The 288358-nt window shown below is 38.3% G+C and overlaps 6 protein-coding genes and 1 pseudogene across 6 annotated transcripts; 3 read left to right on the top strand and 4 right to left on the bottom strand.

Moving 5' to 3' along the window:
* Window positions 1-2306: 2306 nt before the first annotated feature.
* On the bottom strand, window positions 2307-47819 carry LOC139740456 (spatacsin-like). Its single transcript, XM_071651053.1, has 44 exons — window positions 47617-47819; window positions 45767-45957; window positions 44953-45186; window positions 43253-44093; window positions 42814-42934; window positions 40656-40806; window positions 37948-38541; window positions 37496-37584; window positions 36491-36691; window positions 35997-36068; window positions 35462-35598; window positions 34697-34914; window positions 33526-33775; window positions 31800-32009; window positions 31397-31503; window positions 30127-30272; window positions 29124-29288; window positions 28361-28430; window positions 27907-28075; window positions 27279-27556; window positions 26628-26736; window positions 25914-26073; window positions 24406-24619; window positions 24045-24155; window positions 23039-23181; window positions 21584-21784; window positions 20722-20829; window positions 19590-19788; window positions 18638-18858; window positions 17495-17632; window positions 14286-14470; window positions 13491-13647; window positions 12650-12950; window positions 12084-12223; window positions 11552-11689; window positions 10839-10902; window positions 9454-9630; window positions 8703-8845; window positions 7466-7570; window positions 6727-6895; window positions 5956-6032; window positions 5309-5458; window positions 4416-4567; window positions 2307-2481 (listed from the first exon to the last, which is right to left on the bottom strand). The coding sequence occupies exons 1-44, from the start codon at window positions 47817-47819 to the stop codon at window positions 2307-2309; spliced, it is 8184 nt and encodes a 2727-aa protein (XP_071507154.1).
* A 10344-nt stretch (window positions 47820-58163) lies between these two features.
* On the bottom strand, window positions 58164-59548 carry LOC139740433 (glutaredoxin-like protein C5orf63 homolog). The gene is made up of 3 exons (XM_071651027.1): window positions 59418-59548; window positions 58749-58805; window positions 58164-58389 (listed from the first exon to the last, which is right to left on the bottom strand). Exons 1-3 carry the CDS (start codon window positions 59520-59522, stop codon window positions 58225-58227), a joined length of 327 nt encoding a protein of 108 aa, XP_071507128.1. The 5' UTR covers window positions 59523-59548; the 3' UTR covers window positions 58164-58224.
* An 11396-nt stretch (window positions 59549-70944) lies between these two features.
* On the top strand, window positions 70945-77758 carry LOC139740455 (uncharacterized; annotated as a pseudogene).
* A 9617-nt stretch (window positions 77759-87375) lies between these two features.
* On the top strand, window positions 87376-95589 carry LOC139740454 (cytochrome P450 2U1-like). The gene is made up of 6 exons (XM_071651052.1): window positions 87376-87616; window positions 88622-88798; window positions 90000-90367; window positions 90756-91019; window positions 91790-92111; window positions 95402-95589. Exons 1-6 carry the CDS (start codon window positions 87376-87378, stop codon window positions 95587-95589), a joined length of 1560 nt encoding a protein of 519 aa, XP_071507153.1.
* Window positions 95590-111623: 16034 nt separating this feature from the next.
* LOC139740418 (dmX-like protein 2) lies at window positions 111624-261912 on the top strand. The gene is made up of 37 exons (XM_071651009.1): window positions 111624-111780; window positions 147735-147860; window positions 162095-162166; window positions 179778-179859; window positions 185616-185766; window positions 202407-202473; window positions 203490-203668; window positions 206016-206198; window positions 214047-214201; window positions 221584-221817; window positions 222263-222307; window positions 225651-226969; window positions 227566-227727; window positions 229520-229760; window positions 230490-232694; window positions 233403-233468; window positions 233967-234055; window positions 235064-235252; window positions 236029-236126; window positions 236599-236869; window positions 237430-239122; window positions 240713-240856; window positions 241384-241617; window positions 242574-242755; window positions 243659-243929; window positions 244988-245192; window positions 246603-246723; window positions 247469-247582; window positions 250987-251025; window positions 253027-253148; window positions 253996-254173; window positions 254753-254813; window positions 255496-255626; window positions 256811-256891; window positions 257631-257775; window positions 259807-260024; window positions 261139-261912. Exons 1-37 carry the CDS (start codon window positions 111694-111696, stop codon window positions 261361-261363), a joined length of 10185 nt encoding a protein of 3394 aa, XP_071507110.1. The 5' UTR covers window positions 111624-111693; the 3' UTR covers window positions 261364-261912.
* LOC139740432 (uncharacterized) lies at window positions 166031-174335 on the bottom strand. Its single transcript, XM_071651026.1, has 2 exons — window positions 174290-174335; window positions 166031-166662 (listed from the first exon to the last, which is right to left on the bottom strand). Exons 1-2 carry the CDS (start codon window positions 174333-174335, stop codon window positions 166031-166033), a joined length of 678 nt encoding a protein of 225 aa, XP_071507127.1.
* Window positions 261913-273678: 11766 nt separating the features above from the next.
* On the bottom strand, window positions 273679-277209 carry LOC139740431 (uncharacterized). Its single transcript, XM_071651025.1, has 3 exons — window positions 276643-277209; window positions 275913-276222; window positions 273679-275054 (listed from the first exon to the last, which is right to left on the bottom strand). The coding sequence occupies exons 1-3, from the start codon at window positions 277207-277209 to the stop codon at window positions 273679-273681; spliced, it is 2253 nt and encodes a 750-aa protein (XP_071507126.1).
* Between the last annotated feature and the right edge of the window lie 11149 nt (window positions 277210-288358).

Raw genomic sequence — 288358 nt, 5'->3', positions numbered from 1 at the left:
CCCAGATAGGGCATCGGTGTAATTTTGTACAAAGGAATGCCAGCACCCTTTTTGGGAAAACCAACAGTGGATCAGAGAGAGCGAGTACTTTTTGTTTCATTTTCAATGTATTTGTGTCCACTAGTTCCGAGTTCTCAATTTCTATCATATGGAAATGAAAGAAAGCTAAATTCTCGTTCTTGTACATGTATAAATGTCTTATCACTTCCCAGGTACAAGTAAGGAAAAACACATGCAGGGAGAGGGTGGCAGCAGAGCAGGCAGCACTCAATGTCCCAGCTGCAGTGGCGGGGAAATCTGAGTGCTTTGGAACAAACTATGATCCAAAGCAAAGAAATACAGAGACCAAAGAAACAGGACAGGCTATTGATATATCATTTTTTTCCTGTCAAATATAAGTTTTTTCGAGAGAATCAAATAATGCTGAAATATCTTTCACAATGCATATCTTCATTTTGAATTCTCCTTATTGTATCTATCTCATAAATATTCAAAGTTATTGACTAGCTTTGCTCTGTATTTCAAGCAGAGAATCTCATAACCTACTTTCACATGTTTTTTTTTTAATTCTTTAAATCTTGCACAGTCATCACCTGGCATCATGCATAAACTTTTATGCTTTCATCTTCTTAAAAACACACTGATTGCCTTCTCAAAATTAGGCAGGTAACCTCACTATGTGACTTGATGTTTCTAAGTATAACAATTATTTTTTTAATAATTAATTGCTTGTGTTTGAATTTTCAAGGTGGAGGACCTTGTGGCTATGTGTCACCAAAATTAGAACAAGTGCTTGAAGTTATGGCAAGTCAAGCGATAGCAGGGATCCTCCCACAGGACTCCGAAACAGGAGACTCTGGAAAATCTCAGGTTAGTTGAAATAGGAAAGAGGTAATATTTGACCATGCATCAGAAGACCAATGAATGCCACAAGACAATATTATTTGGTAGTCAATAGCAAATTCTGAAAGAGCAGACTTAAAGTTTTAAGATGATATGCATCTCAATAAAACTGGACTGTCCTTATGTATGTCTATATCGAGAAGAAGGCACACACTGTCTGGAAAAATGTGTATGGAGAAAAGAGGCTTCAGAGTGTAGTGTCAATAATATATTACAAAGAAATAAGAAGGGGAATGCAAGACACATACCTCATAATTCTTTACGTGCCACTACAGATTTTTTTTCTTCAAACTGCTGAAAATGCAGTCTCCCATTAGTTTCATGATCCAAAACTTGAGAATAATGTAGCAGAAAATTGCTACATTAGATAATAATATATGACAAACTGAAGATTGTCTCGGTTTTCCCATTTCACCTATCTTGAAACCTCAAGTTAGGTCAAAGCATCATACATTTTGTTATTTCTATGGTGCATGCTCTACTTTGACTACAGCTTTGATGTTGATCTTTTTGGCATAATATCTACAGAAAAACTTGTAATTCTACCTGCCGACCTCTTGTTTCAGCCAAACCAAGTGTAGAAAACACACAGGTAGGTTTACTACACGCAGTTATAGTACTGGAGCAGTGCATAAGATGGAGTGCTTAACCCATTCCTTCTGCAAATCTCTGAGAAACTTCAATGCCCATAAACAAGATTCTTTTTTGCCTGTCAAGAAAGAATGGACAGGTTGGTAATCCCAATGTGTGAGAGCAGTCAAGTGATACATGTATCTCCTTTCCATGGTCAACTGCATGTACCGTCCAACATATGCAAACTATTGATCGGACATGAGGTATGAATACCGCTAGATGAATAGAGCGTGCACTGGGCTTACAAAATGCTCTGTTATACACTACAAAGGGCACCCAAGTGGGCTCAGCAAAAGTCAAAATATAGTGAGTTCAGTCTCGATTGCTAAGCACATCTTTATACGAGTTTAGCAGCACCACAAGCCCACTACTATGTTGGAAAAGGTAAATCACGCAAAAACACACAATTGTGACACAGAAGAAGAACAGACATTGGTAGCAGAAACTTTACACTTTCTGGTAAAGTAAATTTTCAAATCAGTTTAGGACTCATAAACATGAATTTAAGCCACGAATGCAGACACGCTGGTGTTCATTTTGGGAACCTGGTATACCAGGTTACCGTCTATGAGTTGATGCCACGGGAACCCAGTATACCAGGTTCGTAGAAGGAATGCATGAACAATATAGTACATCTCCTCTCACCGCATTTACTGTGGAGAATCTTTCCAGCTCCACAAACAGAGATGTTTCACATTTCACAATGCAACAGAATGTTAAAAAACCCGGGGGGGTTTCATGTTCTGAACCTGAGCTTCTTGTCTCCTGCTTTACGCTACATCAGTCAGGTACGCTCCAGCGTCTCCCTTCAGCAGACTGAGGGCTATGTCCTTGAACTCCAGCTGGTTTGCGATGCGATAGGTTGTCAGGACATCCGGACAGTGGCCCAGGAAGCGTTGCATGTGGGACACCACCAGGCTAGTCTTGTTCGATTGCTGTCGGTACCTGGAGAGAGATGGGACTGCTTTGCTAATGGCAACATTCATTTCACGTTCAGTACATTACATAGAGAGCAAACAAGCAAGAGCCACAGAATTGCATGTACAAGTGTGTGTGCACATGTTATTATAAGTAAATTCAAAAGTGGATAGTGTTTGTTGATTGTTCCATGTTGAGCTTGCTGCAGGGTTATCAAAGATAACTTTGTCAAAACTGCCTTCTTGGATGCCCTCTGTGAGTAAAACACATTTGAAGTTTTCAAAAAGCAATGATAAGGTCATTTATTAGAAAGTGAGGGTACCTGCATGTAGTACTCTGGCACTATCAGAATCAACTCACTGAAGCAGTAAAGAAGAGATTAACCTATTACAAGGGTAATTCCAGTGGCTTTCACAGAAAAAAAAAAATTGATCTTGCTCCACAGGTTTTGCATCTCATTAGACTTTAAGGATGCAGGACCCCAAAAACAAACAAGAAGTGTAAGTAGTGACTGCTGCATTTCTGTACAATAAATAGCTTTTGCTGCTAGATTAAATGATCAAAAGTGGAAAAAAATTCATATGTAGCCCCTATTTATGGACCATTGAACTCCAGAAGTGTTGTAGATAAACTCTGATCAAAAGTACTGAATTCTAATCAAGGTTGATTGTCACTGGTACACATACTTGTGAACTGCAAAGCCCTTGATTTGCTGGCTCAGTGAATCATTTCACATGGGGATGAACTGTAATATATATCATATTGGATGGCCCTAGCAAGTACAATATTCCCTGGTATTCCATGAATTAAAGCCATTCAATATGCATCTAATTATTATCATTATAGTTAATATCTAGAGAAGGCATTAACTGTAGAAAAAGTAGGATACTTCTATTAGACTTTGAAGTTGACTCTGCATTGAAAAAGAAGTGACTGCACTTGCACATGTCGCAAGATGTGTGCATGCTTGTGAATTGTAATGAGAGTTAGCTCATTTTGTATAGTAACAAACGTTTACACACTCAGCAAGCGCTTGTACAACAGATGAGACAAAATATGGTGCATTGTTTCACTACCACTAAACAACGGTAGCCTATGGGGAATTATACAACATTGGCCTACCATGTGTTTCATTCAATACGCTCTAATATTGCACAGTGAAAATTACTTGGGCAAGAATACGTTTTTAATGCGCCGCTAAAATGTCCTACATAGATGATAATAATAGATAATACTGTGTTCTAACAGAGAAACAAGTTTGATAAAAGCAAGTTAAAGTTACTATGTTTTCATCACGATGTACAGTAGTATTTGAAATGTCTTAGGCACAGATAAACTGAAGGTCAATTCGTTATTGTCACTAATTCTAAACCTTAAATTTTGACAACTTTTCTCTCCCCTTTGTCTGATTTAAGTGAACATCTTGATCACTGTATTGGTGTGATCGTCTTGTTTTTTCCAATCAAAGTTAATTAAAATATTCACTGGAGTTCTCCTTTAAATGCTTGACATATTTTTTGAGCTGCACAGTTTAATGGAATACCAGTATCACTAACTCTGCAAGTTGAATGACCGCAAATTATGGAACACACAATTTTATGTCACAAAAACCACAACTTTGATTACTGTACTTATGGGCCTCTACTCCAGGGACCTGTTGCATAAAAGTTACAATTATGGTAACTTTGCCATCCAATGGTTACTGCCATGGCAACAACACTCAGCAGCCAATCAATATCAAGAATTCCATGGAAGTTACCATGGGATGGTATAGAATAATTGTAAGTGTTATGCAACGGGCCCCTGGAGTGTGTTTATCACAAAACAAATAATAATGAAACAAACAAACAAACAAACAAACAAGGACCCACAGCTTTCTTATCCCACCTAACTTGGTGGAGGCCTCTCCATCTAAAAAATTCATTTGCAACAGATGTACACTCAAATGGCTAGGGCCATACCTGGAAGCGACCTCTGTAAAGTGGTTGGCAGTTAGCTGAATGCTCGCCCGGAAGTCTTCCAGGTACCTGAAGTTTCCCTGGAGGACAACGTTGTGGTAGAGGGCAGCAGACCACTCACTCTGCTGGGGGTACGCATCTTGAATGATAAGAGCCTGCAGGGGATCACAAGTCAATTGACGCAGATAATGCACAGTGACAAGTTCCTTAAATAGTTGTTGTATTTTCAGTATACTGGTTATACATATTGATAAACAAATTCAATGGGGAAAATATAGTGAATATAAAAATTATTATAGGCACAGGACTATTACTGGTGCCTGTTGATAGTCACAAAACACACAGAGATATACATGGACATATACAATGTACAGACACAAGAAGTTTACAGACATATGTTAATACCCTATAAACACACTTAGAGAAAACAATTTCCAGAAATACTTACTTTAATGGCTCCCCTTTTCTAACTAGAAGTAATAAAGTGGTGGGGTTACGGTAGAGTTCATCCTATTCGATTACCAAGTGCAGACTGATGACAGAAATTTACAATGCTTGGAGAGGAGGATGCTCTCCAATTAAGAAACTTAAAGGAAAAAAAAACAAACTGGACACTGGAAGGAAATGATATCACAAAGAGACAAAGCCCGAATTGGTGAAATCAAACAAAAGACTAATGATATCACAAGGCCAGACAGATGTGTGGATATACACTTCACAGGCAAAATAAACTTACTAATGAGCAAATTCTTGAAAATTAGCAACTGAACCAGAAATAATAGTTCACGTTTCTTTTCTTTTCCTTTTTTTTTTGGGGGGGGGGGGGTGGTGTCTATAAACCCCTCCTTGCATAACTGATACCACCAACAATAGCAACAACAAAAACAGTCTAATACCTCATGAAATTTGGGGTGTTGGGAGACGAATTTGGGAACATCTTTGGGGTCGATGTTGATAACCTTTGACCTCAAGGGAAGGAGATGGATCTGAAGAGCTATCAGCCTGGCCTTCTTGACACAGCGCTCTGCATGACGCAGACAGTTATCCTGACGGAAGAGGGAGGAAACCAAAGGAAGGAACACTTCCTTGAAATACAAACTTCACTCAATGACTGCATAAACTTTATAAATATATCAGTCAATATGTAAAATAACCCAGAATAGTAAATGCTTCATTTAAATCGGATCACAAAATAACAAACTTACATGATAATTAAGAGTTTAAAAATTAATATGTACTAATTTGAGACTTTTCTGATTTTTTTTTAACCACAATTGCAAAGGAATGCAAAAAATCTGCAATATAAATATTGAATGGACAGTGAATGGATTGATGTGAATAGAGTTATACGATGGCATGCAGTAATAACATGTATCACATGGTCAAATGCACTTTTTACCAAAATGCTGGTTGAAGAAAGCATTTCCTAATGACATGATTTTTACCTTGTTTTCAGCACCTCATAGCACCTACTGTCAACAAAAACTTAATACTGATAGCACCATCCGTGATCTGCGGCTCTAAGAGTGGCTGAATTACTTACCTGTGCAAAGTTCTTGGCAGCGTTTGTCAAGTCTTGCAGGATGTTCTCAAGAATATTCTGAATCTCAATGTTGCTGTCTGGAAACAAGAAATCAAATGGATGAATGGAAGTGAGAAAGTAAATCAATTTTTTCTTCTTTTTTACCCCCTTTTTTTAGTTCAGTAGCATTTTAGAGTGTGTGTGTCACTGATTTAGAATTAAGTTTGCATGTCCACTCATACCATGCAAGATTATAGTATATGAACTTCGCAATAGAAAAATTTGTTTGTACCGTATGTGTAAGCATACTCAAAATGAATCATCATATTTACCAACATATAAGATAATGTACAGGTTGTATGTGTATTCAGAAAAAAAAAATCACAGACAAAAGGATTATCTCAATCATAATGATACAACAAGTATTCAACTACATTATGGTTAAGACGTATTGTAAAGCTGCAAGCTGACTGCATGCTACAGTAATAGTTCAGTTTTCTTTAAAAAAATATCATGTTCATAATTTGAAAACTCTTTATAGTCTTATAATGACAAATTACATTCTGGGAGTATTCTGTATTGAAGCAACACTAATAATATCACTTAGCAGAGGAGATGCTGCACATCTATTATCATGATTTTTTCTTTTCTTCAAATGCACCTCCCTATGTCTACACTTTTAGCATCTGGCCAATGCACTTTATAATGCGTGAAACATGGGGAAAAGGAACTGACGGATTGCAGAGAAGAGTGCTTGCAGTGGGGGCTTAAGTAAAGGCACCTGCTCCTTACCCATACTCCTTGATTCTAGTGACTTGATCCTCTGTATAGCATCCTGCTCCAGCAGACTGGCCACCTCACGGTACATGCCACATTTGAGGGCCACAAGGCCGTAAGTCTCTGTGTCCGGAGGGTCACATCTCTTCAGGTAGTCCAGCAGTGCCACTTTCAGCTTGTCGTCCTGCAAATAAAAGGAAAAGAAATAGAAATACTGGTACTAACAGAAGATGGCAATGCCAGGGTGGCATCCAAAACGTAGATGAGATGCAGTCATGGTTACAGTTCTTATTGGATGAGAATGTTTAGTCCTCTCAATCACAGAATTCAGGGAGCAAATATCACAGCGAGTAGAAAAGGGGACAGTAACTTCATGATACCAAGCTGATATCACTCAAAAAAGTCTAGGCAGATATGTAAGACTACTTTTTTACTCAGTCTCTTTTTGAGAATTATGATAAAGAATACAAAAAAACAAACAAACCAACAGGTAGTTGTGACATTATAATGTAATATAAAGGGAGAGCAATGCCAGAAAACTTGTGAAATAGTAAAATGATGCAATAGAGAGAGAGATAGATTGCCACGCAAAACACAGAGATAAAGAGAAATATAAAATCACAGATCGAGCAATAAAGGTGGAAATGAAATCAACAAATTCCTACTTCATGAAAAGTGATAGACTATCCACTGTTCTACAGATCACAAATCATCGACAGATCTCAAAGTCCTTAATGTGATCACACTGGCTTACACCGGCTCCTTTCTTGAGAAGTGCCTCAATTTGATGATTTGCCCTCAGGATCTCAAACAAATATGTCATCTCGTTGTATCGTCTCACTCCCATCACAAGCCGAACCTGTCAGACAAAATGTAAAGAGGGAGAATAAACAACAACAATGAGTTATCACAATGCTTACATTATTTGGCATCATGTGCTTCATATGTTCTGGACCTCTGGACTCTACAAAACCCTGGCATTTACTCACAGTTACAGTAATTTTAACACAAAAAAATTTTAGTATACCAGTAGTTTAGGTTTGCCATGTACTGTACGAGCTGAAATTTTCACGTACAGATATTTTCACGAATTGCTACTTGGAGGACATTTTCTCGTGTTGTTAACTTCGCAGTTGTGAGGGTCTAACTGAACTTACTTGAACTCTCACGCGCGTTTTTGTTTCGCGCGTTGTTATTTTCGCAGTTCAAAGGCGATTCGCGTAAGTCGCAAAAATAAAACCACCGCGAAAATTTCAGCTCGTACAGTAACCTTTGACATACACTGTAATGAACAAAATCAGCTGGAAGCCAACAGCTACCGTCGTATCTTCCCGTCGTAGCCCCTTCCCAAATATCTCACCATAGAACAATGCAGCAACCACCATGGACCATTCTACATTTTCATAAATTAGGTCAGATTTCAGAAGTATCAAAAAGATGCTAATATAGTTTGTTACACTTTCTTAGTAACTAAGGAAGTCTACAAGTAGCCTTTATCCATTGTTAACTGTTGTGTATTTCTGGAATGGTGTAGATATGAAGGAATACACACACATATGTATATTGTACATCTACTTTTTTTCAAATTTTTTATAATTTCGATTTCATTTATTGCTATACAAACTTTACATTCCTCATGAATGTTTATTAATATCCAAAATGTTTAAACAAAATCTGTATCTCCTGTCAAGGAGTACATGTGAATCACTGTACCTGAATGTTCAGGTAAACAAATTTAGAGATATTCACATATACAAAATAAAGATACACAGCTAATATCTCTTGTCTAGGTATACACTTGAAGCAGTCTACTTGAAGGTTCAGGTAAACAAACACATACACTCACACAACACAGATATGCACACACACAAAAAGTAACACACAAACTCTTCCTTCATCCATCTTAGCTGCACAACACACACTTTACACACACCAACACGCAAACACGTGGGCATGTACACTTGAAAACACTTCATAAACAGAATACATACCATGAGACTGTACTCTTCTGTCTGCGTGAGGGCAGCAACACAGTCACTACAAGCCCTCAGTACGGAGCTTATGCCCTCCATGTTACAGCTGAGGGTGAAGCAGTCATGGGCCCGAATGATGAGCTCAACTTCCAGACTCAAGGCTGTAAACCACAAAATAATAGTTCATGATTATCATGATGTTGATGATACTATTCTCACTACTACTACTACTACTACTACTACTACAACTACTACAGACTACTACAGACTACTACCACTACCACTACCACTACTACTACTACTACTACTACTACTACTACTACTACTGCTACTACTACTACTACTACTACTACTACTACTACTACTACTACCACTACCACTACTACTACAGACTACTACCACTACCACTACAATCACTACCACTACTACTACTACTACCACTACTACTATTACTACAGACTACTACCACTACCACCACTACTACTACTACAACTACTACTACTACCACTACCACTACTACTGCTACCACCAGTACTTCTATACTACGACTACTACCACTACCACTACTATTTTAAATGTGATGTGCAGGCATACTTTTCTCTGTGCGTTTAACAACTCTCAAAATTATCAGAAATTCCTGTTTCGCACAAAAATTAGACTTCCTAAATATATGACATATACAATAATCTACTTCTTAGATCTGAGATACACACAAGAAAAAAAGAATAAAAAAGGTAGATGAAGGGCAAAGTATGATAACTAGACTGACCTGGCCGAGACGTGCTGAGATCCGAGCGTGATATCTGCGTGGCCTCGTCAAGGAGCCTGGAGCCCAAGTTGGCCGGGTCCTTACACAGCTTGGCCAAGTTCATAAAGGTCACCTTGTCGACCCGCTCTGGGGAAGGGGCATCGCTGGAGGCACCAGGGGCTGTACGTATCAGGTTACCTGTCAGACAAAGAATGTCCAGTGTACTACAGCAATATTTTGATAATGCATGACTACATACTGCAAGCATGGTAAATTTCAGTCTTTTCATTTTCACAATTTTTGTGAGGGGACTGATATTCCCTAGAATATTGCATTTCATACCACAAATGTGCTGTACATCATCTCCACAGTGGTTATCACTAACTTTTCTCTTGAAAAGGGAAAATACTCATTTCTCATTTTGTCTCTGTGGCTCTTGAGCAAGAATTCAACCACTCATGAAATTGTGCCTCCAGTCTTGATTCACAACAACATATGGCAAATACACAATGAAAAAAATGTTAAAGCACACAAATACACACCAACACAAGCATACAAGAAAGTTGTAACAAACTGGTCGCGAATATCTACCACCAGCATTAGTCATTAACACTAGAACTCATCCAATAACATCACAAACTGCTACTTTGAACAATCATCACTTAAAGTCCCTCTTCTCACTTTCTTTGTTTGATGGAGGAGAATGCATTCAACACTGTGCAAATGAAAAAGGCATAGGCTCTACCATTATTTTGAAGGACCCTTCATCCATTGTGAAATAATTACATAATGCATCCTTTGTCGCTGAATTAATCACATCACACACACAATGATGCATTGCAACAAATGAAGTAGATCCACAGGCTGAGCTTATTACATTCCACATACTATATAATTCACAAAGGGTACATGTATGACATGAACACTAACTTAAATGTTTGAATTACAGGGCATTTAGAGCACTCCTAAAGTGCTCTAAACTGTGCATGAGCAGAGAAGCAAGCCCTGGAGTGCTCAAAAGTGACACCCCTCTCAACATTTTAATAGTTCAGGAGCGCTCCTAGAAGTGCTCTCAACTCTGTATAAATAGTCAACTTTTAGCTTTTAGAGCGCTCTGGAAATGGTATACCGCAAACACTGTGCATACAATTTATATGTTCAAATTTCCCACACTCGTGACATTTACCATCACAGATACGCAACACCTCTCTCAGCCACTTCGTGCGTGGTTTTGGTGGGTGGTGACTTTCTGCACGAACGGACTCAAGTGCTTCAGGAGAGCTCCTGTGACCTACTCTGTGTATAAAAAGGGGTATCATATTTCCAAGCCTCCTGTTAAATGACTTTATTATTTGTTCACTTGGGAAGAAACACAAAGATCAATTTCAGAGAAGCTAGAATCTTACTATTTCTTCTCTTTAGTTTCTGCTGCAGGGTTGTCATCACAACATCCACCAGAAAATTTGCGACCTGAGAGAGAGAGAGAGAGAGAATGTAATTGCAAATAATTATGCACTGAAAATTACAATGTTAACCCCCCACTCTTCTGCCTTGACCAACTCTTTACAGGAACCAGGTGTGCTGATTACAAACTCTATGGGGACTTGCAGCAAATCAAAGAAAGAGAGAAAGAAAAGAGACCAATCAAGTGAACAACTGTGACTAATGTTTCATACAATGTCAGTCTGCTTATAACTGACTAAGGTTTATTAATCTCACAGAGAATTTAAGAAAAAAATCATGAATAAAATAAAATACCATAATTATATATTTGTGGATTATCAAGAAGTCATCCCTGGCACTTTATACATTACTAGGTGAAATTGCTTTGTTCAAAGTTCCGACAGTGGCAATCCCAAAAAACAACAACAACACAACAAAACAATAAACAAGATGGCGTCAAAGACAAGTATGTACAGTGGACTCCCGTTGTAACGAAATCCTTGGGATGACTGTTTTCTTTCGATATATCAAAATTTTGTTATAACCAAACAAATTAACAATAACAAACATAGAATGGATAATGTTGAGGCCTGAATTTTGATTTCGTTGTAATCAGAATTTTGTTATAATCATGTTCGTAACAGGAATGCACTGTAATAAGACATGCATTGAATACCTCACTGTCTGCCAGCTGATTGGCTCTAATGAAATCTTTGGTCAGCAGGTAGCAGTCTGGATGGCTGGACTGCAGCAGAGACTTGACCGTAGTGAAAGGCACCTGTCTGATCAGTGAATCATATGGTTTGCCCAGCACCTACACAATCAGAGACAGAACAGAACCACATAACCATGATACCATCGCAAGTAGTACCTACATGGAGTGTCACTTCGGTATTTGTTGTTTGTGTTCTCCGTAATAATAATGTTTTATTTGTACAATGTTTAACATCATCTCACTATGGAAATTAAATTTCTAGGTCGTTGAGCATGGACGAGTTAGTCTGAATTATCAAGGCCAACAGGAATATATGCGAACTGTCTTGCTATTGATCCACTAAACATAGTAGCATGGAGAGCAGATGTTAGACATCCCAGAACCTGGGACACCCTCAGCAGATATAAACTAAAATCAAGATCAAGCAAGCACGCACTGAATATTACATAGAGAATCTAAATCTGAATCAGAATTTTGAGATCCTCCAATCCACCTGTGAGATTCTGTAGATGTTGGTGATGCGGTCACAGCAGGATCTTGCTGCCAGGGTGTGGTCAGCAAGAGCCTCCATGGTAGCCAGTCTCTCATCCGGCCCTGGGGCGCTCAGCTCCTGGTTTATACCCAGACTTGCAACTGTGGGTGAGACAGCACAACACGATGAAAAGAACTAGTTTGTTACAGTGGCCCTTGCTCTCTATGATTCAGTTTTTACCCTTTTTAAGTGGGAGAGCAAAGCAAAACAAAAACACTAGCAAATAAAATGCTTGTTACATTGACATTCAGTGTACTCAAGCAGTGTTCCCAATAAAAAAAAAAAAAGTTTCCAGTTATTGGGCGAGTGTGGGAGCACAGCCTTTCATGCTGGGTCCATTCAGTCAACAGTGATGAAGATATCAAAGTCCTGATTTTTAGGAAGATGTTGATGATGATCACAAAGATGATAATGATGTCAATGATGATGAATGCTGTTAAAATAAATAAACTTCAATACAGCTACAATCAGGTAAGGCTTCCCAAACAGAGGACGTTGTTAAAACATGGCAGATGGCCCATTCTTACCACTAGGGGTTCTCTTGAGTCCCTTCCGGCGTCCACCGTACACTCCCGTTGGGGGGCCTAAGAGGGCCAGATTGCTTGGCCTCCGGGCCAACTTGGGCTGGCTGGTCCTTCTCTTGACCAGCGGCTGCAGGCTGGGGTCAATCCCCTCTGGTGTGACCGTACCCTGCATCAACTGTAGACAGGTCAGGGCGATCGTGAGGTCACGGTAGGTGTGGCCAAACTGAGCGGCCAATCGGTGAGCCTGGGCAAGGCAGCACTGCTGCAGCAGACTGTCAATCATCCCATTGAGGGCACTCTCCTCCTAGTAAATATTGTGAGGGACGGACAGAACACAAGAGTTTTTGGGATGATTAATGGCATATAGCATATGCATACTGTAAAAGCAGAAATTTCTACAATGTGGAAATTTTAACACATTTCACACGGCCAGAAGCAAGTGCGAAAACAAAAGGACGCAAACATTTTTGCTTTTTATATTTACCACTATGATTCTTGTGAAATTGAAAACATGCAAAATTCATCTTACTCGGGAGAGTGTGAAAAACTACTCACGTGAAAATATCCACTTTTACAGTGAATGGAATAGTGGGTTTAAAAAAATGCACAGTAACTATACTCTTTCCAGATATGTAAATATCAAAACATGCTCAATTTATTGCACAATAAATATTCCCTAATTTTGTTTTTCATTGTTCTGAAAGACAAACAAAGAATGAATGCTACTGAAACAGATCAAAATAATCTGCCTCCATGCAAACAGACCGACTGATTGATTTGATTGATTAAAGTCCTCCTGTGTATCCAAGGTGAATCTGTGATATGATTGCTGGCAGGTTTTTACCTCTTGGGTCTGGAGGCTACAGGTGGCCTGGGTCCCTGGGGGCAGAGATTCAACACTGTAGAGGAGCTCTGTTGCACCCCTTGACTTGGGTATCCAGTCTGAAGCACCGCTGTGTCCACCAGACAGATCCAGGCTGGTACACCTCTCCCCTTGCTGTCTGGCCTGTTCACACATTCATATAGAACTCCGTGAAATTCGAGTCAAAATTAGACAAATTCCATTATTCGTGACCAGCAAATCAACATACAAGGTGTCTCCCATACATTTTAATGAAGCTGTCGCGGTCAAAAGCTTGAGAAGACACTCTTTCTCTTCATTATGTTTTCAGCCCAAAATATAACGTTTCCACATTTAAAGATGATTTTGTCTTTCCATAACATAAGGATAACATCTTCTCACAAATCTCATAAAACTTACAATAGAAAATCTTAAATGGTACATGACTTAATACAGAGCTGCTTACCTCTGCAGATCATAAAACATACCACAGTACTACAGCACCACAGTAGTTTGATAACAAACATAATTTTTTGGCGTAAAAAACAGTCAAAACTGCACATACTAACCACGCTAGGCCAACTCATAACAAAACAAAGCATCCAAATATACATGTTTCAATTCAAAAGCATATGTTCATACTATTCATGAAGAAAAAAACAAACTATGTAAAGATATATGGCTGGCAACTCTGCTATGACATCACAAAAATGTACAATGTCTACAAGTAACATGAACAATGTATTGGAATCTCGAAAGCACAGCCCAGGATGAACATGTAGACTACATGATGGCTACCCTGTCATTACCTTGTCCACCTCTGCATGCAGCCTCCATTGCCACACCTCCTGTTCCACTGACTGCTTCATACCCTGGCTAGCACCAGACTTGTGGTGAGATAACCAATGGTGTGCGAGGCCCAGGAGAAACGCCTTCTCCCTGGCTGGTTTATCTCCCGTCAGCTTGGTTTCACAGACTTGTGTCTGTTTGGAGGAGGTTTGGTAAAGAGACATTTAAAATAGGAGTACACACACACATAGATATGTAGCTATATACAGGCACAGAGATGTAACAATGAATTTATAGATGAAGCAAGACCGGCATGAATACCATACTTTAATACACGTCAGTATATAAATTCACATGTCAGAGTTGATAGACAGAGGGATATTATAAACACTAAACAAAAAGTAAGTTCCCCCTAAAACAAACTTCTGTAATTTATGAATCAAGAACCTTTGAGGAAATCTGAATACAGGATCATGAAGCTGTATTTCTCGGCTACCTTTCATGTGAAATTCAGTGGATATCACTTGGTCACGCTTGAGTGAGCATGACTTAAAGTCAAAATAGTCACTTTTTGAAGTTCACAAGCCCAATTTTGCAACTTTGATTTGGTGATATCAGAACAAATTTCAATTTTCCAGGAAAAAAGGCATGTAACGTATAATTTATGTGCTTCTTATTGTACCATGTGACTTGTGCACAAAATTTCACGGTTGAGTGAACACGGGGTGAAAATTACCAAAATGGCCGATTTGACATGTTTCTCGTGGTAATTTCTATCAATTGAGATTGAATTCGTGTGTTGAATAGTTTTTACACACAATTCAAGTAATTTCACGGTTAAATGAGCACATTAAAAACAAAGAAAAATAACAATTTAAATTGTGCAGTAAGAATTGCTTTAATTTTGTGCACTGAAATCAACTGTATGATACTTTTTTTATGTTGAGCTAACACCCACACGCATATCAGTGACCACCTGACATTTCAGTCACGCTTCAATAAGCATGTGAGGCTGGAAACCCTTTTTTTACCCTACATAATGAAAAATTGGCAGTTTGGCCATAATCCCCATGGTAAGTTCATGTGAAGAGGAGGATTTTATGATTTTGAAAGCTAGCAATGGCTTTTGCATGCAATGTGGTTTATTTTACGGTTGAATGACCACATTATGAAACAATGATTTATCTTATTGAAATCATCCAGCAGGTGTTGCTTTGATATTCTGCATTTGAAATCAACTGAAAAACATTTCATCATTGCGTTTTAGGACCAATATAAATGTCTCAGTGATCCTAGGCATTCCTTCAAAATTGTACACTTCAAAGGGCACATGGGGCCGGAAACCCCGTTAAATCTGTGGCTACTTTTGATTAAATATTGAAGTATTCCTGGGAAATTGGTCTGCCTGTAGTTTGATGAAATCCCCTTGTTGGGGCAGAGATGAGAAATTATGCAAATCAAATCTCCGGGCCTTTGTTCTCGCTACTGAATACTAATTTTGGCATTAACTTCTTGATGTCTTTGTGACGTCATGAAGTCATGCATTAACTCGAGGGAAAATAAATGCAATTAATCATTGACATGGTACCAAATTTCACGTTTGTTAAACATCAATATCCTCCCGTGCTGCAAATATGCACTGAGTCTGGAGACAGATATTGATTGTGGTGAGATAGTGGCCTTTGTTGTTCATGTGGTGTTGATGATTGTGATGGTGATGATTGTTGATTAAAATGTTGGTTGACTATTATGTGATCGTTATGTCAATATAACACAGATCATGGGTAGCATCTGCACTCACTTTTTAGACTCTATCCGCTAACACCGCTGAACACGTCTTCATAACCAAAACAAATGTGAATCGTACGGGAATTTCAACCACGAGAATGGTTTTGACCTGCACACGTTGCTCGTCTTATGTGCTCACTGAAGCATGTCACAATGTCATTTTTTATTGAAATGTTATTTTTTTTCATTGAAATCAGAGTAATTTCCCAACATTTCAACTAAAACATTAAAAAAAATGAATATTTTTGTATTATATAGGGTAAAAAGGGTTTTCCAGCCCCACATGCTCGTTGAAGCGTGATCACTGTATGCACAGTGGTATTAAACACAATACAAAAAGCATTAAACAGTCGATTTCAGTGCGCAAAATTATCGCAATTCTTACTGCACAATTTAAATTGTTATTTTTCTTTGTTTTAATGTGCTCATTCAACCGTGAAATTACGTGAATTGTGTGTAAAAACTGTTCAACACAGGAATTCAATCTCAATTGATAGAAATTACCACGAGAAACATGTCAAATCGGCCATTTTGGTAATTTTCACCCCGTGTTCACTCAACCGTGAAATTTTGTGCACAAGTCACATGGTACAATAAGAAGCACATAAATTAAACGTTGCATGCCTTTTTATCCTGGAAAATTGAAATTTGTTCCGTTATCACCAAATCAAAGTTGCAAAATTGGGCTTGTGAACTTCAAAAAGTGGCCATTTTGACTTTAAGTCATGCTCACTCAAGCGTGACCAAGTGATATCCACTAAATTTCGAATGAAAGGTAGCCAAGAAATACAGCTTCATGATCCTGTATTCAGATTTCCTCAAAGGTTCCTGATTCATAAATTACAGAGGTTTGTTTTAGGGGGAACTTACTTTTTGTTTAGTGTTTAGATAGGTGGACAGATAGATATATAGATAAATAGACAGATAGGTAGGTAGATTGATAAAAATACATTAATTAAAGAAACAAATAAGTAGGAGGGTATATGTGTATGTAGAGAGAGAGAGACAGATAGACAGACCGACTTATGAAATATATTCACTTGAAGGAGATACTGTTTATAGTGTAATTCATGAAAAATAACATTTATCATTATTTTATCATTCTCTCAAAGAGAAATGTTAAACAGCTTAGTCTAGATCAAGGAAAGAAAAGCACTGCATTCTCTTGAAAGTTTGATTGACATTGACAAAACATTGTTTATTACATTTTGAAATCATGCATTTCCATGTCCAAAACCATATGTAGGGGGCCAGTATTAAAAGAACATTCAAAATAGCTGCATACTTGTGTATCACTTTGGTTTGCTTTGGACTGCATATCTCAATTGCATCCATTGCAATAGTCTCTTCTTAAAAATCAAAGCTCAGGTTCTGTTCGAAAAAGCTTTGCAAAGGGCAGTGCAATCTTGTAGCCCAGATGTCCAACACACCTTGTAGAACTCTGCAGCGGTCTGTGGGTCCAACTTGACCTTCATCAATGTCTCGTTGCTCTTGATCCAAAAAGCAATTCTGCCTGCATCGGTGGATCCCGCCTCAGAGCTCATAAACTGGGAGAGATCGCTCAAAACCTGCACAGAATTCATTGGAGGAACAATGCACAGAATAACATATCATTAAATTTAGATTTACAATTACATTCTAAGTTACATGTTTCATACTTGAGGCAAATTTATTACCATAACCTGTGCACTGAAGTAAACATAAGCAGGAAGCACATCTAGTGGAGCGCTTGTTCAGCATGCAGATGATTGATTAAATGATTGATTGATTAAAAGGTCTTTATTCAAATAAAATCTGAGTCGGCGACTAAAAGTCGAATTACACAGATATACAGAGATTATACAGCAAAACAGATGAAATAATAACAATCATAATACATAAAAAAATACATTACATTCAAACATTCTGTATACACAACTAATACATTTTTAACGCTACAGATTGTTATATAAATAGATGATGCAAGCACTGTCATATTTTCTAAACCCTTACTGTGCTTTGGGCATCTCTCGGCATACACACTGCAGTGCTATGTTTGCTGATTGGCACTGATGTCTACAAACTTAACTGTCTTACTGAATAGAGATTATCTAATCCCCCTAATCCCTATTGTGTCACTTTGGCCTTCCTGTTGGACTGAGACACATTGCTACACCTGAGGTAATCTGATAATCTCTTCATTGTGGCTGCTATGGAGTATCATATCCTGTTTCTCCTCCCATTCATTGCACAGAGCAAAGCCTTATGAGAGTAGCTTTTGAATAGACCCTTAACTTCAAAGCCTCTTTCAGTAAAGACTTTTCTGTAGTGTGCATTTCCTTCACAGTATTTAGATAGGATAGGAAAGTCAATTAAAACTGAGTTATGCATCATTTTGAAGTTTGGACTCTGGTTTTTTGTTTTTTTTTTGTTTTTTTCACCATTGCCCTCAACTAAAATTCCATGTCTGGCAATTTTTTGGGTGGTTTTGTGATGCATGGTCACAAATGATCTAAAATTAAATTTACAACAATCTCTCGGCTTTCTGATCAATATCTGGTGATTTTCTAAAAAATTTAGCTCATGGAACTCACATGTTGAATGACCACACTGTCCGTGGACAGGCCAGCCACCAGGGCAAACTCCCTCGCCTGGTCAAACTTCTTCACTTCCTCCAGTTTGGCCAGGAGTGAGCGGCACTCTTCCCCAAAGGCATCACCGTTTCCATTTGATGCCAACATCTTCTTCAGGTTGAGCTCAAGCCCAGTTCCTGAAAGAGCCTTTTTCAAGCCATGCAGTCTGTTGTAATCTGGAACTATTGACCGTAGAAAAGACAAACACAAAGGTGCATTAATGACCGACACACTGTCAGGGACGAACATGCAACTCTTCACCACATTCAACAGTTAACAATGGAGACACTAGAGAAAAAAAAACAAAACTTTAAAAATTTGGTAATTTGGCTAAAAAATGTGAAATTTTACATTTGAGCAAAAAAAAAAAAATGATGGCATATTTTATCTAATTCCTCTGTTATATGGTCCAAGTATATTTTGAAATGTGAACATTTTCATATTTATACAAAACATGTTTGACACTGATGTATTGTGTTTACTAGTAAAAACCTTCCTTCTGTGCACTTGACTGTATCTAACATCATAGATGATTTTTCTAAAAACTACCTGGGCCCCATTTTACCAAAAGATAAAATCAATTTTAAATTTCCTTACCACACAGGCTGCCATACACTTAGAGTTGAAATCAACTAGGTAATCAATTTTAAGTCTTCATGAAACATGGCCATGTACTCATCTGTTACTGCTGAACATCAAAGTGGAACAAATTTTATGTAATTGGAAAGCACGATGTCATGGAAATTCTAAGGTACAGAAATTAGGCAAACAATGCTCAATGACTCTATCAAGCTTTCATCGTAATGGATCACTTTCAATCTTGAAAGATATACACACGCACGTATTAAGCCTGACAACCTCACACATTACTATAAATACATGCACACACAAAACTCAAACGGAGCCAACTCACCATCCATTCCCACAGTTCTAGAAAAGTTGGCCTCTGCCAGGATCTCCAGAAGGAAGCCGATTTCCCATTGGCTGCCGCAAGAGAGGAGTATGTTACGGGCCATGTGATTGGCTGACTCCTGGAACCACTCCAAGTGGCCAAGCCGTGGCCTATGCGTGCCTACATCTGGCTGGTTTCTCATGCTGCTGCGTCGCCGACACTATCATTATAAAGGTGAAGCGGTAACAAATCTGGATACAACAACTCATGTAGTACTTCTCTTTGGTTGTTTTCACTTTTTGCATTTGTATTCACTTCTTTGTATGTTTTCAGGTGTTTAATATTCAAAACTAGAGAAGCACTCTGAGAGCGCAGACCTCCGCCAAGCATGCAAATCATTTTCACCACTGATTTTGTTCTTCCATAGAGAAATCAGTGATTTCCACCCATACGTACTTATAGCATTGTGTGCTGAAAGTTGCCTGATTTCCCAATATAGAAGCCTCTGTTACGTCATAAACCCTCAGCTGCACGGCACGCCTCGCCCCAGCAGAAACTAGAGCACGCACTTTAGTGCGCGCAGGCAAACCTCATATATGCGCAGCCTGAACTCACAAGTTCATTGACCCTACCTGCCAAAATATCAAAAATCCTTCATAAATTCCTCCCAAATTCTCGGATCACTACCAAAAGTTAATCGTTTGTTACCTGTGTCATTCTCAACCTTTCCTGCAAGTTTCATCCCAATCCGTGCACTACTTTTTGAGTTATTTTGCACATGGACAAACTAACTAACTAACAAACTAACTACCTAATGAACGAACGAACAAACAAACAAACGGTAATGAAAACATAACCTCCTCCCTTGGCGGAGGTAAATATGGAGGAAAACAGTTTCTATTAACTATAGAAACATTGGCATACAAACAAATAAACACAAACTGCTTTCACTGACTGAAATGCTTCTGAGCTTTTACTTGAGATTGAAGAGGAACTAAAGTCATTCAGAAATAGCAACAGTTGGAAATCAATGATTTTAACCTCAAACAGGTCTAATGAGATAGAGACCTGTGTGATTTTTTTTTTTATCTTTGTAGGTTTGTGATGCAAGAAAACATTCTTCTTAACGGCTTTAGTAAAGGAAAGAACATACTGCAAGGATCGCCTCATGGAAGAACTCCAGATCAATCTTGCACTGGTTTCTGTCACGGTGCACCAGGAAATTCTCACAGAAATCCAGAAAAGGGTTCAGGGTACCCTTCTGAAAAGATACAAAAAGGTGGGATGAAATGAGACTCAACAAACAAACATCACCATGTCAATAAATCAGTTACACCATCAGCACAATCTGCATATATATGCCACCATCTGCGACTGGTATGTTTCAGACATTTACAAACCGATCAAAACATCACTTAAATTTGAGCAGAGAAGGGACCTCATCCTCTGAAATCTCATCTGTCATGTCAATTGTACCAAATGATAAATTTTAGCCCTTTTTTCTTCAGCGACTATAAGACATAGACTAATGGAAACAATTAGATGGAAGCGCAGTCAATCTCCCCACTGCCGACAGCTGTCAATCACCACGACGTCAATGAAAGGAAACTTTTTGTGTATAGACAGCATTACAATGATATTTCCTTATAAAACCAACAAGAACTTTAATGCCAACAGCATTTAAGTGGGGCCAAAAAGCAGTAACAAATCTGAGATGGTTGTAGACGTTTTTGATATAAAAATAGAGAATCTGATATTTTTTCATGTAATCAATAAATGTACATGTGACCATCATCATTTTTTTTTTTGGTACAATTTTTTTGTCAGTACGCTGCTCACACTCTTTCTTTCTTTCTTTCTTTCTTTCTTTCTGCCAGTGAAAGGCAAATTTCTGCATTCAAACACACAATAAAAAATCTTGAATCTTGAATCTTAAAATGTGAATATCTATTATGAACTACTGCTATATCATACTGGTATCAGGAATAAAGATGTGAAAGTGATGAGATGCACACCTTGTCAAATATGTGAAAAGCCTTGGTCAGAAGAGTGATTCTCCCTGATTCCATGGCAGTGTCTGCCAGAGACTGTAGCTCATCCAGGCTCCAGCTATGACTTTTGACAGAGGATGCTGACCCCACGACCTTCTCCACACTGGGGTCGTCAGCGAGGGCAGCATACAGCCATGAGCACAGACAGTCCAGGATGTTAGCTCCCTGAGGTTAAACAAATGAGACAGTTAATTTGGCGATAGACCTTATGCATGTGACATCACACAGCCTTAGAAACCAAAGCACGCCCTCACTCTGAGGGCAAGCGAGCGTGCATGAGCACTGGAGGCCTAGGCTATTCATCATTCACAAGGTAAACAAAGACCCTTGTGGGTGGCATTGTCTGCAGTTTCGACTTTATTACTTCGATAAAGCTTTCCAAAATGGTGAATTTTTGCTGTGTTGTGGGATGCTCAAACAGCAGTAACCGAGAGAAGGACTTGTCTTTCTACAGCATACCGGCAGTTTTGCAGCATCAAGGTGAATACTCGCAGAAACTCTCAAAACAGCGGCGGGAGAAGTGGATTTCTAACATCAAACGCAGCGGATGGGAACCCACACAAAATTCGCGTGTATGCTCCGCACATTTCATTCATGGTACATTGTATGTACTGCATTTTGGTGTCTTACTCTATACCGTAACTCTTGCAAACAACAGCTTCTTGCACATGTAAAAATTTAAGATAATCTTCTGAGGTAAGCAATTTGTTACTTTCAATACTGAAAAGATTGACATCTTGTGCAAGAAGCTTTTGCAATGCATAGGGTCTATATAGACACATATAATTCAAGATGCAGAATCATACTATACAGGGGCCGTGGAATGTTTTTTCTATCTTTTTTTTTTTTCTTCTTTTTTTTTTTTTTGGAGGGGGGGGGGGGGTCAAGGGCATAATGTAGTTCATGTGGTTTGGTCAAGGGTCAATGGTACCCCTTGCTTCACTGCAAGGATCTCCAGACAGAACCCTTGGAAAGTTCTGGGTGTTTGTGATTTTGTGAGGGTTTTTCATTTTCTTTTTCTTTTTTTTAAAGACAAATGTGTGTGTGGGGGGGGGGGGGGGTGGCTGCAGCGTAAAAATACTACTAACAAATGATTTATATTGGTGCTCTGAACATCACTTAGATGTCAGCTACATCTAAGATGCACCATTATCAGAGCTGCCAACTTTTGTAAAAGTCTTTCAGTACTTTGATGGCTGAAAATCAGTAATTTGCTTGTAACCTTCAGTATTCTTCTCCAACTTCAGTAGAAATTACTGAAAATCAGTACTAGTTGGCAGCTCTGAATAATGAAGGCACACGCATAAAGAGTTTGTAGATTCCTTTTCAACCAAGTTAAAGTAAAAAAAAAAAAATAAAAGTACACAAAAAATCTTTATGACATATTCAAATCTTGTTGCTGTGGCAACGTAGTCATACCTGATGACAGGCAGCAATGACAGCCAGCACAGGCTGCTCCAAGAGTACAGCATGGATGAGGAATGCTCGCCAAGGTTTGGGAAGTTTGCCACACTGGAAGACAATCTCAAATAGCTCTTGGGAGAGATCACTGATCAATAGGTCTGTGACATTGAAAGCAGAAAAGCAGAAAATCTTTATCCACATCATGCAATTTTCTTTTTATTAACAGTCAAAGGCAAGTTGTACTTCACTTCCTCTTTCATACTTCTTTTAAAGTGAATTTTGGTCATCTATATGGAGCCAAAGGAATTGTAATGAAATTATTGCATGATTTCAGTCCTTACTAATTCACCTTCTTGCTAATAAAAAAAAAATCTTTAAGACCTAAAAAACATGATCTAGAATCTGACTGTTTCATGGCTGTGTGCCACTTTTAATAGGGATGTGAAAAAGTTTGCTACTAATTGCCATAGTATGCACGATGATAATTGAGAAGTTCAAATTAGACCCTGGTTCTTTCTCTATCACTTGGTTTATCATAATATCAATCAAAAGAGCAGTCTTACTTTCAAAGAGCTAGAGCATAACATCTATCATTAGCACTCTTTCTTCTAAAACATGGTCCTTGTGAGCCCATAGTGCATACATTTTCTGTTTAAGCTGTGAGAGGAGGCACTTAATGACCTGACCATCTCTCAACCAGGGTTCAAACATTCACTCTCACCATCCTTCAACCAGGGTCAAAAGACCTTCACACTCACCATTGTAAAATCGTGCAATTCAGTCTCTGACTACAATGCGATTGAAATAAAACCATTATTGAATTGAATTGAATCCCTCAACCAGGGTCCAGACATTCACACTCACCATCCCTCAACCAGAGTCAAGACATTCACACTGTAAAGACATTCACACACACCATCCTTCAACCTGGGTTCAGACATCAACACTCACCATCCCTAAATTGGGGTCAAGGCATTCACAATCACCATCCTTCAACCAGGGTCATGATATTAACACTCACCATCTAAGGCATCATCCTCCGTGGCTGTCTGCTCCTCCACAGATGCTGGTTTCCTCCGGTCTGGATCACCACTTGACTCATCAGCATCATCACTTGTCTCAGTTGCTGCACCTACACAGTGTAATAGGATTTGTAGCATTTATATATTTTGTCCTTTTTTTGCACATGTTCACAGAACAAGGTAGTTTGTCAGACTGTTATCTTCAATATAGACGAAAACACAGTACATCAAAACAACTTATATCAAAGAATAATGCAAATACCTCTTTATCTTTCTACCTATATTTCTATCTATCAAACTATCTATGGAGATGCAATGTAATATGTGACTTATGGCAAACACTGGAACTCAAGGAAGCACCTGACATGTTTTGGAGGAAGCCCATCTTGGTGTAGTAGGCTGACCGGTAGTCTTTGACCGGCATCTTGGACTTAGCGCCACCTGGACCACCTGGGCTGCTTGCCGAAGCCTCTCCATCTTGAAAGGGGGCAGGACCATAAATGAGGTGAGAGAGGGCGTGGCTCAAGTGTTCCCGGATGGTGTCACTCTGGAATGACTTCACCAAGTCAAGGACCTGTGGTAAAACATGGAATTTTATCAGCAAATCAGGCAGGTAACAATGATGATGATTCACAACATTTGTATAGTGACATGCATCTGTTGTAGAAACATTCAAAGGTACAGACTCCTACAAGAGAGTTAGTAATTGAATGTCTGGTGAAAAATGTGAGTCTTGAGTGAAACTTTGAAGTGCTTCAAATTGGCAGTTTCAAAGAGAAATGATGGGAAAAGAAGCAATAGAGGAAAATGTCCAGTCTCAATACCCCTTGAGAAGTGTAATGGGCATCTGGAGAGTAGGGCCAGATGAAGGAAGGGCCTGGGGCTTGACCAGGTGCCAGAAGACTGAATTTCAAGTCAGAGCAGATAGGAAAAGTGTATTTAACAATGCAGGATGGTAGAGTTCTCTCAGTCCACTACTCTGCCTCCCTGACAATTCTGGTGCTCACAGTTGCATTTCTACTATGTCTTTGAGCAGAAGGGTTCATTTCATTTTTCATTTCATTTCATTTATTTCATTTCCAACAACATTTTCATACACAAAATAACACAACATCAATGCAATGTAGTAACAAAGAAAAATATGTGAAGTTGACAATACTACGCATCACAAAAGCAAAGTAAACAATGAAAATTGAATTGAAACTAAAGTTGCAGGAAATGGAGGAGACATGCTAAAAAGCTAAGCTTGTATTTTGCAGTCTCCTCGTGGACAAAAAGACTAAATAACATCAAAAAGCAATTAGCTAGACATAATATATCGGTGTACAACACTTACAGACCTATACATATGAACAAACAAACAAACAAACAGACGGACAAACAAACACAAGCAACCTCTCTTGTAAAGAGAAAGATAGAGAAAAAAAACGTAAGGGTTAACGTAATCTCAGAAGTCCTGATCACAGCCATTTCATTTTATTTCTAATGACACATAACATAATACATACATGTACACACTGTATCGCATATCAGTACAATATTGTAACACGGGAGAATAACACGATATTTTTGCGGCATGAAATTTTTGTGAATTGGAGCCGACGGCCTTTATCGCAGCATTAAATTTTTCGCGAGTTGCCTCCAACATTCAATGCATATAGTGTAGACAAGAACTTTTGTGTGCATTTCAATATCCTGAATCTTGGCTCTCGCGAAATTTGCGAAATTAAAGTGCACATGAACATTCCTCATTTTACAGTACTGTGAACTGAAGTACAATAAATACTGCAACTTTTCTGATCACTTTTAGAGTCATGCAAAAAGAAAAAAGGAGGAAAAAAAAGCCATGGCAAAGGAAGAATAGATACCTGGTGCTTGGGGTACTGATGTGTCTGAACAAAGCAAATGAAGTGGAGCCAGCTGTTAGCCCTGGTGCACTCCCTGAGGAATGCAGTTGTCATGGCAACACCATGCAGACGACAAAACATCACAGCCAGGTTCCACTCCTCAGCAGCACTCCAGCTCACCCTGAAAAAAAGAAGAAGAATTTCATTGCCCTTTAGTTGAGGAGTAATCATGTATATTTTCATGAATCTTGGCATTTTTAAGTTCCAAGTTCACAGATAAACAATTACTGATGGAGAGGTTAATCAAAGGTGAAAATACCATGAAAATAGATATGAAGAAATTTACATTATTTGTTTTTCAGTTTCACATGCACAGAATGAATCACAGAATTTAAGATGAAATAAGGCAAAAAATACCACAAATTTCAAGAATTACATGCAGTCATACAGATTTTGATGAATTTAAATAACAATTCAACTCCTTTGTTTTAAGGTCCAAGGTGCTTCCATGATGAAACATCACACTATGTCCCTTTGGTATGATTTCAAACTTGTGATGAATATATACCTGAATCCAAGAGTTACTCAAAGCCTCAAAGCAAAACACTGATATAATCTTTTGAAGAGTTTTCCACATTAACAATGGTCAACTTCATTCACTTGAATGCATTCTACATTCTACATCTTTGCTTGCATCTATGTATGCATTCTGAGCTTAACTAAATTAAACTTTACCTCTCAACCTTGAGCTGATCCACCCTACTGGAAATGGCATCTTCCAGTTTGTGCAGCACAGACTGGGTGCACAGCTCACTGCCTTTCACACAGGACATCATCAGGTTAACTGCATGGCAGATCAAAAGTCAGGCATGCACAAAACATGGCAAAGAAATAGTTTGAATAAGCACATACCACTCTTGCTCTGCTCAACAAACTAGACTTTCACATTAATAACAGCCACATAAAGACACCTTTACAACTGTCACTAGTCATTTCTTGACAAATTCCCAATGCTATTTTCAGTGCCTGCAAAGACACTGTGTACATGAGATGGCCTCCTCTTTATTAAATGAATTATTTTGCATTCCATCCTGTCTTCCTTTTTATCCATGCATTCCATCTTGTCTCTCCGTGTTGCATTAAGCTTCTGCAATATTGCGGCTTTGATCATTCATCTGCTACTTATACACTGTAGTTTTTGTGTTAGAACTACATCTTACCCTTTTAGATGTTCTTATTGTTACAGGTTATAGTCACCAACGTAAACGTCAAGAAAGCAAATTTTTCCTAGATTAGGAGTAGAGGTGATATATAGTTCTCTACATGTATATGAAAACTGCATTACACCAGCTCCAAACTTAAAACTCTATCACCCTATCCACACACCAACATATCTGTCCGAAGCGTCCCTCTTCTCCTTCAAACTCCTCTCCGCATAGCTTGCGCCCAGCTGACCAACTGGCCCGGAGCTCATGTCACCGCCAGAGTCTGCAGATTGACTCCACAGGTGGTCAGCAATGGTCTTGGCCGTCTGGACATCAGTCCTGAGTGACAGGCTGTCCCTCCCAAGCATCTCAATGAAGGCGACGCACGCAGCACAGATGCCGTCATTGGCAAAGTTGTGAAGGGCAGTGATGTAAGCCTTGACGTAGACGCGGAACAACCTGTTGCGAATCGAGGACGCAGGAGGAAATAGCGTCTTGTAAAGTCTTCAGTTCAAGAGAAAAACTTGCAGCTTTTAGCTTGTTGCTCTCCATCAACATTGTGCGTAATTATAGACCAGTGCTCATATGACATCACAATCATATGACTAAAATGGTCAATAGTCAAAATCTGATAAGCTGCTGATTTCGTTAGAAACTGTTCAATATTTCTGAATTGCTTTCCACTACTCCATGTGCATTAAAAACCATGTAAATCATAATAGGCAACTTTCATTTAAATGTTTTCAAGATCCCACTATTAAAAGAAGTGTACGCTGTATGATGCCAGCCACAATTCCAGATGAACTCACGTTGTCTTGGTAACCTCTTCTCCTGCTTGTAGCAGGCTGGTGATGAAGGTGATGTAAGCAAAGGATGGTCGGCCCTGCTTCAGGTAGTAGGTGAAGCTGAAGGCTTCTGTGTAGGCGTACCGCTGGATCAGCCGCGGGTCGGAAAAGTATGGCATCTCACTTGAAGTATCTGCATCATGTTACACACAAAAATTCAATGCGTCTTCAAGCAGCATTGGTTTCACAAGCCTCAACAGATTGAAATGAAGAGTAATGTTTAATATCAAGGATGATTTCTACCATTACAATACAATAACAGATTGAGCGAGCTGCCCCATGGAAGAGTTGTAAAACTTTTTTCCACAGTTTTCTCTCCTCCTTTTTCTAACTTTTTTTTTTTCACTGGCTGCATTTGTGTACTCCTTCACATACAAATTGCTTGCATCAGCCGTGAGATGGCACCACGTATACATACCTTCAATGCTGGCCACATTGTTGGTGGACCGCCACAGAAACAGTTTCCTTGGGTCAAGAGGAGCATTGCCCTAGTGAGAAAACATTATATGACATACATGAGACCACATGATACAGCATGAAATGTTGGATCACAATTATCATTATCATCATCATCATCATCATCATCACCATCATTATGCAATCTACTGGTATGCATATCAAGTCTCCTGTCTAATCTATAGAGCTGAAAGTATAGGCCAGACTCCAGGGGCATCAGCAGCTTTTCTCAAGGGTGGGGGAGTGGGGGTGGGGGTGCATGTATATATTTCTGGTTCCACTTCCAAGTTTCTTCAGCTGACAAGCAAGCCAAAAAAAAAAAGAAGGCGGCCTCTTATCCGCGCATGCAAGGGAGCGAGGTGACCGAGCCCGTATGAGCGAGCGGGGAGAGTCTGGGAGGGGGGTATCCCACCTCCGAGACCATGGAGATTTAAATTGTGTGTGCATTCTTGATAAGTAAAACTATTTTTTCAAGGGTCTGAAGGGGGGTGCATTCACACCAAAGCACCCCCCCCCCCACCATGACGCCCATGGATTCTATGGTTCACCTGTGCATCTATCAAGAAAAATACTTTCAGATATCATGTATGCTGTGGTATTAAAACAAACAAAAATACAGTGAGGGTGTGCAGATGGGTGTGTTTAGTTCACAGATAAGCGCATCAGTGTGCGTTTGACTTTTCACACACAGACAGAATATGTTAAAGGGATTCCATTATAGATACCTGTAAAAGTTGGTACACTGAAATATCTTGTGGTTTTACCCCACCCACACGGGGTGGGGGGAAGATGGCTGCCAGCAGCTTTGGGTAGGGACGGAGTACCAGCTTCAGTCTCTCTGCAGACACCTTCCAGAGCTGTTGCTCCTCACTAGTGGCTGGAGTCAATGCCTAGATGATAGCATGACAAAGTTTTACTTAAACAAAGAACGCTCACATATCACATCACAACATATCATATCAGTTATCTTGAAATTCCTTTTTTAGGACTTTAACATATAAAAAAAAACCAGAAATTTTCACTTGCATGAAACTATCGCAAATTTTGTGAGGAACCAAGATTTGCAAAAAATGAAATGCACACAAAGTTTTTGCCTACACAATGCAATGAATGCCGGGGCACTTTGTGAAAGTTTCATGTTGCGAATGCATGTGCTTTTACAGTAGTGCATGCAAACATAAAAATAGCAACTCTAGCTTATCCTATCAAAGAATGATCAGGAAGTTCATATCAACGATTATAATTTTTCTATTGTGTGGGGATCGTATCAGGCCCCCCCCCCCCCCAAGCTAAATACTGGTTAGTGGTAAGGTTAGAGTAAAGATTAGGGTTAGGTTTAGGGTTAGAGTTTGAGTTAGGGTTAGGATCAGGTCCAGGATTAGGATTAGGGTTAGTGTCAGGGGAAGGGTCCGGGGTAATTGCTCAGGGGGTAATTGCCCTAGACCCATGGGGATATGTGTGTGCAAATACAATGCATAAATGATAAGAAAAAACAAAATCTGTATGTATTGTACTTACATTATGTTCCAAATGTTGCACCAGATGACAAATAAATGTAGTTTAGAAGCTTTCATGGACAACAACAAAAATACATACCCAATCATCTATGTATCTGCTTGTTAAAGAATGTATCTCACTTTAATACTGACAATGACAGCAGGATAAAACTGTAACTGAAGTACACAAACATCTGCCTTTATACATTTGCTCGTATTTTTTTCACCTCACCTGTGGGATAGATCCTGGGGCATACAGGAGGGTTGCCATGGCAACAATGGGATGGCCTCCCTCCATGAGAGCTGACACAGTTGGTTGTGTGACTTTCAGGAAGAGTCTGGCATTTGAGAGGCTTGCCTGGAATACCAGTGATGGGTCTACACCAGATAAAGATGGGATAGACAATCAACCTTTCATCAAGCAACTTCTATCAAGTCAACTTTTTATCTTTCTTGGGTCTCCTTAATTTAAGAAGAATATTGTTGATTAGGAGTTACTGAAATATTACAAATATTCTTGAAATAAGACTAGCTTTTGGATAGGCTGACTGCTTTTGACCTAATTTCCAATACGGCCTTAGGATATGACGTAGTACAATGTACTCCTAGAGTTTATCTCAGAGTTGATGTGTATGCTTGGCCTTATAATCATCGTAAACACTGTGTTGTGATCAATAGCTTGAAGTGAAATGTCATTTCATCTTCATATTGATTTTCATAAATAAAAGCAAAACCCCACAACAAACATTGGAGAAGTAGTTTCATTGCAATTGCGCATTGAAAAACAAAACAATGGAATAACTTGACACAACAACCATTAATTTGAATACCACAATATTTGTTGTTAAAGTGAAAAATTTGGTAGCAATTATATATGCAAATTAGATGAGGTGATGATGTCACTGTCACACATGTCTCAAACTCATCGTCATACAACTAACTCTCACTATCTTCATCATTTCAAGTGAAATTGAAACAATAACTCATATCCATCTCAGCATATGAAACTTTAAAAGCAATGCTGGGAGAGCACCGTATTTATAAAATTATCAATCAAACAAATTTTGTCTTATGGCATAGTTTAGCCAGCTAAAGTCTTCTGAGTCACAGTGGGAGTGTCTGGTCTGTCTTCGTCCAGTGGATTGTACACTGAGGTTTAGATAGTGAGGTTCAGGTTTAGGTTTGAGCCATGCCAGGGTACTTTGACCTGAAGCAGAATACATCTCAACAATGCTCTGCTATATCCAGGGGTATATACCGATTTCCAGTATTCAGACAATGTTGTTAAGATTTATGGTATTGAATTGTACACCAGAAAGGGGCAGCCTGGCTAGAATGCTCCATAGGAAATGGAATTAGTGCACTGTATTAGTGCAGCTCAGATTCGAAAGCGTCAAGACATTGCAGAAAATCATGAAATTACAGGGGAAAAAAATAATCATCATGATCGATATCTTCACAGTTTGTAGAGAGTACTCTCTTGGAGCACAGATCGCACTGACCTGTGACCTGTCTTCCAATCCATCTAAAATGGAGGAGGATCTCAAGCCAAGGACAGGAGGCCAGAGGTAGCTGCAGACTCATCACTTCATTCTCAGACAAACACAGGCTGCAAGAAAAGAAAAAAAAAAGGGGGGGAGGAATCAGAGAGCAGAAAGAAAGAGCGAGAAAGTAACTGAGAAGGCATTTACATACAGGTATTGATTGGGATTACTTAATCATAATTACAGGCCTAATATACGAGAGAGGTGTCTTCAAGGAGTGTTTACTAGGACTCGGTTCTAAGGGATTCTGATTTATAGGGGAGGTGTTTCTCTGTAAAGTCTGTACGGTTTATCAAAGTGGACTCAGAGGTAGTGCAGGAAATTTCTAGATCTGTCTTTCGCTTCATCAAGACTGTAGTACCTGTAGAAGTCCAGGAAAGCATGCAACATTCCGGGCAACTTTTTCCTGATGCACATGTCAAGGAACCACTGCTTGAAGGCAGGTATAACGGAGGCAGTGTCTGCCCGCTGACCCAGTGGGTGGGGGCGCTGGAACAGCTGCTGGGTGCTGCTTAGGCGTCTTGTCAGCAGGTCAAAGGATGCCAGTTCAGCAGAGGAGAAAATGCCGTTCCTAGAAGATGAGGCAACAGTAAAAAGCAGTGGCGCATTTTCTGATCCTGACAAGTCTGCATGAAATGAGTTTTTGATCTTGAAGAATAAATTTATCGGTGTCAAAAAACGTGTATACATTGAGACATTCAACAGAATGATAGTAGACATACAATAGCCATTAAAATCGTTTTAGTTTAACTGAATAAGCTTTGTCAATATGCCAAGCAGCAATGATAGACACAGTGGACAAAGAAAAATTTAATATCTTGATCTTGTCTTTACTAACCCTATGTTTTTGAAATTTTAGGTGCTTATGGTAAAAACTAAATTAGCCCAAGAACCTAGTACATCATAGATATTGCCCTCACACAGATACATGTACATGGACACTACGAAGTTAAACAATTTCTTCGTGCTTGTGTGTGTTTCTTTCATCTGAATCTATTTCTATCTTCTATTGCCAAAAATTTGATACATATTGTCATATTTCACCATTGAATCCTTTCTTTTTCTTCCTCCTGTCAAATTAAATGATATCCTTCATCCCCCCCCATCTCACATGTAAAATCCAAGCCACATTTGCAATTACAAATGTATAGCAGCACTTGAATTTGTTACAGCAAGGCTCTATCATAGAATTAAGCCTCTAATTCAAATGACACCAACTGTTTTTCTACTGTGTCATGATTGCAAAATGTTACAGTAGGATGCCTCTGAAGTCCTCATAAGCTCTACACCATTAAAGCCTTGGAATGGAAGTGCTGATTACACAAGATTAATGACAAGATAACATTTAATGTCAATGTTCAATATACTCTCTATGTCACCTAGCACATACCCTCAAAATGCATCAAAGTTACCCATTGAGGTAATCCACCAAATCCCTACTGTATCATAATAACCTTTAGGTGGGACTGTGGCACTGTTACAACTCAGTGTGTTTGTCTACCTTGCAATTACGGTCAGTGTTTGTATTATTTTGCTATGTTTCTTGCAGGGGATGGGGAATTCACAGAACGCCTGACAATTCTCGGTATCGCCAATACCTAGGTACCATGCACAGAGCAGCATTTTAGATGCATTATGGGACGGTTCAGTGGACAAACTTGCCCCGGTTTTGGCTGCATATGCACTCAGGTCATGTTCCATCTTTATCCAGGGGTATTTTTTGTCAAAGATTTCTTCGCTTTAAATCATGTGACCCGCACATTGAAGCCTTGCAGTAGTGAACCCTGACTCTAGTGACAGCAAATCAGTAAAATTTTGCAATTTTAAACTCTTATTTAGTTGAATTCTACATGAAGAAAAAAGCAGCAACGAAAAAAAAGCAGACAAAAATTGCATTGAATTGCATGGGAACTAAAGACACACGCAAGACAACCAGAAGCGACAACGGCACCGAGGAATCCCACAGTGCATCCGTGTTAGGGCCTTTTAGCGTGTGCAGGAGATTTCTGCACATTGGCGATGCCCAGAATTAACAGTAACGTAAACAGGCCCACAAAGGACTGTGAGACTTGGCAGGGATCCCATACCTTGACAGCTGGTCCAGAATCTTCTCCTGCAGGTACTGAGAACAGGAGTCCATCTTGTGGGCCACACCCGGCAACAGGCTCAGCAGCTGCAGCCACGGGCTGAGATCCTTGGAAGAGGAGGAGGAGGAACCATCTGGACTGGGACCAAAGCTGGACCTAATCCAGAGCTGGAGCTGATCCCACTGGTGATGGGCAGTGAGGTAGGACCAGGCTGAGTCTGCACTGAGACTACTGTAACTGATGGAGGTATCTGTAGGTACCAAGGGGAGAGAGAAGGAGGAGGAGGGGAAGAAAGTCGAAGAGAACACAACCGGCAAAGGAGAAGAAAGAATAGGAGGATGAGAAGAGTAGGAGAAGCAGAAGAAGAATGAGAGGAGAAGAAAAATGTCAAGAGGAAGAATGAGAAGAAATAGCAGATAGAATAGAAGAAGAGGAAGACATATTAAGCACGTTGTGAAAACAGTACTGAAAAGATACGTGACATAGCATAAAAATGATGCATTTTGCCTCTTGTTGTTTCGCGCTAAAAGATATGATGGTAGGTTGTACAGGCACAGCCACTAACCTCTCAGTCCTGCACTTCTTCCATCCCGATGTAAAGCAAAAGTTCCCTTAACAGTATACTATTAATACTTCCAAGTTCAAAATAGGGAAAGAGATTCCAGATTGAAAACACAAGACAAAACATGAGAATTGGTACAATTTGTTTGATGTGTTCTGTGATATTGTTAGATATCACTACAGTGTACTTGTATTTGATTTATTTTGATATCAATGACTAATTTTTGTACGTTGTGAATAGTGTAGGTCTACTGGCATAATAAAAAATCCTTCCCAATGATGTAGAAAAATCAGCAGTAAACACCAGACAATAAAAGTTGCATGGCTCCAACTTGGCTGTGTGACTTAGGCCCCCCCCCAAAAAAAAAAAAGATTATATATGTATATATGTACAGTCAAACCTATCTTTAAAGGCCACCAAAGGAAGATGAAAAAAGAAGTGGTTACAAACAGGTGGCCACTACAGATAGGCTTGTTGATATCACTTTTCACTGGGGGGGGGGGGGGGGGGGGATTTTTTTAGTGGCCATATACGACACGTGACTCTTAAAGACGAGTGGCCACTTCAGCAAGTTTGACTGTACATACATATATGCAACATAGGTCAAACCTTTGCTCCTAGAGGCCAGGAGTCTCTCTAGTAGAATCCTGTCCCTGGTCTCTGGACTCCAGTTCCTGACCCAGTCCAGGACTACGTGGCTGTAGTGGAAATTCTCACAGTTTGTGGGCTCACTGGACACCAGGATGTCTCCTCTTCTCATGACTTCGTCCAGGAATGCCTTGGCCTCGGCATTGGGTGGAGGGAGCCAGGATTCGGAGGAAGAGAAGCTTTTTTTTTTTCACGACAAACAAAAAGAAAACTGATAGATAAAAGGCATCAAAGCATCAAAGCATCAAAAAATGACAAGCAACTTAATATAAATGCTCAGATAAGCGAGTGCAGTACTGATAATGTGTGATATTGACCAACATTGTGATGTATTGAAGTGTGTAGGCAATAGCTTCTAACTTTAGAAAACAAATTAATTCAATGATTCTCTCTAAAAAAACAAATAAACAGACAAACATACAAACATATGCATCTGTCTGCCAAAGAGGTTTTGTCATGCAAGAAAATGGTCCTTTGGTCCTTCAGACAAGCTCTACAGTGATAACAGTATGCATCAAAATTTAGAATATGAAATAAGTTGATAGTGGAATTATTTCTATAGTTGAAAGCTACTTTAAAATCTGCATTGTGCTGGAGAGCTCTTTATAGATTTCACATAGGTGATACCACTCAAATCAAATAAAGTAAGTTGGTGTGGGATGGAAGGCAAATTAAAGCTGAGCATTGAGTGTCCAAGCCTGCCGATATCATCAAACATCTACATACCTGCGGCTTTTTTCAATGGCCAGAGATTTAGCCTTCTCAAAGGACTGGCAGGTGTAGAGGTGCTCTAGTTGGTGAGTGAAGTGGAACATCTCTGCTTCCTCCTCTGAAAAGTCATGTGACTCTCTCAGTTCCCCAATCTGTGATGGGGGAAAAATGAATACATGCTATCATCGGCTTAAAGTGTAACTAACATTACACATGCCCAGGGATGTCAACTTTGTAAACAACATTGCAGTATTCTGAAATTCGGAAAAAAAAACAAGAAAAAAAAACATACTCTCTGTGGAAGAAACAGTCCCTGATGTTTTTTACCTTTCTTGCATTGGCATGTGTTGTAACACAATATGGGAAAAACATTACTTTCCATGAAAACTGCAGTATTTTTGGCCAAAAAAACCCAACCCAGAATAAAATACTGCAAAAAAGTAACAGCTGGCATCTCTGCATGCCTACAGCAATATCAAAATAACAAGGAAAAGTGAATATGATTTTGCCAGACCAGGCTTCCTGAGAGAAAAATGGAACAGATACATACCAAGAAGTCTCGTAAACCAGTGTTGGCTGTAAACAGGCAGATCTTCTTCACTTCTTCTGATACATTGTATCCCTGGGAAAACAAAACAAAAACATACAACAACAAAGCCATATGGAAAACACTTTAACTCTGCAAACAAAGAACAAATTACAAACTACGTATAATATTGATTTTATTGCTGCTGACATAATTATGCATAATCTTGGGCTTGGATCTGGACAGTTTCACTCTTCGTCTTTCTCTGTACCAATAAAAAGAGCAAGGCTGGATAGTATCCTAGAAATCACATAAGTAACCCACAACAATCTAAATATCCTGACAACAATGTACAACTTAAGCAAGTGATTTTTAGAACACACCAGTGACCTCTTATCTCAAGCACTTTGTTGTTGTTGTAGAAAATGGTTTCAAAAGTTGACTAAGACCTACAAAGTAATAATGCACAGCTATAGACACTGCAATGGACACATGACCCAGCCACATCTAATACACACCATGTTCTGTAGCATTGTACATGCTTTCACCATCTCCCCAAACAACAGGAAACTGTACGCTTGCATTAGGCCCGTCTCAATCAATAGAGGGAGCCCTGTTGCCTGCAAAGAGCCAACCAATCCCGGAACTCCCTGCTGCTCCCGCAAGTAGGCCTGAGCTAGAGGGATCTGTCTTGTAGCAATCGCAGACTGGATGATCTCCTGTGAAAGCAGACAAGAATCAAGGGAATCGGTCATGTCATTCCACATAACAGGCTGCGTCTTTGACTTTAGAGCAATTAACAAGGCAGTAATGGACATATACACTGTACACGCCATATATCTAACGTGTCTAATTTTTTGCAAATCAGGACTTTCAAACAATTCTGCAAGTGGTTGAATGCACAATCGTGGAGTACAGTGTACGGTGAATAAGGAAATGTACATGTGCACATTCCATTCATATCGTAATAAGAGTAAATAATTTCATGTTGTTAATTTTGCAAATAGCACACAACTTGAGAAATTCACAAAAATCAAAACCTAAAAAAATACATGGCATCTAAAGTATGTGGTGATGATGATGATGATGATGATTAACAGCATTTACATAGTGCCATTTATCTGTAAAGAACATTCAAAGGTGTCCAACCTCCACACAATATGTCACATATTATTCATAATCTGCTTGAAAAGAAAGGTCTCAGTTGAGATTTGAAGGTACCAAGATTTTTGCAATTCCAAAGTAGGATTGGCAGAGTTCAACAGGCATGGAACAACTGAAGAGAAGACTCTTCTACATATGACAAAATTTTGATAGACAGTAACGGCTTAAACATCCTAACAATACAGACAAATGGACAGACAAACAGATTGACAGATATCTAAAGAACCGATAACCAGGTATATCTTCTTTTCTGAGGGCATTAGACACTTGTTGATTTCTGGGATGAATGGACCGATCCACATTCAACTTTAAAATACTACTTAGGAAGTTTTGGCTGTGACTTGTCAATTTTGTCTCACCTGTGGTGACAGAGATTCCCATGCATGCAGATCGGTGAGAGTGGTCCTCTCTTTCCTCCCATACATCATCTTGGGGGCAGGGTGTCTGGCTGCACATACAAAGGTTGAACACATGACAGCACAAGAATGGAGAAAGATTAGAAAGATAGACAGATAGAATGAGAAAGAGCGAGAAGGCCATGAGAATGATCATATGTCACCTCATGACATAATTTGGCATTGGAATATGATCAAGTGATTACATAACTTCCCTTGAATTTCAATAACCGGTAAGAAAAAAATTGTAATGGTTATCTATGTTGTTTAAAAATGAATACATCAGTGGCACAGCTACAAGTATACATGCAAGATTTTACTCCCTTTCTGTAAAAGAAGATATGTCTTTCTGTCTATACATCATGCCAAATGACATAAAAAAAGACAGTGTGTTGGTTGCAAAACCACAAACTTACCTGTGTCATCTCCTCCATCAGGAGAGTCATGAGAGGTTAACATCCAATCAGGAGATCCCTTCAGGTAACCTCGCAGCTGAAATGTGTACTCCAGCAATTTCTTCACTGTCTTCTCCAGATCAGCTCGGCTCCCTTCGAATCCCTCTGCAACCACCGTCTGCACGGCTGTCGCGGCCCTGTCGGCACCAGTAGAGGAAGTGGAGGAAGAGGGAGATGTTCCACTGGGTGACAGCACTGGGGATGATGCACCTGCTACAGATGCTTGGGCCGAAGCCGAGGGGGAGGAAGAGGAGGCGGAGGAGGCAGCCTGGTGGGCCTCTGAGGATGACAGGAGTTTAAGGGCATCGGTCGCATTATGGATGAGCTTGTTCAGGTGCTTCAGAGTGAGATGCAGGAGCTGGAGGGCGTACTGCTTGGATTTGGTCTCCCGGATGTTGGAAGCAATCGCCTGGGACAACAGGTCCATGGCCAGCCAGAGCTGCATCTCCTCATTTGAGGATGACACTGGAGATGTAGGAGTTGTTGTCAGGGTCGAACCACCAAGTGGCATCAATGACGCCACATCCTTGGCATCAACCTGCTTTGATCTAAACACTGGAATTGAGAGGCACATGGCATGAAAAGGAGAATAGTCAGCGCAGAGGTATTCATTATAGGTATTATGCATATTTGACTTTCACACACTACCTACATTCTCCTCTGGAGTGTAAATCTTTTTCACACAAAAATTACAACAGAAATAAGTAGTACACAGACATCCATTATGGGTATCAGAGGCATATCTGAGTTTCTCACATATAATGCCTAAATTCATCTAAAATTTCTCAAAGGAATATACTACTTCACATTTCCTTTTCACACAGAAATGACAAAAGAATGTCCAGTACACAGATATTCATTTTGTGTAAAGCACTTTTGAGCTTCACAGATACATGTATCTCCTTTAAAGTCAGGGAAGTCCTGAACTGTACCCTCACTGAACTTGTTGCCACCATAATGTATTATACAGATATTGACTTATCAGAGGTGGAATATAACAATTGAGATCCTCGCGGGAAGTTATATTTTTGTCGAGGATTATTATATTTTTCCGAAGCGCGTAGCGCTGAGGAAAAATATAGTATTTCGAGACAAAAATATAACTTCCCAAGGGAAATGAAATGTTATATTCCTACCGAAGGAAAAAAGTCAATATCTGTTATATTATATGACCTACAGTACAAGAAATAAACTGCTGTATAAAGCAATACGACTTCTCCGTTTTCAAACCCACAGTCAAATTCATGAACGCGCGTTACAACGCTCGGCACTGTTAGTGTTAGTGGTATGCAATCGAGCCAAACCGAGCCATAACTATGATGGCTTTCGCGTAGGCCCTACTATCGGTAATTCGTTCTTCCGTGGCATATAGCCGTGCAGGAGCATTCCTAGAACAGTCGCTATTCAATCATACGTATAGGCCTGTAGCGAGGGCCTATTTACGTAGCGGTAAACGTTAGAGCTAGATTTTGTAATGACAGTTGTAAAATTATTTTTTGAAAAATTGTAGAAGACTACCGTAACTGCCACTGTTGGTCTAAAGCAAGCTTGTTGAGGTAGGCCTAAGTGTTCGTGGTGATGTATGAGAATGTGAACTTTCTAACAATGTTGTAGGGCCTAATCTCTTCTGTCTGCAGTCACTGGTACATGAACTGTAGACTACGGACCTGGCCCTGGTCCAGGTCCAGCGCTAGTAGCATAGAACTACCGGTGTCAAAGAAACTTACTCAGTTCAGGCGGTGGTATTAATACGGAATGGGAAATCCTTTGCCTTCTGGCCCTGTCACGACTGTCTAACATTAACGGGAGTAGTAGGCTCTATAGCTTCCAGCACATTCACCAGTTTGTTTCTCTCTCAAGCTGCCATACCAGTTACAACACTGCTAACAGTTTGACAAAAACAAATCTGTTGCAATTTCGCAATTCTCGCTTGTAGCGCGTGTATGCTGTGCATGAAGTGTTGTCTACCGCTAACGCTTTACAGTTGTGTGCTTGCTGCTAGCTAGCTGTGTACTGTGGTCACGGCGATTGCATTCGTGTGTGTGCAAAGCGTCTCTGTGTATGTTGCGCGCATCATAACAATTGGTTTTTGATGACGTCACCCCTCCTGATATAACGCATTTGTTTAACGTGGTCGCTGTTATATTCCATGGTTGTACGTAATTTACGTCATGTTATGAAAATATAACGCTTCTCATCCTTGTGACAATGGTCACGTGACTGCATTTTGACCAATCACACATTGATATCTATATAGGTCATATAATATAACAGCATGTCCATGCCTTTAACTAGAACCTAATAATAAGAGCATCAAGATATCAAGGAGGGTGGATGCTCTAAATTGATCAAAAAAAATACAGTTTGTATATATGATAACATGAAATGAAGTCACAGAACTTCACTCCAATCAATGGCATTGGTGACACAAATATAAGGGGCATGAAATAATTACTGCACAGAACAAGCACATTGACTAGTTTCGCATTGAGTTACAAGGATTAAGTGGTATAATACCACCCTAGGAGGTACCATGCCAGTCTGATGGTTGCTTGAATGATCATCCACAAGACAAAAATCACCACACTTTTCCTCCTCTTAAGTACAAAATGTATTTTTTCTTTCCTGGCAACCTCTCACAAAGTTCCATGCTATCATATATGACTCACAATTCTCCCCACTCTTGAGGAAGAAGGCAATTGTGTCGAGCTGCCTGTGTTTTAGCCCTATCTCCAGAGCGTGGATTGGTATAGCACAGTGGTCCCAATTGTTCAGGTGGCACAGAGCTTCGGTCACTGTCGCTGATTTATACACCATCATCTGTGGAAAAACAATTTGATGACCTAAAATGCTTCTATCTTGAACCTTTTTTTTTTTCTCATCTACATCAAAGCACTTTACAGTGTTATGGCATTAGCACTCCTTCCATTGATCATTTGATGTACTGGAAATTTAGTGGCAGCTTTGTACATGCATGCAGCGCACAGTCTAAACTCTGCAGTAGCTTGCATTTACCTGCCATAATCACGACACTACATACACAAGTACTGCCATGCACAATGCAATGCCCAATTCTTACTCTTGCACAGTGTGTAGCAATGTGGCTTATTAAAGTGCCCTGCTGAAGGACAGACAAATACATGTATACATGCATTTGGCTGATGCAAAATGGGTGTCTTTCAAGCTCCATTGTGGAAACTTATTTATGAGCTCTACTATTAGGAGACATTAACTCATTCTATGAGCTCCTATGTGGAGAGGTTAAATACTAATATAGATTAAACTAGAAATGTCGCTTTGGCGACTGGTATGCCTCCGCCATAATGCATGATTTTCCCAATAGGTCTAGATAGTACATGTGGACAATGTGTGATTACATTTTCACAAAATTGGCAAAATATTGAAATGACAAGTTTGTCACAAATGTGTTGAATGTTCACCTTCCTTGACCTAGGTTTAATTGGATGAATAGGAGAGCATGTAACTAGGGATTTAAGGACTTTAACTCGACTTTGACCCATTCATACATTTAGGCATTGAGTAATTTTCAAGGTACAGGTGTGGAGAAAAAGTGCAATTTCTGAATTGAATAGTAAATTGTTACCATTTTCATCTGGCCCTTGACCCTAAAATTCATAAGATAATCACTTTCAGGTAGAACATGCATAATATGTACTAAGTTTCAAGATAACTTGAGCCACTTCCGAGATATGGAGGAAAAAGTTAGTTCAGCACTTTCACTTGATCTTTGACCTTTTGACCTTTGAGGCAAAAAAAGAAGAAAAAAAAAACTTTCCAGAGAATTTCTATTAGGTTACACATGTATGCATGTATACACCAAGTGTAAAAAAAAAAAAATAACCCTGCTGGCATTGCATGATAGGAGGGAAATAGTAAAATTTTGAAATGTTGCACTTGACCTTTGACCCCTGACCTTTGACCTCATGAACCCTACATTCTCTAGATAATCACTTCCAGTCAGTATATGTATATACTATGTTCCATGAAGATACCTTGAACAATTTTCCAAGGTATGGAGAAAAAAAAAAAGTTTTAATATTTTTACTTGACCTTTTGACCTTTGACCTCATGACCCAAACTTTTACCAGAGAATCTTAATTGGGTAATACATGTATACACTAAGTTTCAAGAGAATATCTTCAGGCATTCAATAGATATGGTGGAAATAGTGAAATTTTATGTATTTGACCCTGACCTTTTGACCTTTGACCTTTGACCTCATGACCCAAACTTTCACCAGAGAATCTTAATTGGGTAATACATGTATACACTAAGTTTCAAGAAAATATCTTCAGGCATTCAATAGATGTGGTGGAAATAGTGACATTTTATGTATTTGACCTTGACCTTTTGACCTTTGACCTTGAGCATGTGCACCCAAAAGTTGATAGGCACAACTTCACCCCCTAATACACATACATGCCAAGTTTCATTAGGATACCTCAACAGGTTTTGATAGTTACCTTGTCCACAAAATTCATTACGGACGGACGGAAGGACGGACGGACGGACGGACGGACAACCCGAAAACATAATGCCTCCGGCACCACTTCGTGGTGGAGGCATAAAAATAGTATGGTTTGATTTGTCAATAACATCATTTGATCATGTTGATATCAGTACTGGCTGGTCAAATTATTTCTGAGAGGGCCCCATCCTTTTTTTCTAAACAACAACAACAACGACAGAGGTGATGCAGACTTGATCAAGTCTCAAACATAACTACACTTTCATCAAAATAAACAGTTGTGTCCTCTACCAACAGAGGGCTCTTCAATAAGTACAAGGAAGCTAGGCACATCATACCCTGTTGACAAGGGATTCTTGCTCCATACCCATGGACAACAGTCTGACCTCTGACCTGGTCAGCAGTACGTGTGGCTGGGTGAGGTCACCTGACAGGGACACCAGGGTTGGCTCAAGGAAGCTGAATTTAATGTCATACAAGAAGGAAAGAATATCTGTCAATCTCTGGGAGCATTTGTTTTATCAGACCATCTATTACAAGAGTGTGCCAAGGTTCATAGATTCACTAACTTTTAAAACATTAGAAGGCTAAGAGTTAGGAGAATGCAAGGATTTCAAAGTCAGAATAGTGATGTTTAGCAACTGATATCATGCTTTAATGGTGACAGGTCACACATGATATGGGTACATTTGTGTGCCACTCTTTTTAAGAACAGAATTCATAGCTTTTTTTGCTTCATAACATAGATTTACAATGATCTATCAATCTGCAGCTTACCTGTGGAAAAGCGAGGCATTGCTATCAAGATCCAGGTAGCATAGTCCACCGTAGCAGCTGCTCTCTGGGCCTTGTGGTGGACTGCCATAACACACCACAATCGACGACTGACTGGCATGAACTTCCCTTACCGGTAGCCTCTTGCTCACCTTGGGTGCACGAATGGCAGTAGACAGTGGCTGATCTGACCCCCTGCCGGCTGTCTCTCTTCTTTGGCTCATTGCCTTCACCGAAGTTGCGTCTGATGCTGGACGTCCGTGTTTCCTCTGGAATCCGGTCACGTCACGAGTCTGAGCGACTTTCCCCCTGCGTACCATTTTGCCTTCCCTCTGGTTCCCTGCACGACAATGCCCTTCTACTATCTGGTGCCAATTTTGCCAACGTCCCGCATCACTACACCACTCTTGCCGAGGGGCTTTCAATGTCTGGCTATCTCTTGAAGACAGCTCTTTCGTCAAGCTGTCCACATAGTTCCACCAACTCCTGTTACCTGACGCACCCTTCTTGCTGACCGGGGACGCACCTCGAGAGAAATCAAGCTCGTCTTCATCCTTGTCTGGTCTTTGAGTTCTCCTTCCAGGACCGACACCAGTCCCTGAACCTCCTGACAGGACATGCCTTGGGTTGTGACTAAAATATTCCGCAAGGTTGATCCGATACAACCCGTACTTGGCGTCTGTATATGCGACGATAACATCCTGTAGATCCTGGCTGACGTCAAAGTGGGATGGCTTGCCAACGTCCTGTGACTCCAGGATTCCAGCATTGGAGAACATGCTGTGGATGAAGTCACTGTGATTGATGTGGGCGACAAGTTTCTGACTGGTCACAGAAAAGATGGCTGCATTCAATGATCAGTTAAGTCAAACACGTGCCTGCATGGAAATACACATTTCTCTAGTTTGTATCATGTCAAGATGAAATATATCAAAGAAAATACTAAGAAAATTTCATTAATGCATAAAATAACACACACCAGTTCATTCACATTAATTTGTCAGAAGAGAATTTCAAATGAAGGTATATTGAAATCAGATTCATCTTGTATATATAATCTCTAAAATATTTCTACAGTACGAAATGTGAGGTATAATGTAAAAAAGATGACATGAAAGGGAGAAAAATCAAATATGCAAACAACTGTTTGCAACAATAAACAATACTTATTAAATTTAAGATCTTCTCATAAATCACAGTGAAAACACACATTTGTTGTTGTTTTTCCCTCTTCTTTTTCGTACTGGACAAAGTTAGTAGATATTTGATGTTAGGGACATGACTTTCTTGTACAAAAAAAAGCACATTAATTGCTGATTGAAAGGTTTATAAACATCTATAATACAATAATGATATTGGTAAAAACATTGACACACTGTTTCAATGTATACAAAAATCCCTAAGTTGACAAACACTGCATAGATGATGTAGAGTGTAGTTGTGCAGCTGTTACTGTCACAGTACACTCCTTGCATCTTGGTCCTGCTAGTAACCTTTTCTGGTAGAATAGGTGTCTGGAATATGCTAAAATCTTCTAATACTGTTAGACATCAAAAAAAGATACTGTACCATGTCTCTTACAGCAAACATGCTGCACTTATTCTAGTTATAGTAAAGTGAGGGACTCATCCAATAGAATGCATTGTACACTTTGAGGTAAAACTTGTAGTTACAAGATTAGGATGTGATGATTGAAAGGATACAAAAGTTGCCACTGGGATGCAGAACAAATAGCAGTCTGCCCTGAAGTCGAGCCTGTTGGACAACCTCCTCAGTTACTCCGCTGTCCACCCATGACAAGGTGAACCTCCTTGAGACACTACATGAGGCTGGTTTGGCACTGTCAAACTCCAACTGGCAAAAGTGAGTCCCTACCAAGAGGGAGGCAGATGTCTGTTCCACAACAAGGATGTGGACCTTTGGGAGGGAACTGCCACCTGTCAAAGGGAAAAATCATTTTAAACCCTGTACAAATCATCGCTAGATAGAAGCAGACTTACTGTTTCTGTCAATTCTAGCAAGCAGTGACCAGATTTTACCAAATGTCACATATATGACTTGATATTTACAGTATTGCTGGTGGTTAATTCCTTAATACCAAATGACACCAGAAAGGCATATCTCAGATATTGGCACTGCTGGTAAAGTTGCCATGTGAGATAACCCTATACTAGGCAAAAACTGGGCTATGTAGAGTTTAGTACAGTCTGAAGTTGAGGGCACTTTGGAGAATGAAATTCTGGCAGGATGTCTGTAAACAAACAATCAAACAAACACACAAGAATGAGAATGATATCAGTTTACCAACTTACACCACCACCATGTCGTCACATCCTGGCTGCCTCAACATTTCTGTATGTTTGTCTCAGATACATATCAGAAATGTCACATTTATATTGAGTAGGAGAAATGTACACTGTGCATGCACATCATTCCCTTGGTTGGCCTGAAGCACACATGTACAATGAACATGATTCATTTGGCTCGCCACTACACAAATAATGAAAAGGTGCTTACCAACTGCTTTCAAGAGCCTCTCCTTGGTACACACACATAATGTCTCTACTTTGGCATAGTCGTTACGAACTGCTCCTTTGTCATGGGTGTGCTTGAAATGCAGATTGACGACAGTCAACGATTGGTCACTCCCAGTCACGAGGATGATATCCTTCTGAGTTTCAGAGATTGATGGCTGGCAGTGATGTAAACTGAATAGAAGAAATTTTGAAAAAAATGCGAATGACACTTAGTCTAGTCTATGCCATAATTTGTGTCGTTTTCCTTTTCCTATATTTACTTGCTACAATCATACTGTGGTTATGAAACTGCAACTTTAACCATGTAGAGACAAAATCTTCCATGAGCTTCCTACCCCCTCCCCCCCCCCCCTTCCCCAGCCAAGATGGACCAGCTTCAATCTGGCTGCATTTACACAGTGAATTTTACCAGAGTCAAAGCCAGTGGGATGGAGAAATTCTTTCACCCTGCTCACAGTGCCAAACATGTAGAGGAACATCTGACAACATACAGAATGACTGATATTGACACCAAGATTACATAAAGCATTCTTCTTTCACTTCTCCTAACTTGGCACACAACCTTATCTTTTCATAAGGCCAAGTAAAAAAAGAAACCAGTTTCTCGTCCTCGCGCGCATCGATTTTGGCCGCCGCATCGATTTTTTTACTATTTACTATTTTCAAAATGGCGCTGAAAATACCAAGAAATTCATAATTCTCGTCCCATTTCAAGTATGGTACATATTTATATCTATTTGTTTGAAAATGCACAGAGTGCTGGCAAGACATGTGACATACACTTGGGACCTGGTCTCTCATAACACAGCTACCGCATACCAGAGTGATATTTCATTTCATAAATTGGATATAGAAAATAGTAAAGCCCTCTCTCGTTACCTTTCTCAGAATTACCGGACGAGAAACATATGTTACTTTCATTTTGACAATCCTCGAAAAAATAGTAAGATATCAAATAGTAAGAACCTCCCTCATCGCCTTGCTCAAAAAACCCGGACGAGAAACTACTTTCTTTTTTTACTTGGCCTAATAGTTACATTTCCATATGCCTATTGATCCTTACACATCATAATCGATCCTAGATATCAATCTGCTATTTTCCTTACACCCCACACTGTCCAGCAATGGAACAGCCTAACCCAAAAAGGCTGTAATGCCAGCCACCAATAAATCCACCACAAGGAAGGCTGGCCAAAATTGGACCACCTGCTAAATCCGACATGTACAGTAGAAACCAATATATGCTTCTGTCCACAGTGAAACCTTGGCATGGGAGGTCGAACCCTGGTGCGGGTGCTGCTACTTCTACCCACTGAACCACTGTACGGAAGCCTTACATTGGCATCTTCATGACAGGATCTGAAACCCTGAGAGGAAATTAAGAGCGCGAGATTCAGCTTTTTCTTTCTTTCTTTTTTTAACTTGTAGTTGTACCATGTATATCTAGACTATAGGATCTAGAAGTAGAAAGCACCCTACATCCAGGCACTTGTACACATACACAAGAGTGTCCCTGAAACTTACAGGTATGCACACACGCATTATCGCAATAATCTTCAGGACTGAGTGAGTGCAGAATGAATGAAGGAAGGAATGAAGATTTAGATTTCTGCTTCCTATTGGATGTTCTTTAGACCCTCTTTGTCATTTAAGTCTCCCAATTTACTTTTTGTGCGAGCAAGACTGCCCAGTAATTACAGCCAGTTAGGTAATTCAAGAGGGTGAGAGAGAGACAGCTAGTACATTATAGGATTAAACTCTACTACAGAGAGTTCGCCTGTAACTGATAAATTTACAGCACAAATAACAACACGCGGGACTGTTCTTTACCTTGTCGCATTTGGTACAACTTCGTCAAGAGCAATTACTCCGTCAGACTTATGTTTCTGCCAAGAAGAAGGAGATTCACCATTGTTGCATATAATGATGGAGCCGGATTTGGCATGAAAGCTAAATTCTGCACATGAACTGAGGTGAAATCCCGTTCTCAATTTCCGCACACAGACGGAGTTCCGTATGTGCGAAGCGGCCATGTCGCAAAACAAACTTTCACTCATGTACAGTACTGTACGTACATGTACATGTTGTACGTGTATAGTACACACAATACCTGTGAAGTGTGTGGGCTAGCGCTGGGATAAGTCTTTCGGGAAGGACTGTCTCTGTCTTGGTACTAGGTTTTATGGTAATTAGGTTGCGTGGAATCAGCTGATCGTTGTACACAAAATCACGTGGGAGGATTCTGACATATCTGTCAAATGCCATCCTTGCTTGTACAATATACATAATTTCTCATTCTACTTTTCAAAACTGATCAAGATTGAATTCATAAGATATTAATTATGCCACAATTTCATCTGCAATTGACCTTGTATTCTGTGATAAATTTTCTATTTTTGTATTCACAGAGTTGCATAATTGATGGATGGGCTCAAACTAAAAAAGAAAGGAAAGTGAATCCTAAGGCAGTTTCCTAGACCGTGTAATAGTACTTATTTTCTTAACATATGCAGCAGCAGCTAGATGACATTATTTTGACTTTAAAATGTTTTTGTTGTTGTTTCTTTTATTCTCGATTGGCCAATTCAATAAGGCCAAGAACCATCAAAAGTGGAAGTTGTCCTTTGTGCTGGTATCAAACTCATTCCAAAGTCCAGTTAACTGCAATGGAAATGTACTGGTATTAATTTTTTTTTTTTTTTTTAGCATTATTTAAAAAATTACCGAGCATATTGATTGATTCCATCCTTGTGACATTTACCATTAAAAAAAAACAACAACAACTTAAAATCGAAAATTTGAGTTATGTATGAATTATGTAGTGACTAAAATATTTTCTTCTGCTTGTTGTTTGTATTTATTCTTTCTATAAGTTCTCTTATTGGTGGTTGCTGTAGAATTATCACTTGACAGGCATATACAGGTCTAGAGTTTTGTATAAAAAGATTACTGGTATATGTTTTAGAGGAATTATCAGTTCATTGTTTTGTTGATCCATTCTCCCTTTTTTTTTTTTAATTCATCTGTTTGTTAGGATTATTTGAAAGTTGCACCTGTAGTAAAGTCTAAACAAACTGGACAGGGTGATTTTGTTGTTTTCCTTTCATATCAAGTACGGTTGTGTATTCAAAGATGGGAATGTATGTTTTGCCAAGGAAGTTGCATATTTACTCGGGACAAGATATCAATTCTTGATAGGCTTGCCATGTTTTACATCAGGTCAATGACCTTTGCTTCTTCCATACTGCTTTGAATTTGATGTCACCATTTTGTTTATATTAAACATGTGCATTGAAAAGTTACAGTGTTGTAAAATTGTCTTTGATTTTTATAGTGTGGATGGTTTGTTTACACTTTTAATTCAAGTTTTGGGAATGGATCTAGGGAAATAAAAATGAAATTATAATGTAGCTGTAGCTTGTATGACTGTTTGTAAAAACATCTGAATCTTTGAACCTTGCAAAGTTTTATTTAAGGCCCATTCTCAGTAAAAGCGTTCAAATACGGAATTTTGGTGTCGCCGACATTCCATGACAGTTTGCGGTTCCCTGAAACCTATGAGATACTATCTAAATGTTTATAATATATCACGAGGACTTTATTTGTTAAAAATAAACACGATCAAATGCGGTTGTCTGCCTTTTTGTATAAAATTTTGCTGTTAAACTTCGTTAAGACCCCCAAAACGCAGTGTCGCCGGCTATTTCAGAATTATGTTTTATTGCTCCTCTCCGTCCACAAACACACTTTCCAAATATCATTTTCATGGACGATGAGCATATCATATGTGCTAATCACAATACTCAAAAAGTTCCAAAATTTTTATTGACTTCTTTTTTTATAGCCTTTTGAAACCTGTCGCCAAATTCACCGCCAGATACGTTGCCAGTTTCTTTAGTGTTACAGCATTGCGAAAATAACAAGACTATACAATGACCCTGTGTATATGAAACCCTGAGGATATACTTCATACACTGCAAGTACTTAGATTTTTTTTTGTGTGCAACAGCTCTTTATTGAGAATACGGTACAATGTTTGAAATATCGGTTTTCTACACTTTTACTTGGACAGATACGTTACATACTTTTCACGCCACCCACTGCGACAGATATTGCAATGTCAGACAAATTGTATATTATACATTACTCCTCGGAATGACGCATCGATTCAACATTAAAGTTTAGTACAAGTGAGAAATATTTGGTAGATATCGCTCTCATAATAATATGATCGACCATATACGTTACCACAGATATGTTACCCCAGATACGTGACCGAATTTTGCTCATTGGTCTTGTGCTTTCTGGGGATCAAATCTGGTCAAAATTCATCCCTACACATTACATGCTTCGTTTTGTTGGACCTCAGGATTATATTCTTACACCAAAAGGACAGAGAGGTGAAAAAGAGCAACACTTCCACATGATTTTTCTTTGTGCGTCAGTGTCTCACAATTCAATGTCAAGTTTTCCGACAGATACGTTACCATATAATCAAAATGCTGAAAAGAAATTGTAAATGTTTTTACAAACAAATCGTTGTGTGCTCATAAACTCCAAAGTTCTATTCTATAAAACCCAGCCACTTTCATATTCTATGCAACAACTTTGAACGTTTATTTTACAAGACGAAGCTAAGATTCAGCATATCAGTTTTTTGCTTTTCAGATTTAGCAGATACGTTACGTATAATTCAGGGCACCCGCGGTGACAAATAATGTTATGTAAAACAAGGTGTTCATAAAACAATTCTGCATAGAATGACGCTTCCATAAAAAATTAAAGTTATGTTCAAATGAAGAATATTCAGTAGAAATTGCTCTGTAACTTCACCTACAGATTCATTTACGGTACGCCAGATACGTTACCAAACTTTGAAAGAGTACAAAGTAGTTTATGAAACGCTTCCGAGAAAAGTTTCAGTGTTCTGTTGCATATTTATTCTAGTGTTTTTCAACATATGAAGAACTACTCAAGATTCATTGATAAGTTGAGCAATTATTTATTCATTTTCATTAAAAGGGATGAGCCAAATACGTTACCATAGGTCAAACAACTGTTTAGCATATCGAGTTCATAGAGACTGTACCTACTTCTTTCTAAGTGCCTGCAAAAAATATATATTTTTAAACCTTGTTTGCATTATCCATCAAAACTTAATGAATATTTATAGTCAGATGGATAAATACATTCAGACGTAAGATGAGAATATTCTGTGAATGAAGAACTCAGCTTTCACATTTAGGGCTCTTTTCCATTACATTTCATAGTTTAAATATTACGTACAATGTTTAAAATTTTTAATTTGGGCTTACATCATTCATTTTTACATCAATTCATGAGGTCAATAATTAAACAGGTGATATTTATTAATTCATACACAACTAAAATTATTACTCATATTTTTACCAGATACGTTACCAAAGGTGATTCGATGTTTTTCAATAGTTATTTCCCCAGGAAAGCAATTCATATTTGTTTCCAGTGGAAATTCCAGATCGGATCGTTCCCTTTGCATGATTTGTGGGATTCGAAACTTTATTTGTAAGCGAAATTTGCTAAAAATACAAAGTGAATCTTAAGGTTACATTTCCTTTCAGCAAAAAGCATATTTCAAACTACCACACAGAAATAATTTCTACCAATTAGCAAGGGATGACAACATCTTTACCTCTTGAAAAACTGCAATATCTTTAGGGGGGACAGATGTCTTTTCCTGAACAGAAATTGGATCAAAACAATAAATTTACTTCAGAGTTAGGAGTCCATTACAACATGTAAATTTGTGGTAACGCATCTGATTGGTGATCAAAAATCAAAAATGATGCTCTATTTCCATTCATTTTTACTCAATGAATGGCCATCATTTAGAATGTTCCACTTTTTGTTTCGTATTTGACCGGTTTTGAAGTTTCCAAAAACACGTCTTTGAATGTATTACTTTGTGGTTGATTTTTCGGTTTTACTCACATGGAATTGAACACTTAATCTGAGAATGGCCCTTAAAGGGTGTGTACAGTTCTGGTCAAGGTGAGGATTTAGCTTTTAGCGTTTCGTGAGATATTCAGAAACCAGTCTATGAGATGTCAAAGAGCATGCAATTCTAGGGATATCAAAAGTGTATTTGATGAAAATCGGTTTTGAAATGGCTGAGATATCCAAAAACAAGGTGAAACAGAGATATCCTAATAAAAGGCGTGGCCTGTCGCCTTTCATTATTATCACTTTTGGGGCTATCTCAGCCATTTGAAAACCAATTTTCATCAAATAAATGTTGAATCCTTCTTAAAATTACAGGCTCTTTCATATTTCATCAGAGGTTTCTCATTATCTCACTTAGGAATGTTCAAAACATGAATCCCCACCTCAACCAGTACTGTACAGTCCCTTTAAGGCCCAATTCTTTGGAAACTTCTACTGTATTACTGTTTGTTTGATTGTATTTTACTCACTAATGCAAATATGAACTGGGGTGGAATTGCATTTCAAAAGGAATTCTCATTCATTTTTCCGAGGTGGTTGTAACCCAATAGAGTGAAATTCAGCTAGACAGTACATGTAAGCTGAAACTTAAGGCTACCCCAATTAGTAATTAGACCTACAATGATGGCATAACTGCTACTATATTGGATGAAATGCTCACTGAGAGACACCAGAAATAAAATGCAGTATGCAGCATCAATAAATCATAGGATAGAAACATATGGCAGACACACACATTTCAAATGAAATGAACAGTAGTGTCATAGTGGAGGAAAGATATCAAAAAAATATATATAAAGAGAATATTATAATCTTTTTTTTAAATGAAAGCAGCAGTCATTTTACTCATTGACCAACACTTCCTTTTTAACAGAATTTTTCCCCCTTGCCTTCTGAGGAAAAAAGTCAAAAGCTCTTTAATTTTGCTTGAAAAGTGAAAATATGTGGAACTCTCTTTTTATTGTAGTTCTGTTGCTTCACAATTATGCCATCATGAACTGTTGTCATCTCCTTAGCCGTGACATAACTTGAACAATTCATGAACTATTGAATGGATTATATAAATATAATAATCATACATGTGACCGTGCATCACAAAACCAATAAAAAGTTGCACCCCTTGATTTTACGGAAAATAGGTGAAATGGGTCAACCACGTAAATCTTGAGTTTTTCATATTTTCTAAAAGAGCTATTCTTCTTCTACATTATTCCTAAGTCTGGGATCATAAAATGAATGGGAGATGTGTTCCCAGCCGTTATTCTGCAACCCTTTTTTTCTGTTAAGTACAGTAGTGAGATCAGGTATATCTTAGAGGCCCCTTTTCATTTCTTGAAAATCCTTTGCACACTCTTCACTTTCAACTCTCAACTTTTGAAAAGATAATGCTACTGCTTTGAAAGTTGGCATTAATCATCGACAGAATGTGTTAATAGAGCATACTCAATTTCAGCTTAATCTGATAATCTCTTCATTGTTTTTCCTCCAGTGTTTTACATCCTGTTTTTGTCCTATTCATCGCACAACTAGCACGGTTTGGTAAAGACTAAGCACTTGAATAGACTCTGCACTTCAGAGCCCCTTTTTCTCAGTTCACACTTTTCCAGAGTGTGTGCTTTCTTCCCAAAATTTTGATAGTAGGAAAGTCCACTTGAATTTAGTCATACATCTACATCATTTTAAAGTTTAGAGTCTGCTCTTTTAGAATCAGTCCTTAACTAAAAATCCATGTCTAAAGACTTTTTTGTTGGTTTTGTGATGCAGGGTCACATACATAAAGATACATAGAAATACATGCAGGTATATAATACACACAGTGCTTAACCCTATTCTAACTGGGGGGGGGGGTCAAATTGAGCCCCCCCCCCCTCGACGTTTCGCGCCACGATTTCGCAACGCGCAAAGATTTTGCCGCGTAGTTTCATGACTTTTTTCATTGAAGTCTCCCGCATATTTTGAGACCAAATTTGCGACGTCCGGGTACACCGTTTTGAAGTTATGTAATGTTTTGCATATGCATGTCAACCAAAAAACAGCTCAAATTCATGATATCGTGTGCAAATCCAATGCAAATTGTGTTTTTTGGTTAAATTGATATAAATTAGATTATTTCAACTTTTAACCACTGAAATTAATCAATTCTAGTGTAGATAAGCCTGAAAAAGTGCCTGCATCAAATTTTGGCAAAAAATAATAGAAAACAAAAGGTCGAAAAAACAATAAAATACATAAGAAATTAACAAAACAATAAAAAACAAAAGAAAGTGATTTCGATTGTGCTATTTTTTTACATGAAAATTGTTTGATGTGTCTTGAGGAATTCTGACACAAAAATTTAGCAATCCTCCAGTCTTTTTAATGGAGTTATAGGTGAAAATATGATTTCATGCACAAATTTGCATAATTAATTTATTAAAAATGGAAAGGCAATATTTTTCTATTGTATACTAGTAACCATGTAATCTTGTAGTTGACATCCAGCTCTATCTTCAGGCAAAATTTCACGGCGATCGCGCTATCGGCGGCCGAGATCTGAAGGGGGGGTCGAATTGACCCCCCCCCCCCTCAGTAAAAACTTGGTCTCAAATAGCCCAGTTAGAATAGGGTTAAGGAGCATCACACACACACACACACACACAGCTATATGCATTTACATAACCATAGCATCACACACACACACACACACACACACACACACACACAGCTATATGCATTTACATAACCATAGCATCACACACACACACACACACATGTGTGTATACACGTACTTCAAGCATAGCTGCATGCATCACATTGACTTGTGGGCATATGACAAAGCTGCAGAGAACTGAACTATAGTTGTACACTGCAAATCTTGGCCTGTCTTTTGTTGTGAAAAAAAAAGAACCTACATGAGGCAATCAATACAGGATTCCCCAGTTGGGCTTCAGAAATCATGTCAACATAGGTATTTTTTTAATTTGTAAATGTAAACTTACAAAAAAAAACGAGGAGACTACTACAGCTTGTGATGTCATATGAGTACAACAGTATAAAGAAAATGTAAAGAAAATTCAACATATTTTCACTTTTTTCGCATAATAAGAGCATTTGACTTGCCTCTTTCTAAAGGCAGGTTTACCTATAACATATGTCAGTAACGAGTCAAGGGAATGTGTACTTTTTTCAAAAGATGAAATTTTGTGAAATTCTCTTTATATTTTCCTTATATTGTTGTACGCATGTGACATCGTACACTGCAGTAGTCTTCTCATTCAGCGGTTACTGCACCAAAAATTCAAAAATTCATAACTTTTGAACGGATTGTCTGATTTTCCTCAAACTTTCAATGATGTGTTCTACTAATATTGCTACATATTCTCAATCCTTGTTTATGAAGGTGAACTTGTCCTTTAAATATTGGGACTTTTATATTGGGTCAACTTACGTGATTTGTCGACTTGTGCAATGTTTACTTATGCAAGGTTTACAGTATATCTATATTTATATATGAAGAGTTCAAATGTAAAAACTGATTTATTCAATTGTATCAAATGAAGATATTTCACATTGAAGCTGCTGAAAAACAAAAACTATCAAACTATATGTTATGTGTTAATAATATCATAACATCAGAACTATTTCTTGTTATGTAATGATCTAATTTTTCTCTATTTTGATGACCTTATTTAGACAACTTTGAGAGTAGCATTTATCTATTTTTGCATTCAGACACTTCATATAGATCTACATAGATATAAAGATATCATATTCTCCATAGGAAAAGGTAACTGATACAAATATTCAGGCATGCTTGAACACATAAATAGGACATCTTTGTACATTTGTATTTTGCAACTTCAACTTACATGAAAATCTCTCATAATTTTTTTTAAATCATTAATTTGGGTAAAATCTGGCAAAAAACAACACACAAACAAAAAGAAACATCACAAGAGTCATATCAATAAGGTAAGGTCACTTTTGAAAATGTTGCCCATACTTCTTGCCCATACTTCTGGATAGACTATGACGTAAAGTGTTTCAATTTGCTCACTTAATAAAAAAAAAATACTGAAAAAATCCTTTGGACGGCAAGAAACTACAACAGTCTTTGTTATATCTAGATTTGAAAGTAATGAAATACAAGAAATTAGTAACTTTAGGGCCACAAAGAAGATTAATCATATGATTTACTTTTTAATACAAGAGTTCTTAAAGGACAAGTTCACCTTCATAAACATAAGGATTGAGAGAATGCAGCAATATTAGTAGAACACATCAGTGAAAGTTTGAGGAAAATCAGACAATCCGTTCAAAAGTTATGAATTTTTAAAATTTTTGTGTTGGAACCGCTGGATGAGGAGACTACTACAGCTTGTGAGTCATATGCGTACAACAGTATAAAGAAAATGTAAAGAAAATTCAACATATTTTCACTTTTTTCGCATAAAAAAGAGCACTTGACTTGCCTCTTTCTAAAGGCAGGGGGAATAATATTACCCATAACATTTGTCGGTAACGAGTCGGGGGAATGTGTACTTTTTTCAAAAGATGAAATTTTGTGAAATTCTCTTTATATTTTCCTTACATTGTTGTACGCATGTGACATCTAAGTTATTCACACACTGCAGTAGTCTTCTCATCCAGCGGTTACTGCACAAAAACTTCAAAAATTCATAACTTTTGAACGGATTGTCCGATTTTCGTCAAACTTTCAATGATATGTTCTACTAATATTGCTACATTCTCTCAATCCTTATGTTAATGAAGGTGAACTTGTCCTTTAATAAAGAGAATCCACAGTATGGTATGATTATTACCTTACTGGGCTGTTTTTTTTTTTTCATGTTTTGTTCTGCTTTTGCTGTTGTTTTAATATCAGAGTTCTTAATAAAGAGAATCCACCATATGATATGATCATTATCTTGCTGGACTGGTTTGTTCTTTTTTTTTTGTACTTTTGTTGTTTTTTCATGTGTGTGGGAATTCGAAGAGCTGCTGACAAACTGCCCTGCATGTTTAGCAAACTACTGCATTCCAGTTGGTTTATTTGTCTCTTATGCAGAAGAAGTATTGGAACTACATCATTGTATATTCAAGGGATGACATTTATGAGCACCACCATTTGTTCATTAAACATATCATACTTGATATCATCTCATCACATCCCTATGACTAACAGTTCTCAGCTTTGCAGACACACACGCATGTTCCCAGAATTCAGGTGACAGAAACGACAGATCCTTTGGCGGCAAATCCGGGATGGCATTCATGCAGGGCATGAGTTTGTTGAACCTGGCAAAATCGAAACGTGACAGGCTGTCCGAAGCCTGGAACTGGACCCAACTCTTGTTGGCCTGTTCCAGCACCAAGTCAAAGTCATAATTTGCTGCACAGAGAGCTATCCTTTCATACAAACTCTGCACCTTCTGCTGCGGTCTCTTGCACTTCCTGAAATAGTTCACCACCATGTTGTTGTCACAGTGAAAGCGAACATGTGACCCCCTCCAAAGGTGACCCCATGTCATAATAGCGACAAGTACGGCCTTCATCTCGAGCAGCTCCATGTTGAAATTGTGGTGGGAGAGCCACCCTTGTTCCCACTGACTCACAATCCATTTCTTGTCCCAGATGCACCCCAGGCCATGACGTCCTGATGCATCTGTATAGACATTGATCACTCGTGATCTCCCTGCTTGCCCGGAGGATTTACCCTGGCAAACCGAGATCAGGTGTAAGGGATACACAGAATATGACTCCATAGTATCAGCATCAGTAGCACTGCAGGTAGCATCTAACCCTTGTGACTGAACACATACAGCTATATCTGTAGGACTACCACTGATATTACTGCCACTTGTAGCAGTAGGCGATGCCAAAGGTGCAAATGGTTGAAAATTTGAAGAGGAACCATTATCATCAGTAGATGCTTCATTCCCTCCTTGCTCTCTGCTGTAATATGAATCTATGCATTCATGCTTAGAACATTGCAGTACACGGAAAACTGCATGGGAGAAGTGCTTCAACACACCTGTGTGAAACTCCAGAGGGACTAGGCATATACTCATGCAGGCAGCAATGTTCTTTGATGACGGGTGTCCAAGTTGCTGGGTAGGAATAGTGCATGTGGCCTGAAAGTTACAGAGTCTGTGGTACAACCTCGACTGAAGACAAAGCTGATGAGTGGAGGCTATTGCACCCACGCTGATTGCACCTTTAAGGATCGTCATATTCTTGGGCAGAATTACTTGTAGAATTAGAATTCCTGCATCTAGGGAAAACCATCACATGAACTTTTTTAAATAAGTTCAGGAAAATTTCTGCACATCTGCAGTGCAGTATTCAATACAACATTATCCAAAGTTGAAAATGAAATGGCAAATTTGTGTAATCATATGCTGAAGCCCCCGAGATCATTCTTGGAGAGACAAGTCTGAGCAGATACATAGAGCTAGACTGAATGCTACTACAGTGCTAAATGATGGATTTCTCAGCAAGTCTCTTCATTAGCAGCTCTTCATCAACCCGGTGCCTCATCAGATACTTTCCATTGAAGTGAAAGACAGGGATGTCGTACTGGTACAGGCGTTTCCACTCTTCATTACCTGAAGCTGTAATGTCCACCTCCTCCAAGATAAACTGTAGGGTATGTTAGTGAAGAAAAAAATATATTGTGACAGCCAACCCGTGTTGTACCTTCTTTGGAAAAGTTGAAATGGTACTTGATCACATGAAAAATGAATAGAAATTACATTTAGAGGAAGAATTAGAGAATTGCTGTCAAGCCTGAAAAATGAGGTCTGCATGAAGATACAATTCACATATGCTTTCACTTTGTAAAATGCTTCATGAACTGAAATAAAGTGACTTTTAAATTTACTCTGTCACAACAAAAACACTACAACTAATGGATGATGGCTAGGACTCATCATCAGAGCACATACTTTTGCTGTTTTTCTTACAGATCTGCAAGGTGGCATTTACAATCTTATTCTTACCTTGTCGGAAAATTTTTGCAGCACTCCTTTTGCATCATCACACAGGGAACATGGATCCTACAAAGGGAAATATTAAAATTTTACCCAACAGAACAGCAAGGCCAGGGAGGCACTGTCAACACTGTTAAACTAGACTATACCTATTTGTGGGCAATCCACACTAAATGACTAACGAAAATAAAATTAAACCCCTGTAAGACACATCCCCAACATCATTCATCTCTTCTCTCATCCTTCTCTGATATTTTCTGTCTTTATTTTTTAATTTATTTCCTTATCTCTGCACTGCACACTGACTGGCACTGGTCCGATGGCCCCTATACAAATATTGACTGCTCATGCATAAAGTTTTAAGGATGATGGTCGAAATTATCATTCCCAACAAAGACAAAGTGCTTTTCATACCAACCCTTCTATCACCTCGTGGAGTTAGCCGATTTCTTATTCTCTTCATTTTCACTGGTGTTCACTTGGTCACACAGTTAAAAACATGAATAACATGCATCATCATTGTCTCTTTCGTGCATTCTTGCTCATTCACTCCTAAAATCGTATTGTGTATCGTTAGGTAATAAAACACCAAACCGTACAACAAATTATTACGTTTGTGGGGCTACGCAAAAACTGTTTGGCCGCTTACTTGCGTCTTACATAACTAAATGACTTTACCTTAGTATACAGTGTAAGCACTGGGAGTTGCGATGAAAACTTCCTTGTGTAAGTTAATCGAAAGTACAGCCCAGGTTTCAATAAGTGTCTGAACAGGAAATACATAATTTTGCTGTCTTTTTATATCTTGGCGCGTCCTGAATGTCCTCAACAAAGCGCAGCTTAGTAGATGTTCTGGAAGTGATTCAAACGTGAGGGCGCCAGTTAAGTCTGCAGTACACGCACAGAGCCTTCTTACTTTACACGCACTGTAATAGAAGGCTCTCCTTCGTTTCCTCGTGGAGAGGAGAAAAATCAGAGTTGGCATAGAATGTATCTAGATGCCTTCTAGCACAGTTTTTGACGCTTCAGCATCTAGCATTATGCTAGACATAATTTCTCTTTGTCTGTTTTTAGCATGATTCTAAAATTTCTAGCATAATTGCTTACAGAAAGGAAATCACTATGCGTTTTGCGAACTGTGGTACCCATTTTTGTTTGTTTCGTCGTTTGTTTGTTTGTCAGCTAATTTTGTTGATGAATTGACAGAAAATTTTGTGAAGATATTCAGGGCCGGCGGAACGTTTTCAAAAGTGTGGGGGCCCACTTTCGGGTTTCAAGAGCTAACAAGCAAAAAAAAAAAAAAAAAAAAAAAAAAAAAAAAAGGTCCTCAGGTCCCCTCTCCCCTTCCATTTCCGGGTTTCTTCACCTGACAAGCAAAAACAAAAACAAAAAAAAAACAAAACAAAAAACAAAACAAAAACAAAAAACAAAAACAAAAAACAAAACAAAAACAAAAAAACTCTCCCCTCTCCCCTCTCCCCTTCCATTTCCGAGTTTCTTCAGCTGACAAGCCAAAAAAAAAAAAAAAAGGAGAGGAAAAACATAACCTTACCGTGCTCACTTTTCAAGATCTCTATCTATTTCTATTTAGTGCCACTTACCTACTTCCGGGTTAAAATAGTGTGGGGGCCCAAAGTGATGACACCTTATGTATTCCTTTGTATGGTGCACAAAAAGTGTGGGGGCCCCACGGCCCCCACGGTTCCGTCAATGCAAAACAAAAAACAAAACAAAACAAAAACAACACAAATATTGTGTTGTTTTTGTTTTGTTCTGTTTTGCATTCTAGCTGAATCAGCAGTGTAATTGGAAGCACAGAATTGAAGCGCCTTTCGGCTTGGCAGGCTACAAGCGAGGAAAAGGTTTTTTTTTTGTTGTTGTTGTTGTTTTTATCAGCTTGTCAGCTGATTGGGAACCGCAATAGATTGACTGGGCACCATGAATTGGGCACCAAAATTTGTCGCTGAAAATTTGTTGTTCTGTTGTTGTTTTCTTATTTTGCTTGTCAGGCTATTGCGCACCACAATTCGTAGCAAGAAATATATATATATATATATATATATATATATATATATATATATATATATATATATACTGTACATACATTTTTGTTATGTTTGTTTGTTACCCGATTGGGAACCTTTATTGATTGATATGATGTAATATAATTTCAAAGCAATTTCAGCATAATTTTAGGCCGCCTCAATTAAGCACATTGCAGTTTTTCACGACACAATGGTGAGCTGGCTATAGTTAGTAGCTCCTAAATAGGCCTGCTAAAGAGCGTAGTAGCTTTAACGCTCAATGGCTCCTACCTCCTGACCTTGCCTGCTTCAATTCCAACCAGCGTCGATTGGAAAGCTGGCATGCATGTAGAGCAAGGATGGGTTTTTAGATGGATGAGAGTGGGTCACACCCAAAGAGGTTCTTTTTAGGATCAAGAAAGAACAGGCCCCGAGGATACCAAATCCTTATCGAAGAGCAGGCTCTGACCTACACCTCACCATCGTTCCGGAAAAGTAAAAGTTAAGTGTACAGTGTAGTGTTACACCTGTATAGTTTCTCTACATTATGGCCACACCCAAGATATCGTATTATAAGTCTTGTAGCCCTACTATATACCATCTCTTTGGTCATTCCTGTAAACTGTGTTATTGAAACAAAATGTAGCGCTAGTTAATTATGGTACATTACAATCCCGTAAGATGCCCCCTTAAAAATAATAATAATAATAATAATGTATACAAATATGTTGTTTTGTTGTGCTGTGTATTGTTAGTTTGTTTCTTTCTTTTTTTTGGGGGGGGGGGGTTGTTCTATTGCTTTTCCAGCGTCAGAGTGGTCATTCCACTCGAGAATAATAGAGTTTAAATTCATACAGACCTTTCATTGACCTCTTTGGACATTGACATTCACGGCGTTATATCGGAGCCCGAGTGAGTGGAGCGAGCGAGTTGTAAATGGATGCAATTTGATGTTTTTGCGTGTTTTATCAACTTGAAACAGTCTCATTGGTTTAAGTAAGGTAGCAGTGTTTTGATATTGATGATAAAAAGTCGTAGATTTTCCCTCTCCCTGATTTCAGGAGCTATAACGCCAGCAATTCGTGTTTTTGTTTGTTAATTTGTTTGTTTGCTTGCTTGTTTTTGCTTGATTTAGTTTCATTCCTTTTCCTATGAAAATACGCGATGGCACATTATCAACATGGTTCCTACAGTCAAGCTTGTTTTCAGTACAATACACCTAAGAATCCAATTAAGGAAAACTCCTTCTAGGGGAGTATAAAAAAACCCCCATAATACAATGTATTGCCTGGAAGTATATCCAAAGAGTTGCCAAAAACATATATTTTGTCTTTTCAATATTGAATGGCAATTTGTTTGCGTATACCATTTCGATTTTTTGTTTAATTCACCATTTACTATTCTTATGAAATTGATTGGGGTTAGGGTGAGAGTAAAAACCGTTGGAGTCATACGCAAATAACATAGATGAAAGCTTGTATGAGGAGCCATAACAATCATTGATGAAGATCATGAACGACGATGTGCCGAACAAACTTCGTGAAGGACCACCACATTCTTTATTTCTTTCAGTTGGGAATCAAAAGCGTTGACGTGTACATCTTATATTGGATTCTGTTGGACAGGTATGAACTCGCGAACCACTCCATGGTTTTAGAGAAAAGTATATCTTGGCTAACAGTATCAAAAACCTTTGGTAAGTCAAGGAATATGCCTATTGTTATATGTTAAAAATTATCAAGTGCTGGTGTAACTTTGTCAATAATTGTAATCATATAGCAAGTGCGCTGAGCTGTGATTTCTGTAAATCCAATTTGGAAGTTAGAAAAAGCATTATACCGATGATTTATAAAGCATTGCAAAAGCTCCCCCCCCCCCCCAAAAAAAAAAAAAAAATCCGTCTAAAAACATTTTCTAGAAGAATCTTAACTTGGTCACTTAGTTCGAATCAGACTCTAAATCCACCCAAGCCAGATTCGAATAATTCCAAAAGTTTTTCTTTTATACATATTAGGGAATATCAACGTATAATTATCCACTGAAATCTGGAATGCACCAACTTTAAAATCTTGTCCAACTTTTTTTTTAATCTAATCATTCAATTTGAATATTGTAGTGATAATTCATACAAAATCATGTATCAAAAGTAGCATCCAACGTTTTTTCTTCCCGTTTTCTGGGTTTATTTTTTTTCTTTCTTTCTTCTTTTTTCTGTCTTTCATCCTTGTTGAATTTCTCATATTGTATTTGTAGATGTTTTTAGTGTTTTGATTTCATGCTTAATCTCTATAAATGTGGGACCCTGGAAAAGAACAGCGTATTTCCTATATTATTATGGGCTGAATGGGCTATCCTCTGTTTTGTAACATTGTTTATGTGTTTTCTTGTATATTATATATTTTGTCTGAATTCGGAAAAAAATAAAACATGCACGTCGAAAGAAATAGATTATCAATTGAGAGGGGTGTAGAAATGCTTTGACAGATTTTTTTTTTCTTTTTTAATCAACTGTCACCCTCTGTACAAATGTAATTGCAAGATCTCAACTGCTCATCTACATTTTAACAAACATGTCGGAAAAAGGAACCAGGAGGATTCGAACCTGTCATCTGCTGCTTTCCGGGCAACGACACTACCACCAGGCTATCCCTAGTTGCCGGCAATGACACGATCAACTTTTAACAAATATTCAGGCTCCGAATTTTTGACATGAGTCTCAAAATGCAGATCGGCAGTTGCGATCTTACTTAATGCAATTGTACGAAGGCGACAATTGACCCCCCCCCCCCCAAAAAAAAAAAAAAATGTCATTACACAGCATGTATATTGTTTGGAAATTTAAATTTAGAAAAGAAGAAATGTTGATTGGTTTCATGACACATGTATTAGAAAACAAGCTTATAACATCATTAGAGTAACAGAATTATTCAAATATTTGAATAATTCTGTAACACCCCTCTTCTTTCATACATGTTATCAGAACTATACATGCACCATCGCAGTAGATTCACTTCACTTTCTTATGTCCAGTCATGGCATCACAAGTTAGATACAGGCGTATCTCTCAAGAAGACAGGGAAAGAATCATAGAAGCATTTTAGGGTAATAACCTTGACAAATTGATGGCTGGAGCTGATCCAAGAACTTTATTCCTAATGACGATTAACGCAATATAGCACCCACCAAATGAAAATAATGAAACATGCAGATGAAAGAAATAATCACGATGTAAATTGAAACTTCCTTCTCCCAATCAATGTCAAGATAAACTTAAGATTAATGTATCTGTGCATGAAATAATGCTATCGAACATTATAAACACGTACACAGATTTTGAAAGTACTATTGCAAAGATGATATCAGAATAAAGAATGAATACGAAAATATGAAATGTCATGATGCTTGCAAACAATACCTATGATGAATGAAAATGAAGAAAGGAATAGAAGCATAAACGCGCCTGCTAAATTGACTGCAGTAAATGCGAAATTGGATGCTCAAGAATGAATTCGAATGAACGAGCGCAGCGTATACGTGATCACGTGATTGTATCATGCTAAATTGAATGAACGATTTGCGAAATGATGCTTGTCTTACGAATTTGAACTGAAAAAGTGCTGATTCGAATGATGTTAAAGGTAATTTGAATGCTCCAAAATGAATTTGAATGAAAAGATTATAAAATTGAAATACCGAACATGCCATCTAAGCTAAATTGTGCTAAACTGAATGCAGCAATTAGAAATTGGACTGAAAAAAAGTGCGAAATTGGCCGGGAAAACCTAGACATGTATTACAATAATTTTTCTCATTGCATATATTTCAGTTCACTTTCAGAATGTCTTATTTCTCCACTACCGGTATATAATCAAATCATTTGCTCGTATACGTTTTACCAGGATACAAATTTGATTACTTAAAGGAATGAATATAATTGCGTTTATACAATTGTAAAATTCCCGAGCTGCATTTCAATTTACGCAAGTGCATGGAGGAGACCTTCGTCGAAAAGCAGGTTGCTTGACAGACATAAGGGCCTTGGGCCGTATTGTATCTTGTTATTTTTTTTTTAATAATTGATACCTCTATATGCCTTGCATATTTTTGCTTAATAACTGACCTCATCATGTTGGATACCACATCTCACTTCTTTTAATATTCACCCTTAAATTATGGTGAATCGGATTTTCATTGCATTTCTCTGATGAAGAACAAAAGTGAGAATATCCCGTTGTCCATGGCAAGTCTTTCATTCGGATTCGCTTCGTTACGCATATCACGGTTTGCTGCTACAAGGTATTATCACCTGATGGGTGAGACATGACGCCATCAACGATTGAAGTTCTTTCTGTGGCGCTGCAGAAGCTATAAAGCCCATTTGGGGATAGGTTTTGCGCCTGGCAGGACTGACAAAACTTTCTTTGCTTCGCATCTCTGCCCTACTCTGTTGCAAGGAATGCTGCCCATGGGTTCACACACCGGCCATACGAACACTCAGGTATGTAAGACAATATTTCAATATCAATACATCTATTACTCAAATTGTGTTCTTCTTGTCTCTTCCTTCTTTCAAACTTTCTCAAGTGTTGTTAACATTATAAAGCGAGAGAGAACCCCCACCCCATAATCATAAAATGAAAAGGGGCGTGGCAAATTGATGACAGGTAAATCTGAATAAAGCGATACTTAGGTATCGGCACATTTGAAGAACTGAAAAGGAATATAATACGTATAAAAAATAATGTGAATTCAGTTAATGCATGATCATTGTAATAGATATCGGAGAAATTTGAGAAAAATTAACCATTAAAAAGAAAGGATTTTTGTAATCTTCAGTGATGATACTGTGACATCAAGAACTGCTGTAGTTTCTTATTTAGACGCTGCTAGAGAGGAAGCGTTTGAACCGATTGCCCGATTTTCATTTTAGCAGAATGTGATAAGTATAGTAATAACATTTCGAAATGAATATGATTTCGTTGAAAAACTCGTGGAAATTATATTGCGCATAAGTCCAGTGCTTTTCTAAGGATGTGCTATGAGATTACTTCCGGGGATTTCTGAAAGCACTGTACATTAAGTATTTCAAATGTCCTAACCTGTTCCCTGTTCAAAATAATAGACGCCAAATGGTGACCAATACCAGAAACTGGATTTATCACTAATTTTTGGCGTCATGTCAGTCTGACAGAATCAAATCTTCTCAGATCAACGTTTCACTCTGGTGGGGCCCCACGAGTATTCTACAAAAACGAACCGTGATTGGGTCATTCTCAAAATGAAGAGAACCATGAAATCATGCAAAGAGAGCAGTATTATAATAATGATAGAAAGGCGTGTTTCACAAACTAGGTCAAAGTATTGCGGGGGTAAGAGTCGTGTGCATGTGTGCATTCAATAATGCACGTTCCAATTGCTGATATATTGTCCAACATTTTGCGACTCAGTGATTATTAACACAGAATTGAAATGTAACAGTCAGGCAAATTCAAGGTTGAAAGCAAAGATTTGAGCAGAAACTTCCAATGTAGTTTCTAAAGTAAGTCACTCCACAGACAACCACTATGATAATTTTACATGACACAGTACGCATAATGTTGTCGACAGGGAGAATGGAAAGATTTCTTTTTTCTTATGGGGGAGGGGGATTACAACCCCAAGGACCCCTAACCCTCCACTCGTTCCACTTCTTCCTGATATATATATATATATATATATATATATATATATATATATGTATATATATATATATATATATGTATATATATATGTATATATATATACACACACACATATATATATATATATATATATATATATATATATATCGCTATTTCCAGTCATAAGGGGAGAAATAAATGATAACTGGGGGAATTTTCATGAAAAGCATGATAATATTTTTAAGAATGCAAATAATGCCCTTTTTTGAAAAATTATGAATTGATATGGGCTCAATGAAGCATTGGGCTTACAAGAGCACAAAACGTATCTTACACCACTAAATTCTGTATGTTAGTGAGAAAATGCAACTTGTTTTTCGAGAAAAAGCAGATATAGCCTACCTATACATTCCCCCAATGACCCGTTTTCTTTGCACATCCAATATCATATACACCCATTTTTTTTATCGCTGACAATCTCCCCTAAATTGTATTGATGGTTCAGTCCTCAATCTACACACACTATGCCTGCTTTACCCTACCAACTTAACTCTGAAATAGTCCTGGGGCCCCAGATCAATGATAAGGCTTTGAAAAACATTGTCAAAACCTTAAGGGGAATCAAAAAAATTGAAATGGCCGAGATATCCAAAAACAAAGTAAAACAAAACAATCCTAATTAAAGCTGGGTCCCAACTTTTATTGGGATCGCTTTGTTTTGGATAGTTAAGTCATTTTAAAACCAATTTTCATCAAATGAACTTTTAATTCCTCTTGGAATTATGCTCTTTCATATTTCATATAGGAGTTTCTCATTATCTCAAAAATCATCAGCAAAAAACGTTGGAAACGTGAGCCCATCTCAACCGAAACTGTACTATCCCTTTGATGTGGAGCTCGTGGGCCTATTTTGATTCGCGGGCTGTATGACTCGTGGGTTGTATGACTCTTGGCTGTCGATATCGTGACGTGCAACCAAAAAAAAAAAAGTATTTTAGTCAGCAAAAGATCGCAAAACCGGCGCGGGGTTCGGAAGAGTCGTCAATTGTTTGTGGATGTCATTTTTAGTTCGGCGGGAATTTCACAAAATTTTAAAAGTTCTTTCAAACTTTTCAGCATCGTCGGTTGTGATTTGCTCTTAATTTGCAGCGAAAGCTTCGTCATGTGGGCATAACCTACTCAAGACATGCGAGATGTTCTTCGTGAAGCTTCCCAATACCCAGGGGGCAAGACAGGTTTACTAGACATGGGTTGTTGTAAAAGGTTGTTTGATATCAACATGTTCAGGAGACTCTCCTGAACAACATCTAGGTGGACTACTTTGCCAGTACAAGCAGATCCCAACAGTTTGGGGAATAATAAACAATATTGTGAATTATTACCTATACGAGGGAGTTTTGCGAGGCAATTCCGGTTGTTATTTTGCAGGGTTAAAGGTCAGCAGTCAATATGCTTTTCGCCACGTCGCTGTAACAGTATGTGCAAACAGTGCAATCTTCCGGTTTGGGGAGGTGGGAAAAGAAAGAGTGGAATCTCTCTCCCCACCTCCCTGCTTTAAACGTAAACATTCCGATCGACCACGAAAAGAAAACATTCCGGGACGTCCAGGGTGTCAGTTACACGCACCGCAGAAAAACGCTGATAAATCAACTCATACAAGGTCGACCACTTACAGCAGCACTAGGCAATAACTAGTCCATTTGTGATCAGTAATTGCACAGTGACCATCAGTTTTACAACTCTCAAACTTTAAACAGAGAAGTAAAAATAAAGTGTAAGAACGTTCAGAAGTTTGAAGTTTGAAGTTTACAACTACATGTATCTTTGAAGTTGGAGTTGAATGATATACAATGATGAGCACTTTTGCAATTATTCAACATGTTGATGGTCTACAGGTAGTCAAATGTGGCTTGATCTGTATCATATATAGTGTATAGCCGTATTTACATATTTTCTTAATCTACCTAGTGGGATAGGTAATAATTATGATATTGACTGGCCTTTCTTTCGGGAGGTACCTGATAAATATTGTCCGCACTGAAAACATATTGCCCTCGTTTTCGACTCGGGCAATATGCTTTCAGTTTGGGCAATATTTTCTGGTACCTCCCTCAGGGCCAGTCAATATTATATAAATATTTCCTTGTAAACATCATTTAACAATTGCACAGATTACGCAGATTTTTTTGTTTCGCTTTGCTGAAAGCAAGAATATCTAAAAAGGTCAAGGAGTTAAATCACAAACGAGGGGGTTTAAATCTTTGGAATTGAAGTGTAAAGACATGGTGCACGTTTTTAGTGAGTTCTATTAACTCTTGCACAAACACTAACACACGCACAAAAAAAATAAAAGTCTTGAAAATTCCAGGGGATGAGGGAGGGCAACTGACGCGGTAATGCCCTGATATTTTCCCTTTTCCCATCACTCATTTTTCCTCATGTCACAATCAGGACGTACGATTACGAACTCTAATTGGTTTATAGACGACTCTGTTTACTGTTGGTCTCGTTGGTCTTCTTTGCCTAGTGTCGGTCTCGTGAGCGGTGAGCCTCTTTTGCGTAGTGTCGGTCTGGTGGGCTTTGTTTGCCTAGTGTCGGTCTCGTGAGCCTTTTTTTGAGCCTCTTCGGCGTAATGTCGAACTGATGGGCTTTATTTGCCTAAGTGCCGAACTCATGGGCTGTATAACTCGTGGGCCTACTTCACTTGATGTCCAATTCGTGGGCTTTGTTCACGTAGTGTCGAACACGATGGCTGTATGAATTGTTATAAATTGTTAATGCTGGTGATTTCCCACTATATATATTGGAATTTATATGTACGTAATGTATCAACCTTATCTAGATTACAAGTTATGAAGAAAAATTTGGTAATAACATGTTCCTATTTTTGCGCTTTCAGGAAAGTTCGTCCTTGGGCGAATTTTAGCATGATTAAATGTGGCGGCCTTAACCCTCTGCAAAACACCTTTATATGCGGTTACTAAATGTCAAGTATAATCGTTAAGCAAAGATTCCCGTAATTTTGGCACCGATCGTTCAAAAAAAAAGTCCTATCTACCCAGACTGACTGATGACTTCTATCCTTTTTAAATCTCATTTTCAATGGTTAGCGTTGCTTTGTCATTGTCATTTCTGTCTAACCTTCTTTCATGTTTTCCATAACCCCTTCCTCTTTGTCTTTCATTTTGGCAACTCTCCTCCACAGGTATATTTCGACAGTACAGAGCTCACGCCGGTCAATCGATGTACAGCTCAGAGCGGGTCTAAATGGTTATATAAACGGTTTCCGTTTCCAACAAACCGATAAACATTACCCAGCTATGCTTCTGATAGCTATCAACAACCAAACTTAACAGTGATAACCAGGGAATCATCTGTTCCAGGCTCGTGTATACAAAAATTGTTTTAGTTTCTGTGGCACTTTCAATGAATAAGGACAACAACAGAGATTTGACAGTTTACCAAGACAAATATCAGTGTAAGTTGATTTTAAAAACACAAAAGCTGACGACATAGAAATAACAAGTGTACCCACGCATGCGCAGTACGTCAAGTCCTCGGCAAGCAAGTTTAGGCGTAGTGTGTCACGCACATACGCACACAAGCGAACAAACAAACGAAACTACCATTGACGCAGAGATAGAGGCTCAGAGACATGTGAAACGATATTACAACTTTATCATATCTTTATTCTTTTCTTCAATCTATACCGTTATCTGCGCATTCCTACAAACTGCTTGACACTTGCTTCCATAACCTTACTATAGGCATACCACGTGAGTAATGGCATACATTCATCAAGAATGCTGACACCTGTTACATAAACTGGAACTGTAAGTAATTCAATGCAGAAATTGTTTTCGTACTCTTTACATAAACACACACAAAGATATAGAACAAGATAAAAACGTTGACTTCCCATCGGCTCAACTTGAAATACAGGTATCAATACCGACCGGATTAAATCATGGCCCGAATCAAACATTTGATGTCGATTTTGATATTTGGTTTTTATTCTCGTCAATATCCTGCTGTCTCAGCATTTGCTATACAGCAGTCAAGTCAAACACAGATCGAAGCGTCTTTATCTATGGACAGACATGAATACTACCTTACAGTTAACAAGCTCAGAGACGGTCGCCACAAAAAATGTAGTATGCGAGATGCCACGTTTAGTGCCATTTGACCCAAGTATTATGAAATTTGTTCGGAAATCTGACCTAACGATTTGTCAGGGTCTAAAAATTAGCGTACATAAGAAATAAAGAGGTGCACTTCAATTTGAGTCAACTCAACAAACCGCCAGAGTTCTGCAAAGTAACTTATCCCGTCAGGCTAGATGATGATTCCCAGATATCGGAGGAAGCAGGTGTGTACACATTTTCGGGGAATCGTGTCAGCTTCGTCCCAGTCAGGCAGCTCCAGGAAAATAAGACACTGACTGACTTTCTTACCGTCACATGCGCTATACAAAGTGAAAACGAACAAAAAACACTTCATGTCGATACGTTGGCAAGGGTGATGGAAGATCCCAAGAGAGCAAAAGATGCGAAGACCAAGCAAAAGAGGGCAGGCTTGAATGGGCTCGACTTGAACGTCATGATGTTGGCTATCGACTCCACGTCGAAGATGAACTTCATCCGTCATATGCCGAAGTCTCTCTCATTTCTTGAGGAAGACCCACAGACCGTTGTCTTCAACAGCTACAACATCGTGGGACAAGCAACTGCTGGGAACATGATACCGATGTTGACCGGAAAATACGAAGACGAACTGCCCCTGATTCGCAAAAATCTCTATGCAAATGCCTCGTTTGTTGATGATTATCCGTTGGTATGGAAGGAATTCGAGAACGCTGGTTACGTTACCATGTTTGCAGAAGATCGTCCGGATATATCTATGTTTAACAATAAATTTACTGGTTTCAAGAAGCAACCCACGGACCACTATATGCGGACGTTCTGGAGAGCTGTTGATGTCCACAGGCGAGGACTGTGCGTTGGATCAGATTTTCAGCACAAGATCATGTTGGATTATATGAAAGACTATGTAACATCTTATCCAGATAATCTAAAGTTTGGCTTGTTTTTTCTCTCTGAGCCGGCGCATGATGACATGAATGCATTGGGTGTTATGGATGAAGACCTACTTTCGTTTCTGGAGTCAATGAAGCAATCAGGAAATCTGAATAAAACTCTTCTCATCTTATTCGGCGATCACGGTGCTGGTTACCTTGGATTTCGCCATCTTTTACAAGGTAGACTGGAAGAACGCCTGCCGTTTATGGCTTTCATTCTTCCCCCAGAGCTTCACCGTTTCACGTCCCGATATAGAGCGGAACGTGATGACCAACGCAGACCGCTTGACCACTCCTTTCGACATCCACGCGACTCTCAGGTCCGTCATCGATTTCAGCTGGGAAGGGCAGGCGAAGAGGGGTATCAGCCTCTTATCGACACCCGTATCTACTGAGAGGAGGTGCAGCGATGCAGACATACCGGACCACTATTGTGCTTGCTTTGAATATGAAGAAATCAACCAAGCAGAGTTTAATCAGGTACTGTATCACTAATTATTTCATTCTAATCTCTGCTCACAATGATAGCAATACTACTGTAAGTGACTTGTTGTTGTGGAGCGTGAGATGAGAAGTTTGATGAAAATCATCAGTACAACAACAGATCGTTGAAAGCTCGTTTCAAATCAGGCACATAATAGGCCTGTTGACCACTGGGATCAAAGAAAATGTTGTGGCAAATGGCGTCCCATTTCATGTGTTGATGGTTTGGAGAAAAACTCAACATTCGTTACATCATCAAAACGAATTGATATATGCTCAGGGTTCATGAGGAACACTATTTTTAATCTGGTGATGTTCCTTATTACGAAGATTCTTTATTCCGGAAATTGCAAATTATCTATACCCAAATGTTCGTTAATCCAACAACAAGAGCAGGGTTCGTTAATCCGAACATTTGTTTTATTATGTTATTTCGAGGACTCGTTAATCCGAAAGTGAAATAAGCTTGATCTGAAAGTACGTTAATTCGTAAATGACATAAGGTTCGTTAATCTGAAAATGAAAAGAAGGTGCGTACTTACATCGAACCATCAGAATTACAAACCTTATTTCATTATTGGATTAACGAATCTGAGGAATAACGGACCCTTTTCCATTTTCGGGTTAACAAATTTAAACCTTCCAAAGTTCCAACCTTATCTTATTTTATTTTTTAACGAATCTTCGGAATTATTTTGTTTTCGGATTCGTGATCCTTCGAAATTTCAAACACTTCCGAATGACGGACCCTTTTCCAGTTTTGGGTCAACGAACCTTCCAAAGTACCAATCCTATTTAATTTCTCTTTTTTTATCAACGAATCTTCGGAATAGTGACCATATTTTATTTTCGGATTCGTGAACCTTCAAAATTTCAGACACTTCGGAAAAGGAACCGTCAGAGTAATCTACGGAAAAGAGAAGTTTGTTTTTTTATTTCCGAATTAACGAATATTTGGAATAACGGACTTTGTGAATAACGAACTGTACAATGCTCAAATCATGGCTTTGAGAACCACATATTCCAAGTTTGGATCTTCCACGAACACAACTTAGACAGTCTCTTCGCCCCACTTTTCAATAAACGCCCACTGATCGGCTTTGATTTATTCATTTTTTGTTTTCACATAGCAAGACTTTATTCAAACAAATGTTTCTGGATGTTGTTGCCTATAGCCTTGTCTACACGGTATTCCAGTGAATAACAATAGAATAATATTAATTATCATCATTATTATATAAAGTATAATAATAGTATAATTAGATTGCAAAAAAAAAAGCTATTTGCATAATCATGTGCAAATGCTGGTTATTAGTTGTTGTTGTTGTTGTTTTGATTGTTTGTTTTTTTGCCGTTCACGATCGATGGAAAATTGTGACATCAGCAGGCCATTAATTTTCATATTCATATCAACAGTTCGACAGTGTCTTTGCAGAAATTAGCAAAACGGTCCAAATTTCTACTCAACTTTGATCGCATTTTCACAGTGTTGCTCGTAATATTGTGCTGTTTCATTTAAGTCTCAACTTTTAAGTGGTTTGAATTCCCTTACACCAATGATAATATGTACATTTCTACAGTAACCCCCCCCCCCGAACTTGATGGAATAAACATTGTGTAAACTTGTGTTCCAGGTGGAGGGTGCGGTACATTTCACGATGAAATCATTAAATGCCATCACCAGTCATGCACGAGACAAGTGCTCCTTGCTCCGTCTCTCGGCCATAGCGTCCCACTACCGTCTGGTTTCTCGTCAAAGGGTAAGAGTTACTCTAGCTATTAAAACGTGTCGTTTGTAGGTATTACATGATCAGACTTTTCCTTAAACCACTTCTTTGGCTTACTTTTTTGGTTAGTAGATAGGTTTCCCCTAAATTCACTTAATATGCTTGACGGTCGTGTGCGACGTTGTTGTTGTTGTTGTTGTTGTTGTTGTTGTTGTTATTGTTGTTTTTATTGCCGTCTTCAGCTAAAATATACACAATCTGAAAGAAAGAAAAAATACAGTATGAAGATACGGGTTACTGCCCGTTCAGCCATATTTGCAAAATAAGGCTGTTCTTCCTCAGAGTTCCATATTTACAATACATATAATAATACACTGTATACACAAAACATGAAAAAGAAATGCTTAATGAAAAATCATTTACAGGTACAGCAACAGTCTACAATAATCAGAGATAAGTATACAAAGAAAAGAAGAGTAAGGAAAATAAAAGAAAAAGAGAAAATAAATTGATGTAAGTTCTGAGTCATCCAGGTAACGCTCAAAAAAGGTACAAAAAATGACTCGATTAATCTGGACTTAATTCCGAGAACGGTTTCACACGCGATCCTGAACGCTTCATCAGTTCGTCGCAAGACGAGCTGATAAAGCGCCCAGGATCGAACGCGAAACCGTCCAGATGAATTAGTTTATTTGTAGTACTTTTAAAGAAAAAAATAAACCTTTATAAAGAAGCATGACCAAAAAAAGCAAAACAAAAAAGCAAAACAAAACAAGAACAGAACAGGTGCCATGTTTGGTACTTCATTGTTTCTGTTTTTTCTATCTTACTACAATGATCTATCTAGATAATCAGATAATAACGTTTGGAAAAAATCTTAAAGGTACCTGTTTACCATTGGGAGCAGTGGTAATTTTTTTTTTCGAGATATCACATTTGATGTATACGTGTAGATCAGTTGTATCACAAAACATCCTACTATATAGATTGTGCAATAAAGCCTAAAATATAACGAGATATCCCTATTTTTCTCAATAAACCATAACTGGAGACGGTTTAGTCTGGAAACAGTTTCATCACAACTATTGTTCACATCATTTTTTTTTTGTATTTAACAATACTTACATTGATTATACTGATTCAAATTTTTACATTGGTTGTTTCTATTCCTAGCTCACATATTTGTTTTGTTTGATAGATACTTTATTTTCTGCAAATCAATATACATAATTTACAGTATCATGAACATGTAGGAAATATACAAAGTTAATTCAACACAGAGTCGTTTGACTTGCATAAACAACGATATACATAAGTTACATGAACATGTAGGAAATATACAAAGTGCATTTAACACAGAGTCGTTTGACTTTCATAAACAACGATCTAAAAGGAAATTAATGATAATAGATAATATACAATATGCATGTCTATGCAGCAGGGATTACAATAACAATTGTAGTTAAAAAACGATTATGCAGAGGGCCGCCATTATAAGCATCGCTTGAAAAGAAGAACTATTTTGAAGCACTAAAGCAGGGTATTTGTTTCATCTGCAAATGGTAAATAAATTGTACTATCTTTAAGGTTAATGCATTACGAATTTCTTTGGGCAATTGATTATACATTGGTATTCCCTATTGGCTTAGGTTGGTTCAAATTCTAATTTGACGAAGTAAATAATTCAAAATTCTTCTAGAGCTGTTATCAGACATATAGTTTGGAAAAATTCAAACAAAAATACAATCATCATACTCATAACTATGTTTAATATATATACATATATATATATATATCTGCAGTAAAATGATTCCCAGTCCAAAATATCATGAATATGTTGAGAAGAACATGGATTTACTCTTATAATCGTACGGTTCGCCCTATTCTGTAGTTTTTGAAGGGTTGACAGGGATCCTTGTGGACCGGAGTATACCAGATTACGTTCCCGTAATCAAAACGGATTTATTGTATATCTAATTCAAACTTTATTTATTTACAATATGTCTTAATGATTTGTTCTGTGACACCCATTGATCCAAAACTTGCATTTCCTTGTTTGAAATGGACTTTCTACGTCTTTATTGGAGTATAGTAAATAAGTGTATCATCCGCATGACTGAAGAATGCGAGGTAGGTCGTTAACGAAAACACAAAACAGCGGAGGGCCAAGGAGAGAGCCCTGAGGTACACCATGGGTTAAGTACAATCAGACTGTGCATTGTTGACCGTAGTCACTATCATCCAGCCATTTAGATAACTCTTCATGTGTAACACCATATACCAATACTATGAAGACAATTAAATTTGTTTAGCATTACTTTGTGATCGACAGTGTCAAACGCTTTCCGAAGGTCGACGAAAATTACCCCGGTGTATTCAACTTCATCCATGGCCAAAAACCACTCACCATAGTTACCTTTACAAGGGCAGTCACAGTGCAATGATTTGCCCTGAATCCGGACTGAAAGGGTGTTTAGTCACTGTTAGATGGTGTGATAAGCTGATAACAAATAAAACTATGCGCTCGAGTAATGTCGAAATACAAGGAAGTAGAGAAATATGCCTGTAATTATCAGGGTTCGACTTATCTCTTTTTTTTTTAAATATGTGAAGGCGTGAAAGACAAACAGCTGAAAGGCAAACAGTCAGGAGAAACGATGCTTTTATGCAGCCTTGGGCAAAGTAAAAGATATAAAGTTCTAACAGCTCGACCACTCCGAGTGCTACCATTTCTCGAATCTTCGCAATGTCAATATATACCGGGTGTGCCAAAAAAAGCGGAACGGTGGATTTTCAGTACCTTGCGTTCTAAAAGTGATATATTTTCTTAAATCATTAGAAAGAGCATCTTCCGCAGAAGTAAATGATACAGATTGTACCAAAATCATTAAATTTGTTTCAGCACTATTTATTCTACGCTAATTTCGGTAAATATAGTCATTTTCAAATTTCGCTGGATTTTTGCGAGGTATGAGATAATAATTTGGGTACGGCGAATTGTGTAAGCTCGTTGATCCATGTCAAGAAAAGATACAGCTTTCACATTGGGCGCGGGGCAGGAAAGACAGTGTGTGTGTGTGTGTGTGTGTGTGTGTGTGTGTATGTGAAAGCTCTATACTGAGTATCTTTTGTTGACATGGATCAACGAGCTTACACACAATTTACGGTATGGAACGCGCCCAAATTATCATCTCATACGTCGCAAAAATCCAGCGAATTTTAATGATTTTGGTATCATTGTCTTCTGCGGAAGATGTTCTCTCTTATGATGTCAAAAAATATATCACTTTAAGAACGTAAAGTACTGAAAATTCACGCCGTTCCGTGTTTTTTTTTTTTTTTTTTTTTTGACGCCCGGTATAGATTTAGGTCTATGTAGTTCATAATATGTTAAATACCAATTTTGAGTATGTATATATGTGTATATTCTTATTGTAAATATCAAATGAATATATGAAAACAGATGTACAATGCACATGGCGCATGTAATATCATTCAAAAAGCGCTTTCTTTGGAGAAAAAGAGGCTAGAGTGTATCTTCGGGTTTATCGGTATATGAACTGTGGCTTGTATTCCTTAAACATGTGAATCTGAGTGGAGTGAAGGTAGAGCATTAATTTAGACATGGAACAGTGTCTAAATGCGTCTTCCATGACGGAAGCAAAGTACAAAGTTATTTTTACTCGTTAAGATTTTTTTTTTTCGCTTTTCAGAATTTTCCTTTTGTGCCTTTTCTCACGCTGTCAAACAGGAGAAAACGTTCCCGAATGTCAGGAGAGGCTCGGAAGATAACAATACAGTGCGTTCTCCCGATGAACCATCTTCAGACCAGGCAAACACATGGACGTCTTACTTGGTTACTATAGAAACGAGTCCGGGAGGTGGTCTCTTTGAGGCAACGGTGCAAGTTCGTCGGCGGAGAGACGGAAACTCTTTCGACTTTCAGCTGGGTGGAGACATAAGTCGTATCAATAGATATGGTCACCAAGCGGACTGCATCAGGGACATTGACTCTCTTCTTACCCAATACTGTTTCTGCCGAACATAACCTACTGGCAAATTGGATTTTAAGTTAAAAATTTTGTCGTATATAAAATTATGATAGACCTATACTAGTTTGGTTGGTTGGTTGAATGGTTTATTCATCATCAAACTTCGCAGCCGAATGGCTGGATTGCGTCTGATTTACATCGATAAAAATACAGCGAGACAAAATAAATTACATATACAAAACACGAACAAAATACAATCATTACGACGACAACAACAATTCATCAGTACATCAATAGTGACATTACATTCAGTATATAAATCATATTACAACAAAGGCAGAGTTGAATGAAAAGGAAGATTAAACCCGGTTTACATATTATGTAACTTATATCCTCCATTATTGACATATCACAACCCTTTCAGCTAATAAAGGGGGTATAGAAGAAGAGAGGAGGCGTGGAATGAGGAATGTTGAGAGATAGAGAGTGCTACATGTATATAGTGTGAGGCTGAGACAGGAACAGAGTGAAGGGGGAGAGGAGAAAGAAGAAAGAAAGGCTTGGGGAGGAGAAAAGTGGGGCACAGAGGGAGAGCAGGAGAAATGTAAGTATAAAGAAGAAGAAGAAGAGGAATGAGTAGATTGGAAACGGAAGGAAAGAAATGGAAAGAAGCTGTATGCATCTGGATAAATATAAAAACAGACAATTCAAACATAATGAACATACAGATGTAAGCACATAATTGCACTTCACTTGAAATAAGGACAAATACTTACAAAAACATATATATCTATGTAAACTTCTGCATATAAATACTTCAAATTATTTTTCTTTTGCGGGACAATCCATGAATCAAAACCATTTCATTTTCAATTTCAATTTCAATTTCAATTTATTTTCATACTTCTCAATGAAGGAATGTACATCAAATATAATAAAAACATAGTGAATCATAATATCCGGCTTGGATGTACAGTAAATTAATGTAAGAATATAAAACATATAGTGGTCAATCATCGTACGTTTGGTTCTATGTATAACGCTAAAGAAATATGACGGAACCAGCTTAAAAGCGAGCTTGTTAAGCGTAGGTCCCAAATTCTGAACAGAGTGTAAAGATGAGGAGCACGGATGCAACGTAGGACCAAAATAAAGAGAAACAAAAATGAAAGGCAAAAATACCTGGTGCACTAACAGAATCTTCTCAATACATTAATAGTGCATGATATACAGACAACCACATTCTGCAGATGTAAGAACAGTTGATTTAACAATTTTGACAATAGTGTTTTAGTATGATTTGAATAATGGTGAAAAGAGAACAACTCGACATGCGAGTCCTCGGAGGAGATACGGAAACCTAAAGAGTGACTAAGTACTAACATTCAAAGAAAATTTGGAATTAATTAGAATTACCAGCCAGTATAGCACTGAGGGGAATACAACAAGCCAGCTGTTCACGCGTTCCGAAGTCTTAGGGTACCAAAAGGGGTACTGGTGTGAAAGAATTTAAGAGGGCAAGCAGAGAGGCTTAACTGATTTGAATAACAACAACCAACACAGCAGGAAAAGGCACATAAACAAGAAAGAAGGAAATTTCAATGGACTTACGCAATGTAATTATTCAATAAATTATGTCTTAATTTGTATTTGAAGGTCGACAAAGACAAACAACCTGCGAGTTCTATGGGGAGATCGTTCCAGTACTTCGGCCCTGTATACATAATTGTTTTTTTTTTTTCGCAAAAATGGTTCGGGTACGTGGTAGGTGATAATCGTCACGTTGGCGGGTGGGATAGTTATGAATAGAGTAATTTCTTTTAAACATATGCAAAAAAAATATCAGGAAGATCATTTTTGGATAATTTGTACATGAATATCCCTAAATTGTAATAAAAAAAATCTGACAATTTCAAAATTTTGTTCTTATGGAAAAATTCATCTGTATGAGATAGATACCCAGTCTTATTAATTATTCTAATAGCTCGCTTTTGTAAGAGAAAGAGCGAGTCAAGCAAAGACTGGGTCGTGTTACCCCATGCCAGTATTCCGTAGTTGAGGTAAGGGGAAATCAAAGTCGAGTATATAATTTGCAATATATTGGTGGGGAAGTAATATTTCAGTTTATTTAGAATTCCTGCATTCCTAGATAAAACTTTGGTTAAAAAGTTGATGTGAGACTTCCAAGATAAATCGCTATCAATATACAGTCCTAGAAACTTAACACTATCAACCTTCGTTAAATTAATGCCATTAATTTGGACATGACCAGGAATAAATTGCAAAGAGTTACTGAACAGCATATAATATGTTTTATCAATGTTTAGTGATAACTTGTTGGCATGAATCCAGGATTGAACAAGTTTCAATTCGCTGTTTAACATATGAGTAAGCGTATTAGAATTACGATGTGAAAGAAATAAATTTGTGTCATCTGCAAAGCATATAAAAGAAAGAATCTCTGATTTTGGAGGTCATTTATGTACAAGATGAATAGTAGCGGCCCGAGTAGGGAACCCTGGGGGGACACCACATGTAATTGATTTCATTGAGGACTCATGACCATTAAGATAAACATACTGCTTTCTATCAGTAAGATAATCTCTAAACCATTCTAAAGCCGTCCCGCGGCTGTTCTTGATTCAAAATCACATTCTTGATTCAAAATCACATTCAAAATCACATTCAAAATCACATTCAAAATCACATTCGTCCTAGCACAAATGCAGTTGAAATTATGCTGGTATATGCATGGCTCTTTGTATCTTAGTTCTTTAATTTGTGTGTGTGTGTGTGTGTGTATGTGTGTGTGTGTGTGTGTGTGTGTATGTATGTATCTAATGTAAGTGTGTGTGTGTAGGGTGTGTCATTTTCTTTTGCGGGAAATGTTAGAATTGCCTTTGTATTTCCTAAAGATGGATTATAAAACAGATTCTATTATTCCAACCACCTGTGTCTCTTATCCAATAAATGTGTGAATGAATCCCGTGTTTAATGAGGTAAACAATAAAATAGACTCGAGTGAAGAAATCAGCTCATGTCAAGAAACTTTGATAAGGTATCCTGGAATTCCATTTTCATATTATAGTTACCAGCATTCAACCAGGCATTGCCATAATATAAAGTTCACGTTTATAGATTATCGCTATCCTGGATCTGTTGCTTTAGTCGATTGTGTTAATGTTCTGTGAAACATGCAAGGTGCAATCAAAATCCAGAGACAGTGTTAAAACGATCATGTGCCATATAGATAATGTGAAAATGATATTTCCTCAGACACTACGGTTTTTTACCCTTTGCCTTCATAAAAAAGGAAAAATAAATATTAGAAACATTTTTTTTTTTCTAAAGATAGAGCCATTTTGCATTTTTGCTCTTGTCAATTGTGCTTACATTAATCTGACATTTTTCATAGCTCATGAAATGTTCACTTTGTGTTCTGCAAGCTTATGCAGGAATGTACATTCAATTATTTTTATCTTCAAATATCAAACATAAGTTTTTATGTTTGTATGAAAAAATGCAATATTCAAATCGAATCAGAATCTGCGCATCTACAAGTTGACGATTGAACACCAAATTTGCTGATATTATTCATGTGATTATATATTTCATCGTTGAGAGACTTTCTTTACATGCATTCCTCGTCCACTATTCTTGTCATGCATGTAATGATTTGGGTGCTGTTCGTTATTCCGAAGGCACGCTATTCCGAAGGGTCGTTATTCCGAAGGGTCGTTAATCCGAAACACGCAATTTCCTATACCTAGAGGTTCGTTAATCCGAAAATGAAAAAGGGTTCGTTAATCCGAAAATTTGTTTCGTTATTCCGAAGGTTCGTTATTCCGAAGATTGGTTAATCCGAAAATGAAATTCTGAACAATGAACCTTCGGAATAACGAATCTTAGGAATAAAGAGCCTTCGGAATAACGAAGCTTCGGAATAACGAGCTGTAACCGATGATTTTAGCATGCGTAGAGGTTTTGATGCAATTGCATCAACTCAACATCTAAGAACGCTCATGGACATTGATTTTCGTGCTGAGATTTTGGGTCACACTTAATTATATCAGTCCATGATATAGCGTTGTACTCTGTGTAGCTTGTTCTACCCTTTGCATTTGGTTGCACATTGTGAGTTTATTCGATTACGCATTGTACGTGTTGTATATTGTATTGATGTATTTTCATTCAAAGCACTATATTCATCAAGTTTTCCAGAGGAAAGTTACATTCGGAAAAGATGGATTCGATGTCATGTGATTTATCTGTTGCTTGAATTGAGGTTATCCTATTTGTCATGCAGATTTCATGGTCTGTTATCACTGCCTCGATATAGTGAAAAGAGATGAGAGGGCGTAAGGGCCTACCTAAGGGGGCGCTAATTACAGCTTATATACCCGTGAATTAATTCATCTCCATAATCATTCGGACTGATACAAACTCTGTTTCATTTACCCTTATGTCATACAATGTTCAGTCAGTTAGTTACGTTCAGTTATCTTTTTTTCCAACTATATTTAGTACAGTAACATATGCTCTGCACTAAAACACGCCACCTAAAGACATTTACGGATGAACTGTTTCCACGCAAAGCTGTAATATGATATTCGCTTATGACATGAATATACTAGTAACACTCATGCTGCTTGGGCACAATAACATTGTACTCACACAATGGTAAGAATGCGGTCACACCATCTGAATGAGAGCATTGCATTTCAACTCTTTTATGATTCTTGAAGGGATAGTATAGTTTTGGTTGAGATTGGGGCTTCAGGTTTCCAATCTTTTTGAAAGATAATGATAAACCTCATATGAATTATGAAAGAGCACGTAATTCCAAGATGGATTCAAAGTTCATTTGATGAAAATTGGTTTTTGAAATGGCTACGATATCAAAAACAAAGGGATCTTAATACTAGTACCAGGTGGGATCAACTTTTTATTAAGATCGATTTGTTTTACTTTGTTTTCGGATATCTCTGCCATTTCAAAACCGATTTTCATCAAATAAACTTTTAACTCCTCTTTTAATCTTTCAGAATTGTATGCTATAACGTTTTATAAGTGTTTTCTTAATATCGCACAAAAAGTATGAAGCTCAATCTTCATGTCAATTTAAGCAAAAGGCCTACTATACTATACCTTTAAGTATCATTCTCCCATTTGATATGCATGCACGGTACACATCTGGGCCATTGAAATAAACTATGCAGAAAAGGCATCCATCCGTGTCCAATGCACCATAGCATCGCAGCATATATAGTACATGTATTATTTCAATGGCGAATAATATCGCATATGGAGGTATGAACTACATTCTCTTCGGAAAACTGCATTGGAATGATATGCAGCCATACTTCCAACAACATAGACAGACGCAAATCTAATTGGTTTGAACGAGGTAAGTTTTTTAGACTGTGAACTTGGTACTTTGCTGCTGTTTCGACATCCTTAAGCACGGCGAAGTGCATGTCCCTGCATTCAATTCCTATACTAATTTTGTTTTTAGCTACGAGAAAAGGCTCTTTCTATATTTTGCGCAGCACGGCGTTGTAACCCATTCGTAAAAGCATAACGTAACCAGTAGAGTATATAGCGATTGACTGTATTCAAGTTTATCTTAACTGTAAAATAAATTACGTATAACAGGGTTTCATTCAGGTTTATATGGCACTGTTGAAAATCGGATGACTTGAAGACTTCGCAAGAGTGTTATTGATCAAGTAATCTTTCCAGACAGGGACAAAGGGAGGGAGAGAGAGAGAGCAGTATGAACTATCGACTTAAACTTACAAGTGCCCGATCAGTGATTGTATAGTGTGAATCATAATAGCTAAACTCCACTTACAGGTATTACATGCACGCTCACTTACCCCTCCACCCCCGTTAATTAAAAGATGACGGGCCAAAATCTGCTACGTATACATTTCTGACCAGATTTCTACATCATAATGTTAAATAATCATGTCTAATCAGGTTTTTGTTCATTTCGTATTGTAAAAAACATGCCAATAACAAGAAAATTGTACATGACATGTATTCTTGATATACATTGTATTCTGGTTTGCACCATACAGAGGGCATTATCAAAAGACTTGTTTTGTCGAAATACATACGAACGAACTCACATCCTAAACACACACACCCTTTTTATAATATGACATCTAAGTATACATAGAAAGACTTTTCAGTCTTCGCTGAATAATGCCTCTCCCTAAATTGTGTCACTGAGGTTGATTTATTGATAATAGGTTGATATTCACTCTATTGTAAACCTGCATGCATACACAACCACTGATGCTTGAAGTTCCATTCAGGACGGTATTTGAGTGGGCTTTAATCAAAGAAATTGTTCTTATATACGATTTTTTTTTTTGGCTTTATTATACATAAAGTAATCATTATGTATCAGACAAAGAAAATTGTATAGGCAGCATCAAACTTAAAAAGAATTTCAACATTTCACGAGTTTTACTGTAACGTTAGCCAACACTATTGATGGCATGATGAAGAAATGACAATGGCATCGCCTCACATGGCTCCAATAGGCCTTGATATGAAATGAATTTCGGTTTCTTACATGAAATCAAACAGTGATTTTTATCCAATTGTAGTTTTAGGGAAAGGGGTTACAGTTTCTAATTCATCAACAACTGTATATAATGCCTTTGTGCACGAACAAAATAATGGAAGATTATTGTCAAGTGATGGCATACCTCTCACTATTTGCTTGTGTGGCTTTTAAGAATATGATGCTTAAAGAAAACGTGACGAATGCTAAGACGTTCATAACTTTCTTTTTTGTACGGCAGAATTTACTGTTATTAAAATCATTTTTCAGTTCATTTCAGTTTAATTGAGATTTATTTCCATTTGTTCACGAAAATCGTCACAAAACACAAAGTACACGTGACGTTACACAATTATTATTCCATCATTTTCTAGAAAATACATTTTGAAAGTATCATTAAGTATAATAAATTAATCACACAATTTCATTAAATAACCAAAAATCAGTGTACACTTGGAAGTCTGAACTACAGGTGGAATCGATTCTCAAGATATTATCTTTGCAGGATGAGTTCGGCAGTTTGCTAGACAGACAGAGTTGTATTTTTGGAACTTTATTACCCTTTGAATGATTTCAGTGAGTACTGATTTTTTTAATCTTTCCTCTAAAAGTGCAAATATACATCATTTTCCATTTTTCATTATTAAAGAACTACTCAAGCGAAATCAAAAGTATAGATGGTAAAGATTACAGAATAACAACATGTATGACTTCTGTGACTGTGGGAGTAGTTATGTGTTTGCCTATATATATACATTTTTGCTATAATCTATTGAATGATTTTGTTTATTCAGTTATGTATCATTATGTTTCATCTTTAGCTCATTTATGATGGAAATCTTCGAATGAATCTGCTCCGTAAAATAACCTAAGGATCGATACTAGCATGATACACCTGTATACACACGGCATAATGACCACTGATCTCTGTGTAAACTATTATAGAGATCAGTGCATAACGACCCACCTTCAATCACGCGCACACATGATGACAACGTGAACACACTACCAAATACAGGCAGAGGTCAGGAGACCTATACAATAATGACTGAGCGCCACCATGACCTTGTTTACACTTATCACGGACGAATTGCGCATGATTATCATCTGCCTCCCCCGCTCTTTCAATGAGTTCACATGTGATTGCACACACACTCCCACACAATTTTTAGATTCACCTTTTGATAACTTAAAAAAAACTTTATCCATATTGTCAACATAAAGAATAACACACACACGAATATGTATATTAATACACACACACACACACACACACACACACACACACACACACACACACACAAAGAAACTGTGCAGCACCGTAATTTGCTGATGTTTGTATGCGATGTTCTATCAGGGAGGTGAGATATCACCTCCCTGGTTCTATAGATCTCTTTCGAGTTGCTAGCGCATTGACTGAGGGAGAAAGAGAAGAGAAGATGTGACTGGCCCGTTGTTCGTCAAGGTTATACCCATTGCAACTTTCTCGGTAATACATATAGTGCGGGTTCTTTATTTCGCCAAGGTTAAGTGTATAACCATGCATAGCAGTTCGTTGATGTGCGCAGGTGCGGGAAACCGCAGATACCTCAAGGATTTTTGTAGTTGCAATGCCACTCAACTTGATCTATGAACAAAGTTCTAACTCTTACGTAACTTTCCTGTTTTGAGTCCAAATTTGTTGAAACTTCTTGCATTCTGTTTGTTTGATTTGACTCTCATCAAAATCAACTGGCGCGTAGAGTGGAATTGTACGTTAAAGGACAAATTCACCCAACTACAAGAGATGTGGATTGAGATAATGCTGCAATAGTATAGCAGAAAACGTCAGTCAAAGTTTGAGGAAAATTGGACAATCCGATCAAAAGTTATGGATATTTAAAGTTTCAGTGCTGCCATCACTGGATGAGAAGACTGCAAAGGTTTATGACGTCACTGCGGGACAACGATATAAGGAAATATAAACAGAATTAAATGTATTTTCATATTTCTAAAAAAAGGGGCCATGAATCCGACCCTATGGGCAAACAAGACTCACGAGTCTAACACTACACCGCGAGGCTTAATGACGAAATGACCTATAAATCAATGTCACGTTTGATAAATGAAAATTAATATTATGCAGCTACTCCATCGCCCTCCCCTAGAGATGATTATTGAAAGGACGAAAGCTTCTGAGCACATAACTTATTAGGAGTTTATCAGTTACCATTTTATGTCAGAGATATTGTTCAAGAAATTAGTTTCTCTCTGCAAGATTAATTATGATGCTTCTTCGCTTTCTGTGTCATTATATACCATGTAAAATGTTGATCTGTCAAAAGCATCTTCAAGTTGTTATTGCAGTAAGCTTAAATTGAAAACATGACATTCCACTGCAGTATGATATTTTGCTATTTGCTTTCTTATGCTCCTGCATCGACTAACTCAAGGACTAAGTACTGGAATGCCTAACCCTGAATTGAGCACAGACAGCTTTTATTTAATCCCATCCACCTTGTTGTACCCAGTGGACAAAAGATCTTCGACCACTTCCCGTCCGTCCACTGCAGAGCGTGCGTCAATTTCACGCTATCGTAAGCTTCGGCTATTCTGTCTCTGCGTGACGTAGGGTACCTATTTTGATGTGACAATGGCGAATTGAGTGACCCGAAAAATCTTTTCTTTGATAAAACGCGAACGCTGTGTTAACTTTCCATACCAGACCGAAACCTATACTTTGATGTTCGGACGGATCGTGTTTGTATTTTACTTTCCAGAGGACGCTTAGATATCCTGATCGCGTTCGTGTTTCAAAAAAAAAAAAAATATTGGTACTTTCAAAAGCTTGTCAGGGCATTATATACACCATCGCATGATCCAAACATGTCTCACTGGGTGTCCGGCATGGCAGGTTCCTGCTAAAATCAAGGTGGATTATCGGTGTCAGCATGGAGTATATAGCTCCATGGTATCGGCCTGCACTAGGAACCACGGTACCTCTGAAAACTTTGTCGTCATTCTGTGCGTAGATAGCAGTCAATAAACGGATCCGCCTTTAATCATCTCCATCAGGTTGTTCTAGACGAAATTATCAAGGCCGCTTTATAACTCGCCATGTCACAACTCGTCGGACCGGACCATGCCACGGAAGCCATTTCTACGACAACCTGGTTGCTACTCTTCTGCGTCCTGTTCCTTCTTCTCGTCGTTGCCGTCATCAAGGCCGTTGGATGGATTTCGACATCGGCTGCGACCCATTCGACCCCGGTAGAGCGATTGGTAGAGAGGCTCCCAGGTCCGACTGGTTTTGCAGGGAAAAAGATGCTACTCAAAATGTTGAAAGGAGCACCTAGAGGTAAGAACGCTTAACACACACATTTTGCTGCGTCAAATTATTGTGATGCCTTCTTTTTCAGTAAGACTTGGCGGAATTGGAACATGATTAATACAGTATTTGACTCTGTATACATTATTGCAATATCTTGACCGATTTTTGTTTTCAATTACCCTTTTTTTTAAAGTTGTTTATCATTCCGATTGTCATAAAATGCTTTGCTTAAAGTATCTAATTCACTGTACTAATGTTATTTACACTTGATTGACAATTTTCCTAACTTCTTTTGACTATCAAAATACCCAAACAATCTCAGCGTTCTCTAACCGATACAACGTCAGAAAGTATTGCAACTGATTGACAAATTGCCCTATATCGACGTAAATAAGCAATGAATTGATCAGTGTTTTAGTAGTAGCCATGATATAATCAGAAAGTATTTTTTTTTAAATAAAGATGAACCAATCGTAAGATGATCTTGAGTCAAATTGATTTGTGAAAGTATCTGGTTATAAAGATAACAATGTGGTACTGGAACTGTAGTTAGCAGAGGAGGAATTCTGAAGTAGTTGTCTTATAAGATTAGCAGAATGCATGATGGAAGGGATGCAGGTTGTAATCAGCTGGAGTAACTGTAAAGGGAGAGTCTTATAAATGGGTGTACAAAGCATGCATCGTGTGTGAATATAGCGGGAGTGCACCTGTAGAGGAAAGTTGTGAGAGGTGAGAACCACGCCCTTAGATGCTGATACATTCCTTATGCACCCACTGGGACATCATCCACATCCAGTCATTTTTTTTGTCCTCTTCAGTAGTACGTACTGTCCTGATGATGATGGCGCGGAGAGAGAAGTCGGCAGTTAATATTTTTGCTTTTGAATACAGCGAATGACTTTTGTATTGAAAGTATCTTTGTTTTTATGTACAATTTATTGTATATTGTTTTTTTGAAAATATTGTGAAATAATGTTAAAGTGGAAAACTGAAAGATCATTATACAATCTATGGCGATGGTTTACGTAACAGCTCTGTGGAAAGAAACGGCAACATGGGGAAAGGTATTTGGGATCGGCGATGGGGCGGACGGATTCTGCTTCGTCGCAGATCGACAGAGTCTCGAAGAGGCTTTCGTCGAGAAGTCCGCCATCTTCTCTGACCGAGGGGGCATTCTCCAAACTCTCTTAGCATCACTACCAGATCGAGGTTGGTGTCTGAAACGCATTCATCTCTCACGTGTAGGTTCTTTTCATTACTCATCTTTATCTTCCCTTTAATTGTCGTTATTATATCATGATGAAGGAGAAAATAACATTGAGTTTGTGACGATTTTTCGTGGCAGTCGGTAAGTCTACTCCCACCGGGGGCCATTTTGGCCCCCCCCCCCCCCCCCCCCGACGTTTGACGTGATTATTCCGCAACGCGTGATGCTCTCGCCGCGGCATTTTATGACTTTTTCTTTCACGTATCGCCCAACTTTTGAGACCAAATTTGTTGCTCCCGGGCACCATACCGTTTTGAAGCCACGACCTTTTGAAAAAAATTCGTCGACCCAAAAATTGCTCAAAAACATTTTTGTGTACAAATCAAATGTAAATTATGTTTTTCGAATTAATTCATATAAAAATAAATATTTTTACTTTCAATGGCTGATAATGATTTATTTTAGCCTGATTATGCGCTAAAAAGTTTGTGCGACAAATTTTGACAAAAAACCAACAAAAACAAAAAGTAAAAAAACAACGAAATACATAGGAAACTCAATAAACAATAAAATGCATAAGAAATAATTATGAAGCCGAATTTTTGCTTCAATATTATTGTTGAGGATATTGAAAAGAATATGTTCACCAAAAATTAGAAGTCTTGGAGCTTTATTTTTTTATTTATAGGCAAAAAATGGCATAAATTAGCATAAGTTAATTAATATAAAATACATAAATTAAAATGTGAAAAATCTAACTATACAGTCTTGTAGATTACATTGACCTCTACCTTAGTGCAAATTTTCGCGAGGATCTCGCGATCCACGACCGAGATCTGAAGGGGGGGGGGGGGGGCAAAAAGGCCCCCGTGGTTTCAAGTCCCTCAAAAAACCCGGTTAGGGTTAAAACTGTGTAATCTTTCTTGCATAAAGTAAGTCATCATTACAAAAGTGACTTAAATCTTATATATATATGGGCGGTATCCAATTACCAATCATTACTTTCTGCCCGACTTTGATCTTACTAACGAGTTCACCAAGTAAAATGTTTCATTTTGTTTTGGGCTTGGTTTGGTTGGTTGTTTGGTTGGTTGGTTGATTGGTTGGTTGGTTGGTTAGTTGTTGTTGTTGTTGTTGTTGTTGTAGTTGCTGTTGTTGATTTTTATACATGAGAATTATTGTTCTCTCTAACCCATCTTGAAGGATCAATTTCAAACAATGGTCCGGCCTGGCACGAAGCTCGCGAGTTCGTCAGCGACACCGTCAAGAACCCTAACTTCGGGAACTCTAAGATCGCGCGATCCATCGCGTCGTCCACCCCGCAACTCACCCGTGCCATCGATGCCCAGAGAGGGGAGGCCTTCAATCCCAAGGTCATCTTCCAGTGCTTCTTTTTCGACGTGTTCCATCGGGTGGCGTTCGGGTGTGGTGTCGACTACAACGACCAAAACTTAAAACGATTCATCGACTCGCTTGACAGTGTGGTCGGGAGGACGCTGAATCCCAGCCCGTCAGTTCTGGCATTTCCATCGCTCAGCAACGGATGCTTATTCAGTGGATTCCGGGCAAAGGTATATTGCAAAGAGGGGGGAAGAATAGTTCGATCAAATGAGAATGAAACTCAAGTACATTATACTATTTATGAAACGAAGGAATGCATCAGATTTTGTAGAACACGTCAACGAACTTTGAGGAAAATCTTACAATCCGTTTAGAAATTGGGAATTTATAAAATTTTGGTGTAGGCATCCCTGAATGAAAAAGACTATAATAGTTTGTGACATACAGACCAGAGAATAGGAAACGATATAAAGTGATTATAAAGAAAATTCAACATTTTCACTTTTCTAGCCTAATTTTCGCTTTTCTAGCGTAATAAAGCAGCATTTAACTTGCATCTTAAATATGATAATAACAATAATGATACTTAACACTTTTGCCGTCCATCACCTCTCCTAGCTTCAAAGCGCTGCCAGATATATCAAGAACCACTCCGAAAGGGCCATGATACAACGGGACCGTGTGGGCGTGTCGGACAGCATCGTGGCGCTTTTCTGCCAAAACATAGAGCGGCTCCGAAGGGCAGGACAAGCTACACACGCCGAACCCGAGGATGGATGGCGGATGGTGTTCGATTTCGCCTTTGCGGCTTCAGACACCGTGCACGAGGTCATTCTCTGGCTCATTCTCTTCGTTGCTACTCGCTCTGATGTGCAAGAGAAGGTAAAACTTTCAGGAAGAACGAATTTAACATGTTCCCTCATCCGACGTGATGAACAATGCATTACGTTGTGCCAGCAAGTTTCTTTGGGATTTGATACACTGTATTTCTAAGAAAGAATCAATGAGATATAATCACCCTCAATTAAGTTACTTTTTTTTCGGATGGCTGCGATCTTGCAAAGATATCCAGTTTATCAAAATAGTGAAGGGAGGAGGTAACAATTTTAGTTGTTGTTTTTTTTTAACAGAATGACGCATCGGAAAAAAGGATTGTTTATATACGTTTGTGTCTGTGTGTGTGCGATTTGCGTGCGTATGACGTGTGTGACCAAAACGCCTGTAACTGTGACCGAAAGCATGTCTATTGCATTCAGTTAATTTGTAACTTAGATGGTGGCCCTGTGATAGCTCTACTGTACAGCAAACATGCTGTCCTTCATAACAGTCATATCTTGTACTGTTGTACACGTGCTTTGCAGAAGCGCTCGTCTTATCGCTGCTTAATCAAAAATAATACAAGCATGATAGTCATCTTTAGATAGATAACGCCCCGGGTTTGAACTCATATGCTTTATATAGTTACTATCGCTACTAGGCCTACAACTTTGAGTCTATGACGGGAACTTATAATGCTGTTTCGGTTTCAAATCTATCACTTTGATGATGCTTGAAGAGGTAATCAAAGTTTGCCATCTTCCCAGGTTTCTACACAAAATTGTTGTTTTGTTTTGATTTGTTTGTGTTTTGCTTTATTTTATTTCATTTTTTAGATGTGCGCGGAAATCAGGAGTGTGGGCGACGACATCTCCTACGGAAACCGGCATCGTCTACCGATGGTTATGGCAACCATGTTGGAGACATTTCGCCTGTGTCCAGTAGCTCCGATGGGCGTTCCCCACTTTGCGTCACAGAGCGGTAGCATCGACGGCTACGCCATAGCGAAGGGCACCCAGCTCCTGCCGAATCTTTGGGGGATTCACAACGATCCCGAGGTGTGGCGAGAGCCGAGCAGTTTTACCCCGGAGAGATTCCTGACTGCCGATGGGGAGCTGGACGGAGAAAAGGCGGGTCTCGTGATCCCATTCTCGATAGGTGAGAGCTCTGTCAGCAGACTTGTAGGATGCCTGGGACCGAAAGTTTGTATTTTTTTTCTTTTGCATATTATTCAAAATATAACATCTCGACTTCTCTCTCGGTCGTAACACAGCATTTATGACATTATGATCATAACTGATAAAGCGCAGCGGCTTTTCAAATTATATCACTGTATTTAACACCTTTTTTCCCCTTGCTGTGAAAAGAAATTCCGTTTGCCTGAATGGTACTGTTTAAGAGCTCATCTTTTCAACAACAACAAACAAACAAACAAACAAACAAAATATTCATATTTGCCGATAAATAATCTCCAATGAGCACCTCAAGAGATACTGGACACACGTTTTCCTGTTGCATCGTTGGAAAATGGAGAAAGGTTGACAATTTTCAGGTTTGCTGATAATACAACCGTGTTAAACCAGAACTTATAGTCGAGCTATTGAAGAGAATCAAAGAAGCTAGCGAGAAGTAAAATTTAATCTGAAACGTGAAAAAGCAAAATTGACATGGATACAGTGAACAAGGCGGATTTTATTCTAGATGGGGATAAAATAGAGAAGGTGCAGAGGTCACAGATAAACATTGAGATAGCACCAGCACCCCTGAAATCAGGAGGAGAGTAGATATAGGAATGGGTGCATTGCAGAAAATGCAAACCGTTATTTGAGGAACACAGGCGTCAGGACTAAAGGTGCACATTTTACAGGCCATAGTAATATCTCCCCCTGCAAAAAGTTGGATGCATTTGAAATGTGGTGTCACGGCAGAACACTAAGAATCTCATCGAAAGCATAGAAGACAAGATGATCTATGCAGAAGATTGGATAAGGGCTCGATCGTCATACGTAAGGCAGGGCTCCACACTAACTTTTATTTTTGGTTGCCCGATCGGGCCACCAAAAGCATTGATTTTAATTTTTTGGTTGCCCGAAAGTAAAATGTGGTGGCCCGAAAAAAATGAAGAAAAACATAAGAAAAACTAAATCGGTCGTACTTAACATAGAAAAATAAATATTAAGCATTACTGAAGTGATACAGGTGCCCATGTCTAAAACAAATGAATAGAAAATTCAATCATCTTACCGTTATTCTGAATTCTAAGATATAGCAGATAGGCTCATAGATTGTTATAAAAGTTGATGTATATTTAGGTGGTCAAAACTTACATTTGGAATGAGAAAGTGGGAGCATTTGGAGACATTTGCAAACATCCGACGTATGTTTTAGCATTGTAAAGAGCCGAAAGTTACCATTATTCATTTCTGATTGTAAAAGCAATCATCCAACATTCGACATTTATTTCAGCATCTTCCGGAGCCGAATGTCATCCTTATTCATTTCCGAACGCAAAATCAAATATCTGACATTAATTTTAGCACTGTACGGAGTTGAATTTTACCATTATGCATTTCCAAAAGTATTAATAAACATCCGACATTTATTCTAGCATGATACGGTGTCGAATATTACCATTATTCATTTCCAAAATTAAAAGCAAATATATGAAATTTATTTTAGCATCTTACGGAGCCGATTGTAACGGCTGTTCATTTCTAAAAGTAAAGGCAAACACTCAACTGTTTTTGGTGGCCCGAGGTACGTTTCTGGTGGCCCCGGGCAACTGGGCCACCGTTAGTGTCGAGCCATACGTAAGGGGATAGTCACTCAAGAGCTCCTACTTTTTGGACACATCATGAAAAGATATTATATTGAAAAAAAAAAGAGTCTTATTCAAGGGAAAGAGGAAAGCAGAAGTAGGCGAGGGAGACCATTAACAACTTGGACTGAAAACATTCAGAAATACACAGAAATTCAGGTGCGCCGCTGCGTTCCATTGGGCATATTGTCATCACATACATATTTATTGTATTTCTGTGCCTACCGAAATAAGGATTTTCCCCTTTTCCCAGTGTTAGCTGTCCCGCAATTAAGGTTCTTCAAAAGCAAACTCTCTTCATGGGTTATTGTCATTTTGTTTTCCCTAAGTAATTTGGAAAAGTGAAGTGTCATTGCATGAAGTAGTTTTTCTACTGACAGCTCATTCGCATGCATAGGAGGATACATATCTCTCTTAGTGTATACATGCTGGTAGACTTAATATCTATTTATTGTAAGGGTATCTCCTTTGTTTTCAATATGTCGTAATATACTTTTTTATTTTCAGTGATTCATTTTGCCTTATTCACACTCAATATCGATATGTTTTGTGGACTACTACGTACAAGCGGATGTCCTCGATTTGTTATTTTGTGTATTTTGCATCAAGTGTTACTTTGTATCACATTGAACATTAGCATTGTATAAACCTGTGATGGGGCTACCCCGGGTAAAGAATACTGAATAGATAAATAGTACTTCCCATCACATCCTTCAACATTCTTTGAAAGCTATGATTTTATGATTTCATAAACAACCACAAAGGTCCATCATGATTTTGAATAAGATTCTTTGTCGAATGGGAAGCATTATTGAGAATCCCTCAAAACAAGTGCGTCTGAAAAAAAAATGATTATGAGTTGCAGAATACAAGCTTTTCTGATTTGGGGATCAGGAAATCCAAAAAGAAGTTCATTACAGTAATGTGATTAAATTTTGCTCGCTATTAGATCTGTAGCTGTCTATTAAGTGATGTGCTGAGTACCAGAATAGGCTATAGTAAACTATAGAATATCAGTATTATCATTGCGAGGTTTACTGCCTTACGGACAGTTCTACTGCCATGCCCTATATAAATTTCATGATTATTAGTCCTTCAACCCACTTTCTATACGAGAAGAAAAGATAAGTTGTTGCTAGCTGCTCAAGGTCCGGATGATGGCTATCCCGGGCGATGAACTCCAGCGTCCTTTCTGCTGTGATGACATAGTGCTTAATCCCCTGCACTAGGGCTCCTCATACGAAACAAATATCGATCCTTCAGATCTATTCCAAACTAATGCGTGTCTGAGTCAGAGCGGATATTCACTGAGTTCCTGAACCTATACTGTGAAATAAAATCAATATTTTAGAGAGAAAGAAATAGAGAGAATAAAAACCCGGCCAAAGACACGTAAAGGAAGACGAATTTAGACTTGTTACTATGTAGTGTAACAAAAAGAGAGGTATAGTAGGTAGCACTCGATACTAGGAGGCATGTTTGTCTGAAGTCATGCTACGAAAATTGTCAATCGATTAAGATTGACTCTAATATGCCGTATAATGTGAAATTTTAACTCTAATAACATAAATTTCCTTGAGTGATGTGTTTGCATTTTCTCCTTTTGTTATGATTGTTGTGACTGTAATAGGCCCAAGGTCCTGTCCAGGGGAGCTTATTGCGCGCATGACGATTTTTCACACCCTGGTCACTCTCGCCTCCACCTACCGTGTCTCTCTGCCTGTCGTGGGCCCGCAGCCTCGGCTTGTTGATGAGGAGCACTCGTTCACCATGATTCCTGACCCCTATAAGATCATCTTCACGAAAATAAACGATTAATAAGCTGTATGTGATGGAGAAAGAGTGAGAGAGGGAGGGGGTGGGATCAAAATCAATTATATGCATGCAGGATGTCAAACGAAACTATGGACATAATGACTTTGAAATTGCCTTGAGAAGTCCGTCATTGGTTTCGTTACATCCTCTTGAGATTATTTCTATTATCAATATTAATGTTGTATTAATTATTACCATACATGCTTAGTTAATAATTCATTGTGGCTTCAACATTAGTTTATGATTTCATTTTCATATTTTGATTGGTGCATATGACATAGACAGGACAAAATGTGTATAATTAGTGCGAAACAGTAGTAGTTTAATGTTCCTGTTTCACTTGGATCTATGTGAAGCATTTGCATACAGCTGCACAGTTGATGCTCTTGACATGGTGTGAAGAATGTCATGTTATACTTCGTTAAAGTTAAAGGACAAGTTCACCTTCATAGACATGTGGGTTGAGTGAATGCAGCAATATTAGTAGAACACATCAGTGAGAGTTTGAGCAAAATCGGACAATCCGTTAAAAAGTTATGAATTTTTTAAGTTTCTGCTCAGTCACGGCTGGATGAAAAGACTACTAGCTTGTGATGTCACATGAGTACAACGATATAAAGAAAGAATAAAGAAAATTCAACATATTTCCATTTTTCTCGCATTACAAAAGAACACTCGACTTCTCTCTTTTAGAAGGCAGGGGGAATAATATTACCCTTAACATACGTCAGTAGCAAGTCGAAGAAATGTGCACTTTATTCAAAAAGTAAAGTTTTGTGAAATTCTCTTTTTATTTTCCTTATAATGGTTGTACGCATGTGACATCATACACTGTAGTAGTCTTGTCTACCAGCAGTGACTGCGCAGATACTTAAAATATTGAACGGATTGTCCAATTTTCCTCAAACTTTCACTGATGTGTTCTACTAATATTGCTGCATTCTCTCAATCCTTATGTATATGAAGGTGGTCTTGTCCTTTAAGGGATTGTACAGTTTCGGTTGAAATTGGGCTACAGGTTTCCAACGTTTTTGATGATGATTTTTGTTTTTTAGATAATGAGAAACCTCTTATGAAATATGAAAGAGTATTATGATTCTCAGAGGAATTCAAAGATCATTTGATGAAAATTGGTTTTAGAATGACTGAAATATCAAAAAAAAAATCAGCGATCCTAATAAAAGGTGGAACCCCACCTTCTATTAGGATCGCTTTGTTTCACTCTGTTTTTGGATATCTCAGCCATTTCAAAACTGATTATCATCAAATAAACTTTTAATTCCTTTTAGAATTGTATGCTCTTTAACATTTCATATAAAGGTTTCTAAGTATCTTGCAAAAAAGTTAATGGCTGAATCCTCACCTCAACCAATACTATACCATTCATTTAATACTTTTGATTATTACTTAATACTTATACTTTTATCTTGTAGTTCTTGGTGAATATTATTGCATGACAATAGATTGTTGTCCGATTAATGCTGCTATTTTTGTGCCAAAACAATATTCAGCGGCATGTACTGATCACATGTGATGATATCATATAATATTTTTTATATATTTGATTTCTGACGCTAGTTACAATCACTGTAATGTGTTCAAGTGTAACGTCTGTGTTGATAATGCGTGTTTATGCCTGAATTTCATAAATAACTTCTATTAATTACTGTTTGACATAATGTGCTTTCACTATCATCATCACCTAATGATAGTGGTGAATGACCGGTCACAATCAACTATATTATATTACGTCCATGTAATGTTCCTCGTAAGAGAGCTTCCATACTTCAGGGCTAGTAATTAAATGGTGAATGTAATAATACTCTATATAGTTGTGTTATCACTTCTGAAATATTGACGTATGCTAGTATAGTTTTGCCTGCAGACATGAGTAGAAGAACAAAATGTGAATAGGGCCGATTGTTTCAAAGCATTTTCATTTTACATGGCGCATTACATGCATCTACCATGTTATATTTCTAAATGTATTGATACCTTACAAGCAACCAAATGAATGGGATGGTGAATCAAAACTTGTCTCTATGCACATCAATAAATTGTATCTTATAAATACTTTTTATTGGTATTTTGCTTATGGATACTGCGCAAGAAGCAGTTATATAAGTACTTACATATTATCTGTAATACTTTTGGGGTAAAAGATTGATTTTTCTCAATCAATTTTCTTTCTCTTTCCCCTTTTTCCGTTGAAAAATTCATATAATATTTTGTAGTTCCTTGTTCAAGAGTATTGACTTAATATTTCTGGTGTTGTTAATAAATTATAGTCGTTTGTGGTACATTATAATGAAGTGAGAAGCATTTTAATAAAATGAAGAATTGCTTATAATGATTATAAAGTCAGTCAGATCAGGGAGGTGACTCACCTCCCTGGTCAGATGACAAACATCTAATAGTCTGCGTCCACGCATTGATCCATGTGTCACGCCGCAATTTCTGCAAGTAATGAGATGGGGTGAAATTCGTACAAGTGGCTCAGTCACTGTCGGATGACAATTTTTCTAAAAGTGCAATTTTCTGAAAATTGAGTATCTGCGAAATCATGTTTCTTTTTCAAAGAATGATATGTTTCATTGAGTCGAAAGCATCAAGGTCCGGAGTGTACTGCATATACGATTATCTGAGTTCTGAGTTGGTTGGGACATTTTATCATGAGCGGTGGAATGGTTTCGGGGACTGGGGCTTATGCACAGCATTTAGATTAAATCACATTTGCGCTGCGCTAAACTGAGATTAAAATTTAACAAACCTGACAGTAAAAACAAACAAACAAAAACAAGCACAAACACACGTACCAACACAAACAATCAACAAAACAAAAACTAAAAGTATAAGATTCGATTCCCTAATTTAATAGGTTTGTCTCCCCCCCCCCCCCAAAAAAAAAAGAAGAGAGAAATAACTAAAAATGCTGTTTACCATAAAATTAGTGTCTGAATATTAATTCAGAGTTAACTGAAGGAAAATGTTGATCATGTTTTCATCGATATGCTATTGCTCTTTATTTTGTGAAAATGAGTAAATTCCTGCTTTTGAGAGAATGTTACAAAAAGACTTGATTAAAGTCATGTAAATTAAAGATGGAATTGTTGGGAACCAAGATGTGTGTATTACACATAGTACCTGATTGTATGCCGAAACACATGCAATTAAATACAAACAAAATCTATAATGGAACGCTAAATGCAATATAGTTTAAAGATTCTGTTTACCTTTGGGAGCAGTGATTACAAAAAAAAATCAAGGTATCACATTTGATGCATATTGTGTAGGTCTGTTGTATCACAAAACATCCTACCATATAACATTTTCACAATAAAGCCTAAAATATAAAGAGATATCAGTATTTTTCTCAATAAACCATATAGTAGACGGCGAGTTGTCACAATATTGGGGTGTTCTTAAAATTTTCTGTAGATTTTGATTTTTTGTGCTATTTCCCCTATTTTGGGGGTGCTGAACACGAATCCACTTGTTGCCATTTTTCTAACCGACGGCTTCACCCGTTCCCATGGCAACGCATTATTTTTCTTAAAAGAACATGCATTCTTCATTAAACATCATAAAAACATGATGTAAACACCAAAATATGTCATTTAAATCCTTTTTAATCAGACTTGAGAAAGAATACAATTTTCATAATGTCATGGTTACCTTATAGCAATGACGGTTACCATGGCAACAACTATTTATAAAGAAAAATCATATTTTTAATGAAAACGCAAGAAAACATGACAAGATTGAGAGGAATATTTATCACAAATTGTTATCTAGATGATCAGCTTATTTTTCCACTATGTTAATTTCACATCATTTTCGTTGCTATAGCAACAACATGACAAAAGCTGCCTTTTAAAGAAAAATAAGCATTGCGATTGAAAGAAGAGCAAGAATACGTCCATAGATGATTTGAATTTCTGTATAGTGAGATTTTTTGAGCTTTTTCCCTTATTTTGTCGGTGCCAAACACGAATCGACCTGTTGTCATATTTCTAAATGACATCTTTAGCCGTTGCCATGGCAACAAATTATTTTCTTTGAAATAACATGTATTCTTCATTAAACATCACAAAAGCATGCTAAAAACACCAAAATAAGTCAATATAAACGTATCACGCTTCAATCAAATGAGAAATCACAATTTCCGACTGTCACAGCAACCTCATAGCAATAACGGTTGCCATGGTAACAGCTATTTTTTTAAAAGAAAATGATTTTTTCATCAAAAATCATGAAAAGATGAAAAGTTTGAGAAGCATACTCATTACAAATTGCTATATTTATCAGCTTCTTTCACTACGTTCATGCCACATTATTATCGTTGCTATGGCAACAACATTTTTCCCTAGAAAGGAGAAGTATCCCATTAAAAGAAAAACTAGATAAATAAATGATAAATTTTTGTTTATTATAATTATATTATAATTTTTATTATTACCTTTAAAAGAACGAGTATTCTTTATTAAACATCATAAAAACATGCAGTAAACACCGAAATAAGTCAATATAAACATCTCTTTAATCAAATTAAAAATCACAATTCTTATAACGCCATGGTTACCTCATAGCAAAGATGGTTGCCATGGTAACAACTATTTTTTAAAGAAAGTAGTGATACTTTCATGAAAAAGCAAGAAAATGTGACAAGATCGGGTGGAATATTGATTACTAACGACTATCATGACTATCACCTCTTTCCCATTATGTTCATTTCACTTCCTTTTCGTTGCTATAGCAACAACATGACAAAAGCTGCTTTTTAAAGAAAAAAGATAGGTATTTCAATTAACAGGAAAGTAAGAATGAAATAAATCGGTAGATAATACGTTTCTGTAAGAGGTAGATATTTTGTGTTCTTTCCCTTATTTTGGGAGTGCCGTACACGAATCCACCTGTTGCCATATTTCTAATTGACATTTTTAGCCGTTGCCATGGCAACAAATTATTTTCTTTAAAAGAACATGTATTCCTCATTAAACATATAAAAACTGACAGTAATTTCCAACAGATGTCAATATGAACATATTTCTTTGATTAAATTAAAAATCACAATTTCCGAATATCCCAGCTACCTCATTGTGATGACGATCGCCATGGTAACAGCTACTTTTTAAAGAAAATTATGATTTTTTTAAATCAAAAAGCATGAAATCATGAAAAGATTGAAAAGATTGAAAAAGTTATTTCATTACCAGTTAGGGTCTAACTAAGATTGTCAGGGTTTTTTTTTACTCTGCTCATCTCACATTATTATCGTTGCTATAGCAAAAACATGAGGGAAACTTTTTTCATAGAAAGAAGAACTGTTTCATTAAAAAGGAAAGAAAGAATGAAATAAACAAGTGATCAATTTCAGAAAAGTTTCAATCTTTTGTGCTTTTTTATCTCTCTTGGGGATGGTGAACAGGAATGTACCTGTGCGTGGTCATTTTTTTTTTGACGTCTTCAGCAGTTACCATGGCAACAAATTATTTTCTTTAAAAGAACATGTGTTCTTCTTTAAACATTTTGAAAACATGCTGTTAACACCAAAATGTGTCAAGATAAACATGTCTCTTTAATTTAGTAAAACAGCACAATCTTTCAATTTCATGGTTACCTCATAGCAATGACAGTTGTCATGGTAATAACAATTTATTATGAAAAACATAAAAAATGACAAGATTGAGTAACATATTTATAACAAATTACTGTCAGTTCTGTTTTTTCACTATATTCATCCCACTTCGTTCTTGTTGCTATAGAATTGAGAAAACTGGTTTTTAAAGAAAAAAATTAACGTTACTCATTAGATAAGGAAGGAAATAATACACTAAACAAAAAACAAATAAGTAGGAACGCAAAAGTTTAGTCAGCTTCCTGAATTTCTGATCACATTGCACCTTTAAAACCTTAAATATCCGAAATAATGGTTAATATTTAACATGGTTGCCATGGAAATGCATTAATTTTTTTAGAAAAAAAATCTTCAAGAAAAATTGTGAAATTATGGCCTAACTTTTGAAATATTACAAATGAGCAAGACTATTAGCCATATATAATTCTGTTCACATCATTTCTGTTCCTCTATCGCAACATGTTAAGGAATATATTTTTTTTTAACCATAGATATACCCAGGAAACATAAATACCAAAATTAAGCAATACAAATGTCTAAAAACCTCCCCAAAAGTTCCAGTTTTCCCGTCATTAAGTACTCTGTTTCAGCATTAATGTCTCCAAGACATTTGATAACCTTAAATGACTATGGTACCTCCTCTATAGTAATTTCCAACAGATTGCTATAGAACTTTAATCCTTAAAAAACATTTTTCTCATGTTATTGCTATGGCAACAGAAATGATGTGGAATGAACGTTGTGAAAACAAAAGCTGATAGTAATTTGTAATGAATATGCAACTCAATCTCGTCATTTTTTCAATTTTTTAAATAACAATATCAGTATTTTCTGCTTAAGAATTGTTACTATGGCAACTGTCATTGCTATGAGGTAACAATGCAATTGAAAAAAAAAGGATTGTTTTTATTAATTGAGGAAAAAAGTACATGACATATTTTGGCCTTAACAACATGTTTTTATGATGTTAATGAAAAACACGTGTTCTTTTAAAGAAAATAATTTGTTGCCATGGTAACAGCTGAAGACATAATTTAGAAAAGTGGCCATAGGTGCATTCCTTTTCAGCATTCCAAAAATAGTATAAAAAAAAGAGCCGAAAAATTTAACTCTACAAAAATTGATAATGTATTTATTTAGTTTTTCTTTTAATGGGGTACTTCTCCTTTCTAGGGAAAAAGTTGTTGCCATAGCAACGATAATAATATGGCATGAACGCAGTGAAAAAAGCTGATAATTATCAAAGCAATTTGTAATGAGTATGCTACTCAAACTTTTCATCTTTTCATGCTTTTTGATGAAACAAATAATTTTCTTTTAAAAAATTGCTGTTACTATGGCAACCGTTATTGCTATGAGGTTTAATAAAGAATACTCGTTCTTTTAAAGGTAATAATAAAAATTATAATTTAATTATAATAAACAAAAATTTATCATTTATTTATCTAGTTTTTCTGTTAATGGGATACTTCTCCTTTCTAGGGAAAAAAATGTTGTTGCCATAGCAACGATAATAATGTGGCATGAACGTAGTGAAAAAAGCTGATAAATATCATAGCAATTTGTAATGAGTATGCTTCTCAGACTTTTCATCTTTTCATGATTTTTGATGAAAAATCATTTTCTTTTAAAAAAATAGCTGTTACCATGGCAACCGTTATTGCTATGAGGTTGCTGTGACAGTCGGAAATTGTGATTTCTCATTTGATTGAAGCGTGATACGTTTATATTGACTTATTTTGGTGTTTTTAGCATGCTTTTGTGATGTTTAATGAAGAATACATGTTATTTCAAAGAAAATAATTTGTTGCCATGGCAACGGCTAAAGATGTCATTTAGAAATATGACAACAGGTCGATTCGTGGTTGGCACCGACAAAATAAGGGAAAAAGCTCAAAAAATCTCACTATACAGAAATTTAAATCATCTATGGACGTATTCTTGCTTTTCTTTCAATCGCAATGCTTATTTTTCTTTAAAAGGCAGCTTTTGTCATGTTGTTGCTATAGCAACGAAAATGATGTGAAATTAACATAGTGGAAAAATAAGCTGATCATCTAGATAACAATTTATGATAAATATTCCTCTCAATCTTGTCATGTTTTCTTGCGTTTTCATTAAAAATATGATTTTTCTTTATAAATAGTATAAAATTGTTGCCATGGTAACCGTCATTGCTTTAAGGTAACCATGACATTATGAAAATTGTATTCTTTCTCAAGTCTGATTAAAAAGGATTTATAATGACATATTTTGGTGTTTACATCATGTTTTTATGATGTTTAATGAAGAATACATGTTCTTTTAAGAAAAATAATGCGTTGCCATGGCAACGGGTGAAGACGTCGGTTAGAAAAATGGCAACAAGTGGATTCGTGTTCAGCACCCCCAAAATAGGGGAAATAGCACAAAAAATCAAAATCTACAGAAAATTTTAAGAACATTACAACTCGCCGTCTACTAATAACTGTACACGGTTTAGTCTGGAATTTTTTTTTATTATAACTATTGTTCACATTTTGTGTATTTAACAATACTTAATAACATCGATTACACGGGTTTTAAGTTTTACAGTGGTTGTTTCTCTCGCTAACTCACATTTTAGAACTATTTTAAAGCACTACTGCTGGGTTTTTGTTTCATCTGCAAATGGTAAATCATCCCTTCGTGACATCAACACGTGAGAACAAAAAAAAACCAATGCAACGCAGAGAATATCAACACTTAATGCAATTACACATGACCAGAAATGAAAACTGATGTGCATTCCATGAAAACGCTACAAAAAACCCCCAAGGTATACTTCAATACTCAACAAGCTGTTATATATCTGAGTGTCAAGAAACTTCCTATTGTCTATGGGTTGGTGCTAATATCCAAAATCAACAGCAGTGATTTTATATGTATGTAGAAGAGCTTGCAGCCACAAGGCGCTAAATCCATTGAAAAAAATGATTGATTTAGTGCCTTTTGGAAGCATATATATATATATATATATATATATATATATATATATATTTGAGAGAGAGAGAGAGATTCTAGTTTTCAGAGAACACGCCGATCCACATGTCCATTACTTGCACTAAACACAGTTGAAGTCCCCACAAACCTATTACCGTCGAATTTCAGAAAAGAGCGCCCTCTCTTGTTTATGTATCCCCCCCCCCATTACTAGTACATTTTACAGTGTAGTTGTGTATCGTGACGACTCTCATGTGAAGGCCAAAAATATTGAAATCGTCACAAATTGGATATAGGGCTTATGTGCAGAGTTTTAATAAATAGATAACTTCAGGTTCTTTCAAGAAAAGATTCTGATCTCGCACATTCAGCCACACTAGAAATGCTTTAAAGGCATGATTTACCATTTGCAGATGAAACAATAACCCAGCATTTGTGCTTTAAGATAGTTCTAAAATGTGAATTAGGGATAGAAACAACCAATGTAAAAATTTGAATCAGTATAATGGATGTTATATTGTTAGATATACAAAATGTGAACAAAAGTTATAATTAAAATGTTTCCAGACTAAACCATCTACAGTTATGGTTTATTCAGAAAAAAAAAATGATATCTCCTTATATTTTAGGATTTATTGCGATTTTTTTTTTGGTGGTAGGATGTTTTGTGATACAACTGACCTACACGAATGCATCATAATGTGATATCTTGAACATTTTTTAAATTCAGTGCTCCCAAAGGTAAACAGGACCTTTAACTGCATGAGGGCCTTGACACTTCTACTAAAGAATAAGTAAAAAGACCTTTATTGGTCCTTTTATAGATTCACATAAAGAGAAAAAAAAATCGGCACAGGTTTTACGCAGTGGGGACGCTGTGGCATAGTGGATAAGACTCGCGACTCCCGATCGGAGGACCCGAGTTCGAATCCCGCCCGGTGCTTACGTCCTTGGACAAGATGCTTTCACCCACCATGTCCCTCTCGACCCAGGTGTAAATGGGTACCTGGCAACGCTAGGGTAATGATAATGGCAGGGCCCTCTGGTATAGAGCAGTGGTAACACTGAAGAGGCTACCCTGGGTAAATATGACCTTATTATTATTATTATTATTATAAAAGGATTTAGAAAGCACATATCTGTCTGCTCGAACAGAAATATAAGTAATAAACTAAAAACATAACGTGGTCAGAAAGCACAGATCCAGACGGTGACCATCATTTTTGTTTTATTTCTGACTTATATTTCCGAAACACATAAAATCTTATAATTATAATAGAAAATGAAGAAGGGTACATTTGTCCGAACATTAACATTCCCCTGGTGGTGTTAACCCGAAGGTTCGTGGTTTCGAAAATGAAATATGGTTCGTTATTCCGATGATTCGTTAATCCGAACATGTATATTATTCCGAGATTCTTTATCTGCGTGAAAATGAAAAGAGAATGTTCGTTATTCCGAAGTTTCGTCAATCCAAAAATGAAGTAAGGTTCGATGATCTGAAAAGAAGGTGCGTACTGACGAACCTTCAAAATTATACGAACCTTCGGAAGAACGAACATTATTGATTTTGGATTGATGAACCTTCGGAATAATGATCCCTAGGAATAAGGAAATGTAACCCACATAGACAGCCTTCTCCATTAGGCGGCGCCATTGGCATCCTCGCTGGAGAGTACTTGTTGAAGGTTCAAGGAAAGGCTTTGATGCGTTCATCCCACATACGTTCTCTTTCCACGTGCGTCTTTCTGTGGTGGCGCCCCGACCACTGTCTTCAAGTTCTTGTCTTCGTCCTGTGGGGTTCTCATGCTGGCTGTACATGGGCGGATCCAGGAATTCAGTAAAGAGGGGGCGCCTTCACAAAATTAAAGGGGGGGGGCGCACGCCCCCATTTTTCTGTTTTCTTTCTTTTTTTTTAACATAGAGGGGAGGGGGGTGCGCGCCCGGATCCGCCATTGCTGTAGATATTTGCTCTATTGAGATAAGGTTCTACTCTTCTATCAGATCGCCTGAAGAGTGTGCAGGGCAAAAACTTCACGGCGATACGATGGTCCCTGCTTCGATGACATCCGGTTTCCTTGGTATAGTCTCGATGAAAAGCGATGGCATCTCCTGGCAATGTCTAGCTCCGTATTAAAACCTGAGCGTTGTTTTGTGTGTGTGTGTGTGTGTGTGTGTGTGTGCTTATAGCTTCAGCAACAGAACGTCCGTGCTCTCAGTTTGCCTTGAACACATTTCATACGAAACGAACGAGCAACTTCTCTGCCCATGACTCTCTCACAGCTCGTGTTCTTCCCATTTGTCTTATCATATGCATATATATATATATATATATATATATATATATATATAGGCCTATACAGTCAAACCTGTCTATAGCGGCCTCCAAAATGGAGACGAAAAAATGGCCGTTGTAGACAGGTGATCGATATAGACAGGGTCGCTAACATGGCTTTTCTCTTGGGATTTGTGTTTGGTGATCGCAAAAGGTAGGCGACCGCTATAGATACTTTTAATATATACATATATATATATATATATATATATATATATATATATATATATAAAATTATATATATATATATATATATATATATATATATATATATATATATAAAATTATATATATATATATATATATATATATATATATATATATAATGTATGCAGGTATAATAATGCATAAGATTTGTCTTCCAAAAACCAGTTTCACGGCATGGTTTACACTATAATGAACACTCCAGGTCTATGAAACTCCAATTCAACAGAGTATGCATCTATTGTTTGCATGGGTCAAGGTCTATTACTTCATCGGTAGATAGGAATATAGACGCTTGAGGTTCATAATTTATATATGGAGCCTGAGGTACCCATTATGCAAGCATAGTCTTTTGAGTAAAGGTACCTTGATTTTGTCGCACAGTGTATGAATACGACTGTATGTCTCTTTTCTAAACTGATCATATTTCTAGACATGAACATGTTATTCTTGGCTGTCATGGCTGTGTATATTATGTTCGACAAGACGCATATTAAATTTCACATAATATCATTTCTTTGTATACATTCTGTTGAAAAAAGGTGAAAATTAATTTTAGATTGAATTGAACTGAATTTAATTGATTGTAAAATTAACGACGAAATATTATCGAAATTACGGGGTCTGACTATGGCTACTATAGCATGTAGGATGGCAATTTCACAGAGAATGGGGACTTCCCGCGATTATCCCTTTGATATTATCCTCCAGTTGCAGATGTTATACTAATGATGCACAGGATAGAGTGTGTTAGTGAAGGTGCGGCGCGCTCGAGAGTATTGACAATGGTGCGACATGCACGAGGCGCACTAACGCCACGAAATAATCCTGTGCATCATTTGTTTTATAAAATGGGTCGAAAACTAACAGCATTATTCACGTACCTTTGTGGGTCAATACCAGTCAGCTACATGTAGCACTCGCTCAAAAGTCAAGATGTCCGAAGATGTTCGTCCCAAACATTTACGCACGTCGCACTCGGAAATCCCGCACATAAGTACTGTACGTACGTATAAGAGTATACGTACGCCACGTACTGTTATGCACAAGAAAGGCCGCCGGCTGTCCGCGGCCCGAACTAGAAGTTGTTTACAGGATTGACAGCGCGTATAGTAGCGCGTGACGCACTTGTAACAACTGATTGAGTGCGCACTGCTAGTGTAAAACATTGTGACGTACGTCAGGCCAGGGAGGTGGAAGAGAGACTCTTCTTAGTGCATACCTGAAGAAAATAATGCACGCACACGTGACTCATTTCAGCGCTTCCAATTGGCTACATTCTTGAACCCATTTTATAAAATACCATAAGAAGAATTTTATGTTCGTAAATTTTACAATCTTTTGTAAATACATAGACATGTTGTAAACAGCCTGTTATTTTACACAAGTAAAGAAAACAAATCGTAATTATCAGTTTGTTATCTTTTCTCTTAGCTCTTTTAGTCTTCCCTTTGTCTTCTCTGTGTCTTTTATGTTACGGTATTTGAATAAGAATTCTTGCTTGGGGTACAAGTTATATTAGACATTATTAGAGAAACTTTTATTGTGGCGCTCAGAATTGTTTTTAAGCCGCCATACCCGAGCACATACTGATGCTTTGTTTTCTGGTCATAAAATTCTGAAAATAAAAGATCTGTATTCATTTCAATTTGACCAGTTCGCTCCTTTAATTACAACTGCAATCACCCTGCTACATAATTTCACGATCTATTTCAACTTAATAGTACAAAAATTGCTTTCTATAAATACAGCACTAGGTAATTTTAAACTGGTTATGTAATATATAATCATATACCTTAACTTCGTACTTTCACCTGTCCTGGCGATGGAGTGGCGAGTTCACAGGCGTCTCTGCCATTTCTTCTCTGCTCATTCTCCTTTCTCCTTCTTCTCAAAACTCGTTGCGCATAGTGTCATTGTGTGTGTGTGTGTGTGTGTGTGTGTGTGTGTGTGTGTGTTTGGTTGTGTTTGTTCTTGCTTAAATACTGCCTCAACTGTTTATGTGTGCCCTTTTTTTTTGGGGGGGGGGAGTAGGGGATGACCAACTGTGTGTGTTTGATATGTACAGTGTACTGTTTTTGTCACCATATTTTCTGGATACGCACGGCTCCATGAATATAATCTGCGCCATAACATTGATATCTTGCTTTAAGTTTGTGTAACTTTCTTTGTACTTTAAAACAACTACTATTTACACTGTTATACTATTATTTTTTTTATTATCATATGTATTTATAGTTGTATATCAGTAATATTCTAAGCGTAATGTAGAAAAATCGTGCTAATTGGCATATTGTTTTGCAAGTATACCAAGTCTCATACAAGCCCCGCCTTGCTATAGTAGAAATTTTTTTCAACCCTATATGATTTACGTTTATCCACCATTGAAAATATGCATTGTATTCTCTTTATATTATAATTCATATATTTTGTGTCATATTTTTTGACTTGCACTTCTTGCAAACTGGTTAAACAAATAGGTATGATATTGTTCAGTAGATACCTTTATATTGCGTTGCTTTTTATGGAAATAAAGTTTAATTGACTTTCACTGAATTCAGTCTTGTTCTTCAATGTTCCTATTATACCTTCATATGTACTTTACGTGACAGCCTTCTCTATCACCCTTTCTCTCTGTCTATTTCGTTCTGATATGGTGTCTCCAGTGTCGAAAGCGTAAAAAAGCAGTGAAAGATATAGCTAGCGCAGCGAACAAACGATCTACCGGTATGTTTGACGTAATAACATCTCTTTGCTTAAAGTCCCTATTCAACTGACCATTGGATCGGAGGCTCATCTGAATTTCAAAATACAAATGAAAACGAAAAAAAAAGGCGTTCCAATGAGTTACGATAAAATCTGATCCCACAAACTCTAGAGACTCGCACCGAAGGCTCACCAATAAGGGTGATACCAATTGTGAATCAATGTTCATTCTTTACGCGCAATGCTATAAATAGAGGGGTGTCGGTTTCATATACAGTGTCGATGTGTCCGACACCTATACGTATTATATACTAGAATATGCAAGAAATAATCTTGTTTGTAGGGTCATGTGTTCTCCCTTTGCTTAATGTCTACAGTTATAGCAGGGTGATACCAATGCCAGAAGAGCCGTGAGAACTATGGAGACAAAAGTAAGCCTGCAGTCCGATGACTGAACGTGGGAACAACACAAGTTGACTCGACACCGCACTGACTCAATACTTATCCGAAACTGACTGATCTTGTGACTGGAAATGGCGTCCGATGGCGAACTATGATCTTAGTGTCCCCATCAGACGATCTTGCCTCATCGGATCACGCTCGACATGTCTGACATGTCGACCAGCACAAGTCGGATTCATCATCATCGTACGTTCCGACACACTTAAGTTAGTTGCCGGAAAAGAAAAAAAATGCCACCCCCACCACCACCAACAACCACCACCACCACCACCAACAACAACAACAACAACAACAACAACGACAACAACAACAACAACTAGATCTGTCGTCTTAGGGACATGATACATAAAATGGTATAAGTTTGAAATTGATAGAGGACTTTCTGAGCTAACCTCTACACAACTTTTGAGGAGAAATAAGAAGAAGAAGAAGAAGAAGAAGAAGAAAGAATACGTACAAAAACAGAAGGTAATCCGAGAGGATACTCGGATCACTTAACAACAACAAACTTTCCATGAGTTTACGAGTGACCGATAGAAAATCTCTGTGGAACGGGGTTATATACGCAATAGATTGGTAAAAAAAAGAGAAAGATATTATATCATTTTTTTTTTTGCATGTATCGTTCACAAGAGTTGCCCTTAACAACCACAAAGTTTGCCGGAGGATTGCCCTACCTTATAGCAACAACTAAATGAATTCCTGTTTATGGAACTTAATGGGAGGGAACAAGTGAATGAAATACTTCTTTACTAAGCTGTGTATAGGAAAAGAATCATCCATAAATAATGATACAGAAACTGTCTATACAAGCTAGCTGAGTATGAAACATATGGGTCATATGACATTCAAGAAACCACAAAGAATGCGCATTAAGTCCAAGTCGATTGTGCATAATCACCAGATGTGACAGTGCTTTCACCACTGCATTGTCACGCGAAATTTCATATATCTTAAGTTTTGTCTTTGACGTATACTGATAAGAATTTCTTGTGCAGCTTGTTGTGACCAGAACAACATATTGGGATTTATCCCTGTGTTACGAAGAAACAAAGGCAATGTATCGATGTTATTGATCCCCCCACCCCCCCCCCCCCCCCCGAAAAAAAATGAACCTCATCAGCTGACATAATGCGTTGTTTGTACTGTGCCCACGTTATTAGATAATCTATGACTTTTTGAAATGTTATCCTGTAATCATGCATTTTTTATATGATCAATTTTAAACAAAAAGGCCTACAAACTGAATGACCTTCAGTTCATTATATCTAAAAAATAAAAAGAGAAAAACAGTCAAACATGAAATACTATTTTCTGTTTAGTAGTATTGACCCTTTCTGTGGCATTGAGTCGAATGTGCACCGAGATTTCACACAAGCCATATCAGTGGACAAAGCAGATGCACCCAGAGGGTTAGAGAGCATCCAGGTTGAATAAGGATTCTCAGTATTCAAGAGTTATTACTGTACTTAATATATCGATGATGTGCAAGACTCAAGCTCTTTTCTGCGTAACATATGTACTCGGTGTTCCTCATATACTCAGTCGTCGAGAAGGCCCTATACACATTGTATAATGTTTGTGATAAGAATGATAATAATAACGCAAGGGCTGATCTGACTATTTGGCTATTTAAGGCTACCATAGAAAACTGCGGTGTCATATGCACATTTTGGATCCTCAGCGCAAGTTTGCTGCATGCTGTGAAATAGTCGACTGACTTCAGGATTATCTATGAACGATGGACGGCTGTGAGGAATGAGCCTGTAAATTTCGGAAAATGGTATCAACTTGATTCAAAATGAATCGCCATCAAGTCCTTACAGGAGCTGTTAATCCTGGAGATTCTTGCTTTGCAGTTGGATATGTAGACGGAGTTCCCTTTACGGTAAATATGCGCTTATATCATGACAGATTGTGCTCAGGTGATCCAAGTGTGTGGATGTTGATTGGGAATCGTAGGCATTGAATGGGCTGCAAGTGGAGAGAACTTGCAGCTCAATGCAATGCAAGGTGGGTGTGTACGTACGGGCCGACTGAAGACCCCATCCATGACCATTCACGATGCATATCATGCACGGCACACGGGCCACTACTCCAGTAAAACCAAGCAGTAATTGTACCTTAGTATGTCGAATCTACAGTGTATTGTTGTTGTTGCTGTTGTTGTTATTGTTCATTTTCCATCTGTGAAGATGGCTGGATAGCCCATATATTCAGCTACTAAGCTGGTCTTCCATGCATGGGGTCCAGTTGGATGTGAGGTGGGACCACTTCACTGCACCAGGTTAAAAACCCAGCTCTTTGCGATGAATGAATAAAGCGGGATCTTTTACGTGCATGAGTTGTGACTCTCTCATACACGGGACCTCCATTTTATGTCCTATCCGAGGGAGAGAGTGTTTTGCCTCTTGTTAGAAGGAACGGTATGATTACACACAACATTGCTCAGTCCAGACTCGGGTTCAAACCCGGGCCCTTAGATCGTGAGGCAGACGCGCTACCGGTACCGACTGAGCCAACTCCCCACCATATGCATTACATGTATGATGTAGGGCCTAGGGGTCCTAGGGCTTCTAGTTCTACAAAGTCTGCTGAGCTATTATGATGAATTAACCCGTGAATCTATGTTTGTTTTTATCCTGCAACATTAAATCAGAAACCAATCACTGGCACGATTTTGAATTTGAAATTTGAATAAGCACGCTCCTGACATGAATGTGGAAAACAAGATATCAAATTGTAAATTACCTAGCTTGGCCTTGAGTGGATTGGTGCATGGTGGCTTTATTGGAATTAGGATTGGAAAAGGCTCTATGAAATTGTAAATCTAATGTAGACCTAGGCCTAGATCCCTTTTATTGATTCCTCTACTTTTTTCGAATAGTGTAGACAGCACACACACGAGCACTAGAACACAGATCTACTTCTGTTGTGATCATAATTGATGATACTAGTAGTAATACACGAAAAACGTGGAGCTCTATCTCATCGGTCAGCCTATCTCTAGTTTACATGTACTTGCAAACTACCATGGTTTTGTAGATTTTCTCAGCAATTGTTGCATGTTACTGTTAGGAATGAAAGCATCAAGTAAGCTCTGAAAGTGCATATTAAATACTTCTGGAGTTAAGTAGTGTTTTAAGTTTTAACTTTCAGTCTTGATAAAAAGGGAAAAATTAGGTGCGATCACAGCATCGGTACCCTTTGCCTGTGCGTGCCTGCTGCCCAGTACCTCCACATCACCTGAAGTGAACAAGTGAACACTGGAAGTGTAACCCTGCTTGACCTCCGCAAGTTGTGTGTGGGTGTGCATTAATATCACCTCATTCAATCGCATACATTGTACAGCCAGTGTACATTGTACATGTATTTTTGTACAGTTCACTAGCCAGTATGGTTAGGTGTCTAATAGTACATTGACAGCCTAGTGTTTTTCTGTCAATAGAAACTTACATACACATTGTATCTCACAAATCACCTGAAATTCTACTCACATGTTTAAAAAAGAAAATACTGTGAATTCACAAAGGGTGCGTTAAAAATTTTATTTGTAGTACACTCTCTAAGATAACTGTTCAAACGCGTAGGGTGTTATTTTGATGTAGCACTCAATTATGCTGTACTTTGAAACTGACACCCCTACCCTCTATTGCCAATACGTGTGAAGTGCACGTAATGCTTTTAGAGGGTGTACAGTGTATTTATAATCTACGGTGTCACTGTTTTGCTGTTGAGCGTTGGTCTTGTTTACTATCAGGTTTTCCAGTAATATTTGGACATCTTTAAATCCCCATGGAAGAATGCAAAACCTCTGCGCATAATCTCATGTGTGAATCATTGTTCATTCTTTATGCGCAATGCTGTAAATAAGAGGGATGTCAGTTTCAGTGTACAGCGTCGATGTGTCGACACCTACTACAATGTACTAGAATATGCAAGAAATAATCCTGTGCACAGGGTCATGTTCCAATGTTCTCCCTTTGCTTGATGTCTACAGTTATACATGTAGCAGGAGATGTAATACAACTGTGGTTGAGGAAAAGACAAGCTTGTGTTTTTACTGTGAATATATGTATGCAGATCAGACAAATTTACAAATCATATCACATAATAAACATTTGTAAATTTAGAAATCATACAAAAATACAACATTTCAATCATGCTTACCTGTAGCATTTTTAGAAGTGTTTTGGAGCAGAAGTAACAACTTGTCAGGATGACCATTTCTCAGCTGTTGCTTCAAAATTGCACAATAATACTGTTCAAAGGAATCCTGTAGTTACCCGCAGTAATGACTTTTGGTGAGTTAAAGAAAAAGAAAATCTATTTTACATAATCTTTGACCAATAGGCATTTTAATCAACATGTATTGCAATTGATAATCCATTCATTTGGGATAACTCTGCTCAGTAGGACTACATGAATTCTTCTGCCACTTTCAACCTATCAATTATGTGGCAATGCCTGTACTGCCATCCTTACTTTACTGTAGAAAGGGCCATCAAGGTCAAGGAAAATTGTAGATGTCTTCGAAAATGGGCTAAAAAAGAAAAAAAAAATGGGACAAGATGACATACACTGTATTTTGAGATGCATGTATGTCAGTTATTATAACACATGCTGTCTTTAGAGAGCCAAAATAGTCTGTCCCACAAGCTACTGACATCATATGTGTTCATTGAGTGACTTCAAGTTCAATGCCTGTGCTGGTGGAAATGCTACACTCTCAACACGACCACCAGCAATAATCCCGAACCTGAAATCAGTTGGTGTTTAAGCAAGTTGACCTTAAAATTGTGACATTTAGTTCCAGTATCTGGTGTTTGACCCGGCGTTGAATGTCCTCTGCTGAACCGAGCTCTACTATTCTTGTTGGCGACTAACATGCTTTTTCACTATTGGCCAACACCAATACTGAGGGATTTTCCATTTTGTCATTTCAAGATCAAATGGTGATAGTGTTAAAATAGCATTCTGTATACAGGAACCACATTTATGGACATGGATGCATGCATGAACGTGTACAACGTAGTCCCCACTCACATCAAGTACAAGCATAATGTTATAGCCTATTAGATGTGGTAATGCGATAGTCTCCAATGAAAAGTGCATGAATACTAGTACTCTGGACATGGCCACATAAATCTATGCTTTGGAGCAAAATTGAAATCATTGTACTGTAGTTTGGAGATGTCAAGAAATCTGTAGCAATTTCATTATTCTTCTATGCCATTTGTCTATACGAAACAGTGATGGCTGCATCAAAATTCCAGTAATGATGCTAAAATTATACCTTTGAAAAAACTCAATGTATACACTTCTAAACTTAATGCATTACTGTGCAATGGTTCTGTAGGGAAAGAATTTGTTTATGAGGTCAAAGGTCAAGTGAAATTACTGAGATATCTTCATTTTTTAACAAATTTTGAAATTATTGGCTTAATTTTGTCCTGGAAATTGGTGTTATTACCAGATAGTGCTTATTTTCCAATCATGTCTAACTATTGTCTCGTATTGGTGAGATGTACTGTAGACCAAGGTGGGAGAATAATGCAGTAGTGGAGGCATGCATTGTACCAGTTGCCATAGCGACATTTCTACATTGCATTATAAGTTTGTAGTGATTGTACATTCTATGTAATACCAGTCCACAGCCTTCTGATTTACAATGTAGTGTACCTGTCCGATAGGATATGTTAAAATTGGCAGTGAATTGAAATACATTCAAATACAATTACATGATGCAGGAGGAGAGACTCTTGGTTGTGTAATTGAATTTTGCTCACCTGGTTAAAGCCCCCAGTGGATCTGTAGTTTTGGCAGTAACTAGATACAGACTGCTATTTTTACCTGTGCTATATAACAGCACTTTAAGAGAAATCGTCCAGTGCGTATTCTTATTCCCATATATTGTGTAGATCATTAAGAACAAAACTACTCAGTGTAAGTTGTATCGTTATGTATTCTTTAAAATGCCAAAACAAAAGAAAAGCACTGTGAAGGGTATCCATTGTCATAATATGCCTTTGCTTATCATATTATGAAAGCATCGGTTACCTGTAGGTTTATACCAGGGAAAGAAACATGCACATCAGCTTTTTTTTTTAAGTGATTGTTAACCATGATTTAATGTATATTAAAATGTGTTATAAGCATAGTCCTGCTGTCTTGAATAAGGAAACGATCTTCTAGGAATAGTGTCTTTTGTTTGTTGTTGAAATGTCACAAGGATAAAGGTTTACCGTATGTGTGATGCTTTGCAAAATATTTATCTTAGGGTTTCTCAGTTTTATGTGTTTGTCCCAACATTGAGTTACTGTGAGCACAGAAATGTTTGCAGTAAATTACATTGTAATTTTTGTGTATTTCACACATCCTACTTTGACTAGGGTGAATTCTAAAACCAGCTAAAGTATCTTCACAATTTTCTCTGCACATTTTGAATGGATTGACAATTGCTCAGTGTGAATTCGAGAACCCATGAATAAGTTTTGGAGCCGCTTAGTGCGAAAATTAATCGCACAAAAATATTGATGTTTACAGTAACTAATGTAGTCCCAGAAACCAGATATATGTGTTTATAGTTTGGTGATAGTATGTTTATGTTATGATGCTCACAACTCATTATTAGTGTTTTATTAAAGGGTTGTATGGTAGAATTTGAAAATGAAGCCTTTGGTTGTACACATTATGTTTTTGTTAGATTCAGCTGTAGAATTCCCAAATGCCTCTTATAATTGCTAATTCTATCTACAATGTAATAACTGATTCTCAGATTGACAGTAAAGTTTAGAAGAATAAAATTTTAGTTTATCTGACAAATTTGCTATTTTGATAAATTTATTTTTATTTTTGGCCGACTTCCCTTTTTGTGCTCTATCAAAACCATGATGCAAAAATACATGAGGGATATACCCTATCGGTGTGTGTGCATAATGAGTGAGTATGAGTCCATTTTGTGTATGGGCTAGGGTGCAGTACATACAGTACAGTATGCTAGGATTTGACCCCAGGGCAGTGTTCTAATTGCTGGTATCGGGCACATTCACTGCTACATTGTACCATCGGAAAGTAATAGCACATGCCCCACATACTGCATGATGGTGTAGGTTTGCATAGAAAAATCACTATTACTCGTAGTTATAGAAAGCAGACAAATTCTGATTCATTTCTGTTCACTGTAACCCAATTATCCTTCCTTATGGATTACAGGTCCTAGGGGGTGCAATCACATTGTTGGGAGAAAAAAAAAAATTGTCTCGAGAAAATCAATAAAGTAGGATGCATGCCTGGGTATTTGGTGTTTGGGCTGCTGAATGAGAGTGTCAATATGGATTCGCACTAGTGCAGTAATTAAACCAAGGGCAGATTCAAGAGTTGCGCTTGCAGGTGAAACCCAGTCAAATGCTGACATACAGATCTATGCATGTAAACTCAACCAAACACACATTCATACATAGGTACACAGTCGTAGCGGCAACATTTGCGGAATTAAAATGCACGCGAAAGTTCTTACCTACACAATATGCATTGGATGTCAATGGCAAGTCGTGAAAATTTCATGCTGCGAGAAAAGCCGTCGGCTCCAATTCATGAAATTTTCATACTGCGAATGTATCGTGTTTTACAGTAGTTATCTTGTACCATTATTTACGATGGTAAAAAAACAGTTGAAACAGTTGTTGCACAATGTAAAACATTGGCCTCCAATTCCTGTTCTGCTGTCTTCAATACCGCTCTAGAGTCTATGACTACTGCAATCACAACAGTCACTCACTGCTACTGCTACTAAGATGTACTTGGAGAATAACAACTTTAATATACTCCCTGGGTCCCATTTGCTTATAAAATATACTTCAGGCATGTACTGTAAAACGAGGAATTTTCGTGTGCATTTTAAAGTGAAAACTAAGTTTCGGTAAATGCTTGAGAACCCGTCTAGCACCATTTCATTTTTTCTTGCAATATATCGAAAGAGTCCGCTAAGAAACTTAGCTGGCTGACGTGGTTTGCCGGAATGATGAGTCGGTTTGGAGTATTTTGAGAAAAATAATAATAGTAGGAAAACCGACTTTTATTCCAGAAGGATCCAGACTAACTCGGTCTCGGGAAAAATTCGACCCTACTTCAGACAATTCACACGCAGTTCGTGATCGCCACATTCTACTGGCCACTGCATAATACCAAATGAGGCCTAACTGAATGGACAGGAAAGTGCGTGCTAACGTAATCCTGTACAAACAAAACAAAATGACAGCGCGTGGTTCTCAGTTGCTGAGACGCGCGGTCTTTGGAGTTTTTGTTGTTGTTTATCAAGTGCCTTTGATTGTTTTAGAGGTGCTTGATAGGCGCGCACTAATTTTGCATTCGCGCAAAAGAGGTTTTTGATGCGCGCGTTGTAACAACTCGGACCATTACTGCGAGTAGCCAGAACACGAAGCGCTAGTTTATACAGGCCGCTCCCATAGGACAACACTGTACAATCAGAGGGACAACCATTACAACTCATCCCGCCGTCAAAGCGAAGCCGAGGTATCCCCGAGTCCGAGTTTAGCCTGACCCCGTTCGGGTAAGTACTGAGACTGAACCTTTTTGGTTAATATTTCGCATTTTCGTCGTTACCCATCGAATATCTTGTCATAAAATCGTTATCCTGCACATTTCCTAAGCAAACGTTCACATTTGGGAGCGAAATTTGACAACTTTTGCAGGCGTACCAGAACTTTGTTTGGGCTTTAATTTTGTGAATTTCGCGAGTGCCGAAATTCGCGAAATTAAAATGCACGCGAAAGTTTTTGTCTACACTACATGCATTGAACGCCAGTGGCAATTCGCGAAAATTTCATGCCACGAAAAAGGCTGTCGGCTCCAATTTGCGAAAATTTCATGCCGCGAATATATCATGTTTTACAGTATTCAAGGGCCCCGTAATGCAAAATTGCCCATTCATTGTACTCGCTTGAGAATAGGATAATGCTGCCGAAGGCAAGTTTGAGTGTCGCACCCTTCTACTACTACTACTTCTGCTACTACTGCTGCTGCTGCTGCTGCTGCTGCTACTACTACTACTACTACTACTACTACTACTACTACTACTACTACTACTACTACTTCTACTACTACTACTTCTTCTTCTACTACTTCTACTACTACAGTGTACCTATTAGAAGTAATATTACAACTTCTGCTGCTTTTACTGCTACTACTTTTATTAAGTACTACATGGTTGTATTACTAGTGACTACTACTACTACTTCTACTGCTAGTGAACTGTTGCCACTGCTACAAAAATAATTAAATATCACAATATTACTATTTCCACTAATACCAGCAATAAACAAAGTAATTTTTTTTTTGGTAATCTTGCTGTTAGTACCAAGTCCATCAAAACATGCACTGTTTGGTTTGTTTACTTGCTTGGATTGAAGTCCTTTTCCGTGCTGAAAAATGAAAGTGAAGCTTTGCAATGTTTATGAATGTTGCTGTATGTTAGTTTTGTTTTAAACAACACCATTGTTAGCTGTGGGAAATGAAATGTAATGCACACAGCTCTGTATATTGGATGCCATTTGTACATATAGTCCTACCCTTTGTGCAGAGTTGCTTTAATAGAAACATTTGTGTCAGACGTTTATAGATAACCACTTCATATGCACTAAAACTATTGTGTATACAGTGTGGTGCTACATGTACTTGTACTGAAACTCACCTTTGTATTGTCTGTGTCACTTGCTAAGTATCTGTTTGTCATACACAAAACTGCAAAGCTCATTTTTGCAAGTACCGTGTACGCTAAAGCCAGTGGCACATCTCTCACTATGCCTTGAGCAAATTCAGAATGTTACTCACTTGTTTGACTTTAAAAGTATACAAGTGCTAAGTACACAATGTACTATATTGTACAAAACTCTTAGCAAGAGAGGTACATGTATAGACATTTTGCCTTTGTAAATATCACTAGTCCCTGGAAAATTATGAAACCAGGAGCTGTAAATCACTCTTTATCGCAGTTTATAAATGCCATCCCTTTTCAGGCGGTTACATCCCTGAAGCAAAGTAAAACACAATAAAGCAGAAAAACAAAAGAACAGAAGGTGAGTCAGTAGATACACTGTATGCAATGTCTTTCCTCACAATATAATGGAGCAGTGCATCCATAGATTATCAAAGGGTCATGAGAAACCAGATACTGGTATATCAGTCAGCTGGAATCGCACAGTATGTCATGCCACCGAACTTTTTCTTGAGAGAGATCTGTCCATCTTTGTTATTTTTAGCCAGAAAGGAAGGTGAGATCAAATAAGCAAAAACATTCCTATGTCAGCTCAATTGCTGCTTGCTGTTTGTCACATCATATTAGAACAGAAAGGATGTTTTACATCCAAAAGCTTTGTGTCTATCAAAGGTGTTATTTCCATGAATGTAAGGAATTGTGAATGGCTCGCAAATTTAACATTCCGCAAAAAATTTGGTTACTTTGAATCTGGTGAGGTGCATGAAAAAGGGGGTTTGACATGCTGTACAATTCAGTGCAAACACTCGCAGTGCTTGAGCAATCATTGGGATATCGTGTTCTGACTGGAATCACTTTTGCTGCGGGTCACGATACATTGAACAAGTGCAATTCAGCATTGAGCTATATGGAACTCATTCATATAATGTCTCTGTACAATACATTTTGCATAAAACATGTCCCCTCGGTGCTGCGCAATCCAGTCAACTACAGCCACAAATATTGACGCATGTAGCATCAACATAGAAATACTGCAAAACTTTTTAATGTACATTTGTCAGACTGTATACCTTTGAACTGGATGGCATTGATACCTCCAGTACTACAGTGCTGTATGATACAATTTGTATATGCAGAGATGTACAAATTTTTTTCCATTGTATGTGTATTGCATGATAAATCAGGATACTTTCAAAGATGTCTCGGTGTAAATGCAATCGAGCTCAACTGCATTTAGTTTACATCACATGACCCTCAAATTCTCACTACTACAGAATCTAATCACTTCCTCTATCCTCCTAGCCAAATAAAAAACTAAAACCCAAACTAGCCAAACTGTGATGAGATAAGGTGTTTCTCAATGACTCATGCAGCTTTACGAGTCAGTGACTTGTATTATACATCTCTGCACCTCAGTTGGCATCATGGTTTTATTTCCCGTCATATCTGTACAATATAATCTTCATTTTCCGGGCGATGTTTGTACATCATAACATTTATTGATATCACAAGATGGTGTACAATCTCTATTTTGAAGCCTCAAGTGGATATTTTGATTGTCATTTTTAAAGTGTTTGTAGGGCTATTGATATGATAAAGGTTTAGAATTTTTTGTCTGATTAGTGTCTTTATTTGCTTCACACAAAACTCTTCATTATTTAAGTTTAATTTTTGGGCACAGAATGCAGGAACAAAAATGATACATTTACAACATGACACATTTTATATCACTTCAATATTATATTATAAACACGAGTATAAATACAATGTACAGTTAAAGATGTAAACAGACATTGTATATGAAATGTAATGAGCGATGGCTGTGTAAAGGGAGAGGGGTTATACTTGTATACATTGTAATTGTGCATTGCTGTCAAAAAGAATGCTTTTTACAGTGTCAAATGCAGACCGATTGCAGTGTGGTGTAATAGGTGACTGCATCGTTGCCATATGTCCAGCTTGTGTAAATGACTGTGACCATCAGGACTGTCTCACATATAAACTTTCATGGTCTAAATTCATTGAAACTTTTACCATTCTGTTGGTGTGACTTCACTTTTAGCATTGAAGTACATGTAAGTTTGTATGAAAGGTGGAATTTCCCTTGAATTTTTTATTTGTGGTTGCATTCGGCCGTTGGGTAAGTCAGACACTTTAAATCATGTAAGAGGTTGAGAAAGACATGTTCAAACATATCCATCAAAGTGAGGAAGGAGTTGATATAAAAACAAAATTCAGACTTGATTTGATATCTGACTGTGATGCTGTGAAAAAAGGGAGAGAATAATTTACATTATGATGGGTGCTAATGATATGAACTGTAGATGAACTATATTCAAGAGATCAGGAACTAAACTGTAGTCCTTTGACTGAAGTCCACTGTATCAGTACTCATCTGTTTCTCAAACATAAACGTCTCCTGAATGCTGTTGGTAGCTTGTGTTGGTTTTATGAGTTGTTTTGTAGTTGTTCCATTGCCTCTATCAAAAATGTTTCAATTGAAAACAAGAAGGGACCCATAAATGTAGAGAAGAGAGAATCTTCAGGCTCTGATCGATCCTCGATGATGGAGTGCAGGCTCCATAACAGTTGACTTGTGTCGGATGATTGGTAATGGGCACAAATTTTGTAGCCCATTATCACGATCAATCATTTCTGTATAATCTCTAACCATTTTCTAACTTACTTAACCCCCTCCCACCTGTTGACTTGAAAATGCTTGCTCTTATTCTTGCCTGCTATTCTTGTTTTCTTTTCCTTTTTACTTGATCTGTTAACTCATTCCACAGTTTCATTGCAAAAGGCCTTCAAATCAACTTCCCTGTCCTTTTAAACTACGTGTTCAGATCGCTTTTCTGTCAAGACCAGGGTACAAAAGTAGGAGTCATTTTTCACAGTCACTATTCCAGTGTTACAAGGCATAAGGATGTATGACACATCCCTGAAAGGGTTTGAGGAACTACTGTTCCTTCATGAATACAGTTATAAGTAAATGAGTGGTTGCACCCATTCATTCCTTTCTTCAATCTTGAATACCGCTTGTAGGTTGGTAAGATTCAAATTCAAATTCAAATTTATTTCACATGCTAAAAAGAAAACATCACGTTCACAATAAAACAGAAGAGAAAAATATACAAACAAACATAGCACGTGAGGGATCAGTAAAGGCTGTATGAAGCCTATCGAGGCCGATTCCCTTACAAACAATAAATAGTACGCAATTTCCATCAAATATACATCAAGGAACAAAAACAAGAAAGAAACATCACAGCAATAAAAAAAGAAAAGAAAAAAAAGGTGGCAAAATTATTACAATAATTACTCAATTGCACTATGTATTAATAACATTTTATATTTATGTTTAAAAGATGACAGTGTTGGACTCTCTTTAATCAAAGTTGGCAACTCATTCCAGCATTTTGCTCCAGTGTATCTAATTGTAGTCTTAGAGAACTTATACTGTAAAAAGGTAAACATATCTCGTTGGCACGTCTAGTGTTGTAGGCATGGATTGCACTATTTGGGGTAAACGAATTATGGAACGTGACAGGTATTAAAGACACCTTTAAAGTATGAAAACATAAATGTAGCCACTTGTAATTGCACAATTTGATCAATTTTCAAAATTTTCAATTTCTTAAACAGTACTGCAGTGTGTGCAAACGGATCTACATTACAGAGTATTCTTTAATTGCACGCTTTTGTAACATCAAGACACGATTCAATAAATATAATGAACTATGACCCAATATTATTGCACAATACGTTATGTGGGGAAATCATTGTATGATACATAGTTAATAGAATTTTTAAAGGAAATATATGTTTCAGATAATTCATGACACCAACAATTCTACTTATTTTGATACAAATATCATCAAAATGACCTTTCCATGTTATTCCATCATCAATTGTAACACCAAGAAATTTTACTCTGTTGACCTGCTTGATTTTGACATTACCTATATTTGTAAAACATCTTCATCTATTACCTTATTTTTTGTCTTAAATACCATGTAACGTGTTTTATCAATATCTATAACCAAACGATTTGCAGTAAACCAAGAATACACTTGCTGCATTTCTGAATTTATCATATTATTAACTTCATGCACATCCCGGCCTGAAAAAAAAATAGGTTTGTATCATCTGCAAATAATATGGAATATAAATTAGGGCTTACAAACTGCAAATCATTAACAAAAAGCAAAAAGAGAAGAGGACCCAGTACAGAACCTTGTGGAACGCCTGTATTCACATAGCACAATTCTGATTTTGTATTATTTACAACTGTATATTGTATACGATTTGATAAATAACTTTTAAACCAGTCCAAAACATTTCCTCTTATTCCATAATATTCTAATTTCATAATAAGTATTCTATGATCTATACAATCAAATGCTTTTGTTTAATCTAAAAATATTCCGACCAAAAATTCGTGATTTTCAAATGCATTTGATATTCTCTCCATCAATTTAAGTAGCGCCATATATGTAGAATAACCTTGTCTAAACCCAAACTGCTGATGATACAAAATATTATTGCTGTCAATAAATGATATCAATCGAGCATAAACTAATTTTTCAAACAATTTAGTAAAAACTGACAACAATGATATTGGCCTATAATTTCGTAGCTGGTGTTTGTCCCCCTTCTTAAAAACTGGAATTACTTTTGGTTGTCGTGGGAATATCCCACTTTCCAAAGATGAATTTAATATTGCACACAGGGGTTCCATTATAAAACATATTGATTTCTTGAATACATTGACGTGAATATCGTCATCACCAGGACTCTTATTTACTCTCAAATCATTGACAATAGTTAACATTTCTGATATAGTAATAGGCTTAAAAAAACATAGATTGGCTATAAGAATTGCGCAGGTAAGTATAAACAGAAGCAGATGCATTGGACACTGCTGATACAATACAGTGTATTTCTACCTATTGCACAAAAATACTCATTGAAATGTGTTGCTACAGACTCTGCAGAATCGATACACTGATCATTGACTTGCAATGATTCAATATGATTATTCTACCTTTGTTTATTCATAACATCATTAATAAGAGACCATGTTTTCTTTAAATTCCCACGCACACAACTAAATTTCCTGTAATAATATTCACGCTTCCTTTTATGTATTTCCTTATTAACTAAATTCCTATACTGTTTAAATTTCTGTTCATTGGTGGCTGTACGATTCCTGAGATACTTACGATATAATAAATACTTCTTTTTACACATTTTTCTAAGCGTGCTATTAAACCGTGGTTTGTCATTCCTTCTCACTCTGTGCACACATGTTTGTAGCGGAAAACACTTATTATAGAACAGGAGATATTTGGCAAGAAAGGCATCGAATTTATCATCTACATTGTGCATATTGAGGATGTACTCCCAGTTACACGTATAAAGCATATTACAGAAATACTGTATAGATGGATCATCAAAGACACGTCTAGATATGTTGCCTTCAATGTTGCTGTAAAAGTTGCGTCTTATAATAGTAAATATCAGTAAATGGTCACTAACATCACATGTAAATATCCCGGATATGACCATTCTCTCTAGATTATTAACAAAAATATTATCTAGAAGTGTTGATGACTATGTTGTTATTCTAGTGGGTTTTGAAATTACCGGAGAAAATGAATATAATGATGAAAACATGTCGATGAAAGCATCAACAGTCGACACAGATGACAATAAATTTACATTAAAATCCCCGTCCACATAACAGCTTTTCTTTTCCATCATAATCTTGTGAAATGGCAATTCTATGGCATGCAGAAACTGGGAAATAGATGCAGCAGGTGGCCTATGTACAACTGTTACTATAATGTTTTCACTTTGACAGTATCTCAATACATACCATTTCAATGCTATCATCAAATAATTCCAAATCTGTCCTTCTCTTGAATTTCAAATCTTGACGTATACCGTAAAACTAACTCCTCCACCACGTTTATCACAGCGTCTGTTATCTTCAAATGTGTTACTGGGTAAAACGCACAATGAACTTTCTTGTGTCTTTAGCCAGGTTTCTGTTACAGCAATGAGTGAAAATTGGTGCCTAAAATTTTGTAAGAATGTGTCCATATTATCAGAATTCTTCTTTATACTTCTGCAGTTAAAATGACAGATCGATAAGTGGTTGTCCATGTCTAAATCTTTCAGAGAATTATCAAATTGCACTGGAAGATAGTAATTAGAATCGTGTTCAAAGTATCCATTTCGAGTATGCTGGCTTAAAGGGGCAGTCCGGACGATTGTCAGCCGTTTCGTGTGTAAAGAACAATATTTCATGAACCTATCACCCTTTTCCCGACGAGAAAAGACCATCAGATACATTTATTATGATTTTTTTTTAAAATAAGGTAATTCTTCATGTTCGAATCCGTCGCGAGCTGCCCTTCGCACTATCTGTCCCAGGATGCATTGCGCGTGACGTATCGGGCGCAGTTTCCTCAGCTGAGAGCACCGCGAGCGAAGCCCAGCTACGCATCGATCTCCCATTGCACTGCTGACTGCGGGCGGTATCTGCATGCCTACATAGGTGTGCCTTGTCGGCGCTACTGCAGGAGACCGTACACCGATTTAGGAGTGCTGTTGCCAAACGCTGTATTCCTTTATTCAAATAATCTTCGTTATATATCTTTATAAAATCTTCAAAGATTAATGTAAAATAGTTGCAATGCTATAACATTTTCGTTTAAATTGAAATATGTATGTATTATAATACTGCGGTACTTATTAGTGTCCACCCCATCACTTACAATGCATTAGCTGTTGTCAGGCTGTGCAGGCATACATTTACGTCTGCTGCTGCCAAGTGCTATCACAATCCGCGATCGTTTTTTCGACTTCTGAGTGTGAACAATCTGAAATCAGTCTGTCAATGTCAGAATTATTGCCTCTTTTGTTGTCCGAGACTGTTGAAAAGTGTGTCTGACGGTGATAAAATACGACAGTATACATGTAACTTGAACCGAGGAAGAAACGCCAGCGCCAGCTTGGTACCGCCGCCGCGCCGCGCCGGTAACTACGACCAGCAGCCCAATACACACAGCGTAATCGGGCTGCATGTTGTAGCATTCAGGATCATGTAAAGGTAGTATCGTGGATAGTTTCAATTTAAAATCGAAATATTTCTTCAATTTGAAGACTTACTAGTAAAGTTGAAGTATTGACAACACCCTAACACTTGACACATCGGCATTTTTTCAATGAAGCAATAGATCATGCCGCGTGCATCCGCTGTGTGGTCAGAGACTGTTGAGCGGTACGGTACGCTACTACCGCTTGCTTGGCCCGTATCACCGTTGCTCAAGCAGGGCTCCCCCGAGCCAGCTGACGCTCCAAGCAAAAAGCAATGTGAGGATGAAACGTCACGCTGTCACGTGATCTTTCTCGCCGGCGTACAGAAATCGAACGGTTACGATTCAAAATTAGTGATGCTAAAAAATCGATTGTGGCGAGTTGGGAGGGTCTTTTTCAATGAAACTTAGTCATTATGGTCCTTTATTTATGTAGATTTTGGTTAATTTTTTTCAAAATCGTCCGGACTTCTCCTTTAAGTTGCCGTAACAAGTTGAGCACTGCCCATTAGGCCTACTATCATTCAGGTTAAAATCAATTTGCCGGTCACAAGTAACACATGTACAGAGTTGAAAGACATTACGAGAATAACAAAGCATAGCATAGATATACAATGTAAAAGAACTATAAAATGTAAAAAAGCACAAAATTTATTGCACGGGTGATGCCTGGAGAATTTAAAACATATCGTATTACAACAGTATACTAAAATCATAGTGTGGTGACGGAACTATATGTTATATACAAATTAAAAGAATTTACCTGTGTACAGTATACTTCCAACTTAATGTAGTTACAATCTATCCAGATCATTCTTGTTGTGGATCTGCTTTCGCATAGTCTTTCCTCCGCTGCTCACTCATGCAATTGGTCTTGCAATCCAAGGCTCAGGTCTGATCGTAGTTTTGTGTCATCATGCACTCCCCTATAGTATGATGCAGAACACCCTTCCCCTCAGAATGGACAAAAAAATGGAGATCCCATGCATGAGAGCGACACAACTCAGGCATGTTAACCCGTTGAGGACGGTTTGATTTTGCTACAACACACATTTCCCATAGACACTTGCCTGAGTATACTCAGGACTCGTCCTCAACGGGTTAAATAAGTATTCCACCCCACATTGTTTTGTAAAGAGCAGGGTTCAAAGCCAATGTACAACATATACAAACTTGTAGCAGCCACAAAGTCCTCAATAGCCCTTTTTACACTTGTGTTTCTTAACTCCGGACTTTCTCTGACCCAGGACTATCGTTAGTCCCATACCAATTTTTTCAGCTTTTTGCACTGGCCAATTAGTCCCGTACTATCTCTTGTCCGGGGCTAAGGAGAAAACTGACCTTTTTACACTTGTATTTCTTAGCCCCGGACTTTCCAAACCACATGAATATTCATGATTACGCTGTGTACTGTACACATACACACACGCACCGACAGCACTTGATTACCTCGTTTCTGATCGGTCAGTGAGGGTCGGACTTTGTCTCTGTTGCTTAGCCCAGGATTATTTTTTCGTTCTCTTTACACTCACTTGCTTGGCACCGCAATTGCGGTGCTAACCCTGCTATTTTGCAGGGCCAGATGGTACCGGACTATCGGTGGGGCTAGCCCACTTTGGCAAAAACGAGTGTAAACAGAAAGTGGGCTAAGGATAGTCCCGTACCAACGGTGGGGCTAAGGCCCCCCCTTAGCCCTACCGTTGGTACGGGACTAAGCAAAAATTTACAAGTGTAAAAAGCCCTAAATGGGGTGAACGGGGCACTGATACCAACCCTTTGTGGTTCTGGTACTAGTGTGTAGCAAGCACTAGTTAGCAGATGGTGTCAACCTGACATCTCATGTTTAGTAGACAATGATTTGTGATGAGTTTCAATGAGATGTTTTGTCTTCCCATCAATGCCTCTGCATCTGAAAGCCACCCCTTATGAAATACAGAGCTCTTGTATGGGACACAACACTAGTTTCATCCATGATGTTCACATGTTGATCCAAGGAAGGGCCATTCAAATAGGCACTGACAAAGTGTGACAATACAACATTGTGGTGAAATCTGTAGTGAAACTGTGCCCAAAACCTCTTTATTCATTGCCAGAAAACACAAAACAAAACAAAACAAAACCACCGGAAAAACGCAGACCCATAATTGCATATGTATGGGAGTGAGGTTCAACTAATCTTGAGCGAAGTTTTATGTGACAGTTTGGTTACCTCAAAATGTCTTACCTTTTGTCATGTGACTTTCATGAGATGTTTGGATTCCTCCTACAGACCACACACAAAGCATGCAGCTAGCCACCCAGGATATTGTTACACCATAGTCATAGTTACATGCAGCAGATTGCCAATTAAGTTGCGCAAGTGCGTCAATGACCACAATAGTCCTCACTCATAATATTTTCCAGTGTTACATTTTCTTGTTTTCCTTTCTTTCTTATTACAGTGTGAATGGAAAGTTCAAACATGATGATTTGTCATGAAATATTTTCCGATGAGAATGGGGCGTGAGGGTAGGAGTTTTGATAACTCAGCAAGGGCAACAAGTGTACATTCTAGAACATGTGTTTCATCTTTGTGTGACCTAGTTAGTGGGGAGAGTGGAAACCCTATCAAAGGTGTAGGAAATGATTCTTCAGCAGTTCATGTGATGGCGTAATGACTCGACGTGTTTATTATCACTGCTATCACCATACCCATAACATTAACAGGGGAGTAGAATCACATTGTTTACGTGCAGCTTCACTCATGTTGGTGTGCCTGTGTGTGTGTGCTTGTGTCGATAGCGATATGGCAGCAGCATAGGTTTGGTGATTGGCAGATAATGTACAATATATTGTGTATACTGTTTGCCTTGTTACAGGCAAGGTTTGCATGATGGGAAAGTTCATACCTCATTTATATTATGTACACTTTAATGGAAGTTGGCAGTTTGTAACAAGAATAGCCATTAAAACCAACTACTGGTACTGTACAAGTGGAAATTTTCACGGTGTTGACATTTTTGCACATTTCGCGCAATCAGAAACTAGCGCGATAATAAAAGCACGCGAATATTTGTGCTTGCCATATGTTCCTGTAGTAATGTCTTGATATCGTGAAATTAAAAACATGCGAAACTCTTTTTATCCTGCCGAACGCAAAAAAATTAGTCGCGCGAAAATATCCACTTTTACAATAGTTCTAACCCATGGCCTTTCTATTCCATCAGCATCTTATTTAGGTATCTTATACACAGGCAGTCATGACAGGTTTTCGAGCACTTGTTTGTACTCTAAACAGAAAAGTGCAGTAGATCTGTACAGGGTCTATGGTGGTAGAGCCCTTCTAGTGTTTTCAGTCTATAAAAAGTAACTGGAAGTCACAGGTCATGTGATTGTTTGGACCTCATATCTCAATCAAGATCTTTGTTTTGAGTTCTTGCCCAAATAAAATCCTGTAATACACTATCAATGGAAACATGATATGGACATATTTATCTACTGTAACATTTGTATTTATATATATGGTCAGTTTTACAGTAAAGGGTGTAACTTTGATGTGGCAAGGGTCAAAAATTAAAGTTGTGTTTCCATTTTTATCTTTGCCTTTATCTTATATAGGAATGTCTATATTTTCAATATTTTGTCATTCCAGAGCTTAATTCTTAGGCTAAATATGAAAAATGAAGTGACTATTACAGAATTTTAGATAAATTTAGGTAAAAACAACAAGAATGTCTTGGTCACCCACAGCAACCAAATGAAGATAAATGGTGGATGTAATGCAACTTTTCATTTGCTGTGAACATATATTTGAAATATAAAAACACTTTTCCCCCAACAGATATTCGCTCTTGCAATTATTTGGATGTGAACTTCAAATTCCAAGGTAAAAATGGTACCTGACAAACTATTTTTAAGTTAAAAGAATGTTCTAGAAGCAAGAGCCACTCTAAACATAGCCCTAAATTATCTCTTGGTAACAAACATTTATCAACCCAAATCCCAAAGAAATTCGATTATTTTTGACAAAGTTGAAATTTTCAGACTTGTGAGTTTCGGAGGCTTCAGTTAACAAACTAGTGTGTTTCGGAGGCTTCAAAACTGCTAACACAAAGTTCTAGTCCTGTATTCACTTAAAATAATAGAACTACAGTAAGCAAATATCACTACATGCTAGAATAACAACAGGGCATCAATAAAATGTGAATAACAGTATAGAGATGTACATTTTACGGCAGTGCATAATGTTTACCCTTCATACAAATTGCACTTATTATTGTAAGGAAATTGGCTTCCACAAAAGTGAATAACAAACTGTGTACACTTTGAGCAATGCTCAGTTCGAATTTATGACATTACATGTACATGAGGCAATATGATTCTAAAGGAAACTGCAACAGTAGCAATAAAAGTACACTGATTAGGAACATTTTTATTTTTTTTTTGCGGCTTAAAGTTAGCAGCAACGCATGTTTCGGAGGCTTCATCATGACTGTTAACATGCAAAAATGGTCCATTTTAAGGTGATATGAAGTACATTAATGCAGCTGATTGTTTCCAAATAACTAACAATGTTGTAACATGTAAAATAGTATTTATTTGTATGCAGAAAAAAGACTTTCCAACATATATGTTAAGAGACGAAGAAAATATTTAAATCTTTATGCTCAGTTGTATACATACACTGTATTTGCATATCCATGACTTTGGCAATGCAGAACATGATTAGGCTACACACATGTACAGCTGTATGTATTTGTCAAACTTTTCATCATAATGCAGTAAGAATTACTTTCAATGAGTTAGAACTGTATAGACTTAATGCAAAGATTATGTTTGCTTGCTTTATAAGTGCAGTTTGTGGGATGTATATTGACATAAACCACCCATCATAATTGTTTTATATACATTTATGTGAAATCAATTTCAACTGTTGATGAGAAAGGGATAGAAAATAGACTATGTGATGGCATGACAGTTAGATTACAACATAGCATTGTAAAATATAGAAAGGAGAAAAAAGGCTTATAAACATTCTTTTGCATATGGACCATGCCTGATATCCCCTACAATAGCTATCAAATGCAGTGATCATGGTCATAGAACAGCAATCTTAAACACCGATCAGCCATTCCATGTAAGGGTCATCATCAAACTGTCATCATCAAAATGGAGTTGGAATAATCAATATATTGGTGATATTATCATGGAGCTCAATAGAAATTGAAATGGTCAAGATCCCATTCATCTTTTTGAATCGCCTGTTGAAAAGATAAATGTACATACCCTACCCATGACTGTGTATGAATTTGAATCTTAAAAAAAATGTTGACCAAATGTATAGTTCCCTATACTTTCTTTTTCTGTGGTATACAAGTCACCCCTGTTTCATATCACTTTATTTTTTTTTTAATTCTTCAAAGGCTTCTTTTTTAATAGTTATTTTATAAAATTCCAGTTTGTGTGACTCCTGTGACAGCTAGGAGGCCTGTTTTTGAAGGTACACATTGAGAAATTGCTAACAGAACTTTTACTGTTTCTAAAAATGGCAACCTTTTTAGCAAAAAATTAAAAAGCAGCAAATGTGTTTAAATATCTAAGTTTGTTAGAAACCCACAAGTTTGTTTTGAATAGTATATAAACCCACAGACTACAGTTTTAACCCTTTGAATTTCAAAATAGTTAGGGGCTTGTAACTTTTTTTCCAGAAAAGCCAGGACTAAACAGATTATAAAGATTTCAATCATTTCAATATTGTTCTTCATGAACATAACTTCTCCAGTCACCCACCCATGTAAACTACATGTGCCCCATGGCAACAGGCTATTTATAAGTAGAGGACTATATGTCATTTATAAACAATCCTATCCCAACCATTACTGTCCATTTACTGCACTGAGAACTACATCCGCAAACATGTCATAGAGTCTCACACATGTATGCGAAGAGATGTTTTGTAACACAAGTTACATTTTGTTTAATCAAAAATAGTCAAGTGGTCACTGCCAGCATGATAAAGTATGGAAAATAGGGTATAGTATCAAGATTGTGTTGCACCTAGCATGCATCAAATCTGACATACAGATTGACATGAAAACCTGTCTGAATGAAGTAATCAAATGTCAAAATTCCAAAACAGTACCCTGTGATCCAAGTCACACCACAGAAATGATAATCTGCAAGATGTTCGCTATTTTCAAATCCAATCACAAATTTATTGATTAATTGCTTTCCTCCAAAGAAGTATTGGAAATGAAAGCCAAAGAACTTGTTAAGAAATGGAAAGCTGAAAAAGTCAAGATTTTAGTATGGCAAAAAACAAATGCCATGTGAGTAAAAATGGAATGGATTTGTCAGTGGGTTATAAATGGACATGTAAAAGATTGTGTTTCGAAACTACCATGTATTACACTCAGATGGTAGTGAGTCGAAAGTGTAAAAATCCAAAAAGTATTTTCCACCATTTGCTCTTGATCATGCATAAAAGATACAACCTTAAATTCAAAAGTAATATATTTCTTAGTTAAGTGTATGCTTCCCTCTTAAATAACCATCTATTAAAGTCCTTGAATATTCAGGACAGGAATAGTGTTCAGTTCTTTTAAAAAAAGTGTATTTAACACTAAATAATCAAGTAATTGTTTGGTCTTCATTAACAAAGTCTAACCAGTCAAAAAAGTGATACAAATATGGTCACAACACTTCAACTTCTCTCAAGAGTAGTATGAGTTATCCAACTTTAAAGAACATTGATGTATCCACAACTACTTGCTTTGTTGCACTATTGTTGCATGATGTGGGCATGCACGCAAGCTGGAAGTCACTTTCATTACTCACAATATCTAGCCTGTTCCATTGTTTCAAAAGGAAACCTACAAAATAAATGCTTTTCATACATTTAAACAACTATCTACACCTTGCTTGAGGAATCATTAAGTCTCATTCAGTCCAAACAGTTATTTGATAGACTTAGGGGGCGTTGCAAGAAAGTTGCAATTGATTGCAAATCCCCAAAATCTATTGCAAATCCTGAAATCCATTGCAAATTTGCAATCAATTGCAAGTTGCAATCAATTCTGTTGCAAGAAAGATGCAATTGATTGCAAATCAATTGCATCTCTGCGATCAATTGCTAATCAATTGCAACTTTGCAATAGATTCAGGGGTAGTTGCAAATTTTGCAATCGATTGCAAATGTCATAATTGCGGCTGCTTATATAGATGCTGGGGGACAAATCTCCAAATTTGTTCATTTCTTGTAAGAAAAAAGAAGAAAATATTCCGTATAAATGGCATTTTTATGTAATGTATGATTGTGTAAGATACTTTTTTTTTTACATACACAAAATGTATAAGGGGTTACTCAGTATACTAGTATGATGAATCAGCATGTGGTCGGTCGGGCAGTCCGTTGCAAATCTTGCGTCGCGAACTCCATCTACAGTTTTGAAGCAATTTTGATGAAACTTGGGTTACATGATGACATTGAAGTGAAGATGTGCAAGACTTTTTTTTTGTCTTTATCGGACAAAGCGTTGCCATGGTAACCACAATTTTCCAAAAACCTTGTGGAGTAGACTACTGCCACAGTATTTGAGTAATCCATTTCAAATTTCATGTGTACAATGATCTTTAGGTGTAGTTATGTAAGAAACATTTTGTGTTTGTACCCGACAAGGCGTTGCCATGGTAACAGCATATTTTCTTGAAAATCGTGTGGAGTGAACTTCTTCCACAATTTTGAGGCAATTGAACTCAAATTTGATGTACATAATGACATTGGGGTGTAGATGTGCAAGACATGTTTTTTGTGCTTGTCGCGGAAAGCGTTGCCATGGTAACCACAAATTTCCAAAAACTATGTGGAGTGAACTACTTTCACAGTACTTAAGCAATTTGTTTCGAATTTGGTATGTAAATAATAATCTATAAGTGTAGTTATGCAGGACACACTTTGTGTTTGTACCTGACAGGGCGTTGCCATGGTAACGGCAATTTTTTCTTTGTAAATCATGTGGGGTGAAACTATTTTGAGTTTTAAGGCAGTGGAACTAAAATCGGGTGTACATGATGACATTGAGGTGTAGACGTGCAAGACATTTTTTTTGTGTGTGTGTGTGTTTGTCAGAGAAAGCGTTGCCATGGTAACCAAAATTGTCTGAAAACCTTGTGGAGTGAACTACTTTCATAGTATTTAAGCAATTTGTTTCAAATTTGGTATGTACAATGATCTATAGGAGCCATTATGCAAGACACACTTGATTGTGTTTGTATCCGACAAGGCGTTGCCATGGTAACAACATATTTTCTTTAAAATCTTAAGATTTGAACTTCTTGCACTATTTTGAAGCAAATGAACTCAAATTTGGTGTACATAATGACATTGAGGTATAGAAATGCAAGACATGTTTTTGTGTGTCTGTCCGGGAAAGCGTTGCCATGGTAACTACCCAAAACATTGTGGAACGAACTTTTACTTTATTTATTTCAAATTCAGTATGTAGGGCCTGTAATGATCCAAAGGTGTAGTTCTGCAAGACACTCTGTGTTTTTACGTGACGTGTTGCCATGGTTACTGCATATTTTCTTCAATTCTTGTGGAGTAAACTACTTCCACAATTGTGAAGCAGTCAAATTCACCAGGTACTCACGAGGTACTACACATATGTATACACACAGACAGACACACACAAACACACATAGCAAGGTCAGTGCAAATTTGTGATAGACTCGAGTACAGTTGAAATTCTGTTGTCATGGAAACAGTGCACTTTGACCCTAAAATCAAGTTTAAAAATGCAGATTTAAATTCACCAGCAGTTTTCAGGAAATTCAGAAGAAATTGTGGCGCATGTCGGGATGGTACTTCAAAGGTGCACTTCAAGTATTTATTTCAGCAACTGTAAGCACTAGAATGACATTTTCAATTTCAATTTCAATTCAAAGTTTATTTCATTTTCCGACAAAACATAAGTTACACTTCTTTTGACAACAGAGAATAAGGTAAACAGAACATTATGTATTGAAAAGAATGAACAACATTGAGGACCTTATAGTAATTATACATTGTTGTGAAAAAAGAAACAGAAGTGATCGAAATGAGGTACATGTATAACTTTGCTTAAAGTGCGAAAAATGGAGAGACCCACTAAAAAGACAGAGCTTGTAGAATGTGGGCCCCTCTGGAAAAATAACATCAGTGGGAAGATAATTGAAGCATCATAAATACAAAAGGAAAAAGAAAAGAAAAGAAGAAGAAGAAGTCTGGAAGCCCACTGAGAATTAGATTCACAGATAAATACATTTACTTTTATAGACGCGAACGAACATAGAAAACGACTAGACAACGAAACAACTACTGAAGAAAAGGTTGTACGGGACAAAACGGAATGGACAAGACTAACAAACAGAAGACAAAATAGCAAACGAAAATGCACAACAGAGACAGCGATCTCCGACAGAAGCATGTCAAGAGAAACAGATGATAGTTGTGGAGAAAAAAAGTGATATTGTAACGCCAGAAAGGAGAAAAGCAAGGAAATGAGGGGACGTATGAACTGGAGTAAGACAGAAATTCAAGTCTTAACGCTTTGGGCGATAGCGTAGATGGCAGCAGACATCCACTAAAAAGAATACAATTTTTTCTTCAAAGAGGAAAAAAGGTAATTAAGTCAGTAAGTGAGAAAGAAGGCCAAACGGCTAGTTCAGTACTGTACAGTCATACGATTGCAATAGAAAGGACCTCAGTCTCCTCTTGAAAGAATATATAGATGGGGCGTTTTTTATATCATGATTCAAAGAATTCCAATAATTTGGGCCTATATAAATAAGTGTATTTTTAGCAAGGATCGTGCGTAAAAGGGGTAAATGAAATTCATTGGAACGCCTAGTGGGATATTCATGAAATGATTGGTTTTTGAGGAACATAGAATCAAAAATAGATGGAAGCAAATTGTTGCAATAATTGTACATAAATTGGCCTAAATTATACAAAAACAGATCTTTAATTTTCAAGAGCTTGCTAGAGGCAAACAACGTGTTTGTATGAGAACGTACAGGGGAATGGCAGATAACGCGGAGGGCTTTCTTTTGCAAGAGGGACACTCTTTCAAGTAAATTCTGATGCGTGTTGCCCCAAACTAAAACTCCATAATTCAAATGAGGCAATATTAACGACGAATATAACATAAGTAATACTTTTTGTGGAATATAAAATTTCAATCTATTTATAACACCTATATTACGCGATATTATGTTACAAATATTATCAACATGTGATTTCCAGGAAAGTTTATCATCCACAATGACCCCCAAGAATTTAATATTTGATACTCTTTGTAGATGAGAATCATCTAAAACTATATTTGTGTTTAAATTATCAACAGTATTACTAAAAATCATATATTTTGTTTTTTGAGCATTGAGTGATAACTTGTTAGCTCTGACCCAGTTGGTCACTTTTTGCAATTCAATATTGATTTTGTGAACGAGAAAATCAATATCGTTATGGGCGAAAAATACATTTGTATCATCTGCGAAATGAATAAAAGAGAGATCATCAGATACGCGACAAAAATCATTTATATAGATAATGAACAATAACGGCCCTAAAATACTTCCCTGTGGGACGCCACATTTAACTTCTCTGATAACTGAATCATTATTATTAATTGTAACAAATTGTTTTCTATCGACTAAATAACTCTTGAACCACTCCAAGGCCTTCCCACGTACTCCATAATGCGATAACTTATAAAGTAAAATGTCATGATTGATGGTGTCGAAGGCCTTGGAGAAGTCCAAGAAAATACTAACTAAATGAGAATGATTATCAATGGCATGAACTACTCTATCAACGAAATATAAAAGAGCATGCGAAGTACTATGTTTTTCACGAAAACCAAACTGAGAGTTCGTAAAAACTTCATGTACCTTCAAAAAATTGATCATTCTCTTATAAATAAGTTTTTCTAAAACCTTAGACAGTGAGGACAATAATGAAATTGGGCGATAATTGCTGACTACAAATTTATCGCCTTTCTTAAATATTGGTATTACTTTAGCCAATTTCATTTTATCGGGAAACACACCGTTAAAAATTGACAAATTAAATATATGAACAAGTGGATCAGCAATCGAGGAAATAACACCCTTAAGCATAAAATTATCTATCTCATCATAACCAGAACTTCGTTTGTTCTCAAAAGAGGAAACTATATCAATAATTTCAAATCTATTAGTCGGTGTAAAAAATATGGAATCAGAGTTGCGCTGGCCTAAAAATTCAGTAAAATGAGTTTCTGTTGCAGGAATAGTTTGAGCATAGTTTTCACCTATTTCTGAAAAATAGGAATTAAAAATATTTGCAATATGAAGAGAATCATTAATCAATTCATCATTCATTTTAATTTTGTCAATGTCAGAGTTTTTACTCGGAACATTCATGGCCTGTTTTAGAACTTTCCAAGTATTTTTCATATCAAACCTATATCTCGAGAATTGCTTAAAGTAATATCTTTTCTTTTCAGAACGTAAAATCATTGTCAAAGTATTTTTGACAATGATTGTCAAAGTATTGTCAAAGTATTTTTTCTAATGATGTAAAGTATGAATTCAATTCAATTCAAACTTTATTTCATTTTTCGAAAAGAACATAAACATTTCACTTCCTTTGGTAACAAAGAATAAGGTTACATATAATCAAAACAAAGTAAATTGAGAAAACATAATTGTGGAACCTTGGGGTAACAAATGCGTTACAAAGAAAATTGACTGAAGTGATACTGAACATTACACAAAATATCGAAAAATGGAGGGACCCATAAAAGGCAATGCTTGTAGAATGTGGGCCCCTCAGGTACAGAATGTCAATAGAAAATGAACTGATGCAAAAAAGGGGAAAAAAGATTGGGAATAAAGTCATATAAAAAAGTCTGGAAGTCCAATAGGAAGACAGAGTAACAGACAGACACACATACACAGGCGAATGAACATTAAACGAGACATGGACGACAAAACTTATAAAGGGGGACTAAAATACAAGACAGAACGAGACAAGACTGACATAATAGGAAGACAATACAACGGACAGAAAGGCAAAACAGATCCAGCGATCCTGGACAGAGCTATATCGAAAGAATAATGGGATGCGTGGAAAGGATACAGAAATATGGAAAAATAGAGAGAAATAGATGCGGAAGTGATACAAGTAGAATGGAATCTACTCAGTAAGTGTCTCAGGACAACAGGGACGAGAAAATATGTGACAGTATATCATTGGTAATCAAAATTCTTCGAAAAGAAATTAAAATGAGCGAACAGGCTGATCAAATCTGTAGGAACATAAAATTGCAATAAAAAAGACTTTAATCTCCTTTTAAATGAAAATATAGAGGGTGCATTTTTATGTCATTATTCAGAAAATTCCAATGAGTTGGGCCAATATAAATAACTGTGTTCTTAGCAAGAATTGTTCGTAAAAGAAGTAAATGAAATTCATTGGAACGTCGAGTGGGATAGTCATGGAATGATTGATTTCTTTGAAACATAGAATCGAAAATGGAGGGGAGTGGGTTGTTGCTGTACGTATACATAGATTGTCCCAAATTGAATAAATACAAATCTTTATTTTTTTGCAGCTTATTAGCGGCAAATAACATATTTGAGTGGGAGGGTATGAAAGGATAACTGATGACACGGAGAGCTTTCTTTTGTAGAAGGAACACTCTATCCAGTAGGTTCTGGTGAGTGTTGCCCCAAACTAAAACACCATAATTAAGATAAGGCAATATCAATGACGAATATAACATAAGTAATGACTTTTGTGGGATAAACAATTTCATTCTATTTATAACACCTATATTACGTGAGATTGTGTTGGATATATAATCAATATGTAACTTCCAGGAAAGTTTGTCGTCAACCATATTTCCAAGGAATTTAAAATGTGAAACTCGTTCTAAATGAAAATCATTCACAACTATAGCTGTACTCAAAGTGTCAACAGTATTACTAAAATCATATATTTTGTTTGAATATGATGAATTACATGATAAATGCCATACCACACCAAAATTAACCTACTATATATGCTCAATATTCTGCAAGGTATATATCTTCATGAATTTCCCAAGACAGCTGCTACATGTATCCATGAATTTGAAGACACACAAAAATATCAACTCTGACAATGACATTAGGGTGCATCTGCAAACATATATTTCTACATTCAGTACTTTGTTCCCCACAAACACGAATTTAACTACTTAGCACAATTGTCTCAGTCTTGATAAATACTTGCTAAATGTATGGCGTGTACAGTATCACAAATTAAGCTTGCTCCTCAACCACCCCCCCCCCCCCCCCATTTGCCCCATATCAGATGATGCTGGGCAATTGATGACAAGACATGATGGAGACACAAGACACACTGTCTCTCTGAACAAGACAGTGTGCACTTTCACGGATATGTAGGACCCCTACATTGTACCTCTTTTCTTGTTGCTCTCATATTGAAAGAAATGTTCATAGAATGAATGATGGTACAGACAAATGTGCAAAATAAAAGCATACTACAGCTGTATACAGTTGTACAAGCATGAAAAGGCAGTTAATGAGAATGCACACCTTGCTGAGTACAGAAGAGCCAATTACATGTGTACTTAAATAGTATACACTCCTCATAATATGAAACACTATAGTTACACCTACAAAATGAGAAGGGGTGAGTAAATCAAAGTGTTACATATTATTATGATATATGTAACATTAAACTACTGGAATAATTACTAGGTTCAATAATTCATTACTGCTTGTGATTTTTCTATATGTTTTTATGTTTTTTTAAAATCAATAATAAGATTCATTCATACTTAAAACTGATAAATTAAATAAACATTCTCTGTAACATGCTTAATTGCAAACTGGTTGACAGTCTGCTAGAAACCCTTCAGTCAACTACCTCTAGCCATCCTCATATATAGGATTTCTTCACATGCTCTCTTCCAAGGACCTATGTAGGCCTATCGCTAAATGTGTCAAAGCCTCCACATTGAAATCTGTATTCTATACTTTGTCTTTTCTGCAGTTCAGCACGACTGAACACATACATATGTATTGTATGACATGAACATCTTCATGATAACATCATGCACTCACATCTGAAATACACCAAGTTTCTCTTCCCATTCCATAAGCCCCATCTATCCCAGATCATACCATCAACTGAGCTCAAAATTAACCCACATCTATGCCTGAATACTCATGTGTGTGTTCCCCAATGTCATGCACTCATGCATATCTTTTAAGCATGCATGGTCATAGAGGTACTAATACAGTACATTTGTACTGAATATCAAGACAACCGTGCATAAAGTTAGCTTATCTACATGTAACTTATCTGCATTTGTATACTTGTGCTGTGATCTACTCATACAAACATGTCTTTATCAAGTTTATGGTAACCAAATGTTACAGCGAAAAATAGTTCCGACATGCAGAACTGTTAATTTTTCGCCCAAAAATGTATGCAAATGCCCTAGAAATGTGTTCAATTATGCTACAATATCAATTGGGAAACAACATATTAACCAAAAAAGATTCACCATTGTGTTCATTGTATACATGTAACTTTGTACAACTGATTAGTTATGTAATCTGCAAATTGGCCCACAGCAGTATCTACTGATCTTTTGTGCTAGTGTGAAACAGCCCATGCAATTTCTTGGAAAATATGGTTTACTACATACAGTATCTCGTATCTACCTTCTCAAACCTTCTAGTGGGAACCATCCCAAGACCCATGAATGCAATACAAATAAGTGGTTCAATTGCTGATAAATCAAATTCAGTGCCATCTTGCCACAGCACAGGTTCATCTGCCCCAGGTGGTGCTACGCAACTGTAAACAAGATCAAGATCATCATAATTCTAACCAGTAATTATTAAAGAACTTTTTTACCACCAAGAAACATGAAATGTCTCACAATATACTTTGGCAGTTTTGAGTACGATGATGTCCTTTATTACAACTGTTGTTATTTTACAAAGTAAATGTTCCTTATTCTATAGGTTTGATAGCCTGAAATGGAATATGGCTGAGACTTACAAGCCTTCAGAGTAACAAACCATATTTTGTGGTTTGAATAACAAAACAAGGACAGGTGAACTGTTACCTTGGAGATTATGAATACAGTAGTAGCTGTATTTACAGTGTATAATGGACCAGGGTAAGGAAAAAAAATATAGTAAAACATGTCCATAGACATGATGTTCATGGCCAGATTACTCTTGTATATTTAGGTTATAATTGTCCTCCAGCTCTCTAGAAACTCAAACTGTGGTGCTTTACAGTGTACATACATATACCAGGGAGGTGAGTCACCTCCCTGCATATACACATACTCACATCATGGACTGAACATTTCTTCCCATGAAAAAGAACAAAACAGGGCTCTGCAATATGTTTTCTGCCAAGAGGGTTTTGGATGTTACATGTAACTTCTTGAACACTGGTTCAGTAAAAGGATGATTACCCCATTATTAGTGCTAATACATGTACTGCAGGATAAATGACTCAAACAGAATAAGTGACAGGGGCGAAATATCCAGAGGACTCTTCAATATCTTTGAAAAGCACAACGTGCTAATATTGTAGCTAGCACACTTGGATGCATGTGATGCAGCCGAGATCATTACTGCCCATGCACTTGTTGCAGCTCTGAAACACTGCTTGCTTCGTGTGTCCCTTGTTTTCTAAGAGTGATGACCTCAGCCTGATGAAATGTGTTTAAAAAATCACTGCCTTGTTGTGTTCGAACTTTTCCTCATTGTTGACAGCGAGCTGCTCATCCTTTGAAGTGTATACCGTCTCCTGATATCAAGTTTGGTCTGTCTGCCCTCAGCTGCCATTCCCCTTGATTCACAGAAGTTATACCTATACATGATACAAGAAATATTGAAGAAATAAGAAATGGGAAATAAAAAGGGAAACATTGCACTCACAAAGTCATTTTGTGCACATCCAAAAGGTGTTTTGTGTAAAGGTATGATGGTGCCAACATTTTAATTTGAAAATGAGGGAAATTTCAAACAATCAGTATTATACTGAAAACTGCGTATTACATGCAACTTCATGTGCCGAAATGATACAATGTACCTGAATCATGAAGGCCTGAATGCTACTGTCAGGATATGTAGAGCATTTTCAGTTGTCATGGGGCTTGATAAAGAGATTTGAATGTCTAAAGTCTTTATCAATACATAATATAAGCCATTGCTGTACAAAACATTCCTTTCATTATGGGTAACTTTGTGTTATGTAAATTTCAATGCATCATTTTTGCTTATAATCTTTTATGAACTGCCGCGAAGTCTTCTTTACTCATTACTATGCCATGCTTTACATTTTCTTGTTTGGTAGGATGAAGTCATTGTACAAGTATCCTCAAATGAGACATCACATCAGAATTTATCCTAAAACAATAATGACAGATTCCAACAAATCAATATATTAACATTTCAAGCTGAGAGGTTCTACACATTTCATTCTCTCTCTTAACTAGAAATTATCGTACAATGTACAATGTTCACTTACTGTCTGCGTGCACTGGCTGGAATTCTCATGCTGGAGTGAGTCTCGGTCTTGAAGAAACATGGTTTTTCTCCTCTTTTTCTTCCATTCCCTGTTGATAGAACAGATAAAATTGTCTCATCGTGCAGAAGTACAAAAGAGCAATGAGAATTTGCAAAATTACAACCAAACAGTGTAGGAACAAAATAGACGTTGATGTTTAGAAGCAGGCACTTTTTTCTTGATATTACAATAATGTTGGAACACTCTTTGAACTACTTTCATATCCTCCCCTCTGTAACAAATTAACCCTCTATACAGTCATTCACCTTGCATATTAAAGTCAAATAATCACCAAAGTCTACGGTCTTTTCACATCCTCTTCTCTTTATATTCTACTAATTTTAATCTTCATAAGCCAAATTTCTTGAAGCAGAATCTGCATGTATTTCTTTAGTCCAAATCAAATCGACATAGGCACAGTTGACTGTTGACTGCCCATCAATCCATCACCCCCCACTCATATTCATATGCAGACACGTACAATATTTTTAGTGCTGTATAAATGTACATTGCAAATCACATCCATAAGGCTCTCATGTGTCCTGCCTATTGCAAGCACTCTCAACTATGTTTCCTCATCTCCCAAATCCGGAGGTCACTGTGACATGGGGCTTGGGTAGGCCTACAGGGTTACATACAACTACACTACGGTATAGGGTGGCACACACCTTGTAAGTAGCAGAGTACGGTACAATTGTACTATGTAAATTCTGGTATCTAAAAGTGTCCATAAATACCATTTGTTTGAATGCATTCTAACAAGGTCTATTTGTTCTTTCCACAAACAAAAAGAGCATAAAGAATTGTTGTACTCATAGTTATGACTCCATCAAGTAAATCACTTGAATTCTAGGCCTGGGTAGCTTTCATATACCCCTTCAACCACTTGTTTTCAACAAAAGCACTGACACATGTAAATATTTCTGCTTGGATATCCTACAGTCAGTTTGCTCATCTTATCCGTACGCTTCTGGTCTGAAATTTCAGCCTTGGTGACTATAGACCTATACTTACACACTGCATTACAAAACTTATTTACTGGCACTGTTTGATACACTACACTACAGTACTGGTACTATAATTGCAACTCTGATTACTTGTAGGTACTTGCTACAGATATGGTTCAACTTCTCCCCCCCCCCCCCCCCCCCCAAACAGCAGCCCAACTAGATGTGGTGCGAAGTACAGCGATTGGGGCCCTGGGCTGTGTATAGTTACCCAAACAGATGCACTTGGCCCTTGTTCGTTTTAAATTCTAGCTTTTTATTGATTAATGATACAGGAAGTCAATACTAAATTGCAAGATTTCAATTGATCCATCCTAATTCCAGAACAGAACAACCTAAAAAAGCAAGGTCTATTCCACCCACAGAGGTTCTCCAACCTCTTTGATTCCACCTCCCTGCTCAAAGAAGGTTTTAGACTAACCCCAGGGCGCTGTAGGCCTACACCAATATCAATAACGACACGTCTTTGTTGGGGTCGCTGATACGGTTGATACGGTTGATTAGTTCTAGCCGTTGGACTGAAATAGTGAAATCGTAGAGCACATACCCTGGGGCCAACTCTGAACTTTCTTTAAGACCTGCAAAAGTAGAACTTCTACTAGAACCTCCAGGCCCTACCTAGATCTAAACCCCTACCCTAGCTAGGTCTAGAAACTAGCCCAAATTACAAATAGGCCTACAGACTATTTTATATACTAATATAAAGTTATCTAGGCCTAACACCGGCCTAGACCACATCTAGAGTCTAATCGAGTAGGCCTATTAAAAAAAATTACATATCAATTCAAAAATTCAGCAAGCTTTTGCATCACATGGTCCATGGACAGTATCACGGCAAAATAACTAGCCCACATGTACAGGAGGGGAATGAGGCCAAGCAAGGGGGGTAGGCCTAGGCTATGTAAAAATCTAGTATATGGTTCTAGACTAGAGTATAGACTGTACATCTGTAGTAGGCTACGTACATTGTGTAAGGCATAACGTAGGCCTAACGGTTGAATAGCATCTATTCTGTATTCATCGCCATAGCATTCACCAGCACTCCAGTCTACCGATAGCTCCTAATCCTGCTTGAGAAAGTAGCGGATTTGGATAATGAACTTTCTTTTCAAATCATTTTCACACTTTTATAGAGTACTTTCAGAAAGCCTAGTTGACATCGACTTTTTTTTTACTTGTGCTGGCCTATAGACATAGAGCCCTGCCCCTGGCAGCAGGAAAAAAGAAAAAAAAAAGGAGCTTGCCACTGCAAGAAAAAATGCTAACACAAAAAGCTATGTGTGGGACTATAATTGATGTACTGTGTGCCCACTTGAGTGTTCACGACGGCCACAACTCTTTAATTTATAGGAAACACATTTTCCAATTTTTCAAGAAAATTCTTATAAGAAGTAAGTCTAAGGAACTAGCTCTTTTAAATACAAGACACAATGAGTAAATAATGGGATCAAAATCGACAATTTTTGTAACTTACTCTGTTTCGAATCGCCAACGATCGCACAGCAAACCTCCACCACAGGAGAGACACAACACATTGAGCTATATGGAGTATTATAGTATCTTATGCATGCAAAATGCATTGAAAAATGGACAAATTGGCTAGGCTTATCTGGCCAGTCGCTTATATAAATACAAAATACAGCAAGGGAGCTTGCAATCAATTGCATCTTGCAATTAATTGCAAGCTCCCTTCTTGCAACAGGAATTTGCGATTGATTGCAAATTGCAATCGATCTATCTATTGCAAAGTTGCAATAGATATTTGCAATCAATTGCAACTCGACTTTCTTGCAACACCCCCTTAGAATTACAAAATTGTAATCAAAACATTCCATTTACATGCTGTTAACATAAAATGAAGCCTCCGAAACATCTGGAAAATTAATTTGGTATGCCGTATGTTTTTATGAAAATCATGTATGTTATGTAGAAAGTGATAGGTAAATTGTGTATTTTTTGGTTGATATACACTGTTTAAACATATTTGTGGGGCAACATCCTCATCTGCTAATATTTTATTGCTGAATGAAAAGGTGAGTTATGTGTGACACGTCTGCACTGTTTAAGAAAAATAGGTAAAACGTATAGTAAATCTATATTGGTGAGTAAACAAAGCAGCCAGAAAACTGAATGTGATTAAATTTCTTTAGATATGTCATAAGCGATCATTGGGTGGGTGAACAATAAATCTAATTTGATTTTGTCCAGAGAAAATCACAAAAATGCAGTGTTAACATCCTTTTGAAGCCTCCGAAACCACTTTTTCTCTATAAAGTGTATTAGCTCAAAAAATTATTGCAGTATCATAATGTTTTTATTATTTTTGTTGTCTGTCCATGTCTGTTGATGATTTCATGGCATAATTTGGGGCAGACACCCAAAGAATTTATCAGAAATGTCAAATTAGATGTTTTTGCTGTTTCGGAGGCTTCAATGCGTCTCGGAGGCTTCACGTGTTAACGGAAAATTTGTATTGTCTCCTATTTTCAGAGAGTTTGGCGGATCTTAACTATTTTTGGTCTATTAGGTTAGGGCCCCATATCCTACATTTTGACATATAGATTAGGTCGCTTCTCTTATCTATATTCATATTATTTGACTAAACACTTTGTTTCGGAGGCTTCAAAACTGCTAACGGAAATTTCACTTGATGGAATAAAATTATCACAAAATTTCAAATAGCCCTAGAATCAAGTAAACTTTGATGTAAGTCTAAAGTTTAGCTGTACCTTACTATTTTCAGCATAAAAGAAAGTAACCAAAACACATCCACTGATCATTACTGTCCATCAAAGTTTGTAAACAATTGTTAACGGAAAATGAAGCCTCCGAAACCTCAAATTTGAAGTCATAGTATTCTAAAACAAAGGGTCAGATACAAACCAAACTAATTTGGTCATTTCAATTGACCATACAACTATGCTTTTAACATAAAAAATTAGATCTCTGCAGTTGCTGTAGAAAATTATTAACATTTCAAAAATGTTATATAAATTTCAATGCAACAAAATAGTCATTTTTAGGGTACATATGTGACTGTCAAAACAAAACGCATCAATACCTGGACCTGATTATGCTACCCAAGGTGGCTACTCATAAGGTGACTCACATGGGAAAAAATCTTTGAGATCTGCAAATCTATGTGTTCAGGGTGGGCAAAAAGGCTAAAAATTGAAAGTTACACCCTTTACCGTGAAACTGACCATATATATATATATATATATATATATATACATGTATATATACAGACTGCACCAGTTTTTGTTTTTGCTGTGTTATTACCATTTTCATTTTTTGATTCCAACATGCCCACCTGTTTTTGAAGGAGGCTTTTCAATCATTCTGAAACATCTCTCTCATTGGGTATATCTGTCTATGCAGGCGTATGCATCAGGGTGTGACATTGTCATCTTAGCCAGCGACTTTCAGCGCACGCAGATCATCCCGGGAGAGAAGCACGGCAACATCCAGGTGGGATGCATCGACTGCTCCTCCGAGAATGGCAAGGTACGTGAGTGAAGGGCGCGGCAATTTTCGCACATCCGCAAAAACTCCAGAGTGGATTTCGCGCGATGAGCTAATAGGGACTAGTTAAGCTTCACTGTGGCTTCACTGTGGCTTCACTCCAGTCAAACCGTAATTTGTCAACCATGCTGTTGAGGTACCGATATCCACTTCTCCTACCCTGCACTGGTGATGTTGGTCAGATATTGCCGCGTGCCAAAGAGTAATTTCTAAAAGGGGATTTTGATGAATATGGTTTTTCCAAAAAGTGAGAGAGAAAAGAAAAAAAGCAGAAAAATGAAAGCTTTTAGACATCTAAAACCTTGGCCATACTTACTAAATTTAAGTGTATCTTTAGCTAGACCATGCAATGCAAAATATCCAAGGCTTTTATGTAAATTTTAAAAAATCATTCTGCCCAACTTCAGCTAAAGGAATCAAGTGACTAGAGTGCCATAAATTTCTTATAGATATGAAAGATACATTCAAATTAAACTTGAATGTATCTTTCATTTTACAGAGCAATGATATGACATCTTCAACTAGATTTTCTCAGTAGAACTATATTTTTTGTCAAAACTAGATATCTGAGTATGACTAGCACTTGCAATGTTCAAGCTGAGAACTTCATCAGTAGCTCAGCTTTAGATGATTTGTCATTATTTTGTCTGGCTATTGCCTCAAAATTAAGGCAGTTTCAGAACAAAAATTAAACGGCTCTCCCTGCAGACAGTGGTAGATTTGCCCAAACAGCACACACAGGTATCTGTAGTCAGTCTTTACTCGATCATTCTCTTTGAAAACTAAGTTGTCACCCAAGTTTGTAGCAAGGGTGACACAACACTTACCACTCATACAAGTGTGTGTGTGTGTGTGTGTGTGTGTGTGTGTGTGCTGTAATACAAAGTCTAGCTATGAACGTGGAAGTCAGACATGACTGCTGCCAGGGGGAGTGATTGATGGGTAATATAGTGATGACTTCAGCAGTTGTATGTGTTCTAGAATCCCTGGCTTCCTCAGCTTCATTTATTATAATGAAAAAAGAAAGAAAAGAAAGAAAGAAAGAAAGGTGCTGTTCATGCTCTCCCAACAGATATCTGGTGGAGCATGTACAGGATCTATGGAGATTTTAAGATCTTACAGGGCCCCGTTTTATCAAAAGATAAAAATCGATTTTAAATTTCCTTACCACACAGGCTGTCATAGACTTACAGTTGAAATCAATTATATAATCAATTTTAACTCTTCATTAAACAGGGCCCAGAGAACTGGTTAACCCCAGTGGAATAACAGAAACTTGCTGGCTTGTTTGATGGCTATTGGACGTAAGCTCTGTTTTACATTCAATAACATAGATTGCAATATATTGGGCCAATAGCGGTATCCATCGTGTGCAAGAGTGAATTGCATTCACCTTGTTCTGCATGCGATCAGGGAGATGGGAACCACCTCCCCGAAGCGATTCAGTACTACTGCTTGGACACGATTTGATCATCACTGTAGTAGCAGCATTCTACACACCTATTAGTACTACTGAAAGGGGAGGGCATTTCTTGAATAAAAGTCGGTATACCAGCTTTTATTACGGTGTATGTATTTTACACTGAGGAACTAAAAATTCTACAAAAATAACTCATCAAGGCAAGTTTCTCGGGAGAACTTTGCGACATATTGCAAGCAAATTCGAATTGGTGAAAGATGAATTTTGAGCCCTTACAAGTACATGTACAATGTTGTAGCTTTTTTTTTTGTGAGGGGGAGGGGGGTTCTTTCTCCATACAGGAGACTAATAATGAACTTCAACTAGGGCATGTTTGTTAGTGTAAATTGCCAAAGCAGCTTTTGTGTACATAAAGTGTTAAAACTGTGTGTGGTGGAGATGCAATAAAGGTGAGGCGAAGGGCAGTCTGTGAATGCAGTGCCAGAGTTGACATTTTTCCCCCATCTGTACTGGATTTAGAAGAAAAAGGCAGCCAGGGTGGGATTATGGAATTCATGGTAACAGCCAACTATTAAGGTCAAGGTACATCCATGTGTGTGTATATGTGTGTGTGTTTTCCATATTTAATCTACAGTATGCTTGGTATTTCCTTCCCTTTGTTTGTTATTAATGCTGTATGAATGGAAGGAAAAATGAAATTTGCAGCTTGACAGAAGACTCAATATTGTATTCATGGGAGAATATAGATTCACGTACAATAGTATGTAAAAAGCCCAACAGAAGATAAGGGGGAAAAACACAACAAATGACCCAAATTAAGACTAGTCACTTTAAAGACAACCCCATGGTGATTTGCAAAGGATGTTATGATCATCTTAGCTCTTTTTTTTTCACTTTTAGTGCAAACTTGGAAGTGTCAGAACTACACTGCAGAATTTTGTATACGGAACGAGTGAAAAGGGGAAAGAGTGTTAGTTTATATCAAGAACTTGTCTGTGAGTTCTAATCACCATTCTAGTGTGACTCTCAATCCTTGACTCACAGGGCATACCAAGGAACAATACATGTAGGTCAATTATTCATTGAATATATTTTTCTTCATCAATTCTTGGACTGTTTGAATGATGTCTTGTACAAGCATGTTCACATCTAAATCAGATGACCCTAGGCATGTTTGAATCACTCAGCGTTAATGAATTTGTGAAATAGGTCTTGCTTGGGGGAAAACTGGGTTTGTTCTAATTCCTGTTTAATAGATGGGAGTTTCTTTTTCTTTTGTGGTGGTGGTGGGGTGGGGGGGGGGGTGGGATGGCATGCACTGAGGCTGTGACCCCCCTTTTTTTTCAATCACTCAAAAACGAAAGCATATATCATTGAAAAAAAAACACAAGGTCAATCTGGTTCCAGGCTAAGCATATCAAATGCATGGTTGTCTGTAACAAACCTGCCTGGATTATGTCATGTCATTCTTGCTTCTTTTTGTGGGTTGTGGATTGCATTTTTATTTTGACATAAAGTCCCAGAAAATTTAATGTTACAGCATAATGGTCAGAAGTTACACAACATTAAAAAAAGAAATGTATACAAAATCACGTTAGACAATAGCCATATCCTTTTCGTATACTTCATGAGCAGGTATAAACAGAAATATTTTTGTTAAGTCTGTTGTGAAAAAAGAAAAATGGCAACCAATAAAGATCAGAATAGGTCCATCTTGTAGGCACAAACTTAAAAAAGAAGAGAGAAAAAAAAGGGCAATTCTTGCCCAATGTGTCAACTGACCCTAGATTATGTGATATGCATGTCATTGTGAACTTTTTTGTTACAGTATGATAGTAGAAAAGAGCTTGGTTAGCTGATCATAGGATAAATATGATTGTATTAATAGTCATGGTTACAAAAAGCGGATCAATGTGTTGTGTATACTATAAGAATTTAAACTGTCTTCCACTTGCTCTGAATCCTGTATAAATGCTACTTTGACTTTCAGTGCTTTCAGTATAATTCTGCAGATTGGGGCTCTTTTCAATTTGTTCTCCAGATATCCCCTGTCACTTTGTTGCTGGTCATTGTACTATTTTGTTTTGTGTTTGGTTTTTTGTTAGCATAAAATTTAATGTATGCAGTTGTGAGCGCTTTTGGACAGGGAAAGTTGTACATATTTGTGGGGAACATATTGTACAGTCTGTATGCCACCCTACTAGTATTCTGTGTCTGCATATCTCAAAAGATATGTTTTTAGTTCACTACATTGCAGCGCCGCCACAAATTTAAAACATTACATCCAATTTTCAAAAAGACAAGTGTACTGCCTTGGTAGATTGTCTCACTTTGTAATGTGCTGCATAGAGCCGTCAAGGAACCATGGTCTACTGGATTTCATCTTTTGTAATATGCATCAATGTCCAGCAATATACCAATTGAGTTCATGGTAATGCTTAGTTATGGCCTTACATTGACTCTCAAACTGTTGTTCAGCCAGTAGTTTAACAACCAATGATGCATGCACTATCACTGGCTTTATGGCACAAATTCTAAATCAATCTTGAATGAACTTTAAACACTTTGTGGTCAAGTAGTGACTGGAGTTCAAGTGACAGACAATTTCCTCTTATTACAAGGAGGTTATGTTGTTGTCAACATTGGTTTGTCAGTCAGTCTGTCTGTCTGCAAAGTAACTACAAGAGTTATGAATTGATTGTAAGGAAAAGAGTTTCAGAGAATGTTGATAATGACACAAGGAGCAGATGATTAAATTTTGGTAGTGTTCCGGATCACCTCTTAATCAAGGTAAGGATTATTTTGAAAAATTATTTATCAAATTGAGAAATAGGACCAGCAAACAAGGAAATTCAAGCTGTGCATATTTGAGATGCGTATGTGCACTGAGCATGTTCTCAAGGTGCAACAAGAAGCTATGGTAGAGACACTATCTAGAAGGTATTTTTTTATCATAGGCAAATTGGACCATTTTTAGAATATTATGTACATGAAAATGTGCTCCTTGCAGAGGTCTGCACTCTCTGAGTGCTAACTGCTATTCTAGTTTCTATTAATGGGCTTGCTAACCTTTGCACTGAGTGTACAAATATATGCTGAGCATCACATACAGCTGTAGGTACATTGACCTTAGATGCACTCTTACCATTGACTACCTTCTTCAAGCCATGAAAACACCCATCTAAAGGTAGAAACCCTGGTTCAGCAAGCCTTCACTGTATAATGAATACCAAGCTCCATGATACAACTTCTCTTTGTGGAGCTTTTAAGTTGCTCATTTTCAATAGTTTAAATGCGCCACAAAATAAGGCAGTGAAAATATGAATTATAATGCCTTCCATCTACCGTACATGTATCTTGCTAGAAACGTTTTGAGAATCTCATGGCCGAAAATGAAAAATGTTCGTTTGTCTAGTAATGGTTGCATCGTCGCTACTGCTTGAATGAGATGATGGCCTGCCATATTTGCCATCATATCAGATTACTGTATGATGAGCATTTTCTGTTCCAAAAACTCACCCTTGTGATAATTTGCAAATGTGAATAAGAGTTGCCCTTTTAATGTGCCAATGTGTGCTTCTTGATCAAAGCCCTTCACCTTAACTGTTGATGTGGAAAAACAAAGTTCTCTACATTTGAAATGCAAATGTTCATGTTCATAGTACTTTCACTGTTTATGATATATTTGTGTGCTCATGATGCTTTAAGGCTGTGTTTTTATGGACAAAGTAATGAATGAATGGACAAAGCTGAGGGTCTGCTTTACTACATATCTTGTGCTGTCAACAGTGCAGATCTGTAGAGTTGCCTCATAGAACCATTCTGCCGACAGACAGTCAAATCTGGCATGGTCCCATTCCCCTTGGGTTCCTTCTGCCGCATCGTACGTACCACCGTTGGTCGGCACATCTCCTTACACACTGGAAAAGACTCCCGTATCGGATGTGCCCTTGTTATTATTGAATGATGGTTCGCAGAAGGCGTTGCATCAAACGCAGTGTCGTGTCTTCAACCACACCTGTCTTATCGATGACATGACTTGCACTCTCTTATGACTGCTCTGGTATGACTGTATCCCCCTTCAACATCATTACCATCCTCTCCAGCTCCCCACCCCCCCCCAAAAAAAAAGCAACAACCTTCTCCTGTCTCGAGTCTTCAGTCTCCAGTGAAGAAACGAACCTGGCCACGCTGGATGATAATCTCCATGCTCCGGCCATTTTGTGGCGTAATTGCATCCAATGAGCAGTGCGTCCAATTTGATAGCGGAAAAGAATGAGACCCGGAACGTCGAAACCCCTGCTAGTCTGCAGTGAGGAGACCCCCTCCAGTCTACTTCGAAACGTTAAAGTACAATTGTAATTGTGTTCATTCACAAGTCTATGTATCAGGCTGGCTTTCAAGTGCAGACTACAGTAACTGCTGCAGAGCTTTTTGCTGACGTTGGTACTGCAAACACATAAAATGAATGAATGAATAAATGAATGAATGAATGAATGAAGGAATGAATGAATGAATGATGAAGGAATGAATGAATGAATGAATGTGTACAGTTGTGCATTTTATAATTCATTTAATTCACTCGAACTGATATGTCAATCTCTTGCTTTGACAAGTACATGGACCTCTCCATGTAACACACGTACCTACTCTGCCTTGTGAATCTGGCCTGGAGCAAAATGTCACATTCTCATAACATGATGATGCCACCATCTAGTCTTCTTATTTGTTTGTCTGTAATTGTACAGTAGTGATTGTACATATAAGTTCTAGGGGGGTGGTAAGTTGAAATTGAGTACATGCATCCAATACACAGTGACACAATATTATCAATGAAACTAGAAATCAACCCAGTACGATACATAACCTCTAATAAAGCAACTAATGATGCACTTGTGTTATAATAAAAACATATGACAATTTTTCAGCCATATTTCAAAGTTGCATTTTCTGGCATGGTGATACAAACAGTAAAAGTAGAATTTTTTGCATCTGGCCTGATCAGATGAATACATTTGTAATGCTTGTTTTTAATTCTGCGGAATCAAAATATGAAGTTTTACATCATAACAAGCAAGTAAAAAAAAAAACAACCTTTTTTTTTTTTTGCACTAGGTCCATGTCACATAAAATGTTCATGCAAAAATGTCAATACTGCGAAGATGTGTCCACTTTTACAGTGCTCAGATTAGACCTACAATGGGAAATGATAATCCTGAGATAATATAACAATATAGAGGGGAGAAATTATCCCATTTGTAGATATAAAATGGAGGAGAGGCATTGTGTCCATTGTAGGCCTATTGGATATACATGTACTATTACATGGTGTGACATTGTCCTTGTACTGTAAGTATACGTGCATGGCATTTGAGAGTGGAGAGGGAAAGAAAACAGAACATCAAAGCAGGAGCAAGGAAACGGTGCATCATTTCAGTCTTTAGGTTGAAGGTGTGTATGTGTGTGTTCATCCTGTGTTTTATCTTCTATCATCCAGTGTCAGGGCTACCAACCTTGAGTGAGAGATTGACATGAGAAACTGTGAGAGAGCAAAGCACTTGTATAGGGCGGGGTGGGGATGGTGTGGAAGAGGGTGTCCCCCTTGCAGGGTGGGGAGCTTTGACAGTTACACATTTTGATTGTTTAAGTGGTGCAATCTGCTACTATACCTTAGTCATGATTTCAACACATATTTTTGTTATGTTGTATTTTTAGCTCACCTGAGCCAAAGGCTCAAGTGAGCTATTGCGATCGCCCTTCGTCCGGCGTCCGTCGTGCGTCGTGCGTCGTGCGTCGTGCGTCGTGCGTCGTCCGTCGTCCGTCGTGCGTCGTCCGTCGTCCGTCGTGCGTCGTGCGTAAACTTTTTACATTTTCATCTTCTTCTTGAAAACCCCAAGACTGATTTTCATCAAACTTGGCAGGTAGCATCCCTAGGGGGTTAGGAACTCAATTTGTTAAAATGGGTACCATGCCCCACCCGGGGGGCCCCCAGGGGGGCCCAAACCCCCCAAAATTAAGGAATCTGTAAAAATCTTCTTCTCTAGAACCAGAAGTGATAGAGCTAAGTTAATACTATGAGTTAGTACATTGATGACTGTAGTTTCAAGTTTGTTCATGGCAGAATCAGGGGTGCCCCCCTTGGGACCCAGGGGAGGGGGGGGGTGGGGAAGGGTTCTAATGGGGCCTAAATTGTACATTTTCATCTTCTTCTTGAGAACTCCATGACCCATTTTCACCAAACTTGGCAGGTAGCATCCCTAGGGGGTTAGGAACTCAATTTGTTAAAATGGGCACCATGACCCACCCAGGGGGCCCCCAGGGGGCCCAAACCCCCCAAAAATTAAGGAATCCGCAAAAATCTTCTTCTCTAGAACCAGAAGTGATAGAGCTAGGTTAATACTATGAGTTAGCACATTGATGACTGTAGTTTCAAGTTTGTTCATGGCAGAATCAGGGGTGCCCCCCTTGGGACCCGGGGGGGGGGGGGGGGGGGGGGGGGTGAGGAGGGGTCCTAATGGGGCCTAAATTGTACATTTTTATCTTCTTCTTGAGAACCCCATGACCCATTTTCACCAAACTTGGCAGGTAGCATCCCTAGGGGGTTAGGATCTCAATTTGTTAAAATGGGCACCATGCCCCACCCAGGGGGCCCCCAGGGGGGCCCAAACCCCCCAAAATTAAGGAATCTGTAAAAATCTTCTTCTCTAGAACCAGAAGTGATAGAGCTAAGTTAATACTATGAGTTAGTACATTGATGACTGTAGTTTCAAGTTTGTTCATGGCAGAATCAGGGGTGCCTCCCTTGGGACCCAGGGGAGGGGGGGGGGGGGTGGGGAAGGGTTCTAATGGGGCCTAAATTGTACATTTTCATCTTCTTCTTGAGAACTCCATGACCCATTTTCACCAAACTTGGCAGGTAGCATCCCTAGGGGGTTAGGAACTCAATTTGTTAAAATGGGCACCATGACCCACCCAGGGGGCCCCCAGGGGGCCCAAACCCCCCAAAATTAAGGAATCCGCAAAAATCTTCTTCTCTAGAACCAGAAGTGATAGAGCTAGGTTAATACTATGAGTTAGCACATTGATGACTGTAGTTTCAAGTTTGTTCATGGCAGAATCAGGGGTGCCCCCCTTGGGACCCGGGGGGGGGGGGGGGGGGGGGTGAGGAGGGGTCCTAATGGGGCCTAAATTGTACATTTTTATCTTCTTCTTGAGAACCCCATGACCCATTTTCACCAAACTTGGCAGGTAGCATCCCTAGGGGGTTAGGATCTCAATTTGTTAAAATGGGCACCATGCCCCGCCCAGGGGGCCCCCAGGGGGCCCAAACCCCCCAAATGAAGGAATCTTTAAAAATCTTCTCTAGAATCAGAAGTTATAGAGCTGAGATAATACTATGAGTGAGTACATTAATGACTGTAGTTTCAAGTTTGTTCATAGGAGATCCAGGGGTGCCCCTCTTGGGGGTAGGGGGGGGGGGGGGTGGTTGGAAGGGTCCAAATGGGGGCCTGAATTGTACATTTTCATCTTCTTCCTGAAAACCTCATGATGGATTTTTGTGAAACTTGGCAGGTAGCATCCCTAGGTGATCAGGATCTCAATTTATCAAACTGGGCACCATGCCCCACCCAGAGGGCCCCAGGGGGCCCCAATTCCCCCAAATTAAGGAATCTTGAAAAAAATTGGGCCCTTATTGTACATTTTCATCTTCCACTTGAGAATGCCTCGTCAAAGTTTGGTGGAGCTGTGAATAATTTAGATTAGTGACTGCGTGAAAGGTGAACTTGCGATACTCAGGTGAGCGCTAGACCCGCGGGTCTCTTGTTAGGATTCAGCGTGAGAATTTGTTTATCAGAGTAAGACAGTTAGAATTGGGTGACTTGCATGAGAGTTCGCAGCCCCACAGTGTGTATTCCCAGTGAGTATTCTTTGCATGTGTACTGGTAGAAAGTGATGTCGTTGATAGCTGTGGGTCAAGACTGTGTGACCGGTGTGACAACAAGCTGCTTCATGAAACCTGGAGCTGCTAATGAGAAGAACCAGGAGGAACCTTAACCATGTGTGATCCCATGTTTGTTTTTTCTGCCTTTGTATAGTCATGAAAGTGATTATCTTTAGCCAATGCTGCATACTGGCACTGGTCCGACAGTCCCTGACCAGTAAAAATCACTGTTAGACCAGTAACTCTTTCAGGCATGGCCCAGTAAAACATGAAAAACTGAGTATCTACTGGTCCAATAGACAGGTTTGACGAGTAGAAAAAATGGATTCATGTGCAGCCCTGCTTTAGCAGTGAACTGTAGGCTACATGTAGTTTTGAGGTGAAATGCCATGCCATGAAACAAAGTGACAAATAAGTATGGACTACAGTAGATGCATACAAACAGAATGGAGGAACTTTCATGAGAATTCGACTTATGAAAGTAAAGCAATGGAAGAACAGAAGATTGATATTGGTCATAATGGTGTACATTCTACAGTGTAGGTGATAATGCTGATGATGTGATACAGGTGACTTCCACTATAACGGAGTTTTCGAGACTGACACTTTTCTTTCATTACATTGAAATTCATCATAACTGAAGGGAATTTTGTACTGCAGATGAGTGACCCCGTTTACAGTGCGGGGCTGGACCGAGCCGCGGCCGAGCCCAGCCTCAATTGCAGGGCCGAGCCCCGCAATTTTGTCCATTTACACAGCCGGGCTCAGCCGCGCTTTTAATTCAAACCTTTCAATATTTTGTTGTAGTGGCGCTCTGCTTGTAAACAAACGCAATTTGGTATAGTCTGGTTTTCAGACCCTTTGCCAACTGGATTCCGTGGCGACGAAGTCGCCGTTCCGGCAAAGGCCTTTGCCGAAGGAAAAATCCTTTGCAGGACAAAATCACCTTAAACTATACTAGTTTTCGACGTTGAGGGGGTTAACATCCTGAATAACGAAATAGTACGGGCAGAGGGTTTGGAAGCCAGACTAAAATTGGCTGCGCATTTGGCCCAGTTTGCGTTTACACTGAGAAAAGGCCGGCTCCACCTCCAGAGCGTGACCAAATGCGTGAAGGCGGGCTCGGCCGCGGCCGAGCTGCAGCCGAGCCTCGCACTGTAAACGGGGTCTAAGTGATGATAATTTTAGAACCTGAATTTTTACTTTGTTGTCCCAAAATTTCACTGTAACAGTGTTCACTCTAACGGAACTGCCCTGTAATGTCATTGCCTCATAACTTTTGATGGTTTTTGTGTAAAGGGAAATGTTACCAACACTGTTTGTAGAGTCACATCTGTAGGAGCTGAATTATTTGCAGTGGTTTTATTTTCCAAAATTTCATGAATCACCTGTATGCTGCAAAAAAAAAAACAATGCTAGAATATAGAAATGTGCAATAACAGCCTGTGAATATCATCGTCTAGAGTGAGGTATGATGCCTGCAGCTCAGTATGCATATTATGCAGGACAGTAGTACATCAATTTTCATGCGTGGAAATGTCAAATCAAATTCTGTCTCTTTTGCATAAACTACATTGTAGGTGAAAACATACAGGTAATTAAGTAAGCATTTGCACAGCATGAATGTCAGAACCGTCAAATATATTTTTGAGCCACTCGGGCCAAAACTTTTATTGTGCAAAAATAAAGATATTTACGGTATAACTTTCACTGTTTTGTTGGTTTGATTTTGCGATATTTGACTTGACTTGGAACATGGAATGGCTTTTCACATGATCAGCGAGATGTAAAAAAAAAAAAAAATTATGGTGACTTTAACTTTAAGGTCTAAAAGAACATTTTGTAATCCACCTGCAATAGGAAGATAGCTGAATGTTATTATTTTCTGCTTGCAATAGATATAGGTAGAGACAACATCTTTGCTGGCATAAATAACAAAAATACATTGAATCAACAGAAAGCAATATGTTATACTCTACCTGTCATAAACCTGCGTTCTATTTCTCATAGCTCGGGATATCTTTTTTACTGAGAATAGAATAATGTAAAATGCTGATGGGTGAGTGGGTTAGAGTGGGGGCGGGGGGTTAATGTGCCTGGCCTGATTTTTGCTGTCACGAGATCGATTTTCCAGGTATCATAACCTGTCCCTACATGAATTGAAATCTAGAAATGTTGGCGACAACGTACATGTCTGCCATTACTGATCCAATGCAACCTGGAGGTAAGGTTTTGCTATAATGCTGTAGATCTTAATCAATACTTAGGCAAAAAAATACAGCCTCACTCCCACCGACAGTGAAGACTGTCATGAGCAGCTGATGGAAATGATTTTTCTTTTAAATGTAATTTTTTCCAACACATTTTTTCCAAATTGCCTGTCAGCAGAACTCTTAACACCAGCTTATTTTTTTATCTATTTATTTATTATGATTATGGTGATGATGACGATTTATTTATTTATTTATTTATTTATTTAAATGTATATTAATTGATTTATTAATTTATTTATTTATTGTTGTTATTTATTTATTTATTGTTGTTGTTGGTTTAGTTTTTTGGGATTTTTTTTGCTGAGAGCCAAGTCTTTTCTTGCAATAAATTTGATCTTGATGTGTGTTATGGCATTCAGGATGCACATCATACTACATTTAGCCATGGCACTAATACAGTACATATTTGATAGTTCAAGCTGCAAATATATAAATGCACATTTGTTTTTGTTTTGTTTTTTGATTGAGGGAGATACCTCTTTCCTTTAAATAATCACAATAGATTTGAATAGATCAGAGTGAAATCAAACAAACATGTTATACGTTTCATTAAAATTGGACAGAGGATATTCAAAAGCAGTTTTAAGTTTTTCCTGTTTTCAGAAATTTGTGATGTTGGTCACAACCACAAATTATACAAATTAGGTGAGGAGATGATGCCATTGGCCTGCACACAAATTTTCATTATACATTCAGTTTTGAAATGAATTTGTAGTAAATACCTTTTGCTTCAAGTATTACACAAGTTGTACACATATTTCTGTGGAAGGAGTGGTTGTACTTCAAAAAAGCAACAACAAACAAAATGTTTTATTTTTTTGATAATTTGTTGCAAGAACAAATGGATGTTCTGTGAGACAGTGATATCTTCACTTCATCTCATTGACTTGCATTATGATGACCTCTCAGTGTTTTGTAAAAATATTTACATTAATAATTCCATATTTTCTATATTTCCTGTATGATTATAATTGTTTTTTTATATTCCTTTTCTTTATTGTCACTTCTGTTATAAATCAAAGCCAAAACAAACTTGGAGTTGTATTTCTTTGATTTCATGGAATCTCACATTTGTAAAAATACCCATATAGTAAGTGAATGCCCATGGACCTGACATGTTCAAGTCACATTATAAGAATATGCCTTCAAATAATTATTAAGTATACCATGTATACTATATCACCTTTGAAACGCTTACCAGCTAAGGGGTCTGAGTGGTGAAGACTAATTGGTCAGTTTGTCAATCCTGGAGTTGTGGATTTATCGTCCTAATACTATAAAGGTTGTGCCTGGATGCACATTCATATCGCCTCTCTCAGTCCTTCTAGATGACATCTGAATGCCGCCCCACTTGATGCTGTATCCCTCCAAATTCTTGTTTATATTTTGCCCGTTCCCTAGATGCCAAAATGGATGGTGTTTGCAACCCATTGATGGGTGTGTGTCTGGCATGTTTGGGGAAATATTTACTAATAGACTGGACATTAAATAGAGTACAAGCTGACCGTACTTATTAGATACATCAGAGACTCCAACTCTCCCGCTTTCGACGGGAGATCTCCCGCTGAAAGTATGTATTACTTCAGTCACACCTCAAATTATATATATTCCTATCAAGTTTTGTCATATAATTGCTGTCTATAAGCTTTATTGGGAATTTCCTGGTCATAGAAAGGAGAGTGCAATATTATGTTTATTGCAGAGCATGACATGTACAGCTGTATATATTTGAATGAAACTGGGCAGTTGATAATGAGATTCAATGTTTCCTGTTTGCAAGAAATATCATCTCTCACTCCATTTATGAGCATCTAAAAATGATAATTTTCATCATGTCATGTGACCAAGATTCCCATTTAAAAAGCGACCAGGATCTGGGATCTGTACGTTAAAGGAATATCTTCTGACAGTCGATGTTTTAGATTTCATGTTGGTTTTATCAGATTTTGCAGAAATGTTTCCTTAATGTATTTCTCTCAAGTAAACTTTTATGTCGCAAGTTTTCTGTACTTTCTCCGTTTAAAGGCCCGGTTTACCTTTGGGAACAGTGATTTTAAAAAATGTTCAAGATATGACATTTAATGCATATATGTGTAGCTCAGTTGTACCACAAAAATCCTATCATATAACATTTTCGCGATAAAGCTCAAAATATAATGAGATTATTTGTATTTTTCTCAATACACTAACTGTACACGGTTTAGTCTGGAAACATTTTTATTATAAAATATTGTTCACATTTTGTATATTTAACAATTCTTAATGTCGATATTGCTGATTCAAATTTTTACAGTGGTTGTTTCTATCCCTTACTCACATTTTAGAACTATTTTAAAGCACTAAAGCTGGGTTTTTGTTTCATCTGCAAGTGGTAAATAATGCCTTAAATACCCATACAGGCGCACACACGCCCACATGTATACACGCAGGCCTCTCTCTCAATCTCCTTTAAAAAGAAAAAATCCTTGCCTAAACCCGTTACTTCTTAGTTGAGGTAATTTCCCTTTAAGAAAATGCATGATATACCTGGAAATGGTTATAAAAGGGTTAACATCTGTTTCTCTTTTCCATCTTATCACAGATTGCTGCATCCTATGCCAACCAGGTTTACATTTTTGAGCCCACGCCTGTGGCTCAACGGAAAAACTCCAACGTGAGTATTACAGTATAGTGTCCTCAATGTTGTCACCTTTCTGTAATGCATTGAATGTACCTCTTTTCCTTGCCTTACTAAATTCTGTGCTGACTTGAGATAGAGGCAATGACTCACATGTGTTATAAATATGTTGTTTGTCTTGAATGTGATCATTGTATTCATGCGAGAATAGCATCAAGCCTAGATGTGTACTGAATGTAAAACTTGTTTAGATCTTGCTCATCTGACCTATGGAAAAGAATAGTGCAGTAGTGGATATTCAAACCCTTACTGATTTTATCAAATTACTCACCTCCTAGTTTGATATGGTGGTGCTCTTTTTCTGTACATCAAATACATCAAATAATCATTTCTTTGAAAGAAACCATGCTTAACTTTGAGATTTTTCCCTACTCATATACTTTTGCAAATTGATAACAGCTGACTACTTTATCCCTTTATTGTACAGCATCATTGGGTAATGATGCTTATAAAAATTCCATCAATATTATGATAGGGGCAGCTACCATGGCAACAAGCAGAAGTTGTTAGGAGCTGATGTGCTGTCATGGTGGCATTGTTTTGCTGTTATGGTAGCGTTGGTTTCAATATTTTGTTACTGCACCAGTAAAATATACAGCTGTAGCAGTATGACATGAAGCCCCTTTTCCAGTCTTGTCTGCTGTCTAGACTTCATGCTTTTCTTATCTTAGCAGTCAGTAAACTTTTAATGACATAACCCCTCACACACACACACACACACACACACACACACACACACACACACACACACACACATACACACTTTCAATCTAAAGACTGAACTGATGCATTTCCTTGCTCCTGCTTCATATGTTCTTGCTGTAAATTGCTGTTATTATCGAAACTGCAAAAAATAATTTCACACATTCTATGATTGCCAAGAAGGGTAAACTGGTTGTGATACAGTAACTTTGATATGTGTAGATTTCAGGCACATCCCTTTGTATGATATCATAACTATAGTGTGTCAAACACACCTTTTACTTCACTGAAACTCGTTAAAAAGTGCCATTATCCACATTTTAAAAGCAGGGACTTAGCGCGTATACAATTTGAAAAATCAACTTTTACGAAACTATCAAACCTCTCAATTCCTTTTATAACGGAATATGTGCTGGTAAGTGTACCATGTATGGAATTTGTGAGGAAGATACTGGACATGGAATTAATGTACAGATCGAACTTTCAAACAATCAGATTCAGACCTGAAATTCGTTTTTTATGAAAAAAACGGTGAACCTGGGTGTGTGCTTTGGCTTTGAAAGATGAATACATGTGTTTTTAAGGAATTAGTAGCTTACAGTATAATTTTGCCTTTTCATAAGATAGAAACTTGGAAAATTGCTGTATTTGACTTTTTTGTGTGTGCCACCAAATAGATCTCTTTATTACAAATTTTTATGAGGGTGTATAAAGAAGAAATTCACCAAGAGATAAAGCTCTTTGAAAACATTAGATACGATGCATGGAAACAGTTTTGCAAACAGACTATAAAATGATATGAATATCAGTGAGTTATGACCTATTAGGTATATTGTTGGTGGACCTGAGGATACAAGCTAAACCTCTTTATAACTAATCAATTCTGCGATATCTGTCATTGGAAAACAATGGAATGCAAGTAGCAACACTGCAAAGCAAAACTGGATTAGAGTGACTTCAGTTCATCATGGTTTGTGGAAAAGAAGAGGCTACATAAATGTTTATTACAGAACTGTAAATGCTGTAATTGCTTTTTGCTGTGTTAGATTCCCACATGCTACCAGGATAAGAATGATTCAGCATACTCTTTATTTCAAGTCATTTCTTTTTATTCCTACTCGTTCCCTATGTCTCTACCTTTTTTAAAAATGCTCTTTCTCTCTCCCTCTCCTTAGCCTCACCATGCAGACTATTCAGTGCTCATATTTTGGCATACATTGTAATATGAAGGTGATAATTTGTGAATGGTGCAGTAGAGGTTTGGGTAGATGTTTGAATTGAAACTTGACTCTGGAACAGAGATCTAAATTTTGCTAATGGAGGTAGAATGCTTGCGAGGAGCATGGCATATTTTACATAGTGGAAAATCTTTGCAGATCGTTCATTCTACATAACAAGTGCGAAATTAGGACAAATGGATTATTTGTTGAGATATTGAGTAATACGTCCAGAAATACTCTTGATAATAAAGCGAAAACGAGTGTGGTATAAGTTCACTGACATCAACACAATTGTCAATCTCCCAAGAGTTTCTGAGAAAAAAAAAATAGAAGAGAAATGCAGTTACTGCATTGTGTGAGAGTTATTGTGTGTATTCTGAGAGTGGTAGTGCTCATATGAAGACTACTTGAATGTTACAGATACTTCCTCTGTGGGGAAGCTACAGGTCATGACACAATGTACAGGAGGTGATGAATGTTGTATGTAAATAACACATAGCAAAGCGAGGCTAACATGATCTAACTCATAGAATCAGAGCCGTATGTCTGTGATGCACAAAGGTCAACTAGCTCTTGTGTATTGTAAAAAAAAATGAAGATAAAATCATGTGCACTAGCATTTATATAACACATACATACTGTACAGTGTATTTTTATATATTTATGTGTATGTGTATATTATACTACATGACACAGAGCTAGTGAAATGAATAAGTTGTAAGAGTTGATCAAAGTAGTAACCGTGCTTGCGTCTAGAAAAGTAGTGAAGTACTTGTTCTCCTTGGTGAGCAGTTAAGCAACTAACAGAAGGAGTTGTGTACACACTGTGCATATCTTTGCTGTTTGTTGTCTCTAATGTCAGGAAATTGTTTGCAGGGCTGTGTATTATGCTAAGCAAGGAATAAGAAACTCATTTAATTCATTCAAATATTATCATTTATTACAAGCAGTAACTATAAAGTAGATATACAAAATACATTTTGATAATGAGGCCAACGTGTAAACTTTTCAGTTCTGGTAATGTGATCTTCTACAGAAATGGCAGTGCTTCTTTGGGTAATACTCGTGCATGTTAATGGGCAGGATGCCAACTCGAGAGAAAGCGTGCATCCCGTGATCACTAGTTACCAAAAGGAAATGTGGAGAAAGCTTAGTGGCTGATACGACAGAGATGGACGAGGTTTAGGAATGGTACAGGATGTATGTAATTGTGATGGCATCAGAATGAACTGGCATGACTTCTTGATTGTTTGAGCTGCTGATAGTTTGAAGCACAAGGGGAATACCTGGCACTGGTGTGTTATCATGGGATGTGAAAGAAATGTTGGTGGAAGGAAAAGAGGAAATCGTTTGGACTGACAGAATGGGATGAGAGGAATGGAGATATAAAGAGAGACAGAAAGAGAGGTTTATAGAGTGATAGAAGGAGAAAGATACATAGAAAAAATGTAGATGACAGTTGTGATATTTGGAAAAGTACAACTCAGAGTCAACTCACAGTTTAAGGTTAGTGATGTTGATAGAGCCAGCTTAGATCGCATAGTCTTAAGTAGTTGCAGTAGCAAGCGTGAAAAGAGCTAGAAAGTGAAGATTGAAAATGAAGTGACTCAATGAATGAAATATGCAATCATAGGCAAGTTGAGAAATGATGGCAGTGAGCCTTAAGCATTCCGTGACAGGAAGGAAGAAGGACAGTTTGCATTGTTTACGTTCTCCAACATCCTCCTTTTGATGATAAAAGAGGTTTGAAATATTTCGTGCCGGAGAGATTCTGGTCATTTTTACTGGCAGTAATTATGTCTTGGGATTCTCACAACTGGAAGCACAGTTTTACCAGGACTTTGACTCTGGTCTCCAAGAATGTGGTGGAAAAAAAAATGATCTAGTCTATTTTATAATGTTTGTTAGTGTTGTCCATCTATGCACGCATTCCTCCAACTTGGACCTTCCTGTGTACCTGCCGCATGACGAAGAAGGAAACGCCGGCGAGTACGCACAGAAGAATGATGACTCCAATCACAATACCAGCTATGCTACCTGCTGACGCTTTGTTCAGGCTCTGCATGGTGTCATCCAAAGAGGGGTCCAGAGCACCTCCTCCAATAACAGACCCACCGGCGCCACCACTTGTGCCACCCATTCCACCACTGGTGCCGGTAGAGGCGCCCCCATTTCCACCGCCGCCTCCACCCCCGTTGTTTCCGCTGTTACCCCCATAGTCTCTCCCGTTGCCGAGTGAAATCCACTCGCTCCCGTCGACGTTGGTGGAGGTGTCACCGGTGCCCACGGTGTTGGTCGCGCTACCACTGTCGCCGATGGGTGGTACAGACTCCATGGGGTTGAAGCTGGCACCGCCTGCCACGTCTCCGGCGATGGTGTCGATGCTGCTGGCGGGGGCACCGACTCGCCTCCAGGACTTCTGCTTGCCCCCACCAAAGGACGGCTGCGGGGTGGTGCTGACTGCCATGAAGCCGAAAGATGACTGTCGCTGTGGAGCCATGACATTACCTCGTCTCCTTGCCCAGAGCCAGTCAAATTGAGCAGAGCAAGCTGGTAGAAAGAGACAAAAGAACAATGCTGTCAGTGCGAGAAAGTATACTCTTTTTCTTATGAAGTTTTCTTTGAATTATTAGAAGATCCTTAGTTGTTTGTGTTCAGGAAATAAGAATATGAATGGGTTATAGTTATTGAACAATGTGAAGATATTGCAACTTGTCCTGGAGTAAAATATTAACCTGGTGAAGACAAGTCCCTCGCATACTCGGCAGGTGTCTATGGGAAATATTGTAGCAAGATCAGCCCGTCCTCAACGGGTTAATGGATATAATGTGGGTGTGTGTCAGAGACTGAGTGATAGAGAGAAAGAGAGATACTGAGAGGTGGAGAAATAAAGAAAAGACTAGAAAGAAAGAGAAGGCAAAAAGATAGACAGAGACAAATACCATGAAAGATTTAAACATGATGTTGTTGATGACTTTTTTTCCTTTTCTCATATATAAATGTTTGAATACTTATTTCTAGATCTATTATAATGCAGCTAACCGATTTCTTTCTTTTTTTTGGAGGGGGAGGGAGAGATGACAATATAAAATCACAGTTGTATCATATAGCCTGACAGCTGGATTAAGGATAAGCAATGGGAGAGTTTTATACAGCACTGGAAATTAATTAAGGGCGACATATTTTGGTAATCTTAGGAAATCGTTGGATCTGACAAAATCGGGTCCATTCAATATCTTAATCATCATGTAATCCCTGCAGCTAGGAGGTGAGGATTTGACACTGAGCCAGTCCATGTGCTCCCCTCCCCCCCCCCCCCCCCCCCCTTGCTGTTTACTGGATGACCCATAATGAGTAATAAGTCCCATTTTAATGAATTGACTGATAGTGGAAGGACACCGGGCTGATGAGATTGTGAAAGAAATAGAAAGAAAAAAAATGAGGACGACGAACAAACACACTTTAGCTCTGACTGTAGGCCACTCCATCTCCCCGTAAATCTAATTGACATTTTGAGGAGTGAGATCATGGAGTGAGAAAGAGAGGTCTCATAGCGACACCTAGCGACAAGATGTGAACACAGTAGTAGCTGCCTTGAGAATGCCCTGATCACTTGCTGTGACCGACACATTATTAGTCTTTAGGTTTCAGACCTAGTATGTGTGTGGAGGAAGTTGAAAGACGAGGAGTAGGGCTGCAAGATACAGTGTTTACCTCCCATTACCAGATTGATTTATCATCACTTATCTGTGTTTTTATCTTGTTATTCCAAAGCAGAGGACTGTCTAAATGCTTCATGCAATTCACCAAAGGAAAGTTGCCTTACTCTCCATTGGAAATGTATAGCCACATCAAATTTACTTTTAGCCCATCAAGAAAATTTGAGTTGGATTTCAGATGAGAAACTGCCATTTAATCATAATTTTGTCGAGATTTAGTCATGAAAATAGAGTGGAAAAAAAAATGTTTAAGTGAATGAAATGATTTTAGTTGCCATGTCAGTTTACTTCATGAGACCTTTCTGTATTTGGATTGCTACAAAATGTACACTGATATATCATCACTGTAAATAAAATACACTACCCCCCCCCCCCAAAAAAAAAAGGGGGGGAATAGAAAAACCCTCAAAATTGTGTTTGTCTTTAAATATTTTGTGCTGAAGCAAGGTTTAAGGGAACCATAACCCTCATGTCAAGTTACATGTAATCTAAAGTTTACAAAATTGATTTGACTCAGTGAAGACTTTTCCACAAGTTGTCCCAGATTTAATTATCACACTTCTCTTGATGGCTATATTTCTGAAAAGCTGTGACTGCCTTTTTTCTCAACAATTTTCCCCTTTTTTTTGTGGAAAATTTTCACTGAATCATGAAGACTTGATAAAGGTTACATTGCATCATTTGGCCTTAGGGTTTTGGTTTCCTTTAAGCATGCTTTACTATAATAATTTTCATGTCAGCTTATTTCATATCCATAATTCACAACAATTACAGGACACAACAACTACCATCTGAAATTGCATTACAGGCAAACACCAACCTTCAGCATGAACAGTAGGGGATCTCAATTATAGATGAAATCAATAATTTTTGAGTCTGATCATTTTGTAATAGACTAGGCACAATCCTGTCTGAGGAAGTCTGCTTAGATAATACCTGTGAGCTCATATTGTGCAGCCTTGGGGACCATAATGATATGATGACACATATAGCTGTGCTAATTGTTTTGTGGTCACATGACTCATTTCACAGCATCTCAAGCATCAGGTGGTGCGTGAAGAGATGAGTGTTTCATACAGTCCCTTTGCTCCTCTTTTACCAAACGTGTGTGGTGTGCTCGTATCTGTTAGAGCAAAAATACAGTCCTTTGCTCCTCTTTTATAAACGTGTGTGGTGTGTTTGTATCTGTTGAGTGACACTCCTTGGAGTTTGAAGATAGCGTTGATAAATCTAGTCAAACAAACAGAATGGTGACGGTTCCTCAAGAAAATGGAAAATGATACAACTGGAAGTGATATCAGTCACAGGCACATCTTGTCCATGAGGTGACAAAGCTTTATATCACAAAATCATGAATTTTAAGAGAGAAAAAAATTCCATTTTCACAACACTTTTTTATCAAAACACACACCATAAATGTTGACATAAAAGAATGTAGAAACATCAGTTTTGATTATATCTATAATTGTTCCATTTTAAAACTTAAATCAATATTTTTTTGTGTGTGACAAAAATGAGTTAGGAGATTTTTTAACATTTACATGCTAATTGAGATATGAGGTCTTGACGCTCCAGGGATGATATGTACATTAGATGAGATGATCATATCATCACCTCACAAAGCCTACATTTGTTTGTATGCAGAAATATATCATTAGATGAATTTGGTCTAAAATTAGTGTTAGTAATTTTCCATTCAAAGAAAAATATGTAAAATAACTATTACTAATCTTCAAATTCTGCAATAACTTGAATTAAGTCTCGGTAACAGTCTGCAGCAGATCCACGCGGATTTAAGATTTGCAATTCTATGCCTACACACTGCCAGATTTTATTTATGCCCATGATTTTGATTATATATATATTTTTTTATATTCTCATGCCAGGATTTACAGTGAAAGAAGTGCATGTGCTCCTTGCCTCTATCTATCTGCATCTTTGAATAAGCTTGATCAGATCTGTTCAACAAATTTCTTTGCAGATGCTTTCCAGCAGATTTAGCTATCAAGATTGATAGAAAAGTAAATAAATTTCCGACATTTTTATGTAGGTTCTCTGAACGCGCTTTATTTCAGCACTGCAAGTTTCATGATCATGTTACACTCATGAGGGTTGGATTCCTTTGTGATGCACGGAAACTGAGATAACACTCTAATGCTTTAGGGAAACTACAGAGTAGACATTGATTTCTGTGAGAACGATAAAGTGTTTGATTGATTGTTGCAATTATTGCAAAATGTTTACACCACAGCTCTGTTGTGGGCCATCAAGGCACTCAATATTTCCTGCTCTGCTGAGCACTTCCTCCAGTACTGCACAAAATAATACTCAGCATCATAATACAGTATTAGTTTCGTTTTTGTTTTTTTTCGGGGAAAAATGAGATAATATCAGAGTGATGAACAGACATTGTTGGGTAATTTGCATATGGGTATTACTTGATGCAGAACCATGAGCCATATGATACTGGTTGATTAATAATTGATTGATTGAGTTTGCATGGTACAGATATAACATTCAGTACATTTTGTTACAAGTCAAACATGCAAAAAAAAGAGAAGAAGAAGATAGGCAAACATTAGTACTTGGGGAAATGTGCAGAATACAACCAACATTGTAAAAAGATATACTGTAGCAAGCATGATTTTCATATTTTGGGACCTCCAGTGTATTAATATGACAACATAACAAACATATTTGTTCAGAAGTTTACAGAGGAATTACATGCTTGAGATGTTATGTCAAGAATACTGAGAGAATGAGAGTGAGAGGGAGCACTGAATGGCTAACTGTAAAAGTGAATATTTTCATGTGGGTAATTTTGTGCATTTGGCTGGGTAAGATGAATTCTACTTCTTCTACTTCCACAGTGCTTCTCATCAAAGCCTGTTCAGCAACTGGATGAGGGTTTGAGGTGTGGTCTTTCTGACAGTGGAATTTTGTGTGTTTGTAATTCCACAGAATCAGGACATGAATTACTGGAACACATGGCATGCAAAAATATTTGCATGCTTTTATTTTTGTGCTAACTTCTGGTTGCACGAATGTGCGAAAATTTGCTTGCTGCAAAAATTTCCACTTTTACAGTAACTGCCATGCCCAGACATGGACACTGAGAAAAGGGTACTGAAGACAAGAAGACACTGTATTGCATAACGGAGTTTGCGCTGTTTCACTCCCCTGATATGACATAATGCTCAGTGTCACAGGGGCGGATCCAGGAATTCCGTAAAGGGCTGGCGCAAACAATATTTCTGGTGCTACTTCTGGGTTTCATCTTATTTTTTCCTTTTATTTCTTTTGTTTTAACAACAAATAAAGAGGGGGCATGCGCACGGTGCGCCCCCCTCCGGATCCGCCACTGGTGTCAAGCTCTGGATGTTGTCATGCGGTTGTGTGCCAGGCCACAAAGTTTATTTCCATCCCTCTCTGTTCCCTGTGTGACCGTGAACTATTACACTTACAGTCAAGGCTGACGTGGCAGATATTTTGGCTATATCACAGAAATGCCATGTATTATGATAATAATGATAATAATGATAATAATGATAATAATGATAATAATGATGATGATGATGATGATGATGATAATAATAATAATAATGATAATAATAATTATAATAATAATGATAATGATAATACTAATGACAATAATGATGATAATGATGATAATAGTAATAATGATAATAATGATAACAATAATAATGTAGTTCCAGCAGGAGTTTACAGTGAGGTCTAGCAATACTTCTAATACCCACTTCAGACTTATAGAAAGGTAAGGCCTCAGTGCACCACTTAAAAAGTCAGAATACTTGTACTTCTCAGACCACTTCACATTCAAATCTTGTTTTGTCAAGAGGTCCATCACTACAACTTCCTTAGAATTTCTTGACCCTGCTAGGAAATGGGATTAGCTCTTCAACTGTGATTCCAAACTTTGAAATGAGAACATGAACTGCCATGAATGGGAACCCTGCTCCTGCTAGGGGGTACCAAGCAGAACATGACCAAGTATTCATTTCAGCTGGCATGCTAACATGAAAATGGGCTACCAGGGCAGGATGTGTCGTTGACAGTTGAAATGGTTGTGAATATTTATGACATGCATTAAGTCCACAATGAAAATAAATACACATAGGCAATTCAATTTTTTAACTAAGGTGAGAGAGCAAACAAGACTAAAACAATTAAATGTGAAAACACAAATTAAGATATCCTGGTGAAGTGATATTACAGGATTGATGATGGTGTTAAACAATTCAAATTGCTCTGGAGCATTTATTTATAAATTCATTGTAATAACTCCACATATGACCTATAGATGCAACCTCCCAGACATTACATTGGGATCTCATCTATCATGCCTGGCATCCCATGACCACATAGTGGACACTCCATTAATCTCCATATTCAGTCGCAATAAACCTAGATTGTTTTCAGTGCCCCCAGCTGTGCCCATATGCTGGTAATGGCCGCCGTGCGGCCTTTAAAGGGGGAGCCAATATCTCATCTAGAATCAATCATCCGGTGTGTGTGTGTGTGTGTGTGTGTGTGTGTGTGTGTGTGTGTGTGTGTGTGTGTGTGTGTGTGTGTGTCCCCCTGGCATGAGATACTGATGACACACTGGTCCAGATTTCTCCAGGGGAAACCACATGTTGCATTTTAAATTGGGACCATCTCCCTTGCTTTCACACCTCTCTATTGACGGGGAGATGTCACCCGAGCTGGATCCGAATGTCGCGGACTTGATGAAATCCACAAAATAGGTTGCGCATCCATGCGGCCAGAGGAGTCATTGAGAATTCACAGACAATTTTTACATTGTGATCCAAATCTAGATATGTTTACGTGTGTGGCCATCAAATAAAATTAATCATTGAATTAGCATCACAATTTGCATCACAAAAGAGTGATATTTTTTTATGCATTAGTGCAACAATTTGTGAAGAATAAAAGCATCACATCTTGGAGATATAATTGCGTTTTTGGCTCATCACATCTTCGAGATATAATTGTTCTTTTTTATCTTATCTTCTCAGTTATTATTTGCTCCAGGTTCACTTGAACCTGAGAAAATTTCAGAGTAGAGCTGGTGAGATATCTTTTAATTTGTATGCACATGCTTAAGCCTGGTCATTGGTCAAACTCTGGTCATTATTCAAGCCTTGCTGATGACTGATGAGCTAGTGATGAATTGCACTATGTATGAAAGAGCGCAAAACGAAAAATCACAATATTTTTTTTATGGTGATCAGAAATATTCACAGAATTCTCGCATAGGAATGAGGATGATGGCCCTGAGATGCACCCATTCAGAGAACCTACAGTGTGTATCATGATGCGTACTCTGGTAGGAGATTAGTGAACATCATTTGGGAAACGAATCTGATATCTTCGTTTTGCAGGTACATGTACCTAGAAAATGTTGCTTGGAGTCAGGAACAATTGTTTTTAACTTTGTGTTAGGTGCATGCACTGTGAAACACACACATACATACCTGATTCATAAAACATTTTGTAGTTGTGTGTGTGTGTGTGTGTGTGTGTGTGTGTGTGTGTGTGTGTGTGTGTGTGTGTGTGTGTGTGTGTGAGAGAGTTTGTTTGTTTGTTTTTTATACCAAAAGTGAGATCCAATCTAACACTGGAGTCAGCTTTTCAGCATTTGCAGGTATTAGAAAGATTGTTATGTATGGATATGCAAGATGGCATCCAAAGTCTCTGCAGATATGCAGGTTACAGGATATTAATGTGACATGATGCAGTCTAAATCTGAATTGGGCTACCAGTTACAGGATAGTGCATGGTTACGATTGTGGAAAATATATAGTCAGAGCAGCTTTGCACACAAATTATCATCTGTCGCATTAACCTATATTACCTGAGTCCATTATATCATGTATTCTTTAGTTGTCTTTCATGTCAAACCTAACTAATGTGATACTATTATGTATTGCAAAAATGTGCCTGCAGAAATTGATTAGTGATTATGAGGTGTTTTTGTTTTTTGTTTTATTTGTGTTCCAGAAGACCATTACTCTATTCAAAGTCAGTGAGCACAAGTACCCTTGAATGCAAATGTGTCACACTATGCAAAAAAATAAACTAATTAACTAACTAACAAATTGTCACTCCTCAGCAATATTGAAGGTAGGATTTCATCTTTGAAGATGATTTTTGTTGGGATGGGGAGAAGGGGAAGCCCTCACATATAATGAATAAGGCTTGAAATTTGAAAGATAAGTGTGTTCATCCTTGGAAAAGATGCTTTTCTACAATTTCCTTCTTGACCTAAGTATATAAATTGGTGACTGGCAATACTGGCTAACCAAGATGTGGACAATGCTACCATTCCCCCCCCCCCCCCTCCCCTGGAAAAATAATAATGATAAAATGGCGAAAGGAAAAATAATTAAAGCATGAAAAAAAAAGAATAATAAAGTTCCTTGAAGGCAACTTACCCAAAATTGGCATCAGGAGAAACAGTGCAAATAATTGGGCCTTCATGATGATGTGTAGATTCAAAGTCCACTGTACGTTGCAAAGAGCCAAAAGCGAGATTATGTAAAGAACAAATCTTTAGAATGTTGGTAAAAGTCCTGTGAGCATGGACAGTTGTATGTTATCCAACTTTGAGTAACTCAGGAGAGCTCTTTGTAGGTACAAGTGAGTCAGGCAGATGTTACAAACTTTCTAAACTTCACAGCTGTCCCTCTCTTGATATTGAAAACCCCAGCCCCCTATGTGTGTGTGTGTGTGTGTGTGTGTGTGTGTGTGTGTGTGTGTGTGTGTGTGTGTGTGTGTGAGGGAAAGAAAGAAAGGGAGAAGAGGATGGGGGATTTTCCCCCCTTATACATGCTTATCAGTGATTGGTCGATAGTGTGCTCTAGCAGTTTTTGTTTCGCGGGGTTTTCTCCCTATGCCCAGCCCACTTTGAATCTTGCAGTGGTTTTTTGCTCACGTTGACAGGGGTTACGTGTGAAGGGCCGGGAAGGGTATTTTTGGAACAGGGGCATCGAATGAGAAGGGGACAAGGGAATGTGAGAATGAATGAATATCCTGCTTATCAGAATCCATCCACATGAGCCACAATAGTGTAGGTAGTGGATCATTTGCATTTCTCCATTTCATATGATGTCTTTTTTCTTCTTTTTAAAATGAATGAATTTATTCATCACTGGGCAAAAATTTAGGTATTGCCATCATTCTCAAGAATATGTAAGTCACAGTATTTCCGATGTAGGGGTCAATATTACTGAAATATTGCCCTCTGGGGATTAAAGTATAATTCCTGTTGAAATAGAGTATTTTAGCTTTGTGACGCCTAGGACTCCTGAGTTGAGACAAAGTAGTTTCAGAAATAACATCTCCGGATGCTGACTGCACCAAAATTGAAGTTCACTGATCTGTGTATACAAACAGAAGGTTCATATTTTTACCAATGAGTACTATCTATGCCATGTATTTAGCCAGTCTAATTTTTTGCGAATCGGGACTTCCCAACAATATCGCGAGTTGTTGAATTTGCGATTGTGGTGTACAGATCTAAGCGGAGAATGCATGCATGCATGTCACATTCATGTCAAGATCAGAGTTAAGGTTTTCGTATGTTTTTAAATTCGCAAATAGCAGCCGACTAGCAAAATTAATATCAATAACCTCATGAAATATCAATTTGGGGTATAAAGTAGTCTAATTGTTTTCATCATATGGTGAGTATGAGCTCTTCTTCTCGTGTGAGTAGCTGCTTCATCGTCTTCTATTGCTCTTCAAAAAAAAGTGGCACACTGAAAACTTCGATATCTTGAGGTTCTGCTCTCTGTATTAGAGTAAGGAGTATAAAAAAAAATGATTATGTGTCTGTGAAAAGTTTTTGCTTCTCCTGTAGTAAACACACTCTTTGGAGGGGGGGGGGGGGGAAGAGGCAGGCCAAGAGAGCAAGAGAGAAGGAGAGAATGAGATAGAAAGGGAGATAAGAAGATAGAAAACATGTCACCTGTTGCTAATGAGTACTGCATATGTCATATGTCCATAACGAGTCAACTTTTTGCGAATCAGGACTTCCCGACAATCTTGCGGGTGGTTGCATTCACGATTGTGGAGTACAGCACTGAATGGAGAATTGTATACGTGTATGTCCCTTTCATGTTGTGATCAGAGTTAATGTCTTTTGCACGTTTTTAAATCTGTGAATAGCACTGGATGCGGAAATTTGTGAAAAACTCGTGAAATATTCATGAAATATTCGGCGTATACAGTATTCAGCCATATGGAAACATAGTTTGTCATATCACTGTTTGCAAATAGTGTCATATCAGTGTGAGAGTGACGTAGGTTGCTTAACATGTGATGCAAAATGGGCTTGCATGAGAAGAGAGAGAGATGGAGAGAGAGTGTGTGCAATTTTCTACAGTCAAGTGATGATTTGGGTAGTGATATTGATAATGATATTAAAACAGGAGAAGTCATAACTATCGTAATGATGATGATGATGCTGATGATGCTGATGACGGTGATGATGATGATGACGACGGTGATGATGATGATGATGACAGTGATGATGATGATGATGGTGGTGATGATGATGATGATGAGGTGATGGTGATGGTGATGATGATGAGGTGATGGTGATGATGATGATGATGATGATGCTGATGATGATGATGAGGGTGATTGTGATGATGACGGTGATGATGATGATGATGATGACAGTGATGATGATGATGATGATGAAGTTGATGGTGATGATGATGATGATGGTGATGATGATGATGGTGATGATGATGATGGTGATGATGATGACAGTGAAATGAAGAAGAAAAATAAGAAGGAGGAAAGGATGCTTGCAGCAGAACAGACATTAACAACTTTACTGGTCAGATGATTACATGTTCTGCTTGGCCAATCATGACTATTCTTGGGGTGTCTTAACCAGTGCATTGCCTTGTGGCAGATTTATAAATAGTTCTATCTGTTTCCTGTAGGCTCATTCAGACATGCCACCTGCAGTGGTGCCGAAAATTGATGTCTGTGAATAATTCAGAATTTCATTTTCTATGGTGTGTCGCACTCGGATATGAGTGCAGAGAGCATGCAGTTATTACCTATTGAGTAGAATAGAATACTGTAAAACAAGAAACATTCACAGCATGAAATTTTCACGAATTTGAGCTGACGGCCTTTTTTGCTGCATTGATTTTTGTGCAAATTGTCACTGGCTTGTAATGCATACAGTGTAAACAAGAACTTTTGTGTGCATTTTAATTTTGCAAATCTTGGGTCTTGCAAAGTTTGCAAAAATTAAAATGCATGCGAAAATTTCTGGTTTTATAATAGTTTACTTTTTTTACCTCTTATATCTTATATCAGAATATCAAAAACAAAATATCAAACCCCAGTGAAACACTGTGTGCATTTCAGTAGTTGTTTGGCAATATTCACAATTGTATACATACAAAGAAGACCATCAAATATAAACTCTGTGTGTTATGAATTCTTTACAGTTTTTCAAAAGTTGCTTTTTGTTCAAAATTGCCAAGGCTACAACTTCATGGCTGACATCTTAGTTTCCTCTGAGACTAAGACCTGCAGAGACTATTATAAAAAGGTGCAAACCATCACTACAAAATTCACAAATCTTTAAAATCTTATTCAAGATGTATATCAAAAGTTCCAAAGTCCAGTTGAATATATCAAAGAAAGCGTGTTTAATGCTCTGTTCAATAAAAAGAACCAACAACTACCAAAACAGCTATGTTTCCTCTGTAATTGGAGACATACAATGTATTTCTCTTTTACTGACCTTTGCAAATTGTGAAATTAAAACGTTTTGCCTTTGATTCCTGGCTGCCTCATTTCCACTCAGTGATGTAATATTGATAAAATTCTGGAATAATAAATAGTCTATTGGTCCCCTCTCTCTTTTGTTTCATGAAATAAAAGGAGTTGCCTCATTTGCATAATCTGTACCTTAGCCAAATACGCATTTTCTCTCTCCTTTGTCTCAACCGTTTTTTTTTTTCTGCAAGAAGTTTTTTGTGTGAATATTTTGTTTCTTGGACTTCTGTTTCATGTGAGAGATGGGGAGGATTAAAAATAGACTCATGAATCAGGTCATGTGGCTATCCATTGTCAGCCACATTAAAGATAAGGTGAGGAAACTTGAAAGGGAAAGGACAACTGCCAAATATCTGAAGATCTTATGTTGTGAGCTTCAAAGGGAAGGCATCAGCTGTGAGACAAATCACTCGGTTGCCGCTGGAAACGACAGCCTCTGTGATGCAGTGTCCCCCTCTGAGCTCTTGCTGATGTCATCAAATTCAATGATAGAAATGTAAACACATGTGAGAATTGGCATCCTTGGGGTCCTTTTGGAAACGCTTCCCTTTGAAACTGTAATAATGGTGCAGCTATGTGAATTAATTTGTTATTTTTTTCTTATAGAAACTTGTTTTCTTCTGAAATTTAATTCTTAAGCATGCTAAATATTATGTGAAATTCTCTTTAATAACCAATTCTAAGCTTTCTTGCCTGGAGATTTTATTAAACGGTGCATCAGTATTATTACGTGTGTGTGTGTGTGTGTGTGTGTGTGTGTGTTGGTTTATATGCAGACTTTGACAAACTTGATTGACTGAAATTGAAGGAAAATTGTAAATATGATTTGGAAAAAAAAGTGCTCAGATGATGCACATGAATGACATTATAAATCTTGGGGTGTACAAGTTTGCCTTGTGTTATCCAGGCAAGAGAACAGGGATGCCATGATATTTTCCCATTTTGGACCCTCTCAATTTAATAACTTGTCCAAAAAAGATCAACAATAGATGCCAAGTGTAATGATAATACCTTATGCCACCTCCAAAGCACACTTGTTTGAAGGTGTCATGGAGTTTACAAATGTCTCTCATTCACTTCACAATATATTATTTTTCCTTCTCCTCGATGAGTGCAGATCATCATGTTCAGTGAACTACTGTAAAAGTTGTCATTTTTACATTCAGATATTTTAGTAAATGAGGAGGTCACAGACGTTTTTGTGAGATATTGTTTTCATGATGTGACACTGAGGCTCTCATAAATGCATATGTCTGTTCACTCTGCCACTTTACTTATAAATGTATGTACTTAGTATATGACTGAGTGCGCAAAGATACTAGCACTTGGTCTATCAGGTGGCAATATTTTTGTGTGTTCTATTTTCGCGGCCTAATAGTAATTCGTGAAGTTCATGAAAATTAAACCCTTGCAAAAATAGCAGCATTTACATAAGGTGAATTCAGTATAGATGCTGAACGGTTATAGTTGTTGTTCACATTATTATCATTGTCACCATTGAAATATGAAGGGGAATGACTTGTGTAACAAAGCAAATGACTATTGCTACTGCTACTACTACTATATGAGCATCATTATACTATCATCTCATTGTTTTGGCATCTGTCATGATTACCATCAATGCCAGTATATCCCGAACATTCAAGGTGAAGATATGCTGTCATGACAAGAAATACTCCAAGAAGAAATGCCAAAATTCTTCTAAATGGCATATTTTACAAAATTGAATCTCATACATTATAAGACCATGTGGCTCATCCCAAAATAGCTACCCTACCACACATTGTATGAACACTTGTTTAAAATTGCCAACAAGATGGCATTATATTTTGATGTATTATGTCTTTACATGTGACAAAAAAGCTTATTTGCAAATTTGTCAGCCAAATCTATTTTGACACAAACTATTTATCAGATTGAATGGCTTTACCTTCTTCATTGTATGACTGCAATCATGCACATCAATGAAAGAAGTGAAAGTCTGCAAAAATCCATGATGGGATGATCCCCTAAGACTCCACTTTATACCGCTCCTTTGTTTTGATCTCTGTGGATTTGTGTTAATATCGGTGCATTTCTCGTGTCTCTCTCTCTTTCTCTGGGTCAATCCAGCATAAGCTGGAGTATCAGTGGCAACAGACAGGAAGCTTCAAGATCGACTCGCTGGTCAGCAACCTCTCCTGGAACCAAGATGGTAAGCCCCTGGACAGCTACCTTCCAGGCCTATAGTTTTTGCCTTGGCTTTCCTCTGTCCCTGGTATTGTACATGATGCTCAATCCCGTGCCCTAAAATGTGAACTTCCTCTTTGACATGTTGATGTTTTTTTTCTTCCTTTTTATTTTGTGAACTTCAGTCAACTTTTTATCTTTGTTCCCTGTTGTTGAACTCAGAGTTGAATCTCATAGATTACATGAGTTATTAGTGGAAAATGAGCAAAGAAAATGGGATTCCATCAGGATTCAAGCCCAAGACATCTGGAAGCTAGCCCGGTGCTCTACCAACTGAGCTATAGAAAGCCTAGTTCAGTGTTCGTCCCAGAAACCCTTAATTCTCAATGCCCGAAAGGTCAGAAACAAACTTTGGCAGAATCAAGCCAAAGTCAGTGTTTCCTAGATGTGCTGTTTTCTTGTACATCTAGGATACATCCATCTCAATCGATCTCATTTAGATATTCAATTGAAAAGTAGAGAAAACCACAATGTCCTCATTTTACTTTGCCTTTTAAAGTTTTCATCAGTATGAGATTAAAAACGCAATAGCTCTCCATCTTGCTCCTTATTATACTGGTCTAGACTTGATACCCCATAGGGCATAGTAAGCAGTGTGCTCAATTAAGTTTTTCTGACATATTTGGCTACTTGAAAGGTTAAAACATGTTTTATGCATCTCTCTTAATGTGAGGCTGGCAGTAATGATATTGAGCTGTTTTCTTTGGTTTTATGTGTTTGGATGGGCAAGACGTCATGTCTGATACTCTGGCTAATTTCCCTCTTTTTAGGAACTGTTTAAGGTTTATTTTGCCAATAACAGTTTAATCTGTAATCTGAGCTTTTCTTGTATTTTTTTAAAATTCTATAATAGATAAAAGACACCACTGAAACATACACTCAAGTTCAAAAATCCAAAGTTGTAATATTTCTAGAGAGGGAAGAAAAGTTGGGGTAAAAAGTAGAACGACTCTTTGATGACATTACGAGAGTAACATTTCTCTACAGGCAAGCATTGCTATTATCTATAGTGGAGGAGTATGATATCCTGTCACTGTCCCAGGCTTTGTCGTCTGGCCACCATCCAGGGTTTCATTTACCCCTGTCAATACTACTACTCCTCCCCCTCCTTTCCTTCTCTGTAGTGATGGCCCATTATCATCCAACTTAGCCATAATTCGTGGTTGTAGAATTCAGGACACTTCTGCAGGTCAAACTGTACATCTCATTCCTGTCTCCTACTCTCACTGCCTATGGAAAGAGCTGGAGTGGGCTAAAGTACAGTCAACCCTACTCGTAGAATGCCAGAGGTGCATATCTGTCACACACACATTCTAGTACATACTCTTTGATGCATTGTGCAGTGCCTAGATCCAGAGAACCAATGCGCAAGGTTTGACGTGAAATGAGTCAAGTCTGCGAGAGTCATCCATCGCAGACCTCCTTAGTAGGGACGTTGCACTGCCAGCGAAAAAGCTAGGTCTTTTCTCACGTTCAGGACCTTTCTCGAAAGTGTCTAGGCAGCCACCTGAAAATTCAGTATTGCACAGATGTTGGTAAGCAACTGCTTGAAAATTCAGTAAAATGCCCACAAAACAGTCAAGAGTAAAGCCTCAATGTGCCATACAACTAATACCTATAGTGATCAGAACCAAAGTAGGGCTTAGCCATTGCAATGTATTTATAGCCTGTCAATTGAATTTCAAAATGCTGCTTGTGACAACGAGCACTTTAAAGTTGTGTTACTCTTTCAACTTAACTTTAAACACCTCATTTGAACTCATCCCTCATATGATAGTCCCGTTCATCAGAAATGTAAAATGTTAATGCTCCCTAATTAGAGGAAGAAAAAGTCCTGGCATCCAGGTTAGTGCCCTTGATGATGTTCAATAACTTCGTGTCACTGGTAGAAATAGTTGATTGATCAAAGTATTTTGACAGAGTTACCAAGACACCAGTCAACTTCAGATAGGCATACTACAACAGTTATTATTCATAACAACAACAGCAACTGATGCCCAGCCTACTTCACCAGGATTTCTTTACAAGCTTTCTTGAGTCAATGTATTCCTCTCAAACTCACTGATTTTCATTACTGTCAAATCAGAGAATTTTGATCTATAAATGTGTTGAATTTGAGGAGTTGTTATGGCTCTGTTGATGAGACCTAGGACTCCCAATCGTGATGGCCCTGATGATTTTAGTTGGTGAGGTGAAGCAATTTATCCTCATCCTCGTTCCCTAGTCTTTTGGTGGGGACATTTAGTCAGTCTCGTAGCTTGCTCACAAAGATAAATTAGTACTTCCCTTGTTACTATGTTTAATAACTCTAAACAGTTAGTGTTAGTAACATTAATTCATGTAAGCATTTCTCTGTGATAAATTTGTTTGAACAGTTTTTAGAGCCTTATGCAAAGACTTGATTATCTTTCATCACCATTGAATATATATGTCAATCATGTAAGATTTCTATTTTGCTTGGAGTCCAATCTGTGTTGCTGAGATTTCTTGCCATATAGAACATATTATCCAGGCAGTGGATGGAGTTCACCTTCATAGACACGTGGGTTGAGTGAATGCAGCAATGTTAGTAGAACACATCATTGAGAGTTTGAGGAAAATCAGACAATACGTTCAAAAGTTGTGAATTTTTGAAGTTTCTGCTCACTCAATGCTGGATGAGAAGACTACTATAGCTTGTGATGTCACATGTGTACAATGATATAAAGAAAGAATAAAGAAAATTCAACATATTTTCACTTTTCTCGCATAACAAAAGAACACTCGACTTCTCTCTGTCAGAAGGCAAGGGAAATAATATTACCCTTAACATTTGTCAATAACAAGTCGAAGAAATGTGCACTTTATTCAAAAAATGAAGTTTTGTGAAATTCTCTTTTTATTTTCTTTATATCGTTGTATGTATATGGCATCATACACTGTACTAGTCTTCTTATCCAGCAGTGACTGCGCAGATACTTTAAAAATTCATAACTTTTGAACGGATTGCCGATTTTCCCCTAACTTTCACATGTGTTCTACTTATATTGTTGCATTCACTCAATCCACATGTTGTGTTGATGAAGGTGAACTTGTTCTTTGATGCTGCATTTTGCATTCCAAGCAAGATTATAAGTTAAAATGTGTTTTCTGTCATCTCACAAGAGTGAAAGCCCTCAGAAGATACACATAACTTATACTGGATTTAATTCACAAAAGTAGCTTTAATATATTCTATGGATTACACAAATTTTGACTTACCGTAGTAAATGTGCATGATACATGTTATGCCAACAGAATGAATGCACACTAAAATGTGCATGTGCAGGGTGTGCCTACCTCGCACATGTCATACTCCACGGACTGGATTTCAACTGTGGATTTCACTTGGAAACTGCCTGTGTGAATTTGGGTTAATATGTCTAAAGAAAAGGACACATGTTGATACAAGTTTTTCATGTTGAGCCTGATTTAGATTCAGTTCATATCAGAAGTAGATAGGTTCAGTGCAAAATAGAATCAAAACTATAAGATTCATAACTTCCTGAGACAATGTAAGCAGATCTTGCATGAAAATCCACCTGTTGTGTCGTGTTCAGTCAGTTTCTGTGTGTGTGTGTGTGTGTGTGTGACAACAAATGAGATGGAAGAAACAGCATTTAAGTTTTACCTTAAAGGCACTGTCTAACAATATTGCCAAATAAAAAAAGAAGAAGAAGATTTCGAAGATGTGTCGTCTTTTGTGATACTGGTGTTTCTTGTTTTATGGAATATGAAACTGTGAAAAAGATTGCAGTAAACTTGTGATGTACAGTGTATGCTTCATAAAAATAAATATCTGTGCATGGGAAGATGAACCATACTCGGTATTTCCCCAAAACAGTAGTATTGAAATAAACCATAATGGAAAAAAGTTCATGGAATAGTGATATTTGTTCATTTTGATGATTTAGTTGTGACAACAAACTTTTCATAACTGTCACATGCCTTTATTTGTTTGAAATATTTGCTCATCATTCAGTTTAATGCGCAAAGTTCAGCAATTGTTTCAAAGTCAATCCACTGCAAAATAAAACAGTACCTTTAACCGGTCTTTTCCTGTCACACAGAATTGATCTTTAATTATTTGATGTGCCCTTTCAAGCAACCCATCTTTGAAGCCCCCTCAAACCACAGTGAAATTGAGGAATCAATCAATTTCAGATGCAATACGAAGCAAATACATGTCGTAAAGATTACATTACCAGTGACTTTTTTTTATATTCCACAACTGCAGTGACTGAGATTCATGTACATTATTGAAAATGTTCTTTTTTCAGTTCACTTTGCTTTCTACATTACGACCCAGTTAACCTTTTGTGTATGTGTTTTCATTCGCAATCCAGCAATATCATTATGCTTTCACCTCTTTTTACCACTGACAAATACATTTTGACATTTATGACTGAACATTTAATGCTGAAAGACGAGTAGGCTAACATCAAGATCTCATTTTGTTTGAGATCGCAAATTGATGATCACCAATCCCTTGCTAGTCTGTTAAACCAACTACATGGAAATCCATCAAATATTATACCCACAATCAGTAGAAATTTTGCCAATAATATATCAGTGATACACTTGCTGGGGGGGGGGGGGTATCTCTAGTGTTTTGTCAGTGATTGTTACTGAATACAAAAATTTATTCTCAGCCACTCAGACAAAAGTGTTACAGTAGCTTGAAACAGTTGTTAGTGATGAACAATTTTCATGAAATGCCACCCATTTCTGTGTGTAGTTGTAGGAAACCACCAAATGTAAAAGTAGCTCTTCTTTTTATTCCCAGAATTGTTTCAAATGTTTGTGAGAATGCATGTAGCATACAGATATATAACAGCTTGTATCATACGTGTAGCAGTGGAAAAAGAATTGTGCCAAGACACACAACTTTTTTTTTCTTTGAGATGCTTGATGTACCCATGAACTTTGTACACGATCCATCACTCTTCAGGTTCCCTGAACACAGTGGTCTTGCAGATAAGATCATACATGTTTTATTCCTTCTACGTAAATCAAAACACAATCTCTGCAGACAATCTACTTTCCATACTGTCTGTCTACGTCAGTAGTTCTTCAAGGAAGCTGGTGGCAGCAGTAAAAAAAAAAGAAAGAAAATATTTACAATGTATGTGATTATTAATGATCCACAATACTTTACAAACAACCTGAAAATGCCAACCACCTGTGGTCTGGTCTGATGAGTAGCACTTTTCAGCAGATGACATCATCTAAGCTTATTGCGCTATATGAACAGAAAAATACCTCATTGGACATGGTATACTGCTTGATTAATCATTCATGAAATTTTATCAATTGGTTCGATTTTTGACAGATATGAGGGAGAAGGGTTTCTCAGACTTTTGTGGCAAGAGAATATTTGTTGAACCTACCTGTATTTGTGTTACTCAAAGCTCTGTCAGGGGAATGATAAAAAGATGTAAACACTTCCATGAAAAATACAAAAAAAAGCATCTCCTTTGTTCCCTAGTGATATAATAGAAGGCATTTGCCATGTCATGTGAATTCAACATGTCTGATGAAACATTTGTTGTGTTCTCCATACTTGTGAAGTGATCCCCTCATAATTTATAGCAGGGTGGCACCCTTGTCTTAAAAAAGGAAGGCTGTTTTTCAGAATGTGAATAGTATTCTAGAGTCTTGGTTTCAACAATTTGTTCTGCATTTTATTTTTCGATGACTCAGGAACGAGACTATTGACCGGCAGCAATGCCATCCAGCTGTGGGCATGTGAGAAGGTGGTCACCATCGAAGTGAGTGAGGCTGGGGAGGAAACTAACAAACCATCAGATGAACCCATCCCTGGCTACGTCTGGCAATGTGTATGGCAGTGCAAGTAAGTTTTTGTCATAATGCACAACTTCTTCTTTTTTTGTGTTTCTCCATTTAAAGTCTGGTGATTCTCTTGCAGAAAAAGGAAAAAAAAAATCCACAACAAATAATCGTGTAAAGCTGTTTTATCACAAGAAGTACATAAGAGTGTGGCCATCATTTTTATGCCTCCACCACGAAGTGGTGCCGGAGGCATTATGTTTTCGGGTTGTCCGTCCGTCCCGTCCGTCCGTCCGTCCATAATGAATTTTGTGGACAGCGTAACTAAAAAACCTTTTGAGGAATCCTAATGAAACTTGGCATGTATGTGTATTAGGGGTTGAAGTTGTGCCTGTCAACTTTTGGGTGCACATGCTCAAGGTCAAAGGTCAAAAGGTCAAGGTTAAATGCTTAGAATTTCACTATTTCCCCTATATCTATGCAATGCCTGAAGATATTTTCTTGACACTTAGTTTATACATGTATTTCCCAATTACAATTTTCTGGTGAAAGTTTGGGGTCATGAGTTCAAAGGTCAGAGGTCAAAAGGTCAAGTAAAAAGTTCAAATTTCACTTTTTTTCTCTGTATCTTGGAAATTGTTCAAGGTATCTTCATGGAACATATATATACATGTACTGACTGGCAGTGGTTATCTAGGGAATTTGGGGTTCATGGGGTCAAAGGTGAGGAGTCAAAGGTCAAGGGCAATACTTCAAAATTTTACTATTTCCCTTATATTTGTGCAATGCCAGCAGGATTATTTTTTTAAAACCTGGTTATGCATGTATAACCCAATAGAGATTCTCTGTGGTTTTTTGGGTTTTTATACCCCCGCCAAACGAAGTTTGAAGGGGGTATATAGGAATCAGCGGACGGTCGGGCGGTCGGTCGGGCGGTCGGGCGGTCGGTCCGTTGCAAATCTTGCGTCGCGAACTACTTCCTCAGTTTTCAACCGATTCCCATAAAACTTGGCACAGATTTGTGCCTTGGGTTGTAGATGTGCAAGACGTATTTTTTGACAGTACCCAAAAGTACGTTGCCATGGTAACGGCATATTATGGGCAAAAATGGGTACAAATCTTGCGTCGCGAACTCCTCCCACAGTTTTTGATCAATTTTTATGAAATTAGGTACAGATGTTCATCTGAATATGTTAATGTGCAAGACACATATTTCCGCAGTGGCAAAAAGTGCGTTGCCATGGTAACGGCATGTTATTGGTAAAATATAGGGCAAAATGCTTCATGGCAAAACTGCTTCATCAGTGTTCTTCCAATTCTTATGGAATTCATATTGAATGTTTGTCTTAGGATATAGGTCAGCATGACACATTTCTTGACAGTGACAAAAAGTATGTTGCCATGGCAACAGCTCACATATTATGAGCCAAAATGATGGAAAATTTTGTGTTGCAAACTACTTCCTCAGTTTTTGCCCAATTTCCATGAAACTTGGTACAGATGTGTGCCTTTGGTTGTAGATGTGCAAGACGCATTTTTTGACAGTACCCAAAAGTACGTTGCCATGGTAACGGCATATTAATGGCAGAAGATCAAGGAAAGATCTTGCGGATTTAACTACTTCCTCAGTTTTTTGACCAAAGCTTATGAAATGTGGCACACACCTTGATCTTGGTGGGAAGATGTGGAAGACATATTTTTTGGACGTGTTGGAAGCTGTGTTGCCATGGTAACGGCATATAAATGGCAGAAGATCAAGGAAAGATCTTGCGGATTGAACTACTTCCTCTGTATTTGACTGAAGCTCATGAAATGTGGCACACACATTGGTCTTGGTGGGAAGATGTGCAAGACATATTTTTTGGACGTGTCGGAAGCTGCGTTGCCATGGTAACGGCATATTAATGGCAGAAGATCAAGGAAATATCTTGTGGATTGAACTACTTCCTCAGTTTTTGACAAAAGCTTATGAAATGTGGCACACACATTGTCTTGGTGGGAAGATGTGCAAGACATATTTTTCGGACGTGTCGGAAGCTGCGTTGCCATGGTAACGGCATTTAAATGGCAGAAGATCAAGGAAAGATCATTCCTTGGGTAAGACTGTCGTCACGGGGCGGGGGTATTAATCACCTTCAGTGATATTTCTAGTTTTGCCAAGAAGGTCAAAGGTCAAAAGGTCAAAGATCAAGTGAAAGTGCTGAACTAACTTCTTTCTCCGTATTTCGGAAGTGGCTCAAGTTATCTTGAAACTTAGTACATATTTATGTATGTTCTGCCTGACAGTGATTCTCTTATGAATATTAGGGTCAAAGACCAGATGAAAATGGTAACAATATACTGTTCAATACAGAAATTGCACTTTTTCTCCATACCTTGAAAATTACTCAATGCATAAACTTATGAAAGGGTCAAAGTCAAGTTAGAGTTCTTAAATCCCCAAATACATGCTCTCCTATTCATCCAATTAAACATAGGTCAAGGAAGGTGAACATTCAACACATTGTGACCAACATGTCATTTTAATATTTTGCCAATTTTGTGAAAATGTAATCACACATTGTTCATATGTACTATAGACCTATTAGGAGAATCATGCATTATGGCGGAGGCATCTGTACCAGTCGCCATAGCGACATTTCTAATTTTAAACCTAGTATCAACATGATGACACAAATCTAATTTTGTAGTCATATTTAACTGACAAGTTGTAATATACAAACAAAAAATGTTTCCTTGAAATGATTGTATGCATTAATGATTAAAAGACTAATCAGGACAGTCATGCCCCAGTCTAGCATTACTGTCACCAACATTGATGTGAGTGATATGATAATTGGTGATTATAGCCTAGACCAAACCATGCATTTGATATATTTGCTGTGCTGCAGACTGTACTTGATGTGGTTCCACAGCTGTGTCAAAATAGAAACTCTGGAATCATTTCATTTCCATTTTCAATTTTCCCCGTAGGCTCATGGAGATAAAAATGCGTCCAAACTGTCCAGATTTAGGAAGACTGTATACGTAATGAATTTCCTAGTGGTTTTACATTTGCAAATTTTGCAAAATTTACAAAGTGGCAGAATGATGCCTCCCACACAATAACTGCAATATAACATCTCCATGGCGGAGAATTGTTATCATTGCTGCTGGAAATGGGATGCTACTTATTTTTAGTTCCACATCAATGGTTCTTGATTGCGAATTTGGCCTTTCACAGACTTGTCTTACAAGTCCTGATTCACAGAATATTATGCTCACAAAATATTTATGGCATAGACAGTTATCTGCAATGTCCATTATATGTGTGAAGGGATGGTATAGTACTGGTTGAGATTAGGATTGAGCATTAAACTTTTTGCGAGATACTATGAAACCACTTATGAAATGTTACAGAGCATACAATTTTAAGAGGAATTTGTAGTTTATTTGATGAAAATCTGTTTTGAAATGCTGAGATATTAAAAAGCAGAGTAGAACAAAGTGATCCTAATAAAAGGTGGGTCCCACCTTTTATCATGACCCCTTTGTTTTGGATATCTCAGCCACTTCAAACCCAGTTTTCATCAAATATAAACTTTGAATCCCTCTTATAACTTCATTTTTTTCCGTTCTTAGAACTACATTTTCTTTCATATTTCATAAGAGGTTTCTCATAAATCTCACAAATAAGTTGAAAACCTGAAGCCCCATCTCAACCAAAACTATACCATCCCTTTTAATGATGGTGTAATCAGTGAACTGAATGTATATTAAAGGTGCGTAGACCAGGGCCCCGTCTTATAAAGACTTGTGATTGATTTAAATCAATCACAACTTTACGATTGAATGCCAATCCATCTTATAAAAAAGTTATAATTGAAATTAAGACGGAGAACTGCAATCAATCAATCAATCAATCAATCAATCAATCAATCAATCAATCACAGGTTGCGATTGATTGCAGCTTTCAAGAGATTTGTGATTGATTGATTTCTATCACAAGTTTTATAAGACAGGGCCCTGGTAGTTACGGGGGCGCTGTTGGATGACAGTGCCGATCACCGTTAGCATTGATACAAAGATTACCGAAGTTGAGCTGTCATCGAGAGTAAAGCGCGTAGGTGTTGCTAGGTAACGTTGCCTTCATTGTCTTCTCTGCGCATCACGCAGTCTGTAGTGATGCCACAGTGCGTGCTTCTTAGTATGACGTCACATAAGAGTTTTCTAAAGCCTGTCATCCTTAGCCAAATCATGAGCTGAACTGTGATCGAACCACTGACTACAGTGGATCAGACTTCTTTGGACTCATGGAAATGGGTCAAAGCGTAAGCGCTAGAGAGGAGTTGCTGGCATAGGTCTCTGTAGGAAACTTGCGCCGGCGTATGCATTCGACTAAACCACTGGGTCTATGTGCCTTTAATAGAACCCTGTGAATTCTTGCCATGCAGCAGTGACAAAAGAGTCCAAGTGATCGATGGAGCTAATGGGACAATTGGCTTATGATCCTCATCAATCCAAACACTATCATCATCCAAGTATTATGTACAGCTGTTTCTCAGAACTTCCTTTCACAGGTTTCCAAACACATTTCTGCTGCCATTTCGTGGTATGAGAGAGATTGTTCGTGCAACCAAAATGGTCTTTTGTCAAAGACATCAGTTTTCAATAGAGTTCTGAGTAAATATGGGGAGGGGGAGAGGTCTTTCACAGGAGAGCTGTGAAGAAAGGAAGATTATGTCATACTCCTTGAGAGAATATGATTAATTTTGTGTGGTCCTGTTTGAAATATGTGACCCACTACAACAAAAGGATCCTAAAGTCGCTGACAGGTGAGCCGAGAAAATCGAGTTTGAAATCAGATCATCAAAGTCCGTCAAAACATTCAAATTTCTGTTTTTGACTTAATTTTATAGTCTAATGTATCTCCTATCATCTGCCGAAATTTTGAAGCTAAATGATCAAAGGAAAGGGAAGAAAATAGTATTTTTGTGGGCCATGATTTTCCGACTTTCAACGGAACAGAAAGGTTAACAAAGATTTATATTTAGCGCCGCAGCCAGACTCTGCCCCTATCAACGAGGGAGTGATCTCATTGGTCAGTGCGTGGCATCTTGGTTACTGATTGGTCATACGTAGACCGCTGGCGCTAAGCTTGAATGAACATCGCAGAGGTTGCTACATTGTAGGAGCATACCTTCTATTGTCAAACGGTGAAAACTGTCTTGCTTCCCCTTGATCATGATAGCATCGGAAGGAAAACTTTGAAGGCGGTTTTCTCGACACGCTGATTTGTTAAACCACTCGACATGCTATAATAAAACCCTCCATATCTCGGCAACCGAGTAAGACATTAAAGTGGAAGAGTAAGGGAATAATGTCATGTCATTTTCAGAAAACTGTCCTTCCCCGACTTTCGGATCCTTTTGTTGCAGCGGGTCATATATGATATGGACACTGATTTGTTTTCACACATGTAAACTGTGGAGAAAGGAAGATAATTTCATACGTCTCAAGAGAATAGGATTAGCAGAATGCATGAGCAGATGAAGGGGAGGGGGAGAAGGAGGGGATGGATAGGATAGTATAGGATTGTGAACAAAACTTGAGAAGAGGAAGTAATTAACATCCTTCCTTTATCGTAGCTGCATTCCACTCCCAAATATCGGCTCTCAAGCAGAGCAGTTGCCATTCATTTCTTCCCGCAACAAGATAAGGATACCCGAAGACAGTGCATGTATTTCTATATTTCTGCAGCTCTAGCTTCAATTACCCTCAAGGATCAGAGAATGGAGGGGGTAGGACTACACGGTCTATTTGTGAAGTTGTTGAGAGAGAACTTTCAAGAATTCTCAAGGTCCCAAATGAACGTTGGCACGAGAACCTGTACTTGATAATCATATTTGCAGCTTTTCGAGCATTGTCCACGCTGACTCACGCTGATTGTAGATATCTAGCGTATGCTTGAGACAAGGATAGATTTCTAGGATTATATTTGGGCTCACCAGAATAGGTTCCGTGATAAAATAGATGTGCACTTTTCTTTTATAGCTGTTATGCCCAGGGTAGTCAATTTGAACAAACTCAAATACAGAAGAGTGATACTGAAAGGCATTTTCAGAACAGAATTCGAAATTTTGCTGTATGTATTGTTTATTCCAAGATAGCGTGTCATGCAAATGGAATCTTGGCTTTTCACATGTTTTAACTTGGGAATGGTGTAAAGAAAATGAAACAGTGCTATTCTTAAATGTATTATAGAGCTGTTGTTTGGGGCAATGTTAAAGGTATAGAATTCAGAATGTATTCTATCCAAAATAACAATTGAATGTACAGTGTACTTGAAAATACTGGTACAGTGTAGGTATGTGCGGTAGGTATTTTTAAACATACAAATCAAGCATCCATGCATGTGACATCCCATTTGGCATAGCAGTTGTCAATGATATCAGATAATGCCTTCTGCCGGGCTCTGAAACAGTGTTTGATAGCAAGAATTGAATGTGAATAAAAATAATAACAGTATGAAATGACTTTTAATAGAAAATGTCATATCATTTGATCAACATTTTTTTTTTTTTTTTTTGGCAACAAGCAAAAGAAGCCCCAGTAAAGACAAAACCTCAGGGAACATCGAACATTGTGAGGAAGATATGTAAAGAAGGAATATTAGAAAAGATTCACAGGAACATTAAATCTCAATGTTTTCAGCAACAGTTGCAAGAATTTCGTAGCAAAATTGGTAGCAGCTGTAAGCATAGTAGGGGTAATTAAAGGACAAGTTCACCTTCATAAACATAAGGATTGAGAGAATGTAGCAATATTAGTAGAACACATCATTGAAAGTTTGAGGAAAATCAGATAATCCGTTCAAAAGTTATGAATTTTTGAAGTTTTTGTGCAGTAACCGCTGGATGAGAAGACTACTGCAGTGTATGAATAACTTAGATGTCACATGCGTACAACAATATAAGGAAAATATAAAGAGAATTTCACAAAATTCCATCTTTTAAAAAAAGTACACATTCCCCTGACTCGTTACCGACAAATGTTATGGGTAATATTATTCCCCCTGCCTTTAGAAACAGGCAAGTCAAGTGCTCTTTTATAATGCGAAAAAGTGAAAATATGTTGAATTTTCTTTTACATTTTCTTTATACTGTTGTACGCATCATGACTCACAAGCTGTGGTAGTCTCCTCATCCAGCGGTTCCAACACAAAAATTTTAAAAATTCATAACTTTTGCATCGATTGTCCAATTTTCCTCAAACTTTCACTGATGTGTTCTACTAATATTGTTGCATTCTCTCAATCCTTATGTTTATGAAGGTGAACTTGTCCTTTAATTGCAGTTTGATGGTTTGATTCCTTGTGAAACAGCCTCTAGATGTTAATCTTTACCTTAGCTGTGGTGAATTAGTTAATCATTGGGATACTAAATGTAAATTATTGTGAGTATTTAAAATCATTTGCCTGTTTGAGGTGATTCTGTTGACATCTACTCCTGTGACAATTGCTACCATGAAATATCTGCACACTATTAAAGCCAAACATAATTCTACTGACAAATGAGACCCCAACCCTTCTCTCAATTCTCACGTCAAACAAAACCTAAAACCTATCACAACCCTTACCCTTTAACCCTAAGTCCTTGGAGAAAAATTTATAAGACCGGAGCAATTGTCACAGGAGCAAATGTGGCATCAGCGTTTGAGTTAGATCTTTCCATACTTGATAAACAAGAAAGCAATGTAATATTTCTGAGAAAGCAACAATACGACCAAAGCCTCTTAGTGGTGCCTTCCAAAGGACTAGTCAATGAGGATTCATCAGTGCCTAGCCAAAGGGAAATACTGCAGCTGCCAACAGATTTGAATGGGAAACCTCAAGATTGAGTGTATATTGCCTTTATATCCAGTTACCCAAATTAAGACCTCTTGGGCACAGAGGGAATCAGATTGGGATGGTAGAATTAAGTGTTTGCATGGCTGTTATGATTACTGTCATTTGGAATGGCAGTCATTATAACATGGCTGTGTAGGGCTAACTTCGTAAGATCCGGGTGCAAACAGGGTTATAAACTCAGTGAGTGCTGTGTGTGTGGGGATGGGTGGGTGTAATGTTGCATAATACTTTCCTCCATTGCATGGGAAGAAATTAATAAAGGACTATGACCAATTTGTCAAGTTGCATAAAGCTTCCTTCCTTTGTGAGGGGGAAATATATGGAGCATTTTTCATCTCAAACATACTAGACTGTATGCACAGCACACTTGAGGAATCTGTGACAGCAATAAGAGTGATGTGATATTATGGTATGACCTCAATAGGTTATGATATTTGATTCATGAAAAAATGTAATATCAACACAGGAAATATAATACGTATGTGTATATATATATATATATATATATATATATATATATATATATATATATACAATGCGAGAAGAAGAGCAATCGTGGACGTAGCTACTAGCTACGTCCACGATTGCTCTTCTTCTCGCACTGAATATAAATAATGAAGGAGCTACACTGGTGCTGTAAATGGTCGAGACCCCTTCTCGCAGTCTCTCTCTCTCTCTCTCTATATATATATATATATATATATATATGTTATCATAATTTTTATTATCATCAGCAGTAGTAGTAGTAGTACTAGTATAATCATTGTTATTAGTATCATTATTATCATTATTATTATTATTATTATTATTAAGAGGCAATTGGAAGAAATAATGGAAGACATTATTTATATGAAAATTTATGGAAATCTGAGGAATTGTCTATTGTTCCCCATTTATATCGAGAAAATGTTTGCATGGGAGAGTATTCTGTTAATAGCAACTTTCTTATGCTTTGAGATATATGTAATTTGAAATTTTATACATTCATACAGAATTATTGATGATTATCTGGATTCACCAGAGATTGCAAGGATTCAATTTCCAGTGCAGGGTGTATTATATTTTCATTTTGACACTCTTGTGCTTCTTTGGGCTTGTCGTAGGAGCCAGTAAAAAATGCAAAGGTCAGATTTTCATGCTTTGGTGCTCTCCTGTTGGATCATCACATTTTAATGGCTGCTGGGCTTTCAATAGTTGATGGAGAGATATGAAATGGCCCATTCACACACAAGAGTTAACAGATTTTGGATCACAATGGAAATATCGATGTCATTCACGACTATTCACACATGACCTCTCCCTCCCCCCTCCCCCCCAAAAAGAACTCAATCAGCTGCAAGAAAATTACTTAAAATTTCTGGACTTAGTATGCCTACAGGGACCGGAGTGTGACCCTGTGCACCCTCACCTAAGACTTATACCCCTTTCCCGCTGCCACTCTCGGTGAACCGCCGTTGGATTCCCCGGTGAAATTTTCAGTGCCGTCTTTTCACACCTACGACAATGCTCTCAGTGAATTTTGTTTGCAACTTTCCCCTAGACGTGTTTTCTTGCACCGCGGCCAATTTCAGCCGAAGTGTGTAATATGGCGTGACATTTTGCGCGCTAATTTGAACGTGATACTTTACTAGTGGTTCGTACTCGTAATTCTCTACCTCTCACAGAACTTAACTCCAAAATAGTTAATTCAACTGCAACATTCAACAGGACAAACGACACGGCGCAACACTTATTTGTATACGGCATCATATGCGTACAATACAACACGATCCAATACCATGTCAGTGTACATCACATACTAGTCGTGTGTATGTTTACATACACGCATTACGTGTGGATTAATTTTGGAGCGCGAGCCAGCTAGCGAAAAACATGTGCATGACCGGAAACAAAACATGACCTTTGACATAATCTGCATATTTCGCCCAGTGTTTCACCGCGACGACCTTTCACGCTGGGCGTTCCTCGGTGAACCACCGGTGGTTTCCCATTGAACTATCGGTGTTTACCCAAGACGCTTCTAGGGTGAAAATTGCCCAAAATTTAATCAGTGTTTCACTTAGGCTTCCCCTAGGTTTCAACTGAGTTTCGTTTCATACTGCAGGGTTACCCGGGTGCACCCGGGTGCACCCGGGGAAGATTTCCTTCAGCGGGAAAGGGGTATTTAGTCTGGCAAGTTGGGTCAGGGGGCTTAAAAAAGAAAAAATTGTGCACACACACATACACATACTATGAGAAGCAAATCATTGCGAGGGTTCTGAAAAATGAAATCAAGAAGGGCCTAGTATCACATCATGATGTAAGATGCAATAGTACTCAGTGATATTGTGTGTGTGTGTGTGTCCACAAACAAGAATTATCACTTCTTGCATCATTTTGCAAAAAATAAAAAAATAAAAAAACAACCATTTCAAATCATGTTAATTTCAGGTACTGTATATGCCATATATTTAGTGAGTCTAAATTTTTGTGAACCGGGACTTCCCGACAATTTCGTGAGTCGATAAATTCTCGATGGTGGAGTATTGTACTGAATGGAGAAATGCATACGTCTGCATCACATTCATATCAGGATCAGAGTCATTATTTTCACATGTCTTTAATTTCACAAATAGCACCTGACTTGCGAAATTCTCAAAAATAAAAACCTCGCTAAATATTTGGCGTATAGAGTAAGCTTGTATAGTGAGTGATCGCTTTAACAGCAAAAACACTCTTCCAGTACCCACTGTTTTCACCTCATAATAGAACAGTCTCTCTGATGGATGAATTGGACTCTTTGCTCAAACATGCATATATTTTATTTTTTGATCAAAATCATGAGACTCTAGATCTGGAAAAGATATGTTAGGTGACCAGACCACATTCAGAATGGGTGTGATGTGCGTAGTTTCGGTACACTCACGTATGTGCGCATTGTCTGTACACGTGGTACATCACTATACTATTTCATGATTCCTGTGCATTAGGACATGATCCATAGCAGAAATGAGTATCCCTGCTTTATAGTGTACAAAGTAGCAGAGGTGCCAAGTCTCTGTGATTCTTCACATCCTGACAAGAAAAGAGCATAAAAGCCTCCCTGATTTGGGAATAAAATCCCCTACTGAGATGTTTACAACTCAGAGAGTATTGCCCTGATAGCTCTTTTGGAACCTTGCTGATATCGATGTGTTAAGAGTGTTAACCAGCACAAATGTGGGTAAGCAATACTCTATGCATATTTATGCTGTATACTTCGTAGGGTTCATATTTTACGAGTTAGGTGCTAATTGCAAATTTAAGCAACCTGCAAAATGTGTTAACTCTGATCCCAACATAAATACAACGTGCACTTGTACATTTCTCCATCCATTTCTGTATTCCAGATTGAAAATTGAGTTAACACCTCAAGAAATTGCGGGGAAGTCCCCATTGTTGAAATATTTGACTCACTGAATATATGGCATAAACAGTACTCTGCCCTACCCAGTCCAGTTTTTAGGAAAGCAGTGGCCTTTGAAAGAGAGTTCACCTTCAGGGGAATAATAATTCCATGGAAAAAATGACATGAGATATAATATACATGTATATGCAAATTCAGGAAATTTTTATTCTTGCCAATTTGCTTTTTTAATAGTTCAAAATAGGAATGATTTGAGATATTGTCACCATGTCATGTTTTAGAAGGCTATTTTTGTGAGGTACTGTAAAAGTGGATATTTTCGCAGCAGCTGGGTAATTTTTCGCGCTTAGCCGGGTAAGATGACTTTCGCATGTTTTTAATTCTGTGGAATCAAGGGCTCAAATACTGGAACTTATGGCAAGCAAAAATATTTGTGTGCTTTTATTTTCACGTAACTAGTTTCCAGTTGGGCAAAACGCGCAAAAATCTCAACACTGCGAAAGTTTCCACTTTTGCAGTAATATATTACCATATTATTGGATGGCACAGTGATCTTCAGATTGTTATAATTGTCTCATTCTATGTTTGTACAACAGTGTATCTGTTTTCACAGTATCGATATTCGGTATACGTGCAGGGTAGATAGCAAATTTTAAGTGGCTTGTTTGCTTAATAATTGTTCTTATAAAATAAAATAAAAAACAGTGCAGGCTTTAAAGAAAAGAAAGTGTAGGGTGATATACAGGTGTAATTAATTGCTTCCCTGAAGAAAACTATTGCTAATATGCCAGTCATGATGGCTGCCGTCATTGGAATGTCGGTGTGAAGAGGTGAACAGGTAGGAGGAGAAGACAGCTAAATTACGTCGTGGGATCTAATTTCACTAAGTAAGACATTCCTTGAGAGTGCCTGAGAGTCATTCCTGTAGCAAGCTACGCACAGAGTGACTGCACATCACTTGTTGATTGCTTTCTAATCTCTCTTTTCTATTTCAGGGGGGGGGGGGGTGGGGGTGGAGGGAGAGAGATGCTGGATTATTTTGAAAACTATCTTGGAAGTCATGACAGATCCTTTGCTATTCTTAAAACCACTGCCACCTAGTGGTGATAAAAGGACCTACAGGTTTTGTGTGTATGATTTATAATGATTACACTGGGTTAGTGTGATAAGTAGGACTGTATGTCTTAATAGTTAGATCAGTCTGTGTAATGTATGAGATCTTGAGAATTTGGATTACATTTACTTGGGGGTATTAAGGTCAAGGGGCGGTAAGATCAAAGGGCAAGGTCAAAGATTGAGAGTCAGATATCAAAAACGAATTGTAATTTGTCAGATTTTATTGAAGGGCTTTTGAAACTACAGATCAAAAGCTTCTATGAAGGGTGAAACAAAACTTGACTGGCTAAGTAAGGGAAAACTACGAATTTAGACTGATTACAGACAGTGGATCAAATTGAGACCGGAAGGAAGGTTATCTGAGAAGAGTCGTCAAGTCGCTCTTGGTTTTTATCTCCTTTTTTTTTCATTATATGAACAGAGAAATGCAGGAAACTTTGACCCTGCCCTTTGACATTCATCCCGGTCATTGCATTAAGAAAAAAAATGTATATCTATTTATTTTCTACGACATATTACCGTATTTAAAGACGATCCCAGATGAAGGTATGACTGGAAAATGGCATTCTCAGCCAAAATTGTATGACCTTTGACCATGACCATTGACCTTTTTGTCCCTTTTGTATCTTTGAAGTAACTGTCTTGTTATTTTTTCCCTTCCTGCTGAGTCTGATCACTTTTGGGCAGTTCCGTTTCTCTCTGACTTTGACTAAGCCTTCACTTTACTGTTAATTGTTCTGTATTTATGAGTGTCAGCTATATTTTAAACACAGGAAATAATGGGTCATAGAAACTTCTTGCAATTTTTCACACCAGACAGGGCCATCTTAAATATATAATAATGTGGATAGTTTGGGACATAATTTTACACAAAATTACTTTAATCTGCAGGTATCATTAACCCGTTGAGGACAGTTTGATTTCACTACAACACACATTTCCCATGGACACCTGCCCGAGTATACTCGGGACTCATCCTCAATGGGTTAATATGGGAAGTTCACTGAAATTAGTCCAATACAAAAAGAAAAAAAAAATTGCAAAAGTTTTCACTTTTGCATCTGCATGGAGTGATATTTCCCTTGAATGTCTTGGTCTTCACCTTGATCTGCCCTAGAAAGCAATGAGAGGGAAGTGATGAAACATGTTCTCCCGTTTGCTGTTTGAATTGTTTGAGTAGATGAATCAGAGTGTGTCACTGCACAAGCAATGAAGACTTTCACACTTTCAACAAGAACTCAACTACTTGTTTGTTTGGAAACATCTTTTATACTACTTGAGTTTTTTGCATGTCCCTGAGCACTCTTGAAACATGTTTCTTGGCAACAAATGAGTGAGTCTGAAAGCACTCTTGACTTGAGTTTCTCCAATCATGGTGGGCAAGTTGTGATCCAGAGGGGTTTATTTTTCCGAACGAAGTCTCCTCAATATTCTGGGTGCGTGTTCACAGTCTGAACGGTCAGACTTCCAAGGTGTGATTGAAGAGATGGAGCCCAGCTTTACCTTAAAGTCACTTCTGGTACCTGCCAGGGGCATATTTAGTTTGATAGCAGGCACTTGAGTTTACTACTCGGCCATTGTATGGAGCGACGTGTAGTTGGCTGTCAGTAAGAAATTGCTTTTCAGTGCTGAAAATTCTGTACTTTTAGAAACACCTTGCAGAAAAATGACTACAAATGAGTTTCTTCTTGTAAGTCTGAAACCCCTCAATGTGACTAGAGGGACAATAGAAAGTCTCAAGGTCGTAGGATTGATGTCAAGTGTGGGTGCCATGTCCCTGGAAGCAGCCTCTCTTTGGCTCCTGATGCCTTTTCTTTTTAATCTGTGGACAAATGTATGAATCCTGAGGATATTACACTTGTATTTCTTCTTTTATTTCCTTTTCTAGCCAGAAGGTCCAGCGAAATATAACCTGCAAATAGATATAAACATCAATAGCAATAGAGTTTTCTCTAGCAGTCACTCCTTTTCCGTTTCCTTTTCAACTCGATTTCATTCCTTGAAGGCATTTGAAATCAGAATATCAAAAAAACAAAAAAAAACAATGAAAGTAGAGCTCAAGGGTTTAGTGCCAAATGAGAGGGAAAATATCCTGGGGAGTTATAACAATCCATGTTTTGGGGGGTTTGCTTGTTTGTTTTTTGCTATCCAGATGATGCAAATATCTGTTTCACGCATTGAAGAAGTATTACGCTGTAGGTATGATTTTTAGCTGATGAGAATACCATGCGAATATTCGGTGTCATCTGTTTACTGGTATTTTTTGTGTGAGAATCACGCCCCCATGAATGATTCTATTCATGAGTGGGCCACCACCTGTAACTGAAGGCGGCCATGATATCCAGCTCTTAACTCCTTACATGCCATGATACAGATTGGTGCTCTGGGGTGTTTGTGTGTATTAAATGGAGCAAAATTGTAACTCTGGCAAGCTAAGAGTTAAGGACCAGACGTGGAGTCTGTAAGCTTTCACAGCTTCCTTCTGGCTTCTGTCCTGGTGTTTTGTTGAATCATCTCTGATGTATAAGATGGACGGAACATGCCATTTTATCGTATTTCTCACTGAAAGGTTAATTCAATTTCATCCATGCCAGATAATGGCTGTTGCAGAGAGATTATAGGTGTCCATAGAACTTCAGATCCATTGACCCTGAAATATTTTTCTGTCATAATTTGAGCTAGTAAGGATGTGAAGTAAATATTGAAAAAGGTAGCTAAGGATACATCCCCTCTCCGCCATTTGTTCCAGAAATGTTGACTATTTAACGCACCCAAATGATATATATGCAAGGATATCTTCTAACCCACATATTTTTGAAGCTGTTGGACTACTTTATATCGCTAATGTGAACAGTAACAAATGTGAATGAGTTGACTCAGACACAATCTGTTTTAATATGTAAACTGATCTTCCTCATGTGTATATCTACATGCACACATCACTAGAAATACAGTATCTCTGAACTATGATGTTGTTGGTTGTATTTTTTTTTTTTTGGGGGGGGGGATGCAGGTAAACCTCATCAGGCAAGTTGAAGTATAGTTTTGTAGAGAGGAAATTTCATAAACATGCAGGAAGGGGTGTTTGCATGCGTGTGCTCGAGGGCAGTGACACACATCTTCTATTACTTGTCCTTGGAACCTTTGAGATACCAACTGCAGTCTTGGCTGGGGTAACATTGAATCGGTTCGGTGATGAATCGAGACTTGCAAATGAGAGTAGCGCGTCTAGCCAGATCAAAATGCCAGGGTTCATGGGGAGCAGCGCAGGAGGAGGATTGAGAAGGGCCAAAGGGGCTCTTCCGTTTTGTTTGCTTATGTTTTATTTTTTCTTCATCTCTCGGATGAAGTGCAGAGAGATGGAGAAGGTGTGATTGGTGAGATTCTGGCAATCTGTGGTGGAGAGGGAGAGCTCTAGTGTGATAAGTAAACAGATAGACAGATAGATTGATTGATTGATAGACAGATGGATGGGGAGTTAGATTGGTTGATTCAAAGAAGGAGAGAAAAGGAATTAGAGGTGCTCAGTAGGGTAGAAACCACTAAAAGTGATAAAAAGGAAAATTAAACGGAAGAATGAGAGAGAAGGATGAAGGCAAAATAACAGGTGGTCACAGACAGGAGGGAGAGAGAGAGAGGGGGGGGGGCAAGAGATAGAGCAGCAGACACGAAACTAGAGAAGTGCTCTGAGAGTGCAGACCTCCACCAAGCAGCTCATTTCCACCACTGATCTTGTGCTTCCATAGAGATCAGTGATTTCCACCAATACAAGCATGCTGAAAATGATGCCCAATTTCGCCAAATACGTTGTAGGAGCCTTTTTTTGTAATGTCATCAGTTTCCAGCTGTGCAGCGCCTTGCCCGAGCAAAGCACACACTTCAGAGCACATATATATATATATATATATATATATATATATGCAAACCTCTACTACGCGCAGCTTGAACTCCCAAGTTCATTGACCCTTCCACCAAAAGATTAAGAAAGCCTTTAAAAATTCATTAAAAATTCCTGGATCACAGCCAAAATTTAATTATCTGTTCCTTGTGTCATTATCAGCTTATCCTGCAAGTTTCATCCAAATCCTTAGCCAACTTTTTTATTTAGTTTGCACACACACAAACACACAAACAAACAAAACAATCTGACTGCTTGCATTAATTTTATAGGCACATTTGTGTTCTGATATCATCTTTCCAATAGTCATGAAAAGGGAGTAAAATGTGTGGTTTGCTTTTGGGATGTTATCCAAATCATCTTCATACTTCAAGAAATTATGCTTTTATACATTCTTGTGTCTGCATCTTTTTCCAGGACTGCTACAGCTATTTACCACCTCAAATTTTCCTCAGATGGCCAGTTCTTTGCATCAGCGGGCAAGGTAGGTCGTATTGAAAGTTGAGTCCCTTTAAAGGTCCAGTTTACCTTTGGGAACAGTGATTTGAAAAAAAAAAAAATTAAGATATGACATTTAATGCATATAGTGTAGGTCTGTTGTGTCACAAAACATCCTATCATATAAGACTTTTGCTATAAAGCCTAAAATATGAGGTGGTATCTGTACTTTTCGCAATAAACCGTAACTGTAGACGGTTTAGTCTGGAAACATTTTTATCATAACTATTGTTCACATTTTGTATATTTAACAATACTTAACATTGATTTTACCGCTTCAAATTTTTACAGTGGTTGTTTCTATCCCTAACTCACATTTCAGAACTATTCTAAAGCAGTACTGCTGGGTTTTTGTTTCATCTGCAAATGGTAAAATATTTATGCTTTTAATATTTCAGAAGTTCCCCAAGACATTGTGAAACTGCATATACTGCTGCCAAGTGTCACGGGATTGGCAAGAGATTTCATGAATATTCATAAAACTTCTGATCTTGTGACCCAGAGTAGAAATGTGACAATAAACAGGAAACATGCAAATGTATTGTGTGACTGTGAGATGTAGATCTCATCATTGTTCCAGCTTGATACGTATGTATATAAATTATCATTACAGTCACCAAAAACTTTGTAAATATTCATTCGTCGTTTCCATTGATCAATGTCATTATATACATTGTTAGTCAGATTTCATGGTTTGGCACTCCCTTACACCCCTTGTCTTTTGATTATCTCTTTAAAATGCTATGTGACTTACCACCACTGGTCCACACACAAAATCATCATTTTCCTATTGTGCAGTATACTTCATAATAGAAGGAGGTCATAGATTGTGTGATAGCATCATGTCAAATTACTTCTGTATTTGAATGAATTGCCTACTCTACACAAACACTTTATACAAAAATGTTGTTACTTATAGCAGTTCTAACACGTGCTATTATATGACAGATGCTCTGAAAATCTTGAATGGAAATCATGTTGGTTGATCCCCTGTCACATCAGGCTGATAGGCTGGTGAAGATTTGGTACCAGAACCGGCACCCCAACCTGGGGCTCGGCCCGTCGGACAAGGGGACCCAGCGGGACAGTAACAAGACCGAGAGCTACAGCTTCATCTACATCGCCCACCCGAGGGCGGTCACTGGCTTCTCCTGGCGGAAGACCAGCAAGTACATGCTGAGGTGAGACAAGAGAATGGCCAAGTCGATTGCCGGGGGAGGGGGGGGGGAGGATAGGGGATTCATTGCCAGGAAATTTGATTTTTTTTTTTTTTGTCATGTACATCTCAGGATATCTTTGTGACAAGTCTTCTTGAAATGAAATTTACATTACGCTTGTGCAGAAGTCACAGTCTTATCCAAGGTAACAACGAGCAAAGAGGAAAACGTGTAGTGCATGACAGTGTGTAACAGTATGGGTTTCATGAATCTTTCTCAATGAGAGCTGTATTTGTTTGCCCATGATTATCAGCTGAAGTGAGAATATAAAACTTTCAACTATATATAGTGCCTATCATACAGTTATATTACCCAAGGTCAACTATTCTAGTTTGGAGATAGCATCGGACCAACATGGAAGCATCTACCACCTTATCTATCCATCTTTCTCTCTTTCTGTCTGTTTCTCTGTCTCTCTCCCTCTCTCTCTCTCTCTCTATCTATCTGATCTATCTGTCTGTCTATCTGATCTATCTATACCTATCTATCTGCCAATCTCTCTCTATATACGCATATATATATCATATATTATGATATAGTGCCTGTCTATCCATACATGTATTTATCTATTAAAGTAAATATAAATATAGAGAGATATTGACAGGGAGAGCGATAAGGAGCTATAGAGGGATGGATAATTGAATGAATAGATATACAGATACGGATATATTTAGGCATCTGTCGGCATATACATCATCATGTTTCCCTCAAAGTAAAAAGTAATACAAGTCGATTGCATACATTGAATGCACAAGGTGGAATAGATGGAAGCTGTGTACTGCGGATCATTCATCAGGCAATCTTCAAGGCGCATATAGCTAATGATCGTTTCCTGGTGGAGGCATGCTCCCGTGTCCCCTAGCAGGATTTGCCATGAAAAGTTTTGCTGGAGAGTTAAAGCATCCTGTCAGAACTCATCCAGCTGGGGGGGGGGGGGGGGGGGGGGGCGAAGGAGCTCGCATGCAGGTGCCTGCACCGTGCCTCGATGAAATGTGCCGGGTGAAAGATGGAAATATTATGATGAAAATGCCCGTGATAAAGATCTTTGCGGCTTGGCCAACCGATATATGCAGTTGATCGTTATCGGGAGATTGACGATGACCGTCCATAAATAGACGAGACTTTGGAAGGGTTGTATTCCTGGATAGCCGTGGTCATTGCTAGTGATGAATATCAAATGGTTTCTTGAGGCCTGATTGCAAGCACTTGTTTTCATGTTAATATTTTTGGATGGACATGCTGAGGCTAGATGATGTTTAACTTTGCTGTTTTTTGATATTTTGTTTTAAGTTCTGCTTTGAGAAAGAATTTGAAAGTATTTGCCTCAGAAGTCTCATGTAGAGCCTAATACCTACATGTATGTCAGAGGTCATGTATGCGCTTACTTCACAAATAAACAAAAAATGGACTGTATTCCATTCAACCTTTTGTCATGGTGTTTCAGAAAGTTTGACAAATGTAGCAGTACATGTTATTGCCCATTCGTTTCAGGAGTGCATGAGAAACATCCCATCCTTATATAGAACATGAGGGTTTTGGGTATTGCACATTTGTCCCCAAAACATGTGAAACCTTGTCCCTTGGGGAACAAATAGAGATTCAAATTTGTGGTCATTCGCTTGAGTTGAATACCTCCCTGTAGAGCCACAGCTATAGAAACCATGTTTTATCTGTCAAATAGAATGTACTTTCACATATTAACCCATTGAAGACGAGTCCCAAGTATACTCGGGCAGATGTCTATGGGAAATGCATGTTGTAGCAAAATCAGGCAGTTCTCAATGGATTTATTAAAACAAAGGGATATTATCCTCCATGTGCTATATGGGCCATCACTGGATTGGAGGTGGTGTCCTTGACCCTGTAGCATAAGAATCAACAATGACCCTGTAAAGTAGCAGCTTACCATTATTCAGCAATGTTGAGAGCAAAGCAAGGTAAAATAATCTGCCAGTTGCCAATTTCATTGTTGCTACACTGTAAAACCAGAAACATTTGTGGCATGAAACTTTTTGCAAATGGGAGCCAACAGCCTTTTTGCAGCATGAAACTTTTGCAAAGTGCCACTCTCATTTAGTGCATTATGTAGACAAAAACTTTCACACACTTTTTGATATCGCGAATCTTGGCTCCGTGCAAAATTTGCAAGTTTCATGCACACAGAAATTTCTGTTTTTTCAGTAGTTAATATCACTGTGATATGGTAAGTCCTTTATGAGATGGCCCTCATCGAGTTTACATGGTGCTACAGTGAATGGGATTTAATTCCTTTTTAATTGGAATTTTATCCCTTTGTTTCATCCCCTCTCAGTGGAGCCGTCGCCAACGTCCTGGTCACATCGTGTCGAGATAACATCTGCCGACTGTGGTGCGAGACGCTCCTACCGGATACCACAGCATCCAAGGGCTCCTCCAAGTACAGCCAGCATGTGGAGAACTCCAAGGAGCATGCCTCCAGCAAGAGACCCCAGTTCAGCCTCAGCATCAAACCCAGGTACAAGGGGGGCAAAGTTAGAGTGCTGATCCCTTCTGTTGGAGGGTAGGGGAGGGGGAGGGGAAAGGGCGTGGTGGCAGTAGCACCCCTGTGCAATCAAGAATAGTCATAACCTCCAACCTGGGTGTGGGAGAGGAGTGAAATAACCCCTTTGCTGATCTGTAAATTTGTTCAATTTTTTTTTTCCAGTCACACCAGAGTGCAAATATCTCTTTATGCAATAGGTCACAGTGATGTAGTTTAGACATTAAAGATAACTTTGTAAACCTGAAGTCTCTTAACAGATTTGATAAATGAATGCAAAGTCTCACCATTACATTACTTGAACAAAATGCGTAATGTCTGAACATGATGATAAATCCAAAGGCAAGATATAAGACGAGATTTTTATGAGATGTTGCTACTTTATTCATCATAAACATTCACCATATCTTTTGTGTGTGTGTGTGTGTGTGTGTTTGTGTGTGCGTGTGAAAAGTACTCTCATAAGCTGTACATCACAATATCAGATGATTTACAGTGTGTACAGCAAGCAAGCATTCATTTCTGAAGCTCTTGTTCAGTGAATATGAGATAGTTTTCAGAAAAATCATCAGTAGTGCTCACCTTGTTTTGTAACAATCAGTGATGGAGTCAGCAATCAAGCTATGACTGTTCTTCCATTCTTATTCCATTTTTTTTTCTTAATTCTTTTATGTGCAGAGAGGATGTGTAGCCAAATGTTTCATATGCGTTTGTTGATGTTTTTTGTGGGATGCTGATATTAATTTTCCACTCTGAACAGGAGTGACGAGGATGAGGTTGATTTCCACACAGCTTCATCATTGACCAGCCATGAGTAAGTCCTTGACCGGAAGAGATTACAATGTGTCTAGTGGGTCTATCAGGGAATTGATCCAGGGTTGTTGAGGTCTTTGGTGGGAGTAGCGCTTGCTCAGACTTTTCATTTTTGGAAGGAGGTTTGCTCTCTACTTTGTGGCTTTTTATTTTCTCCATTTTTTACCCCCAATACATCTAATATATCACTGCTTTCTTCTCACTTACTTGGAACTTTGCAGTGCTCCACTGATTGTTTTTTTTTTTTTGTAATCCTTCTGTACATCTAGAAAACAGTGTTGAATGTATCAGAACGAAATGTTTCTAACCAAACTCTTTGATTTTTTTTCACTTACCAAACTAATAAAGAAAAAAAAAAGTTCAAATAATTTGTGTGATGTAGGTAATTTTAAGATTGAAAGCATGTTAAATCTCACATAAATGAATAATACATGGAAATTTACTTGTGGGTATTTTTATGCGTGTGTTTGTGTGTGTGTGTGTGTGTGTGTGTGTGTGTGTGTATTTCTACACCTTGAGAAAAAGTTAAGATATGTTGCTAATGACAAAGCATCAACTAGCAATCAAATGAATGAGATGAGATAAGAGCTAGCCTGTTTCAGAGGTACCTTGAACCTCTCAGTGATGTAAACTACAGAACAGATGTGCCTGGTTTGGGAATGTTCAGCATTTGTGAATGACATGTCATTTGGGAAATTATTGTGTCATGCAGTTTTGTGAGAATGATTGTATGCCTTGTAGCTATAGCAACAGCATGGTAGTGGTTTGACATAGGTCTCTTCGTAAATAACTGAATTTTAAAGACTGCAAATGACTTCATTTATCTTGCTATTTTGTTTTCTTCCTATCTTGAAAACTGTTTCTTTATTTGTTGTTGTTTTTTTAATTATCTGTATATGTAAATATCTTTTCACCATAAGATTAGGTCCACATTTAGGTTTTGCATTAATTACTGCTGACACTAACCAAATTTTCAATGTTTCATCCAGCAGATGGCAGAAGGATATTTGCAATTATTTGTAGTTTCTTTCTAAGTTAGCACATTTTAGTTTTTTCTTAGTAATCATTTGATTACATTCTCAGTTTTACCGTGATATCTTATTTTGTTGCAAACAATTCCAGTGGAGAATAGTCATCAATTATGACTTGAGTTTGGCTCACAATTCAAACTAACAACCATCTGCCAGCCACACAACAAGATCTTCCTTTTGCTATTTACTTTCTTTTTTACAATTTTACATAAAGCTGTATTTCTGGCAAATGCCACGTACACTTATGAGCAAGTTGCAGACTGCTTTGTTCTTTGAAATTACTGATTTTGGTTCTTCTTGAATTTTTCTCCATTTTGACAAAAGTTTTATATGTTCCTTCTTTTTTCTGTGAAGTATGTGAAAGTGAAGGCAGTTTAGGTATCATAAGAATGCTGCCAATTCTAGTACAGACTTCATCTTTGCTTGATTTTGTTTTTAGGCTTGGATATTGTATGATGGTAACAGAATTTTTCCTTTTCCAGATAAGCTGCCCTTTGTCAGTTCGACTGCTATAAGAATTTGAAATTCTTTACATTCTAATTCTTCAGTCATTTCTTTTTATCATTCTCTGCTCGTTATTGTCATCTTTTTCACTTAGAACCTTTGCAAGCCGTAAAAAAGCACTGGAATGTTTTGTTGTTTTGTTGTTGTTTTTTTCCATGATGTGCGCTAATATTGTCAGGGGTCGAATGGCTGACAAAAGTTTGGCCAGGTTTGCTGCACGTTTACTTCTTCATTCCTTGCTTGCATAGTCAAGCCCTTTTCCCTCTGTTTCAGAGATTCACTGGTTATTTCGTACTTTCTTCATAGATTTTTTTTTTTCTTTTTGTTCCACTGGCATGCACCCTGCATAACTTTTGATATGCCATGCATCTAATGCCTCTAACACTATGGTAGTGTGAAGTGTGGGCCACATTAGTTTTGTGGCTCTCAATCACAATTGAATGTCTCTGTAGGAATCCTGCAAGGGTTACTGTAAAACACGATATTTTTCACGGCGTGAAATTTTTGCGAGTTGCCTCTAACATTCAATGTGTATAGTGTAGACAAAAACTTTCATGTGCATTTTAATTTTGCGAATCTTGGCTCTCGCAGAATTCACCAAATTAAAATGCACGCAAACATTCCTCGTTTTACAGTGTTACGTGTACGTGTCCAGAGAAAATGCTGCTTTGAGTCACAGCAGCAAAACTGGAGCAGCAGAATGATGAAACCTTGGGTTAAGGCTAAACAATATCAGCAAAAGTGAATAGTGATATAGGCTCCTACAATGTAGCTGAGTGAATAAATCATTTTACATGGTCATGGTTATTACAGCTTTATGACTGCAATGCCCGTATCTCAAGCTCCACAGATATTTTGTTAGCAAAAAGACCGCAAGTGTTTGTGTTCATGTCTTTCAAAGAAATGAATTCCAAACGTGGAAAAAATGTCAGGACATCTAGTCTATGATTAGCTTTAGTGAAATGATATAGGAGAAGTACTAGATGGATCTCAAGAGAAACTGTAAATGATTAGTAACATTTCTTGCATGAAGCAAATGTAGAAGCTCTCTTCAAATAATGTTGTCATCGCATCACCAAAATATTTTTCTGTACAAACAGCCACTGAACACCATGTGCTTTCAACAGCCAAGTTGTATTCCTTTATAAAGTTGTTCTTATTTTGATTGCATTTGTGTAAATGCCTTCAGCCACGATTAATATCCTGTACAGAACAAAGTCTCAAGTGTTGCAATAGATACTGGTACCAGGCAAAGTGTGCTTAAAAGAAAAATAAGTGTTAAAGTTTCGCACATGCTGATTCATGATCATGGTACATCTTATCCAGGTGGTGATAAGCTACAAAACAAACTTTTCTGTGTGTACTTTAAAAATATTGCTGAGTCAGATGGTTACATTCATTAGGGAAGTGTGTTTTAAGCACATTCAGTCCATGAGCTGTGACATGCTTGCATAAAGTTCATTAGTTTAAATGTGAATGACATGTTTAATAGCATATTGCATCATGGGCTGCTATTCTGCATGTTTAATAGCAGTTTCAATTTCAATTTCAATTTCAATTTATGTTCATACTTCTCAATGAAGGAATGTACATCAAATATAATAAAAACATAGTGAATCATAATATCCGGCTTGGATGTACAGTAAATTAATGTAAGAATATAAAACATATAGTGGTCAATCATCGTACGTTTGGTTCTATGTATAACGCTAAAGAAATATGACTATATGGAATAGTTTGTAGTAGAGTTTGACTATTATTACTTTCTACGCTGGTCATTCTTGTATCAGACTACTTGATGTTTAATCATTACAGTCCTGGAGAAGGATGAAGTTTAAGGGACTCTTAGGTTAAATGTTGTTCTTGTTTTGTTTTTCTTCTGTATTATCCATTAATGTGATATTAAAGGACGTCCCATAGAAATATTTCATTGTGATGCGTCAAATTTAAACTACACTGCAGTGTGTATGTGTGTGTTTTAATCCAGCTCATTTAATGCAATGTCCAACTATGCTACTTTACCAAAAAAGATACACCCCCACAAAAAAAAAGATAGAAGATCAATGACCCAGTACTACATGTATGTCCTCCTAACCCCATTTTTTTTTTCATATTCAGCCCCCCCCCCCCCCCCCAACAAAATGTAACTCTATACACTGGTTATCTACAATTCAATTTTTTGCAAGCCTGCAAGTTACACCGTACCTTTGTGGTATATTTCCTTCCAACTCTAGTAGTATTTTCAACTGATGCCTAAACTGTCGAAGTTTCTTTCTTCGTCGGTCTTCAGCGTATGCCATTGTCATGCTGAGAAGCAATCTGTCCTACAGTGTACATTTATCTGCCACCATGAAAGATCTCTGCAAGACTTTTTCCTGACACTTTCAGTGGGCACTCAAAGCTGCCTTGCAAAAACCTGTGACACAGATCTTTAGGTAGCAATGTATGGCTTGTGATTAAGTGCATTGATCTGGAGAGATGAATGTCTCGATGGGCAAATATATATATATATATATATATATATATATTGAAAATTTTTATAATGTATGCTTCATCATCAGGTTTTAATAAAGCAAGACAACTTGAAAATATATTCAAAACTCTCAAATAAGCTAAGTTTGAGTGTGCAGAAAATATTGGCGTAATCTGTCATTTTCACAGAATTAGTAATACAGTGGAAACTCGATATAACGAGATGGTCGGGACCGAGTCATTTTCCTCGTTATAGCCGATATCTCGTTATATCAGTAGGCATAAAAGAAGGCATAAAATAATGACATTAATTTGCACATGTGGGACTACCCATCATATTTCAATCAATACTGAAAACTTGATATTGTGTGTGAGGGAATTACTCACCTTTATGGGTAAGAAGACGTTTTTGCCAAGGAAATCCAATATCAAGAATGTGTTTCTTATTAATTGTAGATGTTTGAATTTGTAAATTTATATAGCTTGCGATTGTATCAAGATCGTCTGTGGATTGGTATGTGCATGGTTATCGTATGGGTGTGTGTTGTGTGGAAAGCTTGAATAATATATGGTATGCACAATGCTGTGTGTGTATGTGACACATTCTGTATGTACATTATGACTGCGCGTGTGTGAAGACGGGGAATTCCCTAAGTAGAAGGCCAATCACAGCATCAGATTGCCTCACACCTGCTAAACGTCATGATGATGTCATGTATACATATGGCCGTCCCACCATATTTTCTGCATGTATCAGTGTGCGTGCACACACACACTTCACACGTACAACATGCAGTGCTAGCTGGAGTGCATTGAAGAAAATGATTATGTGTGTACAAGACAGTTTTTGGCGCATCAAGCTTTACAATCTCGGAAGATGATAGCACGGGCGAAGTAAAGCTTTACCGAAGGCATTTTGCTTTACCTCGCTATAGCAGGTTTGATTTACTATGTTTTTCTTTGTTTGGAAGTCACAAAATTTATCTCGTTATAGCAGTTATTTCGTTATAGCCGATCTCGCTATAAGAGTAGCATTTTACATAGACTTGTGTGGAAGGAAATTTGGGACCGAGAAAATTTCCTCGTTATAACCGATATCTCGTTATAGCAGTGTTCGTTATACCGAGTTTCCCCTGTAGTATGCAATTATGTTTTCAGCACCAAATCCTTTGAACTGTGTTTTGCAAGGATTCTACTGAATTGCCCAAAATCTTATTTTTTTGTTTATTTTTTTTTGTTCACCTACACATTTGGTATAACTTTATGCATATGTGTGGGAATTGCTCCATTTGCATCTCACATAACAGGCTAAATGAAGCACTGTGATGAAGGTTACTCTCAAATAGTTATTGAACTATTGATTTTTTTCTCTTCAATATTGTTTTGATCAGCTCTTGAAGTTACTGGGAGAACTAGTAAATGTATTTGTTTTCTCATATTGTTTTGATCAGCTCAGGGATGAGGATCATATATTCAATATTTGATATTTTTGCTGATGAGTGTATAGATGTTTGCCCAGTGGTGCTGGGAGGTAAAAGTGATGATTGAAATATGGTGAAGGCCAAGAGCATGCCATTATAGTGCAGCTGCAGAATCTTGGTTCCTAAACTGTGTTTGTGCAGAGTTGACTGAATGCTCGCAAGCAAAGATTGCATTGTGGGTTGAAACATACGAGGTGAATGATGCTTGCATACTTTACTTGGATGGGAGGCTAGTCTACTGTGGGCTCACCACTCCACAGCTTGCAATTATTCGGTACAATGTTCCCTTATACTGTAAATCACTGTATGTCTGAAAGCAGAGTCCATTCATGGAATACCCTTCTCGCTCAGGTCTGAAGGACTGTGAGTCGAAAGTTACAAGTGATAGTGACTCTGGTGAAAAGTACAGGGAGCAGTTCGGTAGCAATTGGCACCATTAAGTCAGTACGATCAATTGTCATTTGTGAAAAGAATAACACCGTGTCCTGACCTAAACTGAGTATTGCATTACCAACAGAATATCATGGTCCACTTATGCTAAGACATGACTTTAAAGACTATGGAAGATATTTTATACCTCATATTAAACCCCAAGTAATTCTTTTTCATTCCACGCCCCCTCCTTTGACAACTTTTGTCTGACTGTCCAAACAGTATCACTTACTAATAACAGAGTAGTTATTACCTTTCGGTATATCCAAGCCAGCATTGAAGCAAATGCTCTTTACCAGGTTTCATATTATGCCATGGGTTAGCCGGTACATGTAATTCTAATCGTTGTAGTGGAACCTTTTCTCTGTACCTAAAATGTAAACAGAGACATCAAACTGGTCGTAAAAAGAACTGAACCATGTGGTTCATTTCATGACAAAAGATTTTCATGTTGTCCTACTTCTTTTGTTCTCGCCTTGTTCTCTGAGAAATACAAATAGAAACTGTCAGAATTTTCTAATGATGCTGAAAAAACCCCTCACCAAAATCTATAAAGTGATGGCCTAAAATTACAAGTTTCAGACTATAGCTTCTACATTGTGGATGTAGTTTAAACCATACTTTTGAAATAACATGCTTTTCACCTCTCACAACTTTCTCTCATTACTGGTTAATGTCAAAAGGGGAGTTAAAGGTTAATATCTACTTTGTAACAGTGTTTTTATTCAATACAGCATGAGAAAACAGCTGGGGATTAGTTAATCTTTTTGTCTCATACCATGCAGATATCTGTGATGTATCTGTGTCATATTCGAGCTTAGACACTATTTTATGCTGACATAAAAAGAAAAGAGCTGTGTAAAGATCATCTGACGTCATAGGCTGAGCGTGCACACTTTGAGCATGAAAGTCTCCTGGATCAGGAACTTGACATTTTGAAAGCTATTCCTCAGATCTGTTAGGCATTCAGATTGTATTGATTGTTAGAGCACAAACAGACAAAATTTCATGCACCACATGCAGTGTTTTGTAGATCTCATGTATCACCATTCAAGCAGTATCTGTCCATATCATGTTCGTCCCAAATCCAGGAAAAAGCGAAAACAGGTGGAGCACGCCATCCCACTGCCGAGCCAGAAGAAGGAACATGAGCTGCACCGCTACTACCACGGGAAGGTGCACCGGAACGGCCTCGGGGGAAATCCCTTGCACTTCCACATTGCGGCCACCATCAACCCCAACACAGGTAGACCCAGTGTCTTTGCACTGTTATGAGCTACAAAATTTATGAGAATAGTTGAGGACGAGTTGTTGCATTTATGGAAGCAGGAGCCTGTCAAAAACATGAACATACGTCACATAGTAATTTGAATTACGACACAACGTAAATAATTGTGTCGCATAGTAATTTGACTACGCAACGTATATACATGTTTTTGACAGGCTCCTGCTTCCATATACGTTATCACTACCTGGTGTGTGTCTATTGCTGGAGTGCTTGAGGGAAATCCCCTTTAAAACCCAGAGGGAAAATGGCACCCTAACTGGTGATGTTTCGATCGATGGTCCACAACACCACTCTTGACAACCCTTACTGACTAGTCTCATAAAATGCACACAGACATGCACACACACAAACACATACATGTATGCACATCTATTGTAACATCTGACTTTTTAGCTCACCTGAGCCAAAGGCTCAAGTGAGCTATTGCGATCGCCCTTCGTCCGGCGTCCGTCGTGCGTCGTGCGTCGTGCGTCGTCCGTCGTCCGTCGTCCGTCGTGCGTCGTGCGTAAACTTTTTACATTTTCATCTTCTTCTTGAAAACCCCAAGACCGATTTTCATCAAACTTGGCAGGTAGCATCCCTAGGGGGTTAGGAACTCAATTTGTTAAAATGGGCACCATGCCCCACCCAGGGGGCCCCCAGGGGGGCCCAAACCCCCCAAAATTAAGGAATCTGTAAAAATCTTCTTCTCTAGAACCAGAAGTGATAGAGCTAAGTTAATAATATGAGTTAGTACATTGATGACTGTAGTTTCAAGTTTGTTCATGGCAGAATCAGGGGTGCCCCCCTTGGGACCCAGGGGGGGGGGTGGGGAAGGGTTCTAATGGGGCCTAAATTGTACATTTTCATCTTCTTCTTGAGAACTCCATGACCCATTTTCACCAAACTTGGCAGGTAGCATCCCTAGGGGGTTAGGAACTCCATTTGTTAAAATGGGCACCATGACCCACCCAGGGGGCCCCCAGGGGGCCCAAACCCCCAAAAATTAAGGAATCCGCAAAAATCTTCTTCTCTAGAACCAGAAGTGATAGAGCTAGGTTAATACTATGAGTTAGCACATTGATGACTGTAGTTTCAAGTTTGTTCATGGCAGAATCAGGGGTGCCCCCCTTTGGACCCGGGGGGGGGGGGGGGGGGGGGGGGGGGGGGGTGGGGGTGAGGAGGGGTCCTAATGGGGCCTAAATTGTACATTTTTATCTTCTTCTTGAGAACCCCATGACCCATTTTCACCAAACTTGGCAGGTAGCATCCCTAGGGGGTTAGGATCTCAATTTGTTAAAATGGGCACCATGCCCCACCCAGGGGGCCCCCAGGGGGCCCAAACCCCCCAAATGAAGGAATCTTTAAAAATCTTCTCTAGAATCAGAAGTTATAGAGCTGAGATAATACTATGAGTGAGTACAGTAATGACTGTAGTTTCAAGTTTGTTCATAGGAGATCCAGGGGTGCCCCTCTTGGGGGTGGGGGGGGGGGGGTGGTTGGAAGGGTCCAAATGGAGGCCTGAATTGTACATTTTCATCTTCTTCCTGAAAACCTCATGATGGATTTTTGTCAAACTTGGCAGGTAGCATCCCTAGGTGGTCAGGATCTCAACTTATCAAACTGGGCACCATGCCCCACCCAGAGGGCCCCAGGGGGCCCCAATTCCCCCAAATTAAGGAATCTTGAAAAAATTGGGCCCTTATTGTACATTTTCATCTTCCACTTGAGAATGCCTCGTCAAATTTTGGTAGAGCTGTGAATAATTTAGATTAGTGACTGCGTGAAAGGTGAACTTGCGATACTCAGGTGAGCGCTAGACCCGCGGGTCTCTTGTTTATCATTGAAGGTCAAAGGTATGAGAGTGTGGGTTTTTTATGAGAATACAGGTCCAAATGCCCAGATCTGTTGTTAAGCCAGTGCCTACAGATATTTATTCCAAAGGTTCCTTATTCCGAAAATTTGTTATTCTGAATGTTCATTATTCAAGGTTTTAATATGAAAATGAAATAAGGTTTGCTTTTCCAAAGGTTTGTTCATCTAAAAATGGTATGAGGTTTGGTATTCCAAAGGTTCGTTCATTCAAAAATGAGATAAGTTCATAGTTACCAAGGTACAATTAGTATGTATCTTCTTTTCAATTTTGGATTAACGAACCTTCAAAATAACAAACCTTACTTGATTTTTCCTGAATCTTCTATGTGCAGTTTATAGACCGAATAACTCTCCATGAATTATTTTGATGCTTTTGTTGTTGTGATGATTTGTCTGTAAGGTGACACTCAAACTCGGAAAAAGGGCAATTTGTCATTGTTGTCTTTCAAATTCATATGCTCAGTCATGCATGACATTTGTCAACATAATTAGGTACCAATGGAAAGAGGTAGAGTTCATCTTTCCTCACAACCAACATTGAGCTCTCCATAGCTGACAATTACTGTATGAAATAGTAGCCCTCCAAAGTTGGATTACGCCTTTTTCTTTTTGATATGCACTGTATATCACTGATCTCTATGTAAGTACACACACAGCAGAAGGATCTCAACCAATCAGCTGGAGGCGTCCGTTACTAATAAATGCATGCTTTAATGCATGTATTTGCTATTGTATCCCAGTGGGCAGCGAATGAATCAGGCCACCCAACCCCCATGCTACCAAGTCTTAAAGGGAAATTGGCTCTTATTATGAAAAGTTGATCTTGAAATAAAGTTGAAATAAAGCCAATTTTTTATGTTTGTTTATTTTTTTATTTTTTAGCTGACAGTTGTAGAAAAATCACAAAGGCACACCAGAGCCCTGTTTTATGAAGAGTTAAAATTGATTATAAGTTGATTTCGACTTTATGTCTATGGTAGCCTATGTGGTAAGGAAATTTATAATCGATTATATTTTTGATAAAACGGGGCCCTGGTGAGAAACGTGATAGTGGTTAGCATGAATGATGTTATTCCTCTGTAGTTTTGCATTTTGTTGTTTTTATATCTCATGATACATAGTATTCAGTGGCCCTACTAAAAGAAATGCATTAATGCTTACTTGTCAAATGAGATGTGTGAACTCTATCTCCAAGCTTTACTCTTTTTTGGCATTGTATCAATATCCTTAATTCAGATTCTATGGTATTTGAAATGTGAAGATTCTCACTAGGCCTGTGGATCAGTAGCTGTAACCCTACTCTAAGGAAAGAATGATTCCTTTCCTGCGTGCTGTTACAGCACCACTAGAAATAAACTCAGAGAGCGTAATCATTATAGTTCTTGAAAGTGAGGTTAAAAAGTCAAGACTAAGCTTGTATTACAGGTTGTACTGGAGCTTAATTGTGTGCTTTCCCATTTAGGAAATGGGTCTAAATCTATGCTAATTGATACCCTGTATCATCTCTTGTCACATTTACTGTGAAGCCAGCTGAGGCGCATCATTACTGGCATAGTGGCAAACTTTATGCCCTTGTTTGTAAGAGAGAGAAAAAGGGGATTAGATAAGGCAAAATGATGACTTGCATGCATGAAGCACATCAGATTAAGTTTTCAGATCAGAGTTTTATACTGAATTAACAATTATTGTCATGAAGTGAAGTCTAACAATGCATAATTTGAATATTGATGTTAACAGTGACCTGTTCTTCAGGAATACTGCAGGTGTTCAAAGTATACTGTCTCTCAGGCCTTTGTATACCATAGCTGGAATTCAGCAATACAAGTAGAAACAATTCCCACTAACCATGAAATCAAAATCTTAACTCCTTATGGGCATAGGCCATGAATGAGCAAAATGTTGAGTTAATGACTTTGCCGCATGCAATCACTCATGTGACAAATGTTTAGTACAAGCAAAAAAAAAAAGAAAAAAAAAGTCAAACTGTCCAGTAGTATAATCTGAGGAAATATCTCTCCCGCAGCTGCACTTTATATGTTTTAGCTCACATTTAGGGCACACAAAAATCATTGCAGCTTGAACATGATGATATTACCCAGTCTGAATGTTGTTATACTTGTCCATGGCATTTTTCTACCTTTGACATCAAAACATCTGATTACTTCTGTCATTCTTACCTCTGACAGTTTGACATTGGATGAAGTTACCTGTATGATTTTTGCTGCTTGCATTTGTAAACTGCATTAATGAAAAGGGAAAATAAATGTTGTTTAATAATCTGTGCATAGCTGTTTGCACCTCGTGTGTGCTAATGGCTATCAAAGCCAGAAGGGAGGCGTCGCTTTCATCTAGTTGTACCTTTGTCATCATGTAGTCACTCTTTTGACTGTTGTTATTTCTGCAGGAAGCACAGTTTTGGGAAAAGGTAAAATTGATTCTTAACAATGTATGCCTATACACTTTCTTTTCTGGCATGTTTATGTATAGTATTGTCTACTAACTTTAATACCCCCGTTGACTCTAGCATGAAGACACACATTGTATTTTGATGTAAGGAAATGTCTTCCCCAGTACTGGATTATGAACCACACAGCAGGGCTGCTGTGTGAAAAGCAACTACAGGGATATACAATGTACTGTCCTCAGGAAGATTTAATTCTATTTATGGGCACAAAGATAAGATCTGCAACTATATCTTCATCATGAAATTTGAGTTTTATTTATGCAAACAGAGATGAGTTTTATTGATGAACATACTGAGGGTGGAGTAGTATATTATCCTCTGTAGCATCTTTGCGTTTTGTTCCGTCTGAAATCTTAAGTTTAATTTTCAGTCATTCCTTGATCACCTTTAATATACCAACAAGTACATTATCACTGATACATTAAGAACTTTTTAATAATATTGTCAGTTTTCAGTGATGTGGAGTTCACAATGAATTAGCTTTATCATTCTTTTTTTTTCTGTGTAGTTATATGAGAATGTGCAAAAGCTCATGGAAAATCCCCATCCATCATTAGAGTCAAGTTACTATAATGTTGACTTTTATTGAGCTGTATGATTAAGACTTCATTGCAGCCTCTAGTTTGTGACAGGAGACATCTGTACTTGATTGACTGACTGACAGACATTGTCCATGCTATTACATAACAATGGATGACATAGCCGGAGAGTGTTTAGTGATACGTGTCACATGACCAAATGACGACGCACGTCAATATGAGATAATCCCTCTGTGCAATGAAAGAAGGGAAAACGATCCAGCGGGAATTACAGTGGACTAAGGAGGCCGTCACCTGACACTTTTCACGTCTTTCCTGCAAGATGAGAGTAATGGCAATGAGGGGGGGGGGGGGGGGTTGTGGCATGTGACTTAATGAGGCTTAGATTCGTAATCTGTGACCGGCTATGTGAGGTTCGTTCTCTCGTGACCTGATTGGTAAATGATACGGATGAGTAGCTTTGGGAGTGCCCCTGTCAAAAGTTGACTGAAAGAATGAGTTAAAGGGAGAGAGTTACATTCTGACAGAATAGGGGCTCAAATAGGGACATTCACACGGGGCAGTCACTAAAGGAGACAGCAGCTAAAATCACATTACGTTGAAAATTAATGAGCCAGTTGCACCCGTGTGTGCATTGCGGTAGCAGAAATACAGAAGTGTTGTGGCATCACATCACAGATTAATGACATCACACTTTTTTCACACTGCTGTGTGAATACAAAGGTCAAACATAAAGATCATTTTAATGTAATGATATATCCCAGTAAAAAAGGACCTAATGTTGGGAAGGCTAGTCTAGATTTCAGTCTGACTGAGAAATTGTTGGTAGTTCCTTTTGACATGATTTCTTACAGTTAAATACAGGAGTATTCTAATAAAAGATCAGGAAAAAAGGAACTAATGTTTGGTATATAACTGTTTAAAAAAAAAAAAAATCATAGCATTTACATAAAGTGATGTCGGTATATTTTTACCTTATCGCTTTAATATACACTTTTGATTGGTAAGTAAGTCTCTACTTTTATTGTGTATGATATGAAGATATTGTGACTAATAGGACACACACATATATATCTGAACAATGTACCCTCATAGATAAGATATGGAAAGTGAATATGATTAAGACAAGGACATCTTGGAATATTCATCGTTGTGTAAAGTTCAAGTTCATATTACCAATACAAGTACATTGCACTTCGTGAAAAGAAGGAATATAACCTACAAATACATTTGCTGAAGCAGTATTAAGCAGTGTACAGTGTACAGTTTATCTACTGTACTTTGTGTATGTTTGTGTGAGAGAGTACATTTGAAGTTGTATAGCAATAGGGTAGCTCCTTAATGCCACACAGAGTAGCATGCAAACTTAGGCGATACACTGTGTGCATCCTTTGATTGTACCATTGCATTGCAAATTTTCTAACATTGACTTTTTCTGATCTCATTCACTGTCAGTTCTGCTTGTAAAGTAAACATGTTTTGATGTGCAAGCTATGAACATCATACTGTGCTTGAGGGTTGGTGCATGATTGTAAGTGAGAAGAGGTAATGATGTTGGGGGTGGATGTGGCGTTCTTTGGAGTTGCCTAGCATGTTATTCCACATTTTTTTTTGAATTCACTGATGAGCACTGTGTGTCCTTGCAGGAAACCAGATAAACAAGATATGTTGTTGGGGAATTTTCACTTGTTTGAGTGTACCATAATGCTCTATAAGGAAATTGTTACAGTGAAACTCTGTCACAACCCTCCCTTTCTTCTTCTGATCCGTCCATTGCTCTCTGTTGCTATGGTAAAGGATGTCTGCTGCCCTCAAGTGTTGTCATTCCTGTGTACTTTATTTTAAAGTTGTCTTGACTGCATCATGTGTTCCAGTAATATATGGAGACAGTAACATTGGCCTGCACATGGGTTACTTGATAGAATATGGCTTGTTGTGACAATCTGTGTGAAAGTTGATTACAAGTTTCTGAGACCAGCTTTGAAGATAGCAAAATATTTACTTTGATTGTTATAATAAATGGTGCCTGAATAATGAATAAATGCTAGCAAATAAATTCAAAGTTGAACTGTCAAAAGGATATTATTGTATATTTGCACCATTGCAAAAACATCCTAGCAAGTAGTTTCAAGTCCTATGTACTCAAACATATTTGGTTTCAACACTAATCATGGGCTCATATATGCTGTTGCAATTATTTCTTGCTATTAATGGTCCAGAGCCCCATTTCATAAACGATGTTAAGATAGCAACTCTTGCTGGAATGGCAACTTCCCGTAGCAACAATCAACCAGGAAGCTGGATTCTTGTCATTACCATGACGATTGCCATTCCAGCAAGAGTTGCTATCATATCAACTTTTTATGAAATGGGGCCCAGATGTGCCAACTGAAAAACACATAATGATGTTAAAAATAGCATCAGTTAAACACAGAGGCAAATATATGACCTTTCCCATTTTGACCTTTGACTTGTCTACCTAGACATTCCACTTCTACCTGCCATTGGCACCATGACCAAGGGCAACGCACCAAACTTTGTGGTCAACTGGCTAAACAACAAGGAGCTCCAATTCACGCTGGCGGCTGAGACACTCCTGCAGACGGGGAAAGAGACCAGGCCACATGATTTCACCCTAGGAGGCCCGCCGGATGAAGAGCAGGGAGTGACCGCAGAGGACAGCCGCACATCTGACCAGGAGGCCCAGTCAGATGAAGGTACAGTATCACACAGCCGTTCGATGGGTCTAGATGGCACAATGTCACACATTCAATGTATTGAGAATGAATCAATCTTTTGTAGGAGTATAGGGGTTTGAGAGAAAAGACCCTATTACACTGCAGCACACAATGCAAACTTATGCCTAGCACACAGATCTCTTTCGTCAAATTTTGTGAAGTCCAGATACACTCAAATTCCTGCAAATTCCCAGCCAAAATATGCTTCTTTTAACAAAGGATGGGAATGCCCAACATACATGAATGAGTGCATATCGTATAAGTAGCTTTATGGTAATGAATTGCAAGGCATACATAGCATCTAACCAATTAATGGTTAGCGTATACGTAGCGTAATGATAAGTATGCTCACATTATCACATGCTCAAAATCTGGACATGCTTGCATTACCTTAAAACTACCTCATATATTGCATTTTTTGCAGATGACATTCCAACAGTGAAGATCAATGCAGACTCATCAAATCAAGGTATTTTCACCTACCAGTTGTATTCAATACTAATCATTTCATCTGGATCAGGCATTTTTTTTTAATTCAGTGAAGACAGCTCTGGAATCTTATTCATGTAGTTACATATCAGTTTATTATACCCCCACCCACACATAGTGTGTAGGGGGGGGTATATAGGAATCACCCTGAGGTCGGGTGGCCGGTCGGTCGGTCGGTCGGTCGGTCGGGCGGGCGGTCGGGCGGTCGGGCGGTCGGGCGGTCGGGCGGTCGGGCGGTCGGGCGGTCGGGCGGTCGGTCCGTTGCAAAATCTTGTGGGTCGAACTCCTCTCTCATTTTTTGAGCAATTGACCCCAAATTTGGCATGTGTGACCGCTATCAAAGGTAGATGTGCAAGACACCTTTTTCGTTAGTATCGCATAATGCGTTGCCATGGCAACGGCATATTTTCGTAAAAACTTGTGGATCGAACTACTCTCTCATTTTTTGAGCAATTATCCCCAAATTTAGCATGTGTGACTGCTATCAAAGGGAGATGTGCAAGACGGCTTTTTCGTTAGTATTGCATAATGAGTTGCCATGGCAACGGCAAATTTTTAAAAAATCTAACAAAATGTTGTGGATCGAACTCCTCTCTCATTTTTTGAGCAATTGACCCCAAATTTGGCATGTGTGACTGCTATCAAAGGTAGATGTGCAAGACACCTTTTTCATTAGTATCGGTTAATGCGTTGCCATGGCAACGGCATATTTTCATAAAAACTTGTGGATCGAGCAACTTTCTTAGTTTTTGAGCAATTAACTTCAATTTTGGCATGTTTGACCGCTATCACAGGCAGATGTGCAAGAGACCTCTTTCATGAGTATTTCATAATGCGTTGCCATGGCAACGGAAGATTTTCATAAAAATCTTACAAAATGTTGTGGATTGCTCTACTCTCTTAGTTTTGTAGAAATTCAGTTTGAATTTGGGATATGCGATCAATGTAATGTATATTTGTGCAAAACACAATTGATGTGTGTGGTAATGAATCTGTTGCCATGGCAACAGTATTTTTTTTTACCAATCATACAAAAATGTGTGGATTAGCCTAACTCCTTCAGTTTTCGAGAATTTGGCTTAAAAATTGGCACATGTGACCACTATTGTATGTAGATGTGCATACTTACTCTTTCGTCATTGTTGATCAATGTGTTGCCATGGCAACAGCATAGTGTGAATGAAAATCATACGAAAATATTGTGGATTCAGTAAACTCCCTCAGTCTTAGAGCATTTGACTTGAAATTTGGCACAGATGACCACTATAGTATATAGATGTGCTAACTTAATCTTTTGTGAGTGGTGAGCAATGCGTTGCCATGGTAACAGCTTTTGTTTACCAAAAAACATACAAAAATATTGTGGATTCAGCTAACTTCCTTTAGTCTTCGAGCATTTAGCTAGAAATTTGGCACACATGACCACTGTGGTATGTAGATGTGAAAAGGTAATCTTTCGTCAGTGGTGATTAATGCGTTGCCATGGTAACGGCATATTTTGAATGAAAATCATACAAAAATATTGTGAATTCAGTTAATTCCCTCACTCTTTGAGCATTTGGCTTGAAATTTGGCACATGCAACCACTATAGCATATAGATGTGCAAACTTAATCTTTCGTCAGTGGTGAACAATGGGTTGCCTTGGTAACAGCAGCTTTTCACTAAAATGCATACAAAAATATTGTGGATTCAGGTAACTACCTCAGTCTTTGAGCATTTAGCTTGAAATTTGGCACATGTGATCACTATAGTACGTAGATGAGCATACGTAGTCCTTGGTCATTGTTGATCAATGTGTTGCCATGGTAACAGTATATTTTGAATGAAAATCATGCAAAAATATTGTGGATTCAGTTATCTCCCTCAGTCTTTTAGCATTTGGCTTGAAATTTGGCACATGTGACCACTATAGCATATAGATGTTCAAACTTAATCTGTCATTATTGTTGAACAATGCGTTGCCATGGTAACAACATTTTTTCACCAAAAAGCATGTGGATTCCGCCAACTCCCTCAGTCGTTGAGCATTTAGCTTGAAATTTGGCACACCTGACCGCTATGGTACGTAGATGTGCAAACTTAACCTTTCGTCATTGATGATCATTGTGTTGCCATGGTAACAGCATAGTTTGAATTAAAAATCATATAAAAATGTTGTGGATTCAGGTAACTCCCTCAGTCTTTGAGCATTTGGCTTGAAATTTGGCACATGCAACCAATGTAGTACAGAGATATGCAAACTTTGTATTTCATCATTGTTGAACAATGTGTTGCCATGGTAACAGTGCATTTTGAATAAAAATCATATAAACATTTCAATTAGATCCTAACTCTCTCTGTTTAGAGCATTTTGGCTTCATATTTGGCACATGTTACCTCTGCATTACCTAGATGTGCAAAAACTCTTTTGTCACTCACTCATTTTTTGAGCACTTGACTTGAGATGTGGGACATTTGACTGACAGTGAGCAATACATTTATTTACTGTTGGACAGTGCATTGCCGTGGTATTGTTGTTTTCATTAAAAAGTTTTTAAAAAAATCCTGGTTGAGCTAATATCCGCAGTTGTGGGTGGGGGTATATTAATCACAATGAGTGATAGTTCTATTTTTTTATGACTTTAATCAAATAGTTTTCACTGAAAATACAAAACAACAAACAGTGAGGAGATGGACATGGGGTCATTGCTGCATTAAATGGCAACTCTTCAAGTAGACATGACAGTGTTTGATCTGTGAAGTAATGTGAAATACAGTCACATAATCAAGCAAACCTCTTGACTAGAATGGAAACAGAAGATGCTATGAAACGGTCAAAGCAAGTAGAAGGGAATCTGATATATGCTATCCTAACTTTCAGCCAATCACAATGTCACAAGGGATATGTTGAAACCAACTTTGGAAGACAACAACTCCTGAAACATTGGGGCTTTTTTATGTAGGGAGATTTCACATGTTGACTGTACAAGGTGTGAATAATACCAGTTAGCATCATCATCATTCTCATTTGTTTCTTACTTTCATGGGTCTATCTCAAGGATCTGTACAGGAATAGGTCCTCTTATGTTCAAACGCCACAGATATTGTGTATTTTCCTTGACCTATGCTCGGGTTGATTTCTGTTCTTAATATGAAGATCAAATTATCTAACAATCATTATTGCTTTTCTGCATTTTTTGTAACAAACTAACATCAGGATCACAATCTTTTAAAAATTTACAGTTTTATTGCAAGTAGAGAGAGAGGAGTGCTGTCAAAATTGAATATATGTAGATGTTGTATGTGAAATATCTAAGCTTAGGCTTTCATTTCTTTCCTCAGACTTCACCAAAGATGCCAACATTGACAGCCCAAGCATCCAGACACCATCCCGTCCCGACAATCTGAACACCAGTCCCTTTTCGCCGAACAGCAGCCCGGTTCCCACACTGACAAGGGGCGGGGTGCAGGCCCAGAGGACTGTGGAGAAAAAGTTTCAGGAACTGATCAAAGAATGGCACTGCAATGCCGACATGCTCTACAGCATCCACCCCATTGACGGTTCCTTCCTGCTGTGGTTGGTGGACTGGATGGATGAACACATCCCTGGTGTCCACCGGCAGCCTCAGGTCAGCTTCTCTTGCCGCATACCCCATGCCTTCCCAACGTTTGATGCCACCACCCTGTGCAACAACCTTGTCCTGTACCGTAGCAATCTCACCATGGATCCCAGGGCAAGTCGACGCCTGCTGGATCCCATGTCACCGGCAGAGGCACCAGGGATGACCCCCAGCTACAGCTTTGCCAAATATCTGAGCCAGGTACCATCAGGTGTGGACATCTTTGCCTTCACCCCAAAGGTGTCCATGCTGTCTAAGCACACCAATGGATCCTTGAACCAGTGGGAGATCAGCTTCCAGGAGGGCTCCAAGTTCCAGACTGTGCTCAATGTGAATCACATGGGACGTGCATGCGGCCATCGCTTCAGCCTGAATCACCTGGCCTGCCATCCAATCTTGCCCCTCCTCCTCACAACCTCACACCACAACATCCCCAAGGTGGAGGTGGACTTTGATGTGGCGACAAGCCGCAGCAGAAGGACTTCCATGATATCGCGGCGTGCCTCCATCGTGAAGCGTGCCAGCATGGCCATGGAGGCAGGAACCTCGTCACTGCCACAGGGACCTGGTGCAATCAACCTCTTTGGCAAGAATGTGCTGTCAGAGAGTGAGCACAGCAGGCTGATGACACTATACAACTCAACCGTCGAGGGCTCGACTCAGGACTTCAATGAGAAGGATGAAATCATCTTACCAGATGAGCTCATGGAGCAGGTGAATGCCGAGCTGAACTGGCCAGACATGAGTGCCCCGACGGGCCTCTGCAGCGAGCTCATCCTGTGGAGGGTCTTCAACGTGGGCCCCCTCGGCAAAGGGGGCGGAGTCATGGAGCTGGCACGCATCAACTCACCGTTTGTCTCCGCCTTCTCCCACATCGCCTGGATGCCGAGTCTGCTTCCGAGCTCATGCCTTGGCCCCATCTCCAACTCGCCCAGTGCTTGCTTCATTGCCTCGGATGGCTACAGCCTGAGAGTCTTTCAGGCTGTCATCGATGCCAGGTCTCTCCTCAATGAGATCACGCCCAGCAGCAACCAGCTGGAGGTTGGTCTAGATGGATATATTTTCTCTGCTGCTTATCATGTCTACAGTACTGATTTAACCACACCAGTAAAAATTGTTAGGGGTGTATTGAATATGTCCAGTTAAGTGAAGTGTGAATGATACACTGGTTACTAGTCAGAATATGAATCCTTGTTCAGTGCATGATATCAATGTAAAGTGTTTGTGAATGCATATTTGCCAGTTTGAGAGATTTGGACTTCTGTCATACAGAAAATGAAGTGTTATCATAAGGAAGTGGTCAGCATTATATATTATGAGATCATGAATCACAGCTGTTTTTTTTTTTTCACTAATCAGAAAGTAGCCTGGGTAAATTCCCTTCTGTAATTCAGAGGCCATAAATGGTATAAATGAAAGCCTCACATCAAGATAGGTACAGTGTACCAGGTAGCCAGTAGTGATCTTTTGTGTGCAATATTCACCTGTAGTGTCAGCAGAAGTATCATGATTTGTGCATGTGAGTAGCTCAAAGGCCAATGCTCAATTAAAACCACATTGTTACGTGCGAATACATTTACCCCATCCTCCATGACAGCTTTGAATCTCATGTCACCATTTCTTTGTGTGGTTTTTAGGGCTACTTGAGCAGTAGCTCGCCAGTCACAGCATTCCTCCTGCAGAACGCCAACGGAGAGGAAGAGGCAAAAGGTCAGAGGTCACCTCAGGTCATCAGCCTCCAGTCCACTTCTCGACCTGGGTGCGTGATCGAGTTGGACCCACTGACCAATGCCAAACAGGTAATGAATAATTGCTTGCACTAAAGAGAACTCTCACTTTGAATAAAACTCTCCCTGTGGACATTTCTTGTCCACTGGAGGAGCATGCCATGTACACACACACACACACACACACCCCACCACCACCACCACCAGCAACAACAACAAAAACAACAGTAGCAACATATTGTCATGGAAGGTTTAAAGTCCACATCAAAAGCAGTGCTGTATACGCCATGTATTTAGGAAGTCTAATTTTTGACAATTTTGTGAATTGTTAAATTTGCAATCATGGAGTACAGCCGTTATCACATAACTTGTTCATGTATTTTATGTTGGGATCAGAATTTCTATTTTTGCATTTTCTTATATTTTCGAATGGCACCTGACTCGCAAAATTCATCACAATAAACACCCTGTGAAATATGTGGCGTATATGGTAAGCAGTGTCACAGCCGGTGAAAGCGTGTGATTGCTTGTTGGTCCAGTTTGACTCCTCGAATACAGTACTCAGACAAAGTAAGCACAAAACACCATAATTCCGGAAATTATAAGTTTTATTTCCGGTCTTTCAATTTAGATACAAATAAGGTGGTGGTACAAGAAACAAAACAACACACAGACATGTCACATACGCCCATGCACGCAGTTCAGTCAATGCTTATCATGACACCTCAAATCTCACTCTAACGACGTAATGCTTGAACGCCGGATTCATATCAATCTCCTAACTATTCATAGCATAGAGAAAACTTAACAAATGCTTCGCAATATGGCCATGAATATTGCCTAAACTTTACTCCCGTTACTGATATGGTTTTACATAAGCTTCTTTGATTAAACTCAACACTTGCGATAACTCGTCAGTTTATACTACCTGTGCAATTAGGGGTTTGAATATTAACAGTCCAAAGTGTTTCTTTCGGGATAAACAAAATCTGGTATTGTCATGCTGAAGTTGTCTCCGTGATCGTCGAAGTCGAACACGAAACAGTTCGCTGCGAAGACGGAGTGCAAGACCTCGTCGAAGGGACGGTTTCAAACTGGACGTGTAGTACACGGCGGGTTCCTTCCTTGTCCGAAGTGGCCCGAACACATTGTCACGAGCTGGGGTTATCTTTGCACGGCGTGCACGGGTTGTCTACGTACACCCGACTGACCCAAGTTAACGCCATAGTTTGGTGACTAAAAACTGCCGGTATCCGACCTCATATCGTCTGCTCAAGCCTTTTCCAGCAGACCCTGCAGTCTAACTGCTGCCCCTGCAACTGCTGCATAGCTACTGAGGTTGCTTCTATGAAGCCAGTATGACATGTGGTTTTATTGCCCCTATGTATCAAATCAACTTGCATTGTTCTGTGCAAACACCTGTAGCTTCCCCAGCACAGTGCTGCTCCACACTGGCAGCCAGACACTGTATGATTTCAGCAATGTATTGTTGCTAGGCCAGATTTCTATACACAAGAATGTTCTGTCCAGGTGTTCATAACTCCCTTTTGTCTGTCGGTAGCAGCCCAGATTCTTGGGTAGGGCGTAACAATAGCAATAGGAAAATCAGGGGAGAAATGACTTGTAACAAGCAGGACCTATTACTCTTTCTTGTTTTCATCCTTGTGCACACAAGCAGAAACATTTTTTTAACTGAAAGGTATATATATATATATATATATATATATATCTGGAGCAGTCAGAGATAGCACTTTAACAAAGATAAGGGCGGAATGTGTATGTTGCAAATCAGTTTCAATGAAAATGGATATAAACTTGACAACCAAGAATTAATAATATTTTTTGTTTTTACTCTCTCTTTCAGAACTGGAAAAATGTTCAGCTGATGCACGTATACCAGCAGCAGTTTATCTCCGGGCCAGACGGTAAGGTCAAGCATTCCAGATCCAGTCACAGGATGGGCAGCACGAGCTCATCTCCTCTCCACACCAATCTCTTCGAGGAGCGCTTCTTCCTCGTCGTGGTCGAACGCAAGTCCGGCGGGGAGTCTGTGGTGCACATGTGGTACATCCGCCTCGAGAGGGAGCTGTCCAAAGGAGGCAGTGGTAAGTTCTGGCCAGAAGTTTCATCCTTTCAAATATGTCCTATTCATAATGGCCGGTCTACTCTATAGTCTTTTCACGATGGAATGGCAGACAATAAAAAGTTTTCCTCCATTTTTTTGTTTCGATCTTTTATGTTATTGTACTTGATCACTCTGCAATTTCTCTTTTGCTGGGCTGTAATGGCAAGACTGAATGCAGTTTTGTTGCACACTGGAAGAACCAGTTTGTATCGCAGATGTATATAGGTGGGCCACGTGGTCATTGTAAAACCAGACATATTTGCATGCATTTTAATTTTGCAAATTTCGCTAGAGCCAAGATTCACGAAATCAATATGCACGCAAAGTTTCCTGTCTACATGCACTATATGCATTGAATGCCAGGTGCAATTCGTGAAATTTATGTTGTGAAAAAAGCCATCTACTCCAATTCGCAAAAATTTCAGGCCATGAAAATATACAGTATACTGTATGATTTCATCAAAATTTGACAGGAATCATCAAGTTAAACTTAGTTTGTAATACTTCATGAAAAGTGTGTTGCATCCTAGCTGTGGGTGTGTATGTGTACTTCAGAAACCCATGATTCAAACTGTAAAGCCTTCTTTGTTTATATGTCTACATAATGTACTCCACAAGTCGCTTTGCTGTTGCACCTCATACAGCTTGTATGCATATCACTGAAGACGGCAACTGAGTTCTTCAACTGTTTACGTTTCTTTCATTTCAGTTCAGTGTGATGGCCTGGTTTCTGACGAGGAGTCAGACTTGGAAGACGATATTCCCGACGATTCTTCCAGTAACCTGTCGGAGGGAAGCGCATCAGCACAGTATGACTCCAAGAAGAACACAGAGAGGGTGTCCAGCAAGATCAAGACATTCTCGCACAAGGTTTGCAGCCAGAAGTTGACCCTTCCGTCCGGAGTGGAGGTGATCAGTGCCACACCAGCGGCTGGACATCTCAGCTCGTCCAGCATCTACCCAGCATGTGTAGCCCCGTACTTGTTCACGACAGCATGCTCTGATGGCAAGCTACGCTTCTGGATGTGTAACATGTCGCCACGGGATGGCTCTCAGGCCAGTTTCGATGAGGAGGAAGAACTGCATCAAGACATTGATCCGTCCCAGCAGGATAGCTTCACACGGGCCTCCTACAAGTGGGAGGAGTGGAAACTTGTGGTACAGTCTGAACCTGACAGCGCCCTCTCTGTTGGTGGGCTTCCTGTCGCACTCAGCTGTGCGTACAATGGCCGCATTGCATGCATCTACAGGATGACTGCTCCGAGGAGTATGCTAGATCCGGAACCGGTCTCACTCAAACTAGGAATCTATGAGTGCGAGTCAACAGGTGGGTCAGAGTGGACGATTGAAGAGGTGATTGACCTTGGGGTCCTTGACCTCAAGGCATGGATGCACCAAGGAGATGATGAGGTCCTAGAGTCAGATGTCGTCAGTTATAAGACAATGAAGCGCAGCTCAAAGGTGAATGACTTCCTCAACATCTCTGGCTCCCCGAGCTCGAGCTGTGGAAGCCCTCCATCCCCAGAGAGCCTGCCGGCTGCAGTGGCACAACGCAAGCGCAGCATCCACAGAGGGAGGCAGTCACACTCTGATGACTGGTCACTCCCTGTACAACTCTCATGGGTCTCCAAAGAGGATGGGACACACATCCTGACAGTTGGCATGGGATCAAAGGTGGTGGTATTTGCCCCAGTCTCAACAGAACTTTTTGAAGCTGGCTCAGATGGGATTCCAGAGGACAGGATAATGCCTCCAACGGGACTGCAGAGGGGTGCAACCATGGGGGAGACCACAGGTGCCAAGTGGATGCCCCTCAGAACTGTCAAATTGACCTCTGTTGATGGCATAGCACCCCATTCCAAGATGTTGTCCTGGGTCAGGGCTGGAATCCTTGTGATTGGACTTCAGAATGAGATGCAGGTTTACTGCCAGTGGAGAGAAGAAAACTGGAGATCACGGAGACGCAAGTACAGGAGACCTGTTCCTAGTGTGGCAGAGACGGTAGTCTCTCAGAAGAGTGTCAGCTCAAGTCTATCAGTCAACCTTCAGACTGTCCCAATGTCAAGAACTGATCGAGAAAAGTCTTACAATGACATGAGCGAGCTCCTCAGAGGGTCCGGGATGATGTCATCAAACCAGGAGCAGGAGGAAGACAGGGATGATGTCACACAGGACTTTGGACTCTTTGAGATCTCATACTCTGCCTGCCCTGTTCTTCCACAATATCATCCCAAACAGCTAATGGGCCTCATGAGCAGCGGCAAGATACGACGTGTGAAGGCCATTCTTGTTCATCTGGTGAACTGCATTGCTGGGGAGGAGGCGGTGAAAAGATCTCTTCTAGCAGGAGTGTCCAAGCAGGGGGACAAGATAGTGGATGATGAGGAAGAGCAATTTCGCCGCAGCCTCAAAACACTCTCTGTTGCTCACAGCCCAGTGGAGCCCTCAGTCTTGGACGACAGTGGCCCAAAGTTGGACTACATAGAACTGGTCTCAGTTCCACCCTTACCCCTCTATCATCTGACGTCAGCTGACACACCGGTCACTGTGGCCACTGCGCCCACTGTCACTAGAGCCAGCCGTACAATGAGCATCCTGGGGCCTCCCGATGAGCTTGAGATGGTAGACACGCAGGACTACTCGCAGCTCTTCTCGACCAGTGCCGATGGCTTCCCCTCGTCACTGGAACCCAGCGGTGAACTCAGGTCGCCTCAGGATGGGGCTGCGTCTGTCTCCAGCAAGTTGAAGGACCCTGCGTACTTCACCGTTGGTCAGGCACAGCTGCTGACCAACTACCTGACTCACATGCACCTTCCTGGCTTGTCCTCTCTTGACCAGATGCACCTACTAGCTCTGGCAGACACCATTGCCTCCACCAAGACAGAGATCACGTCTCACAGTGGAGGCAGTGCAGGTCAGTTTACATACATTGTAGCTATCCCTCCCTGCTCGCCAGCTTCGGTAGCAATGATTGAAAAAAAAAAAAAAAAAAACTTTCCTTGTTTTTCATTCTCTGACACCACACATCATCTGTCCTCCCATTTATACTAGTGAAAATCTAATGGAGATTTTGGCAAAAGGAAAGAAATAGCAGATACATTTCATAAACCCAAATTACAATTGCAGAATTCATATACAGTGATCGTACCCTAATGCCAGCATAACTCGCATATGACATTTTAATATCAAACTTAGATGAGTTCATTGAGGATGGTATGTAATGTTTACAGTTGTCAAATATGACTTTTCACATGTGTAAAGTGAGGAAGGAGGAGATATGAAATCCTGGAAAATTGTATTTATGTTTTACTACGATGGTCAAGGTGGTTAGTCGAGTACAGTGCATAATTTCTCTACTTTGTTTGGAATTCTGTCATGTAGAATGTAAAAGAATCAGGGGGAGGTTTCATCAGCGTTTGTCAGCACTGACAATTTCAGCAAAATCCTTGGTTTTGATTGGCTGAGATGCTCTGGTCACTGACTGTCACTGGTGATTCAAGTTGTCAGCGCTGACAAACGTTGATGAAACACCCCCCTGGTCTTTGTCATCTACTTAGGTAATACTTGAATGAATGTAATAGTAAAACATTTTTGTTCTCTATGTGTTGGTTTTTCTGAGCAGGCACTGTGATAGGCAGAGAAGGGGCAGGATATGCCAATGTTGGGAACTCTGATTCCTCTCATGCAGGTTAGTCACCACTCTTGTCCTCCATGGCAGCACATTACAACATTCCTGAAATTCCTCTGATTTCAAGCCATCAGAAACATGCGACCATGTATTATACTTCTTGCATGCACTTGAGAAGTTTCTCTCTTCTCACAAAACTATGCATAGTTTTTGTGTAGTGTAACCTCACAGGACTGAAACTTTGAGAAGCCTGTCCGGTGATTAGATCCATTTCATGTTGTTTATACACGTTGTGAATTATATTGCACGCTGTTGTGCATTTGTTTTTGTTTCTTTTAATTCAAAGAGAGTTCATGGTTTAGAGACCAAAACTATGGGTAATTTCACATCACTCAAACTATGCATTGTTTCATGTAGAGTGGCTGCAGCTAGTGAGAGAGAAAAATGAAAAGAGAGCAAGAAATAGAGAGGAAGAGATATGAATGTGGATGAGAAAATGTTGGTGGGAAAAGGAATCAATCCCTAGAGTCATATCTTGATTGTGCCTCATTTCTCCAGGAGAGACGCTGGATGAGTGCGGTCTTCGATTTCTGCTCGCCATGCGCTTCCATGTCTGCCTCACCAAATCCCTTCCGCTCCACCAACAGGTTTGTGCCCATCCAGAAGCCTCTGGTTACCCTATAGTAGCCACATCTTGTGCCTGGTGTACTCACATTGTCTTTTAATTCTTCCACCCTGTGTGGCGCTGGAGGCATCATTTTTCAGGGTTGTCTGCCCGTATGTTCCACAGCTCCTTATCACAATTAAAAAAAACACACACAACACCTCTATGAATTTTATTGGTACGTTGCTCAAGCATGCTACATCAGGTGTAAATGTGCTAATTGGATTTTTGATAGAATCCCTTGAGGTCAAAGGTCAAAGGTCACTGTTCTTTGGCTAAAATTTGCATATTTTCTGATGACTCTTCTGAAAATGTCCAGTGGTAATATGATTATAGGAAGAGTAGAAATCCTGATCACAAACAGGTTCTTACAACATTACTCTTGGGTTCTGACAAAGTGCTGTGTCAAGTCTAATAACCAGCACCTGAGTGCTCATTAATCCATTCCCAAAGTTTTGTGTAGATTGCAGTCTTTTTCTGACTTTTTCTGGCATTGACAAACAGGTGCAATGGAAACATAGTTTTGTGTAGATTTTATTTTGGTCCTGTCCTTTTTTTTTTTCTGGCAGTGGTAAACAGTTGCAATGAGGACATAGCTTTGTGTAGATTTTATTGTTTCTGTCTTTTTCTGGCATTGACACACAGGTGCAGTAGAAACATAGCTTTGTGTAGATTTTAGTGTGTGTATGTCTTTTTTTTTTGGCATAGGTAAACAGGTGCAATGGAAACATAGTTTTGTGTAGACTTTATTTTGTTCCTGTCTTTTTTATGGCATTGGTATAACGGGTGCAGTGAAAACATAGTTTTGTGTAGATTTTGTTTTGTTTCTGTCTTTTTTTTGGCATTGGTAAACAGGTGCAATGAAAACGTATTCTTGTGTAGATTTCATGCTTTTTTGTCTATTTCTGTCACTAGCAAACAATTGTCATGAAAACATATTGTAGTTTTGTGTAGATTTCATTGTTTGTCTTGTTCTGATTCTGGCAAACAGGTGCAATGGAAACACCAAGGACTGGCCACCTGTCACTTTGCCTGGGCATTCCACTCTGAGGCCGAGGAGGAGCTGCTGTCACTCATACCAGGTATGCAGAAGGGCACGCCCACCTGGGCGGAGCTTCGGTCAGTGGGCGTCGGCTGGTGGGTCCGCAACAACACCACCCTGAAGAGATGCATCGAAAAGGCAAGCAGTGCAATGTATTTATTTCTGTCAAGAAATTTGTGGATTGGAAAGAAACACCTCAAAGGAAATTATACAAAATGATTGCTAGTTAAACAAGACCCAATCACTTTTTCCTATTCACATCATCTGGCTTCAATGCCATGTTAAGTGATGTCCATGTAAATAGTGCAATTATTGTACAGTCATGCATGTATTTTTACGTCAATATGAATAACTTTTGGCAATATTCCTAGTAGCATGTGTACTTGGCACCTGAGTGCGTACAGAACTGAAAATAACTTCCCCAATACCTAAAACCAATTGACAGACAATATATCTTGTGTCTGCTGTGGATAGTACTGTCCTATCAGTTAGTCTGAAAATAGTTTTGTTATGCACCAAGGAGTTCTGCATCTGATAAAATCAGTGAACCCTTTGTGTGCCTTGAGATCAGCCTGGCACAGAAATCCCCATAGCACTCTACACACTGTCTAAAGTCCCTGGCACAGGAATGGTTAAACTGTTTGTAGTCCTAATGGATTATCTCAATTTATGATTTTGTTGTTAGCTCTTTACCATATAAATGTGCATGCCATTCTTTCTCAAAAAAATGACAAAATGTATGCATGTATCAATCAAAAGCAGTTAACAATTTGCATGTCACGAACCAACTGTTAAACTAAAGGTAAATTTGTAGTTTCTTTTTTTTCTGCTGCAAAGGAGAAATTGTTTAAGATGTTATGTGCAAATGATAATGGTTTCCTGTTTGTTTTTGGGTCTGTTATTGCTATTTGCAGGTTGCAAAGTCACAGTTTCAGGCCAACAGAAACCCTCTGGATTCTTCTCTCTTCTACCTAGCCATGAAGAAGAAGGCAGTACTGTGGGGGTTGTTCCGGTAAGGAGAGGTTTTCATTACCACTTTCATTTATTTGATGTTTTAGTGTGTTCTTTCAGGATTTTATTTTTTTATTACATCAAAGCAGCTAAATGGCCAAATATGCATATTGCACCGATTAAAGCACAAACTATCACTGATCGCTGTCATCTATTGACTACTGTGAAACCAGACATATTTACTTTTCATGAAACTTTCGAGAATTTTGTGTGGAGCCAAGATTTACAAAAATAAAACACATGTGAAAGTTTTTTCTGCACAATGCATTGAATGCCAGCTGCAATCTGCAAGAATTCCATGCTGCATAGATTGCAGTCGCCTCCAAATTGCAAAAGTTTCATGCCATGAATGTTTCTAGTTTTATAGTACCTACTGATGGAGCTTCTGGGAAGCATTTAGAATCATTTACTTCCATGTACAAAACTTTAAAAAAAAATGTTAAAATGCTCCCATCACTGACTTGACTTCACAGATCCATCCAGGATCAGCGGATGACAAACTTTTTTCGCAACGACTTCAACAAGGACCGCTGGCGCAAGGCGGCGCTGAAGAATGCATTCCAGCTGCTTGGCAAGCAGCGCTTTGAGCACGCCGCCGCCTTTTTCCTTCTCGCTGGGTCCCTGAAGGATGCCATAGAGGTGTGCACCAACAACCTGAAAGACATCCAGCTGGCAATGGTGGTGGCAAGACTCTATGAAGACGAGGAGATGCCGCAAACTCAGAAGGACATCCTAGGGTTAAAGGTCAGATTGTTTTCTCAAACTAAATATGGATTGGACATATTTCATTTCAAATCTAAATCATCAATGGGTGATCAAATGTTTGCTGTTACTACAAATAAGAAATTGAGAAACTAAAACCTCTATTCAGCATGGCTGCTGCACCGATCCAAGAGATTGTGGAAATCATAAATTGTTTACCCTCCTGTATAGTGAACTATTTTGAACATATTGTCATGCATGATGATGATTATTCATAACAGTGAATTTTATATGACTGCCATTAAAGTGTTCGCCGAATAATGTTACCAAGCTTCCCTTTCAAGATATGTTATCATGCAGTATTTGTGTATGAGAACTTGGACTGCCTGTGTAAGGGGCTCATGGAATCTGACCCTTTTATAAGACAGCATATCCTTCACTTAATGTTGCTGGTTTTACTGGATGCATTTCCAAGCCTGTCAACAACAACAAAAAAAGGCTACCAACTATCATCAGGCAAGTAGAATCTTCTTTGGTCATGGAGGTAGATTTTGAGAATGCTGATGCAAATATGATATGGTGATTCTGTTGATATTGTGCAGATACTTGCCCAAGATGAGAAAGGGAACCCAATGGAAGGGAACTACCCACACCCTGACCCCTTCCTGCGGAGCATCGCACACTGGATGCTGCGAGACTACCCCTCGGCACTCAAAACACTACTGCAGTCTCCAGCCAAAGAGGGCAACAATCCAAAGAGCAACCTGAGCAACGGAGAGAAGGCAGAGGGTTCCTCAGAGATTGAGACGAAGTCGGAACGGGCCAATCCAGAGGTCTTCAACTTCTACAACTACCTTAGGACGCATCCGCTCTTTGTACGCCGGCAACTTGCGGATGCCAATAAGGCGAGCCAGGGGATGGGGCTGCTGATAGTGGGTGCAAGTGGTGGTGGGTTTGGTCAGATGGCGGGTCAGGATGAGAGATTAGTCAAGGACGAGATCACGCCCGAGGAGCGCAGACTCTTCTTCACCACGGCTCACACCCATCTGTCGGCGGGATGCCCCCTCCTCGCTCTAGACGTGTTGTCGAAGCTCCCAAAAGTCAGGACTAAGCCAAAGGTGGATGAGAACAAGCTAGCCGAGAGTAAGGCAGAAGAGAGCCCCCCAAGCAGTAGCGTGATCAGCACGGGAACTTTCAAGGAAGGATTCTTGAGTTCCAGCTACACAGACTCTTCCTCCAAGGACAGTGGAATGGGGATGGATTGGGGTGCTCCGGTCAGCCAGATGACCAATGGACACAAGAATGATTCTGGGCTGGACATGGATTGGGGTTCTTCATTTGCTGGAAGGTTTGAGGAGGAGGAATTGAAGCTTGACTGGGGTAATGACAATGATGATGACGAGGAGGAGGAGGAGGAGAAAACTGAAAAGGGGGAAGGGAGTACAGCCAACCCTGCAGATGAGACACTGGTGAATGGAGCAGATGACAGCACCATTGGTAGTAGACAGGAGAGCACAGTGGGAGAGGAAGAAGAGGATAACAGCATTGACATAATGGCACAACAGTTGAAGTTCATCTGCTGCCTGAAGATCATGATGGAAGAACTGCGAACTCTTGCCACAGGCTTTGAGGTCGATGGCGGGCAGCTGCGATACCAGCTTTACATATGGCTGGAGCAACAGGTTGAAACTCTGCGACAGCTCTGCCACTATGGAAGCCCAGTCACCATCAAGAGCATTGCTGAGGACGAGGGTGCTGATGAACAGGACGGTGCAGACGGAGATGAACGGCAGTCCACGCTGTATGAGCAGCTTCAGGCGAAGCGGCTGGACCTCGAGGAGAAGCGGCAGAGAGCAGTGCGGCGGAAACGCTGGCTGCGTGACAACCACCACCTTCTGCGCACACTGGTCAGCTACACCATGCTCTACGGAGCCAGTGGAGGAGGGCTGGCATCCGTTGCCATGGAGCTGGTCCTCCTGGTCCAAGAGCTGCAGCAGGAGCGCATCGTCCAGCAGCTCTCCTCGCCCCTCCCGCTGCCCACTACCCTGCCACTCATGTCTGCCAGCATCGCTAACTGCAAGACAGTGGTGACAGACCCCATTCTCTACCTGCGACTGCACATACACAGCATCCTCCGCACCATCCTGGACTTCAGTGCCCCGCCCTCACCCAACCACCACTCGCCAATCATTTCAGTGGTTCATGCTCTCAGTGCAGCACTCTCGGCCTGTGTCTACCAAAGCTTGTGTGATAGTGATTCCTTCAGTGCATCTATTGGGAAAGCAAAGATTACAGGTTAGTCTGTAAAGATCACTTAACTGCTCTATCTTTTCTTTTTGATATGGTTAGAAACATGCACACTTTTCTTGGGAAGTTTTTTTTTAGTCATACATGATACTGTTTTCTCAATATTCTTAAAGCATCTTTTCAAAATAATGTTGAGGTACATGTGCCCATAGGATGAACTTCTAATAAACAAGGCCTACCATTATGTTACTACATATATATCAATGGCACATCAAGGTCCAAAGCAGTTTATATCCTTGTGCACGATATTGACACAAACCTATTGCTTGGAAATGCCATAATTTATGTGAAAAATGACAGAAATATTTTCCTCATAGCTTAAAATCATTCAAATGCTTCAAACCTACATAAGCTGTTTCTAAAAATGGTGGACTAAAAATATTTGCCCATAATGCATCAACACTTTTTATGCCTCCGCAACGAAGTGGCCGGAGGTATTATGTTTTCGGGTCGTCCGTCCGTCCGTCCGTCCGTCCCGTTTTGTTTTTGTTGATATCTCAAGAACCATGTGGTGGTTTTACATCAAACTTGGTATGAGGGTATATCCTTGGGGGATAATACTTTGTGTGGATTTTAGGGTCACAGGGTCAAAGGTCAAAGGTCACAGGTTATTTTGTGAAAAAAAAATTGAAATTTCATGTTTTTCTCCATATCTCGCAAATGGTTCAAGATATCTTCGTGGAACTTAGTATATATGCTTGTACCGATGGGCAGTGATTATCTAGGGAAGTTGGGGTCATGGGTCAAAGGTCAAGGTCAACTCCTCAAAATATCACTACTTTCCTTAAAATGCAATATGCCTGAAGGTTTTTTTTTTAAAAACTTGATGTATGGCATGTATTACCCAATATATATTTTTGGGGAAGTTTCTTGCCAAAAGGTCAAAGGTCAAAAGGTAAAAGGTCAAGTGAAAGTGCTAAATTGCACTTTTTCCTCCATATCTCGAAAGTAACTCAAGGTATCATCATGAAACTTACATATTTATGCCTGTTCAACCTAACAGTGATTCTCTTTGGAACTGTGAGGTCAAAGGTCAAAGGCCAGGTTTAGATAATGCTATTTTCCCATTTGATACTGAAATTATACTTTTCTTAATACCTTGAAAATTACTCAATGCATAAACTTATAAAAGGGTCAAAAGTCAAGTAAAAATCATCAGTTCCCCAAATACCTGCACTCTGACATTTTAATCATTCATCCAATTGAACCTAGTTCTAGGAAAGTGAACATTCAGCACATTTGTTTCAAACCTGTCATTTTAATATTTTGCCAATTGTGTGAAACTGTCATCACACATTGTCAAGACATTGTACTATAGACCTATTAGGAGAACCATGCATTATGGCGGAGGCATATCAGTAGCCGTAGCGATATATCTAGTTAGAACATTAATCATGTAGGAACTTTTATGTTCTCTGTGAAATTTGAATCAAGTTTGGAGGAGTGTTAGATGCATGTCTATCCACTGTTATTGGCAAGGCAGTTTATGTTAGCAATTCATGAATATTTGAATTGAGTTGAGAAAGAAACAAAGTGATTTCATGAAGTTTTGGTGTCATATTTTGTCTCACCTGTCAGGTATGGATGCATATACACCAAGAGCCAGCAACAATGTGATGTTCAGAGTCGGTCAGCTCGTCAGCGCTGGCAGAAAACGAAGTCGACATCCCAGCCACGATCAGCACAACCTCAGCATCACATCTCCACCTGGGAAATGGCCAGGTAGGGATTATGTGAGAGAGAGATCTTAAGTGTGAGTGACAGTGATTCTTGACTCGTTTGTGCACCATCTCCCACATGCCCATCTCAGTTGAATGTGAGTGGTGGATGGATGACAGCTGTAGATTGCTGCAGAGTTTGCCATGCATTGCTGCTTTTTGTAGACCATTTAAAAGGAACAACTTATTAAAATCCTCACTGCCTTCTAGTAGTATCTTAATTGATTTACTTAGCTTGATGTGTTGGAGTATACTATCTATAAATTTGAATGTTGTCCACTGAGTCAAGCCCATGACCCCTGCACATTGAGATTTAACTTACTTAAAGTTTGCAGTATAAAATCAAAATTTCCATTTTTGTAGGTGAACTACACCCATTTTGGACATCAAGATTTTTTTTAAAAAGATTTTGAGAGAGTAGATTTAAAACTTGAGACAGATTGTCGGAAAATGTTGACTCTGACATCATTCCAGCTGGATTAAAGAGGAGTTTATCAATAGAGACCAAATCTTCCCCAAACTCGTATATAGGTGTGGCCACGTACCAAGCCTTGCTTGCCAGCGAGAGGGACGATGACATCCCGATACCAAACATCCAGCTCTGCGAGGGTCTCCTGGCCGTCTACATGAGCCTGCTGCTCCACGCCCTGGCCAATAACAACGCCAACGAACTCTTCCGTCTCATTGGCCACGACCTCAACGACAAGACATGGGCCTCTGTCTTTGGGGGCGGAGCGAAAGTGGTTGCCCAGAGCAAATTGCTAGGTAAGTTTGCTTCTTTCAACCCACCTTATCCTGTTCTGCTCCCCTGTTATGGTACTTTTTTTTGCCCAGAAGTCTACAAGAAATTACCAAAAGATGTTGATTACATAATTTTGTCTATTCTCTTTGTTGACTGCATGACAAAAATTTGCCTAAAATTTTAGGAAAATAAGCAAGAAAAAACATCTTGCATAGTTCGCTTTCAGTACACAAGAACTCCCCTTTCCCCCCCCCCCCCAAAAAAAAAAATAGAATGGAAAAATAGTAGTCTACCCATCAAACTATGAGATCACTGTGATATAATTTGTATGTAAGTATAGGGAATATTGTGCACAACATAATGTCTTCATACCATTATTAATAATAAAGGTTTTAGATTTCTTCTTCTTTCTTTTTTGCTGGATTTTACAGTTACTTTCCCCCAATATTATTCCTGGTAATGGTAAATAAATGTCAGGAGTTGCAGTTGGATAACTTTATGACCGCTTAGAGACAAAATTTTCTCCAGACTATGTCATGAGCGTTCGTATGTGTGAAAAGTATGTACGACAGACTTCCAAATTTGTATGTGCAAATGCAACACAGTTCACATTGGTTTTATGTATGTTAGAATTACTGTACTAAATTGGGTGCGCACATATCAAAACATTTTATTCCTTGTTGAATCAAATGCACAGCCTTTTATGATTTATGCAACCGTAAATGTTTTATTGTAATTATGCTGTAGTATTATATGAGATTGCACTTTTGTTTTGCTCCTTTGTAATGTAATTATGTTGCGGTAATTCTTTACAGTAATTTAATTGTATTTTCTGTTTTGACTTAAAAAAGCAGAATAAATGCTGACTAACAAAAAAAAAAAAACCCACACACATCATGCTTATTGACTAGTCACACATTTCTGTGAGAGAGTGAGACAAATGAAACAAATGATATCCTCTCTATCTCTCTTTCTGCAGCTTCACACAGTTCATCCAGCGGGGACGAGACGCTTGCCAAGCAGCGGGACAGACTAGCCCTGAGGCTGATGGGGAAAGCGAGGATGGGCCGCAACTCCTCGGCAGCCCCCGACGACAAACCGGTGCTTCGGGAGGTCTTTGTTCCTCCAGAGACCAGCATCAGAGATTACTTCCTGGTCAAGGTAAAGGGACTGATTGCCTGTAATCCAGGCTGTAAGGCTGTAAGTTTCCAGGCTGTGCAACAAACCCCTTCTCCATTGATTTTAATACTGCTATAAGGATGGTATAGTTTTGATTGAGATGGAGGCTTTTTGCGAGATGATTAGAAACCACTCATGTGAAATATCAAAAAGGATATGATTCTTTAGAGAAATTTAAAGTTGATTTGATGAAAAGTGGTTTTGAAATGGCTGAAATATCCAGGAACAAAGCTGTCCTAATAAATCGGGGTCTCACCTTGTATTAGGACCACATTGTTTTACTTTGTTTCAGGGATATCTCAGCCATTTCAAAACCAATTTTCATCAAATAAACTTTTAATTTCTCTCAGAATTTTATGCTCTTTTATATTTCATATAAGTGGTTTCTAATTGTCTCACAAAAAGTTAAAGCCTGAATCTCAATCAGAACTATACCATCCCTTTAATGTTGTAGCCTTTGCTGTAAGTGTCCTACGTTGTAAATGTCAAGGTTTATGTGATGCCCCAAGGGTGATCTGATGTCATCAAAAGCTCCCTTTATTTTTACGTAATGGATATGGAAAAGTTATTGTGTGTTTTAACGAGAATTTTTCATTAGAAGTTGTGTGATATAAAGGCGTGACAGTTTTCTTGTCATTACCCAATAAGTTACGTTGGAGAGCAAGCTTTTTCTTGAGAGGACAGGTTGAGTAGATATGTAATAATCATACTAATATTGGAAGAAAAGGTGCAACAATTTGTATGAATATGTCATGTAAAATTGAATGCAGTGAATGACACTGAAAGATGCTCCTGACAGTAATGAGTATGCACAGGAGTAAAGAGTGCAAAGGGGATTATATGCTTTATCTGTGTTTTCTCTCTCTCCCCCTCTATACTTGCCAGCCCTACATCCCACCCAACCAGACTGGCATTGACTATGACTCCAGTGCCAGCGACAGCTCAGACGATGAAGACCTGGACTACATGGACCATGATGACGACTACGATGACACCGGTCCCTACCGACGAAAACGGCCCGGTGTTCCGCTGCCGGGAGAGACCGAGCACTCGGACAACAACTCCTACAGCTGGTGCCTGATGCGGTATGCTGTGGTCAAACTGGTCCTCCACAAACTCCAGGCATTCCTTCCTCTGGTGGGGATAGAGCTGGCAGGTTAGCTTCAATGGTGGCATGGATGATGACTGATGATGATGGTGATGACGATGATGATATGACGATGATATGATGATGATATGATAATGATGGTGATGATGGTGATGACGTTGATGACGGTGATGACGGTGATGGTGATGGCTTATGAATGATGATGATGATGATGATGATGATGATGATGAGGGATGGTGATAATGATGGATGGTGATGATGATGATGACGATGATAATGATGATGTACATGTATGATGATTAAGGATTGAGGATAATGATGAATGATGATGATAAAGGATGATGATTACAAAACCAATTCTGATAGGCTAGCTGTACTTACACTGGTATTGCTTTTGTTTGTGAAGATTTATGTGAACATAACAGTAAAGGTTGCAGTTACTGGGAATCTTATTTACTACTTGCTTTGTGTGTACACTGTATATCTGGTATCATCATGTCAAGAATGAAGTGTGCGCTATCTGATGCTTGATACACGTAAGTGATAGCAGTACATTAAATGTGAATGCTGTAAATTCCTAATGATATCTGTCGCATTGATTGTAATCATGATAATCGAAAAGGTGAATTGATTGTAGTTATCATGCCAACATTTTAAACTTGACCTGTAATTTCTTGGACTGTGTGACCCACGCCCCTTGGAGGTGGATGCATTGTGATGTTTCTGCTGCTGCTATATTGCCATAGTCCTCATAGCACCGTCGGCATTCTCCTGTGTGCATTTGCTCTTGCCTCGGTTATTCCTCCCTTTAGTGTTTCTAGTCTTAAAGCTTGAACATGGATTGCAGGTGATGCTGCTGAATTATTGAATGCAGGGATTAGGATAAGTATTCCAATACCAACATTTCTAGTTTGATATCACAGGAATGTACATTTTGTATTTCTGTCTTCATTTTACTGTAGAAATATCCATTGTAAGACCAACCTGTAAAAACAAAGGATGCTCTTCATATTGTGCATACTTAAAAAAACAAAGATAATCTTTATATTGCTTATGCCTTTGTAATGCTTGTCATTGTGTTTTTTGTTTTACCTACACCTTGACAGAGCTACCTGTGGCTTCCCCCATCATGCATTCTGTGCTCAAACTACTGGAGCAGTGGCAGCAGGCCTGTGTACGCAAGCTGGATCTCTTTGCACGGCCACCGCCCGACTTCATCTCTGAGACGTCCGGGAGCAGCATGACTGGGCTGAGTGGGCCGGCCATCCTGCGATATAAAGGGCTGCTCGACCCCTCCAACACCCCGTTCAGGTATCAGATATCATCAGCTACCACTTTCTCTGTCTTTAACTATAGCACTGTAATTGTTTACATCATCTATTTCACAGTGGTTTTATTTTCACGTGATATTGACATCAACTGATACTTTGCAGAATTGACATCACACCCAGATATTGTTTCCCAAGTTAGGAATTGAATGTACCGTGTGTCCCAAAAAAAATTACAATGGGGCCCTACGCAATGATATTTTTAAAAATATTGCATCAGTCTAAATACAAATTCAGGGTATGAAACTAAAACTCATTGCCCACATCTTACAGAAAACCCCATTCGATTTGCTTCAGTGGTCAAAGAGAAATGAGGAATTTTGTAGAGGATGTCGGGAATCTCTTTTGTCCAAGTTCTGTCTATTGTTCACATGCAAAATCATCGAAGTGCTAAACTTGGAAGAATCAGACTCATGACATGCTTTACTACAATCCCCATTTCTCTGTGACCGCTTAACCAAATTGAATGGGGATTTCTGCAAAATAGAGCTAAGATGTTATATTTTAAGACCCTGAAGTAGCATTGAAAAAAAAAATAATCATATTGGATGTTATCAATGCGAAAATCTGATTGTAATTTTTGTGGGACACACTGCAGTATGTCCCTCAAAAATTACAATCAAATTTTCGAATTGATAACATCCAAAATGATCGACCTGTCTAAGTGCTACTTCGGGGCCTTAAAATATAACATCTTAGCTCTCTTTTGCAGAAAACCTCATTCAATTTGGTTAAGCAGTCACAGAGAAATGTAGATTGTTGTAAAGCATGTCATGAGTCTAATTTTTCCAATTTTAGCAATTCAATGCTCTAGTGCGTGAATAATAGACAGAACTTGGACAAAAGAGATTCCCGACATCCTCTACAAAACTCCTCATTTCTCTTTGACCACTGAAGCAAATCGAATGGGGTTTTCTGTAAGATGTGGGCAATGAGTTATAGTTTCATACCCTGAATTTGTATTTAAATTGATTCACTATTTTTAAAGATATCATTGCCGGGGGTCCCGTTGTAATTTTTTTTGGGACATACTGTAATATTGCTTCCAAGGTGTCCTACATTGAAAATCACCAATTTTTCTTCCTGGAGAAAAAAAAAGGAGTATTAATTTTATTTTGTGTTCTATCACTTTGGTTCTCAATCTTGAATCTAACCTCGTACAAAATTGAATCCTCTGAAGTTCAGTTATTCACCGTCAAACATACCTATCTATGGTACTGGTCTTGATTATGCTTTTGAGCTTCCTGTAAAGCATCATGCAGGCCCTGTGTTCATTTCCCATATTTCCCATTTCCCATTCAAACATACCCATCTATGATACTAGTCTTGAATATGTTACTGAGCTTCCTATTAAACAACGTGTGTACCCTCTGTTCATTTCACCCTTCTCTAGGAGTGACTCCAAATCGACTCTTCCTGCCAAGAGACTCTGGAACTTCCTCGTGAGACAGGAAAGCATTCAGGAGCTTTTCATCAAGTACATCTTCAAGAAGGGCAGTGTCATGGATGGCATCGTAAGAATGGAGATTCTAAATGCCATGATGTGATCATCCATTTTTGGTTTGGCTCTAGTGCTCTTTGCTTCTGTTCTTTGAAGTCATGGAGATGTTGCCTACTGTATAACCAAAAACATTTGCAGCGTGAAACTTTCATTAAGTGGAGCCAACAGCCTTTTTTGCAGCATGACACTTTCGCAAAATTCTACTAGCATTCAAGGCACTGTGTAAACAAACACTTTCATGTGCATTTTACTTCTGCGAATCTTGGCTCCTTGCGAAATTTGTGGTTTGAAAGTTTGATGTATACAGAATTTTTATGTGTGTTTTACAGTATAAATATCTGCTTAAGAGTCTCAGGCATTTCGCTGGACAGTGTTTCCTAAGACATTGAAAGAGACAGTGACCTACATGTATGCTGTGTTTTGTACATCCATCAAAGTTAGTGTGCCACTTTCGAACACAGTCATCACATAGTCTGGAGACCCAAGGAAAACAGCATTATATCAGTCTTATAATGACATTCTCTTTTCAGTTACGGGTATTTATCTTCTTCCCCATCATTAAAAAAATGATCTAGTCATCATTGTCCTATGTGAAGAAATAAAAAGAAGAATTATTATTTACAGTCGTATAATGCCAATATTGATAGTAATTGTAATGATACAATTATTTCAGTTAATCATTATTGCTGTTATGGTGTCATAATGTTGATTCATTGCCCAATGAGAAAAGAGTCCTTCATGCTTGCTCTTTGCTCCAGAATGACCCCATGAGGAGTCCCAGTCGTTCCATGGGCTCCCTGCCCCAGGCTGCTAGCCAGGCGAGACTAATCCACAAGGAGCAGGAGAAAATCTCAGCCTTCTGCTTCAACCAGGTAAAGTGGGGAAAGAAAGCAAATTCCCTGCCTGAAATTTGCAGCCGAATCTATTGTGAAGTGTCAAGAGATGTGTTTGCATTCATAGTCTCAGTACCCCTGTATAATACATAGGTGCCCATGTGTTTGTAGAGTCTTTGAATGCATAGTATTTGCACTGACCCATATTTGTATGTTAAATGGTTTGTGAGAGCATGGAGAGCTTTGGCTGTCTGTATGAAATGAATGGAAATTATGCAGCTTCTTAGCTCCCTAATAGCTGTAGGCAAGTAAATTGTACACAATTTTTATGACATTTTGAAATGTTGATGCTAAGAAAAAGGGCTAGAACTATGCAGTTGTGCAATAGGCTTTGCCAGTTGTAATACTACCAGTGCAATTAACTTCAGAGTGAATGCAGTGCTATCAAGTTCTAGTTCAGACACAGAATTAGCACAGCACAAACTAGTTACGTAACCGTCAGTGCCTACAATGTATGTCTGTGGATTGTTTTAAGAAGTATATAGCTTTTAGTATATAGTTAATCACTTCACAAACTGTAGTACATTTATAAGATAGTTAAATCAGTCACCTTAGTACCTTTATACAAATCTTTTAGATACATACCATTTTTTTTCTACAATAAGGATTAAAATCGAAGACATTGTGTCAAAACCAAAGCACAGCGAACAGATTTTTTTTTAATGATTTAGTGTGCTTAAGTAGCATTTCCTTTTTCATTATTGTATTAAAATAAGATGTAATGTCTAGATGAATTTTAATATGACCATCCCAAAGTGCTTGAACCTAATGCATGAAATAGCTTGTGATTGCATTGTGTCGGCTGACTGAGATACAATGAGGAATAAGCTTTTTGTGTTTGTGTACGTATGCCTGAAAATTGCATGGTTTGTGATCATCAGGTATATAAAAGCAAGGAAACATGTCCATGTTTGGTGGGAAAAAATGGGGGAGACATGTTCCATTTGACGCTAAAATTGGTAATGGATTCTATGTCAAATTTGTGATGTCGGTGTGGATTTTTATTCATGCAGGTTAGTGAAAACTGCTTGCATCTGGTTGACTGGACTGATCAGGAGCAGAAACCAGAATGGGGATAGATTTGATACATTGTCCGAGTGGTTTCTTAATCTCAGACTGGCAGGTGGTTAATCCCCATTGCTGGTCAAAGGGGAGATGCTAATTAATGCCTCTCTTGTCTTGATGGCCAGGAATTTCCCCTTTGTGTGTCTTAAACACCCCTCCCCCCCCCCCCTTCTCTGAGACAATAGAGGCACTGACATTGCTATTTCACCCAATGGCAGTGATTTGCTGCTGGCCTGTCAGACGGAGCTGAAGAAGCAACTCTGATGAGATATAAAACTGTCCATTCTCTCATTGTATGCCACCCCTACAAGTCCAGTTGACCAGATTTAACAAGTTTTTGTTACTTGTCATGGTTAGACCTTGCTAGACATTGAATAGGAGAGCTGCTTTCCCCGCAATGCCCCATGATATCAAAGATACAATTGGTACCTGATGCGAGGACATAGTGTTCAAAGCACGTAATCCATTCCACCCCAGAATTTGAAATCCTCACAGACCTTGTGTAGGAACAACTGGGTTCTGGCTGGTAAGGAGTCAAGGGAGAAAATGTGTGGTATAGACTAGTGACCCAAATAATTTATGTTTTTTTTTTTAAACGGAAATGCATTCTTGCAACTGATTTAGAAATTGCCCTACATGTACGTCGATGTAGGGCAATTTGTCAATCAGTTGCAATGAAAATGTCTCGATGGAAGAATTTCATGAATTTGAATAAATGCGTTCTTGTTCTATCTTTAGCCTTTTTTTTTGGGGGGGGGGGATGGACTGCGAAGAAAGTATCAGAATAAATCCTGATAGAATGATTGTATGCTGTCTTTGCCATGTCTGAAGGGTGTGCCTTTTGCAGAATGCACTCCTGAGTACAGGCCTGTAGCATTCTTGATCTTCTCATCACATGTGCTATGCATTATTACCTGGCCCCTCCCCTCTGTGCCCTACTTTTGCCTAGATGCAAATGTAGCTCCGCCCACACCCTCCATACCCTCCTACATATAATAGACCATTCTCCAAATTATGCTTGTGTATATTCTGTGTTTTGTGTTATGCCCTACCAAAGGAGAGGTATTCTTCCCAAAGATTCTGTGTAAGTCATCTACGACAGTGCTGTGATCTGACATGTCACAATGGGTCTAGGCTTTTCCAATGCCATCAACAAAATGAGAATGTTGCATACATGACAGTTATGTGTTGGCCCATGAGTTGTTCAATTCAAACTTTTTTGACACACATTATCAAAACTGACTATGGAACACTTCTGAAGACATGTGCACATACAGATGTGCAGTTTAAAGAAATCTAAAAAGTGTGTAATACTTCCAAGCAGTTATATTTCATTTCATGTTTCAAAGAAAACTACAGAAGTTTGTAGAATTCAATGTTGATCATGGCAAGGGCAGCTATGCGGAACTACTCGAGCTTTTACATTGCAGTTAGGTGTCAAAGAAAGACAGATTTTCTGCTTCCAGTTTGTGTGTGTTTTTGAAAGGTTGTCTTTCCTGACTGGACCTTTAAACATGCACAGAAAATTTCATGATTGTTTATTCATTTTATTGTTATTTTCTTCTTTTTTTGGGGGGGGGGGTATTATTAAAGTCACAGGTTCATTTCCCTATTAAAATCGGTGCGTGTGGCTCTTTCATCACACATCAATCCATTAATCAGTATATAATCATATAGCACAGACTTCAGTTTTGTCTGGCATTGTTGTGGAATGCATTATATATCATTATACTGCATTTGACCCCTTGTGATATTGCAGTCATAGTTTGTCATATCTTCTTTCAAATTATTCTATTTTTCTTTTCAAGGAATGGATAGTCTGATATCCCCTCTGCCCCTTTTACTTTATGAATGTACAGCATGTTGTGTTTTTATACTTCTCTTGTCTGTTATACCGGTATATTGTCAGAGATGACACACATTTCACCTTCAGTTTGTCAATCACATTAAGGTGATATTGTGATGCATTCATTTTACTTCTCTGCCAAACTCTTCTAGTGCAAGTTTTATATTTCTGATTTCAATCATTTTTTTCATTCTGGAATGACAAGTATCTTTAACCCACTGCTGTCCAACACATGCAGTGATAGGAACATCCTTGTTTTCTTTATTTAAGAAAAAAAAAGAAAGAAGCCCTACAACAATGTCAGTGCATGCTAATTAGTGGTCAAACTACCTGTGGTACAGTCTGACGGTGTGAAGGAAATTCTGACTAAGAAAAGAGTTACAATGAGTGCGAGTCCCACGCATCTCTTCCCCTCCTGACTCTTTCATCGGTGTTCCTGTCACAATGGCTTTCGTAATTTGAATCCTCTCAGGCCGACTGGAAGAACATTTCAATGAATGGCGAGTTCCAAGTATGTAGCACTAATGTACTCTGCACGAGCCACCTGATGTATCAATAGCCTTTCAGTTTAACCCCCTTCTAAACCTGTAAGCCTTTCGCCGGGTGAAGGGACAATCTAGATCAAAGAAGCGCTCATCACTAATACTTGTACATTCTTTGCTGCTGATCTTTATTTTGTTTTGATCTTCGTTTCATTTTATGAGATTGCATGATTGTGTAGATCAAGCATGACTTACATGTACGTGTGCCTTTTCTGCAGTATGATCTCATTCTTGCAATGGTAGAAAGAAGAAATATCTTGCAATGTAGCTCATAGTTTACATCAGCTGATGCTAAAACAGAAAGTCAATGCAAAAAAGTTGACTACCTTGGTAATAATTCTGCTTTGCATAGTCAAGACACATACATATATGAAACAAGATACAAAGTGTAGCTGTTCTAGCTTTCATCTAATACTGGATTATGCATTAGGGGAAACACTAGCAAATATGAAAGTGAAGGGTAAGAAGTGATTACTGTATTGAAAAACCAGAAACATTCATGGCATGAAACTTTTGCAAATCTTTTGGGAATTGGAGCTGATAGATTTTTTTTTTTTTTTTGGGGGGGGGGGGCATAGAACAAATTGCCACTGGCATTTAATGCATTGTGTAGACAAACACTTTTGCACAGATTTTACTTTCATAAATCTTGGCTCCTTGTGCAATATATGAAAGTTTCATGTACACAAACATTTCTGGTTTTACAGTATGACAAGGTTTGAAGAGCATGTTCTTTGAATCTTGATGAGATGTGGCACAAATCTATCTTGAAAGCAGTGTTGTGAATAAAAGAATACTACACCCCACACTCATTTTCTGGAACACAGAGAGGATTGTTAGTGTCCAGTCAATCTCTATCTCCCGTTAAATGAATAGGTATATAGGGTATTTATCATATCTAGGCAGAATGGGGAATTATCATAAATTGCTTATACAACTTCCACTGGGTATTATCGAGTATTTCATCTTAACCAATGATTCATTAATTTTTTTTTTATCCAGTAAATCATTTTATTTTTGTTTCATTGGTATGTACAGCTGCTCTTTTTTTTTCATCTCTTTATTGGAAACTCTAACATCATGTATCCTGACAAACTTGCATTACGTCCATTAAATCTACCTAATGAAGGAGGAAGTACATGAAATAACCCATCTTCAGGAAGCCAGCCCTGGTGCAGGGGAAAGCTCTAATGCCATTTGTTATATTCCACATAAATACTGCTCTCCTGATGTATACATCTAACTATGGCGGTTTGGTTATACTGACAATACCAAGTTATTCAAGGGGGCCTCTGTTAAAATTCACATTTACCAATATTTCATTCATTAAAAAAAAATCACAGTGTTATCAAACTTTACACAAAGTTACTTTAGTGTCTGTTGGTAAATGAGCAACACAGATTAAGTGCTAGATGAAGAATTATTGTAGGTATTTGATAGACTTACAATATTCTTTTAAATAATCATGAAGAGAACACTTCTATGTGATTCACCTTGAGAAAAATAAAAATATTTAAACATTGGGATCTTCCATCTTTAACAATTTGCAGGAAAAAACACACTGAAATTACACAAAACAGTCACATTTTTATGACCGTGTCAGTGTGCAGTGATCTATTGACTGTAAATGTGCCTCTGAAGTATAGTTACTTCTTCTGCTCAGGTGCTTACCTTTCAAAATAAACTTCTTCTATTATCTTGCACTTTGATTTTCCAACTTGCCATTTGCACACCTGAATTACATATACATTGTAGTGTATCTACAATATTTGTGAGACTCTTCTAGTGAATGCTTGAGTTTCAACATACCCAGAAAGAAATTTATAACTTTTATGTAGCAGAGTGTGCAAGAGGTGCACATCACATGTGTATGCAAGTAGTGGGCACGACAAAAGCCCACGTATTATATTACATTTTACATTTTCACCCTCATTTGTTACTTGTCCTCACTTTTCCCCTTGCCTGACCAGTCCAATCCGTCCACTGTGGTCGTGTCCACTCACCGCGGCCTGTTGGAGCTGGACATCTCCCTCATGCTGAGTCCAGACAACTCCTACATCATGGAGGAAGGCATAGATGACTCCAATAATGGGTTTGTACCAGAAACAACAACAAGAGTTGACTGGCAATGTTCTCTCATTCCATATCAAGGCTGTGTACATGCATTCAACATGTCCCACTATTTCTGAGATAGGCAGAACAGCTCATATTGTCATTTTGAGCCATATTTTGTTTTTATTGCTAGCAGGATGTTATTCAGCAATATGGAAATCGTACAAAGTAGCGGTGAGGCAAAAATATTTTGCCACATATCAATAGCTGTACCTTCATTAAATGCATGCATTCAGAAATGAAAATCTATTTTGCCCTTGTGCAATGTGAAAGCAACTCGTAGAAGGTTTCTCTCTGCCATTGACAAACAGAACTTACAGATCATCATTGAAACAATATACTTTAAATTGCAGAGTCAATAGTGTGTATATATATATATATATATATATATATATATATATATATATATATATATATATATTATATATCACACCATATAAAAATGTTAACTAAAAGTGCTGTATTGTCCTTGGAGTGACTAGGCCTTGCATCTAAAAAATGATGAATTTTCAGGACAGCAAAAATTTGTTTTATGTTTACTACATTTTCACAAAATACCATCAATGCTGGTATCAAAAAATGTAGAAGCATTGTTTAGTTGACATTATAATTATATGTAATGATTTAAAATTCAAATCAGATATTTTGGTATTCAAAATTGAGTCAGGAGGTTTTGTAATATAAGCCAATTGAGATACACCGACGATGTCTTGTCACTTCCAAGGTGATATGCATTCTGAATATAATGTTGTGCATCATGGTCATGTGTGAAGATGATATATCTTTGTATCGCTCTCTCCGTTATATTCTGTGTTATCATTGCGCAGTAGGAACACGCCCACTGAGGACGACTTCCTAATGGTGCAGCCGGCCAGCATTCCGCAATCACGTCATTCCCTGAACAAGTCGACGTCGGCGCCGTTCATTCAGATGCCTCCCGGTGGATTCAACCCAGCCTTCCCCTCAGACTCCACCCCAGCCCAGACGGGCAGGAGCACCCATGTGGTATGTTCTCCACCACACACAGGTGGTTCCCATCTTAAGAGTTCTCATTCTATCTCAAATGTCAATCAATTAATCCATCTAAAGTTTCAGTAACCACATCTCTTTGGTTTGGAGCTGTTTTGTTTTTATTTTTTAGAATCTGTTATTATTTTTATTATCAACCTTTCGTGGGTTAGAGAAAAAAAAATCCTCTCTTTTGAGCTCACGATCTTTGTTGGTTATATAAAACCAGAAATGCTTGTGTGCATGAATCTTTTAAGTGAATTTTGTGAGGATTCATGATTTGCAAAAAGTTAGATGCATTAGAAAGTTTTTGTATACATAATGTAGTACATGTAGTATAGTCATAATTTTTTCATGGTCAGCAATAAGCAAAAGTTTTGTGCCATGAAAAAGAATGTTGGCTACAGTTTGCTAAAGTTTCACACCACAAATGTTTCCGGTCTTATAGTAGGTATCTGTTTCAATCACAGAATTTTATGAAGCCTCTTAATTTTGAACTTTTTAACTAATTCTTAAATTGGCTACCTGTTTTGGTTAACATTGACGTCTTTACTTTGATCTTTTCCCCCACTCCAGATCACCCATCGACCACTCTATCACATACGACAGCTGGCCGCACATCCAAACCTGCCCTACTGTGAGTATATTTCTTTCTGTTATCTTGGGAGTTCAGCAAGGGGTGCAGTGCCAACAATGCACACAGTTGGCACCATTTGAACAGAGGAGAATACTCGTATACTCGGGCAGGTGTCTATGGGAAATGTGTGTTATAGCAAAATCAGCTCATCTTCAATGGGTTAAAATTCTTTGGTGTCATCCTACACATGTATTTGGTGCCCCCAACTATCCCACATGGCCCCATGCATGTAGTGTAACATAGATTTTTTATTTGGTATTGTTGCTATAGTGCCATTAATCATACATGTTCATAAAATAGAGAGAGAGAAAAAAAAATGTTTTTTACCTTGCTGAAGGTGTTTCAAAGGCATGACATGCATATGCTTTACTTATTCTCTCTTACAATTAAATTCCTTCAAACAAGTTCAGTCCAACTAATGGCTGTTAATGGTATATGAAACCAGTGGAGTTATGCCGGGTTGTTTTGTTTTGTTTTGTTTTTTGTTTTCCTGTTGTATATCTTGCATCCATTTACATGCACGGGATGTTGATTTGGGAGGGTTTTTTAGTCATACACATTGCTCGTTAATAAATTCACCCTTTTGCTTACACAGTGCATTGCTCCTCAAAGTCAGAATGTTTGCTGACATACATACACTAAATTCATGAAATTAATTGGCGCAATCCTTTGTTATGACCAGATCTGAGCGGCTCCAATGATGGCAGTGTTCACATGTGGGAATGGGGCCACTCCCAGAAGCTGTACACCCACAGGGCACCCGGCCAGTTCCCCAAGGTTACCCAGATTGACTTCAACGACCAAGGCAACAAGGTATGATGAGATACATAGCAGTGGCACTGGTACAGACTCACTATTTAAAATATCAGGTGGTTTGTCTTAATTTTCAGAAATTGCAAACCTAAGATGAGATTGTATGTTCCTTGATCTGATAATAGAGATTACAGCAGTGCTGATGCAGACTCACTGTTTGAATTTTTAGGTGCTTTGTCGTAATCTTGAGAGTTTACTAACTGGGATGAGATTAGAAATTACTGCATGTGTGTACTTTTTGTAATGATCGGATAGTCTAGACTCTAGAGTAGTATAATCTGATGCAGACATCGGTAACATGTGGCATTTAAAGAAAGATAAAACTTAAATACATGCATGTGTGTTCCAGAAATTTGGATCTCGTGGATATTTGTGAACAGATTTATCCCAAGTATGATTCATTTGCTCTCTCTGATTGCCTTCTAAAGCATAGGACAAATAGCCTCCCTTATATGACTCAAGGCTTGTACGGGCTTCAAATCCTCAGAATCATGCTTATGCTGTTCCACAATGCTGTTTGATTCTTTCAAGCTCCGTTACTTATTTTGTGACATTATGAAGTGCTGCAGATGTTTTAATTCAGAATTCAAAATCTTTCTTGAAATCCTAGCATCACAGGTCTAGGAAGCATTGTTAAACCTCCTCACAAGAGCACTGTGCTGTACTAGTGTGATAGTCGCACAGATTTGATAATGATTGCTGATATTACATGAACGAACTATTGAACTGCATGCATTGATGTCATGTGACTGGCACTTGCACCAGCTGCTTATGAGCCTCAGTCAAGAATCTGATCATCGCACGATGTTCATATCCTGTATTTTGTTCTGATTGTAGATGATGATTGTGATTGACTTTCACAGACAGCTGCTAAGTCTTGGTTGTAACATGACTACCCTCAAGTAAGGCCTTTTTATCTATATTGCTTGTCTGATTCCAGATTTAAAGATGAGTACCTGGAGTACCTGTTAGAAAACCATTGCCATGCAGGCTTTGATACAAGTTTGTATGTCAGGGTAATAGTTGTTTTCTGGGCGCTTTTATGACATGGGGGTCCCAATGTGGTTGAAGGTACCAAATCTTGATTTACCGTCTATGAGGATTTATCCAAGACCAAAAACCCTAAAGCTAACCTTCACTCCTTTATCCATTGTTTCCGTTCCGCACCACGTTGGGCCTGCTAGTTTGGGGTGGCAGACGACGGAGGGCAGCTCTCACTCTGGCAGGTCGGCATGAACTCTCCAGCAGCCACCAAACCTTTCTGGGTGAGCAGATTTTGATCAAAATCCTACTTAACACCATTTGCTTCCAGAATATGACACTTTCTTTTTACAGATACGTTGCATAACATACTTGTCTTGACTAATGTGTTAAACAAGAGTCTGTGAATGTATTCTACTGTTCCTCACATCAGTATACTTTATTATCTTTATTAGTTCACATACTTTGCCCATCTTTACTGTCATGTAAAAGCAGCTGAAACCTCCAATCTATTTGATACATTTGAAGCTGCATACATATATTTACTTGTATAAACCTATGTGCTGTTAAGCTAATGAATCTTAAAGATAAATCAAATACCTGAAATTTGTGCTTTGTCCAAGTGAGATGAGACCAAACTGTTCTGCCACACTTGGTTTGTAGTCGTAGAGTCTTTCAGTATTGTAATGCCTACATGCACATCTGTCCTGAATCATTTGGAACTCTTTTTTAGTTCTTTCAGGAGGACTTGGTAAAAAAGAAGAGAAGTGAATTAAGGGGAAATCTAAAGAATGTTCAAAGGACTATTGTGGATATCCATGCTTCTATTCACTCTAGGTACTCTTACTTTCCCTTCTATGACCTGTGTAATAGGCAGTGTCAAGGGTCAAAGCTAGGGCACAATGCATTGACTTTAAAACTCAAGCAACAGCCCACACCTCTTGCCTGCTAGTGAAAGTAAGAACCTTCTTGGAGGATGGAAATTGAGACAAACTCTTCCCCCATTATTCCCTCTTCATACAGAGCATGGCCTGTCACAACAAGACGGCCTACGACTTTGCCTTCCTTGGATCTTCCAGTCTCCTGGTGACCTCTGGCCTCTCAACGGACAGCAAGAATGTCTGCCTCTGGGACACCCTCTTACCCTTCAGAAAGTGCATGATCCATGGTGAGACAAACCTGCATGGTTCTCTCTGTGACAAGCCCTCTCAAAATTCATGCTCTTTCATTTGTAAGCCTTCACAGCATCTGAATGCAGTGAATCAAACTCTGGCTCCAGGTGCCTTTTCGTCAGCCATTAAGAAGTAAAATCATATCAACATCATCATACCAGTTTTTATCTGGGTCCATTCCCAATACCCAATAATGAGGGTGGCTGGAATAACCTCACAGCTCTCACAGGAGTAGCTCTCACGCCTTCTCGCCATCTCTACCGATTTGGGGCATCCTCCTTTCTGAAGCCAACCCTCCTAAGCTCTTCCTCCGCCTTCTGGAATTTACTTTAACCCTAAAAAGACTGGGCTATTTTGATGCCTCGTAGGACTGGGGGGGGGGGGGGGGGGGGGGGGGGGGGGGGGGGGCTCATTGGGACCCCCCCCTAAGATCTTGGCCGTTGACCGCGCAGTCGCAAGGAAAATTGGCATGCGCGTCACCCGCAAGGTAATCTATAAAACTGAATAGGTAACTATACCACAAATATTCACATTTATTTTTAATCAATTAATTATGCTAATTTATGCATGAATTTAAAAAAAATGGCTGTAAATCAGTAGTCAAAGGTCCAAAACTGCTAATTTTTGGTTTAGCTACTCTGTGTAGGATTCTTATTGAATGTACATTAAAAAAAATGGCTGTTTTTAAAATTTCTTATGTATTTCATTGTTTTTTACTTTTTGTTTTTTATTGTTCTTTTCGATGGAAATCATCAGTGACATTATTTGGATCATAAAGAACATGAAATAAACTGATTTTGATCAGTAAAAGTAAAAATAATGATACATTTATGAATTTTGGTCGGAAACAGAATTTGCATTAGATTTGTACATGAAATCACGTTTTTGAGCAATTTCAGTTCTGACATGCACCTACAAAATATTGCATAACTTCAGAACCGCGTACCCGGGCGCCGCAAATTTGGTCTCAAAAGTTGCGCAAGACTTAAAAGAAAAAAGTCATGAAACGTCGCGGCGCGAGATTTTTACGTTCCAGATTTATCGCAAAAAATGTCGAGGGGGGCCCAAAAAGCCCCCCAGTCTTTTTAGGGTTAGTCTTACTCTCATATTAGTATAATCTTCCTCCATCAAAAACACCAGAGGCATACATGTATGGTATTCAGCTTAAGTAAATAGTAACCTATAACAATGATTATGACATGATACATTGACCACTGAATTCATCTTTTTCACCATTCACCAGTGTCAGGTGATAGGGGTGTGTTAGAGCCTTTGTTTTGTGCAATTGTGATTGCCTGCTATTTTGTTGCACCTTAGCAAGTGACCTGGCTTAGTTATGAAGCTGTTAATGTTGAGATGAAAGTCCAACTTATAAGATTTGATTTGTGCTATTCTTATTCTTGTACCTCTACAAGTCAAACCTCTTGTCAGTTTGTAATATTCTGCATGAACTCATCACTGAACTAGAAAAGCACTCTGAGAGCACAGACCTTCGCCAAGCAGCTACTTTCCACCAATGATCTTGCTCTTCCATAGAGATCAGAGATTTCCACCCATACATAATTACGCATGCTGAAAAATCGGCCAATTTCCCAATATGGAAGCCATTATTACGTTATAAACCCTCAGCTGCGCAGCATGCCTCGCCCTAGCAGAAACTAGAGCACACACTTTAGTGCACATGAAAACCTCAAAAATGCGCAGCTTGAACTCCCAAGTTCATTGACCCTACCTGCCAAAATATCAAAAATCCTTCGTAAAATAAATAAATTGCAGATCACTACCAAAATTTAATTGTCTGTTCCTTGTGTCATTCTCAACATTTCCTGAAAGTTTCATCCAAATCTGTGCACAACTTTTTGAGTTATTTTGCACACAGACAAACAAACAAACAAACAAAATGAAAACATTACCTCCTCCCTTGGCGGAGGTAATTATATGCAATGTCATGTCACCACTTCACTGCTATAAAGACCCTTTTGAGTTTATTCACCAGTGATGCCACGCCTTTCCCTCCCGTTCCCCAGGATTCTCCTGCCACGAGGGTGGGACGCCGTCAGTCCTCTACTGCCCCCGTCAGCAGACCATCATAGCGGGCAGTAAGAAGGGGGAGGTCAGCATCTTTGACGTACGTCAGCGCAAGCTGCGCCACACCTTCCAGGCCCACGAGTCCAGCATTCGTAGCCTTTGTGTAGATCCCATGGAGGAGTTCTTTGTCACTGGCTCTGCTGAGGGCAACATAAAGGTGGGTACACTCCTTAGCTGGGAAGCAGTGATGGAAAAATGGCCTCTTTGGCCCAATTTCACAAAGGCGGTTTAAATTTAGTCCAAGGTTTATTCAAATTTTAGTGCATACAAATGCATGGTATTCATCTCATACACTATCAAACAAACGTCCAACTTTGAATGCATGTGGGCATGGCACTGGTATTTTGTAATTATAACTGCTTGACTGTTGCAGCATTTACATTTGCAAAAGTTTCTGTAGCCATTGGGCTGGATTTAAACTACCTTAGTGAATTCCAGCATTTGGTTTTGTGAGCTGGAACAGAGTAATTAAAACATGTTTTGGTAAAATGACTATATGAATGATTTCATAATCTGGCTGATGGTACCAAGCTGTACTTAGATTCTGGACAGGGTTGTTTTAGGTCTATGTGTATCTAAAAATCTCCCCTTTTTTTGGGGGGGGGGGGGGAGGGGGCTGTGCATACATATTGAATATTTTATTGTTTCACAAAAGTTGTACTTCAGTTTGAATTACAGTAGTCTGTTTAATTATGGTTTCAATATGCTCTTATCCAAATCTGCCAATTACTGCATTATAAGTACTCCTTTCAACTACATAATGTTGGGTCTGGAGAATATTGATTAGCATTTATAAGTGGGTAAGACAAGGTATGATTACATGACCCAATATGTGATATATTTTGAATATGCCTATATTCTACTGTTGCAAAAAGAAAATCTATTTGTCATGCTCTTTGTGTGTTTGATATGGGGCTTCTGTATCATGTACATGTATACATCACCATCGGCATGTGCTTTTAGTGCTTTCCAATTCTTTCGCAAGCCAAAGTGAAAAACTTTGTTCAGCAACCTGTACTCTATCAACTCTAGCTGTTGTGCTCAAATTGTATATGCAGTTCCTTCACTTATAAAAGCATATATGAAACAGGTATGAAACTTCAGGAAGGGCATAGAATTTCAAATTTTTATTCAGTACTTTGTTAAAAGAAAAATGAAATGATTGCTCTCCCAAAATTATATATATATATATATTTTTTTTTTTCAATAAGCAAACCATATCTGTATGTGTCACTTTCTCTCTTTCTCATAATCTCTCAATGTCTGTGAAGGTGTGGTCACTGTCAGTCCACAGTCTTCTCCACTACTTCCCTGGCCAGCACACAAGAGGGACATTCTTCCGCCAGTCGGGCAACGGCGTTGTCCAGCTCGCCTTCGTGCCACCCAACAATCTCTACTCCTGCGGCGCTGATGGCACCATGAAGTGGCGAGTCCTCGACACCCTCAGTAACCCGCCGTCAGCAACTGCGGCGATGGGGGCACCGTCTCTGGCCTGAGGGTCTGCTGGGGCGGCCCTGCCATAAAAAAATATGCCAGTCATCGCCATTGGTCAGATGGCCTGTCTTCTTACCAGGTGCTGAGGAGAGACCCTTCTCTCTGAGACTTGACTGACACACCGGTAGTAGGTGGCTGTGTCACTGTGCAATAAGAGTAGAGAATCTTGTGCATTTCAGAATGTGACGATGTGCACACATAGTTACTGTCTTGCGCAATTGCAAGTGCAGAACACCAGTTGTTTTCTGATGACATTGCCATGGCTAATGAGCTGCCTAGTTGAGTCATTTTTGAACTTGGATGTACATATTCCTCCATTATATGTCTAAGCGAGTAATTCAGAGAATTTATTGAAGTTTGCGAGCTGCAGCAAAATGCGCGTTTCTGCGCTTGTCATTCAGACAAAGTCTGGTTTCTACTTGGTGGGATTGGTGTAATTGAATACATCGATACAGACTGCTTCCGAGGTCTCAGAGACTTTGTATACAGCTGTTTAAATTGACAGTTTTGTCTGTCTTTGTTAAGGATAAGAAGCCAATAAATTGTGTGTATGTGTGTGTATGTGTGTGTGTGTGTGTGTGTGTGTGTGTGTGTGTGTGTGTGTTCATGTTCTTAGAATAGCACTGTCAGTGGTCAACTCATTTTCATGGCTTGATGGAAATAAAAGCAAGGAAAACTACGGGTACAGATTTACTACATTGTATCATTGAAGATGTTGAACCACACACAGAGTACAACTCTAATAGTCTGTTCAGTGTCAGCTTGACAATGTCTCAGACAGTATGGGGCGAGGGGTTGGGTAGTGTGTGTAATACCATGCTTTTTACTCTATACAAAATATCAGAAGCTGCTCTATGAAACTGCCATTTAGCAGTATAAGGGAAATACTTTTCTGACCGGCAGTTGATGGAAGAGAGTGAAAAATACAGTCATGTCCTTTCAGGGAGTGAGGCTTAAAATATTTTCAACCTCTGCACATATCCCATCCCCCCCCCCATTTTTTTTCTGAATGATGAGAAAGAGAGAGAGAGAGAGATAAATAGAGACACAAACAAACAAACAAGCAAACAACAATCCCTCCTGCATATGAGTGTGCTATTATGCATGTTTTCGTCTTATATGATGTGTTCCTACTAAGTGAAGAACAGCTCAATTTTATGACTTGCTGCAGAGAAATGCTGTATGTCAGTCTCTGCACTATGCAATATAATATGTACATGGTATATCTTGCATTCAGTCTTAGCAGTCTCGGCAGCAATAAGGGATATGTATACTTATAAAGTGCGCTGCAGCTCTGCTGCTTTGTAGCTTCTGCTTTTTCAGGTCAACTTTCCAAAGAGATATTACCAGCACTTGTGAGTAGATTTCTAAAACTATTCATGTTGGGCATTATCAGCAGTGCAGATGAAGTACTTGCCTGTGGTATCTGCCATAATGGGGATATCAAAATTAATGATTAGAGTGAACAATAGGAGTAAATTATTTTTTACGTGTGAACAGAGACAGCGCGAATAACTAGCTTTCTTGCAGTAATGATTTGGACATTTCTTGAGTGAAATTGAGAATTGAAATCAAAATGTGACATTGAGCAAGAGAAGAAGAATGCACACTGCTCTCTGCTTGGCAGTCATAAACTGGTCACATTTCATTCATACGGAGTGACTGCTTGTCAGAATTATATTTTATTATCTTTCCGACACCGATTTTAAATAAGAGAATAACGCACAATGAATGAATGAACCGAAAAGACTGTATGTGGACAATTTGATATAGGTTGTACGCTGTGTCTTCAAATGATAACTGGAATGTGTAACATTCTGAGACAAACATGTTGATCATTGTCTACAACCATGTATTACAGTAGGCCACCTGTGTATAATCCAGAAGCTTAGATATATTGGGTTTTTTCCCCATAATGCATTAAACGAAAGTGATATTCTTGTATATGTGCTCTTGTGAACTACACCGTGGTGTGATTAATAAACAGTGTAAAGTAATATAAAGTAATATGAATATATGATTCGGATCGTGTCCTAGTTGAGGGTGGTAATGTTGTACATACAAAACAGATGTCTATGTGATGATACATTAATAGTACTGAACTATGCAAAGTGAAACTTGTTTGTGATTGTATGTGAATCATGCTTGCGTATCAGTGTACATACTGAATACACGCAAAGAGAAGACTGTATATCATGATATATCTATATGTCTAACAGGTGTAATTTGTCTGTTCAGTTCTCTATACACACAGGAATAGAATATATACATAGATGTATATAGATAGTATATCTTGCATGTTATATGGTGGCAGAACAGTATTTTTGTGACAGCTAGCTACCTGAATATAACTGTGTCAAATTAAACGAGAAAAAAATGAATATAAAAGAAATTAAGAGAAGTAGCACATAATACCAAAGGGGTAAATATATATTTGTTGTCATATGTGTAATTTTATGAGCAGTGTTAATAATGTTGGTGTGTGGCAAATCTTTCTCTAAGAAAGGGTATCCCTTACATGTGATTTAGAACCATACTTTAGGAAATGTGTAGAGCAATGTATCATTACTGAGTACTTTTTCCTGTGTAATGAAGGCATGATTAAGAGACAGCTCAGTTGGAGTCTACCTGTGATCAAGTACATCATAGAAAACTTGTCATTGACTTGAGATTCATAGTAAATGGCCCGGTCATGTGCCAGCTATTTACCTTGGAGTTGTACTACTTCGAGGGTATGGTAGACCCAGATGGCAGCATTTGCAAATGTTATCTAAATTGAGTCCATGATTATTGAACAAATTTGAGAATGTTTATACATAATAAGCAGCTGGTTACAAGTGCACAAAGAAGCACACTGTGATTGGACCTCTGTTTATTGTATCTCAAGAATCATGTGCATGTACATGCTATTAAAAACCCCAGCATAATGATAATGATAAAGGCTTCCTGAGCTAACACAAACATATCAATGTGCAGATATTTGGGAGGATATTGATATAATTATGTGAAGACATCCTTTTATTTGCTAAAGGACAAATGGGTATTGTTCACTGAAATTGGCCCAGTGCGCACACAACACATGATTTCAATTGTGCAAGAGTTCCCACTTATATTAGCACAAGAAACTGAAAATCATTCATGTCAAGATACCATCAGTACAGGACTAAGAGGACGTTATAATTTACATACATGCGCCCTCTCTCTACGACTCATTACTGTTAATGATCAAACCTGTTGCTACTTGTTCTCTATCATTCATAAACTCTATGGGCATGTGTGGGGTTTGGCTGAAAATGGGTTGAAATAACCCGAGATAGAGGAAAGGGTTTCCCTGAGTTTTGCATGAAGCCATTGCCATGATGTGGCCATTTCTTTGCTCAAGCTGTATCTTACAGGTACATGGACCAGGGATACAAGAGGGCGCTGTTGATCGCCACCATTTTCATTAAGATTGATGACCCGAATCTTGTATACTGTCAATCAAAGTAAATCACATATTTACACACAAGTTTCCATGGCTGGCTAGCAAGCAAAGTTTGTCTTTGAAGGACCCTGTCTGCAGTAGATGGAACCAGCAGGGGACAACAGCTGAAGAGACGAACTGAGAGTGACATTAATTCAGCCACTGCTGACATACTCACCATGCAAATCGATTTTGTCTGAACGTTCAGAACATGCCAGATGCATAAGTGTGGGTCAATGCAATAGCGTTGGCTTGAGTCCTGGGTTTAGCTTCCCTTTAATTGTTAATAAACAGAAAATCAGACACAAGCAGTGCCACTTTGCAGTACAGTGCATTCTGGGAAATCAAGTGTCATAGTGGATGGTTTTGTGAAGAATCAATGGTTTTGTATGGCTCCCCGTGTCTCATAAAACTTTACCCAATGTTGGACTCATTGTAAAATTAGGTGTCATCTATAATTGTTGCGAGTCTTTCATAAACAGCTGATCGTTCAATCATTCACATTCCCTCTGGACGCCTGAGAGTCGTGACGTCTTGATGTTTTATGTCTTGCTCATCTTATTTGATCATTAGCTATAGAACACTTGGCCATCAGTAGTCTGAGAATATATTATAACAGTCCTTTGTATCCCTGCATGCCATTCCATTGAAACTGTATTGAGTTTATTGATCCTGAAATGTGTTCTTTAAGTGGCCATGCTTGCAATACTTACATGTACTATGTCTACGGTATACTCTCTGCTTGTGGCATATTTTATCTGACGTCAGTTATTTAAAATGTCATGGTCAAAATAGTTGGTTGTAGGTTGGTACTGAGTGATGTTGCTCACATCTTGTGCTTGGAGTGGAAAAGAATGCCAAAGTTCTTCATGATCTTAAACATTTTCCTATTTGTATGTAGAATGGTGAATTTGTGCTTGATTATATGTCACTTATAAAACATATTTTTCTTCTACCATCTGTGTATTCCATTCTTTTGTTAATTTGCATCAATAGATTCAGTGTAGTTTCTATCATATTTGTGAATTGCTATACCCTTTGTTTTTTGATCTACACAGAGTCAATGGCTTACGAAAGAGTAGATGCGAGGGCAATTTGTTAAAAAGAAATATCAAATCTGAGTAAAGATCCCCTTACATTTTCCATGATGTAATTTGGGGTCTTTCTGAAGGAGGAAGAATTACGAAACATATTTCATTCTTTCCGCTGAATCCATAAAACAAAGTTTGGGTTTTATTCTAATTTCAGGCAACAATGTAAAGTCAGACCTGACTACAGTGGCCACCCATTGGAGACCAAAAAAGTGACCATTGTAGATAGGTGGCTGCTGTAGACAGGTGCTCCATCATTCTACAAAGTTAAAGTTAAAGCACAATAAGAGCTTGATATTTTTTTTCTCCTTAATTGCTGTGCAATAACAGAGAGTATGAATATGCAAAAGATGTTTGTGTCTTGATATGTGTAAATGATCAGCAATGCCTGATATACAAGTGGGCAAAGTACAAATTTCCATTGGAATTACAAAGTGGAGAAACATACTCAAGTACTCTTTAGAGAAAGAGGTGAGAACCCACTTTAAGTTTTCCCAATCTCATTTTGCAATAAATACATCTTATGTGTGCCTGCATTTCCTCTCTTATTTTCACATTCACGCTGTGTGTGTAGAAATATCAAACATTAAGATAAAAAAGAATCCAAGGATACAATAATGATAAAATTCAAGACAGTATAATAATACTAATCACAAAATCACTCTTCTCATTGACAGCATTAGCATTTTGAGAATTCATTATGTTGATTGGTGTGATTTCTGCCCATAGTTCTTTATTTTTTTCCTTCAAATTTTGTATATTTCTGTAGCCATGCAAATTCCATTCACCAAAGAGCACCAAAGAAAGGGCAGCTTACTCTCTAGAACAAGTAACCAAATCGTGTAGTGAGAGGGATTTTGGTTCCGCATAAAAGTTTCAAAGACACAATAAGTTTACACATGCCTGTCCTCAACACCATTCTAATGCGTTTGTCAAAAATGGGCCGGAAAATAGACACGTGAGACTATTTTATGGTGTTGTGATTTTCTACCAAGTTAATATTGCATTTAACTCTTTTAGAACTGCCATCTAAAATTCCATTGGCATTGTATGCAAGTGAGTTGCCAGTAGTGACGACTGAAGTAATTCATGAAAGGGGTGGGAAGAACACACTCGGCAATATGCTGCCACTTAGCCAACTTTTCTGGCGGCTTCCTTTTCTTCAAAAGTTTCTCACAAAAATTGTGCACGCGCATCACGACAACAGGATGGAACCCTGCAAAGAATTCGGCAAAATCAAATGACTAGTGGACTGCTGCACAAGGTTGTGTAGTTTCTGCAACTTGGGCCTTCAGGCAAAGAATTAGTATTCTGTATGGTATAACAAGGAACATTGAATACCAAAATGTGACATCATAATAGCCATTCATCACCATGGAAACTGAAAACCACCATGGAAACTGAAAACCTACATAGCAAGAATATCTGTGAACACAACGGTTGCTAGCCATGCTTGTATCCGGTTCCAACCCACTGCCTGATGTCCTTGTGTGAGGATATCTCATTTGGAACCAGCACTTAGCTATAACAGAAGACTGTGACATCATCACTTTGATACTCTCTCGATTTGAATACTGAGTGTCCTTTAAAAAACAGAGAGAGGGGGAAAAAAAGAGATGGAATTTACAAGTGTTATTTTGTCTGTGGATACACATTGTAGAACTACATGTGCGTAAGTAGTATCTCACGTCATAGTGGATACAAGTTTTGTAGAACCGTTGTAATGCTGTACATGTACATCTAAAATGTACACAGAGTGTGGTCTATGTACTTTCCAGTGCAGTTAATCGCAGTGTAAAATTTGTTCCATGAGTTACCATGTGGATGTATAGTAAATTTTATAATATATACTATAGTTGTCATTTATTATTATCTTCTTTGTTTTTTTTCCCCTTTTGTCTCGATCTCTATGGAAAATGGCATATAGCAGTACATAGTAACCTTTAAAAAAAATGCCAGTACCTGAATAAAATGATATTGCACTATGTTCCAATTTAATCTGACTCTTAAAAATTCATTTTCATAGCAGTAGATGTTTGTTTGTCGATGATTGCCTGGCATAGTTGACTGCAGAACCAAACACAAGCACACAACAAGACATACAAGACATTAACCTGTTGAGGACGAGTCCCCAGTATACTCGGGCAGAAGTCTATGGAAAACGCGTGTTGTAGCAAAAGCAACCCATTCTCAATGGGTTAACCTGTAATAGGATGAGCTGATTTTGCTATATGCTTTTCCCATAGGCAAGTCTTCAATTGGTTTTAAAAAAATGTATATACAGTAGTATAATGTATATATGTATGTACAGTGTATATATATATATATATATATATATATATATATATATATATATATATATATGTATACATATATACACTGTGTATGTATATACACTGTATGTATGTATATATATATATATATATATATCTAAATATGTAATGAAGAAACAAACTGGTAATGCATTTTTGGCCAATAAAGAATGAGTTTATTCGACTCGAATTTTCGGCGTCCTACAGCTTCTTCACTCAAGACTCCTGAATAAGGCGTAGGACGCCGAAAATTTTATTGGCCAAAAATGCATTACCAGTTTGTTTCTTCATTTCTTCGTGGAGCCAATACGTGAAATATCAACATGTTTATATATATATATATATATATATATATATATATATATATATATATATATATATATATATATATATATATATATATATATATGTATATATAATATTGAGAAAATAAAACAGAAACCAAGTTCATGCTGTCATTACCAAGAGTTTATTTCGGCAAGAACGCTCAAAAGAAGAATCGCTCGAAAATATTGTATGCCGAAATAAACTGTTGGTAATGATAGCATGAACTTGGTTTCTGTTTTCTTTTCTTACTCGATATATTCTTATATATATATATATATATATATATATACTATATACATATATATGACAAAGCAATGAGAGAATTGTGAATCATGTGAACTACCACATACCCTGGTACATAAAAATGTCAAACACACACAAAAAATGGGAGACTATCAAAGAAAATGTGTTTGGAACAGATTATTTTATGAATTAACTTGGATCTTCAACAATACACAATGCCATTCATTACAAAATACTCTTGAGCATAATCTTGATATCTAATACATGTACTCTAAAATGAGATGTTCCAGGAACATGTCACATGTCTATGTCATGATCAACTGTAACAACTAACACATAAGGCACCGCAGTACTTACAGCCTCCATTATAACTACAATACTAGTACTGTACGAGCTGAAATTTTCGCGTACAGATATTTTCGCGAATTGCTACTTGGAGGACATTTTCGCGTTTTGTTAATTTCGCGGTTACGAAGGTCTAACTGAACTTAGTTAATCGCGCGTTGTTATTTTCGCATGTTCTTATTTTTGCGGTTCGAAGGCGATTCGCGAAATTTGCGAAAATAAAACCACCGCGAAAATTTCAGCTCGTACAGTTTATCTAAGCACAGTTGTGACAGTTTTTGTGCAGGGAATTCAAAAGCTACTTGTGGGTACATGACTTGCATAATAGGTTGCAATTAGAATTGCAACAAGAAATAATTAAAAGGAAAGAAAAGCATGCAGTTAACTAAATTGCACAGAATTGTTCAGTAAATGATTCACCAGTAAGGAGCACTGGATGAAAAGTCACATACGACCAAATAAATGATGAAAAGTAACTTTGAGGTTCTTTTGTTTTCTGTACTGCTGAGATGGGAACATAGTGAAGGGACACCAACCTTGTAAACAGCAATGCAGTATTCTGAGGGCCTAAAAAGGTGTGTTTTTGGTTGAAAACAGTATTTTTACCTTTCCTGCAATTGATGTGTAGTAGTATGATTGTGGGGAAAGCAGTATTTTCAGCGAACACTGCTGTATTTTTGAAGAAAAAAACAACAAAATATTGCAAAAAAAGTTAGAGTTGGCATCTCTAATAGTACACTGTAATGTGATCTGGAATATCTCCCGTGATGTTTGCAACATAAATGTACTACATATAAGACAGTGATAACAAATTCATTGAGATATTATTTTCATAAAAAATGTAGGTACAGTTGGCTTGCAAGATTTCACTTGTCATTGACTTGACAAACAAAGTGGAAACGGTTGTATGTCACTCCAGATATGCGAGTGCAGTGGCTGGTGTGGAGTCGGGTCATGAAAGTAAACTGAAGGGTTCAGTTTCCATATGTGTGTGTGTCCTACAACCAAAAGACCATCTCAATACATAACAAACCACAGCAAAAGTGATAAAACACTGTGGGGTAATTCCTCACTGGATGAAGAGGACTACAAAATATATCTAAATTTCTTTTATCACCACTTGTTATCTGGGCATTGCCAAAACTGCTTTCCCGATATATTTACGTAGGCAAGAGGGTTGAAAAAAAAAGGAAGAGATGGCATTAAAAAGTCTCCTGCAAACAAAAAAATTAAATCAGTTTACCCACCATAATTACCACTAAAATGGAAATGGAATATCACAATCGACTTGATTTCTTTTCTTTTTAAGTATTGAAATCTGCTTCAACTCCAAACTTCCACTACTTGTTTGACAAATGTACGTTGTATGCGACCTCCACAGGTTCACTCATATGCTTATTTTATCACATACGAGTGCACCAGGAATTTTGGTATCCATTTAAAATAGCACAGTGAAATTCAGGGGTTTTGGCACATGAGTTCAACATGTCTTATGGAAAGCACATGCTGACATTATCAAACCTACCAATATTTGATCATCAGCTAGTGAAAAAGTATAGAGGAACCTCTTACAACAATCTGGTTGGGTCCACTGCTATTCCCTCATTATGTCTGGTATCTTGTCACACAGTATCATGATTGATAAACAAAGAACATAAAAGTTAGGGGAAATGCAAAACTACCTTGTTATATAAGGGATCTACGTTGTAGCAGTATCTGTCCTCATTATAACGAGGTTTTACTATAACCTGTTCTATGCCTACCTGCTACCAATTTCACAGTCTAGTTGTGACACAACAATGTTGTCATAACAGTACAGCCAACTAGGATCTGAAGTCCGTATTAGATATTATCAGATGTGAACCATCAAGAGTGGCACCTATGAAATATCCCCATCGATGATATAGGGGAAACCCCGTTATAATGAGCACGCTTACCACGAGTTTTTTAAAAAAAGCGAATCCGGCAGTTCCGATTTTCCATTTCATACCATATCTAGCTGGTCTCTTTGTTGGTACACATGTAAGTTTAAATTCAAGTACCAGTAACAACAAGGTGAAATCCTGATGAAATCCCCGTCCCGGCAAACTCATCATTACGGGGTTTTCCCCCGTACAACCTAAAGGAAAGATTCAGATTCCTGTGTACTTGTAGCCTGATGTCACTGAAATGGGATTTGCACACAGCCCTTCATTGAAAAGCTGACAAGAGTGCCACGGCTGTATTTACCTACCTTCTGTACATGATCAAAGAAACCTGAAAGCAGAAAGAACATCACAAAACAGGAAGTCCATGTGGCAATATGAGTTTTCCTAAACACCTATAGTGCAACTGTGCACAATCATCACAATACAATGAGGCTATATTTATAGAAGCTTCTGGCAGACTTACAGTACATGTACGTAGTGTTACAACGATCATGTGTAGCTGGATTTTGGTGGGTTTCTTTTCCAAGGAGAAGATGAAACAAAAACAAACTGGTGTGCTGTGCATGAAGTGTGCATGCTCACATGCCACCATACAACGTGCCTCACACATGTACAACAGTTATTAACTCTGCCCGTTTTGCGTGTGCTTTCAGATCATTTCAGCTACACTTTCTTACAACTATCACTACCAAAATGGAAGTTTTGGCAAGACGAGTTCATATAACACATAGTGACTAAATGCCTGGTGTATTTTCGTAAATAACATCATACGATAATTGTGCATTGTTTATGCATGTGCCAAAATTTAGACGTACAACTTTCAGTTTGTATGATTCATTACACACACATACACGTTAAAAAAAAGAAAAAAATGTTTTCTCATCTTTGATATAACTGTATCTCCGAGACAGATATAGGACAACATGTTCTGAATGCTCACTGGTGGCAGTGTTGGTAATAACGTACAAATTTAACTTACAAATATTACTAAAGATTCACATCTGCATAATATTACTAATACAACTAAGAGGAAGGGTTTTGGCAACAAATCCCGGTTACTACACTTGCCAAACAAGAACGAGAAGTACATTTTGTATATTATACATCTATACTTTTACGGTGTTCATCTGTAACCAGTTTCAACACAATTTTTCAATAGCTGTGGAAGAAGTTCACTCTGCAAGACTTGAAGCCCTAAATCACGGCTGCCATGGCTGGCAATGCCTTGCCAGACACACTACTGAGGTAAACAAAAAAGGAAAAGAAAGGAGATTCTTTCACTCATATGGAGCAAGTTACACAAAACAGATTTTACACAAAAAACCATGTAACAAATCCCCAGAAAATGATGTCATGAGACTTGTACCCTCATATGTTTCTGACCATGTAATGCTCCACTGTGACTTGAGTAATACTAAAACTATTGGAGTGGCTGGGAGCATACTTTTACTTCCACTCATTTGTTTATGTACACTCTGTACCTTGTTCTACTATAAAATAGTATACAAATATACTTTGCCTTGAGAGTTTCTTGTTAAAACTACTGGTAGAGGTGACTCCTGACAGGCACCGAGGCCTATAGTTTGAACATGAAACTCGAAAGTATATAAACTTGTTTTATATTTTGGATCAAAAATTCAAACAAAAGAAGGGGAAATGGGGGGAAATGCAAAGCGAGAAGTCGTATGGTGGATGCGATGTTTTGAAGAGATCCTACATTGACCATAAGAAGCATGTCGCTGCGCACGATGTGGGTTAAAAATTTTACATTTGACAAGCGCAACGCATGGTGTTAAGGCGCGAAGTAATGCGCAATGTCAGAATTGTTATGACGTCACAATTGTTTTGTTAGAAATTGATACATACTCACAGAGTGACGGTACGAGCAGTGCGCAATGTCAAAATTGCTTTGTGGCGTCACAGTTGTTTTGCTAGAAATTGATACATTTCACAGATTGACGGTACAAAGGTGCGCACAATTTCAAATTTGCTTTGTGACATCATTTTGCAAATAGTATACTATTTGCAAAATGTCATCATAGAAGTGACGTCATTTTGCAAATAGTACTTTATGGAGTGTCAACTTTCTAAAATAGCTGAAAATACCTATAGTCACATGAAGCTCTTTCAACCAATCACCAGAGGATAAATTTTTGATCCAAAATATAATACCATTTATGCCACTTAGTGGCTTTTCACATGGATGGATCTTTTCACAGCTTTGCTGCAACTGGCAGTGACTGAAATGTCATGCAGCCGCCTAAATAAAAGACTTCAAATAATACAATTTGTCTCCTGAAGTGGAATTTTCAAATCACATTCAGTTTACTCACTAAATTTCCCTGATAAGCATTTTTTGTTTCATATGGCAGCATGTAATTTGTAATATCATATCATCCACACTCACAAAAATTAGATTCTTGTGGTGTTTCCATGAATCGAAAAGCCTGACTGGAAATTACATGAGATTTCATTCAATAGATCTAGTTTTTTTTTTAAAATCAACAAAGAATCAAACATTTATGAGGTATCCACATGAATCCAATGACATTTTACTTCAGTCTTCTGTCTACATTGAGGTGGGAAGTTAGTGCAGCACAAATGGGTGTCATTGCTTGGTGTAGAACCAGTCCTTCTTCTTTGGCCTCACACTCCTCTCTTTTGGGGAAAGGCTATTCCTACGAGCCCCTTCCCTCCCTTGGCCCCTGGGGGAACTCCTGGGTGAAGAGCTGGCAGAGGCGCGGGGAATATCCACGTAGAGCATCTCCTTCACATCAGACTTTACTGGTCGCCCTCGTTCCTTGTCTTTTTGTGTTACACCAGCAGTCCTGTGCACATCCTCCGCACCTTCATTGCACCTTACTGCATTGTCTACAGATGTATGGCCGACAAGCCCACTCTCTGCCTTGCTTTCTGGACAGGTTTTCGCAAACTTGGCATCGTCCATTTGTTTGTTGAGCACCACTTCTACGTTTTTGCTACCCTGCGTCGCCTCGCTCAACTTCAACATCCCAAGCTCGAGGCATTCGTCAAGAGTCTTCTCCCGATCATTCCGCTGCTTCAGGATGTTGATGGTGTCGGTCAGGTCCAGCTCTTTGTTCTCGTTGCAAAACTTCTCCTGCACGCAGCCATCATCCGACTCCCGGTTGGACAGCTGCTCATTCATCTTTTCCTTCTGCAGCTTGTCACCAAACGCTTTCTCCAACACCTCGTCCACATCAAACAGGCTCTCTTTCCCCTCTGTTTTTGACACCGCACCTTCCTCCATCTTCATCTCCTCCTTGTTGTCCACTGTGTTACAAACCACAGACTTCCCGAGCAGAAGGTCCTCCTTGGACCCTCTGTTCTCTTCGTCATTCTGGTTGTTGCTCTTTTCACTGACAAGATCTTCGGTTTCCGACTTCTCACTCCCTTCACTGTCAGACTCCACAGATCCTTTCTCATTCTCCTCGTCTCCTTCCTCCTCACTGACGTTGTTGGAGACCTTCCTGGACATCTTCAACTCGTCACTCTTCACCTCTTTTTCCTCATCATCTGACTTTTCACTCCCTTCGGTCTCATTCTTTTCACTGCCATCGCTTCCCTTGTTTCCCAAAGTGTCTAAACCCTTTGAGAAGCCTTTGTCTATGCATGCTTCTTTCATTCCCTTGTCCTCTTTATCCGCAGTTCTGCTCTCCTCCTCGCAGCTGAATTCAACATCTCGGTCTTTGCACAAATTCTCCTGATCTTCAGAAAACTCATCTATGCTCTCCTCGTGGAAGAGCATTTCCATGTCTGTCCCATCTTTGCATTCCTCCAAGATGAGCTTCTTGATAATGATTGGTGGAAGATCGTCGACCTCATTCTCGATGTGGAAGGGGTGGGTGGCCACAGGCTCGTCCTTGATGCAGGAGTACACTTTGAAGAATGGACTGTTGAGGGCCTTCTCGGCAGTAATTCTTTCTTGTGGGTCAAAGGTCAGCATGCCTAGCAGTAAATCCAGTGCTGTGGAACAAAAAAATCAACAAAAAAAAAAACCATATCACTTTAGCTCCCCATGTTAACAGGCAGATATATTTCATATCTCCCTCGACATTTCTTTCTGGATTCATTCTTCATTTTGTCTCAGATTAAGGCTGTGTTATAAACTCCATTTTATTCATTATTTAAAATGCAGCAGCATGATTTCCTGACAATAAGGACATAAATATTCTTTACACCATATATCAAGAACAAAGGCTCCATCGAAATTGTGATAAATCTGACTGAAGGCCTTACAGATACTACAAGTGACTAGTATTTGCAACTTGGAATCTACACACAACACAATTAACTTGTATTATGATGCTTGCATTTTACCATGGGGATGTAGTTCTTGATCTGGATTTAGTATTTACACCATCAATATCTAAAGGGACTGCTCTCGATGGCTACTTCTGAACCACTTGAACACGTTTTTTATCCCTCTCCTAAAATGATTCTTGCAAAGTTTGGTCAAAATCAGACCATTGGCATTACAGTGCACTCCCATTATAATGAACACAGTTATAACAAAATTCCGGTTACAACAAAGTAAAAATTCAGGTCACAACATTATCCACTCTATGTATTTTCATTGTTTATCTGTTCGGTTATGATGAAATTTTAATATAACGAACAAAAACTGCCGGTCCCAAGGACTTTATTTTAACAGGAATCCACTGTACTAAAGAAGATAAAAACGTCAAACAACAATCAAAAGCAAGCACTCACTGAGCCCTTGGTGTTCAAAAAAAAATAAATTCTCAAGCAATTTTTCAGTAGGCACTGTTTTTAAAAGAGAATTAGGAAGCACTCTAACTGAAAGTAAGAGGGAGTATTTACCATATCCATCCATGTTGCAGAGCACATCTTTCAAAGGGTGACGGGGTGAGCCATTGTAGTTCTTCAGCAGCTTGCTGGGCAAGGTGCACACAATCTCACTCAGGTCACGATCATTGAGAGGCACTGCATCCAGCACCAGCATCATGAGCTCCAGGTCGTGGTCCCCAGGAAAGAGAGGCTTGCCACTCATCATCTCTGCTATGATGCAGCCAGCCGACCAGATGTCTATTGCCTTTGTGTAGTTGGTGGGCTGGAGGACCAGCTCTGGGGAGCGGTACCACTGGGTGGAGACATTCTGGGTCAGATGACCCTGTATAAAGAAGTACATGTATTGGTGATTCTCTACATGGTTCAATTCTTTAACAGATTAGTTTTGCTCTGTTTCTTTTATAACATTTCAAGGGAAAATTTGGTGAGTAGCTGGAGCATGCATGAATAAAGTTTGATGACACAGCAAGATAATATCGCTCACAAACACAAACACGTTGAATGTACATTACTGCAAAACAATCTCTCTGTGGGTGGAAAAGCATCCATGTTTGTTTTTACAGAAGTTCCTGTGATTATTATTTACAATTCACTTTTTGCAGAAGTTCTTCTGATTATTACTATAATTCTCTCTTCACAGGAATGCAATCAATGCTCTACACCTATGTTACAAAATTTCAACATATGAACAAGGGGGCAAATGACATCTCTCAGACACTTTTTGTGATATGGTCAAGCTTACCTTGTGTGAATAGTCTGGATCCACAATTCTGGCCATGCCAAAGTCGCCAATCTTCAGTACCAAATCCTCCTGGTTGATCAACACATTCTCTGGCTTGAGATCTCGGTGCAGCACATTAGCACTGTGCAGGTACTTGAGACCGCGCAGCAACTGATATGCGAAGAGCCGCCCATGCTCATTGCCAAGTCTCTGGTATTCCAGTATACGCCGCAGGTCGGTGTCTACCAGCTCTTGGACAATGCAGAGTGTCTGAAATTCTGGAGATGTGGCAACTTTCTCTTCTGCCCCACCACCATCATCATCTGAGCTGTCTGCAAAGATCACATCGTAGATCTTGACAATGTTTTCATGCTGAAGTTTCCGAAGGATGCGAATCTCTCTAAGAGCTGATCGACAAGTCTTCTTGTCAGCAAGAGATATGCGTTTGATGGCCACACTCTTTTCACATTCACTGTCCACAGCAGAGAATACCATACCACTACTGCCATAGCCGAGTGGTTGAAGATCACAGAAACGAGATCCAATTGGTAGATAGTGTCCCTCAACAGGAGTCTCTAATCTCGCCATCCTGCAAGAATCATACAAAAGTAAGATTTCTGTTGTAGTGTACAGTTACGTGTACATCTATCCATTCATCATTTACAAACACAGTAAGAGATTAAAATACACCAATGCAATACTGGGATGGCAATATAATATGCAACGCCACTGAATGACTCTATCCCAGCTACAACTTTCTTATCAAAGATGAATTATTCTGTACAGAGATAATTAGGTGGTAATTTCCTGGATGCTAAACATTTAACAGTTTTGTGTACATTTCTTCAAATGAGTGCAGAGTTTTGTTAGTAATGTGGTGAATCTTATGATTTGACTTCGACCTCCCACCTTTAACTGCCCTAAACATACAAATGTACAGTTCATGAGTGTACATTTTGTACATGTACATGTATGTGTATAATGGTTCATGCCCAAGAGCATGCTCTCATGTAAAACACCCCACGACTCTAATACTCAAGTCTCAGATCCTTTTTGTTTGTTTGTTTTTAAATCATGAATACAACACTATACAAGTCTGTACATAGGCATCCATGTTCTAAATCCAATCATCCATATTTATCTTTTCACTTTTGCCTGCAAGTTTTATTTAGATATGGGATTCTAGTCCTTCGGCCTTCCCATTATTGCAATGAACTCACATCCTATTATGAAATATCTCAAGTCCATATTTGACCATCATGCTGCATCATGAACAAGAAGATATTGCAGGAGGTTAAAAAGTCAGGTCCATCTGACCATGAGCTTAACCTGGAGCACTCCATTTATTAACCCCGGCGCGAGGTGCTGTAACGAGACACAGTACGTGTTAGGGTCGCTGGTTCAGTTATCCATTTATTATGACTATGAATATGACAGTCTTCTTGCTTTAAATTCATATAGGGCCTAGGTCTATTGGTCTAAATTTCACTGCACAAAAGACCCCAAAGTAGCATCAGATTGTACCTAAACAGCTACCCAAACTACAAAGTAGATGCTAGAGTGTTTAGGGTGATCCAAAGCAAGGCCAGGGACGTCAGCTTGCTCTGACCATGGACCTACTACACATATGGACTATGAACGGAGGTCTTTCTTTGATCTAATCATCACCACCGCCACCTGATTATATGCATCTTAATGAGTACATTCAGACGTTTTGGACAATGATGATTGTGTAATCGTGCATCGTCACTGACAAAAGAACTGTTTCCCTCATTTTGGTCCTATCTGGCTATGGTGCCTTTTCAGACTCAACTGCCTTTGAATATACACCAATGATGGGGAGCAGTAAACCTCAAACAAGGACAAATTTTGTGCCACAAAACTGGTAATTACTGAAGCGAACACTTGCGGCCACGCATGTAATGTTCCTGAATGGTAAGACAGCATGTCATCTACTGTTAGTGTCACTGCGAATTTTTACTCTAAAAACAATGTGCGACAAATGGGGGAAAAATAGATTACAAAGCACAGTCAACCTACCTAATCACATTTGCTTTTTCTTGTAAAGTACTTCAAGTATTTTGCAAATGAAATTGCTTTAGTGATGATTTCACAATATACACTAAAACAGCTGCACATTTTTCTTGATTTAAGAGACTTGTTATCTTCTGCGCATGTAAATTCGTTTTTAGATTTCTCAAAAGCGCCATATTTTTGCGCCACTATAAGTTTCGTATTTTACCAGCAAAAGGCTTACTTTTATAATACACATACATTTCTTACCTTATCAATACGATACATTCACTTGCTAATTTCTACATTAATCCCATGTAGCCTTGCAAAGATGTTTTTCTACGAGTTCACATACATCCCTCCCGTTCATTCTTTGGCTTTCGATGCAACCTTTGCGTGGCACTTTGCGTATTGGCGATATGACTACGCATGAGAGTCGCGATGATTTTAGCCTTTGAACAAGGCCCTTTCGCCGCGCGCTGTGTTGTGGCGAGCGAAAGGATTCAAGTAAAACGTGCCCACACCAGCAGAGAGCAATTGGACGCCACACAATGTCGCGCAGCAAGAGTGCCTGGTCACTTCACTGCTACCGACTCATGCATGCGCAGAGGTTTCAAATCTCGTTTGTCTGGGCAGCTGTCGATCTCGCAGATCCCTTCTGACCGAATCATTTAAAATCATTGATTTGGATCAACTGGACAGAAATGGACTAGAGTAACTGCGTCAGTAAGCGGCCGTGCAGCCGTTCGCGGCAGGTACAACATACACGGTAATATACAGCTAAACACAGCATTGCACTGTTACATGCACACTACACATATACTAACACACTAGCAATCAACAGAAACCAACCGATAAAATGGGCACGATCTCTGACGAAAGTGAAATTTTCTCACCTAAATGACAACATATCGCATCCAAAATAAAATTTTCGGCACTTCTTAACATAACAATTAAGAAATAATGGTCCAAGAAACTTGATTTTTTGTCGTTTTCCCGATGCTCATGGATTTTGAAAACATATCCTCACATAAAATAGAACTTTCTCGAGCCGATGTGGGCCGCCATTTTTGTTCGGAAAGTGGATGTTACCATCGAAAAAATTCAGAAAAACACGAGAAAGACATCAACAACACCGCCAGAATTGCGATCTTGTTTGCGGCCAATGCATGTGCGCCCGCTATTTTCACGTGCTTTCGCAATGGGAATTGGCGCTTACGCAATGTTCGCGAGACATGTGAAGGCGTTCAGCTGAAGATCGCGGAGCACGCGCGCATTGCATAGGGATTGTACTTCGTGCCGCAAGCAGAAATACTACGTCGCATATCGCCCTTATCGGCGAAAATTGTGCCGCGTTTTGCCCTGGTAAATCATGAAAACTGCGTCGGTCAGTGGTAAATTTCTTTCATGAAAACAATTGCGTTAATGAATAATCTTGTCTATGATATATAAAATGGTTGAAAATAATTTGCCTGATTTGTTTACAAGTTGGAAAAACCCTAACAATGCTTAAACTGCCGCAAACGGGATATTTTACTCTATAGCGCGTATATAGCGGACTACATGTATTACGTTCCACGTATCCTCTTGTTAATAATTGGAATACAACAGTAAGTATTCAAATTGACGTATTTTGTAGTATTGAAGGTGATACTTAACCACAATACTAGGCCTTTCCAGATCCAAAATCCTACGATGCGCAGCCCCAACGCGAAGCGCAAGTGTTTGGCCATGGGGCTGGTCGCTTAGCTGTCAGTGGATGGACAAGATCTGGCTAGACTGGATCAAAGCAAGAAAGCATGTTCAAAATGTTTTTGTGACGCTTTTGATAGAAACAGGTGCACGAATTAATTAACGAGCGATGAATGTCCATGTGTAGATGGTCTAGTGATGTAGTAGGTACATGCTCTAGTCTGACTCTCCTACTTGACCAGATTTTCTACCTTACGTTAATTTGAACGTACCGGACTAGGGTTTTACTGAATACTTGTCTTATCATGTAGTGGAGTGTAAGCAAGAGACTGAACTAGGTAAAATTTAAACCTCGCGATAAACAGAGTACAGACGTTTCAATATGACTCATTTTCTACGATAACTACAATAACAAACAATACAGTTACTTGAGGAAGCATTAAACTTACTTGGAAGGTTGCTAAATGACGACAAACGGGCGAAATCTGTACGGCTTGCGTGTGAGGAAACGTCTAGTATGTCATCGCGACCAATTACGGTATCTGTGTATGATTGAGCCGTGGATGCGATCCGATCATAATAGTTCACGATCCGATCCGCACGGTACGTACGACGCATGCATGCACGCAATGCGATCAGCAGGCGATTCGATTGTACATTCACCTGTTGTTGTTATGTTGACTTACTAATTACTATACGTAATACGCATGCGCATTTCAATAGCATTTATCGGTCATTATTCGTGCGTAGTTTGTTTGTTTGTTTGTTTTTATTTCTGCATTCAATCAAATACAATTTGAATACAAACTTCAAAAAGTACAAAGACAAAGAATAACAAGTGCAGTGAAATAAATCGATAACAGAACATGATGGATACACATAGGTGATTGCATTGAGCAATGTAGATACACAGAAACATAAAATAAGATATACAGTATTTTTCAGCAAACAACAGAGATTACTGAATGCAGGAGACCACCACCTCCCTGCAATAGAAGCAGGGAGGTGGGATACTACCGAGTAGAAGCTAAACCCTTCTATACTCTTTGGTTGTTATCATCAGGAGGTCACCTCCTTCTTATCACGCAGGCGAACGGGTTACAGCTCGTCATTCCGAAGGTTCGTTATTCCGAAGGTTCTTTGGTCCGAAGGTTCGTTATTCCGAAGGTTCGTTATTCCGAAGATTTGTCATTCTGAAGGTTCGTTAATCCGAAAATGAAATAAGATTCGTTATTCTGAAGGTTCATTAATCTGAAAATGATACAAGGTTCGTTATTCCGAAGGTTCGTTAATCCGAAAATGAAATAAGGTCTGCTATTCCGAAGTAAGGTACGTTAATCCGAAAATGCAATAGAGTTCGTTATTCCGAAGGTTCATTGATCCGAAAATAATAATAGGATCGTTATTCCGAAGGCTCGTTAATCCGAAAATGGAACAAGGCTCGTTATTCCGAAGGTTCGTTAATCCGAAAATAAAATATGGCTCTTAAATTCCGAACAAAGGAGTTAAATTCTTGTCGGGACAAAATATTGTGTTTTAATTAGAATACTGTCTTATGTGTTCGTTGTCACCTGTGCGCATATGTGTGACTGTGTGTATTGAGGTCAAGAACATAGAACCTTTGAAATTACTGTTTAAATGCCCATCTTATCTTTCACCCCCACTATCGTCGCCTTATAGCCATCGTTTATCGGTAGTCTAAAATTCATCATCATCATCATCATCATCATCATCATAACAATTCAGGAGAGGCATGTTCACTATGAAAAGGGGATGCCAGCATACTCAAACTCTCTTTTGACACATAAACACATACGCGCACACACACACACACACACACACACACACACACACACACACACACACACACACACACACACACATGCAAACAGGCAATCACAAAAACACGCGATTCCATACAAACTTTTTTCAACGATGTAGAATGCCGTCGTAATTTGTAATTCATTTGTACATGTATACTGATGATGAAAGTAGAGGTATTTTCTCCTCCGGAGAATGAGCTCGTCCCCTCCGACTCCTTCTTCATTTCTTCATCATTGTCAGGAAAATACATTCATTAGTTGAAATCATTACCATATTCGCCATTCTAACATGTCTCAAGCAGGAAACACACACACACACACACACACACACACACACACACACACACACACACACACACACACACACACACACATGCGCGGTCTTAAGAATAAAGGCTATTAAACAAATAAACAATGAAATATACTCAACAAGCAGATTTCAAATGCTACATCGCCTTTTTAATAAGCTTCACTGTGAAGAGTGAAATATAATCGAACTTGTCCTACCGATCAGTCAATAGGTAGGAAATTATTTTTGCATGAATCAAATGAGAAGTTAGATGCAGTTCTTCACTTTTTTCTGTGACATGGTAACACATGGAATTCATGTCGTTATGGTAAATGACATAATGCAAGCCAGTGTATGTATAATTTCTAGCTCTCGTAAAGTTAAGTAAATTGCGTTTTAGTACTCCATAATGATAGCCTTTGCCATGACACTATAGTCGTATTACATTCGCAGGATTCTGAAAAAGTTACATAGACATGTTTGCATTCGGTTCAAGCCCAGGATGATATTGCAATCTACGCTCTTGTGTTATTATATCCATCAGAAACAGTGAATCTCTTGTAAAGAGTGAAATTAAACGTAGGCCCATCTCACATTGTATTTCAGCTTGTTCCCCGTCATTTCTTGCTACAGCAAGTGCATTTCTTTCATTTCTCATCTCTTTCAATTTCTATAAACCCTTGACTTTAGTAGCTCGACGTCTTTTACACGTGCGTTAAATTATTCATTTTCTAAGAAAAAATGCATGTATATAGGCCTACCTATGTCTATAACTTCATGTGTACGAAAAGAACTACAACTTTTCTGTGTAAAACCCGATTTTGGACACATGCATAGTTAGGTGTAGTGTTTGGATATTCAAGTTAGGATACCCATTGTTAGAAGTATAATTAAAAAAACAGAGCTGTCAGTTTGCATGCATTTCACTTTCTTTAAACATAATAATTTTTTGTGGGGGGGGGGGGGGGGGGCGGGGGAGGCCGCGGTCACCATCTTAAAAAGGGAAGGCATTCAAAATTAAAGGAATCGTATAGTATTGGCTGAGATGGGGCTTCAAGTTTCCAACTTTCTTTTGTGAGATAATGAAAAACTTCTCATGAAATATGAAAGAGTACGTAATTCTACGAGGAATGCAAAGTTTATTCGATGAAAATTGGTTTTGAAATGGCTGAGATATCCAAAGCAAACGGATCCTAATAAAACGTTGAACCAATCTTTTGTTTAGCCCAATGTGTTTTACATTTTTGTTTGTATATCTCGGCCATTTCAAAAAACAATTTTGACACAACACACTTTGAATTTATTTTAGAATTGTATCCTTTTTGAATTTCTCAGGTGATTCCTAATATTTGTCTTGCAAAAAGTTAAAATTTGAATCTCCCATCTCAACCAAAACTATGTTATCCCTTTAGAATATATTGCCTGTATGAAATATATTTCTGTATAAGAGTTTAATACCCCAGAAGATCGATACAAGCCCCAACACACATACACACAGACACAAAATAAAAAGGGGACTAACTGCAAGCACCTTACGAAAACAAGACACACCTCGTCATTGTGGTACAATAAAAAAAATGTACGTATAGATGTTGCTGATTATATTGGTCGTTATCATACGACCAATCATAATCATGATTCTGAGGGCTAAAAATAACCATTATGAAGGTGGACGATGTGAGCTCATAATGAACCGCTGCATGTCAAAGATCCGGACTACATGGGGAATGTGGGGCATGGAATGGAGCACTTAATTTTCAAACTTACAAAATTATGTCCTCATTGACTCAAAAACAGTAACAATAACAGTTTGAGATACACGTTGTATGAACTTTATTATGTAAACGAAAAAACGACAAAACTACTGCACAATTTCAGGGAAACTCGAAGCAAATTTTACAAAAGTAATATCAAAAACTTGCCCCATCTCTGGGGATAATGGCACTTAAAGGGCTTACTCGCCAGTTTTTACTCGTGAACGGACGTAGTATGCCGTGGGGCCCATCGACGGCCATTATAGTATGTAAACCGCTATGAAGGAAATTCTTCCTCCCTTTCATTTTTGTTTTTCAGTTTTAAGGTGAAAAAAGGGATGTGTTGAAAACCTCATGATGACATATGTAAGTTTTATTTCTGCTTGTTACTTGAATGAAAACATTACCTTTATTTTCCCATTATAGTCCCTCCTATAGTTCGTGCTACCGAGAGAACTCGCTCCTCCCCCCCCCCCCCTCTCTCTCTCTCTCCTGCCAACATAATGAACAAGTTGTTCAAACTGTGTAAAAGCACCACATTCGGCTTAAAGTATTAAAATAGATTTTGCTAATAAGCCTTTCTGAAATATGGCGTCTTCTCCCGTTGCCAATGCAACATTAAAAAAATCGCGTGTTTCCATTGATATGATACCATTGTTCAAGAAAAGTGGCTCACTTCATAGTACTGGAATTACTTATTCTATTGCAATAAACGTCCAAATTATTCCCTTATTTCTTCTCATGTTGCCCTGGTAACACATTGTTTTTGAAAAAATACACCTTTGCTCATTTTACAGTAGCAAACGGAGCCAAAAGTGACTAAAAATTTATGGACTTACAGCAACCTGTTCAAATGCAATCGAAATGGGGATGATAAACAATCTCTGTTGTCATGGTAACACTTAAAAGTTTCGAAAATTACCATGTACTTATAATGAAATAATGTAAAAACTTGACATTAGTGCCTGAAAACATCTCTTTCAGTTTAAAGCTTTGTTTGCCATTAGCATCTTGGTTATACAAAGTCACATTTCCCCTAGGGCATGGTGATTGCTATAGCAACGACTTTGCAGAAATATTGATAGAACTATAGAGCACTGGCATCAACCATAAATATATCACTAAATACACAATGCTCCAACTATGGCTCACTGAAACTAAAACTTAGTGGTGTAGCGTTTACTTTAGTGCCTGCTTAGCAATCACAAAGCTCCAAATATTTTCCATACTCGCTTGAACATCCACTGAACGTTCAAACGAGATATATATACAATAATTAATATAAGAACAATAATTTCGGTATGAAAGGAAACTATTTTCATAGGCCTGGGAGTAGGCTGGGACATCGTCCTAGCCCCGAACCCCAAGCTGTAATGTGCTTGCATGACGGTTGAAATGATTGTGCATCTTATTTGATGAAATGACCTATGATTCGAACTTCCATCTTCAAATATAAAGAATATCAACCTGAGAATCAACCTTTCTCAGTTACAATGATTATGGATAAATACAATGTGCAGCGTCATATACATCCATTTGTTAAAAGAATGCTGCAGCGCCCATGGTTAAAGAGATGGTATAGTATTGGTTGAGGTGAGGATTCAGCATTTAACATTTTGCGAGTTACTTAGAAACTGCTTTATGAAATGATAAAGAGCATACAATTCTAAGGGGAGCTCAAAGTTTATCTGATAAAAATCGGTTTTGAAATGGCTGAGATATCGCAAAACAAAGTAAAACAAAGCTATCTCAATAAAGGTGGGTCCCAGTCACCTTTTATCAGGATGATGTATAAAATGATGTACAACACAATTCAAATGGACTCTCCTAACCTAAATACTAGAAAGAAAGCACACACTCTGAAAAAATGTGAACTGAGAAATGAGGCTCTGAAGTGCAGGGTCTTTTCAAGCGCTTAATCTTTAACAAGTCGTGCGAGCTGTGCAATGAAAGGAACAAAAAACAGGAAGTAAACCACAGGAGCAACAACAATGAAGGAATGACCAGATTAAGCTGAAATTGAGCATGTTTTATCAACCCATTCTGTCCATGATTAATGCTAACTTTCAAAGCAGCAGAGTTATCCTTTCAAAAGGACTTGAAAGTGAAGAATGTGTAAAGGATTTCAAGAAATCAAAAGGGAACTTTACAGTCTAACTGATCATTCTATTCCCCCCGAAAAATGGGTTGCTGAAAAATTGCTGAAAACACACTTTCCCATTCATGTTATGATCCCAAACTTAAGAATAATGTATAATAAAGAAGGAGATCTCTTTCAGAAAATATAAAAAACTCAAGATTGACTTGGCTGACCCATTTCACCTTTTTTGAGTCCTCACATAAAATCAAGGGGTGCGACTTTTTGTTCGTTTTGTGATGCACGGTCACAATTGCCCTATTCGGTCCCCTGCCGCATGTCATTTCATTATCGGATTGATATGAAATGCTGATACCGCGGCAACAACACTTTTCACTGTGAATCTAGTAATAATTAAAGTTGCCCTGCGTTATCACCATTGTTACCATCGATAATTATAGCCATTACTATACAATTAATGATACTTTTTAGTCGTGTCAATACGTATTAATCATTCTCTGTATTAGTCTTGTCGTCGTTACTGTTATTATCATTAAAAATGTGAAGGTGTCTGAAGGTAGAGTAGAGAAAAATCACACAGCCCCCGTTGCTCAGGTAAACAATTGTTCAGACTGAATTAAAATCAAGATTCTTGTTTACGCCACTTCAAGTTCACGCAACACGACGTCCTTTAGCTGAAAATATACACGAGTATCATCCTCCCCGAGACAATATTGAATTTTCATTGCGTAATATCCAAGCAGTGTTTTTTTTTTTCTGATTGCGACAACTTATCTTATTATCACAATGAGTTTATTTCATTTTCGGTATTACGAACCTCATTTCATTTTCGGATTAACGTGCCTTATTTCATTTTCGGATGAACGAACCTTCGGAATAACGAACCTTATCGTATTCGGATTAACGAACCTTCGGAATAACGGACCCTATTTTATTTTCGAATCAGCGAACCTTCGAAATAGCGACCCTTGTTTTATTTTCGGATTAACGAACCTTCGGAATACCGAACCTTGTTTCATTTTCGGATTAACGAACCTTCGGAATACCGAACCCTATTTCATTTTCGGACTTACGGGCCTTCGGAAGAGCGAACCCTATTACATTTTCGGATCAACGAACCATCGGATTAACGAACCTTCGGAATAACGCCACAAATGTTCGGATTAACGAACCCTTTTTCATTTTCGGATTAACGAACCTCTATAGGTACAGGAAATTTGCGTGTTTCGGATCAACGAACCTTCGGAATAACGAACCTTCGGAATAACGAACCTTCGGAATAACGAACCTTCGGAATAACGAACAGCACCTGGCAAACGTAGTACACGTCATAGACCACCCCTTCTTCCTCCTTCTTCTTCTCCTCCTCCTCCTCCTCCTCCTCCTCATCCTTTTCCTCTACCACCACTACCACCAACATAAACACACGCAAAACATAATTCACTTATATGGATGCGTCCATACACTTTTTTCCAATACGCACTTTCAATGAATTCAGATTTCATTAGATAGTTCCACTAAGAGATATGCATTCCACTTGAATGTACAAAAGAATTAAGGACTATACGAAACATTAGTTAATTCCGTCAAGAATGTAATAACAAGATGTATGTCAAAAAGAAATCTCATAATAATATACCATTCACACATACTTTCACAATAGTATCCACGCACAAACACCGCGCATGAATAAGAACATATGCATTTGTTTGTTTGTAATCATGTCTTTATTGTAAACAATACAAGACAAAGGACATGTTGACATGTATACCAGGTTCATGGTCCTATTCTGAACACATGGCAGGTAATGACACACATACAAAATCAACAGTGAACAATTTTAGTTACAATGCAGTTATATTTACCACAAATTTTGATGATAGACAACAATCACACAAAAATCTGATTAATGCAGCACATTTCCCCATTCAGTAAACATATTACATTTCTGACTGTTTGCGTAAGCATTTATACAACTGTAATTTGTTCATTTTTCAAGATAAGTGTCGAATGTCAATCTAGTAAATCATTATATTTATCCAATTAATGTAATAATCATTCATAAGAA

Source organism: Diadema antillarum, unplaced genomic scaffold (assembly GCF_040938485.1).
Source record: "Diadema antillarum isolate AM-2024a unplaced genomic scaffold, OU_Dant_1.0 seq00000854_RagTag, whole genome shotgun sequence".
NCBI lineage: Eukaryota > Metazoa > Echinodermata > Echinoidea > Diadematoida > Diadematidae > Diadema > Diadema antillarum.
This window is presented reverse-complemented; position numbering and strand designations above follow the sequence as displayed.

Excerpts from the sequence above, each read along its gene's own strand:
- LOC139740431 (XM_071651025.1), bottom strand. The coding sequence starts at position 277,209 with ATGGCGAGATTAGAGACTCCTGTTGAGGGACACTATCTACCAATTGGA. Across the intron at positions 276,223-276,642 it reads ATCCAGACTATTCACACAAG|GGTCATCTGACCCAGAATGT; the intron begins GTAAGCTTGACC and ends TTCTTTATACAG. Across the intron at positions 275,055-275,912 it reads CTGCAACATGGATGGATATG|CACTGGATTTACTGCTAGGC; the intron begins GTAAATACTCCC and ends TTTGTTCCACAG.
- LOC139740456 (XM_071651053.1), bottom strand. The coding sequence starts at position 47,819 with ATGGCCGCTTCGCACATACGGAACTCCGTCTGTGTGCGGAAATTGAGA. Across the intron at positions 23,182-24,044 it reads GGAGGATGATGCCTTAGATG|ACCTATTGATCAGTGATCTC; the intron begins GTGAGTGTTAAT and ends TCAATGTCACAG. Across the intron at positions 6,033-6,726 it reads ACTAGAATCAAGGAGTATGG|ACAGCAACATTGAGATTCAG; the intron begins GTAAGGAGCAGG and ends TCTTGTTTCCAG.
- LOC139740454 (XM_071651052.1), top strand. The coding sequence starts at position 87,376 with ATGTCACAACTCGTCGGACCGGACCATGCCACGGAAGCCATTTCTACG. Across the intron at positions 90,368-90,755 it reads TCAGTGGATTCCGGGCAAAG|CTTCAAAGCGCTGCCAGATA; the intron begins GTATATTGCAAA and ends CACCTCTCCTAG. Across the intron at positions 92,112-95,401 it reads CGTGATCCCATTCTCGATAG|GCCCAAGGTCCTGTCCAGGG; the intron begins GTGAGAGCTCTG and ends TGACTGTAATAG.
- LOC139740432 (XM_071651026.1), bottom strand. The coding sequence starts at position 174,335 with ATGAAGGCCCAATTATTTGCACTGTTTCTCCTGATGCCAATTTTGG. Across the intron at positions 166,663-174,289 it reads TCTCCTGATGCCAATTTTGG|CTTGCTCTGCTCAATTTGAC; the intron begins GTAAGTTGCCTT and ends TCTTTCTACCAG.
- LOC139740433 (XM_071651027.1), bottom strand. The coding sequence starts at position 59,522 with ATGTATTTCCTGTTCAGACACTTATTGAAACCTGGGCTGTACTTTCGA. Across the intron at positions 58,806-59,417 it reads TGCTTACACTGTATACTAAG|GATCCATGTTCCCTGTGTGA; the intron begins GTAAAGTCATTT and ends TTCCCTTTGTAG. Across the intron at positions 58,390-58,748 it reads TGCAAAAATTTTCCGACAAG|TTTATCTTGGAGGAGGTGGA; the intron begins GTAAGAATAAGA and ends CATACCCTACAG.
- LOC139740418 (XM_071651009.1), top strand. The coding sequence starts at position 111,694 with ATGAATCGCCATCAAGTCCTTACAGGAGCTGTTAATCCTGGAGATTCT. Across the intron at positions 236,127-236,598 it reads GTACTGTGGGGGTTGTTCCG|ATCCATCCAGGATCAGCGGA; the intron begins GTAAGGAGAGGT and ends TTGACTTCACAG. Across the intron at positions 255,627-256,810 it reads TCAACGACCAAGGCAACAAG|TTTGGGGTGGCAGACGACGG; the intron begins GTATGATGAGAT and ends TGGGCCTGCTAG.